At 40.6% G+C, this 288,358-nt stretch overlaps 5 protein-coding genes and 1 long non-coding RNA gene across 38 annotated transcripts; 4 read left to right on the plus strand and 2 right to left on the minus strand.

Annotated features, from left to right (window-relative positions):
• Nucleotides 1-19,963: 19,963 nt before the first annotated feature.
• On the minus strand, nucleotides 19,964-111,661 carry SLMAP (sarcolemma associated protein). Of its 33 annotated transcripts, none has more exons than XM_074879280.1 (25): nucleotides 111,518-111,661; nucleotides 109,940-111,387; nucleotides 75,151-75,298; nucleotides 69,768-69,840; nucleotides 68,358-68,394; nucleotides 66,804-66,866; nucleotides 65,353-65,448; nucleotides 64,991-65,062; nucleotides 63,973-64,113; nucleotides 62,205-62,342; nucleotides 60,753-60,921; nucleotides 60,617-60,667; nucleotides 60,017-60,067; nucleotides 55,628-55,690; nucleotides 49,613-49,669; nucleotides 46,162-46,242; nucleotides 45,844-45,903; nucleotides 39,752-39,874; nucleotides 38,909-38,983; nucleotides 34,747-35,067; nucleotides 33,322-33,439; nucleotides 31,604-31,775; nucleotides 30,301-30,435; nucleotides 26,748-26,837; nucleotides 19,964-25,709 (listed from the first exon to the last, which is right to left on the minus strand). In XM_074879280.1, the coding sequence occupies exons 2-24, from the start codon at nucleotides 110,135-110,137 to the stop codon at nucleotides 26,754-26,756; spliced, it is 2,526 nt and encodes an 841-aa protein (XP_074735381.1). In that variant the 5' UTR covers nucleotides 110,138-111,387; nucleotides 111,518-111,661; the 3' UTR covers nucleotides 19,964-25,709; nucleotides 26,748-26,753. The 33 variants fall into 33 exon arrangements, with proteins under 33 accessions (XP_074735381.1, XP_074735379.1, XP_074735384.1 ...); XM_074879278.1 differs by having other exon boundaries at nucleotides 75,145-75,298; XM_074879283.1 differs by lacking the exon at nucleotides 60,617-60,667.
• A 343-nt stretch (nucleotides 111,662-112,004) lies between these two features.
• On the plus strand, nucleotides 112,005-119,460 carry LOC141947792 (uncharacterized). Its single transcript, XR_012630263.1, has 6 exons — nucleotides 112,005-112,773; nucleotides 113,567-113,669; nucleotides 114,182-114,393; nucleotides 115,838-115,928; nucleotides 116,466-116,517; nucleotides 119,333-119,460. It is a non-coding gene; the product is annotated as an uncharacterized LOC141947792 (long non-coding RNA).
• A 1,047-nt stretch (nucleotides 119,461-120,507) lies between these two features.
• Nucleotides 120,508-147,317, plus strand: DENND6A (DENN domain containing 6A). Its single transcript, XM_074879313.1, has 20 exons — nucleotides 120,508-120,711; nucleotides 123,300-123,338; nucleotides 123,433-123,475; nucleotides 126,907-127,019; nucleotides 128,024-128,104; nucleotides 128,477-128,582; nucleotides 129,735-129,814; nucleotides 131,330-131,392; nucleotides 132,059-132,114; nucleotides 132,460-132,582; nucleotides 132,756-132,851; nucleotides 136,107-136,201; nucleotides 137,992-138,057; nucleotides 138,152-138,216; nucleotides 138,822-138,911; nucleotides 142,485-142,538; nucleotides 142,625-142,734; nucleotides 143,329-143,431; nucleotides 144,879-144,953; nucleotides 145,430-147,317. Exons 1-20 carry the CDS (start codon nucleotides 120,523-120,525, stop codon nucleotides 145,559-145,561), a joined length of 1,779 nt encoding a protein of 592 aa, XP_074735414.1. The 5' UTR covers nucleotides 120,508-120,522; the 3' UTR covers nucleotides 145,562-147,317.
• A 2,886-nt stretch (nucleotides 147,318-150,203) lies between these two features.
• ARF4 (ARF GTPase 4) lies at nucleotides 150,204-161,557 on the plus strand. The gene is made up of 6 exons (XM_074879314.1): nucleotides 150,204-150,584; nucleotides 157,348-157,428; nucleotides 157,927-158,036; nucleotides 159,382-159,453; nucleotides 159,987-160,112; nucleotides 160,601-161,557. The coding sequence occupies exons 1-6, from the start codon at nucleotides 150,518-150,520 to the stop codon at nucleotides 160,685-160,687; spliced, it is 543 nt and encodes a 180-aa protein (XP_074735415.1). The 5' UTR covers nucleotides 150,204-150,517; the 3' UTR covers nucleotides 160,688-161,557.
• A 7,004-nt stretch (nucleotides 161,558-168,561) lies between these two features.
• PDE12 (phosphodiesterase 12) lies at nucleotides 168,562-173,274 on the minus strand. The gene is made up of 3 exons (XM_074879316.1): nucleotides 172,028-173,274; nucleotides 170,927-171,005; nucleotides 168,562-170,186 (listed from the first exon to the last, which is right to left on the minus strand). The coding sequence occupies exons 1-3, from the start codon at nucleotides 173,267-173,269 to the stop codon at nucleotides 169,744-169,746; spliced, it is 1,764 nt and encodes a 587-aa protein (XP_074735417.1). The 5' UTR covers nucleotides 173,270-173,274; the 3' UTR covers nucleotides 168,562-169,743.
• A 173-nt stretch (nucleotides 173,275-173,447) lies between these two features.
• LOC141947545 (dynein axonemal heavy chain 12-like) lies at nucleotides 173,448-188,419 on the plus strand. Its single transcript, XM_074878714.1, has 12 exons — nucleotides 173,448-173,511; nucleotides 174,302-174,495; nucleotides 176,568-176,731; nucleotides 178,905-179,022; nucleotides 180,251-180,440; nucleotides 181,775-181,850; nucleotides 183,669-183,827; nucleotides 184,513-184,708; nucleotides 185,878-186,066; nucleotides 187,110-187,260; nucleotides 187,370-187,461; nucleotides 187,720-188,419. The coding sequence occupies exons 1-12, from the start codon at nucleotides 173,448-173,450 to the stop codon at nucleotides 187,900-187,902; spliced, it is 1,776 nt and encodes a 591-aa protein (XP_074734815.1). The 3' UTR covers nucleotides 187,903-188,419.
• Nucleotides 188,420-288,358: the final 99,939 nt, after the last annotated feature.

A 288,358-nucleotide genomic window follows, 5' to 3' on the forward strand; every position in this document is an offset into this window, starting at 1 on the left:
TGGGAAATTCCAGGGGCTGGAAATCACTTCTGGCAGAGGAGAAACCCAGATCTGTGAGGGCACGCTGGGACGTGGCCCCAAAACATCCCAGCCCCAGACCTGCTGTCAGGAGCCCCCAGACAGACCCAGCCTGGCTGTGCTCATTCCTGGGGACCCACCTCCCTCCTGCTTTGATCAGAGAGGGTTTCTGGGGCCAGGATGAAAGGGTGTTTGCTCGTGCAAGAGCAGAGGGAACTCGCAGCCCACTGGATTTCCAGCTCCCTGTGTGCCAGCACCAGCCTCTGCACGTGGTACTACCGTAATGCATAGGACAGGGTAGGGTCAGTCACCAGGAACTGAAAATACTGCTATTTGCAGCAAGATGGATAGAAGTTACATGACGTGCAAGAGGAACAAGGAGGTCAAGGCTGACATCTTCTCTGCTGTACAACTGTTGAGAGATGGAAACACTTTCTGTATTTCAAGGTGCTGCGTTCTGTCCCTGGTCCCCTGCTGCGGGCTCGTGCTCACCTTTAGCCACCACATGTGTGCCACACAGACTGTTTAGAGTTGCCAGATGGGAATTTTTAGGCTTCTGCCCCCCAGGAAACTAAGCTAAGTCTCGCCTTGGTGAAGGGTTCTTCAAATGCCACTTGTTAGGCATGAAATCATAGCTCGGTATGAAACCCTGCTCTCAGAGTTGCTCTCAAACATGGGCTGCCCTCTTGCCTGGCTGTGGTGGCAGTCAGAGTAAAGGAACAGGGGTGAACCCTTACCAGCCTCCACCACAGGAGGATGCGCTGGGTGAGCAGACTGCAGGTCAGCACAGGGAAGGCCACCTGTGGCAGGGACAGGAGCATTTCATGGGGCCGGCAGGAAGGTAACAGGGCCAAGCTGCGGTGGAGGTTTTCTTATAGACCCGACGCACCCTGGGGTGTTGCAGTGCCCCGTGGGCATGATGGACACTGTTCTGGGCACACCAGCACTTGCTGTGCTGAGCCCGGCTGCTGCCCGCCCCTGTTAAACCGCCACATCCTTTCCAGTGCATCAGCCCACGCATCTGCAGGAGTTCGTGTGGGTTCTCCTCGCTGCTGATGAAGTGCTCAGACAAAACGACAAACACGGGGCTCCTGCAACTCATGGCTCCAACACCAGCCCATCCCACCCCACACCCTGTGTCTGGGTTTCACTCGCGAGCTCCCTGGGGCACAGGCTTTGCCTGGACCCTTGAATGAATCCAGTGCATTTTAGCCTCATATAAATAACACGAGCCTCAGCCAGCCCCCGCAGGGTGGACACACCCATCAGCATCTCTTCCTGCCCAGGTGATTCCCAAAGGACCATCAGTGCATGCCATGGCCAGTCCCCTTGAGCACCCAGTTACTCAAATGGTGACTTTTGTCCCCAATAAATAGGAGCCTTGATGAAAGAGGAGCCTGAGCAAGGGAGGGGAAAGGTCTTCCCCAGTCCTTTTTCCGAAGAGCAGGAGGCTCCGACTGCAGCACTGTAATTCCAGGTGACACAGGGCATCCCCAGAGCTTCGCTGTCGACAGCGCATGAGATGACAGCCAACATGTAATCCCTGTGCAGACACCCTTATCAAAGGGCTGCAGCAGCTTTTCATTCATACCTGAGATCAAGCCCTACTATGTGACTTGACTCAAAGGACAATATTTAAGAGAATTTTTCAAACCTTGCTCTGGAGAGAGGGCAGCTTTGGGGCTTTTGATTTCAAGTATGAAAAATGTAATTACAGATAATGATGCCTCTTGCTGCAGCGCAAACAAGAAACCTTTCTGTGTTTCATGGCTGGTCCCTGTGTCCTAAAGCAAAAGAGGGTTTCTGCTTTCATTACAAAACATATTTGTATTTCAGCCTGAAAAGCCTTCTCATCTGGGAGCTCTCTAGTGGCCAGCAGTCTCTCCTGCATCTGGTGTTACTTAGCCAGCAATTTTTCTTCTGCATTGCCTGGGGGCCAAAAGTACTCCCCAAAAGGCGAAACACGACTTAAAATTGTTTAGAGAACAAAACTCTGTTAGAACATTTTATTGGAGTCCAGGGAAATTACTTTTAAAATACATACACATAATATTAGCACAATAATATACTTTTAAAAAGTCCACTGTAAAAGTAACGATGTTTCAGAACGGAGCCAGCATTTCAAACCCATCTGTACAGAGATCACATCAGACGCACAGCTTATGTTTCCACTTCCCGCGGTGTGAAAGAAAATACGCTGCTAAATGTACTTACCTTTAGTTAATATGTTTGCTAAACTTGGATAGTTTGGTTGTGTAATTGCTTGAACTTAGAAAGCTTCACTTTCACAGAAAGCTAAAACTGTTTTTCTTTTTTCATTTATAGACTTCTCAGCTTGTATCAAAACCACCCTTCTCAGTCCTTACTGGGTTCTGCCACTATGATGCTTAAATCCGCTATTATATTTAAACTATTATAAGGTGACAAATTAATCTAGGACATGAATAGTGAACGCAGGACCTGTCCCAGCAGTCACCTCACAGCGTTAGAGCACAAACGTTTAGGCTCACATGGTTCAGAGCGACCTTCCACCTTCCCCCACAGTTAGGTGAGGGATGGAGATGCCAGTGGCCAGGAAGGGTGTTGGGGTGGGCAGTGTGGAGCCGCGCCAGCCACCCTGTGGGACCCTGCCCTCCGCCAGGCACCCGCACAAGGCAGCTCCAGCGCCCCCACCCCAGCCTTAGCCCTTGCTGATGTTAATTAAGCAGTTGCATTAAATGCTGGTGACTGCTCAGCTGAAAATAGAGAGATTGGGTTACCTCCACGTGCATATCTTGTGAGCAGAAGCTCCCCACAAGGAGGAGCCCAGTGAGCAGTGGGTGTTTGGGGGGGCAGTTCAAGGAGGTGTGGTCCCAGCTGATTTGGACCCTGCCCAGGGTACGCTAGGTCCAAGCACATTATACATTCCTTTTGCTTACAGCTACCTCCCTTTGATGGCATTTTCTGGGGGGAACGGGAGCTCCAGAGGACTGTTCCCATCTGCAGAAAGATGCCATTGGCTGGGGTACAGAGACAAGCGGTGCAGTGGGGATTTGCTGGTGTGCACATTCTAAAACTAGTCTGAGATTTCCACATCATCTTAAAAAAAAGGGTAAAAAATATAAATGATAAGAATAGAACAATGAAATCTGAGCAACAACATTAATGGATTTTTTTTCTCATTTCTTAAGCCACCTCCTATGTTCATAACTGAAAGAGAAACATCCAGGTTCCTAGTTTGAGATCTCATTTGCTTGTTAATCAGAAACACCCTGAACATTTCTCAGTCTCTGTTTTCAGATGTTGCCTTCTCACAAAAAACGACCATCTAAAGCATTCATCTTTTTGTTAAAAATACACCTTTTCATTAAAAAAAGGTATGTTGTTTTTTCATTCTTATTACAGCCATACGTTTTTCTTTTTTTAATATACGGGAACAAACATTTTTCTAAATTTAAGGAAACCCTTCTCAGAAGGGGTGGAGATATGAACTATTTCTAAGATGCAGTTTTCTTTGATTTCCAGAGAATTTGATTCAAGTGCTAGAAAGCTGTGGAAAATAATCCCAGTGAGAGAGGAGTGACAGAGAGCCAGGTTCTTCCTAAGCCTCTGAGACCCTTTCAAGTTGGTCTGAAAACCTCGTTGTTAATCAAAATAATTGCATGAGAACCAATCAGGAAATCCTGAAACATTCAAAATGAAAACTTGTCATTACAAATTCACCATTGTGGCTAAAAACCAGATTATCTCAGTCAAAAGCTGTGGGAAAGTTTGCTTTGTAGCAGTAGGGGCAGAAATAAATATTTGCCCAATCTGTTTTGTTTATCCTAAAAACATATATACATGTGCAGCACTTCAATTAAACACTATTTTCTTTTCCCCCATGTGCACATCATTTGAACTGCCCATGTGAGGAGCTTTTAAAGCATCTCTCCCAGGAGTCAGGGCGATGGCTCGACGCCAGCAAGTTACTCAGACAGTTACGCCATAGTGGGGCAGGTTGGACTGCTTTGAATTTTAAGCTTATTTCTTCAGTCTCACCTCGGAGTCCACTTGAACATAGCTGACCCCTTGCTATAATTTAAAGCAATTTAAAGCAGACGCACAAAGCAACACTGAAAACATACCTGCGCACGTGTTGTTATTTTTGCTGGTAAACGCCAGGCGCATCTGTGACCTCCCAGCACGGGTAGGCAAGGCTGGTTTTTGCTGGGGAACAGGCGCAGTGTGAAGGGGTTCAGGTGCTGACAGGGTCTGTTTCGTCAAGACAACATGCAGATTCCCCAAATTACAGTATTTAAACCATTTAAGAAATTGCATGCTTTCTCAAGGAAGAGTGGTGCTGGGAATGACTGAGTTGGTGGAAGTGCTTGACTCCATGCAGGGACCAGGAGTGGAGACCTCCTCTGCAACTGGTGCCAGGGAACATCCCCAGCACCCGGTTATGCCAAGAGACCCAGCACCATGTGGCCATCCCATGCTGGCCCTCGCCACCCCAACCACCACCAGCACTGTCAGCTCCTCTCCTGGGGACCCCCTTCCCTGCTAAGGGGGTCCCTGGGGGCTTCTCCCGAGGGGGTTCTTCCCTCCCCAGGGGTTCAACATTTTCACCAATTTCAGGTCAAGTGACTGCTCAAGCTCATGAGCCTCTCCTGTACATACCCCAAGAACAAAGTCCTCTGCACCAACTGCTGCTTTTGCAGGGATGCAGTCAGAGTTACAGATGTGAAAGGTCTCTAGTCTGGGCTTCCTTTAACAGCTGTTTGCAAAGTTAGTGGTGTGCTTTGTTTTGAAAATAAGGTCCATATTTATAAACATGTCATTTAAAACTGCAGTTGTTTGAAAAAGTATCAGAAAAAGAAAAAAAATTCCAGCCCAGTGGTTCAACCTTGCTGGTCCGCTCCCCTGCGGCAGCAATGCTCAAACAGGTGAAGAGCTCAGAAAAACAAGGGCTGGAAAAAGAATGAATGGACCACATTTAAAAACACCTGCTGGAAGTGACCTCAGCCAAAAATAGTACAGAGCATTTTAGAAAATACATGGATGATGCCCATAACCCACCGCTGCTCCTGCGGGGGCTGGGGGCCTCTGGGCACTTCACCCTGGGACCCCACCAGAGCCTCTGCTGATCCCCTGGCATCACATGAAAGCGCAACAATCCTCTGTGAGGTACAAAAATCCTTTCAAAATCTCTTCTTGCCTGAAACAACTCACAGCTAAACAAAAGTACGGCTTATTTTGTCCAGATTTAGCAAGTCTTGGCTCTTCATCATCTCAGGAGATCAGGGTCTTGGTGCTTCTCCCACTCAATCACTGGGAATGTTGCCACAAGCTCCAGACAGCAGCCAGACCTTATCCTACACGCTTATCTGTTGAGCTGACACCTTTTCATTTCCTAGTGCCTATCGTAACAATAAATTTGCCAGAGCTGAGTGTTGCTTGCAAGTAAAGCAGGACAGACAGCAGCTTTCTGCTGCAGCACAGGCAGGTGATAATGCTCAGTCACAGCTGCTGTGGGTCCCTCTGAGCACACACCCCCCCCCCGCCCCAACCCGCTGCTAAACAGTGTGCTGGGACCCCCCCGGGATTGGGGCTGAGCTGGAGGGGCCACCTGGGATGCCCCCAGCCCTCCAGCTCTGGACCTGAGGTTGGGGTTTCTCTTCACTGGCCACAGGGCAGCACCGTAGGTGTAAATATGTGTTTTGCTCCAGCTCTCCCACTCTCCCTCCCAGCCCTGGCAGCGCAGTGAAGGGCTGGCTCACCCCAAAGTGCTGCAGCTGGGACTGAGAAGGCCCATGACAACACCTGAGCTTGCACATAAGCACCACTGCTTTTATGGGAGCAGACAACTGTTTTGACACAACACACTGTTTCTGAGTAAGAAACACTGGCAGCTACAGGCTGGTTCCCTGCATGGTGGAATTTAGTTTTCAACTGGTTTCTGTAGGATGGAGTAGTGAATTTTTGTAAAACCATGGAAGCAGACACACCCTGCATGCATCCCCACGCACGACTATCACTTCTGGTGTCAAGACAGCAGAAGCCCTTCCAGCCACCCGTCCTGCTGTACTACAGCACTTCACTGGCCTCACAGGCCCTTGCTGTGGCTGGTGACACATCAAAGCCAACTGACAGCTCTGACCAGCTATTTATGTCTCCACATACACTGATAGAGGTCTGCCCCAGCAGAATGGGCAGAGGAAGCACACTGCTACCAGCGGCAGGCACCTTCTTCCCAACCCTTGGAAGAAATGGAGAAACCCAGAAGGAGTCAAGGACCCCTTAAGAGAGGAACAGAAACCAACATGGAGCTGTGCTGGGAAGGAAAGAGGCCAAGGAGCAGGACTATAGATGAATAACATGTGCAGTGTAATTAATCTAGATTAGTTTTTATTTTATAGCATTAACAGCCTGCAGTGATCTGGTCCTGCGAGTTCCCAGCCTTCCCAGGGCTGGGCCGGGTCGCCCGGGCGCTGGGAGAGCTCCAGGCACGGCGTCAGCGTGCAGGAAGCGGTGCTGGTGACTCACCGGCTGCATGCTTGCTCGGAGACTAATGAACTAATACCCGGCACTCTGGCCCTTTCCACGGCCCCCTTCCATTAATCTTCTGGTTAAAAAGCGCAGCAGTCGCTCAAGGGGGAGATTCCCACAGAGCAGAAGGATTTGTGCTGGAAGCCCCTCTGCACCGACCTCCTTGGCAGCTGTTGCAGAGCCAAACATCCGACTCCTCCGACCCCGCAGCCGTGCTCGGGAGCCGCTGGGATTTATGGCTCTTCCTCCTGACTGCCCTGGGAGGCCAGGTCTCCTGCAACACATGCTGGGTGATGAGGGTTTGGGCTGCAACTCACATCTTAGGGATGAAATTCAGAAGCAGGGTCTCGTCCTGGTGTCCAGCAGCTCACAATGACATCTTTGCTCCCATAAAAGATTCACCTTGGCATTTTTTGGCAGACTCCACCTTCTGCAATAGCAAGTTGCCTACCTGAAGTGCTTGTAGCCATCCTCACCCCCCTCCCAGCCTCACCCACATACAAACCCTGGAGATTTGGGGTTTTGCTTTCCCTACATTAAATTGCCACATGCTGTCCCATTACCAACATGTACTACCCCTAAAGGGCCCACATATCTGTTGTGCCTGGAGCAATAACAGAGCTTTTCCAGCCTCAAAAGAACTGAAGCATAGTTAAAAATTGTTTCTTAAAACTCCTGAGACCCAAGAGCTGCACAGTGCCACAAACAGTAGGAAAACCTGAGATCTTGGAGACAGGCTCTACTGGTGAGCAATGTGCAACAGAATTTGATCTGTGCTTCCATTTTCATCCAGGGCAGACTGTATTTAACATCATATATTCATGTGGAAAATTCCTAAATCATTCCAAGGATGGCAAAGATCTGCAACTGCACTCTTTGCCCCAGAGGCTTTGCAGCCTTGGGGAATGGGACAACCAGTGCAACCAGGGACTGGGGGTCCAGTTACCACACAGCTACTTTACTCCATCCTTTGACTTTATTTTATATTCGTATTTCTTCAATATAATAGAATACAACTTATTTTACATAATGTATACAAACTATATCACAGTGCTTTACAGAGCAAAGCATGAATTACATGGTAAAAAATAGGAGAAAAACAATGAGGTCCTCTGCACTGCCAAGCCCCTTGTTTTCTCCCTATTTGGTGACCTCCCAGGACACCCTCAATCTACTGGGAAACTCCCACCTGACTAATCACTGGTCCCAAGGTGAACTTGGCTCACCACCAATGCACTCCCCTCCTGTCCAGAGCACGGGCAGGGCTGGAGCCCCACTGCCGCCTGCCCGCCCTCACTGCCCAACCCTGCAACCAGCCTGAGGACTTGTCGCATTTAACCTCCCCTTGTTCTTATCTCCATTTTTTCACAAAACAAAAAGCAGCTCTCCTCCTTTTGAGCAACGTAATTATTCCCAAAGTAATTACTGCAAACTCAGGGAAAAAACCCCACCTCATTCTTTTCTCCGAGGATGAGCTATTTTTTGCATAGCACATGGGTGGCCCGAGATAAACTGCTGGGTTTGGCAATGCTGTTTGCTGCATTTATGAGAGCAGTAAATCCATCACAGCTCCACAGTAACAGAGCCAGGGCAGGATGCAGACCTGTCGTCTCTGATAGTCTCTTTTTGTAGCTGCTTTATGAACACAGCTAGGAAAAGCACTCACAACCACCATTCATGATACTACAGGACATTGTAAGTGATGTTAGATTGATAACTGCCAGGTCTCTAAGACCTAGGAATGAGAGTACCAACAAGGAGAAAAAGGGAGGTTTTGGAGGCTGGGAGAGAGTGGGGTGGTGGATAGCAGGACCTGCCAGGAGTTGGGGGGCCACACACAATAGGGAGTTTGCAAGGACAGACACAGAGGGAGACTGACCTTACTGCCAGAAAAAAGGTTTTCAGATGGATTCCCAAAGTGATCCCTGTAGGAATCCTGAAGGAAACACACGCACCTATGCAAATACACGTACACGTAGCAACAAAAGGAAGGTACTGGCTACGGCTTCCCCCAGCGCCTGCGTTACTGCAGAATATCCCACTGTGAACAGGGCACTATTTTAACAAATATTTTTAATGAGTTATAAGAATAATAAACAACCCATTTTCCATTCTCTAACCTAATGGAATAAACGTATAAATTCACAGCATCTGTACAACAATGTCATGTCCAGAAACTTCCCCAAATATGGAAAGATCAGGATCCCTTCCTGAAAGAGCAAAATCAAACACACCCATAGCAGAACCGATGACAATGGACAGAAAAAGAGCAAAGGAAGGCATGTAGGAATAAGTTTCTCTGCAACACTTAAATTAGAAACATAGGTCAAATATACATTTGATGGGTAGGAAAAAATGGTTAGTGAGCAAGAAACCAGAGAGTCTTCCTAACTTCAGAGCCTACTTCCTCTCCTACTCCCTTTCATTGAAGTTCCACATCAGTGAATCAGACTTTGACCTAAAACCTTTACAGCAGGAGAATTAGCCAAATACTTGAATTAAATATTGCTTATAAAAATCTATTTCCCTTTCTTAACAGCAAACTTTCCAACTGGGAAAAGAGTTTGAGGCCCACAGGCTTTCTAAGTTTGTAGAAATAGAAGTTTCTCTCTCTTGCATCCCATCCCTCATAATCTGGAAAAGATACAGCCTTACAGAATGAATTCTCTTCCAGGAGAAAGTCAGCAGGATATTTGCTTGACCAGGAGGAACTCTCTACATCTAAACGATCTCTTCATTTTTGACCACACTTCCTGTAGTCCTTGAAACCACTTCAAGTACGACGGGTCTCTGCTGACCCTGGTGGCTGCCTGGTTGGTGTTCCAGGAATTCTTCCTGATCAGAACCTGGAGCATCTGCTGCAGCTCTCCTGGGCTCAGAAGCCAAGGGATGAATCTACCTCAGCTTGACGGCAAGGTCAAGTGCTACCGCGAGGTCATTCTAGCAGAAAAAGTCTCAGAACGTGGCTGCATAACTGCATTTACCAAGAAACCCCCAAAACAACCTAACCAAAAAACACCCATGTCCCTCTCAATTTTATAATATATTTATATTATATAGTTATAACCTCTGGAACAGACCAGCTGTGGCTCAGAGTATGCACGGATGAAACCTACACAATGGCCTTGCAAACAAAATAAATGCATTGCCAGACTACATGTGGCCACACTGGCACAAGTAGGTGAACTACTGCTTACATTTTCAAGAACAGACTAAGATTTGGGGGATAGGATTGGGTCCTGCCCAATTAATTTTGCTTTTAATCAATGGAGGTACATGAGCTTTTATCTCTACTTGAAGTTTGGACATGATGCACAACTGATAAAGACGGTAACTGTAATCTCAAATACTAAAATAGCAAAGTGTTTATATTTAATAAAGTACTAGTCTATACAAAGCTTCTCTTCCAGAGAAGGTTATGACTATGATTTAAAAACATTTAAAGCCTAAAAAGGACTCTGTTATGGTCCCATTTTCTTAGTCCATCAGCCATCACTCTTGGCTCAGCTTATGAGCAGCAACCATTTCTCGGACCATGGAAAGGAGGTTGTATCTTCCCTACAAGCAAGCAGAAGACCATTGCGTTTAATAACGATGGAAGCTTTGCCTGTGGAAAATATCATCATTTAAGTTTCCATATTGGTGGCATAACTGGAATATCTAAGTAATTGTGTGAGTGTTTTCTTGGACTAGTTTTAAGATTACTGCATAAAAGGAAACACTTTGAAGTTCTGGCAAAAATGAGAACTGGAACTGGTGGCTTTATATCCTGCTGGGCCTTTCAGGGGCCATAGGCATATATTTAGAGCAGCAATTAGGTCAAGCTCTTCTGTTGTTCTCAAGAAATGTTTCTACATTTCTTGAGAATTCTTCCTTAACAAGAGAGAAAAAGACTCCTGACTTGTAGAGGATGACTTTGCATGATGCTCTGCAAATGCACAAGGATGGGCTCAAGAAGCACATGTAGTCCAGGGCCCACTCCTACAAAGGAGCACATGCCAACAAGCCTGGAATCATTGTGGACTTGAAGTGAGCGTGCTGCTGTGGACTGCATATACACAAAACATCTTCCTGCCCTCTCCACCATGCAGGCATGTTCCAGCCACAGGGAAGATGTCCTACAGATCTCAGCCAGCGAGTTTCTCTGAACCTCTGCCTGGGACCTTATGTTCTTGCAGGAACATGGGGCCATGATTCAAGGCAAGATCACAACACAGACCCTCTTAAACTACCCCAGTGCAGATGGCACTATCAGACAGCTTTCGCTCCACTTGGGATCAATTCCTACCTGCCATATCCTGCTGCCTCCATAAAAGAGTTCAGATACATACAGCAAACTTCATACACAGGTTTTTTTGGTAGGTAAACAACAACTAGTGGACAAGAGACCAAAAAAAAAAATGCAAAAAATTAAGAGTCTAGTATGGCACCAGTTAGCTTAGAATATTCTTTTTGCTTTAACCCCCTTGCTTCAATTGGATCAGTACTTTTTAATACAATCTTTATCACATCTTATTAATGAAAATATTACTCAATTCTATTGAAATAAAAGAGATTGCATTGCAAAGTATTTCCTAGGATTTCATGCTTATGGCACACTGAGTCACACTGATTCCTGTTCTAGATATGCAAATGGGGATGTGTTGAGTTTTGAAGGACACAGAAGATCCTACTAAATACCCACTAAATAGCCCTTCTTCAGAGAGTGCTATATGTAGATAGAAGGACCACTGAAGTAGTCCGGAAAACATACACCATATCCTAAGGCAGTGATGCTTCAAACATGTGCTGAAGCCCATAAAAATAAGTTAAAGGCTGTGTTGACAGACAGGATGAAGGGAAAATCTGTTTCTGGGATTAGTAGTTACAAAAGGTCTTCCAGATTTGGGAGTAATCACAGGATGAGATTTCCAGACGGCTAGCCAGGATCTTAGTAAGACCACAGAAGAAACACACATCCCTAAAGTTACCAGGCACATCAAATCTTCTAGATAAATGGTATCTCAAGGGTACTCCTGAGAATTGTCATGTTAAGGTGGCACCCATAATCTTCTCCAAATGAGGGCCAGCCTCTCCAAAACTGGTCAAAATCTCCTCACCTTCCTGGAAGCAGGAGGAATGAAAACTGCTTCTTGCCCTATATGTCATCCAGGACACCAGCCCATAGCCCTGGGCAGACCCATGCCAAAGGAGGAGCACTCTGAGCCCTTTGGGGAGGATTTGTTTTGGGGCACTGCTGACAATCCTGGATCCAGTGAGGAGCTGATGTATGTTTGTGAGATGCCCCAAAATATCTCACATCTGCCCCCATGCCAGCTGGGCTCATCTGCTTTCATAAAAACTGATGTTTTGGGATGAGGGTGAAGACACTTGATAAGCTCAAAATAAGGCATGAAGTGCCATCAGGGAGCTACTCCTCCCACAGGGAGCTGAAAAGACATAACATCTTCAGATGTAGGCTCCCTCAGATTTTAGTGTGAGTCTCAGGCATTAGAGCAAGTGAAATATGGCAGGAGCCATAAAAAGCAAGTTGGTGGCCTCCTCCAAACCATCTCAGCAGCACCGGAGCCCTTCACAGGGCCAAGCACCAGGCTGATGGGTCAGTTCACGGGCACTTCCTCTGCTCTGGCTGACAGCTTGGCAGCACTGCAAGCGGCAGTGGGAAAAGGCAACAACCAGATGAGAGAAATCAGGAATCTGACCCAGAAGTTTGCTGACCCAGCCCTGGCTTAAAGCCAGGGAGAAGTGGCAACAGCCACTACACAAGAAAAGTTTGGGAAATCCTGTTCTGCCCCTGGAATAATGCAACATTTGTCGTCTTTTAGCGAAGAAACAATTCAGAGAGGACACCAGGTACCCAGGCTTAGGACACAGCTGGAGGATATCAGGACCACAGCACCCCCATTTGTGTGCTAGCACAGTTAGCTAGCAGGCAGGGCTCCTGCTCCTCATTAACAGCATCGAGCAAAGTCCTGTGTTGAGGAGGGAAGGGCCCTGAGGCTGGGGCAGAGAAAGTGGCAGAAGAGCTTTATCCCAGGCTTCAGGAAAGAAGAAAGATAAAGGCAGGGGCTCAAGGATGAATGAGCCTCATCCAGGCAGTCCTGGCTCTGTCCTCCCCAGGAGCACTGTAACACTGGCCATTCACATGGCATGAGCACAGGTTTGAAAACAAACTCACTGAAAACAATCACTAATGCTTGCTAAACATTTTCCTTTTTTTTTTTTTTTAAACAAACCCAAACAACTTTCAGTCTTCTGTCCTTGCATGGCTAGCACAGATGAAGTTGCTTACTGACCACGAGAAGAGAGGCACACTGAGACCATGTCCTTGCACAAAGGCAGGTGCTAGGAAATGGGGAGCATACGTCTATTTTCCTCATGGCAGTTCACTACAGGACCAATTCTTTTCAGTGAATATAGCATAGAAAATCCAGGTGAGGAGAAAACAGGGTTTTCTCTCTCCAGCAAGCAGTACAGATCGGTGTGTTGCTGCCAATGTGCAACTGGCACAGAGGCAGAGCCTGCCAGTCTGCGGCTTTCCCCTTCGGAGAGAGTTATCTCCCATTCAGGTACAAAACTGATGCAAGAACCCCGCCAGGCCAGTGCTCTTGGCTGCTCGCAGGATGTCTTTAAAAGCTGAATAAAGCTGAATGACAAGCTGTAGAGCAGATGTTCACCCTTGGCAGCAACTACAGCCATACTGTGGCATATCGTTTTGCTTTTTCAGCTCTGGCCAAAAAGGATGCACATTTCCTCCACACTGTGTTATGTAGAAGAGACTGAACTTGAATGTGGTGATATTTTTCTAATAGACATCAGCAAACTTCTCTGGTAGGAAACCAAGCGCTTTACTGGCAGTTCATCAGTGCCATGAACACCACCACTCTGAATGACTAACACATTGAATCCCAGAAATGAGACCGCGATTACTGTTACTTTATGGTTCAGGCATCATTTACAAAAGGCTTTTGGAGGAGTGAAAAAGCAGATTTCTGGAGGAAGCTGGAAGAGGACAAAAGAGCTGCTTGTGCTTCACCTAGCACTCCCCAGCAGGCTGCAAGCACCAATTTTCACATAGTTTAAAAGAAAAAAAAAAGTTATTAATTTTTGCTAATAAATAACAGTTTGAAATGGAGTAAAGTCAGATTCACAGAGCTGATTTGGCTCAGTATACAGCATCTTTCTTAAATATGCACACTTGGAGATGAATCACATATGACTCGTAAGGACACTGTTCCTAAAATTGGCTCTCCCATAACTGTTTAAGGTTCCCATTCTACAACAGAAGATGATGTCATTATTTAAATTAATAAAGGTAATAGTACTCAAATCAAACCCAGGAAACCAGTCTCTTCCCTCTTAAAGTTTAGTAACCACGTTAACTTTCTTACCAGGTCGGAGAGTGTAAGAACTGGCCACGGTATAAATAGAAACAGAGAAAGAGCAAAAAGGTGCAGAAGTGACCCAAAACACATAGTTGACACATTTCTTTTGTTCTTAGAAAACCGGCTAAGTTAAAAGTGATGTAGTTCTCATTGCTCTCACTCTGTCCATATTAGGGAGATTAAACTTCTGCATAGGAGAGCTGCAACTGAAGAGTATTGCCATTATACTAAGCACAAATAGTTTTTTCTTGAACACCGAGCATGCACGTGGCCTCCCCTCTCCCCCCCAGCTTACATTTTATGAGATTTTGGACAGTCAGAGAAAACTCTCCTTCCATATGTTCAGGATGTTAAGATTTCAACCTCCTTGCAGCAGGAAAATAAAGTCATCTTCTTTGTAATGCCACAGCACTGAGCACACACACAGCACTTAAAGAGTAATGCATGAACTGATCTCTGCCATTGCTGAAAACTGCAGGGATCCCGTAGCAGGTCTTGTTCCTGTCATGTCTGCAGATGCTCTGTTAAGGACTCCAGGGACATAGAGCAATTACTAGGGTTTGTTTCTGCTTTCCAGGAGCAGTTCTGTTTAGGAGAGAATAGAAAGGGATTATTTTTACCTTATAGTTTGGACTTACAGGGTGTGAACTGAATTTTTCTTCCCACAGAGATACATCGTCCTAACAACTAAGTATTATAGTGCCTTGTAATGGGGGGTTCCTTCTGAGCAGTGTACACAATCCCAAGGGCTAGGAGGGTGAAAAGCAGGGCCCAATTAGCAGTGCAGCTGGGGGCTGCACAGTCAAATGGACTGCTGCATTTAGGCCACACACCAAGGGTTGCCTCAAGTTTTTTCTCTTTTGTTTCGGGGGGCTTTGTTGGTTTGTGGGTTTTTTTTGCTTTGAGGCTGCTATACTTGACATCTGCTTCTGGTAAAATTAACAAACTCTCTCATTTTATTTAACATTAAATGTATATTAAAACAGTACTGTGAACTGCATTGTCTGAATCTGTGGGATTGTAGGAAGTATCTGTGAAGCATTTTCCACTTGCATATGTATAGAGAAGAAAACATTTAAGTGAAGATAATTTTTTCCATATATATTACGTACATTGTTACATACGAGAGAATTAGACAAAACAAAACTAGAACAAAGATTCTTTGAATTTTCAAAAGAATCTTTGTCTATCTTAGCCATAGGGATGGCTTAAGCAAAGCTCCACGGATGAGGCAATGAATGAAACGACAGATGCGTCAAAGGCATCTCACTCATAATACACAATTTAGCCAAAGCAATACTAAGACCACGCAGAGGACGTGCTGACACCAACATCATTCTTCCTACTGCAGAAGAGGTCCACAGATCTTACCTTCTCCTGACGTAGTCAGGCACAGATCCATCCTTCATTGTGCCCTATGACAAGTTCTGGCACTTTGACCAGTAGAGCTGCTGTTACCAAGGGCTGTGCTCACACCTGCAATGGCACTGTGCCACCACGGCAGCATACACATCTGTACTCTGCAAGATGATCTCCACCAAATCTCACCCCATAATTTCCTGCAGCACTGATTGCCACGACAAAAGTCTTTGCTTCCTGGAGACCTCAGAAGGGTGTCTCTAAGTAAACCTGGACATAACTGGCAGCTACTTGACTGTTCATCTGCTTAATGCTGCAAGTAAAGCTCCACATCATCTCCATGTTCCTGCAAAAAGCAGAAGTCTTCTGCACTGGGGGAGAGGGAAGCCCACAGGCCCAGCTCTCACGCAGTGGTGGAAGGTGCCGGCCTCACACTGGCAAGAGGAAGCCTCGGGTCACAGCAAACCCACAGGTCAATGCCAGGAAGGGGAAAAGAATGGAGCAGGCTTCCCACAAGGTTCAGGCACAGGGCAGGAAGGCAGATATTGTCTCTAAGGCCCCTCTCTTGCACAGGGCATTAAACAGCACCTTCCACCTCGCTGTATCCCAAGCCATGCAGGGCCAGCTCCTCCCTGCACAGAGGCTACCACCTCCATGCTGGCTGAGGGTGAGAGGCAGCAGGACAGGATAAAGGTACAGAGGAGATGGGGATGCTTTCTCAGGGCCTGAAAAATACTTTTCTCCTCTGAGGTAAAACCCAGGAACACCCCCATCCTTCCCAGATCTGCTCACTTTGCCCTTCCCTTCCTGATGCCCCCCCACCCCATGCCTCTCCTTTGCATTGTGTGGGAACTTTCCCCAAAATACGGTTTTCCCCTCATTTCCTTCCTCTCAAGACACCTGGAACTTCCTCCTGCAGGCTCCTGCCATCCCTCACTGTGACAGGGGGCAGGCCACACTTCCCAGGGCAGTGACTTATTGTCTATGAAACCAAAACAATCACACATACAGCACAGGGCCGCTGGGGTGACACATTCAGAGACAACACAACTACAGATACAAAGGCTTTTACATACTGAATATGACAAGGAACTTATTTCAGCAAAAATAGCCTGACATATCTGAGGAAAAACAGAAGCAGCAACTACCAGCAAAGACTCATTCCAGAAAGCTGTAGGGGAAGTATTTTCCGTCATGAAAGGTGTGGTGAAATGTATTTGAAATTTGTCTTTTGACATCTCAAACTGTTAGTAGAAGATCCTTGCTTAAGAGAGTCAGTTTCACATGCAATAAGGAAGGCAGCACAGATACAAAAGAAAAAAAAAATCCCTTCCAGCTTCAATGCCAGTTTGAAAGTTATTGGGAGGCAGCCATTATATTTGGGGAAGCTTTTTAAACTCCCTCTTGTAAACTAAGAGATGCCTCAATGGAGACCTGTGTGCACAGCAAATGCCACATATCTCAACTTCACCTTTTCAACATGCTGAATTTTAAAAGCTTGAAATAGTTTTAGTTCTACCTGAACCTACCCCATTAAAACTGTATTGAGAAGCACAAAGCTTCATTCCGCTAAGAGAGTGCATAGGTGAGTTTTATGCAATGCTCTGCTACACCAAGTTGTTTCTGCTAGTGCTCACTTGATTCAAGAAGCCAGGCAAACACACAGCTTTGCTGGCTCACTGAACATGTACTTGTAAAATAGAAGTTGCATAAATACACTTAACATAAATGCTGGACTCCAGCTGAAAGCCAGCCCCACAAAGTAGACTATAGTATATTGAGATGCAAGAGCAAGACAGCACTTTTCACTGATGGGCAAGTGCTCAAAGCGTGATGACGTGGGTACTGCTAACTACTGAGGTTCAGTTCTCCCACTCTGGACACTTGTACACTCTGGAGCAGGTGTGATCAAATTTAATGAAATCAATCATAGATCCCACCAAACCCACCAGAACACACATCACAGAAAATCATCTCAGCCTGTGTGATTGCAGAGAAAACCACAGGGTTATAAGCTAGATGCAAGCAAAGCCATCATGTCTGCCTGAGTCTGTAGACAGCCACCACACAGTGACAGGGCAGCAACAGCTACAACCTGGGGACAGCAGTCCAAGACTCCAAGACCTCCACAAATGCAGCGCTTCGCTTGAGCTGCGTTTGAACAGGTAAGCTAGCTGTGTACACGATCTGGATAGCCACAGACCTCTGAAGGACTGGCTTTCCCTTTTTCACATTTCAAGGGACCTCTTTTTACTTTTTTTCACCTTCACTAGTCAGAACCAGGAAGGGTGAAGTGGTGGTGTCCTTAACCAGTGTTAACAGGATGTGACTCTACCATGAGTCGTCATCCTCTTTCTCCTCAACTGGAGATGGCTGTTCCTGCCTGGATCCCTGGACACCTACAGTAATACTCATCAAGACAGACTGCTTTCCAAGCTTGCTCTTCAGAGGCTGCAGGTAACAACCTTCACATTAAACAGTTATAACTGTTTTCACAGTATCTTCACAACCAAAGGGACAAGCAAAAGGACTGAAGACCTCCAATATGTGCTCAAAATCTGAAGAGTAAAAGAGCAGTTTTCTGCTTAAGTATCTCAGCCAGGAGGATCTAGTTAAAGCCCTACTTACAGTTCAAGAAATTAAAAAGTTAACCCATACAGCTGCAGAATATTACTAAGCACCCAATTATTCTTTATTTCAGAATAAAAAACTTACCATGTTTTAATATTCACCAGTGAAATGTATTTCATGGGAACTAGAAACCATTTACATTAAATGAACACCGCTGTTACATGAGTCCGTGTGCATGAGTAGAACTGAGATGCCTCAGTTGAGAAAGATCTTTGCCAGTACAGTAGTCTCATCTTCCATCTTGATATACATTGCATCAAAGGCTTCACCGATGAATTTCCTTGCCCATCTAAGGGCAGTCAGTAGCACAGACGCCCAGCAGACTCACATTCCAAGCAGATGCAACATCCTACACATTTGACAAAGCAATTCAAAGAAATATCGCATTCTGCTGGAATTATTCCAGTATTTGTTTCTTAATTACTGGGGGAAGCATCAGTTTGGGGGAAATCACTTTTTACCACCCTCTCTAGATTTGAAATGAGAAACACCATGTAAGTCACTAGTGATTTTTTTGCTACTTGTCTAATAAGTCTCCTCCTGAACAGAGGCATGGATGTGCTGAGGAACACCTTCACTCACTGCAAAAGCAGTCTTCCACGTAAAGTAATAATAAGGGAGATTGTTAATAATTTGCTATTGGCTGGGTCATAATTAAGGAATGTATAAACATGATACTACCCTGCAGGTGCACCATGAACTTCAAATTTAGTGTTTAAACAGATGGATGAGGGCCCTTTACATTTAAAAGTATTGAAAACTAAGGAAAAATTACAGTTCAGAGAAGTCTGCAGAAGAAGGACCTACTATTGCTGCAACATGTAGCACAGAGACACCAACACCTGGCCAACCCAAGACTGCACCTAAGTGCAATTTAAAATTCACTGTGAAGTTGCTGCAGGCTATGTTTTCACTTACATGCCATTACAATAATTATGAAGTAGAAAAAACTGAGCAATAAATGTCTATTACAATGCCCAGCCACAGTTGGATTACAGACAAGTTCTGCAACAGAAAAACTGTCAATCAACTGCGACTGCTACACATACAATAGAAAAACCAAACGCCTTTAATATCACACCTAACAAGCCTGTAATATTGATACTGAATCTTTAAAAATGAGCAAACCTTATCACCACTTTTCACCTCTAGCATTACTCGGAACTAAACTAATTCAGTGTTTGTCTCCTCAGTCTAAGGAAGAGTGCTCTGCACCGGTGTTTGGGAGACAGCAATCTGAGATGAAGTTACTGGTAGATGTTAGGTGCTACCAACAGAATTCCATGAAGGGCAGCTAGACATACATATTTAACACCTTTTTTTTTCCCCCCCCCTCCAAAACCCCCAAACATCTAATGCATCTGGTAGAATATTTTAATGTTAACTCTGATTTTAACTTTTTAAACAGATAAATAGAATAGAGGGGCAAGTTACGTAGACTCTTACACCAGGACTTAACCACAGCCTGGAACGGAACCATGCTTGCTTAAACTTCACCCTGGGGTGGATCCAAACTGCACAGTAAACAGGGAGGAGAGTTCCCTTCCTCAAACTGTTCAAACTTGCTGAAAACTACATAAATGACTCTGTAAATGTCCTTATCCTGAGTCAGCACTGAAACAGAGCTCTGGAATTGCATCTGATTTACAGTGCAGGTTAAAGACTGTAGGATTGTTGGTTTTCTTAAAGGATGATCTGTGAATGATACCCCGAGGGTGTCTGGTCACTATAAAAAACATGGGAGCCTTGCAGAAACCGAGGTTGCACTCGTACACTGTGTTCCAGCCCATCTCTCCCTGGGGTTGCATGCAGACGTGTTGGAGCGCTGCTTTACCACGTTACACAGAGGAGGAAAGGTCACGGGGCTGTGAGGGCTGTGAAGCCCATTTGTACAAAGTAAATAGGTAAATAGATGCCAATTTTAAAATAAGTTTTAACTGATTTAATTAACTAGTAACTTGCTTTCTATTGCGATAAAGCAGAGTGCAGCAGGTTATTCGGAAGTTGTGGAGTGCTGAAATTTGGAGTTCGACTGAATGAAAGACTATGTACAATACAAATCAGCTTTCTGTTGTGTTGTAAATTTATTCTTGTCATTTTTACCATTTATTCATCCCAAAAGACATATTGCATATTTTGAACATTTTTAAATAAGAGACACTGTATTATCCAAGACAAGTAGTTTTGTCACATCAAAACTAATGACATACCCAATAAAAGTATTTTCCAGAGCAAGAACTCCTTACAAGAAATCTTAATAGAATATAAACTCCATAAATTATCTAGCATGAAAAAATTAAAATAGTAAATCCATTCCATACTGAAGGCAGTACTTCACCACTCATAGTATGTGTGTGGTGCTTCTAAAAAACACAAAACCAATTTCCTAACAGAGGGTACCGAAACAAATACGGGCTAGCTTTTGGATAAATTTTATTCCAATAGAACAGAATGAATTGATCACTTGATCTTTTCTCTCAAATTACTGATTAATATGATCAGGTAAGAAAAGTTACTTTTAGTTTAACCCAAGCTTTGGATTTGTTCATCAGATACAATGAAGAGATGACAAGCTTGGAAGAACATCTGCATTTTAAATATATTACCTGACATAATAAAAGAACTACATCGCCATACTAACGTCTCCATTCCCACAGTTGAAAATTATTTAACTGAGAATCGCAATTACATCTCCAGTCTCTTGGTTGCTAAGCGCAAGTAATCATGATCTATTTTACCACAAGCAAGCACAATCGCAGAACAACAATGTATACACATGCACACACCCCCTCGGTGCATTAGAACTGTTACACTTCCAGCACTGGGAATAATGCCGAACCAAACCGAGTAGACTGAAAAATTGAAAGAATGAATAATTTAGAATCAGAAACACCTTATAGAGGGAAGCAGCAATAACAGGCAACAACATGATGGGGCTGAGGGAAGAGAATAAAATGTACAATCTTGGGAAAAGGACTGGTTTTGCTTCACCTTAAGATCTAAGCAAATCCCAAAGTAATCTATGGGAAGCAATCAGTACAAAATTCAAGAATGTAATTTACACTTATCAAAGCTTCTGTAAATCATGTGACATGTCAATAAAAGTGATCACTACTATCACTGGAACTAACACTCCAGATGAAAAACCATTTGACAGATTACAAAAACTAAGTGAAGAAATTATTCTATGAATGTTTTCCCTACTGTCCTGCAGTGATCAGGTTTCAGCTCACTACAGTTCAACAGTGTATGATCAATAATCTAGAAAAGCTTCAGTAGTCATGCCTGTTAAAACCTGAAGGGGAAAAAAACCAAACATCGATGAAGTGCTGAACAGTAACCAGAACAGGTTGTTGCCTTGGACTGCTTGCCTACAGTGGTTTTTACCGAACAATATTGCGAAGTCAGATACCACAGGGCTGGGTGGTACCGGTTTCAGTTGCTGATTTGCTTTCTATCTCTGGGAGCCTTTAGTCAAGTACTGGTAGCACATACTGTTTTTAAAGCAGTAATGGGTGCAACCCTCTCCCCAAGCAGAATTTGGTCATTAATTTGAAACAGTTGGAACAAACTAAAAACCAGGAAGGCAGGAAGGACTGGGAGACCCATACTGCAGCCCAGTTCCCCATCAGAGGAGAAAGGAATTCTGCATCCAGAAGCACATGCAAAGAGGGACTGGGATGAGTAAATCAGCTGGATCTGGGGAATTCAATGCAGCTGTTTGTTGGAAGCAATCACCCTTCAAACTGATCCAGAGGTATATGTGTGTGCCAGAGAGGGAGAGAATATGGCTTCTAATTCTTTCATACGATCAATTGCTACATTAGTGGAGACTCAAAACCTTGAGAAAGTTGCTAATGAAACACTAATGGTGGATGAAAAGCCAGAGGGGAAAAAAGGCCATTGGTGAAAACAGGCCAGCCCCAGTTGTAGAGCTAATGCAAACTACAGTGGCTTCCCAAAAGCCCTTGTGGGGACCTGGTATTTTAAAGCACTCTGATGCTGCTGGTGGAATGAATCTCGACAGTGGATTTGTCATGGAGAAGATTCAAGCTGAAGAAATGATTCTTGCAAGTGGCAGAACCCTACAGATTAAGGCAGAAGACATTCAAAATCTTACATAAAGCACATGGAAGATTTGAACAGGTAATATACTTCAGAAGACTTGATTAGAAAAAGTAACTTAGGAATACACCCCAAAAATACATGCTCAGATGACCACCTTTGCTTCAGTTATCAGTCATTTGATACTAAGTCTCACTAATACTATTTTATGAGAAAACTTTGCAATATATTGTGCACGCTCACAATTCTCCATTTAGCACCAAATAAATCCAGAGATTCTGCAAGAAGGATCAGGCTAACACTCTGGAAGAATGCATTTAATTCAGCTACAAAGAACAGGAAAATTACACTGTGGTTTTTATATATTGAATGTTTTATATTTTTAAGTAAAAGGCTGCTGTTGTAGTCCTCATGTAGGTAGAATTCTTTTAGAATTTAAAAAAAGGTGCCTCAGTCAGGACACCAGGACAAAACTGAAAAAGTGTTCAGATATTTTATTATATTAAGCCTTCCAAATTGAACTAGCAACTGATAACACAACTCGCAAAACTACTTCTTCTAGTATGAGGAACCTTTTTAAAACCTCAAACGTCAGTGCACGCTCAGAGCACTTATTTTACAAGTAGAGAATCTTACACATTTGTGAAAAGCTGCTCTTGTTACAGTAACTCCAAGGCTTAGCTAATCAAGCCTCACAACTAAAAAGAACCTAAATATGAATGTAAAAGAGCACACGCATTTACCATAAATGCAACAAAAAGCCAAAAAGGTTTGTGCATAGAGTGCTTGCAAAATAACTCCACTTGCTGCTTTAGTATCAAAGCACTGAAGAACAGCAGTTTCCCAGTTATCCAACCCTTCTCCGAGGATTCTCACAATCAAAGAGTGAACTGTGCATTTTAGCTCATTCCTAATCGTTTTGAACATGCAAATGTCAGGAACTCCTGGGAAAGGCACTATATTAGGGAACCACAGGTACACTTGTAAGCACAAACCCCCATGCAATGTGTACTATGCACCTGTGTATATAATACAAATATGCACACATGCACATAATTAAATTAGAAAACTTTCTCCTTCCATACACCCATGTTGGGTCTCAAATTTCAGCTCTCTGATGCTCTAAACATTTCTGAAAACACAACATTATCTTTCATACAAGAACAAACTTTTGTCACCAGCAGTGTTGCTCAGCATGGGGCAGCAACTGGCAGTGCAGGCCCGCTCCGAGGTTGGTCCCAGGGAACTTGGCACCTTCCCGCTGCCAGCCAGGAGGGACCACTGCTCCACCAGGCTCCACTCCACCTCCTCACACCACATCTACATGCTACCAGCAGGGAGGAGGGAACAGAATCCATTGGAAAAGAAGCAGTAGCTGAAAGAGGGGCAGATAGGTAGTTCAAGATGCTAATGAAGAGAGGAGGCAGCATCAGGCTCCCTTCCCCTAGAAGGGCTTTCTACTACTGCCCTGCTATCTGCAGGCACTGCTCCTCCAATCTCACAACCCCTGCCACAGGCACACCACCCTTCAGCTGGGAACACTTTTTTTCCCCCCCATGGCAATATGTCCCCAAGCCTTCCATGGCTCTCTCCTCCCCACCTTCTTTGAAAACCACAGACAGGAGAGAGATCAGCTCGACAAAATACTTAAACTGGTGCAGATGTGAAATACAAGGGGAAAAAAGTCTTTTGCTATTACTGGACATGCTGCAGATATTGTGCCTAGTAACTGTGGCAATATCTAGCACAAAAGAAACTTAGCATTAATCTTTTGTTTTCAAATGACATTCAACTCAAACATGCATAGGGAGAGTAAAGTTATTTTATTAAATCATGCACATCACGTGTGTTAGTGCAAATAGTTTAATCTGTACTCCAGAAATTCTATTGTATTTTTATATCTTTACAAAATAGATTTAAAACAATTATTTACTTTAAAAAATGTAATTCTGAAGTTAAGCATTTCAGAACAATATTTGCAATAACCTATATACAAGAGGTACTAAGTACCACTGGCATACGAGTGTTCTGTGGTTGGGTGGCTTCCTGCAACTGAAAAGGATGAAATGAATGAACTAAATGACAATATATATTTTCTACAAGTCACTTGTGGACTATTTTTTCAACTAATAATCCTCCCATTAGCAAATCCCATGTAACGTAAGATAGAACCTTTAATTAAAGGACAATGACCCTTAAAACCTCACAAAGTAAATTATATGCTAAATTTCTATTTAAGTATTTAAACTATCTGTTGATTGCCATAACATTCCTTAAAGCCAATTGAATTGCTGAGATTACCTCCCTATTTTGACGTTTCCTTTAGCAGAGCCATTTTATTTTACCATTCTTTAGCGTATTAAGTCTTTAATAAACTTTTTTGACAGAACTGTTGAGCTGAACGAGACAACTACAGTCTACATTTAATTCAGCACTAACTACAGTGATTCCCACCAAAAGTCAGCAAATAGCAATAGTTATAGTACTTTGATAAGGAAAAGAAACTTTGTAATGGGGACCACTGCATCATACTTACAGCCATGTGATGAGGATGCACAAAATTTTACTACCAAATTGAAATCATCTTCACCTGACAATACTTCATCAGGTATATGATTCCAATTTTGTAGTATTTTATGTATCTTCGATTTTTTTTCAGCTGATCAGACGTACTGTAGCTGTTCTCTTAATAAATTTACGTCAACAAAAGCTTATCTAAAGAGCTTCTCCAGCTCAAGTCAGAAAGTATCAAATGACTGAAAAAATTGATACATGACATGTGAGAAAGTATTCATACTTTTAAAGAATGTATCTCTTTAAATATATGAAATTTAATAAATTACATTCAAACTAAAGTTAACGTAAGTTGAATCACTGCACTATGTCCATCAAATGACCGAGTACTTGCTCCCAGAAATACCTTAGTTCACTCAAGAACACACACATGCTTACACTCGCACACACTAAATACTTTAGGCTGGTCTTCACCATCAATCTCTCTATCTCTTTAAGGCTGGACATGAATTGTGTTTATTCCCAAAAATCATTAATAAAGCAATCCTTATCAAAGAAAAACATGTTTCCTTCAAAAGGCGTGGTAAGAGAAGTTTTCTTAAGTCTTGTTCCCAACAGCTCAGTGACTAACAGCAAGTAAAATGGTATACTAGTTTTTTTTTTTTTTTTAAAAAAAAAAATCATACTGAAAGGCACTGAGCACACTGCATCTGTTTTCCAATTATCTGCAAGGTTACTTGGCTTGGGTGTCCAAATCAGAAGTGTGTTTTTCCTTTTAAATCCGGCAATCAGATTCTAAAGCAAATGTCCACAACCCTAGCCATTATAAATAATTTGGTACCAAGAAGCCTACTTTAGGCCACCATTATAGTATTCAGAATCCCAACATACTAATTTAAAACTTGCATGAAATTGTAAGCAAAAATATTGCTCACAGTATGATGAATCACAATTTTATTCCCTCTTTATAGACAGATACATTTTATACAGTTTAAAGCAAATGACCCTACTGCTGTTCTCACGCAGAGCTGTGCTGTATTAAGAGGTAAAAAGGAAGAGAATTAATCTGTTTTCCCTCAGTATATGAATGTTGCCAGCTTCTAAAGGGAGGACGGTGTATGGATTCAACAACAGTTCTCATGGAGAAGCTCTGGTTAGGCCTGGGTACAGCACCACGGCTGTTACAGCAACCAAAGCTGCCATCACAGGCATCCAAGGCCATTGTCTCTGTGTGGAGAGAAAAAAAAAATCAATATCATATTTGTTCTAATTCATACTAATCAGTTCACCCCGTGGTTCCTGAAAGTCTTGAGTACCTGTTGATAGGCATCACTAAAATGTTACCCATGAGCCTACTGCAGGCTAGTCCTGACTTAGAGCACCACAGTAAACCGTGTTTCTCTAGCAAAGGGAACTCCACAACTCTTCACGACTGAGGATCATCAGAAGAACTTTTGGTAGTTCCATATTTCCAGCTTCATTACTGTACGCACCTCAAATAAATGTGCTATTAAATACGTGAGGGCTTAAGATGTTTAAAACATCACTTGTGCCAAGTAATCGCTAGACACAGGTTTATGCAGTACTGAAATCTTTAACTTCGCTTTTGAATGTTTAAATCCAGATCTATGAAGTTACTTTGTAGCAGATCCTAACAACATCATTTCTAATGGACTGTCACAACATTTCATGACAACAATAGCATTTTAAGAGGAGGACACACTGAGAGACGTTAGAGAAAAATGCAAGCTGAGAGTTCAGAATACAAACCAACCACCTATTTCGCATCTTGTCTTTTTTTCCATCTTCTTCAATGCAATAGTGAGAAAAAATAGTGTTTAGAGCCAGAGAGAAATTTCTTAGTCCGTGAATAGGAACCAAAGCTTGTTGATTTTTATTATTTAGAGGCAAACTCTTCATTTTTCATAGTTAATTAAGCAATTAAGTTTTCTTACAGGCCCTAGCATCGCAGCATTGTGCAAAAGGTAGCCCATTTGCTAAAGACAAACTGAGACCGAGTTAGAAGAGGCACATTCAGAACCAGTTAGAACGAAAATCATTGTTAGAATTAAAGAAATCACACAGATGTTAAATGATTAGTTGACTGCTCAGCTCATCAGTATCAACAGAATGGCGTATTAAATGAAGGGTTTGCTTCAGGTAAAGAAATACCTGTGAGCATTTCACCATGCACTATTTTATACAGAAATGGCACAAACAGGTGAGAGGGACAAACATACATTGACTGAACAGTAGTGCTTGTACCTTTCGCTACCACAATGGGCCGTAACACCAATACAGGAAAGCCAGGATTAGGCCGATGAATACGGCTGGGACGGGTTGTAATATGGAAGGCTAAAGAAGGGAAGGGATATTAAAAATCACTTTGTGCTATAAATCAATCAAGTAAAGATGATTTAGAGAGGGGGGAAAATAAGTCAGTGAGTTTTGTTTTAATTGAAATGTATTAAAGACATCTAATACAATACAGCATTATCTAATCTGGTATACAAAGTTAGTACACCATTCTACTCAAATGAACAGGGATGTTTAAAAATAAAGGGAAGTAAGCAGAAAATGTTCTAAGATACCTCTTGTCACAACTTGGAATTTAGCACTTTAAAATAATACAAATCTTAAACTGATTTGCCTGTATCTTATTTATAGTTGGTTTTAGTTTTTCTAAGTGATAGGAAATCCCACCTGGATTTCTTAAGGTAGAAAGACTCACGCCAGATACTGATTTTTTCAGCTACTTCTGCATTCCTTGCTAGTTATCCTTCCCCGTTTTCCAAGACTGGCCTCCAGGATAAACAATCATTTTCCTCCGTTAGTGAATCAATTACAACTATGTACAGGCAAACCCACTAGTTCAGATGTTTCTGTGAGATTGTAACATGACTGTACAAATCAACACTAAGTTTACTATAAAGCAGGGAAGTACATTTCAACTAGAGATATCACAAAGATCAGCATCTCTGGCAGGTCAGCAGCCTTGTGACCAAATGCAATTCTGAAAATCAATCAAATGTTGCAGCTGGGCCAGCTGGCAAGATTGCAGGGTTCACTTAGCTTATGGCCTCATTAGAACCATCTACACATTTTCTCAGCTACATTCAATTATCTATAAACTACTTCACATTCTGGATGGAGAGCCTCTATCCTTAATATGATAAATTAAACACAAAAATGGACTTAAATTCTTTCTAAGCTGTCCTTGGAAGATATCCGATTTCTCTGTATCCTAGTCTATATATTCGTGCACACAGAAAGACACACAGAGGTTAAGTTAAAACCATGCTAAGTATTTTAAGAACTTTTTTGTGCTGAAGCCACCTTGATTTTGTTCAAATAATAAATTAATGTTTGAAGACCTTCTAAAACATTGTGATTCATAAATAAAATCTCATCCTGTTATGAATTTGTAGAAGTCACTTAATCGTAGAACCTCCAATATGGTTCAAAACGCAGGAATCTTAGAATTCTAATCTCTGCCATTCAATTCAAATTTGTTTTAATCAAGGCAAATATTTAATAGAAAAATTATGTGTAACTACTGAAGTAATTTTCATGCAGGATTATTTTTGTGTCATTGGTGCCACAAATCAGAGTGCCACCTTCCCACAGAAAGCATGTTGGTAGAAATAATCACAGCAGTGTTCAAAAAAGTGCCAGAAATTTAAGTCAACCAGAGCAGCTAATGTTCTCAAACCATTCACATAAATAAATCTGTCATATAAAGCACATCAGGAAATAATCAGTGACCACAAGCATGCAAGCACAAGTAGTACACCACACTGCTAAGCGTTTCAGAACACAACACTGCAATTTTTTTTTTTAAAGTAAAACTTAAGTATAAAAACTCAATATTTAAATGATATCCCAAATGGAATACAGAAGCCTTGTCTTTTCTAACATTTGTTAGTTCCCTGAACAATTTTATGGATTTGTTTTTTTTAAAAAGCTATACACATCCATGGCTGTTGCATCTTGGCAAATATAATAGACAATAAATATCCACCACATTAAATGAAATTGCCTCCAAACAATTAAGTTTTCCCCCTTACAAAATCTCGTTATTGTCGAGGAGCATTTAACTAGGTGCTTCATCAGAAATGTGCATCTTGTATTAGAATATGAAGATATACAAACTCAGATACAGATGGGACACAAAAAGGAAGAAATCCCACAGTCGCTTTCTGTGGGACACTGTCCTCGGAAATGAAGTAGCAGATAATGATTCCAGCATAAGGGGACAACGGTACTTGGAACTCAGCCCAGTATGCATGATGCTTCAAATAATCCACAAGATGGACGTGTTTTACATCACTGATTACGAGTTATGCTTGCTTGAACAGCAAGCTTGTCCTGCAAGTCCTTATATGGTTAGATGCTCTTCATCACACCCTGACCTCCACATTTCAACTGTCATACCTCCTCCTGTGGAAGCAGATTTTGGCAGCTGCTGTGGTTCCTGATTTCATTTAAATACTCACCTCAAATTCTTCCTAAAATTTCCCTTACCTTGCAAGTTTTTCCACTTTCATCGGGTGCTCCGATTCCCTTCACAGCACTTCTTCCCTCTACTATCCCCCTTTTTCCACTGATCATTTTAATCCTAAGGTTAATATTTTTAACAGAGCAGAAAGTCTCACATTCACAATTATTTATTCAGTGTGATCTCTTCTATTAGAATGGGTTTTTTTTCAGTTGGTTGGTTTTGACTTCTGCCTACTTTAGTAACTGAATATTATCTGAGCACTGCAGAAGAATTCTAAGCAAGAAGCAGGTTCCAAGAGAATTGTAACATCATATTCCTGAAAAAATGGCTGAAAAAAGTGAGAAGGGCCTTGAATTCTTTACATCTTTGACAGCCCTACTATGTTAGAGGTTTACATTCAGTAATTGGCTATGGCAAGAGTATTCATATGAACTTTGGGCACCTAGCAGTCAGCTTCTTTTAGAGGATGGGACCTGTGAAACTTTCTTTGTAGTCACAAAAACAGTTTTCTAAAAAGATATTAACAGAGCATCCATCCATTATTCTCCTGTTTTGTATTGTCCACTACAGGAGTTGCTCACCCTGCACTGATCACAGAGGCAGTACAAGACGACAACAAACCAGCCATCCCAGGGTAGTAAAGCATCTAAAATAAGGCTATGACCACCTTATAATGTGTCCGCCACACCCTTAATGTTTGGAGGATTTCAGAAGTCTCAGTATAAAAAAAAGTTGTCCCTAGCTGTGAACTAATTCTAATGATACAACCTCTCAAATTAATTGCAACAGAAAGGAGTATTTTCATTAGTGAATAGAAAGGACAGTTCAACTGCACCATTTAAAGCATGAGCCGATCAGGGATAACCACTGTTAAGAAGCATGAGCAAGAGTAAGGAGGGAACATCTGTTGTAATAAATACTAATAAAATGAAAGCATCTTGAAAAAGACTGCTTAGTTCATTTAGATACAGGTTTCTCAATTTTCATCCATGTATCACTCTCTGAAATTAAAGTTTTACTTAGTTCTGGTTCACTAGTATTGAAGCCAGATGTTTCAAGAGAGCAGGTATCTAAGGTCATATTTTAAATTGTCACACAACTGACAATTACACATGCAAGTTGAATTTAAACAGTGTAATGACCTGCAAATTTGCACAGGTAGTACCAGAATTGAATTTTGCATATAATACGGTACACAGCCTTTTTTTTTAAAAAAAAAAAGTCCATCCTTTTCTGTTTGACACTTACATATTCCCTCAATCAACAGAACTGTCAGTGTCATAACCCAACTTCCCCACATATTTTGTACAGACTTACGTTGTTTCCTTTTTCTTGTAGCAGCTTCAGATTTTCTTTACACTGTTTGAGCTCTTCTGCGAGTGACTGATTTTCTTGTTCAGCAATCTCATACTTTGCCTTCAGCTCTGAGAGCACAGTCTGTGTTCTTTCATACTAAAGACAAAGAAAAAACAGTCTGCAGACCCCTGGACACCCAACACATGCTTACATTTGCTTAGCGCACAGCTTCTGTTCCTGTCATCTGCTTAGAGTAACTTGCCTTGGATCAGTACACCCTGTTTTGAAGTAAATCAAACCCTCTTCCCACATAGCAAACTCAAACGTAAGAGTGAGAAAGGCATTTAAAAATGTTATGCCTTATTACTATTTTGCCATATCCTCAGTGTGGGTCAAGTACAAATAATACTGGCTGAGTATGTCTTGTGTTCCTACAGTATGGGCAGCTTCTTTTTCAAACTCACATTCTGTTTTTTCTACAGATCACAAGCTTTCTAGTACTCCTCGTGACAGGGATTAGTAAGGACAGAAACAGTGACTTTCAGTACTGGTGTTTACCATAAATTTTAAACATTAAGGATCTTTAAAATACATCTGATTACAAAAACGTAGACTAACAAGACTGGGTTTTCCTAATTCTGAAAGCGGCAAGGAATGCAACATGGATGAGTAAATGACAAAGCAAAGGACTGCAAAAGAAACTAGAAGCAGTGACTGGGGAAAACTTCACTCAAAACACTCATGAGAGAAAGCAAGTAACTGTTGGATACTACGGCCTTCCTTCAGACACAATCTTTAGAGGCTAGGCAGATGAAATATATGCTCAGAATAACAGCTTTTCCCTATGCACTTGCTAATCATGTTCAGCAGCCTAGTGACCCAGTAAGATGAAAGGAGACCTTTATAAAGAATGTGTAGTCTCATTGTTAAGTAAAAGAGCTTACATCTAGCTAGGAAGATCATACTGACTTAGAAGAACTAGTTTTGACTCGTAACAGCCAATGAAACTCTAAACCACGATATTCAGAATACTTTGAATAAGGGTTTACCCGTCTGAGTAGCTTAGAAGTAAATTTACTAAGGTCACATGTGGAAGTAAACTTTAGGAAATTCCCAGAACACATGCAAGTCATTTTATCTGAAATCTTCCTTTTTAGATTTAACCCCCAGTTTATATATTGTTAGCTAACATAAAAGTACTTGCAATAAAAGTATGAAAAGTTTTCATTACTAGAAATCTTATATTTTTACTTTTCCTTTAGCTTAAAAGTCAAAGTCATTGGGCATTATATTCTCTCAAAACAGAAATAATGTCTCATGTTACCTCTTTCTGAACATCTTTTGCTTGACTCTCAGCTTCACTGAGTTGGCTTTTTAAAGTAGCTGCATCTTGTTGATGCTTTTCTCTCAAAGATCCCATCTGATTTTCAAGTTCCTTCCGAGACATTTCAAGAACACTTATATCACTGGTTAGCGCTAAACTCTGTTTCTGAGAGCTGAAAAACAAAATCCAATTGATTCTTCATGTGTTTTAAATTTAAACAAACAAGACTATTTTAAAACACTTTTCATCCTCCAAAGCTTCACACATTACTTCTACTTAATATGGATGTATCAGCACATAGAAGCACAGATCATCACTGTCTCTCTATACAAAGTACTGACACAAAAGGCTGGCCATAGTCTTGCTTTTAAATATTTCTGCACAGTTTAGCATGTATAATTAATCATGACCTATAATTTAAACAATTTATCATTCATAATTTTTAGTTTATTTTACTTTTTATTATTCACTAAGTACTTATTATACACTCCAAAGTATTTGGAAACAAATTTGTAACGAGAAGTCTGTCCAAGGTTGTTAGAAGTATTTCACATATTTGCATACACGCTTCTGCTTGCTCCAGTTGTATGAGCTAACAGCTAGTATATTCTTCCACCGTTTAGTACAATTGTGTAACAGCCATAGAAAGCTCTAACTGAAGCCATTACAAACTTCAGTGTAATAACCAAGTAGTGTTAATTTGTGCCTGTGCAAGACAGAAGAAAAAAAACGATGAAATCTTGCATATTGCTATTATGCAAATCCTGTATTTGCTCATGTGACCTTCCATATGAAAAAAAAAAGGACGAGTGAAAATCAGGGCATGAGGGAATGAAAAAGGAAGGTTTGAGGCCTGTAAAGTAATACATTACTTTTCTAGAAACGTTTTACTGTTGGAAGTTTCATTTTTTTCCATTATATCTTACAACAGTAAGGAAGTCAGAAGAAAAAACATATCTAAGCATGATGGTAAAATTCAGATCCATATTAAAACAAAGTTGCTGTCCCATATTTACTTTGTGAATTAAATTCCAATATCTGAATCTGAAAACCAGCATAATAATGGCAGATGAAAGGGTAAGAGGGGAAGTTACTTCCAAGCAGAAGATTTAGATATCCTTTAGCAATGTCATGTGCTTGAATAGCAAATGAAATGCAGTAAAATACAAACACTCCTGCAGCACTCTAAAATCCCTCCCAAAAGATATTATGGCACTTATGAGAAAAAGATTCATATTTTTCTGTTAAGCAAAACATGATATAGAATATTGTTTCTGCCCATCACTACTATCCATAATGTCACAGGCTTCCATGAGACACCATACTATCTGAGAACCATTTGCCAAGCCCAAACGCTAAGAAAATTTCAGGTTAGGAAATCTATGTGGTTTATTATCTTTTAAGTAGAAGTCTAAATACTTCCACAAAACACACTTCCAAGTCCTTATTAAAAGCAGCAAAATAAGTCAGGTTACCTCATGACAATATAAGATGACTGCTAAGTAATACAGAAGCATTTGTAAAACAGAAAAAAATAGCTTGGTGTAACAATTTGGCATGAAGTGTGTTCAGCCCAATACTACGATACAAATAAAATTTCAATACATTTATTGAAACGCCATCACATATTTAGCACCACTTTTGGGAAGAAAACACAACAAAAACCCCCCTCTTCAGGTACTGTGATACCTCTCTAGACAAATCTATTGTGCCTTTACCTAGAAAGCTCCTTCTCTTGTCGCTGAAGTTCAGACGTAAGCAAAGTATTTTCCTTTCTTAGTGTAACACATTCAGCTTCCAGAGCACTCCACTCTGCCTTCAACTTTTCAAGTTCACCTGCAATTAATAAAATTTAATTGAATTGAGTAAAATTATTTCATGACTGCTTCAAGTATCACCAGCTAATAAATGGAAGAAAAGCTGGTATTAGTCATAAATCTCAAATATACTTGATTATAATCATGTCACATGAATTCTCTCACAAGCACCTATAAAACATTACAATACCTTTTACTGTTATGAAGTTTGTGAGTCAACAACAAGCTAGTGTTGGCTCTTTTTTTATGCAAGCTTTTTCTAAGGCACAAAGGAGAAAACAGCCTGTTTAGAGGTCTACTCTAGTATTTTAGAAACAGTGACAGAAAAGTATTTGAAGAATTTCCCAGACTTCAAAATAGCAAACAACTAGAATCACTAGATACCACGCCTCTGCTACAAAGAACAGAATGTTTAAAGCAGTAACTAATGGTGAAAATGAGACCTTTGAAATAAGTCAGCCTCTGGTAAAATAGACAAAAATTAATGTTACACAAGTCTTAATAATACAGAGACTGGAGTATGAACAGGAAAAAGACTTCTCTGACAACTTCACAAAGATTAACTGATTCAGAATTTAAAGCATATTTTACATACGCCAGTTTCTCTGTGGCATGTACAAAGTTTCAGCATAAGCTTTTGAACTCTATTAGCAGGTTCATCAAGCCCTGAAGCTATAGGCCTGGAGTAGTGGCTCTCAACCAGTCTTCACGAGACATGGGTGCATTACAGGTAAAGTGAAACACAAACAAGCCTAAAGCAAGCCCTATACTGGCTCAGCACAACATATTTTTATATCTCTACATCATGCATCTAGAATAAAGCTTTAATTTTAAATTTGTTTTAACATTTTTATGTTAAAAATGAGATGGTATCAACAGTTTTAAGCCATAAGATACAGTTATTTGTCTCGAGTGAAGCTTTGTTAAAAAAATTAAAAGGTCAGAAGCTACCCATTTATGGACTTAACTTATACAGAAGTAACATAAGCCCTTCTGGAAATCTGTGGCAGTGTCAAATTCCCTCAAACAGTACAAGTTTTCCATCTTTTCTAAGTGGAATTATACTTGGTCTACTCTTGATATCAAAGGGTATCTAAATAGTAATTGTCAATTTTGCCAAAATAGGCTTAATGCAGTATAGAAAACAGCTTTTGTAACACTACAAGCCTTAATACACATATATAAATACACACATTGTGTGTATATGCAGACATAGTAAATGACTACAGACACACAGACAAATAGTGATTTGAGTAACTGACATTCATCAGAGTGAGAAAGATGCTGCTGTTAGCATTGGTCTGTGACATACTTTTAAACAAGTACCTTTTAAGCGAGTAGCCTCTTCCCTCTGCTGATCCTCACACTGCTGGCATCTCAGCTGAAAACTGGCTTGCAGACTGACAATTTCTTTTTCATAATCTGAGGCATCTTTCCGCCACCGTTCAAGTTCCACTCGCACTGTTTGCAGCTCATCTTGCAATGCAGAAATATCTGTATCTCGTTCTGATGCTGCCTTTTCTGCTACTTGTTGAAGTGACAGAATCTCATTTTGAGCACTGACTAGTTCATTTCGAGTGCTTGAAATTTCATTCTCCTTTTCCTCCCGAAGATTCTCAATATCTTCCTGTAACCTTCGCAACTGAGCTGGAAAGCATACGCTAATGTTAATACTTTTAAAAACTGTATTTACAGAAAATCTAAAAAAACCACAACTCCCTTTCTCAACTTGATGTTTTATAGAAGTAAAGAATCCTAATGCAATTGAAAAAGATATTAATCTTGTCAAATGCTGTACCCTTAAAGAGACAAGTATCTGGGGTCATGTATTACAGAGTCAAAAGAAACAAGAATTGTGGTTGGACAACACTTTGTTAGACAGGATTGTGTTATATGTGTGATACTAAAGTAACACTCCAAAATCTGAAACCAAGATTTAGATCCAACATCACTGTAAGTAAACCAGGTATTATAGAACAAGGACATTGGAGGGTTCAGGGACAAGAGGAAAAGCAAGAAAGCGTCTGTGACAAGCCACACATTTGTAAAGCTCCATTGGAAACGTTTGCTTGTTCAGCGGTTAACGTGCAATGTCTATAAATATTCGAGGCACAGAGTCTAATTTCTACTCCAGTCTCAACATGTAGTAAAGGAAATAAAAATTATTTCTTTGCAAAAAGCATTTTTCCAAGTGCAGAATTAATTTTGAGTTGAAAGGGACAGTTGCACCGAATATACTGAAGTGTAAGAAGTCCTTTAGCATTTACAGTTTACTGTAAATATGCAGCAGTCACATGCACACTAGGCTATTTTATATTTCTGCATGAAGCTAACCTTATAAATTACTCCCATTCAAAACTGTTTCATTATTAAACACATCCCTTCTCTGAGCACAACTATTTTTCATAAGCACACATGCAAACAGAATCCAGTGCAAACAATTGAAAGAAAAAAAGCACAGAGAAAAGGGAAGTATGAAAGAAAGAAGTGCAAAATTACAGTTAAAACCCTGAATGATGGAAGTGTTTAATTTGCTCAGTGTTTTTGTTTTGCTTTTTAAAGAACACATATCAGAATTCACATGTATTTAATTTATTTTTAACTTGGAAAAAAGCAACTGAATTGCTCTGAGAAGAAAAGTGCTAAGTTCTTAACATCACTTGAAAACCTAACATAAGATATTGTAGAGGATCAGAATTATACATTTAAAGTTACATGGTTCAGAAGCAAAGGGAAAAAAGCAGACATCAGAAAGCATGGGGAAAGTGACCAAGGCTGAGTAACCTTCATAGATTACTTGTATTTATTTTTGTTCTCTCAAACCATTACCGAAGATGATACGGAGAATGTGAGCGAGTATTGCTGTAAACTGATACAGCACAAAACTACTCAAGAGACACCTGCACTTTCATGACAACTACACATGATGTTTTTCAGTAGCTACATATACAGTAATATAGGTAGAATTCATATATAGGTACAATCTAGAAACTCTCCTGTTAGCTGATGTACAGTGAAGAAAAATGCAATTTTTTCTTCCCCTCCTCTAAACAGGCTCCAGCAAGACATTTAGCTCATGAGATAAACTAAAAAACCTATGAGTTACCCAATTCCACACTCTGTAAGAAAAAGACAGTATGGGAAAAAAATTATAGACAACAGTAAGATTTCACAGCAATTCTGTATAAATGAAACAGTCTATCTGTTCCAGAACAAAGACATTTGCAGCATGACAGGGTTTTAAATATGTGAGCAACATGAAGTTTACTAAACCTCACGTGCTTGGTAATAGTTTCTACAGGCTTACACTAACAGAATAACAAACAAAGTAGTAGATGAGAACAACCTGACAGTAACACAACACAACACACTACATATTAACAATTGCCTTACATTAGGAGCCTTGAACCTACCAAACCCCATATGCTAGGAAACCGCATGTTACACCAGGAATCACACAATTGCTAACACAGCAGGTGTCCATTAATGAGCAAATGAATGATTCTTTTCAAACCATATCCCTCTGATATTTTCTTTATCAAGCCAAGCTAAATTCCTGCTTCTTGGTAATGGCAGTATGTCAAAGAAATTTGTTTTTTTGCTTATGCCTGCATTGTTGATGAACGATTCTCCTATTAAATGTTCAGGTGTGAAAACAAGCATGGTATAACTGAAAATCCAAACACATACAAGCCACATAAAGTTTGGTGGAGTTATAGAAATAACTTACACAGGATAATTACTACCAAGGATATTAGAATGGTTTCTGAAGCACTGGATATAATTTGAAAGTGCAGTAATGGAAGTTTTCTTTCTAACATCTCTTATTTAAGCCATTACCTCATCTAAACTGAACACTTAACTGTTTTTTTTAATAAGTAATAACAAGTTACATTTATTTCCTTGCTTCACCTATCTGTTCATCTAAAGAACTTCACACGTAGAGACAGGATTCTCAGTTGTTTCTGTGGCACCTTCTCTTCTCTATGGCAAACATACAAAACCATGTAGCACTGGCTGGCCTAAAACATTGATTCCATGGAAATACTTCACAAAATGTTACTGCATGAAGCTGCCAGGATTTTTTTCTCCACTACAGTTGACAGAGGCTGCCAAGTGAGAATCCTGACATCCTGACAACTCTTCCCCAAGTTGAGGTTGGGGACACACCCTAAAAGTCTGGGAAGCAGCAAGCATACAACAAACATCAGAATCTTCTGAACTACAATTGAGAGAGAAGAGGAGGAAACGTTAGCAAGACCTCACTTGAGAACGGTTCAGGAAACAAAAAAGTACTGAACTGACAAGAGGCACCTTGCAGTTGAGTTTGGCTCTGTCAAGCTTCTACTTTTGATTCTTTTTTTCTGAGAGGGAAAAAGAGAGATATCTTTCTTCTGCATAGAAGTAACTATCAACTAATTTCTAACTTTTGCTACAGCATTTTTTACTTGGAGAATTTTCATTAGCAGGATAAGATTCAAAATTAAATTGCTCCTCTTGTTCGGAAGAGTATTATGTAAGATCCTCTTTCTTACAGAAGCAATGGCAGAAAACGTAAATATTTTTTGCTGACATTCACATAAAACAGTGCTATTATATAAGCTTCTCAGTGTAATTGGTGTATGTCAAGTACCACATTCCACAAACTACTGCCTATAATCTGCTAAAGCTATTTTGATTTCCTAAGAATGCGAGGACTGTCAGTCCATCTGCCTGTCTGCTCATCTGCCTTCCAACCATTTTTTGGTCTAAACCAAATGATATGTTGACAAAGATCCCAACATAAGGAGCTCCTGCAAGTTTCATAACAATCAATGGCTGAGTAAATGTTCAAACTAATGCTTCCTCTAAGGAAGTCATAGTATAACTTACTGATTTTAAGGCTAGACAGCCTCTTGACCAGTGAGCTCACTCGCATGCACAGGCTAACAAGTTAACATGATACAGATTACATGACACAGAAGTTATGTAAATCATGGGATTCCATTCTGCTATAATTATTTTGGGCTGAAAAGAGCATGACTGGTCATACTGTTTTTTCCAAAAATCGCAGACTGTGCGTCTGTTGCTGAAATTTTACTGCATGCTCTGAGGTTGGATGTAGATCCGGATTAAAAATTTCTTTAAGAGGATCCTACCAATGAAGTGACCAATGAGCACAAAAGAGACTAAACCTTCTGAATGCTCTGAAGATAAAATAGTCACAGTAAGAATCCCTGGATGATTCAAAGCTGAGAAAGACAGAAGAGAGAGGAAGGAGAAGAGGTATCTGTTGCAGATCATATCTTTTGCATTTTCCAAGTTATGAGTAGAACCGTAGGAATTGACAGGAAATATTTCACAATAAAATTCAAAGATATGGTGAAAGAAATCAGATTTAAAACATACTAACAAAGGAAAATGTTAATTGAGTGTGCTTATGATGCCATGGAAACATCCAAAGCTGTATTTTTTTCCCTAAAGAGTAGGGTGAAAAAAAAATTCCTACCTTGCAGAAGATTTATTTGCTTGTTAGATTCTTCAACTTGCACTCGATATGCTTTTCTCTCTTCTTCCAATAGCGCTATAAATGAAAGTGAAAGTGTGCCCAAATGTTTGTTAGTAAGATGTATTTCAGCTGTGTAATTAATTTTAGTCACAACTTCCCCTTAACTGAAAAGTTTAAAACAATCATATTTCAGTAAGTTATCAGAGCTAGTAACTGTGTAAGTAGTTTAATAAAAAGTTAATATTAAGACACCATTCCATTATTCTGGTAGTATCACAATTAATTCAAAATCAATATAATCTGTTGCCTGATCCAAAAACTCCATGTGTGCTAAATGCAAACTGGTGTGGAAGGAAAAAAGAAAAAAAGCTGTAAATATACCCCATAAAGAACACTGAACAATATGCAGTTAAACTGGACTATACTATTACCTGCCAAAAACAACCCACAGTTGCTGAAGATAATGATACAGCTACGTATCTGATAGGATGATCTAAACAAAGAACCACCACTGAACACATTATGTGCATTATCTCACTGAAATATAGATTAATCAATATCTGTAGATTAATATGTTCTATAAGGATGAAATATATGGAGTTCAAGTATGTCTTCAGTACTATGAAAAGATGTTCATTTATCTTGAACCAAGAAGTCAGAGCTCAGTTGCACTATATATAGTTTAGAAAAAAATCAAAACTTTCAGACGTTCTGTGCAGATGTAAATGGTATGAAATACATTTATCTAAGAGACAGTCAGCAAAACTGGACCCCCTTTTAAAACTACCTGATAAACACAATTTTAATGGATACCCTACACAATCAAGTTGATCTGGGTCTCACCTTGAAGTTCAAAGCATTTTTGTTTACTTGTCCTAGCTAGCTCTTGGGCTTCAATCAGCTCCTTGTGCAGCTGCTGAATTTCTTGCTTAGCCTCAGTCTCTGATTGTGCACCCTGCAATTCATCTGATAAAAGAACATTTTCTTTAAATCATAAACCTGTACAACAGTTTAATTTGCACTGCCATGTGATGACTGATGAATTTTTATTCAAATCATCCAAAGTTAGTTAAACTCAAAATTGGATTAGGTAAATATTAGCAAAAATATTAATATACTTTTTAAAGGAGGAAAACATAGGCAAACGGAAACATTCATTACATATAACATGCAGTATAAAACAAAATAACAAACAAGAATTAGAGAGCTTTTAAAAACACCGTATAGACTGGCAAGGATTCCTGCACTGACAAACATGAAGGAACAACGCGCGTAAGACAATCCTTGACTGTGTTTACAACTGGTCTATTTTTAAAAGGAAGCTACTCTAACCCTCTCTCCTAGCACACACTTATCAGCAATGACCCTGCATCCCCCACATCCCAAGCCCACCCTCCCACTGCCCTGCTCCTAGCAGCACGTACCAGCCCTGGCAGGCAGCATACCAGCACACGTACAGACCCAGCCTTGTACTGAGGCTGGTTAATGCCAGTCAGCTGCAAGAGATTATGCAAAGAATTGCTATTAAGTGGTTTGCTACTGCCAATCGGCTTGTTACTATGCTAGGCTTAGCCTCCCCCTCTTCCTCTGTGGACTGCAACTACAAGGAAAGGAAAAATGTAGGGAAATTTTATAAAACAAAATCAAGAAAATGAAAAGTCCATCCTCCTTATTTCATTCAGTGGCCTAGTAAATACTAAGCTAAATTCTGCCCTTAAAATTCTTTTCACTATGTCTTAAAATATTAGGTATGTCTTTAACACAATCAGATATCTACATGTGTTATTTAAACTCTAAAAAAATACCCCAAAACAGTTGCTTTTCCCCACAAGTTTTGTATTAGCTAAAATGCATGTTAAATACCTCTTGGGCTTATAAGAGATGACTTGAAGTCACAGACAAATCAAATACTTCTAAAACTGAGGTTTTGGGGGACATTTAAAAGAGAAAAATAAATATTTGTTACTAATAGTAGTGTCCTCTCAGGGACACGCACTAGAAACTAGATGCAGTAATGAAGAGGAAGACAACAGTCTAGCCTGCAGGCATCTGCAATGCCAGGAACTGGATCCAGGAAACTCATCGGCTAAATTTTCCTTAAGTAGCATCCGTGAGAAAACAGATGTTTCAATAGGCACACAAACAGCACCAATAACCTGTATAGGTAGAAGGCGAAAACTTTATATAAAGTCTGTTAGGTGAGAAAGGTAAAGGAGGGAAATCAGTGAAAGAAGTCCAGCTGTGCATCATGGGAGAGGGAGAACAAAAAGGTAGATGTGTTACACAGCTAACTGGTTAATGAACAGCTATCACTATAGACCATAGGGATTTAAGATAAAGGCACCCTGCTTAGACAACCCCAAAAGACAAATTATTTTGGTTGTCCGGATCTTTCATTACTAAAAAAAAATAAATACAAGCTATAGTTTAGTTTGTCATTATACTTTTGAGATTCATATTTGACTGTATGTCACCAATAAAGTAACTACAGATTTTTTTCTGTTTTCTTCATTAAAAAATTGTTTCTTCATTAAAAAATGCTAAAGTATTCATACTGCATCTCTCTAAGAAAAGAGGCTATGTTTTTTCTATTCTCACAGTAATGAATTGGTGGGATCGAGTAGAGCTGAGGACACACGTCTGCTTTTCAGAACAAAATTATGAGAGCAGAAAGAACAAAGAGGACTACCTATTTCATCCAAACACTTTATCATTTATTAGAGTTCCAAATCCAAGTTTCTCTTTACTGAACATGTTTTGTTCTTAGCTTCTCATGGATAAAGACTTGAGGCAATTAGTCTTCCAACCCTCCTTAATGAGACAGTTCAGAAGAAATGGATGAGGAAGTTGACAAATTATGCTCAAACCATGCCTGATAAAGCAGCAGTGTCCTGAATCCAACAATAGACACCTTAAATGAACTTTCTGGTGGACAGTATTTTCCAGTCAATGAAAGCAGGCATCATAAGAGATAATACTGCTTCAAAGGAGATGAGGAATGCAACTTATGGGACAACATAATCAGTTTAGCAAAAGCACAATCAAGGTAAACACTCTTTCCTACTCAAATGCAATAGGGGAATTTCCATATGCCTGACACGCTTCTAAATCAAAAGCCAAGAAATACAAGCATGAGAATGTAACAGCTTTTCAAGTCTTATCCAAACTGAAAATTTCTTTAATGTCTTTTAGTTCAAAGCAAATATAATTTTTGTGCTAACTAGTTTTGAAAAAAATTCTGTAGTAAGTAGGATTGCTCTATTTATAAATAATAAAACTACTAAATATCATCAGGCTTAGAATTAGTTCCCTCAAGAAGCAAATTCACATCACAATGACCTGGTTTGAGAACCAATGTAAAAGGCTGTAATCAAAAAAGTATTTGAGCAATTTCCAGAAGTATTCAGCATTAGACTAACTGTTCACAGAGAAGTCTAAGCAATTCTACCATTAATTAAAAAGATGCCAAAAAAACCCCACCTCAAACAAGTCAAATACAACAGTTTGAAAACCCTCATGCATTTATTCTAGCTCACAGAAAATTTTAATCTGTGATCAGATTGTTTGCCATGGTACAAGAACTGTTCTTAATTAACACCACTCTGTTTCCCACACACACAATGAGGCTTCCCTTAACATCAACTCCACTGGTAGATTTTAAATTGTTAAAAAAAGTAGCACGACCTGTACAAATCATTCTCAAAGCACATGAAAATTTCTCCTCCTTCAATCTAGCTCAAGAAAAGGAGTCTAACCCATGGGTCAGTTTTGGGGAAAAATGACCATTTCCAAATCATTAAGAATATGATGGTGTGTGAAGGAATATTTTGGAATTTCGGGATCTATAAAATAAAATTTCAATAAAACCAGAATAAAAACAAAGCTCAGATTAAATTAACATTTACAAACAAAAAGATATTAACAGAGCTCTGCTTATATGTTTGCCTTTACACTTCTGTTTTGATAACAAGAGATGATATAGAACAACACATAGGCTACGGTCTTAACTGATCCCTTATCTGTATATGCCTGGCCTGTGGAAGCAACTTCATGAGCAGGCTGGTATTTCTCCAAGTCTCATAGTAGTTCACTTGCAGAATTTTGCAGGATCTCTCAGGTTACACAGATGACTATTTTCAGAGTACTCAGGTGAAGTCAGATAAACAATTAAAACTTCAGATTTTCTTCAGCTTCATAACATCCACGTAAAGGAAACTGTATCATTTATTTGAAATAAAGTGTCTGGCTATTGCAACATAAAGCAATGGTTCCTAAACTTTCTGAATCAGTAGACATTGCTGATTTTAACAATTTCTTATGTAAACTACCACTATTCAGCAAACCCTCAACTGAAAACCCTCATTAAGATTCCATGAATCAGTCTTGTAGTTACTATGAAAATATAATGAAGTTGATAAGAACAAGATTACTAACCTTCCAATGACATTTATTGCTTCTTTCCATCTGTTTAACATTTATCCATTTTTAACTTTGCAATAAGTAGTCACAAACAGCCTGTCTAAATACAATTGTCCAGGGAATTGTTATTAGTGGCTAATGAAGTCGTTTACCTCATGGGGAAAAAAAAGCAGTTCTGATCTGTTACAGCTTTTCCCCTTCCCCTCTCTGCCAGATTCTGACTTGTAGAAAGTTGAAACAAATCCTGAATGCACTCAGAATTTACTGATGGAAAATACACTTGGAGGAAACTACAGCAGTTAAAAGTCTCATCATTTTCTTGTTCCATTAATTTGTTTTGTAAATTCCAACAGTTAAACAAAAAGGAACACTGCCTTTTCCAGCAGTCATTTCCGCATTCCAAACAGCGGCCAGATCAGAAATGTTCTCACTCTTCCTTAATTATATGACAAATCCACTTGAAAGTCTTTCTGTGGCAAATAAGATCCTTTTTAGGGCAAAGTCAAGCATATGAAGTAGCTCTCTGACAAAACCTCAAACAAAACTGCGGGTTTATAGGCTCTTCATAAAAATTACAAGGGCAAATGATTCATTGTACAGATATTTTTTTAATGGCTTCATGAGAACAAAATAGGAATGCCCATAGATAGCCTCAAGAGAAAGAGAATTATTCCAATTATTTCGGTTAATTGCAATATGCAATTCAATAGCAAAGCAGTCTATGTAAACAGGTATTTTTTTACTTATTCCCTTAAAAGTTCAGTAACAGTTATGGTTTAAATCTTCAACTGAGTAAAGACAGATGAAGCAATGAAAACATCCACATTAGGAAAAGACTGCTTCCATGTTACTACAGAAAACTTGATTTTAGTCCTTTTAGAGTTCACTAAACCCTTCCTGTTAGTTTAATATACCCTAGACAGAGAAAGTATAACTACACCTGACCCTTGCCATGACACGAGACTGTTCTAATCCAGGAAGCAGCATGCTCACAGCAGCCTTATCTTGGCCTTGGGCTGTTAAACAAACCTTTCTGAAAGAACTTAGGAAGACTTCACTTGCATGTAAGGAGAATTCAGGAATCAGAGGTTTTCAGCCTGAGGGGTCCATGGACTACTTTTAATGGGTCTGCAGAAGATAACTAAGAAATCCAGCCAATTAGGAGTAGTCTTCAGTTGGCTATCTTAAAATTATAAGAATTATAATTAAAATAATTTTGACATGAGCTGAATTAAGTTTCTCTGTTGTACTGTTTAAATACAAAGGGTTGCTCTGTCTATGAATTCTGGCATGTGACAATGCTCACAGGAAACAAACTCCTTAATGTGTATCCCATTCTGGAATTAAAAGTTCTGATACTTAATGAACATCATGTTTTTCAACTGATTTTTTTTTTTTTCAAATAAAACTTGCTGCCAACCCTAAATTTATTACCAAAAATAAGACAACCATAATCACTACAAACAACATTAACAGATTCTACCTTCTAACATAAGAAGTCACTGAATATACTTGTTACAAATTGCAGATCAAAACCCAAATGGAACACTCTCAGTATCTCAAACACTCCTTTTTAAACTGATATTCACTGGAAAATATCAAATTCAAGTTTAGTTTCACTGTTTAGAAACATATAATATATATAATTCTTGGAAATCCTGCTGTCATAGAATTAGAGAAGTGTAAACAATTACAGAAAAAAGTTCTTTTACAGGTCTCCTACATATTATTATAGTTTCATGTCTTCCTGAACTATGCAGAAGTGACATTCTTTTTACTTGTGATCCCAACATAAGCATCATTTTACAGATCTTACCAAATGTCTAGTTGTACATAAAGCATAAAATAATTTTCAGTACACTAAATGTAATTATTAATACCCCACAAATTTTTCAGCTTGCTAATCAAGTTTTAAGTACATGCCTTCAGTGCAAATAGCAGTAAAAAATTTAATTTATAGCTATGAAGCTCAAAGCTAAAGCTCAGCAATCATCTAAATACAGTTACAACAAGAGTCAGATCTTGGTTCTGTTAATCAAAAACATATTTTAGGTTTTCTTTTTAACCCAGCTGGTGCAAACTAACAGAAGCATTTCTGACAGTGGTGGAAACTATACAAGTAAATTTTTGTAATGCTAAAAACATGTCAGTGATGAAAGAATCCCTCCTTCCCACAGCTATTAGCCCTAACTTAAGCGTATGCTGAAACTATTTCTCAACTCTATTTGAAGTTATAACATGTAAATTCCTAGAACAGTGTTGGTGAGTTCAGAAACTAGCTTTATGCACAAATTATTTCCATACTAACATTCAGAAGTATATTTTTATATCACATTGCCCAAAGGAATCATTATTGATATTTAAATGTAACTCTTCCATACTACCATGACTAAAACATTTCAATTTCAGCACTCCACTTGAATGCACATTTGATAAAAACCAAGCAGACAAAAAGATACATATATACACACACACAGAGTTTATGCATCTAAAGTTGCAAAAGTTAATTTGTTTACCTTTTAGAAGAGCTACTTTAGCAATAGGTTCATTTAGATCTTGGTCATCCATTTGGGCATCTAAAAAAAACACCCAACACCTTTCAGAAAGCAGGCAGACTGCAGATGGTTTTCATATATGCATTCTTTAAGTGAAGACAAGCTTTTAAGTTCTTCCAGCTTTACAACAGTTAATTAAGAAATCACAAATAGGCAATACTGCTCTAAGCTCGTATCTGGCTCTGTATAACACACACCTTCTCTGCTCTTTTAGAAAATGCTTCTGATTACGTAATTCAAGTTAAATAGATGTTACAGAAACCTCAGTTAAACGCTTACCTGTAGTGTCGTCGCTGCTTTTCTCCTTGCTTGGACTAAGAGTATCCGACAAATCAGATTCTTTAACTCTTGCTTGATTCTCTGTTAGAGACAAGGAAAATCAACGACAATCAGTAAATGCTTTGTTCAATCTCTTAATCATAATTTCTTCTATACATCTATTTAACTACTGCCAATAGAAAACAACTTATTTGAAAAAACACTTAAAAACCTGGTGGTTGCTTATTTCTTTTTAAGTCTGGGCTAAAATGGATTCAGCATCACTAAAGTCATTAATCTAGCCTAGCATCTAACAGGGGATGCAACTGCCTCATGCACAGCTTGAACTTTTGTTAAAGCTGTATTCTTGCCAGTTGGAACTCTGTGCAAAAGCCGATTCAATGAGGGAACAAATAAGAAAACAAAACTAGAACAATGCAGACACTGTAACAAGTCAGAAAGAAACTGCTGTTAAGAATAAAACTGTGCTTCAGTATTTTGGACAAATAAAATAGCAGCAACAAGTCTTGTATATACTGTACTGTTAAAAAGAAGCATGGTATGAACTAGTAAAGGATGACAGCAATATAAATTAATAAACTATTTTCTAGAATTTTTCCATTCAAATTGTATAAAGAGAAGGCAGTCTATGTCCTTTCCACCAAAAAATACCTGTATGAAATATCTGTTCATACACAATTCACCACATTATTACATTATACATGTAGCTTAAAGCCACACAGTTGTTTGTTTGGGTTTTTTTCCATTGTTGGTTTTTTACCAGTTCTAGATTTTTAATGAAGACCAGATACTTTCAAAAGGTGAGGGGACATAATTATACTAGTGCATCCTGTTCCCACACAGAATTATCCCTGACTCAGAGTCTAAACACTTTATGAGGCTTATCTTGGGTTTTTTTTTTAACCTAACCATTTTAATTTAGTTCTGATGGGTCTGTTAAAGAAAAGTACATCATCGCTGGTGTGGGCAAACCCAGTTAAGTCTGTCAGCAAGAAACTATGTCACCAACACGCAGGTGAGGTTACACATAATGAAGTCTTTCTTGGCTGACTATGCAGAGCCTTGGTTTGACAGCATCGCTGCCCACCCACAGATTAATAGAGGTTTCCTCCAAGTCTCAAGTCCCAGGTAGAGAGATACATATAAAAAGGCATCATTACAACATTCCCAGTATACAGACTTTACTTTTTCCATTCAGGCAGAAAAGCACAGCAAACAAATAATTTCTTCACATATAGATACTCTAGATGCAACAAAAACGTACCAAGACATGGCAAGAAATATGCACAGCAATAAATAAATCGTGTTATAGCAATAGGGCTAGTATATGAAAATATGTAAAAAAACAAAGGAGTAATTGTTTTTTCAAATAGTAAGAACAAACAGAACTAAACACCCCCAAAATGAAAGAAGTGGAAACTGAAGAAAGCCTGTGCACCTACATGGGGAAATTAGCAAGATGACAAAACACAGACAGGTTAATAGGAAAAAATTTTTTTCTTCATCTAACATGAAAAGTTTTCTATTTCTCTGTGCCAGAATAACATCCATACATGAAACAGAGGGCAGCAAGTACAAACAAAGCAGCTGATCAAATGCCAGGCTCTACCTAGCCTAATGCAACTGAAATCACTGGAGAAGGGGGAAGCACCCACAAACTTAAAGCACATTAGGGGTTTGCACCTGGCAGCTATTCCAAACATCTCTCTCATGACTTCAGCAGACTTCAAAGCTCATAAATAACTGGAGTAGTTATAAACTTGATGTTTGGGGGTGGTTCTTTGCTAAAAGAAAAAGGGTATTTCCCCATTTTTAGGAATAAGGTTTTTAATTAATATCTAAAGATGTTATGACACAAAGAATTTTACATGGATCATATGGAATCAAGCTCACAAGATTGCTATTAAAACTGTAATAATTACTTAACCAAGTAATACATTCTTTTTAAAGTATTGAGAAAAGTATATCCTAAAAGCCTCACCCATGTTGTTTGTATTAGCGGCCAATCCAGAAGCACTAAGCTGAGCAATAGCTGTATCCAACTAACTTTACCGTATCTGGTCATACATGGAAACACAGCTTTCTCGCTCTGTGCAAAATGGGACGAACAATGCAAGTTCCAACCGCCAAATTCATTCTCTCTTCCTCCACCTCCCTCTCATACTCCCTCCCACCCACTCTCGGGTACACCAGCTACTTTCTCCCTCCTATCCTCCTCCCCCTGAAACAAGGGACAATATTAGGCACCAGAGGAAAGATGCATTAGTGTCTACATCTGGAACAGCAGAAGTCAAAAAGAGCAATGATTTAGAAAGCTGCTTCCTATTCTGGAATCAGAGTCATAAGCACAAAACTCTTTCCTGTACTATATTATTTCACAGCAGTTGTCCCTATTTCCCATAATGGAACTGAGCTGAATAAATATAGCCAAAATGATGAAGTATATTAAAATGTGTTGACATCATACTTACTTGATGAGTTAGAATATATTAACAAACACTAAAAATAGCTTACGGCTTTGCAAGATAACTGACATGCAAGTGTTACATTACAGTTATTGTATGCATTCTTTTGCCAAATATGGCATGTTGTCTATAGCTTACATACAGAAACAAATTAAAGGTGCAATTTCATACATTAAAGTAAGACAAGATAAACTGAAAAGTCTCTAAAATACCAGAACTTTTAACAGGCTAACATTCATTCAACATAACACTCTGCAGAAGGACAGAGGATAAAGAAATGAGTTAGTATGTCTAGACATTAACAAAAAGCTACAGAAGTAGAGTCAGTCTACAAGTCCAAACAATCTTACATTATTAGACACATAGGAAATATTTATATACACACTTTATAACATTCCTGATTTTGGCACTGCAAGATAAGGATGACTGTTCCTTGACAAGATAAATATTTTCTAATTAGCTTCTTGTATTTTACGTGTTTTATACAGAAGAGAAAAGAGTTAGAGATAAACAGATATATTTTACTTGGAAAAGGCACATTTAGGAGGTTAACAGCTATTTTAAGTTATAAGGGTGTAAGTTAGAAAAAAGTCAAATTAAAATACACTTTTATTTAAAACTTAAAATGAGACCAAACATTATTTCTATTTAGTCCTATAATAAAAAGAAAAACCTGTTTGAAATTTATGCACTAAAGATTAATAATTTTTGTAAATTGATTTAATATTTTAATTTTTTCTAAAAGTGTACATTCAAGTAAGAATTCCATCAAAACTGAGACTAGCATCTTCAAAAATTGTTTCTTTTAAATCTTTTTACCCTACAATAGTATTTGGAGCAGAGTTCAGTAAACAATATACCTTCCCTTTATTGATTTTTTTTCTTGAGTGAGTATTCAACAAAAACTGCTAGTTTAAGACAGAACATGCACTGAAGTGACATAAAAAACATGCTTCAAAAACAGTTAAATAATCCAGAAGTCTAACCTTTCAAAAGCTTTGTTTCTTCCACTTTGGTTAGATGTCCTTCATCTATGATCTTGTCTGCCAAACAAAATAAGTGTTACTTTCCAAGCTCAAATTAAGCAAGCTTTTCCCTGCACGCATCTACGTAGACTACATTCCATGACCAAATTAAAAGCTGATAATATTACTTCCTACTCAGGCTTGAACAAAAACTTTATTCTGGCATGGAATAATGAAACAGAGCACACAAGCCTATTGGAACTTTGTGATAAAATGCATAATTCTTTCTTCTGCAATTTAGTAGCTTGCATTATTAATGCTTCAGTTCACTAATGAGAAGTTAGGAAAATTTTTATGAACTTTTTTAATCTAACTGGGAGCAATAAATAATTAATACATTTCTCAAGTTATAGTTCTCAAAAAAGGAATTCTAAGAGCTGGTTGCCTGAAATAGACATGAACTTGTTACAGTAGAAATCTAGAAATACACCACAGTAAACCAGCAACTGAGAAGCCACCTCCACATCACAACTGCTTTAACAGTGCCTACAAAAGGTACACATAAACCGCCTTTCTTAGCTTAAAACTTTCAGAGAGCTGCACAGAATTCCAAAAAATTGTGCATGCATCACATTCAGGTTCACAAAAACAAAAGGTTACATATAGCATTGACAGGGAAGTCTATTCATGTACATCAGGTCATAAAAACCTAAAACACGGAATTTGAGACTAGATTGCTAACTTCGTCCTAACTCCAGCTAGGACACACAAAGCCAAACAGTAAGACCAAGGGAAGAACAGGTCTGGATTAATCAGTCACTAAAAGAACTATTGAACCATTAATTAATTAATTTCCTTTTTTGAGGAGATTTTATTGTTTCAAATTCCTTAAGAACCGGCTAGTGATGCCAACATGCAAAATTATTGAGGGTCACATATCTTACAGATCACATCATCAATTTCTATGCAGTGGATCTTGCAATTTAGACAATGTTGAAAGCTATTAACACCCACTGAAACACCAGGCTTGAAGCTGCCTCTGCCTCTACTCTGCTGGATCCCTGACAGTCAGGCAGGGAACTGAGTTTGCTCGTTACCCCATGTGCTATTAACAAGTTACTGAGACACAGAGAAGACTGATGAACAGCACATACAGGGGAGTTCAGATTAAGGAAGCTGGATGACAGTAAATACTTTTCAAATTTTTAATTAAAAAAATAGCAAGCTTCAGTCAGCATTTCCAGCTTCAAGTAGCTCTGAAGATTAAGAAGTCTCTGTACTCCTCTGATGGCACGTTGCTGTAACCATGACAATCTAAGGACAGAGGCAGGACAACATTTGCGGGGAGGTATCTTTCTCAACCCTAGATAATAGACAAGCTTTGAGACAAAAAATCCCCGAGGTCTGAAGAAGGGTGTGCATGGCCAAAAGCTTACCCTGTCCCCCTCCCTCCCCCACAGACAGACAAACCAGTCTAAAGAGATAATCCCTCTATCTATACTTTTATCTACAAATATTGTCATGCATTGCTATAACATTTTACAAGTATTGCTTCAGAAATACACTGAACAGCACACTGGATTTTCAGGATTGGCTTCAGGACTCAAGCAACTGTAGGAGATCACTCATCATCCAAGTTCAGACCAGTCTCGAGTTCCTCAGAGCTGGAGAGTCACTGCGCCTAGACTGGGGAAGGCACTGCGGAGGGAATCAAGTTACTGCAGCCACAAGTGAAGAGTTACTGAGTGATATTATGAGGCCTCCTCCATTAAAAAAAAAAAAACCTAAACAAAAGTCTTCATATGTGATTATTGCAGGACTCAGTTGAGGCTGAAAGTGGAGTGGGGAGGAAGGCAGTAAGAAAGCAGCTGAGAAATTCTGCCTGTGTCTGAAAAAATTAGCTGAATGCAAAAACCATACGCTCAAAGTAGCTATCAACTGCTTGATCTGAAGGGGTAACACCTCAACTATGCTGGACTGTTAGCTGAAAATAGGCTTCTATAATCAGTTTACAGAAGAAAACTTAGCCCTGCGAATTGATGGATCTTGGGAGTTTTCACAGTTCAGTAGCTGTTAAAACCAGAATAATTATAGTACAAAAAGAAACTAGTCTTCTGGACCCAGATGTTTTTCCAAACTGAAACTTTTGCAGCAGCTCTTCTACACTTTTAAGAATTCTCAATTCCTATGGCTAAAAAAACCTGCATTTTTTTTTTCTTTTCCATAGTGGCTTACTGTTTTCTAACATCCATTAAAGATTTCAACATTTGTACAAAAGTTTTCTTCCTGATGCTATTTCTTCAGCAAAGAACTTCAGTAGTAACATACAAGTCCCCTTGCCCAGTGTGACCCAAAGCTGGTACAGCCAGTACTTGTCACTTGGTGGCTGACAACTAACTTACAAAACAAGCATTCCATATTTTAAAAATGCTAGCATTAGTATATTTTAAAGCCAACAAAACCCAGTTTATTTCAGCATGCCTCTGTATATTTCAATAAGAAACAGAAAATTAGATGTAGATGGCATTAAACTACATAGAATCTTATTCTGCACTGTTACCACTCTAGTCACTAAAAATAGCAGAAATCAGACAACAATCAGAAAGTAGAAGCAGAAATACCTGTATCTTTAAAAATTCCCTTTTCAGATCTCTGCATCTTTCCATATTACTATTTCAGAAAACTTCATAAACTTGATTTTTTGTTTTTTAATAAGTCAATCCACATTTTCCCTGAATCAAGATGTAAATTTCTGGCTACCAAAATATAAATTAGGGTGAGGATCCTAGCTTTAATTTCTGGCACAAATAATTTTTATCTTTCATGCTATCCAGTCACTACTTAACAGAAAGCAGAGTTACTGATACATATCTTAAATTATTTTTACGGACACAATCTGCTCTGAAGTTAAGATTTTGGTTCATCTTTAAGACAATTTTTTTTTTTCTGATGAACGTAAACTTGGCTCTCAACATACAAATTTCAAGCCATCTGAAAAAAAGTGATACTAAGCAGTTTTAACTTTACTTGTCACCTGCAGGTCATAAATTCATGGAAAAGTTCAAAATAGCCATTTGATCCATCCAAAAACTAATCAATTTTAAGTAAGATAAGTTTTTAAAAAATCAAAAACTTAGTAAAAAGGGAAAAAATTTATTTGCATTTAAAATTGTAAATGCAAAAATCACAAAATGAGGAAAAAAATAAGGACACAAATAAAGAAGAGTTAGATTAGAGCAAAAGATAGGAAGCTAGCAGGGCACCAAATCTCTCTTTCGTCTATACATCATCACCATTTTTGGTAATAACTCATATAATGTAGTAATCAAAAAGAAGCAACATGACTTTTGCTGTTGGTGTCACTGGTTTTCACCAGTGATTACTAAAAAAAGGTTATGAAATGAGCAACAAGTGAACTGAATGTAATGATCAGAAAGTAACAGACTTCCCAGATCATTCAGAGTAAGATTTCATAACATTCTACAGATGTTGTAGATCAGGACAGGTTACTGGATGATATTGTGAGCCATATTCTGCTTAAAAAATAAAAATAAGAAGTATGCTTATGAACCTACAGAAGCCAGACCTTACAAACAATGCTACCTAAGTTAAGCATTCAAGCTGCATTGCACCTAAGATTTTAGTGTCCTGTTGCTTCTCCCCCACCAAAAAAATTCTACCTTTAGTACCTTGAGAGGTCTTGATTGCTCTTAACTAATAAGCACTTTCAATTGCCTTATACCTCTGCAGCCACTGTTTGTATAAAATACTACATTGTTTAATCATCTAATTTTCCTTCTTGTGTTATCTTACATACTCCACTTCCTTGACTCAGGCTGGTTTTCCTCACTTCTCTGCTTCTGCATTCCCAATTTAAGTGCTTCTTCCCCAGAACCATGGAGATGCACACTGTCCCCACTGCACCAACACAATTCAGAACCTCCTCTTCTAGACAAACTGTACAGTTGTTTCAATTCCCCATTCCTTTTAGATTTCTGATATGGTTTGCAGATCCTATAGTTTGAACTCCCCTGCTTCTATTACAAAACAGCAAACCCTACATAACACAATTTCAATGAGTGACTCCTATTTCTGGGATTTTTACTGTATTATTATTTCTTAAAATAATGAACCTGCTCCATTCCTAGTATCTAAACCTCTGGGCAAAAAAAGCATAGTATCATACGATGAACTTTCTCATAATTGCCAATCTTTACGATATTTATGATACACTTCAGTATTTGCTGCATGTCTCAAAACTCTAGTTCTTGGCGATCTCTGGAACCATAATTTTTCCCCCCACTAGTTCCCAACCCTCACCACTGCAGAGAGCAAAGAGCAGGAGTAGGACTGGAGGGTAGAACTTACATCCAAAATTAAAATAATAGATCCTGCATTTTACAGTTTAACCTCATGATTTTGTGGGGCCTGACTAAACATATTTGAATTTGGGAAAGGCAAACTTTCAGTCCAGGGATAAATACATGAGCTGCTGACTTGGAATCTTTTTTGTTCTTGATCAGAGAGTAAACACACTACTGCAAAAAAATGCAGAATACTGAACCCTTTGAACTCATAGTCATTCTTTTAAAAATGAGACAATCGAGGTCTTACAGCATCTATAGCTTTCATTCTCTCAAGAAAGGGGAGGCATAAGTAAATTGATCTTTATTTTACTCTCTTATCACTACTTCAGTTAGAATTTTTTACTAGATCCTGATGGTCACTTTTAGTTCTCAGTAGTGACAAGACTGGTCACATTTAGCTTGCAGAAGTGATACTAATACACATCGTTAAAACAGGTTAAGCTAATATCTAAACAGTGCAAACAGGCAACCAATTTGTATTTGAACATCACTCAGTGTGCTCTTCATTTTCACTTGACAAAAAGTATTTTACTCAAACATTTAACCTCAGTTCATTTTAATGTACTGAATAAAGAGGATTCATACAAGATCTTCGCAAAATTTAAAATTAAACTTCAGCCTGACAGAAGACAGCTATCAGTCATTCACTTTTAAAAATAAACATTTTTCAAGTAAATAGTTTAAATTTTCTTAGACAAATATTGGCAGTATCTTGTCATTCAGTTTTCAGCACTGCAGTCCATAACCCAAGGAGTAAAGTCAAACAAGTCTGTTACACTTCCCTATTGAAATTTAAAAGGGAAGAGTGCAATGGGCATAATGTCAAAAAAAGACACTGTATTATTTCTGCTTATAAGTATTTCTTCTGCTCAACTTTAGATACATAATTTCTGTAAACTCTTAAGTCAAAAAATAATTCTTTATGCTACTAAGGAGTGCTCGTTGAAGCTTAATAGCATTTTTCTCTCTTCATCCTAATGATATTTGTTTCACTGGACAAAAAGTATTAATATTTTCAGTTTTTCTTTCATCATAGATATGCAGACTGCACCATTTCATTACTCATTTTCAAAAGCCATTTGCTTTGAAGAAGATGTTTCTCATTCAAGAAGAACACATCTTTCTAAAGATTGGTACTGCATATCTATGTTTGATTTTTCTTAAAAAATCTCATAGATTTCCACATAAAAATTAAGGTTTTGTTTTCCTTTTTGTTCTTTGTAATAACTAATTTGAAGAATGTGTAAGACCTTTAATTATCAGATAAATTCTAGATATGTGAAATGAAGAAAGGCATCACTACCTTATCTCTGTCCTAGTGCTGCCTGTGATGTTTGCTCAAACTGACAGTGTTAGGCTTCCAACTTCTTGAAAAATTACACTCAGTTTTAGATATCATGTGGCAACATTACCATCCTTTTACTGGTCAGAGGACAATAACGAATTAACTGCTAAGAAGAGACAATGTGATCATCGCTTTGCAAGAGCAAAGATATCCTCTTACTACTTCAGGCATCTGCTTAATATCACAATGCCACAATTCTATGCTTAGAAAATTTCTGCTACTACAGAACTCTTAAATAGTAGTGACAAATTCTGTTTTTTATCCACCTTTTCTGGGGTTTTTTGTTGTTTTTAAAGCAAATGTGATGAACACTCTTGTACTCACTCTGACATTCTATGAACTGATGAATAAAAGTGCAGTCCCCTCCACTCTTTGAAAGAAAGTGCTCTAGTAAAGAAAGAAACACTTAAGTTTACATCTTCTTATCATTTTCAAATTGATGCAACAAAGAATTTGAAAAGTATATTAACAATATTTGTAATTGTGTATTTACAGTGAACTTTTGAGATCTGAGTTAGTATGCAATTAGACAAGACGTAATTGAAATGATGTCTGAGTGGTATTAGAAAATAGATTACTCTTTTGAACTGATCAGAAGAAAGAAGTACTTTAACTGCATTCTCAAAGGGTACTTTTAAATATTAAAATCTAATAGCAGTTCTTAAGCATAATAAAAAGCCCCTTACCTCAATAGAAACTATTTTAAAAAAACACCTTTATTTAACAAAATTTAGCAAGAACCAATCATTAAAAGGCCAAACATTCTGCATTTGGCATTTGCTGTATTGCTCTTTCAGGTTAGGTGGTGACAAATGACTTCCACTAAATTTCCACTGAGAGCTTCATATTTTTGGTAAAAAAATTAACACACATAAGTGATATTTAAGATCACAATAAATTTAGAATACATAAGATGATACACTACTGAAACATGCAATTCCATAGCACTGATGCCTCTAGTCCCTCCCATTTGTTAATTCATAATAAGACATGGATTAGTGGACATTCCAAATCCCAGCACTGAAGAATTAAAACACATGTACTTAACCTATATTCTTCAGCACTTTATTAGCTTTAAAAGGTCATTTAGTAAGTTTTTCTTTAGTCTTCATGTTTATTCTTCATATCTAATACCCTCTTGAAATGAAAAACATTTATTTTAAAACTGTTGCTGAATATCTCCCTTTAGTTTTTAAACAAAGTTTCACTGCACAGAAACAATTTTTGAAAGGACAGTTCTACAGCAGAGATCCTAAAACTGGGCTCAATTCCCAGGTTTACCCAAGTCCTTCTATCTGACCATGTTCAGCTCCCAACCCCACTAAAATCTTGCATCTCTTCAAGTTAAAAGGTGCTAACACTTCCTTTCTAAAGAACCTCAAAAATCCTTTGACCTTAAGAGTCTAGCAACCTGAAAAGGCTGGTTTTTAAGTACACAAACCAGCAAAATGTGTCACATTTTAACAAAATTATTCCACCCTTAGCTTCTGATAGCAGCAGCTTAGCTGTTAAGATACAGTATTTAATACTAAGCTTTACTACATCTCAAAGTTACTCTAAAAAGTAAACTTTTTTCTAACCCACAAGGACAGGGCTTTTAAAAGACAGCACCATGGCTATAACATTGATTTTCCATATTTAAACTTTTTTTTTTTTTGAGCTTTTTTACATGATCCTGTAAGTAACTGTATGCAAATTTCTCTGATTTTGTAAGTAACTGTATACAAATTTCTCTTGTGCTTCTTTAAATAATATATGGCTCACAAAACTTAAATATGAAAGCCAGGTGTGGTACAACTCACCAAGAAACATACCGCTTATTTCAGTAACTCAGTTGTACACAACCTTTATCAGTGGCTTGATGTATAAGGAAGTTACTCTCTTCTGCACCAGAATTTTCATATGTGCAAGGAGAGAAAATGAATGCCTAACCATCATCATTTTAATACACTTTATTATAAAAAGCCTCTAGAGAGACTATAACATGAGTTCTTAGTGCCTCTACTCAGAGTACAGTTCTTTTAATGTTATGGACAACCACAGAAAAAGTAACGTTAAATCCTTATTCTTGCAACAGCTAAGTAGTATGCCTATAAACATACCCTTGAGGACTTGACCTGAAGTTTTGAGACACACACAAAAGGAACCTTAAAAAGCATACTCATTTTACATGGGTTTACCACTTTCTTCTGACAGGGCAAGGGAGGGGGAAGGTATGTATACGTTGGTATACAGAGGAAACAGTTTTTTATTCCCTTATAGGCTATTTATTTAGCACCAAAAAAAAATATTAATTTCCGTCTTCTGCCTTCAACTGTGAAGTCTTTTCCTTATGCAAAGTATCTACAACCTCTTTCACTGCCAAAGCTGCTGAATCTACATTATAAACCCTAAATTCTTAGCTCTTCTAAAATAATGCAAGACTACTCAGCAAAAAAACCCAGTAACTGCCTCCTGCTGCTTTCAAGAGAACAAAATCCAAAATCTGGCAGAGAAAATTACCAGCCATCTGTCATCATAGGAGGGCTAGATAAAGGACAGGAAGATACAGAAAGGCACAGACTGTCATGAAGAGAACACAGGCCAGCAAACTGTAAAATGCCAGAGAAATGTGGATGGACCTGGTATAGCAGAGATGCAGAAGAATGTGGTACAACACAGAGAATAACGGAAAACTACGCTAAAATACAGAATAATAAAATAGCATGGTAGGTACATGAAAAAAAAGGTGATAGACTGTATAAACACACAGAAAGACAACTTGAATGAGTAGTTGTATGTTGTCTATATTCATAAAGAAATTGGCAGACAGCTTCCTGAACTCCCAGGTTTAAGCACAAGTTCTACTGCTACTCATAGGATGGAGGAACCCATATTCTCATGCATCCATCCAGATGACATTTTGACTCTTATGCAATCCAAAATAAGTCAAAAAGGGATTGCTTCTTCAACTTTGACAAAAGGTGAATATCAGTGACACAATGGTATGTTATTATTACATAATAATGAATTCAATTTTGAAATAATACTTGAGACAATTTTTAAACTCAGACTAATAAGAAGTAGCAGTATTTTAAAAACAAGACATTCCTACCAACAATTTTAAAACAAAAAAGTGTTTGATTAAGAAAGAATCATATTTAGTGTGATGTTATCAACCATTTCTCTATAAAACAGTATGTATTTGCACTCAAAGCTTGAAAGCTTTTACTAAATGTTTCAGTTTAGCTCTAGGCTACTTTTGTTCACAGTATTCCATGTTTTTCTAATAATCTCCAACAACCTAACTTTCAGTCTTTTTACAGTTTACATGATTAGAATGAATAATCACAATCCCTACATAGTACCTCAGTTTTGCTTTGTAAAGAAATTAACTATTTTGTGGGGTGGAAGACTTTTAAACAATTTAAAGGAAATTTATTTTTTAACCATTCTATCAAGCATTAAGATTATTACCAACCAAAAATTATGCATCAGCAAGATGGATCAATCTATCTAAAAACAAAGTATGGCAGTCCAGAGAACTGGGAACAGGCATTAAATCCCCTGCTTGCTAATCTCAGCATGCATCACAGCTAAGTGCCTAAAATGCTAAGACATTAAGGGATAACTAGTAATTAGATTAAGGGGAGGTTTTTGTACAGTTCCTGTCAGCATTTAACGGATCTGTCCTCCTGCTCCAAATAAGAGCTAGATGTGAGGTTATGCCATGATTAACTTCTTTTACTTTGCTATTGGTCTCCCTAGTTAAGAAGCTCTTCATTTGTAACACACAAAAAAAAGGTAACAAGCTAAGAGTAAGAGCATAGAAAGTTTTAAAGCTTTGTTTCAAAAATATATACAGTAATCCTTAACCACTCTAAATATTAACTAAAATCGCAAGTTCTCTATATAGATGGCCTAAGCTTCCAAGTAATGTTACCACCATTCCTCAGAGCTTTTGCTATCCAGCAAGACACAGCAAATGCTGAAGAAAGCTACATCAAGGAAAAATTTAAAATTAACATAAGAGGACAAATATATCTTAGCCAATTGAACAATTTAGTATCATAAATGGAATAACCTTTGCAATGTGTGATATTAGGCATATTCTTACCAGACAATTTTATTCAAAAAACTTTAAGTGTATGTTGACTAATTAGCTAAAATACTTAGCTTTAATGAATTGGTCTTTAAAAAAGCCCATCCATTAGTTCAATCTGTACTCATTCCTGTTTTACATAAAGACACTCCTGAGTTTTAAGAAGTTAGTTTCCACTATTTATATACTTCATATACTCACATTTTTCATACGTTATAGTTAGAAAAAAAATGTTTTGCTGACTTTACTTACCATACCCAATTTACTAGAAAAATGGTTTATGTCTGTGTTGCAAGGGAAAACAAAATTAAGAGGAAAAAAGTCAATGAGTTTTCCACTTTCTTGTGTCACAAGCCTGACATCATTCAGTAGACTCCTACTGATTCCAGTGAGAGCCCATCAAAACACAAGCCAAAAAAGACGACTTCCAAGTTGGTTCAAATACGGTCTACAGAACTTTGTAAGAACACCTAGACTGAAAGTCTAAGCAAAAATGCTGGTCAGAGGAGTGGTCAAATTCAATTTCATTTTAAAAGAGAATATTATTCAAAGTAAAACTTTAGATAACATTTTGAATTTGTTCAACTTCAAACATCAACCATAAGACAAAAGGTAGCCTTAAGATACACTACCTTTCTCTGTGCTCCCATTAATTTTAGGTATGAAGTCATCAACTTGTATGCCTAGGATTAAGAAAGGGTATTATTTCTGGAACCAAGCAACATGTTTGGGGTTTTGTTTCTTTATAAATACAGCATTGTGGAATGCATCTGACTTTTCATACTACCTCCTCCTTCTAAGTACCTAATCTAATGAAACAAAATAGGCAAAATTTAATGTACTTTCCTATGCTACAGATCATGTTGATCATGTATAACAGGTTACTAGCATCCAAAGAGCTACTGCCAGTTACATATATATATATAAAAAATCATTATATATATATATGCATACAAAAACCTTCAAAATCTTGGAGCTGCGGGGGCACAAACAGAGCTCTAAATTGCGCAATGAACCCTCACTGCCTGAACACTCAAAACAGCAGTGCCCTCTGCTGGCATTCTGTTGGGGCCACATGTCTGTCAATGTTAACAAGTGATACCAAGAAGAATGCATTACTGGGATAAGTATTATTCTTTTGCCAGACGCCTAGACTACGAAATTATTATAATAAAAGTATTTGACCAGAAAATCTGGAAACTAGCTTGAAACAAGAAACTGATCACACCTACCTAAGCTGTTGTGTTCTTTAAGAGTTTTCTCCTGAAGATGTTCTAACCGTACTGTAAACAGAAGTCCAAGAAAAAGATATTTCACAGATTAAAAGAAAAACAAATAATCCAAGTTTCTTCCCCACTAGTGACTAACCTTGTAAAGCAGTTAGCCGCTCATTGGTGAAGTCATTATCAGCCTGCAACGCTTCTATTTTTGCTTGAAGCTCTTGCTCTCTCTCTTCCATTTCATCTATTTTATGCTGCAATTCTTTTTTCTCGGCCAGTCCTTTCTGTTGGATTTCTTCTTGTCTTCCTTCTGCTACCTGCTCAAAAAGATCAAAAAAAAATCCCCAAACAAATCAAAATTAACATGTAAAGAAATATATTTCCTTGATTTTTGTATAACTAAATGTACGTAAGTAGCTTTCTTTGCTAGTCAGATAAAGAAAATGGAAACAATGCAAAATTTTTATATTGTTATTTTTCTATAAATTTCTCTTCAAGCACAGTAACAAAGAGAAAGAGTCTCAAAATATCTTAAATAATAAATATATACAAATAGTATCTTAATAACCTAAATTTTACAGGAACAGTACCAGGGCCCAAGAACTAAGAAACACCCAAAGCCTCCCAACATCTCAAATCAATGAAAACCCAAGAGTCCTTCTGAACTGAATGTACATTGTACAGACCAACTTGATTGAAAGTCACATTTTTTTCCTTGATGGATTTCATGATAATCAGTTTCAAAGACTCTCCTCTCTCAAAGCTAAGTAATAAGTTTCAATTTTGATCCTTCTGTATATACTCACCATTATCAGTGATTAACTCATAATTGGGAAACCATTTGCCTTAAGACCATCAATTTAACATTTTAATGTGGAAGGAAAAGTCTTTGGTCTGAGGAGCTGAACTGGGACTTGAAGAACCAAAGTTCAAACTCTAGTATTCATCCAAGACAAATGCAACAACTATCTCAGGTCTACAAGGAGAACACTACCACCTTCCTCTTCCATATCTTCTGCTTTTCTAGATTGAAGTCTCTTTGGGAAGAGGCTTTATCATACAGTGATTATTCTGTTGTCCAGCATAAAGTACCTTTAAATATGAATATACTTAGACGTTTAGTTTAATAACAAACCTCATAGCACACTCCTTCACCCTGGAAGCTGAGCCATATTATTTCTACATGGTAGACTAGTTATGTTTGTAACTACACAAAGAGGCAACATGAAATGCAAATTTATTTCTATTTCTAGTTTTCATTCCCATTAACTCTAAGATGTTTAGATTGAAAGTTATTTGTCTAGATAAAAGCAGCTGAATATAAAGTTTTATACCATAATTTTATATAGAAATACATCGCAGCTCTAAAAACATGGTAACTTTCAAAGTGAATGAAAAGGGAACCTTTTTAGCAACTTCATGATGACAGTCTCAAGTACATTAAACGTAAACCAAAAGAATATGTAAAAGATGATATGCATCTTTCATTAACCTCTTGTTTAAAAAGTTTCTTAATCTTTGATTGCTACATTAGAAAGTAAATTGTATTTGTTCCATGCATTATAATATCATTGTAAGTCAGATGAAGTTCTGTCATTACCTTCAGCTTGTCAGAAAGATCTTTAATTTCATTTACAGCTCCATTGTACTTATTAGCTAATTCTCTTAATTCTTCCTGAGTCCGCTCATTCATTTCTTTCAGGTGAGTACATTCATCTTCTGTATTACTTAAACTCCGCTGTAAGGTAGTATTATTATACAATAAATAAAAACCAGAGACCAATAATCCACCAAACACTGACGTTGATCTGTTTTTTCAAAACAGGGTATGTAACTCATATTTAACTGCTTTGACCCTAAACATTAATGCTAACCAAACAAATCAAGTCCTGGTAAAAACACTATCTATACAAGCTGTTGTAAATGTTCTGCTTCAAGAACAGATTATGTGATAATATATTGGCTTCAGGCATGTGTAAAAAAACCCCAAACCAAAAAACCCACAAGAGGTTATATAATTAATTGTGATTAATAGGAATAAAGAACTGAAACATGTGGTCCATCTCTCCCATTCTCTTCTGTTTTATGCTAAACTGGGAAAATTTTGTATTCTGTAACTCCATGTAACATACAGATTTCACCATACCTTTCACCGCAAAGAAGATTTAACACATTATAGAAGCCAAATGGCTCCAAGGAAGCATTCTAAATCTTTTTCTGTACTCTAACGTAGAAAGGCATCTAAACTAAGATCCCCTGACTCAAGAGGCAGCTGGGTCTTCAGGAAGCAAGGAATGCTCCAGAAGTTTACATCAGCTAGTGATATAAAATAATAAACGGTTATAGAGTTTCCTCCTCATAGCTCAAGATTTGTTTCTACAGTCATACTTTTTTCTTTTTACCGGTAACAAGTTCTGTTTGACTTCACCACCGTAACAGACCAAAACACTTTTAAACAAAAGTGCATTCAAAACTGCATTATATAATAATTATTAAAAGACAACTTTCAACCATGAGCCAATGATTGTTCTGTGTGGAGAGAAAACTATATGGCAGCAAGCACTCAAACAAATCTCTTAGTGAAGTTAAATTACTATTTCCCTCCCAAGAGTCAAAGTAAAGAGAAAAAGTAGAATAAATAGGTCAGAACATTCTTCTCTTAGTACAGGATTGGAAAGGAGAAGAAAGCCAAAAGTAAACTTAAAAGTCTAAGCCTTAACAAACCTGTCAAGAACTATTACAATATAAAGAGATGTATTTAACTTAATCTCATAAGGTTATTTCTTAGAGCACTATATACACTGCATTCTTTAAAAAGCATGAAGAGGATAGAGACTTTGTACACTTAATTTCGTCTCACAATATTTCTTGGCCTAAGGGAACATAGCAAACAATGATAATGGAAAGAGAAAATAAAGGAAAAGACTGTAATAAGAGATATTTTATTTGAAGAAGGTATCCAAAACTCTGTAATCTTAAAAGCTCATTCTGAAGTGCAATCTGTATGAGTAGTTAAGCTTATGCTTCCATAAATTTTACAGTTTAAACAAGGTCTAACAGCATTTTTACTAATGCATGCATGTCATTTCCCACTCACTTATTTCCCACACATAGTAACTTCTGTAAGACAGCTTTATGAATTTTGAAATCTGGCAGAAAAAGGAGTTTAAAGAATAGGTTGTTAAACAGTTAGTGAGAAACTAAGTATTGTTCAATAGGAGAAATACACACTACTACTACTTATTATACTGCAAGTGCCACAACACAACAAATACTGGTGTATTACAGGCAACAAAACAGGAGTCTTAAGTAGCAGCAGTTTCAACTATTTCAGCATTTCTAGAAGACTAGGCATGAAACTTCAATACCTCCACTTCAGACAGTTTTCTGACCACTTCAATTTTCTCCTGAAGGACCCGCCTCAGGGACTCTTTGGCTGTTGTCTCATAGTTGTGTTTATCTTCTTGTAATGCTATAAGCTCTTTCCGTATACTGTCTTCTGTTTGATTCTGTACATATAAGATAATTCAGATACAAAGACAGAATATAAATTAATATTTTGCTGAGTAAAATATTAGATTGTGATAAGACCTGTTTTATTCCAAAACGTTTAGCAATTTCTTGTAAATGGGAAAATGTTATGGACAGATCAGCGATCAAAGGTTCTTGACATGACTGGATGTAAACCAGTTATTTTTTGAAGTCTATGTATGACAGCACACATTCAATGATCAGTTCTGATTATAGGAGTAACTATGGGGTTTTTTTTGGATGCTGCTAAGACAACGTCAAGCCTAGGAGACCTACAATTTGACAAACCAGAAACCTATGAGATCCTATCTGAAAGACCTCCAAGAGGAACAGGACCTGCAAAAATAGTTCTTATAATGTAGGTAGTTGAGAGGAATTAAAAATAAAATAACATTTTTAAAAAATTTAAAGCAGGCACAGGTGGCCTAAACAACAATCAGGGCAGGGCATACATGTTAGTCTGTCTCTGAATGTCAGACAGCACATTGATAACATCTTTTTTCAAATCCCTATTTGGAAAGTAGCATGCATAGGAAACAGGACAGGATGGTTGCTTCTCACCGACGACAAAAATTCCTTTTCTCCATTTCACTACATATATATTTATATGCATATACAAAACAAATCAGTTTACTGAAAAAATGCTGAAAAATACCCATGTATCTAGATTTAAAGTAATACCATGAAATACAGAATAGAGCTACTGTTTTCATGATATTCAGATTATCAAAATTCACTGGCTCGTTTCGGAATGTTTATGTTCCAACTGCTTTCCTATAACTAGCTAATTTCAAAGCACTTCAAAAGAGATATCTTTCAGCATTCCTAGCATTCAACTTTAAGTGAACTACTTACCTTTGAACATGCCTGTAATTGATTTCCCATAACCTCTAATCTTGATAGCAGCCTGTCTTCATCTATTAAAGCCTAGCAGAAAAGAAGTATCACCTCAGTATTAACATGTGCTTTATGCAGTTCCAGTAGAGTGCTGCTTTAAAGACTTCAATTTTGTTGGAGTACTTATTACTAATAGTTATTTCAAACTGGTACATAATCATTAAATTTATTAAATGTTATCTTTTGTACAGTATAAGAGAACCACCATAAGCTTTTTATTCCTTCTGCTGCTTTTTCCCCTATTGTTGGTAAATTAATAGCTAAAATTTATATGCCACTGCATATTTCAGTCCATAAAGGAAAAGGATGCCTGCAGATACCTGCCAACTAGTATCTGAAGCCTCTTGCGTGACAGCAAGTAGTCGCTGAAGGGTTGCCAGCTTCTGTTCCAACATTTGTTCCCGATGTAAGGCTTCCTATGAAGAGAGAAGAGCACCAGTCACTTCAGCTAGAACTCAGAAAAAGAAGAGGTAACATAATAGATACCAAAAGACAAGAAGAAAAAGGAAGTATGAGTAAAATATGGATATTTTATTTAGAAAAATGTTATCCTATAACCTCAGGTTCCTGAAAACCTTAGTTCTTCATGCATATGTTGCACATGCTGAATACACATTGTAACTAGTTATTCTTTCCAAGACATAAAGACTCTTTGACATTTGTCAATTATTCAAGTAACAAAACTGTGAACACCAAAAGGCAGCTTGGCAGCTCCCATGCAATGACCTGTTCATTCTCAAATCAGGTCACAAAAGAAAAATGCCAAGCAAGACCTACTATTTTTGTTTGACAGCAAGATAGAAAAGTATCTCTGTTAACAATTCCAGGATACAGGGAGTGAACAGATTGGTGAGCGAGTACATATTTGGCCTTCCAAGAAAGAGCATCTGCCTGAGCTGCTTCCTGCTATGTCAGCAAATAAATATAAAATTAATATCTGTCTCAAAAGCCTCATCATTGCTGTGAATAAAAATTGCCATTACCAAACAAAAGCAGGAAAAATAAATCAGTAGAACTACACATAAACTAAACCTAGATAGAATTTACCACTAAGAATGTTTTCATATCTTTTCCAGAAAGCTGATTTTATGATCCTTTCTAAAGAGTTTATTTATATATGTTAGCACACACTTTAATGTGCTGCCATTTTGCAGTCTAACCCTTTTGTGACACAGTATCTTAGGAAAAACCACACCTATTAAAACTGACACCGAAGCAGGCACAGAAAGGCTGTGATGCCAATGAGGAAGAAGAGCTGCCAGCACTGTCCTCTTCTTTCTACTTTCCAATAGACACAGGGACAGAAATATTCACACTAAGAAATTATATTCACAGCAACAAACTAGTTCTTGACACGTGAAATGATCTCTTGTTTTGCCTTTCTTTTGTTCTACCAAAACTTTTATACACATACACAGTACATCCACAGCAATGGAGGACGACAAAAAATATTGTAAGAAGAAAATTGGGGACAGCGAGGTAGGAGCGAAGAAAGGCCAGGAAAAGCAGGTATATAGCATTCAGGGAACCTTCTATAAAACAGGGCGCTTTCATGTTTTCTTAATAAAATACTACTCACACAAACCACCAAAAGTTTACATAGTATTATACTATGTCCAATTACAACATGTTTTACATTATTTTACTACAGAAAACATAGTTAAATGCTTATCATGTTCCGGTATACAAAATGCAAGCCAAAGACATACGGAGCATAAGATTTGTGTTTTGAATAAATATTAAGTATTTAGCCAAACTAGTGAAAACCCACCTGTAGATACTGTGAAAGCTGAAACAATTCCTGAGAATACATACTGGGAGTGTTAGCAGCAACCTGAAAAATGAGAGAATTTAAGAAGCAAAATGTTTTTTGATTTGTCACTAAACTCAAACAATGCAGAATTCATCATTTAAATCTAGTCATGAATGTAAACTTAAGATTAATCTAATAATGGCATTTTTAATCATTTATTGTTCTGCTACTATTTATTCTTTGTTTTATCACAGAGCTTCCCAAGGCCCCCCTGTGTTAACGTCCTCACAAGTTCTTGAACCACCAACGCACCAAAGAGTGTAAGGCTTTTGTTTCAGTTGAGATTAAACTGACAAAAAAGAAACAAGGTGCACAAAGGTGAAGCCACCATTCAACCTAAGGACAAACAGAAATTGGGGACTTCCGGAATTGAAAATAAAGTCTCTCATATTCCAACTCAATGTCATCATCTCACACACATTTCAATCACACACTTCCTGTTGACCTAGTAGCCATTAACTTCATCATTCCCCTTTATAAGTATCTATTTCAGATCTGGGGAATACCTATATTATCTTTAATCATAACTGAAAATGTTCTGGACTTGGAAGGAAGAAAGGGGTTGTTCTGTGGGGTTTTTTTGGCAAATTTATTTATTTACTAATTCTTGTAGGCTCTTCCTACACTGACATAATTTTGAAGCTGTTTTTCACACAGTTATACCTGCAGTCCCTCCTCAGAATTTCTGCCCTTGCCCTGGATTCAAGTTCCAGAAGCTGTTTCAAAACCTCAACTGAAATGCAAAGTCTATGAACTCCACAGGCTGCTGACTTCACAAATAAGTTTCCTTAGTTTCTTGAAATTTTGTTCTTCACGTTTAAAACTCTGATTCAAACCCCTTTAAGTTAATCCTTCTTTTTAGAGGCTAGAGACACAATCAATTTCTGATCACTTCTCTCAAACGTGTATCTATTAACAGCTTTTCTACAAGTTCCCTGTATTTTCAAAATTAAGTTTAAAAATTATACTGGACATTACTGACTCCATGACTCTACAGCGAGTGACTCAAGCTATACAAGAGGAGCAGAGAGATCTGGTCTCAGTCTTCCTCTGGTACATGCCAGAGCGCTTTCCAGCCTGTGCAGTGCAGCTTCTCCTCCACAAAAAAAAAAAAGATACAAGGACAACAGACCTCACCCAAACACCAAATCACAAGCTACTCTTGGGTGTCACAGAACAGATCAAGTATCAAATTATGCAATACTCGTGACCTGTTAGTCAGTCAACCTGTACCTGGAAATTTAACCATCTTAACATCAATTTTTATTTTTTATTTTTTCAAAGCCATGTTTCAGGTGCCGTACTATAAGAAGTCAAGCTACGTTAAAAATATACAGTGCAATACTGCATTGCCTTCTCTCCCTTAAATGTCACTCAGAATATTAAACTACGTAAAAACAGGCAGTGGAAAACGTCTAATGTAACTGGACTTCACCATTTCTTCATCTTTACAACAAGTCAGAAAACAGCATGTGGCTGAATAAGGCAGAAAATGGCAAATTACTGAATTACCTTGTCAACAGGACTTGGTAATGGAGCATGGATAACGCTAAAAAAAATTAAAGAGGAGGTTAATGTAAAGTGCAGAACAGCAATTCAAAAATCCAGAAGATCTCTAGTACTGTGCATTTAATCAAGATGCTTTGTGTAAGTTTATTCCTCAGATAAAAACGAAGAGTTAATATACAAATGTGCAAAATCAGTTAATACTACATTGAGCAATGTTTTCTATTGAATCTGAAATCTAATTGAAATATCTGAACCATTTTCAAATTATAAATCCAAGGTTCATTCTAAAAACTCTCTTTACCAACTTATATTTCAGTAGTCATGCAATAATTTGATTCTTTTAAAACTGATTTATTAAGATTTAAACCAACTTGCATGCACAAAATTATATGAAAAGGCAGTGGATATACTCATTTACAAATTCAAACAAACAGTAAAATATTTGTTAACTTATAGAATTTTGTACGCTCCACTAGAACAAATGTCATACTTTTACAAATTCATCAGAACTAAAAATTTAATCCCATACATTTCTACTATTTCTTATTAAGACATGCAATTACATGGAAAATTTCCCATAATAATTTATTTTGACTTATCTTCCCAGAAGCAAAGACACCCTAAAGTTTCATGCAAATATTTTTGGATACTAATGATAAAAGAATATTTAAATATGCAATCAAAACCATACAACTGCTGAGAATGAAAGATGATTAAAATTATGTCATCTGTAATTAACACTCAGTTACTGCAAACAAAATGTTTAAATTTTTTGTTTCTACTACTATGAAATTTTCTCCAAAATGTGCACATATACACAGAAGACCCTATCAATATTCATCTGAGTTTTCAAACATTATTCCGTTCAACATATTTTATGATATTTTTTCCCCCTCATGCCAGGCAAAGCTTTATTTCATTGTGACACCAAATAACAGCAAGACAAGGACACATTACTGTATTACTTATCTGAAGAATACAAACAGTATTCTGTGTACTCATGTACAGAGACACCATTAACCCCACTTTAGTAGAGTCTACATGCATTTCAAGAAGCAAAAATAATAATCCGAAATAAAAAAAAACAGCAAAGGAGAATTTGCTCATTTGCTTTTCTTCCTATATTCTTGTGTTTATAATACCCATTCCAGTACACTAAACCGTAGCCAGTCAGAAAAGCCCAACTTCATAAGACCTTTTTTGTTCTTTCATAGATGTCTTAATTTCTAAAAGTGACAAGGAAATGATATTTCTTTTTCACAATGTCCGCAAAGCAACCATGCTTTAGTAACTTTCTTTCCACTATCACAGGAAAATAAACTGTTCCTACGCTGATTTTAAACATAATATCCATCAAGTTCCCATCATACAGTAGCTTAATTTTGCTACACATGAATAGATAGTTATTCTTACTCTGATCGCAATCGAGCTTCCATTCCATCTGGAAGAAATAGTTTGATTGTGGAGACTATACATCCATGGGTAACTGAAAAGAAACAAACACTAAGTCATCATGATTCATTACTATTTAATTATAAGTTCAATGGCTAATGTTATAGTAACTGAGCAAACTGTTGTAAGAAACTCTGAGGCAGGCAAACAAGAAAAGGCATGATTGCTTTCAAGCACCAGTGCCTGGGTCTGCTTCTTGTACCTCCTCTGGAGACAGGAAATTTTATCATTAGAAACTTGAAGAGGTTATGCTGCGTACTTAATCCTGGCTGTGAAGCAGTTCCAGTTCCAATTCTTCCACGTGCAGCCATACCTGCAAGTTGTCTTTACCGCATCAAGTTTAAAAAGTTAACTGTATGTTTTGATCATAAAACGAGGGAAAATGAATGCATCTTACCTGCACTAAGTAAGAAGAATACAGAAGTATAAACAAAATAATGAGCTACCTTTTTAACAGTATTCCTATGAGCATATCCAGGGACTTAAAAGGTAACACATCCAATCTGTGTTGCCAGACACACACTTCAACATCTGGAACTTGCCAAATAATTGTTATTTATGAACACAAGGATCAAAAAGGGAACATAGAGGACGAGTATAGGAACCACTGAGAAGTACATCCTCCTGAACACTATGAGCAGCATCATTCAAGACAATACATCTCTATTTTGCTATGTCTGTAGTACAGATCTAATGCACAACCCTAGACAAGTGGCCTGTCATTTCAGAAGGAGAAAGCTTGCTTCTCCAGGACTAAACTCAAGATTCTTTGAGCTCAAGAAATATCCTAAGGAAAAAGAGGAGGAAATGCAATGTTTGATTCTTACATCAAGTTCAACCTCTCTTCACAATGTTTCCCAAAAATGTTACCGATACCATTTTCAATGACATTACAAACAGTCAAATTATGTCTGTTTGCTTGTTCAGTGTTTTTTCTTGTATGGTTCTATGAATTGGGAAGTAGAAATTCTTTCCAGTTACATGGAAAGACAGACAGACATTGTTCTCAAAATACTACCACAAGCTAGATACGCGTAAGTATACGGTCATCTATCATCTACCACTATATCTAAAGCACCCACCAACATACAAAGACAAATAGTTGCTCTACTTTCATGGTTATTAATATCAGCAAAACAGTTTATCTGGCTTTGGAAAAAAAAAAAAAAAAGGGTGATGGGTGTTTTAAGACATCAGTAATACTCCAGGGAAACAAGATGGGTCTTTGAGCAAGCTACCTCAATAGAATCTAAAAATACAGGAGAAATGATCCAAGTAAACAGAGTTGTTCTAAACTTTTATTCATCGCTAAAAGCTAACACTTTGGAGAAGTATCCTCTTGGCTACAGCACCTTGTTTTTTAAAGGTCACCTGGCAAAGTATTAAATTTACATGCCAGGGAAGAACAGACAGGACCTCATTCTCAAAACTGATTAAGCCATGGGTTTTGTGGTCTTTTTTGGCTTTAGACTTAGGTTCCCAGAATTCACAAATCTGTTCTTGCAAAAACATAAAAAAAGAGAATATATTAGTAATATTAGCTGTAGCATGTAATACTCCCACAGCTTTCATAATGAAGAATCTTTCCTTTAAGGCATAAAGAGGAAGTGATTTCAAGAAGAATGTGTTAGGGTATGTGAAATTAAAGACCAGCAGACAGCTCTACCTTTGGGTCATATATCAGGCAGGTCTGCTGTGAGATTATATAATTCTGAAGTTTTTCCATCAACACTCAGACTGAAAAAAAAAAAATCTCCTAAAGGCTGCAGGAGCTTTATTTGTGTAAAAAATTTAGCGATACAGGGAATTTAGCAGAGGGTCTCAAATCGACGGTGACTGTGAAAGGATACCAAGCATTTTGATAGGTTCATAAAATAAAAATAATTAAAAAAAGAAAAAAATCTCCTGCACTCTGTCCTTTAGCTGTCAGTTCATTCTAATTGGAAGAATAATGAGAAAGCCTAAGGGAAAGGTAAAGCAATATATAAAACATTATTAGAGTGATGACTGGACAGGATAGTAGTAATTTTTTAAATCCCGGTCTATATTATTCCTTTAGGGGAATCAAAAAAAAACACCAAAAAACCAACCCAAACAAAAAACCCCCAGCGAAACAACAAAGCAGCAGAGCAACCTCTGGTTGCCAGAGGGGACTGAGGAAATCCTCCTCCCAGGGAAACATCCTCCCTCCCCGCCCCCGCCCCGCAGCACGGGCAGACGCGCGGCCGGAGCCATTTGCGGCGCCGCCAGAGGGCGCCCCAGGCCGCAGCCGCTGAGGGGGCACGGCCGTGCTACAGGCGAGGGGCCCCGGGCCCCGGCTCCCCGCTAACCACAAGGGAAAAAAAAAACTATTCCTGCTCGATTTGCTCTGCGAAACTTTAGTCACAAGCTTGCTGCATCATTCTGGAACACATAACTGTCACACGCTTCACTGCCCAACTCCAAAAAAACAGCCAGAGCTGCCCTGAACTCTGACAAAGGGGATTATGCTGCAAAGGAGTATAAAAACGGGAATAAATAATTTTTGTTTGTCCCAAAAATTTTGCTTCATAGAGAGACAGTTTGCAAATTATGCTCTCATTTTCATTTCCACTTGTTAATGTGAGTACAGCAGTTGTGACAATAATGAAAACAGCGCTAGGGAACTGCCTCCCTTACCCCCGCCGAGATCTCTAGCTACTTGACAAGCAGCACCCACCGGGTTTCCTCAGCCACACAGCCTTCAAACACCACACAAGAGAAAAGAAGTATTAAAAAGAAGAGTCCAAACTCGACTAGAAAAAAGTGCATAAACTCTATTTGAACTAAATCATCTGGTATTCTCTGACCCTACTTGACAGTCTGCTGCTTCTTTCCAGGCTGTGTAGTCCCGACCAGTTAACTGGTGGAATGCTCAGGCACTGACTGGGAAACTTAGGAAGTGCTAAAAGAATATAAATCACACTAACACAGAGAAAAGCACAATAAGATGATTAATAGGTAAGTACTGTATTAAAGAGAGAGAAATGAGCAGGCCTGTGTGCTTGTTAGTAATACAAGTGGACAAGTACGGAAGCGCGAGGGTTGGAAACACTTCTCTGGGGCCTGTTAATGACTTCAGCTCAGCAGCAGACAGAGGAGGAATCGGTGCTCATCTAAGACGTCCTGAAAATTCACATACTGAACCTGCCACTGCTTTAATGAACCAAATCAAGATCATATGTGCAAGGAAATGACTAAGACACTGCCTGAACAATAAAATAAAAATAGATGTATTCGAGCAATATTTAAACAATTTAGAATTTACATAGGCAAGTGAACTCTGCCTATCCTGTCATCACCTTGTAATTCCACACAGCAAAATGCTGAAATATCTTGTGCAAGTAAGGCATTATGTAAACACCCGAATGCAAAATAGTTTTAAAGGGAATCACTAATTTAAAAACTACTTTCATGTCTCTTTCACTACTAGATTAGGTTAACAGTAACATCTAAGACTACTGAAATGACTGGTAAAAAAACCCTGGTGTATTTATATGCATTCCAGTCGCATTCACAGGTAAACACTTTAACTGTGCTGCAGCTGCTTCATGCCCCAGCATGGCGATACAATCTTCATTCATTGCTTGGGGGAGCATGGAGAACCAGGAAAGCAAACTTTTATGCTCTTCCTCATTAGCTACCTCAACACATTCATGAGTAACTCTGTTTAAAGCTAGAGAAGAGGAAAAGGAAGGCTGTACAACTTAATCACTCGTTACACAAATGCCAGGTTGCTGGAATAGTGTTTTATAAAACTAACATAAAACTATTGGGAAGAACTACTACTGGTGAGAATTCCTGGCAAGAATTTGCTTACAATGAACTTTTCACAAACTTTCACGTAAATTAATTGCAGATAATTGCTGATAAAAAAATTAACTCCAATTTTTCTTCCAACTCAATATTAAAATAAAAATTGTTTTAGGTCTAAACACACATGAAGAAATTCAGCTTCTTTTTAGTACAGCATCCCGACAAATGAACAGTTCCAGGTTCATTAGATGCAATGTATTTCTTTGACTTATTCTATGTATACTGCCAGTATTCATAAGTATTTGCAACAATTTCACATGAACTAACATTCTAAGTAACTCCCTGACAACTCCAACTAGACATATGGGAGTTAAATCTTTGCAACATAATTTTTTAGAAAATTGAAACAATGTGATGTGATCTTTGTTACAATGAATCACCCAAACATAATATAGCTCCAGAGGCTCTCCATGATAAAATACTTAACCACTGCCATTGCTTAACAATGTTTTCTTTGAAGATGTATTCATTAACCTTCTTCTGACACTTCAGACTTTGAGAACTATAACCTATAACCTGGCTAAAGAAGATTAGCATTCACAATTAAGATACCGAGCAGGCTTCATCTTTTTGTTTTATTCACTTAATGCCCTTTAAAAATTCTAGTGCTGTACTAGGGGTTGGTTTGTTAGGTTTGGGGTGGGGGTGTTGGTTTTGAGGGGATGGGGTGTGTTTGTGCGGTTTTGTTTGGGTTTTTTTTTGTTTCAGGGTCTTTTAATAACTTTACCATCAGCATTTAAATTTAATATTATTCCTTCATTTCATTATTTCTTAATATACCCCTCTAAGGATAAGCTCTATGAAGGTCTTGTTCAGAAAAGCACTAAAGTGGAAAAGCAGTGATGACAGTTCTGCTGTTTTATGGCCCAATCTATGTGTTACTGGATTAGGATTCTTCAGGAGACAGCCAGAAGTTCAATGCTTACAGAAAGTAACAGACCCATTACGTAACTTTAAAAAGTATTGACAGTATTGTTTACAATCTAATAATTCACATACAGACCAGTCTTCAGAAAGAGAAAGAAATGGCTCCTGAAAAACTGTACATAAATGCATAAGAGATTGAGGCTGCATTTTCACTGATTAACACATATATATAGCTATGACCATAATACAAGATCTCCTGAGCATGCATACTGGGAAGAGGACTGCAAGACAACCAAACCAAACACAAATCTCATCATCTCATTTTTCAGCTACCAACTTTCTTCTATCCTCCTTTTAAAGTACCTGCAGAAACCAAAACCAGTAGCAGTCACAGATAGAAAAAGGGAGGTGGGGGGACGCAGGGGAAATAGAGTCCGTGCTTTCAGCAGCTCTTTCTTGATCCAGTTTACTGTGTGGCCAGAAGACTCACTGCCAGCACAAGGGAGGGAAGAGGTAGTCAGGAAAAAAAAAACAAAACTCTTTTCTTACAACAAGAATATCTTTCACTCTTAAAAATTGGATTGTAATAAGATGTTCTAAATAAATATACTTGAAAGAATCAAAAAATGATCCATACCCTTACCTTTCCGCGTGTTCTCCGTCACATCTACACCAAACTGGATGATATCACCTGACATAATTTCACATGGTGGGCTTTCTTCAGATCCTCTACTCAGTCTCTGACTATTAATAAAAGTACCATTACTACTTTTAGTGTCTTGAAGATAGAACTGTAAAAACAAAACAAAAAAAATAGTAAAGTATCTGGAAAAAAAACAAGTATGATGAAACAAGCTCCAGTAAAATTTTATTTGCTATAAAATATAGCTTGACCTCCCAACGTAGAGAACAAATGTATCAAACTCAAAACACCCTCAGGATGCAACACCTTGACATTATCAAGAAATATTTGTATTTGATTTCTAGTTGTTTAACATATGATTGAATTCTAGCACATACACTACACAAGTACTTGCTACAAACTGTACTTAACCTACTGCTTGCATGGAAAGGATCAGACATTGTTAGCAACAACACCTTTTGCCACACATATATAAGAATTTATATTTATGTTGGTCAACACACAAAAACTCTAACTGCTCATACATTTAAGGTGCCGATGTTCCATGATAGAAACACACTGTAGGGAAGACTAGCACTGAGGGCACAAGGAAAAGCTTTGCCAGAAGACAGAATTCAGGAATTGTAATGTAAGACCATGGTGAAACTAAGGAAAAAAAAAAATTAGGATGCTTTTACCTCTCAGCAATACTAGTTCACAGCATTGTTAATCTCAAGATTGCTGCATCACCAAGTACCTTTGTAAATATCCATTTGTAGAGTTAATTAAATTTTAATAGCAACTTATTGAATCTGAAGGTACTTATGACACACAACTTCTAGTCAAAATTGCTGCATCTGAGAAGAGGTTATGAGTGAGTCACCTGACAGAAGACCAGAGTCACTGGCTAAGACCTGATCAGCAGACAGCATGAAAGAGGGGACTGGAATGTTACTAACCAGCCAGGTGTAACTGAGTCACTTTCAGTAGTTCAAGATGACAGTAGTTATTGCAGGAACCTGATGGGATGGTAGAAATCCCTGGCTTCCTGCGCTCATAGGAATCTCATCAAGTCCCAAAGCAAGCATAAGGCTGGGGAAGAGATGGTGCCTTCAGAGGAATGAGTATATTCCCATGTTTTTCCCTATAAAAGCAATTCACGAATTTTTTCAGGACTCCATGCAAAATTTTCCATGCTTTGCCTTTATTATCACACTCCTCAAAAAAAGTGATATATAGCTCAAAATCAGTGTTGAAGGAAAAGGTGGGTTTACTATGGAGCGAGACACCAGCACTAAGGCTCTTCAGGTCTCATACTGGAAAATGACACCATACATATCTTACGTGCTCATCCCAAGTAGCACAAAGCAGTGGCCCTAACCCGAGAGCTTAAATGCCACTGTGTCCAGAAGATGGGACTCAATACAATAATCAGGGGGAATATCAGCACAGGAAAGCTCAGCTGGGCGTATGTAGTGACAGAATGAAAAGCAGCACATGAAAGGTTTGGGGGGTTTTTTTGCCCCAACAGATATGGCTTTGATCTTAAATTGAAGAAAAAGAAAATAATCATCAGACATATTTTCATAAACATGAACATAAATACAAATTACAGATAGATCAAGAAATTATGGCTGCATTCACCGCATTATCAGACCCACCCTACTCTAAATAATACTCTATATATTATTAATTACTATATATTATTATATATTAATATCGTCATATATAGTACAGCTTTTATAACAGAAGTTAAAAAGCCAGTCAAATTAATTAGCTTGTTAATTTATGAATCTGAAAGTACTGAGCCCTCTCACGGTCCAGTGCAGAGATAATTATTTTTTTACTTCCTGTTTGTTCTCAATTAGCCTCCTGCTCCATTTGAAAATCCTGTTATGAAAAAGTGAGTCACAAGCAATGAGAAACAAACACGCTTGTGCTTAATTTTTTTCCCCACCCTTTTCTTTCCCATGCATATCATCTGCCTTTTATCCCTCCAACTTTTTGATTAATCACTGCCCCTCGTAAGCACACCTCTGCAGAATCTGCAGACAGGGCACAGATGAGATAGCACAAGGAAATACAGGAGAGTGACCACAGGAAAGGAAGTGCAACAGAGCATCAGCAACACAAAACTTACAAAGTACCAGACACAAAATTCAAACTGAAAAAAAAAATTGTAAACAAATGGCCACAGAAAATACACATTAAATTTAATATTATTACACTGATGTCCGTTTAACTGCACGCTACTGAATTTCATTACATAAATTTTAGAAAAGTGATGCTCTTGAAGTCTTTACAAACAAGAAAAAACCTCTTCTTCCTGCATCTAGTAAAGATATAAGTAATACCAGCAGCATGTTAATAAGCTGATGTCTAAGGAGAAATGCACTGACTTCAAGACTCAGTAAAAAAGATTCAGTTATCTTTAATGTAGGAGTTGATCAGGAACTCACAGAGCTGGTCCCTTTCACACAGCAAATTCAAATGTTACTTCCATACTAGTTTTCACTAGTTCAGATGATCTTTTTCAAAGGTCAATCCCTCCATCACTTTTGTATCATGACTAAAAGTTACCTTCAGAAAACAAAATCAAGCACCAGCCCTGAAACCAACGTGTATATGTTAACTAGTATTTATAGTAGTATACTGGTATTTAATATACTATTATGAAGAATCTTTGGTGGGTTCTCAAATTCCCAAAACAGCAGCTACATAACACAGCACCTTCTGTGAAACCAGCACCGTTTGTTGTTCCTGCCTTCTAGTGCAAACCAACTAACTTCAGCAGCAGTGCCAGCTTAAAGAGTAACTATAAATCTTTCCCTTTCCCAACGCTCATTGCTGAGCTGCAGCACCACCTCTTCAGTTATACTGGCTGAGGCATTTGTTTAGTCACCGCAAACCAGTTTTGAGAGCTGACGAAAGTTATATGAGGAGGCGCTTAAGCCAGTATTGCCAGAAAAAAGGGCAGCATATACTGACCTAATTATACTTGCTTTTGTAATTCACACCTCTCTTCAGATCAAACTTAAGTCCCAGCCCTTTTGTGCCTCATACTAACAACTATTCCAATTTAGAGCAGACATGGTAGCTCATGCACATCCAAAACTCAGCTTTTGAGGACTGTTAAAGAATTATCACATACTTACATACAGATAAAAACTATATATATGTTTCAAGTGGTAGCTTCCCCTCCTTAAAATACAAGCTAACACACAAATATTTAAGAAACTTACCCTTCCAGCATTGTAACACCTCAGACAGAAAAAGAAATCCTAGCCCACATCTCTTCCTTAATAGTTTATGTTCTCATGACTGTTTGCACCCTCTCATTTATACACCACCAGTAAAACTCAGTTAACTGCGAACACCCTACCATGCTGCTTCCACAAAATTCATGGAAACTTTATTCTAAAGTAAAACTTGCAGTTCATCAGTACACTCAAACTTCTCCAGTAGAGTCCATCTTCTTTAGAAATTGCATCCAGGAAGTTTAAAAAAACTAGAGATTTTTGTTTCCATGCTTTGCAATGAATTACATACTTATTTTACAAATTTAGTATTTATCATATCTCAAGTTACTATTCAGTTTTGCAAACCGAAGTACCTCCTCTGCTCTACACCATGCTCTGGTGTATAAAAATCTTATTCCATTTAAGTTCCATTGCTTTCTAGGTCAATGACTCGGAAGAGTACCAACAACTTGCTAAATCACGGTTCACATTTTATTTTCATGCAGTTAGATACCACTACAACTTCCCCCCATAACAAATTTCTAATATTTCCTGATTAGTGAAATAGAAAAAATTCTTCCATAGAGATCCCAAACCATAATACATTAAAAACTTATGCACATAAAATATATGAACCCTATCTGATATTAGGAAGTTACAAAATTGCTGTGCTCCAGAGGACAGATTTTAACTTTACCTATGAAATATAGGTCGACTGTTTCCTTCAAAGAATAAAAACCAGTAACAGTAACAAAAACCATTCTGCTTAACAATTACTACTGTAATATCTTCCAAGAGGTAGGCTGAAGAGAACTCCTTACTTAGCCTGACAAGTGAGAAAGTCATGAAGTGTTTTGTTTCCCAAGCCATATGCAGTCCTGATATAGGATGAGACACTTCTGAAGGATCTCAAAGAAGACAAAGTATGGGTTCAGAGATGCACAGAAAATCTCAACAAGAAAGTAGCATACTTTCAGTGTATTTAATTATCTGGATTTAATTACAGTACAACACAATGCTAGAACAACTGATGAGCTTTTGTTTTAATATCTTACTACAAGACTCACTTTTAGCACTGCCTTTTTTCACTGAGGATCAAACTAGAAATTTAACATGAAGTTCTAGAATTAGCCTAAAGCGTAGACAAATGCATCACTGAAAATTAACTTTTAATTAACTTGCTAGTTTTAAATTTTGTTCTGAGAAAGCTTAAAATGTTAATCTCAACAGCAGCGCATACTAATCCATCACACACTTAAAACTCAAAGATATCAGAGATCTTTTTGTTGTATAACTGTTCATTACAAGGTACAAGGCAAAGATGGAGAATAAGTGCTCCGCACACAGGACAACAGAAAAATCAATGTTTAAAGAATAAGTGCTCTAAACGAGTTGTTGACCATTTAAATAGTGTTTTTTCAAAAACTCTTTATGACTTTACTACCCTAAGTACAATACAATGAACAAAAGCACTTCAAGCCTCTTCTAGAGTAGAACTGTACCAGTACTGCAGTAAGGCAGTAAATCAAGAACAGTGATCAAGACAGACTTACATAACATTTGCTATCACTATGTATAGCCATCCTTTTCCATTTTAAGAGCACATTACTGCTACTCCATCTAACCCAGCTTGAAACTGCAGTTCAGGACAATTATGCTGAGAATCACAGTGAGGAGAATTACTGGAGAACTAAGTTTGTCTGAAGAGATGTGAGAGTCACTTCATAAAGAGGAACAAATTCTACATCTAAAAATGCAGACATTGACCACAGCATGTAATTAAACATATTTCAGCCTTATTCTATTGTTGAATTAAGTAAATAATAGGCACCAAAATGTAGGCCATTGCCTTTAGTGAAAGTCAATCATTAATATATTTTATTCAGTGAATGTATTTTCACTGACTAGACACCTGATGTAGAAAGAGAACCCCAATTTCAGGACCTCCTAGTTTACCTTTCTTTTCCTCATCTCTTATTTCCTGCGTTAAAGAAGTATACACAACTCCCATGTACTTCAGAGCGCTATTATACAGACTCTGAGGCATTAGTTTAAACCAGAAAAATTTAAATTAATTTTTCAAATTCTGAACTATAGCCACTAAGGAGGTGACAGCTTCATTTTTGCCATGTTCACGACCACAAACAGGCAGCAAGGCTGTCAGAGGAGTTAAGCCATAAAATGCTGCAGATTCTTCCCCTACTCATGATACAAACTACATGATCAATCACTGAAAATTAATGCTGGCATTACAAATGCACCCCCTGAGTACTAAAGTTAATACTCAAATAGCGCACGTAAATAGGGATCTAGAAACTGGAGTACTTGCGCTGGAGTAATACTTCAGTTCAAAACTGGACTGAGTAGTAGTACAACTGTGTTCATTTACTTGTTTCACGCTGAGTATTCTACTGGGAGGCAAAATACATTGACTTTGCACAATCTGAATTGAGCACAAAGATTTTAAAACAATACATAATGGGGTCAAACCAATATGGCCAACATTTATCACACTGCAAGCAGAAAGCTTTTTCTCCCATACAATTAAAAGATCATTTTTTCTTCCTTGAAGTGTTAACACAGTTTTCTCATTTTGGGAGCAGCACTTCTGCTAGCAGAGTACACTGTGCAAACCATCTTGAATTCCAGGTCAGTCCTTTGGCTGTAAGACAAAGAAGTTCAAATGCTAAATTACTTCCAGATCCAATTGATTGAGTTCCTCATTCTGGTCTGCTTAGACACATCCTAAATTCCTTTCCTCTCACTTGCCTAACTCCACCCACCTATCAAGGAAGTAGAAGTATTTGTCTCCATAAGCAAGCATAATTCACAGGGTGGGGTACATCAAGCAAAATTGCTTTTCTATTTAGTTTTACACATGGATCTAGTAGCTCTTTGCTTACTAAACTCCAGCTCCTTCAACTCAGAAACACAACTAGTCCATTAACTTTTGAGTTCTTAGCATATCTCCTTTTAAAATTTATTCTAGCTACCTAAAGCAGGCACACACTATGAAACTGAAAGTGACCAGCTGGGAAGAAAGGGATTTTCCACAGTCAGATTGAACAGACTGAAGGAGTGGCAGCTGGCTATTCAGGGATTGTAAGTACTGAAGGTCCCCAGAGAGAAGAACAACTTGCTAGTAGTTTTCAGTAACTTCACTGGAAAATAATAAACTTAACCACTCTTTATATGCAGTAAAGAAAAGAAGAAAAGCAAAAGAGAAAAAATTAACCTTCTTTGATATAACACTAAACAAAAAACATTCACCCTAAGTTTTCAACTGAAAGTGTAAGCCTAATGTAAATCCAGCTACTCCTGATGAAAAATGTTAAAATCCTCAGCTACCCCCAGGAATTCAGTGCTATCCTTCCAAACCTCACAGTAGCTCCAAGGGGCAGAGGAAGAGGACAGCAGGGAATATGCTCTTCTGCTGACCAAGTTGTTCTGTGTCTGTTTACACCTTGAAGTTTTGTTGACTGTACTGCCAGGACAACCCTGCTGGTTGCTCATACCTGTTGTCAAGCAAAATAAACTGTGTCAGTATAAGCAGTTTTGTGCCAGCATAACTGAGTCTGGGTATAAACAGAGTTCTGCCTTTTTTGGATGTATCTGAAGTGCTGTAAAGTATTAATCCTTTTGCTGCTTGCCACATCCTGATAGTTCAAGTGCTTTGAAGTTCCCTACAGGCCCTCTCATTCAGCTTCATTTTTGCCTAAACTAAATCGCAGCAGATTTTGCCTGAAGAGGACACAGGGGCTATGACAGGGATGGGAAGACGGGTGGGATTTCTGGGGAGGAGGAGGAACCACCTTAGGTAAAGGGGCAATGCCAAACATCAAGAGGCTCTAACAGCTTAAACTGTGCACAAAGCTTACATTTGTCTACAGCCTTAAGTTGCTTTACTGTGTCCTCGGTAGCAAAATGCCACCTTCCTCCATAAAACAGAGCAAACATTTCCAGGTGTGCTGTACCTGCAAACATTTCTGCACAGACCTTTCTTTTGACATTCAACATTGCAATGCTTATTTTAACTGGTGAGTTCTACAGATACATTTAACACCTATCAGAATTTTAAATTATGGCATATTAAAAGCATTCACAAAAAAGAAAAACATGAAAGCATGTTTGCAGAGTTAATACCATCTCCTACCTGTTGTGCCCATTAGGCAAAAGCATTTACTTTCTAAACCACTATTCAAACCCCACCCAGTAACTGAACTTACAGGTCTCAAGGTGAAAAGCTCAGGACTCAAGGTTACTATTAGTTAGTAGCTCTATACTATTTTTCAGTATTTGCGGTTATCCACATAATCTACATCAGGAAAATTCAGAAACAGGATGTCAGACGTTTACTTTACAATGATTTTCTGATTTATATTAGGAAGGGCTCATTATTAACAGAAAGGCTACTAAAAAGATTAAGCAATACTTTTTAATCAGTTTTAGAACTAGCTATGTGGAGCTTAAAAACATCCGATTTAAATGGTTTGGGCTATTATCACATAAAATTCTTGAGCAGTATTGTCGCATTTTTCAAAGCATATTAAAGAGATTGGCAGAGAATAGCTAAAGGTTTAAGTTTAGGAACTCAAACTATATCACAAACCAAGTTCTCTAGTTTAAAACAAAAGCAAAAACCCATGCCCACAATTTAAAGCTTGTGCATATATATAAAAGAATGAGGATGAAGATCTCTACCACTTGTCTCCAAAAGTTTCCTGTAATTATTCATTGCTGCCTTCAACTTCAAACCATAGTTCACACATCTTTCACAATCACTGCACCGTTCAAGACTGAGGTCTTCAACTCAGATGTGGTAATGGATGAAAGAAGTGAGGCAGCTAAGCACACCACCATCCTAGTTATCTGCCCTTACCCATCACAGGAAGCAAAGTTGGCTCCATGGCAGGGACAGCTGAACAACTCAGCATGGTTTCAGAATGCCTATCATTTTCTGTTTGCTTAATTTGGTTGGTATATAACAATGACCCGGGCTAAAAATGAGCATACTTTAGAAGCTGGTTCCTAAACCATATACTCATACCTCCCACAGCAGCAGCAGCATTCAGGGAGAGAACAGCAGAGCACAGGTTGTATTTACAATGTCAACCACCTGATTTCTATCAACTGCTATATGTCAAAATCTTAAGACCTTGAAGTACATTTCAAAACCAGAATTCTGACTCCTCTGTGTTAGGAGATAGCTGTCTGAAGTAGAAATAAATTAAGAAAACCACGATGACCTGCATCACCTTTGCTTTCATAAAATATAAATAAACGGCATTGCAATTTCTGAAACCCCCAACATCCCACTGGTCAGTACAGAACTGTACGAACATCACTAACTCACTTTCAGATTTCTTTTACTTACTTTAGCTCTAAAAGGAACTATCAACACTCCAAACATCTAGAACAGCAAAACTTCTGGAAAAAACGCAGTAGTATTATGGTAATGGTAATTTTTATTAAAAAAATTCTTTCATATAAGATAATCGTCATAGGATACCAATATTAAAGTAATAGCTTATACTGAAAACAGTACTTTTATGATTGTACGCCCATCCAAAAATTTGCACAAAAGGTGCCCAAGACACCTCTCTTTTTTAAAACAAAAACCCACCAAACCTGGGACCAACTAACATTATCAGAAAGGATGGTTCCCCTTGCTAACCTGTTTGTCCCCACCATCCCTCCCTCTGGAAGATCTGGTGGCATTCAAGTAACCTCAAACTCTGTTTTCTAGAAACAACAATTCGCACAGAACTTGACACTTGTGGAGTTAACTCCTCCCAATAATCATATTCTGTAACTGCAAAATGCAGCAATATGCCTAGTCATAGAAAAAGAAGTCCTGACTTGAATGTAACACCTCATCCCTCAAAACTCTGTAATAAATACATTCATGTAGAAGATACATGCTGAAGGACGTGACCTGAAGCAATCCTAGCATGGTCCGCAATACTCATTTCTCTTACTGAACAAAGTTTTTTTGTGGTAAACAGGTGTGGATCAGAGTAGTTAAAAAAGGTAAAAATTACTCATGAGCACTGATCTATGCGCAGATTATTCAAATAATCCAGAAATGCATTCACTGTCAAAAGGAGCAGGATGACAAGATACTCACCAAAAAAATCTCAAGATAAAATGTTTTACCACAAAATGTGACAGCACTATATAAAAATAGATCTCTCTCCACATCAATGTCACTAGTTTTCATGCAAAAGGCTATTTTTAAAAGGCTATCTAGAAGAATAGTTCTAATTTACAAGTAATTTGGTTTATATATAGCTGACTGACTTGCTACAGCGAGACATCTGTCACCATAGTTACTAATTACTACTCTTTAGAACACCTTTTTTACTTAATTTTTGTCCTCACAGTTCACAAGAACTCCTGAAAATCAGCCTTCTGCTACAAATACTGAATGGTTTCAGGACAACTAAAAAAATTTGACATTTATTCTCTTCACAGCTGATTCAAAGTCTGTCCCTTCACATATGCTATGCTTTAAAACTTCCTTTTCGTAAGTAAAACACAAAATACATTACAGACATTAACAGCCTCAGAAAAGGAGAAACAACTTAATTCTGAATATAGACAAAGCAGAAAAGTTTCCTACAAAATATTCCCCAACTCAGTACTGATTACATACAATTTTCTTGAGGAAAACAAATAATTATTTGAATTTTCAGCCTATGTGAAAATTCTCAAGTACAATTTTAATTCTATGTGAAATTCTCATCCAGAAAATGCTGAGAGATTTTTAAGGTAAATTGCTGCTTTAAGCGCTAAGCTAAAATATATTAACAATGAAGTGCAATCAAGGGAAAGATTCCTAAGAAATGATTACTCACATATGGTCCTAAGATGCTCAAATTGACTCATTAGAATATAAAAAGTAATATAATGAAGATACTTATTTTGTATTACTGCTGTCATAGACGCCAATATCCTACACAACATACAGAGACTTCAAAAAAACCCTTTCCTGCTCCATATTAAAAACCTGGCTAGTGGAATAGACTCATAAAACTAGATAAAAAACAGGTTTCTAGAAGGATATTGTACTTGTTGCAAAGTTGTCCTGCTCTGTTTCATTACGGAAGCTGAGCCTCTTGTTACACAAGGTATTTATACAGCTATGTATCATGTATCACTGTGATACCAGTGATTACTTTGTATAATTTACATCAACTTCTACCACCACATCAAACATTTACCCTGGGGAAAACAAAGGGACAAGGTGACTTTCTGAGGTTTTGCTTAATGTTACTGTGTTCTCTATATTAATCAATTATGGAAATATACTGCAACTTAATATGGCCTTAAAATAAAGAAAATGCCTTAATAGGCCATCACCCAGAAATCCAGACTTCTTCAGGATAATAATTTAAGATAACTGTAAAATACTGCTGAAATACTCAATCTTGATGCCCTTACATGAATACTTTCCTCCAAAACTAGACTGAAAGCTAAATACTGTTGTTTACTATAATTTAATGAGTTTGGCAACTCAAACTTTGCAATAATGGAAGTAACCATTACCTTGAAGTGTAAAGTCCCAAAGACTGTATTTGTGCGTGTATCCAGATAAAATAAAGAATTGAGCTCTGCAAAGAGCAGGTTTCCATACATAACTCTTAATTTCTTTTCAGATATATGTTTCTAAAGGTTTGCAATTTATCATTGCTATTTGCTCTTACCTTCAAGTGGCAAAAGCACCTGTACTGATACTCTGCACTAGGGAAAAACACTAAAATTTTTATTAACTTCATGATCAAGAAGTGGTTAAATTTGATAGTTACATTCTTTGGCCACCTTCATAAAGTGCAAGATCAAAATAAACTGTGGTCTTGTCTCCGCCTACTGCAATGAAAAGTATGACATAAAAAGGGAGATTTGTCATGTTTGGACATAGCTTTGTCCTAATTTAAGACCAAAGGGAAGGAATAAATCTCTCCTGGTCTTTAAATTTTAAGAGACTGATCTTATTTAAACCTTGCATAAAGAAAAATTAAAATCAAAGATCTACAGCACCTACTAAAATAAACACTAAATCATTTTAGTGGGAAAAACTGGAGAATAGACAGAATTGACAGAAAAAGCAGAAGACAAATGAAAAATGTTTTTTTAAAAAAAGATATCTTTGAATACTATCAGGATCTAGCACAGAAATCCAATACTAACATTATCTATTGCTTCCGTTTCCTCAAAAGCCTTGAATTAATGAGATACCTAAGTGATTAGCAAAAAGTTAATTGAAATTGAAGTTTTCCTTCAGAAATTTGCATTATTAAACTTCTATCAGCAATTACATTTTTCATTTGCAAGCAAATTCAAGACAAGATTACCAGATACTCCACCAGATGAAGAGCCAGAAGAGAAGATCTATTTATATGAAAGCAAAAAGTATGAGGCAGCTCCTTAATTTATCAGGAAACTCCAACTCTCAACCTTAATCCCAGACATTTCAAAGCAGGTGCAATAGTGCAAAAGCTGCTTAACTATCTTGTTACACACTGCTAAGTTTCTCCAATTAGTTAATCATTACATCAGAGCTCCTCTACTCCTTTCAAAGAAGGATCTTTTCTCACATGTTCACTCTTCAACTGTATAGAGACTAAAGGGACAAGTTGTTGAAACTATTTCAACCTTTCCTCATTTCTGTGTTTACCTACTATCATTAGTTCCATACTACTGCTGTTTTACAACAGAGAAAACTCCCCAGTGATCACACATTCAGATGAAGAAAAAAAAAAAATCAGATTTCAAACACCTTAAATTGCAGTAGTGGTTTGATATCGTCACAACACTACATAAAAACTCTAAAAATATTCTGAAAATTTTATTAAGAAATTGTCTCCCTTTTTAACAAGGAAGATATTTCATCTGAACGGACTTTTCTAATGCAACTACAGTGTTTATTTTTTAAAAAAAAACAAACATCTGCAGCAGGCCTAGTTAATTCATCTCTATTTTGCACAAGGCAAAGATTTCTTGCTTTCTGACATCATCTGCTCCTGAACTATTTATTAACAAACAGGTGTCACAAGGAGAATAATGTACATCACATTCCTAAACTACAGCTAAAAATGACCATACTGAGGAGATTACATAAATTCAATGCAGCCAACAGAGATGCAGAAGTACAAGTTCTAACTCAAAGATCTCCCCTAAGTACAAATGACACTGTACTAATTTTAATCATGTCAAACTAGATATTTTTGTAACAGGTCCAAACCACACACTACCAAAATATAGTGTAGTGAGAGTTCACTGCACACTTCCTCATACTGAAAACAAGGGGTCACCAGAGCAATATGTTCTCCATGTTTTCCTGAAGACTTCTCTATATCAAGTAACGATCAAAGCTTTTTTTTAAAAAAAATACTACATTTTATTTATTTTCATTCTGTGTTTTGAACTTCAGCATTCCAAACAGAGAGCAAATGCAATTAACTGGAAACCAAACACAGCCAGAGAAGGGTGCGGCTCCATCCAAAGATGGAAAAGTCATCTTCCAGCACAGAGGAGAAATTTGACAATTGGGAATTTAATATTTGTACTCAAGGCACTGCCGAACCATACCTCCAACAAAGTGAGAGTGAAAATAGTCTCGGACGAGGCTGTATTTATTTGCAACTCATTCCTGGGTCAAGACTTTCAAAGCAAGCAATAACTGAATGCTGGTATTCGTGAACAAAGGCAGATTATTCTGGTGTTCCTCTGAGATCAACTACTTCACAATTTAAAAAGATTTTTTTTTTTAAACTTAAGGAAAGAAATATCTATAGCATGCATCCACATACTGAGACAAGTCTGCCAGCAATGCAAGAGATTGTATGAGCTGATTTTTGATAGGCAATCTCAGAGAGTATTAGTCAGCTGTTTCTTTAGCTGTGTCCTACTGGCTTCAGAACAAGGGGCAGGTGCTGCAGGCTTCTCACAGGTTTGGAACATCAGAACCACCCCAGCAGACACAGAGGAATGGGCAGAGCACAGATAAGATGTTCAAGGACATGGTAATCACAGTTTCAAACACAATGACTCATGATTCATACCGGTCTTAGTCGAGGGCAAAAATCACCTACACAGTACCTTGGATTTGCAGATTAAATGGTTTGCTAACATGGCAAAACTTGCCAGGGTAATTCTTCCAGTACAGCTTTCTACACAGACAAAAGTATTTTGATGTCTTTTTTCTAGCTATTTTCCATCATACCCACTAAGTCATCAGGTGAATTACGCTGATAACACTGTGCCCATGAATTTTAGTTGTCATACAAGCTAAAAAAACCCAAACCTACCTGAATGCCTTTTAAAATCTCTTTGTTGATAAAAAAGTACTTGAAACACATGATGAGTGCCCATGACCAATCTGCCAGTGGCCAAAAGGAGCAGGGGCAAGGGAATTGCAAAATACTGCTTGCAATCTCAGACGTTCAGCTGTAAAGCCTGAGAGTAGTCATCCACACCTCTCAAACACATTATCAAGCCTTGCAATTTTTTTGGACTAAATGTGCCATATTTCCCTCTAAAACATGGAAAACATGTTTTTAACGTACAAAAAGAATCTCTTTCTAGCACCAGCAGTTCTATATTGTCAGTCTAAGAATAAATATTCTCCATCAATGCTTTAATTCTTTAAACAGCTATCAAGTCATTTTCCAAACGGCAGATCCTTCCAGGTAAGAAAGCCAGAGACACCTCCAACTATCTATATGCAGATTTCAGATCACACTGTCCAACTGACAAAACACAATATAACATTCTTCTTACCAAGATGATATGCATTTTTAACGGCTAGAAACACACAGTGAAATTTTTCAGAGTTTTCCTACTAAAAGCAGCAATATTAAGTTGCTGATACTGTGTACATTGAATTAATTAGATTATTCTTCCTACTTCGGTATCATCATCAGAAAAGTTATTTCCATTTCCTCCCGCCTTTTTTTTAAAAAAAAAACCAAAGCAGTTAGGATAAGCATGATAGTTTTTATTCCAAGCTGATTTAATTAACAAAAAGGAGGGAGTATGAGAGGGAAAGATGACCCAAGTAAAGATAGTTTCAATCCTGAAAAGCATATGGAAATCATAGAAAGATGACTATTCCCTCTGACTACCAAGCTTTTCCACGCAGCTACCAATTCAGGGAACTTGTCCCACTCCAAGTAGAAAGCTGGTATATTGTTCACCCAATAATGAAGGATCATCAAGTGATTTTTCTCATTAACTCAGTTGTGATGCTTTGAACTAGACAAAAAAATGGGTAGTTACAGAGAAAATATGAAGAAAAAAATCATTCTGCCTACCAAGAATCACAAAAGAGCAAATTGTTGTAGGTGGCCTGAAGGACTTTAATACATTCACTCACCTAAAACTTGAATCCAAAGCCTCAAAAGGTTACAAGTGCCACTATACTTTTTCCATGCAGTAGCAAAAGGCACATCCCCAAACACTGCAACCAGCAGTTGGCACTAATAATAATCTCATAAGATTAAAAAAGCCAAATTATACAATAAATCCATCAAGATTTTTTAAAATTTCCATCATAATAATTATGGGTGGTATTCCCTGCTATCAAATTATATAACAGTGTATTATGTTTTCTTTGTACAATCCTGATGCTATTCAGTTGTCATGGAAGTAGCATGCCGTTCCACAGACAAGTGAACACATTGCTACTGTAGAAAACACAACAGCTCTAATCATTTGCAAGCAAGAATCACTGAATCCTTCCCTAAGGTGAATGTCTTTTCTTTTCACTATTTAAACCTGAGTTGCAACCACTAGAGGGCAACATAATTATACACACTCTCGCCCAGATTTGGTAAAAAAGTACTTATGAGTAACTGAAGTTGAAGACTGTTTATGTTATGAAGGTGGGGTTTTTTTAATACTGAAGTTTCCATTAATTATAGCACATATACTGTGGGTTGTCTAAACTATTAATTCTGTGTTTACAGTCTAGACCCTCAAACGCAAGCTACTTTTAAGCTACAATATCCACATTAACAATTCTACTACTTCTCAGATTTTAAAATTAGATTTCTCAACTTCAGTGTTCCTGCTACTGAAATTATGCAAGTTACTGAAATTCTACCCAGAATAAGCAAGCACGTGTAAAAATCAGAATGCTGTCAAAGCATTTTCCCATTAAATCTAGAAATTGAACTTCCTAATCAATGGTAAAGAATATCTAGCTAGAAATTTGCCATATGCTGCAAAAGAACTGGAACTAACATACAAACGTCTTCCATGTCTGATCAGAAGTTCAAAAATATTTCTGTTCTGAGAACATGCTTTTTCTTTATAAAGGTTGAATTTTCTTGAAATGTATTCTTGACATTTAACATACCAAGTTCTGCTACAATTCATTATCTAGGCTCTTAGAAGAGCAAAGGAGAAAGCCCAGAAACTAAAGCAAACCAGGAGAATGAGTCATTTACTAAAAGAACAAGAACAAAAACAACTGGCAGAAGGATATGCACTGGTAACTCAAAACAAAAACATTTAAAGAATTATTTCAAAATCTACAGTCCCAATAAAACACAGAAGAAAGCTCAGCAAGTTTGGTTTCTCTAGTCATTACAAATTATAATGACATTTAATAAGAGTGGCAATGCACTGGTACTGTGCATCAAATCAGGCCCATCCACACTGGCCCATCTACTGTATGAGAACAAAATCTGTACTGTATGTCACCAAAACAGATGAACCCTCAAATTAAGTTCACATAAAATTCAAACTGCACTCCCAGTACAAACACAGCCTTCCCACAAAAAACATGTTTGCTGTTAAGTAATAAGCTTTGTCATACCAAGAGATTTGTCATCCAAGCTTAAATTTAATATGGCTGTAGACAAGACTATACTTTGATTAAAGAAAAATCAGTGAGACTTTTACACTACCTATAATTAGTCTAGTATTAGTATGAAGTTTTAATAAACTTTAATTAGGATTAGATGCTATCCATAGCTTGTTTCAAAGGAAAATAGGTTGGGCCACTGGGAATTGGCAGCATTAAGAACAACATGGTTACATACAAATTCAAGAGAAACATGTGTGTGTCCCCATTGCTTCTTTCTTCTAACCTTCTTTGGAAAGTAGGTTTCTTCTGCAGCCAAATAGTATACTGAGGTCCTATGCAAATACCAGGCATATCAAGCCCTATGGATGACACAGGCTGACAGAATGTTTCATTTGATTATTACAGCTTTGCATTATTTCAACACTGTCATTAAAAAAAAAAAAAAAAGAAAACAAACCCCAAAGTTTGTGTCTTTTGCTATAGAACAATTTTAAAGTAGTGTTTACCACTCAAAACCAGGAAAAACACTTCAAAGTCTGCCCAGCCAGTCTTAATTAAGTTGTTACTGATACAATAAAAACAGAACACAAAATTTGTATCATAGAATCAGAGAATGGTTTGGGTTGGAAGGGACCTTAAAGATCATCTAGTCCCAGCCCCCCTGCCACAGGCAGGGACACCCTCCACTAGCCCAGGTTGCTCAAAGCCCCGTCCAACCTGGCCTTGAACCCTTCCAGGGAGGGGGCAGCCACAGCTGCTCTGGGCAACCTGTGCCAGTGTCTCACCACCCTCACAGGGAAGAATTTCTTCCTTGTATCTAATCTAAATTTACCCTCTTTCTCTTTAAAAGCATTACCCCTTTCCTTATCCCTACCCTCCCGATAAAGAGTCCCTCCTCCCTTTCCTGTAGCCCCTTTAAGTACTGGGAGGCTGCTCTAAGGTCTCCCTGGAGCCTTTTCTTCTCCAGGCTGAACACCCCCAACTCTCTCAGCCTGTCCTCACAGGGGAGATGCTCCAGCACCCCCATCATCTTCGTGGCCTCCTCTGGACCCACTCAAGCAGGTCCGTGTCCTTCTGATGTTGGTGCCCCCAGAGCTCGCCACAGCACTGCAGGGGGGGTCTCATGAGAGCAGAGTAGTGGGGGAGAATCCCCTCCCTCAACCTGCTGGCCACACTTCTCTTGATGCAGCCCAGGACACAGTTGACTTTCTGCACGTTACTGACTCATAGTCAGTTTTCCATCCACTACTACTCCCAAGTCCTTCTCTGCAGGGCTGCTCTCAATTCACTCTTCGCCCAGCCTGGATTTGTGCTTGGGATTGCCCCAACTCCTGTGCAGGACCTTGAACTTATATAGATCAGTAACAGTTCTCCTGATTGCTTATACACAGATCCATGTGAATATCCACTGAAGCTACATAATCTAGCAGATACAGGTAACAAGTAAAAGGTAAGACCCTCTTACATGAAAGCACCTTTTCACACTGCTCCTCTTAGTAGACAGGAATTAGTCTGTCTACCATGGACTTCAAAAGAAGGAAGCACGTCCTCCGACTTGATCTTAAAATTACCTCCTTCCTCTGTTGCCACATGACAGTAGCTCCTAGGGGCTGAAGAACTAGCTGTATTTTAGATATTCTTAAACAAGAGACTCCCTGGCAGTTCCTGCAAAGTAATGTACACACAGCCTCAGTCTTTACATATCTCTTGGATTTACTGGATAGCACGTTCCTCAACAGCACTCAGTATGTCCCATCTAAGTTCTCAGGAAAGTGTCAGGAGTCAGCTCCCTGCTTGTTTCTCTATGTATTTTAACTATTTTTTTATCCTAGCAAGTTCCTTCTTTTGCACCAGCTCAGTGCTGTGGAGCAGTAACATTTCACAGCACACCCAACTGCAGGGAAGACATACTATGCAGTACACACAGATGTTCTACTCTTCCAAACATCTGCTTTAAGAGTTGCACCAAGCACTTCTCCAGCTTTGGAAAAGAAAAAAGAACTGGCCACGTGGAGGAATTAACTGTAGACTGGTTCCCTCCTGTCATGCAACAGCAACATGTGCAAAGCACATATGCGACTAGAAGCACACCACAGAATATCCTGTACTATAGTTTCAACATTCAAGAGAAGTTACCTTAAAAACAAAGGGGTGCTGCACTTCTGGAGAAACACAAATACATCCTTAATTCTTAGTAAGTTCTCATAGGACAAAAACTGTATTTTTACTATTATTTGTTTATTCCATGGCTTGCTTTTCTGTCTCTTAAACTTAGGTTCAAGTCAGATACAATAAATATGTTCTGTTAACCAAGGTCCCTGACTTAGCTTGTTAATTTGCACTTTTCAAACTTAATTCAAAGCTGGACAACTTGAGCAGCTTATCTATCTACTGACTGCACAAAATGGATGGCCTGACAACTTCCAGACTCAGCAGCTGAATGTCTCTAGACTTCTAATAGCATCCACTCAAGCAACACCAACAAGAACTAATTCAAAGCATGACACATGACACAAAGCAAGCACCACCCAGCAGCGTTCGTCTTCTCTGTTTCTCAACAGTTTTATAACCTCAGTGTTTCTTAATAGGCACATCAGGAACGTTGATGTTTTCTTCACTTCCCTTTGAAAGGTTTAGCTTGAAAACTTAAATACCAGAAACAGTAAACTAGTAAACAAAAATGTATAAGCCATGTCAACAGTTCGGAGTAACAGAGGAGAAAAATCCCAAGACAACTCAGACAGATATTACTTTGAAAGAAAAATGGCAGGCATTTCAAACCAGCTGAACTTAACCCTTTATCCCTAACTAGCCTACCAATACCAATTTTGTATAAAATAATTTACATACATAAATTGCTGTCATTTTAGAAAGTCCCTCCAGATTTTATCAGTCATTGATACATACAATAACCAATTCGCAAATTGTTAATCCAGTTTTCACTTATGACTTTAAGAGAAGACTATAATCATCTACACAAAGCAAGTCACTCAACAGTAATATTCTATGGTAAGTTACAATAGAATTATTCTTGCACTGGGCTTTATGATAGAACGCAACACATTTACTTTTCCAGTTAGACAATAATCATGCTAGAACTTCAGTCAACAAGTATCACCTTTTATTCCTTCATTCCCCTCTTAAAGGTTTACCAACTGTGCATGATTTACAAACATCTTGCTCTGCAAGCCAGAAAGAAGTGTGCTCACGGTGAGCCAATCAGCTGGAACCTCAATACCACTTAAACTGCAATAGATTACTGTTTATCTTCTCTCAGATTTATGTGCAGACATAATTTCAATTGAAAATTCAATGCATATCAGAAGAATTCAGTCCCTAAACTATTCCAAGAAAAAAAAACAACACAAAAAAACCCCAGAAATAAACACAAAAAAAGCCCCAAACAATAAAAAACCCACAAAGATAAACCCACCAACTTGATTCAACCAAATAATGAATTCAATAAAGACCTTCTAAGACTGCTCATTTTGGTAAACACAAAATTTCTTCTCAAGCAATACTTAATCCTCCTTACATTATGTTAAGAATCACTCTGCAAATACATGACTATCAGAGCAAATAAAGACATTTCACTTAAGTGACTGTATTTTACTCCTCACACTTCACATGAAATTTTTCATTCACTTAATATACTGCATTATAGAGAAGTTCAAATTGTTAGCTGATAGAAATGATGATTTACTGTGACAGTCTCAGAAAAAAAAACAATTACCATGGATTTTTAAAGAAAACTGCTAGAACTTTTACATGCTGCAGATATGAAGAGTAACCATTGTGTCAGTTCAAGGATACAAACATTAATCTCTACTTAGTATCAACTACAACACAAACTGAATTACTAGATTTTTTTTTCATAAAGCAACACATTCAAAACAACATTAAGTATGAAAAAACCAACTATTTCAGATGTGTCAGAACATGGAAATGAACATAAGTAGTTCCATGCTGCTATTTAAAACAAACCAAAACAACTGAAGTGAACTCTTAACATTCAATGCTCTCATTAGCAAATCAAGAGATTAAACTATTTTCCCTGAAATCTTTCATGGAAGATGACCTATCTTCCAACAGTATGAGTAATTCAATGAAAAAAAACATCTGTCTGATCAAGGAGTATTTATTTTGCTATAAGTGAAGTTCATCACAACCACCATTTCTGCATTGCTCAACTTTTAGACATGTTTAAAAACATAATTTATTTTTAACATGTTAAGAATATTTTGATAGAACTTAAGAAATTAAGCTGAGAAAAATACACATTTTCAAAAATGAAACATTCAAACAGCAGACTTAACATAGAAATGTTCAAGAAAAACTTTTGTTACCTTAAATGATAATTTTAAACTTTACGATGATTTTTCAACAGCACAGAACTCTGCCCTTCAAGCACCTATGCTTAATGGTATAAGTAAATTTAAAAAGGAGAAGTGGTAATACATGCTTCCTGTTGGTTTTTCTTTTTTTTTAAAAAAGAGCAACTTGCAATCTAAAGTGTGTAATCATGACTTCAATTGTTCTTAAGTTTCAATATTGCTTTTTGCATCACTTTATCTACTTGCAAGATCAATCATCTTGTCTCTATCCCAGCCTCGTAGAATTTCCAATGCAATCAAACTCCCTGGTATCTTCACCACTCAGTGCTGTTTTCTCTCCAGCCCCTATGTGACACATCACCACGTGACACTAACCTTGAACTCACCTGGACAAAAAAGGAGAGGAATCAAAGATGCAGCTGAGATGGGATGCTACCACAGATTGTTGGGAACCTTTCTTACTTTGCAGAAAGTAGTAAGAGGAAGGTGGCAGCTAGAATAACAATGACTTTCAGGAAGATAGCCTTATGGACTCCAATGGGGAAGCAGCGCTCAAAACCAGAGAGGGTAAATAAGGTAGCTCTCCTTATGAAACCTTGGAATTCTTTTTCTCTCAGTGAGTGGAAAGAAGACAGGACCAACAATATAAAGCACAGACAAGGGAGCTGAAGTCTAAGGTCTAGCTGTTTTAAGAGTGGCCCAAGTGTGAGAGTTAGCATGTGGAGGATAGGATGGATGAAAGACCAGTTATGCAGAAGGGCTCATCTGACATTTAAGAACTGGTTTGGGAAAATTCTGTGCACTCAACTTTTCTGCCACAGATTTGTTCTCACTTCTTCAGTTTTGTCATATACCTTGCTAAGAATCAGTATTTTATAGAACATTTTATTTTTTAACCTTCTCGATAGAATATACGGTAACTTATCCAGAACTTGACATACCATATTTTCTAATGGTAATATATACACATTACAAATAAAAGGAAGTTCCTACCCAAAAATCCACAAAGAAACACAACACAGAGAGGCACTAGCTGCTACATAGGCATTAGGTCTCAAGAGGATTAGATAAATGAGACAAGGAACACTCTACTCTCATGCTGTGGTTCATTGTGCTTTTTTGCTGCCTACTCCATTTCACTCTTCCTGTTAACTTACTAGATTACTGCCCTAACGCTGGCAAGAGCATTTTCTAAATAAGCCTTATGACCCACATTTTCAGAAATGTGTGGGTTCAGTGACCTTGGATTTTCTAAAAGACATTTTCACTGGACAATGCAGAACAAGTTGACAAGATTTTGTTTCATGCTATTTGCTTTGTTTTGTCAAGGGAGCTAGAAAGCACAGAGGAACATGAAAATCGATATTAAAAAAGTACCTTTTGAGTTGGGATGAAATCCTGTAGGAGAGTAGAACTGGAAACTAACAAGCATGATTGCTCTCTGAATTGCAGCACTGAGTTTGGCAGAAAGTAACAAAGACTACATATTCTACCACAGTGTTCATAAGGCAATTTCTCATCAGCATTGTGGGAAGACACAAGATGTACAAGCTTCCTGCTATGAGACATTTTAACAGTTTTACTCCAGTGTAATAGCAACACATCTGAAAAAAATTGTTAACACTTTATTTTACAAAGAACAGTCATCCATGTCTATTTTCCAGAACTTGAAGCTGTAATACTTCAGAAAAACTCAAGTATTTAAATTAGAATGTTTTCAAAACTTGTAACTTTGGCTTAATACACAATTAACATATCTAACATGCTAATAATTTTAATTCATACATTTAAATGATAATACCCTTACTATGCCTCAAGTGTAGGCAGGTATCAAAGTGCCTTACACTTTAAACAAGCTGCATTTAACTGAATTTACCACTTCTGATTATATAAAATAAATATACAAGACATTCCTCCCATCACAATTCTTCAAGAGAGGTCATGGAGTTCTTTCTAAAAGCTTGTTCATCAAAGCAGATAAACTTTCTCCTCCCTCTTGTAAGATGCCAGCAAACAAAGCTCATACTTCAAAGGCTGCATTAAAAAGGTAAGCTCTAGTACAGCTCATACTCTTTCAGTTGCTCAAAAATACAATGCATCAGGAAAATAAGGAGCTAATGTCCACCAGCCTAAATCCACACAGCATATGCATAAACCTTGTTAAGTTTTTAAAAAGGCTCTCAGACCTACTTCTGGACACAACTAAAAAATCTGCACTCCTAGCCAGTTGTATAAGCCAATGCAGTGCATCTAACACCTATCTGATTTTGTGGTAATTTATTACTGGTGTTCTTTTCTTCCACTGAAATGGGACATTTCATCAAAAATTATAAGAAGTACTAACAGTGAGAAATTCTACTGGAATGAGAAGTTTTGTTAATAACTATTCTAGTATTTAACAAGCACAATGAAGTTAAAAGACCATGAAAGGAACAATTATGGGAAACAAAAACAACCGAAAGATCAGTAGCAGGTTGGTCCCCTCCATCCACTGCTGCATCTCCAGCTTCATGGAAAGGAAACCCCAGAGCATGAATTATAAGGGCCACAAATCGTAAGATCAAAGACTGAATTGGCCCATTTTTCATATTTGACTCAGTACACTCACTAAAATCCTTTTTAATGTCATAGCAATTACACAGCCACTGGTAATATTAAAACTGCAAAAAGCTGACCCCTTCCTATGTTTCAAAATATTTGTTTTGCTTGTGTGTTCTTTTCACCATTTTATTTGTTCGTTCAGACTTCAATCAGAACTTTCCAAAAGTTGCAACCTCTCTTCAGATTGAAGAGACTATTCCTAGAAAACTGATTTGCCTCTTTTTTTTTGGCTTCTTACTCATATTTCCACTCTTTCATCCATTAAATATAACCAGTTTTAAAATAAAAATGCAAGTTGACTGTGTCTGTAAAAGCAATTATTAAGTTTTAAGATAAAAAACATTTTCTGTCCGTATATAATAAAGGATTAATTCTAAAACAGATCCTGCCATAAAAGCACCTTACTCTGATACAATTCCCCACTAAAACAGCATTTACTGTTTTGTTGGTAAATACTAATAGTACAGCCCCCAAATGGGCTGTCCTGTCATATTACTAATTCTAATCAACAACTTGGGACTCAGATACATAACAGATACTTGTACATGCATCCTTCACTTTCAGTTACAGACTAAACCAAAGTACTTGGTGTTTGCCATAGACATGAACATTCACACATAGGCAGCCACTGTTGCTCCAAGTCACTTGTTAAGCCACTGAATCCTTACCAGCTCTAAGAACGCTTAGTTCCTGCACAGTCCAGGAACAGAAATTTCAAATGAAAAAGTTCAACAGTTTTTTCATCAAAAAAAAGCATCAGATGCAAATGACTCAATTCTGGAAGGTCAGTTGTTCGATTTTCTGTTACTCTTTTTTCTTTTTAATATGCCATTAAGCAGATGTTCATGATACAATTTCTCAGGTTTTATTCCAGCTCAAGAAAAGGCAAAAGAGATTCACATCACCAGATATTTTTTCCATAATTGCAAAGTAACTTGTAGTTTTAGCACAAATGGAGAAGTCACAGTTGCACCGTGTCTCAGCAAACAGCTTTATTCCTGATAGTATCAGAAAAGTATCCTTAGTACTAACAACAATGGTCTCATTAAACATCACCAGGCAAGAGCTCCCTTTTGGATGCAGATAACAGACCTCTCAATTTTAGACCACTAAAATACTATACAAGTTACAACTTTGAGCACTGCCAATGATTAAACAGCACTTTCATGTAGCACAACTAGGACTGGGTCCACAACTACAACTGTTCCATGAAAAACAATACTTGAGACACCTCAGCATGAGTGCAGCTGTCAAATAAAATTATTACCTTTCTCAGGTGTCCACAAGTATAAGTGAACACTTACTATTTCTTAAATCCTTCTATTGTCTGAAAACGTTTGCTCTGGATAGGACTGCACAGTTTCCACTCAGCTTTGCTCACCTGCATAAAAACTGTCTAAAGCAATATTTAAAGTAGAACTAGACTTAATTTGAGGCACGACACCATCAAGCAGATCCAGTCACTAAAAAAATGTTATGAGATTACAGGTACCCTAACATTAGACTCAAAACTACATCTTCATTAAAGGTTTTTAAAGGATACTACAAAGGAATTATTTTTGTAAATCTTTTGGAAATACAAAATGTCAATTATAAAGGAAGATGTATACAGCAAGTTTAAACTATAAAACACATCAAAGAGTACAAGTTACAGATCTCAAAAGAAAGACTAGTCATCAACATCCTTTAATATTAGTTTATAAAACTTACGCCATCATCTAAAATTCATCCAGCGACACATATGCTGGAAAGACTCAACGTAAAGCAATGTGGAAAGGGAAGAAGAAAACTAAGCACATTTTAATTTGATCAACCAGGGGAGACCAAAGAAACCCACCTATCTACATATCAGCATATAAAATTTTCAACTGCAGACACCAGGCTGTGAAGCAGGCAAAATCCCAGAACGGGATGACCTAGAGAGCCCACAGGAATACAACGTGGATGTCCCGGAGTGGCTCAAAGAAAGCAGGACAGCTGTGGTGGTGCAGTGTTTTGCCAAACTAATCCTTCACAAGCCTCTGGAACATGGGGTCAGAGCAAGTCAACCTGCAGCCAAAACATAGATCTGCATTAAATTTATCAGGAGGCAGTATTCTGCAATAGGATGTATGTATAACCTGTTCTGATTTCAGTAGGTGAGGTAGCATGTGTACACAGATTCCAAAACAAAAAGCAAGTTTTGAGAGAAAGTAGTCCATGTGTGTCAATGCAATACATTTGTTCAAGTGCAGAAACCACCAAAAACATCTTCCCTTCTGTTTACATGAAAGTTAAGTCATCCAAACACAGGATACATACTCTTAACTTTCTAATTAACATATTCATAAATTTAACTAAAAATCAGGAAGATACCATGAGTAAAAAGCATTCAAATAGACTTAGAATACCCACATGCCTTTCTATGTTATAGGTAATGTATTATTAATATAGTAGCAGTCTATCTGTTCTTCCTTTAGTTACATAGGAAGGCCCCTGTTCATAGACCAAATCACTGGCCTTCAATGACACAGACAATACTTATATACCTACCAAAAGCCTGCTTGAACAGCACAACCGATAGCTTCACCTAATGTCAACTAGTTACACAGATTGCAAAAACAAATATGCCCTTTTTATGATGATTTGTATTCCTGGCTTTCTCTTACAACTGCTGGAATATGCAGTCTAGGAAAAGTCCTCAAAGAGGAAGACTGAAAAAAAAAAAAAAAATTAATTTCCCCTTTGAGTTCTTAAAAAGGAAGTAGTGGTTGAGAGCTCTAAGTGAAAGTGTTGTATTATTTCCACCCTTATGGAATTAGGGGTGGAACTATGAACATTCTTAGAGCCTTCATTTAGTGTTTCTTTTCCTCAAGGTAAATTTTAAGAGAATTTCTATCCAATTTTGGTGGTAATTTTAAGTTAGAGTATAAAAGAAGTACTCCAGGTATTTCATAATACTAAATTATATATATATATACACGCATGCTGAAAGTTCCGAACATAACTTAAAACCATAGCAACACAAGCTAGTCGACATAGCAAATATGCCAGACCCTGTGCTCAGAAGCTTATTTGTTGGTAGGGATTGATTTGGTACCCAAAACTACACCCCAAGTCCCCAAGCAACCTAAACTAATTAGACCTGCTACAGAGCAGAGGATTGGACTGGATGACCTCCAGAGGTCCATACCAACCTAACTTACCCTCTGACAGTACATCCACGTCACAGAATTTGGCTGTCCTTGTCCATAGTATTGTATCTTCCCATGAAGTAGCTACCACCCTAAGTATACATAATGACTTAAGAGTTCTGGAATCCACAGAAACAAAAGAAACTTCATCAAACTTACTCTTTGTCCCTTAATAATATGTGATTATATTGACTCCACATAGCCTTAAAATCCTCTGGCATTCACCAAGAGGAATCCCTGTAATGATAGCAAGCAAACAAGGAGTTGCAATTACCTTCAGAGATCAAAGACCTGAAAAAATAATTTGGCTGCAGAATGGATTCTTTCACAACCAGATATAAAACAACACAGCTTTTAATAACAAAATTAAAAATGTGAAGAATTACAGATAATTCATTATGCCTCCCAAAAGCTTTCAGATTCTTCAAGGACCTGAATAAGTGTAAGGGCAGAGAACAGCAATTCCAGAATAAAATCACAAGTAACACCACCAAAACTGATTTGCAATGCTGTTGCACATAAATCTATTCAACTATTATAGCTAACAACCAAAAAAAGAGAAGACAGTTAATTGTGCCAGGAATTACCAGGAAAGGTCAGCAGGAATTTAAAAGGCAAGCAGGTAGGCAGGCTAAAAGTCCAGCTTTGAAAAATCAAGACATCTGGCTTCTACCCTATACAGTTAACTATTACACTTCAAGAAAAGCAATTAAAAAAATAGAAAGCGATGCAGAGTCATCAAAATCTGCTGGAGAGGTTAAAAAAAGGAAAAAACTCTTGTAGAACATTAATAACACTGCATTAAAGACATCAAAGTTTTAGAAAATCTATGTTTGAACTTAATCTTGCTCAACATCCAGAAAAGGAACAACTCTGAAAAAGTGCCAGGTAAGAGCAAGAACTGCTATATCTGATAAGACTAATGGCATATGCAAATAGTAGCAGCCAGTACCAAATGTCTTCAAAAGAACCTGCTGTACAAATATCTATATGGCCCATAACAGAGCTTTTCTTCTTTGATTTGAAACATAAGCATTTCCATTCCTTCCTTTAAAAAGGTTATTACTCAATACACAGTTACAAGCATCCACAACTCCTGTATCTTAAGCTCTTACATTTGTTTTATTTTGATGGAAGAACTATTACAACTGTAATTATGAGAATATACAGCATTTAATAACTTGTTCTTATTTTCAATAGTCTCTTAATACAAGAACAAAAGGTCACTTATCTGTTCTTATATAGGTTCTGTATCTCTCAGACATTGAATGTTTCCTATACTGAAGTATTTCTGACAATAGATATTTTCAACACATTTGAATTATCATATGAAAACCAAAACTGAACAAGAAGTTGCAACCAGGGACAAACTTACTTTAACGGTAGCACAATAATCATCAGTATTTTTGTATTTAGTCACATCTCACCATAAATTCTTCAGTCTTTTCAATGGTTGGTTACTGTTATTTTACAACTTAAAAGGTCTAAGAATAGCACATATTTTCCTCCAGTATGCACAATAGTTCATCTATCGATACTGAAATGTTCCTTAGCTTTGCAAAGGTATTATAAATGCCTCATGCCCTTAACTACCCTTGACTAATCCCAGTACTTTACATTTACTTTTTACATTTTTACAAAAGTGGAAAAACAAAGTCAAACTGCTGCTACCATTTTCTGTGTTTTTCCACTCAACTACAGTGTTACTACAGGATTTTGGACTTTCTGTTATAAGCTTGCTGGAAGTTCATCATTTATTTACACTTTCTCAAGACTGAAATAAACTCTAAGACATTGCTCAATCACATACATGTGTGTTCAGTACAACATAACACAAAAATTGTATCCGATTAAGTGTTTGGCTCCAGCACAATTATTTTCCTTTGCAAAAAGGAAACTGTTCTGGGCCTCTGGCAGACAGATATGTCTTCTTGCAGGGGCTTAAGATGGTACAGTCCAATCCATCTCTCTGCCTGAAGTTCCCATTCCTAAAGCAGACTGAAAAAATGCTTCTCTATATTCAACAAAAATGTGACAATACTGTAAGCCTTCTTTCAACAGTTCTGCTACAAACAGAAATGTTTCTGGAAAGACAGACAAGTTGGGAACATTAATGCATTGTCACAGCAAGATTTAACAAAACTCAGAGCCCAGATAATCCAAACTCTCAGCAAGGGAGCAACATTAACAGGAAGCAATTATTGATGTGATTCTACAGAAAATCCAGAGACAACAAACTATCATATAATTTAGTAGCAATAGCCTGTAAAATTTCTAGTTTTAGGGATGGAGACAGCATTGTTCCCTCCCTTCCACTTGCCAGGTTCCACAAATAATAATTTTCACTTTATATTATCTACTAAAAGAAGTTACAAAAACCAAAATGCAACAAATCAGCTGAGTATTTGTCTACACACTCTGCAGAATTTTAGCTAGATCAGATAAAAATCAACACAACTTAAGTAGCACACTGACAGTTAGACACTACTAACTCACATGGCCCTTTATAGCATATATAAATTCAATTACATTAATTAGATATATAAGCAACCAAAATTGTTCAAATTCAGTAGGAAAATGAGAGGGCAAAGCCAAATCAAAAGTATTTCTCCAGTGTAACGTAAATTCACCTGCAAATGATCAATGGATTGCCACAACTAACGTGAAAGAAAGTGAAAGTCAAAAAGAATTTTATATAATGGAAGTGTACTGGGGAAGGAAGCTTTTAGATTTATAAGCACGGGACCAGGAGTAAACCCAAACCATCCCATTAGAGACCTAAGGAAAACACACATTTACTGGCCTTCATTACTGCTAAGTAACCGGATTCATCTGAGGTTTGTAAAACTTCATTGCAAATACAAGAGGGATTTTTGTTTGTTTTTAAAACCGAATCAACGTGTTGGTGTTCCTGGCTCAGGATAGATGCATCATGACTGCAATGGATCAGCTCCAAGAATTACAGTATTAGCTCTGCAGCAGTGGCTCTAGATGGTATCTCTGCAGGGAAATCCTTGTCAGCAGTAACTTACCTCTACTATAAACGGCCGCCAGCACTCCTACACTGGGTTCTAAATGTATGGTGGTAAAGTTTGCTGAAACCAAATGTTCCCTACCTCATACTGCTCTTATGACCATAGCAGCATAAAATTGGATAGTTCATTCAGGGTGAAAAGCACTTACATAAAAATATTAACAGGTGTATGTAAGGGCTGGCTGACATCAGCCTCTTACCAAAAGCATCTAAGCACTGAAATTTCACCTTAGTGCATTATAGCAGATCCCAGGTCAGTCTCCCAGGGCACTTGGAATAAACATTCAGTGTTTGGAAGATAAAGTGTCTCCTCTACAGACACTGCAGACTGTAAGCATACAGCAACATCAGAAGTACTGAAAAACAAAACATTTGTTCAGCTCTCAAAGACAACAATCATAACAGAAAGCTGAAAAGATAAAATAGAGGAAAAATAAGTAACAGACACGATAGCTACTGAAAGAAATGCTACTGATACATAAGATATTAAATATCTCTTACAAAGATCAGCACCAAATAGCCCAGAGTATCATACAGTAATGTCTATAGGAAGCAGCAGAAAAAAAAAAATCTCCCATTAAAATCTTGCAACCCCAAATACCATTTTTCATATCCCACCAAACTTTTAAAGATAGATTTACTAAAAAATACTTCTGAACAAACAGGATGTCCAGAGATGTCCTATACTTCTTGAATCTTGCCAAATTATTGATCTCCACAAAACATTCTATGTTAACATTAAGTGAACAACATATTTCCTTACTACAATTTCTTTCTCTTCTTTCTTTCACAGTCAACATACTTTATCCCTAGTACAACACAGCAAGAAAAGAGAGCATCTAATCTTTCAACTCCTGTGTATCAATGCATTTCTTGCATTGGTGGTCCAAAATTAGATGCAGTATCCTCTACACAGTCTAACAAGCTGCAAGGGGTTCTTCCTTTCCAAGTGCAGGACTCCTTGTTCAGACTCCCAAGGTTCCCGTCTGCCCACACGTTCAGCATGGTCAGGTCCCTCTGGATGGCAGCCCTGCCCTTGAGCATATCAGCTCATCCCCTACCACACCATCACTCCCAGATTTGGTGTCATCTTCAAACTTGACTAGACTGTACTTCTCCATGTCCTTCAGGTCACTGATACAAATGTTAAACGGGACAGGTCATAATACAGACTCCTGCAGTATTCTGCTTGTTACCAGCATCCAGGTAGAGCACCACCTATTAAGCACTACCACTGAGCTTGATCCTCAAACCAGTTTTGTTCTACTCATCTAGTTGTTCATACATCCAGACTGCAGTGCCCCAACTTAGACAGAAGACCACCATGGGAAACAGTCAGAAGCCCTCCTAAAGGCGAGGTAAACAGCACACACTGCTCTCCCTTGCCCACAAATCTAGTCATTTAATCATACAAGGCAATCATACTCACCAGACACGATTTATCCCTGCTAAATCCATTCTGACCATTACCAAACCACCTTCTTCATGTGCCCAGAAAACTGTTCCAAAACTTGTTCCACAATTTTCCCAGGGACTCAAAACTACCCAGTCAGTAATTCCCTGGTAGTACCTTTTAAGGTGCTGTTTTTTGATTTGTTTGATGGTTTGTGTTGAGGGCAGGGGGGGGGCGGAAAGCAGGATTTGTTTACTTGTTGGGGGGGGGGAGGGGGGCAGGGTTTGTTTGTTTTCTTTAAAGGAGGCACTCCCTGCAGGAAGCGTTCTGTAACATTTTCATATCACATTTTAAGCCTAGAAGCCATAAAGCACAGCCTCAATAAATTACGTTTGCCATCATGTGGACTATTTGGCTTTCAATTTACTAGTTAGCATTTCTGTGACCAAGATACTATGAATGTGCTCAATTCGATCCATACCCTCTTTGAATTACATAAAAGCAATAGCATTAGCTACTACCCTAACGCAGAAACTTGTGCCTACACATTTTTTTTCAGTTGTTAAAAATGACCAGTTATTTGGAGCCCTTACAGTCTCCACACAATTCCTCAGCACCTTTACTAAACTGTGGCAATGGATTCTCTATAAAAGGTACTTACAATAGCCACTCACAACAACCTAGGGCACTGAATAATTCCCATTTTTGAAAGCCTGGATATCTGTCGGAAACTTCAGGTTTCTACTAAAAGCTTCCACCACATCTGCCAGAAGCATTTCAGCCTGAGAGAAGTCACATACAAATTCTCAAGGGTTTTCAACTTGCTTATTTTGAAAAACAATAAAAAAACCAAAAGATAACCCAACCCACCAAAAATAAGTTTAAGACTATTTTAGTTAAGCAGTTTTTACAGAGTTTTTTGCCCATATGCAGTGATAGGAGCTGAACAAACTTATTTAGATTTTCTGAACTATAGCCCACTTTTTGTTTTGCTTTGATTCACACTTTTTGGAACACTCCATGCTCAGCACAACATCCACTTCCTACATAACTAGTGACTCACTTTTTCAGGCATCTCTTAAAAAGATTCATTAACTTGCAATTACTCATAAAAGAAATCAAAATCAATTCTAAGCATAAGCTTCTAATGCTATTGCTATACAAAAAATCCACAAGGTGGTATTACACTGTTTCTACAAACACAAGCAAAAGGAAGCACTGCACTGGTTGTTTGTAGAAGTATTACTAAGAACAGAAAAAGTCTGAGTGCAGATATTCCCCCACCCCATCATCTTCCACCTTTATCTTACACATTTGTGGGCTTATGTATTATGTTAAAAATATTTTAAAAAGCAAATCTGACTTTAAATATCTGCTTTTAATTGCTATTTACTGGTGATCTTGAAGACTCATCCTACTTTTATCCTTAATAATGCTGGTGGGACATAGCCATTATCTCCTTTGGGCACATAACTTCTTCCATGCATAATTAAAGTGCCATTATAAAAAGCAAACATTCACATCTTTCAACTGCAAGTAACAGGTCGTCTTCAACTTGATCTATTTATGTGACATACTTCAGCTTAAGCCTACCTGTGCCTCAAGAAAAAGTTATATACCAGTTTCCTTGCCACTGTTTACTGATGCTCCTTCCCTTTGGTTTCTGCCCCTCTTTACAGATTATGCTGATACAATTGTTTTCAGACTATGTAGTAAACAGGATCACTCACAGGGTTCACTAAAACAAAACAAACACCAAAATCTCAAAAAAAAAAAATTATTAGACTATAACTCAAAGGCAGCTCAAGAGACAGCACAGAGACTGGACTGAATGACTGGGAACACCAGAAACTGGTATTGCCAAAGTCCACAACTTAGGAAACTGCGGCCCCAGATCATTCATGAACTATTCTGAATTATTTGAAGGCTTCTTTCTGTTACTGAACATTTCAAGGTCTTTTATCTTTCATAAACCCCAGAATTTATAGAAGTCCTATATATAAGCTTTTAAGAAATGTTTACAAATACCATGGCAAAAAAAAAATTGTGCAGGTTTAAATATAGGTCATTGATAGGATAATGACATTCCGGAATAAGATGTACTTATTAGAAGTTCTGTAAACAGTGATAATAAATGTTCCTGCATGCAAATGTTCTGGCATAGTTTTACATTTTTGTTTGTACTTTGAAAACACCACAGAATTCTTTAAAGTAGTTTTTGGGATTCAGTATTAAGACTGTATTTATCAACATCATCTACGTGCCTTTTCAAAACAGTATTTTATATCTATTACCTCTAACGATGCATTTTCCTCTCTCCTCCATCTCACAATTTACCATTCAGATACTGAACCAGCTGAAAAACCAGACCATATTGCCAAGAAACAAACACAATCCAAAATTCTCCATACTGCTGTATCACTGCTTTAAACCTTTTACAGTACCACAACACCTGATTCAGAGAGTCATGATGCAGAATTCAGAGTCATGTATTTCTATGCATGATCTTAAACCCCCTCTTTAGTTGATCACTACGGCTCCTGATCCAGATACCCACACCTGGGCAATTTTCATCAAGACCCCCATCAAATCCTCACATGACAGTATCTCAAGAACTATCACATACTATCCACTTATTTACTACTACTAAGTTCCTATTTTAGATCAGCTAGATGAAACAAATAGGCATGTAATTTTTTAACCTGTATTAGAAAAGCCAAAGCTAGTTGAAATTCAAAAAATGAACAAAAAACCCCACAACTGACTGTCTTTTAAGGTCATCTATTACCTAGCAGACTTGCTCAACACTCAATGTTTTGTCAAATTAAACATCTTTAATATGGCTAGACTATTTGTAAGCATAAAAGAGCACATGGGGGTCTTAAAATCTTTATAAATCATGAGAAATATTGATAAAAAGCCATATGCAGAGCACTTTAAAAACAGTACAGAAGATTGAACATTTTACTTGAGTCAAACAAGAAAGGTTAAAAACTAAACTTAAATAGAAAATATTTCACGCACTTGAGTCTTCTAAAGTGTCCAAGAATGCACATCACATACACAGAGTCCAAACAACATGCTTAATGAAACACTAATACAGATAGCAGTTTGCACAATTACGTGCAGGTAACTTGAAAGCCATGCCATAACCCAGCCTTAAGAAATTAAACGCTTGTCTTGTCCCATCATGCCCAGGTATTGCATAACATAGGACAGCTAACAATGGAAGGTTTAAGAACTTTAACTGCATTGTACTGTTCCTCATGCTGTGTCATACTACTAAAAAATGCTGCGTTAATTACAGACCATATTAATCTTAAAATCAAGAGCTACGCTAACCGCATTTCGTAGAAGGGCATGGTGTGGAGCTAAAACAGAGAGCTGATTTAGAGCATATGAACTTCAAGGGCTTAACAATATATTTAAAAAAAATACAGTGCTGAGCAACTGCAATGTGCACTTAGTTCATTTCTTGCTGGATATTTAAAATTAACTTGACAGTCATTAAGTAAAATAACTTTACTTGTCCCAGTTCAATCCCTAGTGGACAAAACATGCACTACAGACCCCTAAATTTCACTTCACAAGATAGTTAACCTTTTGAGAGCAACAGTTAGACAACACAGGATATATTCTAAAACCATTTTCACCATCAACAAGAAAATATCCTGTATGCCATTTGTTACACTCCTGCTGCCAGTAATGAACCTTCTATCAGACCCTAACAACAAAATATTCTTTACAAAATTTCAAAAAAGCAAGTAGGAAGAGGGCCAAACAAATCCAGCAGGTTTTTTTTTAAATTCATTTTTTGACTCTCCTTGCAATGAGATTTATTTACATGCTCAGGTAAAATAATTTCTCAGCATTTGAAAAAAATACTATTACACCATTATATTCATATAAGCCTGTGCTTTCAGGTTTGTATTACTCACCTCAAAATCACCTACTTCCAGCAATGAATAATACACATGCAAACTTTTCAGTACTTCTCACCATTTTCAACTGTTCAGCTTTATGTGCTTTTAATAACATTTAAAGTTTCTGCCTAGTAAGAAATTACCAACTTACCTGAAAAGTGTTAATTTTAACTGTAACACAGATCTTACTCCTTCCACATGCAACCACATTACAGGAAAACCAAAGTGATCTGCAATCTACAGGGACTTGATAAAACAAATATTCAGTTCACTGTTTTTAAATAAAGAAAACAACTTACCTTGCCTGTCTTGTGATCAAACCAGACAAGAGCATGGTTCCTGGACAGCACCTTACAGTCAAAAGTTGCATTATTCTGAGCTGGCCGGCAGCGAGCCACTGAGCGGCCGATCTTGACGGGCTCATCCAGGTAGACATGGCGCTCCTGAAATGGATGAGAGTTCGGGCGGCAAGTGAAGATGGCCAAGGCTGAAGGCATCGAGGACAGATTGGGGTTGCCACACCAACCAGAGATGAAGAGAGCCTCTTCTGATGCTGACTGTCCTCCACAATTTTTAACCCAAACCTCCACAGCAACTTTATATTAAAGCAGGACAAACATTATCGTAAGAGAGGCCTAAAAACTCATTGTTTCAGTGTGTAAACTAATTCTGGCAATAATCCAGTGAAAAAGCCCCATTATGTCTTTTAATAATATCAGCAGTGGCCAAAAAAAAGTCTGAAATGTACAACTCTCAATCCATCCTCCTCTGGAAGAATAGGAACAAGCATCTGATTCCTTCAAAGAGATGCAAAGGCTCCTTGAAAGAAGGATAGAATGTCTTAAATCCAAGTAGATGAGTCATACAAGTACTTTTGTTTGTGACCTCAACTGCCTTCTTTCCCCCCCCCTTCCGTAAACAACACTGACCAAAATTCTGACCAATGCAACATGGAAGCAAGGAAAGGTTTAGGGAAGGGGGATGAGGGAGAAGGGTTAGCGTTCTCTCTCAGAGCGCACAGATCAGGAGTTGGAAGGTGAATATGAAGCCCTCACTCCGCAACAGGGATCTAGTCACTTCCCACGGCAATCCGCATCTCACCATCTTCTTACATTAAACCCGAATACGTGGTCCTTGATTGAGGATGAGGTACGAGAGCTATACCGCTTTCCTCCCCTACACCAGATGAAGCTGAACTGCTCTACAGTTTCAGGCAGCCACTCAGATAAGGAACTTGATAAGGCATGGAGAGGGCTTCAAACTCTCCTTCTCTCGGGGACAAACTAACGCGTGGGAAGGGTCCTTCGGGGACGGCCTACGAGGTTCACTGACAGGTTGCTCCCAGGCGCTGCCCGCGATGGCCCTGGCCGGAGCAGCGGGCGAACGTCCCTCTGCGGCGGGGTCTGCTGGCGGCGGGCGGGCGGGGGCGCGAGGGGCCGGCGGAGGAGGGCGGCGAGCGGGGGGCTGCTTCAGGAAGTCTCCGCCAGAAGCCCCCGGCGCGGGGACCGGCGGGCCGGGAGAGGCGGCGTCCCCTCCGCTCAGCCCCTCCGCAGGTGGCTGCGCATGAGGAGGGCCCCGCTCCTCAGCCCCCCGCGCTCTCCGCCCGCCGAGCGCGGCTCCGCTGGCCCAGCGGCGGCCGGCCCTGCGACGGCGACGGCGAGAGAGGCCTGGCGGCCGGGCCCGGACGCCTCCCGCTCGGTAGCTCTGCCTCTCAGGCAGCCGCCGACCACGAAAACTTTCCTCCGACCTGCAGAGCCGAAAACAAACCGGGTCAGACGCGTCCCTCGCCCAGCGCGGCCCCGCGCCACCCCCCGGCCTAAGGCTGCCCGGCCCCCGGCGAGGCGCGGGCCGCCCCAGGGCTGCGCTCCCTCCCTTACCTTCAGCGCAGCGGCCGCCATAGTGACTGGAAACCTACCCGGTGTAGCAGCCGCGGCGCTGCCGGGGAGGGGCGGGGGTCGGGGGGGAGGGCAGGCGGTGGCGGAGGGAGGAGCCGTCCTCGGCGGGGCCTGACCAAAGGGAAAGCGCGGCGGCCGCCTCCAGCCTCCGCGCGGGCGGCTGCGCCGGCGCGGGAAAGGGCGGTTGCGCTTGCGCGCTGCGCCCGGTGAAGCTGCGGCAGCGGCTGAGGCCCCGCCCCGGTGCCGCTGCCGCCCTCTTCCGGGGGCGCTGAGGGGCGGGGGGGGGGGGGGGAGGGGACCGATGAGGGTCTGAGCCGTGAGGGGCGCGGGGCCGGGCGGGTGTGCGGCGGGGGCGAGCGGCCTCCTGTGAAGCGGGAGGAGGGGGAGAGGGGCTGCTGCGGAAGGGCACAGCTGGGACGTGTTAGCAGGTGGGAGCGGGGGCAGGTCTCCGAGGTGAGTGAGCGCCCGGGGCCATCTCTTTCCCCTCACCCGTTCTCCTCGGCTCTGCCCTGGGCGGGGAGGGAGGGAAGAAGCGAACGGGGCTCGCCCGCTGTTCTGTAGGGGAGCCCTGAGGAGAAACGGGGCTCACGCCGTTAGCAGCAGAGCTCTCAGGAGAGAGCGCAGGAGTCCCCCCGACGCCCTCCTGCTTTCCCCGTGCTCTGCTTGTCGTTTTATGATCCCAGGTTGAACATTTTGGGAGCCGCAGTGTCATTTGGCGTGTCTTGCAGAGGCAGAAATGCTGGCCGTATTCGCCATCTCTGGTTATAGGTTGGCAGCTGGAGCGGGGGAACCCCTGAAGTGGGAACCGCAGGCACAGGGCAGCTGACAGGGAAGGGCCAGGGCAGGACAGAGCTGGGGTCACTGCTGCAGGCTATTCCCTCAGTAGGTCTTGAAGCATGATCCATGGACATATTTATCCCCGTTTTCTAGAAACCAAGGAAAGGTGGTTACTTTTTCAAGGTCATATGGTAAGCTAGGGCTGAACAGGTCTCTCCGGTCCAAATTCATTTTTAAGTCATTCCCTATAAAGCAAACAAGTGGAGGTTGTTTGATACAAGATAGATGTTGGAGATGTGCCAGCACTATAATTACCCTGTGACAAGGTGTTAGGATTAGGGATATGAGAGGGTTCTCTGATGCCAGAAAGGCCAGGCAGCCGTGGAGGAGAGAAGTGGAGCTGGGCCAGGCACTTAATGACAGGGGCCAACGATATGTGATGGAAATAAGCAACGATTGAGGTAAGGCAGTGCAGTGTATGAGAGAAAGCATGCTTGCTGTGTTATTAGTTACAGCACAGTAAAATCTCAGAGCTGTCTTCGTTATTTTTCCCTTTTCTGACTGCACTGTGATTTGAGTTGGGGGGGATTTATTACAGCCTAGTTTTCTTCTGCCTTTATCCAATGAGAAGAAGCAAAACCAGGCTCTAACATCTGTGTTTCAAGCAAAGAAATGAAATCCGACATGAGAGACAAGTCTGATTTTTCTGAAGGCAAGAAAAGCAAGACTAATAGGTGAAAGCTTTAGGACCATACGTCTATAGTTTTCAGTTTTCCTGACAGGAGAAAACCAAAGACATATTTGGCACACCACTTGATGGCTTTCATCAGCTTGTTTATGAGATTATACTTCTATATATTTATGATTAGATATATACATATATATAAATATATATACACACGTATATATGTTTATGAGATTATACTCATATTTATTGTGATAAATATATTCCTAATTTACTCATTTTTTAAATAAATGGAAATTCAGTATGGCTATTGCTTATAGCACACAAGGTGCCATAAGTAATCCAAAGGGGGAAGGAAAGGGGTATAAAAAGATTGGGGAAATTAATAAATTTAAGTCCATCAGGAGTTAGATTTGAGAGAAAGACGTGCAAAAGTGGAAATAATTGAGAACATTTTGGAGTTGCAAAGGCATAAAAAGTGGGAACAAAGAGTACTATAGGTGTTGGAATGAAAAGAATGATTATGAGAGCATTCTTTATATTTTTGTATGCATGTTTAATGGAAAAAGGAGTCTGAAAGTAAAATTGAAGAAGACCCTTTACCATCTATAGGACCTAAGAGAATCAAGTAAAGATAAACTGACCAGTGGATATCTTTTTCTGATTTTTTCTGTAAGTATTTATAATTTTTAGATATTGTTAATGAGATTCAAACAAATTTCATACTGTATTGTCTGTAAAGTATCTCAAGTCCTTCTGCTACCAGTAGAATGAACTAATACTCTTAAGTATCTGTCCTTGAAGTGTAGGACACTGCCGTATTATGGTATCCTGAACCCTTCTCCATCCCCTGGAGAAATCCCATTTTGACAGTCGCTCAGGGGAAGCAATGGTACATGCCAGCTGCCTTTCTAATACTTTTTGGCGCTGCCAAGTGGCTTATATAACAACAGTTCTACCTACTTTTCAGCGAGGGCATTAATTTGAGCCTTCCTTCTCTGCATGAGTACCTGCTTGCAGAGAAGTTGGATGGGTTTAGTTATCTCTCAGACTTTTTTACTCCTATTTCAAATTGCCCCAATAACTTTTGAACTCATTAGGTAGACTCATAGACTAAGTTAAAAATACAGAAAGTGGTTGCATTCTGAAATGAGGATACAATAATTGTATGGATATTTTATGAGGTATTTGATGCGTACCAGAAAGTGTCCACCTTGGAGTCCACCTTGGAACTGTGAAAAGCAACAGGTGGATGAAGAGAGTTCAGTATGAAATGCTCCGCCACTGTGCTGTGCTCGGCAGGAGACAGGAGGACGTGTAAGCTCATGCACCGTTTCTGCGAACCACTGCTTGCCACACAACCAAAAGAGGCAGTGAGCTTTAGCAGCCATGTTAGGTAAGGGCAGCAAGATGCCACCTAGGTGGCCATCCTTTTTCTGGGCAGGAAGTCGATAAAAATTTTATGATAGCCATCATAGCTGAGGGCAGAAACAGCCTGCTCTACAGCCATCTTGGATAAGGGAAATGGAGGGAGGTGACTGTCACATTTCTCCCCTAAAGAGCTGATGTCTGTTTCGGGATGATGAAATGCAGCAGAGGTAGTTTATGTGCATACCTGCCAAATATCTGGATTGTGGCTTGAGTGTGTCAAAGTGCAGGAGAGATTCTTTGGTCTTGATGACTTGATGAAAACTAAGATTTTTGCTGAAGGAAGCCTGTTGTGAATTTTAAGTTAACTGTAACTGACTAGAGAAGAAAAACACTGAGCATCATTATAGGCAACTCGGTGCCAGATTTCTGAGTCTTGTGCAATGATGATCTAAAAGGCTACCAAAATATTAATGTACATCAGATTAAGATTGTCAGTGGAGAGGTGTTGTCAACCAGTTGCTTAGTGAGAGATCCTGATTCAAGAGAGATTGGTACATTTGGAATGAATGAGACATGTTGTATAGCAGAGGTTCAATTTGTAGTATAAAAATTAAGATGCCAACTGATGATGAAAGCAGAATAGATAAGGAGAAAGTTGGAGATGCAGAGTTTTCTACAGAGTTCTCATCCCTGAAACTCATTCATCAGCAATTTACTAAATCAGTTTCTCATTGATTTTCAGTAATACAGCAAATTCTATGCACTCTTTTAAGCCATACTAACTTTTAAAATATGACATTCTATAGAGCCATTTACTGCTACATAGAACAATGTGGAAACATATAGCAAAGTTGAAATTGTTACTTACATCCTAATGTATCTTTCGCAAAACAAACTTGCCTCAGAAGTAGCTTCTGAGACATTCAGAATCAAGCTCAACTGTCAAAAAGTAAGGAACTGTTTCAGAGCAATAGGTTCATTTTCTGTGATCTAGAGATGTGTCAGTTCGAATGTTAACACTACAAAAAGGTAGTTCACAGCAATCGCCTCGTGTCCACCCAGAGGACTGGGGGGAGGACTAGCTGCATGGCGTGTCAGAGTGACTAGCTCAGACCAGTATTTGCTGATCTATAGTTGCTTTTGAGATGCAGTGACTGAAAATGTAATCACTTTTTTCTTAAGTAGGGAAAGTGGTCCCACAAAGTAAGTTAAACAAGGGGTGGCAAGATTATTGTGACATTGTGGTGATTCTACAATTTGTTGAAATATTCTGGTTGCAATTCTTGATAAAATTCACCATATTCAGTGCATGCACGATAGTGCATATCGCTGGACAGTCACAGGAGTAAATGGTAAATGGTGTAGCTGCACTGTATGCCAAGACAGCAACAATCCCATTTGAATTTTTGGATGCCTGTTCGTTTTAGCAGCTGCTGAATACATAAACATTCTACAAATGTGTTCTCTAGCAGTGTGTTTCTGTCCATGCTGGTGTATCATGAGAAGTAAATGGAGCAAGATCATGTCCTCAGAATGATGATCACTACTGGAAAACAACAGGTATTTGCTAATAGGTTATTTGCTGGTTTCACGATCACATTGAAAAAGAGCCAAATTATCCTAGATTAATAAAGATCACAAATAACACAAAGCCTGTAAGCACATCTAAGAGCTGACTTCCACTTCAGTTTTAGCTATGAACTTTGGTACCCAGTGTTAGAACCACTGTATGTAAACCACTTTGTTAAAGATTCTGCACAGATACAGACACAGATATGTGTGTGTCTGACCGCTGAGTCCCTCTGCTTCCGCTGGCAGTGATCACACCAAATCCTTTTTATAAGCTCACCAAGCTCCTCCTTAAAATTTACTAGGACTTTACTTCCTACTCTTCTTTGTTCACACTGAAAACTTTGTTCAAAACCTTATTTCTCCAGTGATTAGAAAATTTTTTCTAATTACCAGCCTGGATTTATTGAAGGGTGGTTACACTTTTTTTATTGTGGCATTATCATTGTTCTTTAGTTTCAGATTTATTTTCTGCTCCTGATCTTTTCAGTCTCTGATTATATAAAGAATAATTGCATTATCTTTCAGCATTAATTTTGAAAGAAGAAGGAACTCAGCTGGTTTAATCCTGTCTTGTGAGGTAGGTTTTCCATTGATCTCGCTTTTGTTCAGACCCTTCCCTGCTCCTTTGTCTAGTTTGCATTGAGCTTATTAAAAGATACCCATACCCAGTATACAAATTAGTATCTTACTAACATAACAATTATATTCATGTAATAGAAATAGTAAGCATATATTGAATATACTATTTAATTTACATTATATATTCAATATATGCATGTTATATTTATAATATTATATAAAAATATATTATTTATAAATATACTCTATCCTATCTATATATTCAATATGCTTTGTATAGTATGTTGATAATATATGTATAGGTATAAATAAGTATAATGTAACCTGTATACCATTAATACAGTTGTCATGGTTTAACCCCAGCTGGCAGCTAAGCACCATGCAGCCACTCACTCACTTCTCCCCTGCCACCCTCCCTGTCCCCGGTGAGATGGGGAAGAGGACTGAAAACAAGTAAAACTCATGGGTTGAGATAAAAACAGTTTAATAATTGAAATAAAAATATAATAATAATGAAAAGAAAGATAACAAAAAGAGAGTGAAATAAAACCCAAGAAGGACAAGTGATGCACAATGCACTTGCTCACCACCCGCTGATCGATACTCAGCCAGTCCCTGAGCATCAGTCTGCCCCTCCCAGCCAACTCCCCCCCCAACCCCCGTTTAGATACTGAGCACGACGTCATATGGTATGGAATATTCCCTTGGCCAGTTTGGGTCAGCTGTCCTGGCTGTGTCTCCTCCAAGCTTCTTGTGCCCCTCCAGCATTCTTGCCGGCAGGGCAGCATGAGAAGCTGAAAAATCCTTGACTTAGTATAAACACAACTTAGCAACAGCCTGAAACGTCAGTGTGTTATCAACATCATTCCCATACTAAATCCAAAACACAACACTGTACCAGCTACTAGGAAGAAAGTTATTGCAGCTGAAACCTGGACAACAGTATTATGCTAATTTTACATAGAATGTTTTTTCATTTCTAATTAAATTAGCTAAGATGGCATATCTGGCATTTTCACTGCTTTATGATTTTAGTAGAACGTAGTCAGCATGTAACCAGCTCTTAGTTGCTTTTCTGTTAATATGAGGTTGATGTTTTGAAATGTTTGATGTTTTCTGTGGCTGTTTGAAAAATAATGAGAAGTGGTTTAAAAAGAAATATGACATTTCTGATTTTTGTTTGTTTTAAATAAATGTATATATTAGACCAGATCTAATTTTCAAATGTAAATAACGTATTGCTTTAAACTGAAATCTCAATGTGGGGGGTAAAGGGAGGAAAGTGAGATGAGCAGATGTTTATCCTGTTCTTTGGTGTTACTCAGTGGATAGGAGCAGTCTGCACAGTCACTGCTGAAGCTGATGGAAATTGGCCAGCCAGCAGCCAACACAACATTTGCTGCTACCTGATAGAAAGCATCCTGCTGAGAGAGGTGGGATGGAACAGTAGAGATAGCAGCTGTAGGAGAAAGATAGAGGGGGGAAGAAAGCAAGGTAGGCTCAAATGCTGAATGGTTTTGGCTCTTCAGAAGCCAGCTGTCCCACATAGCCTATACTCATTTTTATTCCAGCAACTGACATCACAGGGGGTGCTTTTTCTAGAAGATACTCTTGTCCAAACCCTGCCAAATATTTATATGAACAGGTTGCTGTCTTTCTGCAAAATAAGACAAAGTTCATAGAGCTTTGTAAGGGCAAATTCCGTATGCAGAGCCCTACTGTTTCATGAGACTGTATTGCAGATTGTAGCAGAGCATTCTCAGTTAATAGATTCCCAACTTTGAAGTCTGTATTTTGTCCTGCACTGATAGGCTTCTTGAAGGAGAAGGTAGTCGGTCTCAGTTGTGCAAAATGTTACAATATGTAAAATGCATGCAGAAATATTCATTTTCTTAAACAGTTGACATCCTTTCTCAACCGAGGAAGGTCATCACATTTTACCAAAACTAAAATGTATTTGAAATGGCTAGGTGAAAATCTTCCTGAACTAATGTTTCCCTAGTAATTAAGAATATCTCTGGTAGGTGGGAATCTTCTCTTTTTTTTTTTTTTTTTGGTGACTCTCAAAGATCATGTATCTATTCTCTCAACTTTCTTCTGCCAAAAGAATATTTCTGTTAAGCTTCAAGTGGAATTAAGTTATTGTTTGTTTAACAAAATGAGCAGAGAGTACCAGTCTTACTAAGTACTTTATTCTTCTTATTTTACTTGTATATATTCGTACGTTTTATTCACATGAAAACTTACAAATAGAGGCCAACAAAAGCTGGAAGGGAGTGTATGATAATAGCTTAACATTTTGTTCTGCCCATGATAGCAAGAATGTAAACAAGGGAAAGTATAAAAATATAAACATGGGAAGGCTTGTAAGAAGCTGCGAGGTGATACCTTTTCTTAAACCAAGAGATGAAAGCTTTTGGCCAGGCCCTGTTTCAGCATGTAAATGGAAACAGCAAAAGAAATACCACAATCATTGCTCTGAGTTTAACCTGATGAAGCTAAGTCTTAATCATGTCTTAGTTTGCATAGTAATCTTTTACAGAACTCGAGAGTTAAGTATTGGAAAAGTTTGCACGTCTTGCATGGCATTGTGGTAAAATACCTGAAGCGACTAGAGACAGCAGGAGCTTTCCTGTACAGCCGCTCCTGTTGCACGCTGCGTAACGCTGTTCCTATCTTAGTTTGTATCTAAAATTCACTTTGCCACTAATGGTTTATGATAACTGAAGGCTGCTATATCTTAAATTATTACAAAGATAATTTTGTGTATTGCAATTTTGACTGAGTTATATGTTTGTTCCTCCTTTGTCTAGGAAATTACTGCAATGATCAAAGCATACTCATAATTTCTAGCCATTCTAGTTTTGATAGATAAACAAATGTTGTTAATGGGTCTTAAGGAAACAGTGCATCTAAAGAGTTGTAAATTTTCTGTTATGTAAGTTGTGGTATCTTGGTTTTAATTCTAGCAAGTTCTATTGGGGAAAAAACAGCATGTAGTAATTCAGGCAGCTGGCCTGTCTGCATCTACTACGGTGAAGCTGTTCTAGTAGCAGTCAGCCAAAAGTCTAGTGAGAATAACTCAGTAATAAGAGTTTCCGGTCAGGGGGGGAGGGTGTATTTATTTTTTTTATTTTTAATAAAGTAGCTATTTAGCACTTTGAACTCCACAGAATGCTTTCTGCTGAGACATAAATGGGAAATGGACTGGGCTAAAAGAGTATTTGAAAGCTCTTACATTATTAAATAAAGAGCTTGGCTTTTGGCTAAGGCACTAAAATAGGTTTTAAGGGATTTGGATGCTTTCACTTTTATTATTCCCCTTTCCCGTGCAGGGTCCAGTTGTCCAACCCCCAGCCTGTGGGATATTTCCCTTTGACTCCTGGGTGATGCTCGGTGCTGTGCAGGACATGATGTAGGACATGCGAGTTAATTCCTTAGCGATACCCTTGTGCAGACGCTGCTCACCGAGAGGCCGAGCAGGGGGACAGACCTGCGATGACTTGTCTGGGGTGTGCTGCCCGCTGCAGCCCCCGCGCTGGCGGCCCGTGGAGCCCCGGTGCAGGGGCTCACCCGGTCCCCAGGCCAAGGCAGCTCTGTCCCAAGCCCCCGCAAAGGAGCGTCGCGTGTTCCCTCAGCGCTCGCCCCGGCCCTTGCCTGCACAGCTCGGGCCCGCAGCGGGCGCGGGCGGTCCCTGCGCGGGGCGCGCAGTGCGCGGGCGCGGCAGAGGGACGAGCGGCGCTTCCCCGCGGGCGGGCGCGCCGAGGGCCGCGGATCCGCCCGCCCCGCCCCTTGCGGGCCGCGGGGGGAGCTCTGCGCATACACCACCCCCCCCCCGGCCCCGCAGCGATGGTCGGCGCTGCCCGGCCCCTCTCCGCTGGGGCCCGCGTGGACTCTCCCACTTCGGGCGGCTCCGCTCCCCGAGGGAGCGGGGAGGGGGCGGGGCCCCGCGGTCACGTGACGCCCCGCGGCGGGGGCCGGGCGGCGCGGGGCCGGCACCGCCATGTCGCTGCGGGAGCGGAGCCCGAGCGGCGCCGTCGAGGCCGGGGAGGACGCGGTGGCGGCGGCAGCGCTGGCGGAGCCGGATGGGCCGGAGCGGTGCCTGTCGCTGCTGCCCTGGGACCGTTTCTCGGCCTGGCTGCACTGCGTGTGTGTGGTGGGCTTCGACCTGGAGCTGGGCCAGGCCGTGGAGGTACGTGAGGCGGCGGGCGCGCGGTGGCCGCCGGGCTTCGGCGGGGCGCGCCTCGGTGGGCTTGTGGGCACCGCTCCCTCCGGCGGCGGGCGGCTCCGCCGCGGGGCCCCGCCGGAATCGGGCACTTCCTCTGGTGCCGGTGTTGCCCGGCGGCGGGGGAAGCTCGGCGGCGTTGTGAGAGAAATGTGATTGTGCAAAATCCCGCTGCGGGAGGGAGCGCGCTGCAGCGAGTCTGGCGGAGCGAGCGGGAGGGAGAGCTCTGTGGGCAAAACAGCGACAGCTGTCACGGAGCCTGAGGTGAGTTTAATTATTTTCAAGCAACTGTTTTCATTATGCTGGTTGTCATGTCAGTGTGCCTTCGTGAACGGTTTTCATCTCGTGCCAAGATTTGTGTTAAATGCATCATCTTTCTTTATGTACGAATAGCACTAATTTCCATGGCATCTAGATGTTAAGGAGTTTAGTAATAATGAGAACGCAAGTAGTCTTCGTAATTAAGGTTTTCTCCAGATCGCTGAGGTGTGCAAATCTCTAAACGTTTGAAGCATTTTCCTTGCACCATTAAATGAATGTCAGACTGTGATGATGCGTTAGTGGTGCTGCCATAAACTGCGTTTTTTTTTAACTCCCCGTTGCTCTTTGCCATTTTGAGCAACAGGCAAAGATGTATGAACTTGCGTATGGAACTGCACTGGGGAACTGATGGGGCTGAAAAATAAACTGAAAAGAAGAATTATCATTTGGATCAGTTTCACATCCTGGTTTACCATATTCACCATATGACTGTGCAGCAAACAGTGGTGTGTAGGGCAAAGTGTCTTCTTTTTTTGTTGTTGTTAAATTGGTGCTAGCATATACAATTCAACCAAGGTAGCTATTACAGTATTTAAAACATAATTGATATGCTTTCTTGGCTGCAAGAAAAATGCAGATAAAAACCCATCATACTGTGCTAATTATCTAAGTTGTATTCGCTTGATGTTGTAAGGTGTTGTTAACAACAAAGACAAGTATTTCTGCATAATCTGTTGGTTTAAGCAGCTAATGTGCTCGGTGGCTGAGGGAAGCACAGAGTAGCCTCTGTCCAGTATGCTAACAACCCTGTTAACAGTCCCATCAATTTTAGTTGAATGGATGTGTAAAATGAAACTTAAAATGTCTACATAATTAAGGATTGAGTTTTTTCAGTTACGTTGCTGCAGGAAGAGTAATTAACTTTTAGTTTCGATTAGAATTCTGGGAAGATACACTGACAAGTGAGGAACAGGAATATGAACTCAAGTTTGGTCTACTCCAGTCATCTGACAAGATGTGGATCATTCAGCTGCTGAGTTCTATTTGAGTGTATCGCTTCGCATAAAATAGCATAGGAAAATGTTAAGAGATTAAAAAAAGATGATGATAGGTTTACCAAGTGCAGTGTGCAGGTATTCCACTCGTATGTCTCCTTTTAGCTTCAGTTATGTCCAGCTGTGCAATGTACTATTAGTATCATTGGATAGAAGACTGAGGGAAAGAGAAATGGAGACTTTGTTGCCAGGGGACAGAAAACCTGCTTAGTCAGAGACCAACCAGTGGTTATATTTGTTGTTTTCTATAGAGTGGGATAGGGTTACATTATCAGGAAATGCATTTACTTACATTTTGTTGAACAAGATTAAATTAGGTAACTGGATGTTGGCAGTATGGTGACAGGAGGATACTAGACTAAGTTAGTGTTCTTGCATTGAACTTCTTTTCTTGGAGAAGTTCCCATCTACTGAAGCCATGAAACCTTCTTTGGAACATAATCTTTGAATTTCTGTTTAATTTCCTTTGCTTACAAGCTCACCACCCATTTCAGTAGTTTTGGGGTTTTTTTTTCAGGAACTTTTTCGTTGAAACTTAAGTATCTCAGGTTTGTTCTCTTTCCTGTACATTCTATTCTCACTTGCATGATCACTGATTTTGTACATTCCGGTTTTCTTAAATGATGGTGCTTCCATATCTTACATTGTGTTGCATTGGTTTTGATTTTTGCATTGTAAAAACATATTAAATAAATTTACTTTTTTTTCTGTCAGTACAAAAGCCGTGACTTTGTGAGTGTATTACTTGAGCTTTCACAGTTCTCAGCTCTCATTTGGGGCCAATGTTCATCCTCCAAGAGTCAGTATTAATGTAGAGGGTCTTTAGTGACTGAATTTTGATTATTCCCACCTAACTATCCATTGCAAGAGATTTCAGACAGTAACATGTTGGCTTTCTATGGAATCATCTACTGCATTTCATATGTACAAGTTAAATCTAAAGGATATAATCTTGGTCTCCTTTGAGACTTGTTGCACCAAAAATCTCAAGTACTCTGAATTTTTTAATGTATCTGTATGGTCTCCCAACTGGCATCCAAAATACCTTGTAAAGATGGATGATCAAGTTAGCTTAAAAGCATATGAAAATTAAGAGCAGAGACATAATATTACTAGCTTAATGTTGAAAATAGCCTAAAGCTAGGCAGGTATTTGAGGGTTGTATCATAAAAATATTTAATAGAAGCTTACTGCTTATACCCAGTTTATTTCAAATAAAATAATACTCTTTTCCTGTAGGTAATATATCCTCCACATTCAAAACTCACAGATAAAGAGGTAAGTCATGGTTGCTGTATAAGTATATAATTTGTTTTAAGTTTAGTAATTTCAGGAACTATAACGGCTCTCTTTTCTTTTCCCCACCCTTTAGAAAACCAATATTTGCTATTTGTCTTTTCCAGATTCTAATTCAGGTAAGTGCTTCCTTCACTCTGTAGTTGTCTGTTGTTGGACTAAGTTACATTAAAAAGATAAAATTTGACAGTATATATTAATGGTTTTAGATTAAATACTTATATGAATATCTTAATATTACAGTACAGAAAAATTGCAAATAAGGTTAAATATAAAACTGTAATTGTATTGCAGTAAGGTCTGAGAATTCTTTTTTATTTTATGTAAGTGAAATATTGGGATTGTGAATGTGGAAGACCTTCTAGATGACACACATGCAGACATTACAGAATACTTTGCTAATCTTGCTTTTAAACAAAATAATACTGTCATTGTAAAGAGGAGTGTAGGCACAGGATTTGAAGAGTTTGATAAAGCAAATGAAAGGGATATGGAACCCTCTTCTCATAAAGGAGTGAATGTATGTGTTCTAAATTCATAACAGTGAAGCTGACTTAAATTCAAAAGCATTTAGAAAGAACAGTTGTGAAGGGAAAACCAAGGCTATCTTATATCTTCTCTATTCTTGATGATTGTGTTGCTGTGTGTGGTCCTGCTTGCTAAATTATTCTTTAATCTAAACTTCTGTTCTGCTGCCAAAGAGAAATTGAAAGCATGTGGCTGATGACTTGGACCACCTGGAAAAAAGATATGGCAGAAGTACAGACACTTCCTTTCACGTTTATTTCTTTACAGAAGTCAAAACCTTTAGTAACAGACTTGTCCCTATAACTGCTCTTACTTTGTGCTGTTGGTTGCTCTGCAGCATAACAACTCTGGTATGGGGTGATGCAGGTGTGTGCTTTTAGGATGTGTGAGAGCTCTTTCTTACGTAATTTTACAAAATATCTTGGCTAATTTTTCCCCTTTGTCTTAATGTCATTAAAATTAAGCTATTTTCTCTGTTCTTGATAGCCTGTATGTAAATAGAGGAGGAGCTGCTTTCTATTATTGAAAGAGAAGATGAGTTAACTGTATCTTCTTATTACTCTCATTAATGTTATAAATCTGTCCAACCTTCAGATGTGTTGAAGGTGCAAAATAACACGTCAGGAACAAAAGCAGATTTTTTGGGTTTTTTGGTTTTTTTCAAATAAGAGTGGTAGTAAAGTTATTTTAGGCAGAATAGGTATATGTAAGGAGGGTTTATCAGCAGGAAGAAAAATCCCATCTTTTTGCTTTTTAGAATGTCCATATTAAGAACCTTTAGGTTCGTGATTGTTCTTGGTAGGCTGAAGTTTCAAATGATGTAGAGGGATTACCTACATAGAACCTGCGTTTTAGAAATTAGCTGGGAGTGTATGCTATCTGTTAGAATTTATTTTTCTTGTTGTAGGCTGTAACATAAAAAGAAAAGCTTTGCGTAATATAGCAGTGAAGGAAGCTTTTCGCTTGCAGCTAAATTTGAGGTCAGTCTTTCCTAGGTTTTCATGCTTCAAAAGACTAATTCAGCTTTTTTTTTTCTTTTACAACTACAAATAGATATTCTAGGAATTCTAGTGGCTATGAATTTAGGGGGGAAAATGGATTTAATAAGGTACTAGATGACACTTTTTGGGGTTTTCAAGCTATGTTCCCTCATAGAGTCATCTGTAAAATAATGCTTTTGTCTTTTCTGCATGGACAGTTGAAGAAAGAATAGATGTTTACCAATCCTGTCAAATTCTACATGCCGGAAGAGCTTGTTAAATAAGAAGCCATCATATACTGAATGATATTTCAACATGTTAATGATTAGGGGTAATTTACTTTTAGGTCTTCTGTGTATAGCTTTTTTATATTAGTTTGGGTTTTTGCTTTGGATGAAGGGAACTAGCTATGAAACCTTGGAGCAAATATTTAGTGCTGTGTTATTGGCATGTGCTGTGTTTTTTCTTGTTATGGTTGGATCCATATTGCTAAGTACTTGCTTTAGTTACCTGTTTGAACTGGATGGTTATCCCGTCATACAGTATTTCACTACTTTTGGCTTTGTCTTGGTGCATTGTGGGTTTCCTGCTGCAATGTCAAGGGGTTCCAAGACTCAGACCTGCATCTCTGAACATGCCGGTATTAGTCCACACTGCCAGTTGCACAGCCAGTGAATTTGACTGAGGCTTTGCGCTGTCTGTGGTTGCTGTAGCAATATGTATGGGACTGAAAGAGAAGAAAATGATACTGAGCTTTTAAGTCTGAAGAATGGAGCTCTGCAGTACTGTTTAGTCACTCAGCACTGGCTGATGTAAGACAGGACGGCTGTGAAAAGTTCAGATGATCAGTAGTGACTTCGTGTTTTTTTTTCTGGAGGTCTTTGCAAGTTATGTCCAAGAGCTGTAAGAGCAAAGTGCTAATGAAGCAGTTAGATCCAATATGAAGAAGCAAGTGTCCTCTGCCAGCCAGAAGCTTATTGCTATAACAGTAGCTGTAAGTTTAGTAGTAGATTGGTCTTTATAGTCACCTACATGAATGTTTACATTGTAAGCGTCAAGACAGTCTGCTTACCATGGGTTGGCAATGCTCAGGAGGTTGTCTTTCAATTGAGTGTGTTTATGTTAATAACACTGCGTTCCAAAGGGACTCTTTTTTACAGGTTTACGAGAACGAGTAATGTACCTGCATGTTCTTAAGGTTCTAGCAGTTCCCGTTACCACTGTTCCCTTGAGCAGCACATTCTGTTCAGTTTATATAGCTTCTACTTGAACTAAAGGTTTTTTGGAGCTGCTTCTGTTTTAACAGCAGATGTTTGTAATGGCAACAGCACAGCCACAAGAGTATCAGTGATACAAGTTCTGATACTGCAGTTCTCATGTTCCACCTGGAGAAAGCTTCTTTGATATCTGATACAAAATTAGCCCAAATTTTTTTTCAGACTGCAGATGGTCGATATACTTATGTACGTTTTTCTTTCAGAAATCAATTTTGATACAAATGAAGGGAAGCTTCACTTCTTGAGAGTACTCAGTTTCACATAGTTTTCTGCAGTTGGTTTTGCGACTTTCAAAAATACTAAGTCCTAGGCCTGCACATGGAGTTGTAAGAGATCAGCATAATACACTCCTGCGGTGTGACTTATGTATGAACTGTTTGGTGGTAAAAAAAGACTAAGTGCAGTCATTCAACAGAGAAATGTCATGTGGTTAAGATGATCAGAACTATACAGGCCAACCAATAAAATGTGTAAGAGCAGTAGGAGGACAGCTATTAGTAGAGCTGTTTAAGGACATGACAGTCTGATAAACTCACTGTGAGGCAGTGACTTTTTTTTCCTTCTTGAAGGTAGGGTATTTATTGTTGCCAAAGATGCCAAATTGTTCACTTATAAAAATATAAATACAAAAATGGTCACAATAGCAGTGCAAGATAAATGAATCAAAACTATTACACCTCTTTGGCTGTAGACAAGTCCTCATGTTAACCAAGGCTCAAACTCAGACTACTGTCTATTTGTTGTTTATCTTTTCCCCCTATGTAGGTTGTCTTGGGGACACACAGTTTTGTTTTAGATTTCGACGGTCTCCTGGAAGGAAAGTCTCATTGTGTTGTTTTCTGGACCAATTGGATAGAGATCTACCAGTTTACTTAAAGGTTGGAAATAAGAAAAAATGAAGTTAATTTCTTCTGGGTAATGTTAATTTATGGGTCTTCACGCTTAAATTTAATGCTTGAAAAACGAGATCTGAATTGAATGTCCTAGAAGACAAAGCTCAGTAAATGGTTTCTATAGCATGTCATTATCGTAATAATTAACTAATAATTAGTTCTGTTAACTGTTCTTTAAGTTTTATTACTATGGGTTCTAGCCTGTAAGCAATTAAATGGAAGACCAGACCTATTTTGTCACTGACTAGAAACCTGTAGATCAAGTTGTGAAAGCCATTACTTTTTTGGAAATCTGAAGTGCTTTATAACTTAAAAAAAAAAAAAAAAAAAAGTTGAGGTGTCTCTTTCTGTTTCCACTCTTCATTTTTTGAAGATGGAGCAGTTACATAAAAGAGATGGTGGCCAGAAAGCTTATCAGCATGTCCTTATGGAATATTGAGGCCTTTAACTATGTTAGTGGGAATCTGACTCAAACTCAGTTTAGATCTGGTTGTGTCAAATACTTGAATTCCTCTCTGTAGGAAGGATGAAGATGATGCTTTATCTTTGAAATGCAAGAACATGCTTCCTTAATATTCCAAGAATGTTTTCTAAAACTAATACATTGAAAGACTATTTTTTATCTTTTTCAAGTCAGGGCTTTAAGGTTTTTAACTGCTAAAATCTTTTTAGTGCTACTTTGCAAAATTATGAGCATTGATTTATTCCTCAGGAAGTTCATTCTATTTTTTGCTTTCATGTTGTGTCAGGAGAATGTAGATATAAAAATAGTAAAGCCAGAAAGCACAGCTGTTTCCAAATACTGGTGTTTTCTCTTTGAAGTGCTTATTAAAAAAATAATGCAAATAAACAGAGTAATCCTTCTAGTTTATTGTATCTAATCAACTTTTGAGCTTGCAGGGAAATAAGCTTTTAAAGTGCATATCAAGTGCTTCAGAAAGAAGGACAGTATCAGGTTGCTGTATTGAATTCTTTCCTTTCTTTTGCAGAAAGATACAGCATATTACTATGGCTATGTATATTTCAGACAAGTTCGAGACAAATCATTAAAAAGAGGGTATTTCCAGAAGGTAATTTCTGTTCTTTTAGGAAAATATTAATTTGGAAATTAAAAATTTTTCAGTGACCTCAGAGGAGCAGGAAGAGTATTTCTCAACTAAATTAATTGTTGATTTATAGCAAATTGGTCTAATTTTACATCAGCTATGCTATGTTCCAGCTGCTCTGTTAGAGCAGAATTTTTTTTTGTGTTTAAAAACAAAAAGTTGGGAACTTTTGGGAGGAGTTTGTTTGCAGTTGCCTGTAGTCAAATGTGTGGTTGGCTTGCATGTCTGAGAAAACTCATGCTTGACACTCTCTGAGGATAACAGAAGAACTGCAGTAGAACCGAGGGAAAGGGCTAACTTAAAATTATGTTTTTGTTTTGTTACTCTTTATTTCAGTCACTGGTCCTCATCAGCAAGCTACCTTATGTCCATCTCTTCCGCACCATGCTTAAGCAAATAGCACCAGAATATTTTGAAAAAAGTGAAGCTTTCTTGGAAGCAGGTAGTGTTACTATTATGTCTTGGAAGAGCTCTTATAGTACCACAAACTTCTTTTGGAGAAATAACAACACTGTCACATTCTAGTTTATGTTTCTGTCTTCTTGCATGGTAGAGGGTTGAAATGTTAGCAGGTTTGCTTGATTTCTAGATCATTGAACAGAGCTAATCTAATTTTGGATCCTCCATGGGGGAGTTGCAGATCCCCTCTAAAAAACATTTAGGGTTTTGTTGTACGTTTCAGGACCAGCTCTTCAGCACAAAGAGCTGATGCCAATCTTTACTTTGCACTCTTCACACATTGAGTCCTTTGGGGATTCTGATAGGGAACTGTAGAAATGTCATCTTGCATGATGGGTTTTAGTGTGGGTTTTTTTGTTTGTTTGTTTGTTTTGGGTTTTTTTAAATTTGGTTGGGGTTTTTTTGGTGACCAAAGGGAAAAAGCATTGATATCAGGTGCGTCTGCCTTACTGTAGAACTTTAGCAGCCAGAGAGGGCCAAATGGGAAAGTTACTTGGTCTTTGCTTAGAAGTGCTGTGTTCTTTGTACTGTGTCTGCACTATATATTTATGTCTTTGAGCAGCAATTTGTGGAAATCATTCTTGATGAAGGAATTGTATTTTTTTAATCACCTGTTGATGAACAGTTTTTTTGACAGGTTGTATTACGAACAAAATAAGCTCTGCAGAGACTACTAGAGTTAGTAATGATATTCATAATTGTTTACAACAAAATGCTGAAAAACTTTCTAGCCAAACTAGAAAGCTAGATTTTTCCCTAACTACTTGTGTTTATCTGTTCTGCAGTAGCTAATGTACATCAATGTCTGTGTTCTTTTCAAAGTTTCTTGATATGTAGTTTCATGGCTTCTCATAAAACATTTCTTCAACTAATTGCATGTCTAGTTGCTACAAAAATGGAAGACGAGGATACTGTTTTCTTTAAAGGAAAAACTTTATAGTTCTGATGAAATAATACATGAATGTCAAAAAGGCTGTGAAACTTTCTTTAGAGTTTAGAGTGATCAAGACGTAAGTAGAACTGTTGTGGGCTATCACCACTAATGTCAAATTGCCATGTGCACAAAGGTGATTACAGTGTCATGGTTTAGAGCATATATGAACTAGTTATAAATTATACCTTTTTTTTCTTTAAGTTTGTAACGATGTTGATCGTTGGCCACCACCAATTCCAGGGAAAATACTGCATTTGCCTATTATGGGTATTATAATGAAGGTAAATACTCCTGCACTTATTTTTCTCTGAGGGTGTTTTCCCCTCCATTTACTGTATAGGCACTCACTGTACTCTGCCCTGTTTTCATTGTCTTGTACTTCAGAACAGGAATAGATGTATACTCCACTCAGTGGAGGTCTGGGAGATCTTTTCTTAGGTTCCTTGATTGGGTTGAGGAGGGGAGGATCGTTTATGGTGCATAGGTTAACATGTAATTTTTGTAGATATTAAAAAAGCAATGTTTTAATACAGCTACAAATTGCAGTGTCTATATTATCCTTCTGGAATATGCATTCTAGGAGACTTTAATGCTAAATATATTTGTCAAATCAAACATTAAGTAACACTTCAAAATACTGAGAATTAAGTTCCAGTCAAGCAAATTAAATATATTGATGAAAATAATTCTTGTTCCTGAAGTTTGACAAGTAAGAATCATTTTTGGCCTATGCACCAGAAATTAATTTCTTGGTCTGTTGATAATTTTCAATGAAAGTGAAATGCTTCTGAAGAAAGCTATTGAAGAAGTAGTATCTAGTGCAGGGGGAGGAACTTTGGAGATTAAAAGGTGGCTAAGAACTGGTCCTCTGGGAGCCATAGCATCTCCATATGAAATGCAGTTAAATGGATTTGATGGATCCAGGGGTTGCAGTCAGAAGACATTCGTAGCAGATACTCTCAAGTTTATGGCTAGATGCATCTACATCACCAGGGAGAGGAAGAAGTTTCTGAAGCTGTTCTGAAAGCACAAATTTAATAAAACGGTGTTCTGGATGCTGGATGATAATGACAAGTGTCAGATATGTCTTGTTTGGGTATTGCCGGCATTTATCTCATCAGTAATTCTTATCCGTGAGGGTTGAAATTGTGGTCCTAAGCTGAGTAAAGCCATAATTACTGTCATCTGTGATATTATCCCTGGTTTTTTTACACTGCTTGGGCAGTCAGTTTTAATTGTGTATAAGTTACATCCATTTGTGCACACCAGCTTCCAGTATGACTAAATTTGTAGTACTCAGGACTTAGAGATGCAGACTGTGAGGTCAGAAAAATATGTTTATGTTGTTCAGTCTATTTGAATTCTACCTAATACTCACTATTATGTCTGATGTTTTTTGAGAGGGTTTTTTCTAAAAGTAATCCTGTACCACCTTAAAACCCCATAACCTTATTTCAGATCATTCTCTCCAACATTTAAATGTATTTTTCTTGAAATTGTTGTAATAGTTGTGACTAATGTTATCAATAGTCTTTTTTAACTGAAGTATAATTTTCATATTTTAATACTCCATTTGCTATGTAGTACTACATAGTATTGCATATTCATTCCTGTAGTAATGATTTGTAGTCTTCAGCTACGTATTCATTGTTATGTGCATGTTCTGTAGAGGAAATTAAGCATCATACTGTAGTATACCCTCTTTAAATGTTAATCTTGTCTCTAAGTCAGCATTTTAAGTCTCTGCTGAATTCAATACCAGGAAAAAAAAAAAAATCTTTCTTTTTCTTTCAAAGTTGCGGATTCCAACATATCGTGACAAGCCTGGAACGACACCAGTAGTACAGAATATGCATCAGGTAGAGATTAGATACTTCTATTGTATATGACCCCAAGATAAAGATAAATACCTGCTTTCATTCTTTTACTTTAACCTTGTTTGTAAAAGATTGGTAGCAAATTCTTATATACTTTGATGATAATAAAATCCCCACAGTCTTTGAAACTTTGAGTGGAGGAGACTAGAGTCCTTTCTTAGAGGTATTCTAACCCAATTAACTCCAAGTACTTTAGAAGAGGGTTGTCCAGCTTCTGGAAGAAGATCATTGGCTGACAAAATTACTGAACTTGAACATCCTTTTAATCAGTGAAACTGTACTAAACTAGCGTTTTTTTGAGGATGAAAACCTAATAAAAAAAATCTTTAGCCATAGAGCATGGATATAAAACAAATCTGTACCTTCCTGTACTGCAAGACTGTTGTTTAAAACTGCTTCAGTATTTTATATCTTTTCTGGATGAAAGTTGCATGCCTGAAAGTGGTGTGTATGTTGGGGGAAATCTTGCTTTTAGCACACAAAAATAGTTACTTGTGGAGATAATGTAGTACATACTGCAGTAGTACAGTAGTGGTAAATAATTAGGGTATATACCATCTACTGTCTGTAAGCATTTAAGGGAAACTATTTCATTTAATACCTAGGTATTCTGATGACTAAAAAACCAAGCATTGCGATGTCTTTTAGGCAGATGCTCAGATCTCCATGGCTTTACCAACTGTTCATGAAGTAGATCTTTTCAGGTAGGAGTTTGGACTGACTTATTCCTAGTTGTGAATTTCCACAAGTCAAAGATTTATGATGGTTCCATGACACATATCTCATAGCTTGCAAGCTAAGATTTATCAGTGTTGTTTTTAATATTCTTTCTCTGTAAAGCTGGCTAAAAGGCAATTCACACAACATTCAGGCTGAAACTGCTATAAATGGGGAAGTTCATGAAATGTTGCGTTTTTACAAGAGTATTTTATATTTTTCAAATGATTAAGAACTAGATAAAAAAGGAAGTTTGCAGTAATATTTAATGATCAAATACGTATTTCTTCTGGTTATATTAAGTGTATTAAAATACCTCAATCTGGTTTTAGGTGTTTCTGTCCAGTGTTCTTTCACATTCAGATGCTTTGGGAACTAGTACTGCTAGGAGAACCACTTGTCGTGATGGCACCATCACCATCAGAATCTTCAGAAACCGTGTTGGCACTTGTTAGGTAAATGTAGCGGAGCTTCCTAACTAGTACCTGAGTCATTGTAGATTGCAGTTGAGTGCAACTTCATTTGATCTGAATATAACAAAGCATTACAAATTTTAGATTTGCTTGTTTCTTTAATGAAATTTTGCACTGTACACATACAAGCAGCTTCTCTTCTTTCTACCTTCCAGCTGTATTTCACCGCTGAAGTACTGCAGTGATTTCAGGCCGTACTTTACTATACATGACAGTGAATTCAAAGAATATACAACTCGCACACAAGCACCGTAAGTAGATCAAACTTTGCTGTGAAGGTGTTGCTCAAAACCACTCATAACCATAAATTTGTTTTAAGATACTGCTTAACTATTCTGAATTTCTATCACTAGAGAATTACTTTTAGACTCCTTATTTATAAGATTTATCTTACGGAGTGCAGTAATTAGCAGTTTTAAGTTTTCTTTCCAGTTAGATAAGATAAAGAAGTTATGAAACAATGTCATAATTAAACTACATTTGAACTTGATAGAATACTTGTGTGTAGAAAAAGTAAAACTGCAAATATAGAAGCAAGGTAAGTTTTGCTTTTCTATAAGGGTTTGTCTGTGCAACACCAGCTCCATAGTAGAGTCTTGGGAAATTGTTCTGTAGTTGTTTTTATTTTTAAGCAATTAATAAACAAAGTGACTTCTAGAGTTCAACATCCATACAGCTGTTTCGTAAAGTTAATCCAGTCTGTGTCCTAGTTGAGACAATTTAAAAAGTAAATATCTCTTTGAATTATTTACAACATTTTTCTAACAAATTTAGTAGAAATTAAGATTCTTTTTTTAAGAGCATGAGTCTACAAAAACAATTCTGTTTGTCCTTAAAGCAGTTTCACACTTTTCTCTTTATTTTTTTTTAAATCCTAATTTTATTTTGAAAGCATACACCTCCAATATTTCTTGTTATATGTTACTTAAATGCAGTTTGATTTGGGAATGGAGTGCCTGTGTTAGATTCACCGATGTTGTAAATAAATTTTTTCTAATGTCTGAACAGGGAGTGTTTGTTGGTTTGGGTTTTTTGTTTGTTTCATTGTTTTTTTTACTGTATTTTTCCTCTCAACGAAAGTATTGCCAGAGATACAGCAGTGGGAAAACATACAAACATAAGCACTGTGTTTCAGATTGTATTCCGTGGGAATGGTTATGCAGTATGTAATTTACTTTCTAAAAATAATTCCAGGAAAAATTCAGTTAAACTTTAATAACCCATGTTTAAAAATTGCATCTGTTCCTCTGTAGCAAAATAGAAAGGTTATTCAGTATGTGCGTTAGTATTTGAAATAGAGCTAGAATTGGTCTGGCTTTCTTACAGAAAACAAAAAAATTGGGAAGATTGAAATTAGGTTTTTAAAGCAGTGGCTCTAAGAAGGGGAGGAATCCAGATGATGCAGATTCTGTGTATTTTATTATCTTTAGTGAGAGGGGAGCAAGGGGCCATTTTTCATCTTGATGTTCTGATTTATCCTGCCTTTTCAGAAATTACTTCAGTGGTTTGAAATCAGAATTGGTTCTGGTAGATATGATAGATCAAGGCTCCTAAAAGTGACCAAGTAGCTTACCAAGTCTTGCTGTTATGTCACCAGTAGCAGTGAAACAAGATTCCTCATGATTTACTACCACTTTATCTTGACTTGGAGAATTATTATTTTTGTGCGTGTGTATAAATGAAGCCTTACTTGACTTTAACCCTGAGTCTTTAACTCTCCAGTTAGTACAAGAATGTCAATTTATGTACATTGGTCCAGACCAATTCTGTGTGAAACTTGCTTTTTGGTTCTCACAAAATAGGCATGAGAAGATTTAATACTTGAGTGAAGTTAGGTTAGACTTGTTCCATTCCTAAGGAGAAGGAGAATGCCTGTTTGGGTTCTTTTGAGCCTCAGTTTGTTCCTTAGATTGAGTCTTATTACATGACCATGGAAAGAACATAAGAGAAAATGTCATAAATTGATTTTTCAGAGTCCAACAAAGGAATCTGTTGAGACCTTTTTATGGACACTGGTCTTTACCCTTTTGGAAGAGAGATTGTAAATCATGTATGATAACACTGAAAAATCATGAACAATATTTGTAAATCACAAGGAATTTAAATCAATAATGCAAATGAATTTTAACAGGATTATAGAAAGAGCAAAAAATAATGAAACTGAATTCAAATGAGTGGGGAAGAATATATAATACCTGGAATAAAATGTTTTCAGGCGAGCATACCTGAACAGCAGTACGACTAGGAAGAAGTGATTTTTCTGGTGAAGGTTGAGTCAGTGACAAGCAAGCAAAGACTTCTGAGAAATTGGTGCTGCTCATTCTATAAGATGGAATGCAGAGATGAAAATTGCTATTTCCATAGCCCAGACATTATACTAGGCTACAGAGCTGTGTGATATTTGTCCCGTCTGTGAATGCCTAATGAGGTTTTATATATATATATATATATATATAGTTATAATTAGCAAGTGGAGGGAGGAATGAAAGTCAGAAATGTTTGTAGGTTCACACAGGAATTGATGCCCAGTTGCCATCATGATATAGCTGGAAGAATTGAATAAAAATTTAAAGAAAGATTGCTTGTTGGTTTTGCTCCCCACCTTGCCTTGAGATACAGGAAACTTAAGGGAGGGGTTAAAATTTGGGATGTTTAATGGGAAGAAGTGATGATAACCTCTTTTTAATATGGCAGTTCCAATGAGACTTGCAGTTATACTCTCTCCTTAGCTAACGTTTGGCTGTAAAATGGATGGCAGGCACTATACTGAAAAATACGTTGATATTTCATCATATTAGTGCTGTAAATCCCAGATTGTCCAGGCCTATGCTGTAGCAGCAGCCCTATGCTCTTACTGCCTCTTGTTCTCTGGGTGCCCCTATGCATCCTTGAAGGCAGAGTCTAAGCACAGAATAGACAGAAAAATCTGATAGTTAGTGAGCTTGGGCACAATGCTATTAATGTGCTTGTACTTGATAACTGCTTTTTGACAAAGGACGTTAAAGTGTTGAAAAGGAAGTAGGATATTACGTGTGTCTTAATCATGTCATCTGAGCAGTAGCTCTACTGAGAAGTCTTATGCGAATAGCAGTCACATTGATGTGCACGTCCAAGAACTGGGCGTTTGTTATAATCAAACCTTGAAAAGTAGCAATTTGTTTTTCAAATATGGGTCAGATTCCTGCTCATTAAAGAAAAATAATCATATAATAATTCAGATAATAGCCTGTTCTCATTGCAAACGGGCAGAATTTAGCCAAGAGTCTAAGCAGGTGATGTCACTTTTATTCTCCACTACCATTTGGATTCTAAGATACATCTGTCTTGCTATCTTCTAAAACATAATAACTTTGATAAACATACTGTGCTCTTACATGCAACTTAAAATGTAACTCTTAAATACAAAAGGAAAATAATTTCAAGTTAGCAATTAAAGTTGACCTTTTGTATTCATAAAGACAGAACCTCTTACTGTCATATTTTAAACACTTTTATTATTTTTCTAGACCATCTGTCATTCTAGGGGTGACAAATCCTTTTTTTGCTAAAACACTTCAGCACTGGCCTCACATTATCCGAATTGGAGATATTAAACTTCCAGGTAAAGTACAAATATTTTCTACAATCCTGTGTGACAAGATCTAACTGTGTGCTTATTTATTTACAAACATGTGTGATCTAGTTTAATACTAACCAGATCCTCATGGATGTAAATCTGTCAAGTGAAATTAGGCTCTTGAGTACTGTATGTCTTGTACTGCCAAATCTAGTATATTAAATGCAAAAGGTGGTAATGCTCGTTAGTAATAATGTTTTACCTTTCACATAACCCTGTTTTTGTATTTCTACCAATAAATTATTAAAATGTGAAACATTATTTATTACTGATATTAATTTTAGGGTGAGTAGAATGTAGTAAATCAGTCACAGCAAGTGCACAGATAATAAGGCCTATGTGAAAGCTAAATTTGAATGTTAGAATAATATAACAAGTTGTTTGTAGACAGTATTTTGATAATATATTTCTAATCTAGCAATATTCCAGTAACTATTAATTGTTCAAGTTGGATGATTTCCTTACATGATTGAGTAGAGTTTTAATGTAATCTTTGAATAACATGTCAGTGCTAGCCTGTAATAAAGTACAGCAGTACTCTAATTATTATATGAAATTCCTGAATGTAGCTGTTTGCTGTGACAGGTTCACTGTTCTGTTCTGAAAGCAGGAATGCATAAATATCCAGTTAGGATAATACACCATGGAATTCATTTTTGTAGAATAAGTTACATTCAATTTCTAAATACACCGAGTTAATTAAGGATTGTGTACTGTGTTCAATATAATTAGGCAAGGTTTTGCTTTACTTAACATATCATGCCTGTCCATGCTTCAGAATACCTGTGGGGGTTTGCGGGGCTGTGGGGAGGAGTTAGCTAGCTGCTGCGTTGTTAACGTTTGGAAAATAGAATCTTATTTAAACTATTAAACATATGCAAAGGCATATATACAGGTTGCCTTCAAATTTGATACACAGTTTTAAGCATGAAATTCTACAAGTTTTGATGCAGCTATGTGAAATGCTTTGTCAGGAAGTTCTGAAGATATATCTGTCTGACCTGCCTTTAAAAAATTAAATTTTATTTTTTTAGGGACAAAGAGAGGGCTTGTGGTTTGGGGTGTTTTTTGGGGGTGCTGGGGTGTTTTTCCCCTTGTTTCCTCATTCTGCAGCTTCAATAGCAGTTTATACTATTTTCTGAAGTCGAGCATCCAACTAGATTCAAGAGGAAGGTTCTGCTGGGGCTGCAAGACTGTTAACAGGGCTTAGGGTCTTCTGGCTGGAGAAGGGTATATTTGAAAAACAAACCGAAAAAACTTAGCTTGGCCTAAGGAAAAGGAGACTTAAATTAATTTTCTTACGACACTTAATCCACGACTACTGTTTTAATTTCTTGTGTACAGTTTTTATTTTGGCCAAGGTACTAAAGATTTTTTCTTGAAAACATTTACCCTAAGGGGAACAAAGGAAGAAGGAACAAAATTTGAAGTTAATGAAACAGTCATTCACTGCTTTATAGTCAGTTTTTTTCTTTGGCTGCTTTGATTCAGAAGGTCATCTTTTCATTGTTTTGGTTTGGTTTTGTTGGGTTTTTTTCTTTTCAACAGGGAACCCTTATAAAATGAAAAGCCTGTATGCTGTTGTTCATGCTTACTGGATGTTTCTGGACATAGTTGGATGCTTGTTGATGTTTCGAATGCTTCTTACAATATTAGACCGTCTTCTAAATGAAAGTATCTGTTTCTAAAAATCAGTGAAATGTATAGCACATAACTGTAGTATCTAATAATAGAGAGGGAGATTTCAAGTAAGGTTCCTTTAAATGTTTTGCCAGGTGAAGTTCCAAAGCAGGTGAAAGTGAAAAAACTGAAGAACCTAAAAACTTTGGACTCCAAACCTGGTAATAAGTTGCTTCACAGTTCAGTTAACAGTATTTTAATTTTAAAAATCATACCCCATTTTTCCTTTGGCTATATGCTGCTTTTTTTCTTTAGGTGTTTATACCTCTTACAAGCCATACTTGAACAAAGATGAAGAAATCGTTAAACAGTTACAAAAGGTAATACTGCAAATCTCTTCTTAATGGAAATTGTTTTGTGTACTGTCGTACAGTGTTTTCATTTAAGGCTGAGCTCTGTCTACGTAACTGAAGTGAAGCTGAATTCTGATTCCTTTGCCCCAGTTCATAACTCCATAGATAGATATACATCTTCACTGTAGAAGGGCTGCTGATTTGTTAGTAACGTGAATGGTAGAACTGAAGAATGTAGCTCAAGAATCTAGAGAATTGAAGTGATGATCCGTTCATCTGTTTCAGGTTTTCTACCCTCTGCCATCCCGGTCTAGACCCTTTGGTCTAGAAATCTCCTGTGTAAGAATCAGTTTCCAAACTTTAACTGATTTGCACAAGTTTGTTTATAGAATTTTTTTTCCCCTTTAATTTCTTTACATGAAAATAAAAAATCAGCAATTGAAGGGATGAATATCTGTGCAAAAGGACTTGACGGTATGGCTTTCATGGTTCAGGGAAGGGGGTGCTACGTGTAGGCTTATGGCAAATGAATACAGAAACACTGGAATAAATATTCATTAAAAAAACCCCCATAGCTACTTACATACTTTGAGGTAACAGACTTATTGTGGTATTTTATTTCTTTTTTTAAGGGTGTGCAACAGAAACGACCTACAGAAGCACAGAGTGTGATTCTTCGGCGATATTTTTTGGAATTGACAGAAAGTTTCATTATTCCATTAGTGAGTTCTTAGACTAATGGGTTTTTTACATATGTAATATGGAGTAGCTTTTTTGGCATTAGCCTGACTGAATAAGTCCAGTAACTAGCAGTGTACCCCTGGGGTCAACACTGGGTCCAGTACTGTTCCGCATCTTCGTTACTGATCTGAATGATTGGGCAGTGTGTAGCCTCAGCAAGTTTGCTAATGGTGCAAAACTGGGAAGAGCAGCTGATACACCAGAGGGTCATGCTGCTCTTCAGAGGGACCTCAGCAGGCTGGAGAAATGGGCTGACAGGAACCTCATGCAGCTCAGCAAAGAGAAGTGCAGTCCTGCACCTGGGGAGGAATAAACCGATGCAGCGGTATGTACTGGGAGGCACCAGGCTGGAAGGCAGCTGTGCAGAAAACGATCTGGGGGTCCTAATAGACATGAAGTTGAACATCAGCCAGTGATGTGCCCTTGAAGCACAGAAGGCCAACAGTGTTCTGGGCTGCATTAGGAGGGGTGTTGCCAGCAGGTTGAGGGAAGTGATCCTTCCCCTCTGTTCAGCACTGGTGAGGCCACTCCTGGAGTATCATGTCCAGTTCTGGGCTCCCCGGTGCCAGAGAGAGATGGAAGTACTGGAGAAACCAGTGAGGGGCCACTAAAGTGATTGAGGGACTGGGGCGTCTTTCATATATGAGGAAAGGCTGACAGAGCTGGGACTGTTTGGCCTAGGGAAGAGAAGGTTTGGGGGGATCTCGTCAATGTATGTAAATCTGAAGGGAGGATATAAAGAAGATGGATCCAGGCTCCTTTCAGTGGTGCCCAGTGATGGAATGAGAGGCAATGGGCACAAATTGAAACACAGGAGAGTCTGTCAGCCGTCAGGAAACACTTCTTTACTGTGAGGATGACTGAGCACTGGCACGCAGGTTGCCCAGAGAGATTGTGGAGTCTCCATCCTTGAAGATATTAGAAAAACTGTCTGGGCGTAGTCCTGGGGAGCCTGCAGGTATGACTGAACAGTGGGGAAAGGAGCGGAGTTGGACCAGATGACCTCCAGATGTCCCTTCCAACCTGAACCATTTTGTGATTCTGTGAATAATATTTGAGCTACAGAAATTAGCCATTAAGCTAGGTCTTGACTTTTCTAAAATACTATAGTCTTACAATTCTTTAATTAGCATAAAAATTATGAAGGCCGTAGCTTAATGTCAGAAATGAAACGCATACCTAGATAAAATGTTCACATCTCAAAAAGGAATGCTTCTTTGCATGTGTTGCTAGACAGCATTTTCAGATGTTTACTTGCAATTTATTGTGTAGCATTTGTGCAAAGCAAAACTCTGTGTGCTATATTTTAACATGGAATAAGAAGGAAATTTCTTTAATCCTTCCTCAACACTTGGAACCCCTGTCCACTGTTGAAGTTTGTTTGGTTTTCCCTTTTAAATGTCAGGGTGTTTCCCTTGACCTTGAGAAATGTCAGTATTGCAAAGGTAGAGTTGGAAGGAGGTGCTTTGTAATGAGAAGAGCTCTTAAGTGTATACAAATTAGTATTTGCTGTGATAGCTGAGTGGATACTACAAGGTAATTTTTGATTATTATGTGAAAGATCAACCAATTCCACTGGTAAATTAGACTGGCTTATTTTTTTTCCTTAAATATTTATTCTGTCTTCTAGTGGTAGTGCTTTTCCATGCAAATCATTAAAGTTTAGAGAAGTTTTCCCTTTTCTGGTCATATTTATGCACTCACTGCTGTTATGCATGGCATGAGAAACTGTATCTAGCACATCTCGGTTCCTTTCATCTGCCTTGTCCAGGCAGAGCATTTCAGTGCTTGTCCTCCAGGCAATTAATTTACTTCTCTTACTTCTTTGCAGACTCACTTATCTTTGCAACTCCATTTTTACCTATATTCTATCTGATTTTCAGAGAACAATGTGTTTCTCCAAAGGTAGACCGTTTGGGTTTTGTTCTGGTTTTCTTTTTTTTTTGTGGATTTTGGAAGGTTTTTGCCATTGGATTACCTGCAGTAGACAAATTTCAGCATTCAGACCTCCCTGGGCAGTTGTTTTATGGCCTCAAGGCAGCTGTTTCCTCAGATTACTGTAGTATTTGCAGGATTTTCAAATCTGACACCTATGTCAAGTATAAACAAAAGTTACAAGAGATTTTTGAGAAAAGGGCAATGTCTCTATAGTTAGATGCAGAGTGTCTAGAACTGGCAAAAGGATTAATATGAAACTCAGCTTTACCTCTGCCTCGTTTCCTGTCAGGAAATGCTAATGGCCAATACCATGTAGCAGGGGCTACTGGATTTGCTTTCTAACTTGTACATGAGGATAATGATAAATAGTTCTCATACACTCTTACCTAGCATTTGGAGGTATGAAGTCCGAGTAATGATGGACTTCACCAACCCAAAAAGTTCTGGGCGAAGTTAAGTCATTTCTGGACAAGTGGTTAAAATTGGGAAGTGCTACCTCAGGCATAGGATGTTTACATATCAGCTGTCCCATTCTGAGCTCCCTGAATACTCTGTGGATGACCTGAACTTTTCATCATTTTAGAGCATGCATGATCAGGTCCAATTTCTGTCTGCAAGAACTGGAACATCCCTAGAAACTCATTTGTCTTTCAGTGTTAATGATTAGAGGAGTTTTTCCTCAAAACTTGTCCTTCTCTCCTGTTCTTTTGAGACAGGGTGGACATGTAAGGTGAACCTAAAACCCTTCCCTGGCATTCCTCCCCTCTTTTGCTCAAACTTTCACTTCAAATGAAAAACTTAGTATGTTTTCTGTCACATATCTTAGTTTACAGGGTAACATAACCCTTTGCATTCTCTGCCACAAGAGAAGTATATGGGGAGGTCATCTGTTTCTTCAAAAGATAGAACTAGACTTTTCATAATGTTATCAAAGCTGATTATGCTGGCAGATCAAAATGTGTGGCCATTCGTGTACAAACACGTTCAAAATGTATAGCAGCTTTATCGATGTGCTTGTGTGAATTGGCAAGGCGGAGCTGCGTCCTGTCATCAGACCTTAAGCTTCAGCAGTGGCCTTGCTGAGAAATGTCTCCACTACTCATACAGTAGATAGCCTGCGGGGGCTCTAGCTATGCCTTTGCCAAGAATTGCTACTGCAGAGATGCTCACAGCTGATACAGCGTTTTGTAGGTTCTATATTTAATATTTGTATGAGGGACTCTGAAAGTCACTTCCAAATACTTGATACAAAGGGGGATTACTGTTTGGAATCACCGATGATACGGATGTACCTGTGGTCTATCACCAAAGAAAGAGAGATTATTTGTTAGTGGCTGGAGTTCAGGATATATATATTCCATGTATATGTTTGTTTCCTCTCCTCCTTTCCCTCCTGTCCTTCTTGAACCTTGCTGACATAAAGTTCTGTAGTTGGGAAATACAAATGGTATTAGATAAGCTCCTTATGCTCTCATGTGGTAAATATGCATGACCCCACCCTATACCAATACTTAGAAGAGAAAATGCTGTGGTCACAAGTGATAAGTAAACATACACGTGGACTGTATATCTTTAATACTGGTTATACAAACAACGTTTCTTTTTCCTTTCCCTAGGAACGTTACGTGGCAAGCCTAATGCCTTTGCAAAAGTGCATATCACCATGGAAGGTAAGGAAATACAATTCAAATGGGCTGGAAATTGGTGATTAGAGAAAACAGTTATGGCATGCTAATGATATTTTTTCTTTCCATAGAGTCCACCACAGCTTAGGCAGTTTAGCCAAGATGACTTCATGAAGACACTGGAAAAAGCAGGACCACAGCTCACATCAGGTTTAAAAGGAGACTGGATAGGACTTTACAGGTCATTTCTTTCATCAGCATAAAAAATTAAATTATATAAATGAAGACAGATCAGTAATATGAATGCTCTTTTCCTGAGCAGACTTACCAGTATTGATTTGAATAAGACTTACTTCTAAAATATATGCTTTAATAGGAATTGATAGTGCTTAGTATACTTTACTCACTTAAATCTGTTTCTCTGTAACCTGTTAATGGTTTTCATAAGATGCTACTAACAGTACAGGTCTCTGTATACCAGTATTTGTAGGTTTATTTCTGGTTCTAACTTGATTTCTCCTTCCAATCAAACACAAAGATAAAAATGAGGATATTATGAACTGAGGTTTGCTCTTTTCCTGACAAAATTACTGATCTTTACTGTATTTCAGACACCTTTTCTTTACATCATTTTCTCAATCTTTGTCTTGATTAATAGAAGCACCTGTTATACTCCACTTAAGAATATAACATTTTTTTGAAAGTAAACAGAGAAAGGGTCCTAATATCTTCTTCAACCTCAAACATAATTACTTTACATTTGATGACATAGAAAACAGTTTTATCAAAATTGTAATTAAAACACAAAATGTATTTTGCTTTGGTGTTTTACCAGGCATTTTTTAAAATCACCAAACTTCGATGGTTGGTTTAGGAGCCGGCAGAAAGAAATGACACAGAAGTTGGAGGCCCTTCATTTAGAAGCACTCTGTAATGAGGTTAGAAAAATGTGTGCTTATGATTATACTTATCATCTTGTAATAAAAACATATTCTTCCTCAAGTCAGTTTTATTCCTGCTGTTTTCATTGGTTGAACATAAAAATGCTGACAATTTTGTTAAGTCTGATCTAGCAAAACATGATTTTGTTAACCAATTAAAAGCTAGAACTAATAGCAAAAGAGAACTTGTTATAACAACTGTTGTTGGTAAAATGTATCTTTAGTACTTTTTTGTTGTGTATTTTGAAATTGAATAAGACACACCCCAAAAAATATTTTTTTTCTCTTATTTGATAACGTTATTTCATTCAGCTTCCTTCCTTGGCATTTCATTTGACAACACAGTTTTAGTTGTGATATAGTTTGTAGCTTTGAAGGTATACTCAGGGAGTACCATAGAAAATCGACAACTGATTAGATATGGATAGGAAATAAGCCTACAACTGATCCATAGTAATTGGAAGCTGAGAAGTGAAATCTGTTTATTGCTATATAACAAAATGCCACATAAATGATCTTGTGTTGTAAGCTGAAGTGAGTATCAGTGTAATTTGAGTCCAAACAACTGATAAAGGTATCACAAGAGGAGAAGAGATGGTACAGCTAAAGAGGGAATAGGAAGAACAAAAAAAAGTAAGTCAACACCACAGGTTTAAACCAAACAAAAAATTGCACTAGTTATTTTAAAAAAGCCATTGATTTTTATTCCTTGCCTTGTCAATTCCCAAACAGCATGTTGTAGCAACCCAGATAAATTGTTCAAATAGAGCAGCCCAGATAATTTGCAGGGCAATAGCTAGGTCATTACGTCACCTAGAATCTATCCAACTATATCTGTCACTAGCTTATTGCAAAGAAAAGGAAATGTGTCACAAATTTATTACTGATTCTGCTCCTTATTAGCTTTTTCTTTTGATCCAAGTGTTAACATCTTTCTGTACATGAGCAAATGTCTTTAAGTGAATAGGAAAGGGGTAGAGGAACACAACCTCCATAAGAAAATGCACTTAATGAGTATATTTTAATAGTTATCAACTATGCAATCTCCTTTAATGCCCTAGAAACAAGAAGTGTTGCCTGGCACTATTTTAATATTTCATTGTGCTGGCAGGTCTGATTTGGTAAACATTCACTGCCATTTTGCATTGTAGATGCTATTTTTGAAACTAAGTCTGTTTGGCATTTTTTTAAAAATTTTTTTTGTATTTGTCTGTATTGCGTTTGTGTGTTAGTCTCCTGTTATGTTAAGTCCTGGGCAAACATGCAAATAAAGCAGATTTTGCGGTTCACAGTAGAGACAGTACATGAGTAAAATGAGTTTAGTAAATGGCATGAGAGTAAGGAAAAGAAGACCCATTATAAACAGTAGGTGTTAAATTAATATTACTTCTGAAAATGATATATGTTGCCCTAAATATTTCAATGCTTAATCTTATTCTTTTAGAACTTGGTTTTCTGGAGTCAGAAGCATACTGAAGTAGAAACGGTGGATCTTGTCTTAAAGTTAAAGAATAAACTGGTAAGTAACTGAATTGAACATGGCTCAAATTTGCGTGACTTAACTAGATGAAAGTATTATATAGTTGTGTTTACAAGTACATAAATGAAAATATTCTTTCAATCATTCAGATTTTTAAAACAAAACCAGTTCATTTCAGCTATGACTGAAGAGTTAGCTAGCTTCCCAGCATCGTCCAGCTATGTTGGAAGCATTGCACTGATCTTGGTTTTTTAAAAATTAGTTGGAACTTTGTGACTGACCTGAGGGGTAGAAAGGCTGAATCCTCGGTGAAAAAGAAAACCAAACTCTCTTGTAATTACTGAAAGTCCAGATCAGTGTTAGCTCATGCTGTTGTGTGGTTATTGAGGAAACCTGCTATTGTCCAAATTCCTATTCAATTGGCAAATGAGGAATTCATTTTCCAGATTCAATAATGTGTTGCATTTTTTACTTGCATATTTTAGTAGAAATCGTATTTTATTGTACCTTTGCAGTTGCAGGCTGCCAGAGAACATCTTCCTGTGAAAACTGACACACTGAAAAAGCTGGAAACACACATCAATGATATTATACTAGCACTTCCAGATGACTTACAGGACATATTGCTCAAAACTGGTACAACATGATTTCTACTGGGCTTTTTTTGTGCAGAAAACAAAAAGGCAAATGTAGTTTCACAGAAGACAGTGGCTTACCAAGTTGGGAACACAGCTCTAAACAGTATATTAACACTACAAATGGATTGTACTAATAGTATAGCCCACTATACTATTTTCACTGTTTTTTCCACTTAAATACCAATGCAACTAAAGGAATTCCAGTGTCTAATGATGTTTGAAATAAGTGCTCTTAAAAAAAATAAATCTATGGGCATATGAAACTATAACACGGTATGGGACCACAGTGCAGTGCTGGCATTGCAGAATGTTTTCCAATTGGTGCTGCTATACCCAATCCTGTTAACTCAGGGGTAAGCAATATTGATCCTGTACTGTCCTGTTGATGTAGTATCTGATTGCTTTTCTTATTTTTCTTTTAGTTTTCTTCTAGTGATAAGTCCAACTGACATTATGTGACATGGTCAGAATACATTATAATTGAGGCATTTTACTGTTAAATCATTGCTTTCAAAAGTGTTTCAGGGACAGCTGAAATAATCAGATCAGTTCCTAACTTTCTTCCTTTGTCCTTCTTACCATCTTTCCAAAACCATATAAATTTAGCATCTTTAAAGAAGAGAAGGCAGCTGACAAAAATTTCCTGAAGAGAAGTCTCTTCCATTCAATGTCAGTTAATTAGGGTGCTCTTACTCACATGCCTTAAATATAAAGTAATGGTATACTAATTGGTGGTTTTAAACTACTGACATTCAGGATTTAAAGTGGATCACTACTGTAAATGTAAGCATGCAGTATTCATCACAGGAAATAAACACATTGGTGTTCTAATATGGATTTTAAAATCAGTGATTTCAGTAGAGTTAGCTGATACACAATCTGTTTCAGTTGGAGATGATGGCAGTTAGCTCCGGTTATAATTATTTTTTTTACTTTATATTTTTTTACTTATACCAGTAGGGTGTTTGAGGAGGTGATGGGGCTGGAGGAAGATGATGTTGTCTTCAGCTGAAAAAAGCCTATGGAAAGGTCAAACTGTGGCAAGAAAAGATTGTAGCATGAAATTATTCTCAGTATATGCATATAGCAGACATGCATAAAGAGTAATTTCCTCTTGCGTATTAAGCAACAAGAATGTGATGTTTATCTTCTTGAACAAGTTTCAGTGGTATATAAGAACTCGGCTGCTCCACATGCAGTGTTGTACTTTGAATTTCAAGTAGAATAAACTTAATGCTACAGTGTACACACGGCATATGCTTTTATATGACAAGTGAATCACAGTTATAAAAAAAACTTCTGCTTTTAAGTGCTTGGATAGAATTTTTAAAAACTTACAACATAATCCTGTTATAAGAATATGCTTTTTATGATAAATATTTCATACCATCTTTCTAAAAATGTCTTATTTAGATATAAAGTGTCACAATGGTATTTTTATGAAAATAATGTATTTTAATACTGTTATGGTTTGTATACAATTACTCATGACCAGAAGTTTAATGTCTCATTATGTTACTTAAACTACACCACTTCAGCATTAATTTCTAACTTGCGATTATTTTTTTTTTTTTGCACACCCTGATGAATAGCATTTCTGATCCAGAAGTTAGTAAGTGGCTGTTCTTATACTAAATCATCTTAAATATTTAACCTGGAGCACTGTATAGTTTCTTAAAACCATGTAAACTGGTAACTACTATGATAACTATCACATGACTGCAAATATGTATTTTTGTAAAAGAAAATAAAGGGTTTTTAATTATTTTTTTTTTCTTTGGAAGTTATGTCACTTGGATGATGGGTGTGGTCTATTTGTTTGCTTTTCCCCTCTCCTGTGTAAGCAAAGAGGTTGAGCAGCTTGTAGAGACTGCTGCTTAGTCTGACTTGATGAAGCTGTACCCCGTAGGTGACCAGAAAGACCTGATGTGACGGAGTGGTGTTGTAGTTTGATGATGCATCATGGTTGTAATATGATAGCGCTTCAGGATCCTCAAGAAAGCAAATAGCAGGGACTGGCTTCCAAGCAAAACTTACTCAATCTTCAGTCTATTTCCTGTACATGTTTGAGAGGCCCTTGAGAAACATGGTAGTGGGAAGTAGACTGCAAGCAAAGGTCAATTCAGGTTTCTTTAATGGAGTTGGTATTAGTTTAAATCCCTGAATAACCAGATACTTAAACAGATTTAGAATCTTGTTCAAAAGAGAGGCAAAAAGACTATTTGTTCTGGGATCTCCATCAGTGACTTGTAATGCTTTTAATGGCAGTTCCAAGAGGCCCTTACCCTATAAGTCTAGGGAAAATGTAGTCACTGAAACAGGAGCAGTCTTTCCTCATTGCAGGTTTCTGGTCTTGTCTCCCTGCAGTCCTTTTACACTGAGCATGCATAGTTTGACTAGGGATGCTTCAGCTATTCATAGTGTTGCAGCAGAGGAATTGTATCAGCTGCAGAAAGTAGTTGCCAGTTTGGCGAGCTGGAACTTTCCCACCCCAGTTTTTTGTTTCTGTTTTGTTTTTAACTTGATATGCTTAAAACCTAGGTAAAGAGCTTGTACTAACCCTCATTCATCTGAGGCTTGACAGTTGAAGGACAGTGCAAAAAACTATTTTAAGTTTCAGTAACTTTGCCTTTGTCTTCATCTGACTTAAAAAAAATACATTTTTTAAAAATTATATATATATGTACACACACGTGTTGTTGGGACCAGAATGGGAAAAAGTCCTTATGTGAAGGAGGGAATACCTGGGTGATTAGAAAGGGTCCTAGAAAAGAGGTAGCAGCTGTTGAGTAAAGAAATGCTAAAGAGCCGCAGTTGGGTCATCAGAAGAAGTTAAGACTGCCTCAGTGTAACAGGAGAGTAAACTGGACATGCATAAGCTTTGTGACTTCTCAGATTTCTTTTAAACAATGTAAAAACAATGCCAATAACCAAAACATGAGATAAAGTGCAGTCAAATATAGTAAAGGTGCAGCTAATCCTTTAACAGTGTTAACATCCATGATCTGAATAGAGGAGAATGAATCAAAAGTATGTTGTGAATAATAGTTATGTGATTATATGGAGCAACCACTTAACGTTGAAAAACTGATTATTGACAATGACTTCTAAAGAAGATGTTTCTTAGATTGTACTCCAATAACTGAAATAATGAAAGGGATCTATTAAGGACGTAGCTATAGTAAGAATGTGCCAGCTTGGAGGTCTAGAAGGTAACTTATTTCAGAAAGAGTCCTTCAGATATTTTGTGATATGCTTACCATCACCTAAGTTCAGGGAAGCTTAACTTTCCTGGCCAAAAAAAAGTGTAAATACTGAGTGCTCTGAATAGAAAACAGGTAAGTATTGGAAGCCTGGAACTGGACTCCTTTAAACTACCAGGAAATTGAAATCTAACAGTTGATCAGGATCATATTAACATCTTAGGCACTAACTAGGTTGAAATATTACTTACTTGAAACTTAAATTTTATAAAAATATAACTTTCAATCTTAAAACAGATTTTTGGTTCAGAAGAAGATAATTTCAAATGAGTAAGACTTTCAATATGAAGTAAGAAACCGCCTAAGTTGAGTCTCACTCACAGTAGCCTATTGTTAGGATCTGGTTCAGGATGGTCTCTTTGTCAAGGCCATTAACTATGTTTTTCTTTAATGGAGGGTAAGTAAATAGCTTCTGTTTGAAAAAAAAATGTTAGCTCTTTTGAACTGACACAGTTTCTAATTAGCATAGGTAATATGTTAGAACTCCCTTGAAAAGTTGTAGGGCTTTTGATAGAACCAGTGATTCCTTGGGGTAAGGAGCTCAGTCACTTAAGCATTAAATGCAGCTCATCTTACATTGCCTCAAATTCAATTATCACCATACTATGGCCTTTTGGTAGCAGCCTATGGCTGCGAAAGAAGCCGTCACAGTTGGTCATGAAATTAAACATACTTCTCAAAAAATGGCATGTTTCTAGTAACCCACGGTTTGTTTCAGTTTTATTCCCGTATTACTTCCCTGTATCCGTCAGCTGCTTCCCAGCCAAGCAGCAGTAGGCTGTTGTGGGGCCAAGATCATGCTTGTGTTGTGCCTTGGCTCTGCAGCCTGCGGGATGCTGTGGAGGGTCCAGGTCATAGAAACGATGTAAGAAGGAGATCCTGCGGTAATCAGTGTTCCTGGGACAGAGGGTTGGGTTTGGTGGTTTGGCTTTTTTTTATATATAAATGACCTAGCCCTGTTGCTACCAGGGTGCATGTGAGGGCTCTGTGCGGGTTTGTTTTTCCCTGAAACCCCTCCGCCTCTCTCTTGCTCCCCGCTGTCCTTCGGCGCCGGAGGAGGCAGCCTGGGGGCTGTCGCGCCTCAGCCTCAGCGCGGCGGGAGCAGGAGCTGCAGGGAGCTGAACTCCGCGCCTGAGGGTGAGCCAGGGGCGCTCTGGCCCCGGCGAGCAGCTGGGCCTCGGCCTGGGCCTGGGCAGCTGCTCGGCGCCGGCGGCCTCCATTTCCCGGCCTGCCGCGCTCTGCCCCGCCCGCGGCGGGGGCGAACCCCAACTCCATCCCCCGGCATGCGCTGGCGGCCGCGGGCCGCGGGCGCGAGGCGCGGGGCGGGCGCAGCGCCTGCCGGGAGGCGCAGTCCGCGCCGCCGTTGGGCGCTGGGGCCGTGTGGCGGGGGGCGGGCCCGCGGCCGGGGGATGTGGCTATAGTGACGTGATTTTGTCCGCGTTGGAGCCGGGGCGGCCGTGACGTGGCAGAGAGCGAGCGAGCGAGGTTCCCCCGGTCACAGAGCAGCCGCCGCCGCCTGCGCTTTATAAGTCGGCGCCGCCGGGCGAGCCCCGCCGCTCCGCAGCCGCCTCCCCTCCCGCGGAGGGATCCGTGAGCGCAGACGGGCGCCGGGCCGCGCTCCTCCGCCCGCCCTTGCTCCCGCCCGCCTCGCCGCTCTCCACCCGCTGCCTGCGCCGCCGCCCAGCCCCGCGCCGGAGCCGCCATGGGCCTCACCATCTCTTCGCTCTTCTCCCGCCTCTTCGGCAAGAAGCAGATGCGCATTCTCATGGGTAAGGGGCGACAGAGGCGCCCGACTACGCCCCCCCCCCCCGAGCCGCGCCGCCGCAGCCGTTGCGCCCTACCCGGGCCGCGGCCGACGCCAGGCCCGTCCGCCCGCTCCCTCCCTCCCTCACGGACGCGTCCCGCTGGCGGTGGGGGAGGGGAGGCCGGTGGAGCGGGCTGCGGGCTCCGGGCGGGGGGGTCTTGCCCCGTCCCGGGGTGTGGGGGACGGGACGCTTCTCTATCGCCTTTCTTCGGGGCTTGTGGGGTCGTTGGGAAGTGAAGGAGCGGTGGGGGAAGGGGTGGGGATCGGGCTATGCCTGCCCTTCCTTCTCCTCCGCCGTGTTCACGTTCTCTTTTCTCTTTCCCCCCCCGCCCCACTCCCGCTGTCGGCGGTCGCGGCTGCGCGGGGCAGGGAGAGGCAGCGCCCCGCTTCCCCCGGGGCTGGCAGCGGGGCAGGGAGAGGCTTCAGCCCTGCGCCTTGCACCTGCGTTTCCGCTTGCGTTGAGCCCGAGCGAAATGTAGAACAAAGATCGAATTGCAGTGGGTGAAGCCGGTGCCCGCCTGCTCGGTGGAGGCCGTCGGGCCGACGGGGGTGTCCTTGGGCCGAGGGGGGACCCCCCTTTACCGAGGAGGCGAGGGACGTTTGCGCCCTGCTCCCCCCGCGCTGCCGGGGCCGAGGTGCTCTCGGCCTGGAGACGCCGATCCCGCCCGAGCAGCGTGGCTGTTAGAGCAGGATGTCTGACAAAGCCTGGTGTGTTTAACACCAAGACCTGAAGAAATTGCCGTATAATGGCCGGTTTTCGCTAACTGTGGTGTTCGTATCTCCGACTCTCGTGAAAAGACGTTTTGGTATAGCGTCTGCACTTTAATTCTCCTCTACCTCATGCACAAAACCATAAAAACCTGTAGGTTGCTCTTCCAGTACTTACTTAGTTTTACTGTCTGCCCATAACTGTTTACTTGGAATTAGATTGTGGTTCTCTTGACACAGACTGTGTAAGAGTTGAAGCCAGTGGCTCTTGAAGATTCTCACTTGAAGATTATGGTTCAAAAGGTCAAAGCAAGCACACACTGAATTGGGTATTTCCTCCTCCATCTCTTGCCTGATTTCTTCCACCCACCTAACCACCCCCACAAGCTTTCTGTACAAACAGATCTTAACCTCCTAATTTTTATCAAATTCTGTTACCAAAGTGAATGGAACTTGGTTCATGGCCGTTGACTGAAGTAACTTGTCCTGAGAAATTATATGAAGTGCTCATTTCAATACAGCCAGCAGTGGGACTGGGTCCTAACTGTGCGACTTCTTGGCACACTACCCATCCTTAACGCTGCCTGGGTATGCACAGCAGACCCAGTGATGCAGGTTTTTTTTTTTTTAATTGTTATTTTCCATGTTCTTCATACGTTTTGTGATGACAGAGTTCTTTATTGCATGCACAGTAATTTTTACTGTATCTTCTCTGTTTGAAATTAGAGACTCTCATCCATTTCAAAATAACCTGAGTAATTTTTGTCTTTGAGACAACTTAGGTACATCTGTTGGTTTCAAGGAAGTGGTTTGACTGTCTCCCTAGCAGCCAGACTCTTCATATGAGAACTCTAAATGAATGAAGTAAAATCTTCAAATGAGCTTGGCTGTAGGATGAGATAGTGTCTGTGGTATTTGTAGTTCTGTTGCATTCTGCAAAATAATGAAAACAGGAAAGCAATGTCTTGCAGATCAAAACAGCTTGGAAGGCTTTATTGGTAGGTAATCAGTTCAAATTTAGGTTAGATATGAGTTAGGGAGCGGCACTTTCTAGCAGTAGGTTTAAATGCATCTTTTTTTAAGAAAAAAGTTTTATTTGAAGGCATTATATTCAAATACAGGACTGGGTCAGAGCATGAGACTGCACCATATTTGTTAGATAGCATAGGGTAAAATTTTGGCGATGTTGTGATGAGAGTGAATCATAGGACTGAAATGGTATGTTTACAAGCAGAATATGTTATATTGGATGTGACCTAATTTGTTTATACCTGTAACATGGAAAAGCAGCTCTTCATAGCATTCTACATTATGTATCGGCACTTTGAGGAGAGATGTCTGAATGAATACTGGGACTGAATTAAACTTTTCCTCAAGGGGATAATTTTCAGTTTATGGTTTGAAAATGACCTGTACAAGGCTAGACCTTTAAGTTTTTTGCATGTAGTATACCAAGGAAGTAACTTTATGGGGTAAGGTGTCTATGGAGAGATATTTAGGGGGAAAATACTATATGGTGAGTTGATAATGAACAGATGATTCATTTATAATTCAAGCTTCCCTTTCACAGCTTTCTTCTGTCTCTGCAGAATTCAAGCTGAAGTAGAATTAATCTCTTAAGACAGACTTTGTGTTACTGAGTTCTGCAGAATTTGAGTATTTCTTATCAGGTACTATTATCAACAGCAAGCATGACACACCATCTTTTTATATTCTCAAACTACATCTGTGATAAAAGGTGGACATTTAATGGTATAGTGTTACTGAAATCTTGCTTTTAAAAAAAATGCACTCATATAATTAAGTATTTTTTTGAAAAATTAGATTATCGTTCTGAAGAAAAGCATGTAAAAAAATTCCTGCATCTTCTTTATAGATGGAAGTAACATGAGAGAAGAGAAATAACTGTAGGATGGGATTGAGTGACTTAGACTAGGCAACTGGGGCATTAGAGTGGAAAAACCTTGTCCTAACCCTACACGTACCTGTCTGTAAGACTCTTCATGGATAGTTCCTTGTGCTTAAAAAATAAAAGTTACTGATTCCTTGTGCACCTTTCCATATCATCATTTAGTATTCTGTGTCTTGGTTTAGCTGTGCAAGTGATAACTGAGATAATAGCTACTCAGGAGCTTCAAATACAAAGGTAATTATTAAATAGATTGGGGAAAAAAATTGTCAGATTCTTTGGGATTGTGTCACCGTACAGCACAGAACCATTTAGCTGCTTTTTATTTGTTGTTTTTTTTTTTTTAACCACTGTTCGTTTGCATGCTGTTGTGGTTTTTTTCGTGTGTGTGTGTTTTCTTGAGAAAGCTGTATTGAGAATTGCCCCTTCATGTCCCCCAAAGATTTACCCAATTGAAATGAAACCTGGAAGAGGAATAGTATGTAAAAGATAAATAAGAAAAGTTTTGAGAGAACTGGTATAAAGGTAAAAGAAAAAGAATACAAACCTGTAGTAGATTGGGTTTCGTTAATTTTATTTTTTTAAGCTGCTTTTGATTGTAACATGAATGTCATGGATCAGTTAAATACAGCAGAAGCTTTTCCTTTTTCCTTCTCTAATTATAGGAAATGCTCATGTTAAAAGCAGCAACACACTGTATTCTACAGTAAATTTTGGGATTCTCAGTCAACCGAGATCTGTTGGTCTTGATGGATGCTCCATTTAAAAAGTCAATTCTCATTTTTTCTGCATCTATAGTTTATATGAAGTTCTGTGCTGCGGTAACTGAGGCAGCTTGATATTCAGCCACCAGTGATCAAAGTAGAGAGTTGGTAAATGAGGAATGTGATGTGGTCACAGGCGTGGTGTTCCCAGGGACAAGCGAACTACAAGCTTGAGATTTAGAAACACGACTGACAGGCTGTGCATAAAACACTCTTAAAAAGGAGTAAAGGGCTCAGAACCACAGTGTGTTTAACAGCAACTGAAAGCATTGTAGATATTTTTTCTCCAGCTAGAGGAAGAGGATGTTTGACTCAGTTTAAAGATAAATGGTTGCAAGTGCAAGTCTGTGCTTCCCATTTGTACTTTATTGTCATCTTAGGGCTTTGTGGTACAACTGCTGAACGTCATACCCTACATTGAGATTCTTGCACCCTGGGCTCTGGTGGAATCAGAGTGAAAATGTAGAATCACAAATTTACTTCACATTATTTGGGGATGTAAGACTTAGGTTTTAATCTTGATAGTTGAATTTGACATGGCAATAGCTCATAGATGTGCATGGAGTGTTCCAGTGCAAATGTAAACATGTGTTTATTCTTGGACTACTAAAAGCAATCGTTACACTTCCTAGCAGCTCAAAAGATTAAACATGATTCAGAACTCTGAAATGTCTTGTTCTAGAAAGGGGTGGTAAATGGCAAATTGGAGTAAGAAATATGAACGGAGGCTATGCTCTTGATGGTTATTGTTTGTTTGGACCTCATAACATTTGCAATTTGGCTAAAAGAGGCAGGTCTTGCAAATCAGGTCATGGTGATTTGCAGAGGTTGCCTTCCCTTGATTAAAAGCTGCTCTCTCAAGTGTGGAGTCACAACAAAACACGTATCCATAACTCAGGACTTGCCTCAGTGCAAAGTCCAACAGCTTAATTAGAATTGTGGATAAGAGTGGATTTAAGTAAAGTCTCTGGGCTTTGTGCTTACATAGCTAATGTAGCCTTCTGCCAGCGCCATTGAGGTGTTGGTGGGTCCTTGGACAAGAATAGAGTGGATCACTGGGGCAAGAAGTTCTTAAATTTAGCAAATAGTTTAAAATTCTTGACTAGTTCCTAATTTCTTAACTGAGCCATATCTTCAAATGGTTCTTGGTACCTTGTGTATATACATTTTTTGAAATTACATTAGCTTTTTTCTTTGCCTTTACCTGTATCTTTAGTATAACCCCTAAATACACTAAAAGCATTTCTGTAGATAATGCCATCATTCTTTTGTTGCTAATTTTAACAAATCTTGTCAGTGTTTGTTGTGCTGATAACTGTTTGGGGTTGTTGAGGGGGGAAGTTGGCAGGTGGGAGAAGAGTTTGTGAGTATGTGTAGCTATAATTGGTGGTTCACTAAGCTATCTTAATGTTAATTTACTGGAAAACTATTGCGTATATATCATGTGCGTGCATTATGTTTTCTTGCAAAGATCTAGGCATCTTACAAATGCTCACTTGAAGCTGAGTTGCATGAGAATAGTGTTGAGCTTCAAGCATTGTGCTGTTAAAAGCATTGTTTCTTAGCATAGATTGAGTATTTGAAGGTTTCAGAGTTCACTGAAAGGGTATTCTGAGGCTACCTGACACTTTGTGGGTGTAGGGAAAATGCTAACATTTACAGGTTTCATGACTTGCAGGCTCTTGTGAAACTTATACTGCAGCAGGTCTTTATTCATGCTTGTGTGTGATTCTAAAAGAGACCAACACTTAGACACTGGCAAACTTAAAACTGTTGACTTTTAATTTGAGCATTTAGGGAGTTAATTACCCCTCAAGGAGCTTTGGTTTTGATGGTAGACTTTTTTTCCCCCCTCTTCTTTCATGACATTACCAGTTAGAACAACTTTTTTTTTTAACATGCAATGACAATACCAGAGAAACTGCGTTGGCATATATAATCCTGTTCTCAGTATCAGAATATAGGACAAATATAGATAGGTTTTTTAATTAGTTTGCTGTAACAGCAGTTTGTGTCTTGAGAAGGAGGAGATTTTTAAAGAGTTGGGTTTCGTTCTGAATAAGTAGGTAATTTTGAATTCCATTTTATTGCAATGCTAAGGAAACGGTTGTATTATTAATAGTCAAGTCATCAAACCACTTAAAGCTTAATATATCGCAGTCACCAAGTAGGAAATTAACTTGGAACACTTAATGTTAACAGTCAAAGATAACATTTGGTTTCTTGTGCAAGTATTATTTAATTAATTCTTTTGGGGGTTTATTTTTGTTTGTGCAAGACTTTATTGACTATTTTAAGTTTCACAAATAGACATTCAAACTGTAGCTGTGGTGTTTAGTACCTACTGTTTATTTAGGTGCTTATGCACTAGGCATTGGATTCTAATGTAAAGAACTGTATTTTGAGTTGCTCTTGTGTGTTCTGAAATGCTAACAATAAGCAGTTGCACAGACAGTTTTAGACGGTGTATGCCTGCAATGTTGGTGATGCTTCTCAAAAAAAGTCTTTGAAGCTCCAGTTTTGTTGGGTTTTTGTGTTTTGTTTTGGTTTTTTTTAAGGATCACATATTTACTGCACAGGTTACATTGAAAAACAGCAAGGGTAAGTTTTGTTGCAGAAACAGAAGAGTAAATTTCAGTGCAGAAGGCCGCCTATAAGGAGCAGAAGTGGAGACTCCTAGCGACAGTGTTCTAGTGGATCTCAATGAATAGAAGTGATATCCTGAAGCGTTACAGCCTTAGGGTATATGCAGAGGGATGACAGGAGCTTCCTAATGTATGTGTTTTTTGTCAATGCAAAAGAAATATTTAGGAAAGGGACAGAACACTGTAATGAGGGAGATTGAAGTGTCTTCCACTGATAGTGCCAACTCCTGGTGGTTCAGGTGCATGTGAAACTGGCCTTAACTGAAGGTTGAGTGAGTGAGACCTTCCCCAGCTTGAGTGCAAAGTAGCGCACGTGATCGGTTAGAAACTATGTGGTGCTTGTAGATTGTTGCTAGGCATTTAAAACTATCCTGACTTACACAGAAGAAACTTTCAAAGTGAATGACAAACCTTAATTAAGAAACACAAGTAAGAAGATGACTAGAAACTTGTGAGCCCGTAGGCTGTGGATGGAAGTGTGTTATTGAGATGGGGTTTTTCATTGCTTGTTCTCTCTCTCAATGCTGGGTAAAGGAGATGGGGAGAAACATACAGTAGTATATCAACAATGACTTAAGAGTGTTTAACAAGTGTTTCTTCTCAGGAAAAAAACCCTAATACTCTGCATGTAAAAGTCATATTTTTACACTATCAGGTTGCAGTTCATACTGTGAACTAAATTAAATTTTCTGTTCGTTCTAGTTGGTTTGGATGCTGCTGGTAAGACAACTATTCTGTATAAACTGAAACTAGGAGAAATTGTCACCACAATTCCAACTATTGGTAAGATAAGCAATTCTCGTGTCTTCACTCTGGTTACTCTAAATCTGTGTTGTAGAGACTGGCCTCTGAAGAGTGTAGGGATTTACTATCTTTGCAGTTAGTATAAGAGTCAAGACAAACATGGGCTTTCTGGTACCGCTGTATCATAACTGTGTCAGACCAAAGATACGTCTAGACAAGAATCCTGTGTTTGACAGTGGCCAGTAGCAGATGCTCAGGAGTACAGGAGCAGTACTTCCCCCAAACAGTATGAGCCTCTAGCAGTTTGTGACTGAAAGATTTGCTGAACCAAAGGTCATGCACTTGGATTTAAGTGATTAATTTTTTTTCCCCTTTCAGTTAATTTTCTTCTTGACCTAGCAATTCATTCTGATAAGCCATGTTTTTATATATATATATTTGGGAGAAGTATAACTTAAGAAGTAGCTATCTTTAACATGCCTAGAATTACATTTTAACACTACCATTAACTTTTCCTAATTACTTTTTTATTTTTAGGTTTTAATGTGGAAACGGTAGAATATAAAAACATTTGTTTCACAGTTTGGGATGTTGGTGGTCAAGATAAAATCAGACCTCTTTGGAGGCATTATTTCCAAAATACACAGGTAAGAGTTCCGAGATGGCCATAGTTTTTGTGAAGTCTCACATTCTGTAGAGTATATATGGAAAGTTGTCTTCTGTCCCTTCCTTTCAAAAAGGCTCGTTACTACTTCCTGCAAGTTCTGAGGGATATCCAGATTTTATTCTAGTTGATGCTAGTTTGTTACCTTGAAGGCTTCCAGTCTAGTGGTGAGTGTAGCCTGGCAAGGGTAAAGTCCTTCAGGACCTACCAGTGTTCTGTCATGTGCCAGAGCAGCAGGTTTGTTTGTGAGGAACTCTTCAAATTTGCTGTATCCATGCTTTGATCTGTTCGAACTGGTGTTGGCTTATACATAAAACCCGTTATTGCTTAAACTCCCTTCTACACACTCTTTTTTTAATAATCATCCTTAAAATTTAATAATCATCCTTAAAATATACAGCTTGTACTGTGTTATATCAGTGTATATAGTAAAAGATCTTGTTACCAATTGATTATAAAGTGTCAGCTTCATATCTGTCATTTTTGGTGTCATCAATGTGATTCTTTCCTTTGGTTTACAAGTAGTAAGGTAAGTGCTTATTAGTACCAGGAAACTTTGGGAGTGGTGGTTGGTTTGGGTTTTTTTTCTGTGTTGAATATAGAATTGTTTCCAAGAAACTTTTGTGCAGCATAACGTGTGTGATTGGTGCAGAAAAATGGAGAAGTCTGGGTTGGCAAAAAGGAGCCAGCAAAGTACTGTTGTGAATAGAGTAATACTTAATTTCAGTTCTTTATTCAGCCCCGTTACTAAATATTTTTAAAAGGCGCTTCTCTTTTCTTGGAGAGTGACAAAATTTAAGGTTTTTCATACTGAAAGTAAATAGTGTGTATGTATGTGTGTAGGGAGGACACTTGAATAACAGAGATGCCATTAGAAATACTATTTAGTACAAGCTTTTTTTAAACAAATTCAGGCCTTACTTTAAGCATGTGGGTTTTTTCAGTGAAACATGAGATGGTGAAGCATTTGTGATTTTCCTCCTGCATTTAACATGATAATAATGAGTGAAAACGGAGGGAGGAGAGGTAGCTTCTGAAATTTTGCTGTTGTCTCCCTGCTCCCCCCACCCCACATGAATCCCACACTAATCTGTAAACCAATATTTGTGTGGTTTAACTTTTTATTTAGAAGGCCTAACTTTATTTTGCAGTTGAAACTTACTATGTAGTTGCTCAGACATATGTCTTGCATTGTTTAAACAGACATTTCTGTCAAATTTGCTTACCTAAGAGAGAGGATGATACAATACTCAATATGAGGTTTTTTGGTTTTTAAAATAGTACTGCATGTTTACACTGGTTTTTCAAAACCGCTTGACTTCTTACAGGGCCTCATTTTTGTGGTAGACAGCAACGACAGAGAGAGAATCCAGGAAGCAGCAGAAGAGCTGCAGAAAATGGTAAATATCGATACCTTCTGAAATATGATTGTTATACTTACTCTGTTATATTTTTGGATGTTTGTCAGCTTCCCTAAGAGATTTAGGATTTTAAAATTTTAGGGAGTTTGTAGAGTGCATATTGTATTCACCTGGTAATTCTGGGTCACGTAGTGCACTGAGTTGTAACTACAACTCTGTCGAGAGCTTTAGCTCAAGAACGAGTAATGTATCAGGACCTTTTTTTCCTTCATAAAGCCTTAATAGAAACACAGCGGATAAAGAATTTTGGAAAAAGCAAATTAGTGATAAGAATTTCAGCATCAAGGTGCTCGTAAATTTAAACTGCCTATTGAAGAGTATTTCCTTACTTACAGGAGAAGTTCTGTTGAATACTAGTTAAATTTCACTCTGTGCTTATTAGTTACTTCAGGAGCGAGAATTAAAATGTTTATAACCCTTAAATCGGTATTTAAGATTTTTTTTAGTGCTTGTTGAAGTAATTGAAGTACTTAAGTGAGCTAATTTAATAACACAACCATTTTTTCTGTTAGCTTCAAGAGGATGAGCTGCGAGATGCAGTGCTGCTTTTGTTTGCAAACAAACAAGATCTGCCAAATGCCATGGCAATCAGTGAAATGACAGATAAACTAGGTCTTCAGTCTCTGCGTAACAGAACTGTAAGTGCTGAACTTCCTGGTTGATGAACTCTTGTCTTCCTTTGTTATATATCATAAACATAAGTTTTCCTTTAAAAGAAAAGAAAGTAATGTCTGTATGTTGACACTAAGATCATATCCATAGAAGATGTTTTGGAGGTCTGTTAGTTTAGATAATTCCGTGTCTATTTCCTGAAGAGCAGTCTTTCAAAAACAAGCTAGTTTTCAGCATATAAACCAAATGTAAGTTCTGTATTTGTTTCCTGATGCCCTAAATGGTGTTCTAGCATTTGGTAGGCCAACAATGAGTTTCTGGATAATGTCTGAACCCCATCTATTTATACTTTTCAACATTTTTAAAAATACCATCTCTTCAATATTGACTCTACTTATGGCACTATTTAAAAAACACTATTTGAGTGTGTATCTGAGTGTCACATACTGTGATAATTTAGTTTGCATTTTGTTGGTATTTAAAATTTATTTTTGTTTGTGTTTTACATTAACAGTGGTATGTCCAGGCTACCTGTGCTACACAAGGAACTGGTCTGTATGAGGGACTTGACTGGCTGTCAAATGAACTCTCAAAACGCTAACTCAAACTGGATGACTCTTTCACCAGGGACATGTTTGATATAAGTGGTCTAGGCTTGTTACAACAAAATTAGTTTGCATCTTGGTTATTACAGTATCTGGAACTGATATTTGGGCAGGATATTACATCGTTTCAACTTATTTTGTTGCCAATTATTGTTTACCGAGCTACATGTTGCAAAGGTAGCAGTATGCTTGGGTAAAAATCTCCTTAACTTGGAAAAAGTGTATCTTCTGATTTTATTCCCCTTGTTAGCCTAAATGCCTGAATATAGTTATTGTGACATCTTAAAGATCTGTTTTGAATACTCTTTTGAGCCCCGATAAATTAATGTTTTAATTTTTTTTTCTCCCTGCTACTTTTAGTTTACTGATGCCCTGTTTCATTCCTCAGACAGTCTGCTGATTTAAAAATGTAGCATTCCGTATGTATTTATTTCTTTCCCTTGCCAAAAAGAATTCCTAATACTGCTTGTTCCAGCCAAGGAAATGCTCTAAAACACTATACAGATCTACTGCACTGAGGAACATTTTATTAGTCCTTGGGTTCTGTCAGCCCAACTTGCCTTTGTGTGAATTGGATTTGATGGGTAGAATAGTTCTGTGCTGGTTGCGAAGAGCTCATGTTGAGGTTGTTTTTAATATTCAGCAGATTGTCTTCCTTTATATTGTATCTTTTTTTTATGTTGCATGTTGCTTTTTGGTATCAGCCTGACTATTTTTGCCCAGTGTATAATAGTTCCGCTGAAGTTTTACTGTTTGTTGGTGAACATATCTTCATAAAGAAATTTTGGAAAATTCATCAAACTCAATGGATTAGTTTCTTCATAACCCACTTGGAATTATTCCTAATAAAATGATAAAATGTATAATTCTGTGTAGGCTCTTCTTGATTCCTGCAATAGTTTAACTGCAAGTTATCACTTACTCTTTTTCCATATACTGAGCTTTCCTGCAGCTTGAATGTGAACATCAGTCTCAGATTTTCACTTATTTGGAGCTATGCAGAGCGGGACATGGAAGGTGGGCAACAAAGTTGTGTACAGTGCAGTAGAGTAGCTGTTGTCAAGACTTAGATAATTCTGTAAGTGTCTTCTGAAGTTGTAAGTCTAAAATTCCTTTTAAGATGTCCAAATACAAAAATACTAACAGTTACAAAAGTTGTAATAAAACAAATGTGAACTGCCTGAAAAGCATGCATGTCTGTTTTGTAGTTGTATCTACATTTTAAAAAACAGCATGAGTTCTAGCAGGAGAATCAGAAATTCTGTTGGTGGCTAGCTGGGAAGCTAACTGGAACACTTGTATAGGGATTTAATCAATATTAATGGTGATAGTCACCCCAAAAAAATCACCTCTATGCAGCTGCTACTCTCTGGCTATTTCTGCCATCTTATACCTCTGTAGTTCAAAAGACTTAACATGTTTTTTGAGGCTGTTACTAATGAGTATTTTAAAATCTCTTTTTCTATTGCCTGTCTGCTGGTTTATGACTTTAGGAACCCAAAGCATGATTTCATTGCTGTCTCAGGCTAAGCTCCTCTCTTATTTTTAGCCCAGGTCTTGCTATCCTTGCTACAAGAAATCCCAGTGACAAGGTCTAGTAAACTCAAGATAGTTGAGATTAAGAGCAACTTCCAAGGCACTTCTGCTGTAACTGAGGTTTAAGTTTCTAGGAAGTGCTGTTACTGTGAACACAACTAACTGAGAAAATTCCAGAGCTTTTGATTATGGTCATTAACTGTCTTCAATATGTAACAGAGACCCAGGGGACAGTGTAAGGTGAATAGGGTTTTGCTGGCAAGGTTAATGAATTGCTGATTACGTATTACCCAAAGTTGATATATCCACGCATTGGATCAGTAGCTGTTAATATGCATGTTTCTAGCAATGCAGTTCCTTGAAATAAACCTTAAAAGGAACACCTTGTTCAGAAGAGGCAGCTTGTCCATAATACGGATTGCATTGGTAGTCCCAATAGGTTAAAATGAAACAATGGTTGTGACAAATGAAATGCCATCTCCTCTTCCCAGGAAGAAGCTAGAGGTAGGCTTCAAACAAAAAAGCAGATACTTAGAAACAGATGAGGCCTGTTATCTTGAAGGAAACATTCTGTTTGGTAGAGAGGAAGATTTCATTGTTTTAATTATTTCAAATGCTTTTAAATAATTAAACACTCAAGTTTAGGTGAGCTCTGTTTAGCCACTATGCTTTTGAGTTATAGTATGTGTATAGAAGCTCGTATTTCAAAGAGTCACCATGCTTGGCTTTGTGTACCAGTAGTTGTAATTCTGCTATAAAATGGATAATTTCCAAAAGTCAAAGACAGAAAGTAGTAAAGATCTTGAACCTCATTGAAGAGTGATAGAGTCTGCATGAGGGGTTAAGGCTACAGCTTTCACTGAAGTGTAAGGCACTTGTAATTCTTGGGTGTAATTGAGTAGTCACCGTAGTGTTAATCAGAGTGTAGAGAGGAACTGAAGCAAGTACTTCAATCTTCCTGTAAATAGGTAAGATCACACTTGACCTCTGTTACTAAAATGATATTTGCCTCTTGATACTCTGTAAGGTTTTACTCTTGGAAGCAAGGTCTGTGTTACAGTTTATTCATACTACTATTAAGCTGTGGAAGGGACGAGACACTTGATGGGCTGTGGAGTAATGTCACAATTGATAGAAGTAAATAAACTTTCCCTCAGGTGGTTATATTCTCATCAACCGTTCTCAATTCTCTCAAGGTTTTCAAGGTACACTCTAGATTCTAAGCAGCAACTGGGCTTGGTGTGTGTGCTTAGAAAGCTGCCTTGTCTTCAGATGAGAAATGTGAAATAGTTTGTTATGTGTGTTCTTACTGGCTATTGCTGTGAGCTGAAATCTTGGTGGCTTGCTTTTCCCTTGGGAGTGAGTGCTACTTTTGTAGCTAGTGCTTGTCTGTTAGTACAAGAACAAACAGTCCTGATGAGGGTTTTTTTATTATGCTGTCTTATCTCTTTTAGTACCAGGATCCCATGCAGTGTTGAAATTGGTATCATATTCCATTAATATGGCTATCTGTCAGTAAATTAATTAGCTGGGGCAGTGACGCTTTCTTAAACTGACCAAAAGGATAATTTGTGTGCTAGTCTTCTTACCTGAAAACAGTACAACTCTGCTACTGTGAAGGCACTGACTCATTTAAGACATTGTGGGTAGGTAAAAATACTTTTTTTGCTTTTTGGCATTCTTTTAAATTGTTATTTTCTGGCTAAAGCAATTATAACAGTGACCTTTATATGTTGTATGTCAATAACAACATATAATACAGCCCTGCTCTCCAGAGACAGATGAAATTCCCATGCAGATCCAATACTAACTTTGTTTGTCACTTCCCTATCAGAAGTCAAATACCTGAACTGAGCTGTTGTCCCAGAAGTTCAAAATCTTGGACAGGCACAAGACTGTTCCTTATTATACTGTAATGACAGGAAATCCTGAGTTCCAGTAGTTGAAATTTTTCATTGTGTAGCATCAACTCTTGTATTTGGTGGGCAAGTTCTGTTGCACTGGGGAGTCAGTCTAGTAATACTTCTTGTATACAAGAGCTTTTATTTCAGTGTATCAGCTGGCCATCTTAACTATAGAGAGCAAAACACTGAAGAATGAGTGGTTTTTCTTTTATTTGGCCATGCTGACACAATTTATTCCTTGTATTTTCAGTACATGCATTGATTGGCCTTTCATTTGTTTCCAACATTTGGAGAACAGTTTTGCATGAATATTTAGATTTACGTACAGATCAGTGCAAAAGGCTTGTTTTTTTCTGATATGTAACTAACTGGATCACTGAATCCTAGAACATAAATAATAGTGGATATCTGTTTGTTTATTTAAAAAAAAAAAGTCTTCATGAACAACATAATCTACAAAACAGCTTCAGAACAAGTTCTAGGTTATCTGCAGACTTTGGTTTGACTGTTCACAAGCAGAACAAAAATCAACTCTAAGCACATCAGGAGTTAGCAACAAATGCTATAAGCATTTCTACTTGCTTGGTTTGCTCTCAGTGTTTTTAGTAACCACCAGTAAAACAATGGACTGGAGACAATGGAACACAAGGGCACTTACAGCAATGGCCTAGCTTGTGTGTAAAAAGTGGTTTAGGGTTTTGTCAGTAATGAGAATTCAGAGCCCAATTTTCAGTCCCTTTCTCATCTGAGTAATATTTATATTAAGGTCTGGACAAAGGCAATTTGAGTGCAAGGTTGATGAAACTTTGCACATCACCTTGTCCCAGTATGTCTTTCCTGCCCTTGTCAAGAATGGTATTGACAGGGGACTTGAGTGAGAAATTACATTTGATATGCTGCTCTTGGACCTATGAATAAAGCTTAGCTACCAAATGTGTTGCGCAGAAAAAAATTTAAAAGCATCAAGTTCTATTAAAGGATCTGATGTAAATTCTAGGAAAACTGTGATATGTTCCAGGCACTTCCTCTTACTTGGGTGGGAGTTGAAAGTTTTGGAACAATTATTTTGATGCTGGGAATGTGAGAAACAGGTTAACTACACAAAGAATTTAAGATGTTGAAAGATCTGACTCCTTATCATGTTGGGTATTTTTTCTGCTTCCTTTCTTGTACCATTTTTCTCCATCCTTTTCCTTCTTTATCTTAATCATACTTTGCATTATTGTTTGCTTTAGCATGGTACATAAAGGCATTTTACTGAAGGCTTGAATTAGTCCCTTCAAGATTAGCAGTGATACAAGAAATACTAATGTGTAAGAACTCAAGTACTAACTGTCACAGGTGGCTAAGACCCCTTTGTCTGGAATGGAAAAAAATAATAGGAGTTCCAAGTTGCCAGACCAGTCTGAAGGATCTGGCAAAACTTGATTGGTTTTTGTATGTATCAGATATGCAGGTAAACTACATTTCACAGTAACCAGAACCACCTAAAAACTAGCCAAGTATCTTATCACCTCCAGAAGGACAGTCTTTCAGTGCCCTTAGTTCTAGTAATGTTCGTGTGGGCGACAAGTTTGTCCACAGCAGGTGCTGGAGCAGTGCTGTCTCTGGAGTTCACTGCATCAGAGGTAGAAAAGTTGATTAGAAAGCAAAGTGAGATGTTCCTTTTTCCGTTTTGCCTTAATGGCTGGTCTGAGAAAGTAGAGGGTAGAGGAACAAAAAGCAAACCCCCAACAAACCCACACATTTGAAAAGATGCAAAAAGAATCTTGCCAAATTTTTTGATGTGAAGGATATGGAGCATTCCACGTGCTGAAGGAGGAACACAGGTGAGTTTGGGTTTATGAAATAAAATGGAGACAAGCTTAGTGGGACTTCTACAAATCTGTTCTAGAGGTGTAGAGAGGAAGAATTAATTGCTGTGTAAGGTCCAGATGTGTAGGGGGAGCTAAAATGGGAGCTAAAAATCACCTTATGTGAAGTTGGAAGCACCATGTATTACCTCACACAGAGGTAAATATAGTTGGGAGCATGGGGGGTATGGGCCAAAGGTGTGTATCTAAGGGTTGCTTTCATTCCCCCCAAAATGGCGATCCTTTTGCATTGCGACTTTTTCCTAACCGAGACCCTTCTGCTGCATTTGCACTCCAGAAATGTCTAACTGGTTCCTGACACATCACTGCTATTGGCAGTCAGTCTGGGCTGCTGCATTTTACTAATTAAATGAGGGATACTTGGACTGGAGAATCCCCAGCACTAGCTTGTGGGACAGATTTTTCCTCCTGAAGATAAAGGATTTATCTGCCATGTGCAAGGACCATCTAATTTTACTGGCCCTGTTCCAGTGCCATGTTTTTCCCTTGCCTCTTGCTTCCTGCAGATGCCAGCTTTCCTGTGCTCTCCCTCTCCTTGGTCTGCAAGGAGCCAGAAGCAGCCCCCCAAGTGTCAGCACAGGGAATGAGAGACCTGCTCTTTCTTGGAAGGGAGGCAGAATACCAGGCAAGTCTGTTCTCTGAGCAGCTCCATCTTCTGGTACTATGGAGAAGATTTTTAATGTTTTGGTTTTGGAAAATAAGATGAAGTAACCCAGTTGTGATGGATAGGTATTAAAAAGGAGAAAAAGAATTTTTTTAAAGTTATAAGGGTAATAAGGTAATACAATTTCACTTCCAAATTTAGCAATTGCAATCTTCATATTCTAAGTGACGAACACCGAGACATTGCTCTTGCCAGTCTACAAGCCTGCAGTACTCAGGGGAGTTTGGTTTTTGGGGTTTTTTTCCCCTCAAATTTTTCAGAGCTGGCAAATTGTAGAAGGCCTCTGACTCAGCTGTAATGTAGTAATTTTCAGTGTTTTTCCAAGGTGTTAATACTTAGATTTTCTTCCTGAACAGATCTTCCAATTATTTTTTCTGCCCTTTAAGATGGCATATGCTTGCAAACATCTTCAGGTGTAAGTTCTCCCTCATCTACTAAATTAATAAATATTCTTTGCCCACATATGAGGTGTAGAGCCTCCATTCTGTTTGCAAGATTTTTTTCCTCGCTCCTGTATCTTGACATTTAGTTACAAATCCTGATACTGCAATTATCAGCTTTGTAGTCCAGAAGAGTACAGGCATCACCTTCAACTCATATGCAAGATTGAATTACACTTTACTTTTTAATTAGACTTTAGACTTTAATTAGACTTGTAACAGAACAGTAACTGATCAAGGACCCATCCCAAGTATTGAGGGTCCAATTTTACAGGGTGAGTACTGTCCATCACTGTTGCAATGATCTAACACAATTTGTTGCCACTTTTATCGCTGCATTCTGTTTTGCTTCCATGTTTTATCCAAAGGCCCTTAGCTACCCTTTGGCTTAGCTAAAATGCTGACTTAGCAAAAACTGAGATCTGAAGGTTTACATATAAGCCTGCCAAAGCCCATTATGCTAAAGGAGTGCTCTTTCAATGAGGTCTCGTGTTGTTTTTGTGGCAGATCTGCTTAAGCAGGTGAATGCCTTGCTCCAGACCTCGATCACTTATTCCCACCCCAAGCCTGTATCTTGCTCTTTGGGCACAAGAGGCTTTATGGTGAATCAGCTCAGGATATAATGACCCACTGCAATGATAATAGTCAAGAAAATGAAAGGCTCTGTATTTTTAGTAGGATCACTTCCCTCTTCTGGCTTGGTATGGCATGAGCAGGGACAAGTAGCCAGAATTCAGAAGCAGTAGGGCAGGATCAGGTGAGAGAGGCTGGGATGACAGGAAGAAGGAAGGTTAACTGCTTATATTGCTGAAAAAAGCTGCTTGCAAAGGACACTTACACAAGTTCTTTAGTAATACAAGCTTCTCCAAACTTGCATATTAGTGGAACAGTCCTTTTGTCACTCTCCATGAACCTGTGTTTTTATGTGCCAAGTTGGTAACAAAATTCTGGAGAGTTTTGTCTTCTCACGTCATGTTGTTTGAAACATGTTCTGAGACTTATGGGCCTGCATCGTTTTAGCCTTGTATGACCTCTGAGGCTAAACCTCCCTGCTGGCTTTACTAGTGCAAGTGTTCATCAGCATCAACTTATTAGATGCTCAGATACTACAGTAAAAAAAAACAGTAGTAATTTTATTGGAAATAACATAGAAAAGGCTAAAGAGCAGATACAAACAAGCTTCTGCAAAGCATCACCCTTCACAGTATAGCAGGTACTACGGCAACAGACAGGACCAACAACCCTCAGCAATATGCTACTTGAAAGCAGCTGCCTATTTGCAGTAGTATATAAACACTTTAGTGAGCCTCAGCTATAGGCTACCTTCTGCCCGGCTGCAGTGGAGGTGAGTGGTTGTGCAAGTATAGGGCACGCTGCTTTGACCAACATGGGCCGACTTGTTTTGCCACAAAAGACAGCAGTAACTAGAAAAACACTCAATTGACAATAGTAACAGACAATTGAAAAGGAAACTTTATTAGGTGAAAGAGGGAGATCTAGTGAAATAGTTTTCAAATCCTTTTTGTTTCATATGGACTACTGATGCAGCTTGTTAAAGGATTCAAACTCCTCCATTTAATGAAGGTACCAAGAAAATACATTTCCCCACATCTGAATTACCTCCTACAAAACAGGGAAGACTAGACTGTTTCTGGAAGGAAAAAATTAAGGTAAAAGCACTTAAAAATTTACGTTGTCTTTGTATGCAATAGAGGAACAAAACAGAACAATTGTGATAAACGTCTGCACATCACTTGTGTTTCTCTTTAAAGATTTAGGCACAGGTAGCTAATGCACATAAACTATTCTGTATCTCCCCCTGCCTAAAACCAGATTATATTGTTAAAAAGCTCCCCCCCATCCAGAGTTGGCTCTCCTGAACTTTAGTATTTCGTTTATTGCCAATGACTATAAACAATAGAAGAAACAGGTTCAAAGTAGGTGCTACCTATAAATGTAGTCCAATTTTACCAGGTGCTAAAGTTACCCTCATTACCCCTACTAAGTAGGCAAGCAAAATGCTTCCAAATCAACAACCTTGAATTTAACATGGTTGATTGTTGACAGAACATCTATTCACTGATAAAGAACATATTTTCAGAAGGCAGTAGGTACAAGTACATTGTTCATGCCACTCACTAAAAAATTGGGACACAGTAATGGTTAAGTGAACAAGACAATTTCTGAACTTTTTTTGAATTGTCTTGTCATGACAGTAATTACAATGAGGTTGAATCAACTAAATCCATTTGTTTTCAGGTTCTGTGTTTGATTCTGAATTAAGCATGGTTCAGTTTGCACACTGTCTTATAAATCTGATTAAATCCGTATTTTTTAACAAAATAATTGTTAATCCTTTAAAAGCACCAATAAAAAGGTGTATGATAATCCAATTTTCAAAAACCCCCGTCTTAAATATATTTTCCCCATTAGCATATAAAAAGGGAAATGTTGTCATGCAAATATTCTGAACAGTGTGATAATATTCAGTAGAACCATTAAACACATGAACTTTTCAGTAATCATTCTGACTTTCCTTTTAAGAGCATACAAGCCAGGGTGTAACCTCAGTTCCACAGCAGTAAATTAAATTTCTTGTTTGAAAACCCCCAAAAGCACCATGCAAGAGCTGATCTATTTCCACTTTAAGTCACATACTAGTGCTATATGATCAGAAGGATGTGAAACACTTGGCAAAGCCTGATGGGTTGTTACTTCTTCATGACTTGGCAATGGAATGACCTGTTCAACCTCTAAAGCATTTTTGTCAATGAAAATATAGTCCAGGCATCCATGAAACCCACCAACGTAGTTTGTATAAGCAGGTTCTCCGCAAGCACTTAGCAGTTTGAAAGGATGGCTTAGAGGCATGTTGCACCTTTCTTCTTCACCATTCGAGACCCAGTCTTCATGATCTTCAGCAATGCCACCACTGCTAATAAAACTGTAAGTTCCTGACGACGGTGTACTATTAAAATCTCCACAGAATATGACTGGTATACCAGGATACAAGTCACATGTTACGTGCTTGATGTGGGACAAGGCTACAGCGATTTGGATGAGACGAATGTTCCCACCTAGGAATATAAAAACATTTTACTTTCAATATTTCACAGTAGCATTGGAGGAATTATGCTCATTTAAGCATGTATCATGTCTAGCTCTGAAACAGCAACGTCATTTTATATTTTCTGTGCACTACATTTCAGAATAGTTTTCATAAATAAAGGAAGCCTTTGAAGTTTGTGACTATGAAAGTTTTAGAGAGGCAGACAATGTTTTAAATTAAACTCGCACATGCAAGAACTCTCACCCACAAACACCCATATATTACAGCAGCTTTTTGTTTCATAGCATCCATTCTAACAACGTTCTTGAAAGGCACACAATCAAAAGACAACTAATTTCAAAGAGGAGGATCTCTTCTAAAACCTTCTGTAGCCCAATCTGGTTGCCCTCGGGGCAGTATCCCAATAGAGCTCGTGCAGGTACTGTAGGATTGGGAAGCCATGAGCACACACAAATCTAGCTATATTTATGGTCTGCTCTTTGGGTGAATTGTGTGTAACATGACTTACCTTCAGCTGTATTCTACTGACTCCCAGGCAGACTAGAACAATCTTATTCTGAGGAAAATAAACAAACAGCTCTAGCAGCCTGGTTTGATTCATCTAGGTAAGAAGCAAGGCAGGAAACCCTCAGTTCCAGAAGAAAAGATTACCACTGCAAAAGAATGGGGGGAAATCTATTCTCCCTAAGAAGGACAAAAACCTTTATAAACCCAGTCATCCTACATACATGAACATGACAAAATTACCTTTTGGGTGCCAGTAGAGGTGGGTATTAGCTACACAAATCTTCCTGGAAGGATCACTTGTAGACTGAAGAACTGAAACCTTCAAGAGAAAAAGCAGTCTGATGAGTCTTAAATAGAGAGGTTATATATTTTTAAAAATGCAATAGTTACCTTATGCCTTTAGGGCAATCCAGTTCAAAGAATCTGATGCTTATAATTTATTAATTTATCTTCCAGGTACGGTCTGGGTATCAGCCAATATATTACCACTACATCCAGGTATTTGACAAATGTTCTTTTGTCCGTGTCTGGTTTGGCTGTGTTTTTTTCCCTCATTCCATATTTTTTCATAAGCTGTTGCTAATGCTGTACCATTCTTAACTACTTTTATTTTCTATTCTCCCACCTCTGCAATAAATTGGAGCTTTATCTCTGCCTTTAGCAAGCAAACTGTAGCATTGCACAGTTTTTAAATTGAACATAAATTTAGAGGCGATATCAGTTATCGGGGAAAACTTCTTAGTCCTACTCAGATCACAAGTAGGAAAGTTTTACCGAGTGTTTCTGAAATTCCTGACACAGACCTCTGTCTTACACATTTGTACTTACACAATAGCTCTGCTGACAGACCCACTGGCATCAACAAGTTCACAAACCTGTTCTGTCCCTACTGTCACTTTCTAAAGCAGCATTATTAAAGCCAGCTAAATTAACTTAATCTCATTTAGAACTGATTTACAAGATTTAAGTTTTATAAAATACATGTTCTGACATACGGAGTATGTAGTGAAAAACCTGTCTGCCAATATCACCAACCAGGAATTGATACCTGGCCCAGAATGTCAACAGCTGTCTTAAAGAAAATAACATTGCCTTTTTTGCCAAGTTTTAGTAATTCCATCTATCCAGTTCAGTGAAGTCCCAGCGTTTTGTTCTTGTTCCTAAGTTGCTCTTCTGCTCTACTCATTACCCTAGCTGACAGAGAACATACCACTTCAGACTGTTAGTCCCTCACCTCCATTCTCCTGTGGTTTGACCCTCAACAAACCTAGCTTGGCTGCACCTGCCTGGAGACAGCGGGAGGAGAGGGGAAAGAGGAAGAAGGCACGTAAAGGCGGGTACCTGCAGCACAGAGGACCTCTGCAGCACCTTCTCCTGCACCAAGGGGTACTTGGCCAGTTTATCACACAGCTCCTTGTGCAGCGGGTCCGAGAGCAGGGCTTCGCTGAAAGCTATGTCGTGCTGGCTAAGGAGGCTGAACTTGTCCCTGCGGTAGAAAGTGGCCAGGCCTTCGTGCTGCTTCTCCTTGATCTTGAAGAGCCCTTCAAGTCCAAAAGCATCCAGGGCTGGAGCCAAGCTGTCCACGAAGACGGACTTATCCACCTCTTGTAGGCAGACGAGGTCGGCGCTGTAGCCCGCCAGCTCCTTCTTGAGGAGGTTCTGCCGGTAGTCGAGCTCCAGGGCGTAGGGAGCGCAGTACGGGTAGAGCACGGTGCGGGAGAACTCCGTCTGGGCGTAGGTGTCGGCCAGGATGTTGTAGGAGACAGCGCGAACGGCGCCCTCGCCGCAGACCTTCCTGGTGTAGAGGTGCCGGGAGTCGAAGGTGCAGGCGCCGGGGCCGGCCTCCACGGGCCCGCTGCTCTCCACCTCGCGGGGCGGCCCATAGCGCTGCGCTCCGTCCCCGGGCGTGCAGCGCAGCTTCAGCCGCAGCCCCACCAGCGCGTTGGAGGGCGTGAAGACGCGCTCGGCGGCCGCCGCCTCCACCCAGGCCGGGCCGCCGTCGCCCTCCGCCGCCTCCTCCCCGCCGCCGGCCGCGGGCCGCCGCTCGCGGTACCAGCGGAAGAGGCAGTGCTGCGGCGCGGCGAACTCGGCGCTCACCTTGGGGCACACGGGGAAGCCGGCCAGGAGCGAGCGCGGCAGGCGGAGCTCGGTGAGGGCCGGCGGGTTGCGCTCCACGCGGTACTGCGCCTCCCCGATCTGCAGCACGGCGCCGTCCTGCCAGGCCGCCGCGTTGGGCACCTCCTCAGCCACCGCCTCCCCGTCCCGGGAGAAGAGCCGCACGGCCGGCGCCGCTGCCGCTTCCCCCGCCGGGCCGCCCTCCGCCCGCGCCTTCTTGCTCTTCTTCGCCGCCTTGGCGCGGCCCTTGGCGGCGTTGGTGGCGATGCGGGCCAGCGCCCGGCCCAGCGGCTCCGCCTGGTCCCGCTGCATGTGCCTGGCGCTGCCGTCGGGGAGCACGAGCCGCAGGCTCAGCTTGGGCTCGGACGGCACGCACCGCACCACGGCCCGCTCCATGCCGCCGCGGGCGCGGGGGGCGGCGGGCGGCCCGCAGAGCCTGCTGAGGGCGGAGCGCAGTCCGCGCCACATGGAGCCGCTGCCGCCGCCGCGCGCCAGCCCGCGCGCTTCCGAGGGGCGCGCCCGGAAGCGACAGGCCGCGCGCGCGCAGCCCGGGCAGCGCCGCTGCCGGCAGCCACTGCTCGCGCCCAGCGCGGGGGCTGGGCGGGGCGGGGTAGGGGAGGGCGCGCGGCGGCGCCTCAGCGCGGCGATGGCGGGTTCCCGCTCCCTGGCGGGCGCCCGACCCCTTCTCGGGGACTCACCGCCCGCGCGGTGTAAGTGAGACCGCCCGGAGAAACGGCGGGGCCGGGTCCCTCGGCAGCCAGGCCCCGCCTCCTCGGGAGAGCTCCCGGCCCGCCTGGCGGGGGAGCGGGTTGGTGTCCCGCGGGATGTGCGGGTGAGCGCACAATGCTCGTGGGCAAATCAAGGGTTTGTGTTTGTGAGGAAACATTCCACGTCTGGGTTGAAACTTCAAACTGAATGGTCCTGGGCTGCGGAAAGGTGTTAGGGAGCTGCCCAGGGCGTTCCAAAACCCATCAAAAATTCTCTGCAGCTGCTCTTGCAGTCTCTGCTCACGGCGCTCTGCCCACGCAGGTACAGAGTTAGGGTTTTAAAGTCTCTCTGTCACACGCGGGCAAGTGGGTAGTAAATCTCTGGAATTTCTTAGCGTTTCCATTTATAGTTTTACAAAAGGTAGGAGCTTAACAACAGCTATCTGATGCGTGAGGATATTACAATTTCCTAAGCATTCTTGCTGCGAGCTGGAACAAGCAAGTTTTTATCCGCTTTGTGCAGGCAGAATGCTGGTAGGGAGAGACTGACTTGCTTAGGCGGTATTAAGCCCTGTGGCAGACTAGGAAATTTAAGGTAAGATTTTCCCAAGTCTCTGCTTCTTTTCCCTTTTTTTTTTTTCTTATTTTTTTTTTCTTATTACAACAGTATATTAGTAGTCTGCTATTGTACAAAGTGCAATAAACACCCTTTCCGGCGTTGAAGGCGCATTGTGTTGCGGGCAGCTGAACCTCGTCAGCAGCCGCGATGCCGGCAGGACCACTCCCTTCTAAGCGCAGCGTGCTGCTTCATTTCCACGGGAGGCGGCCAGAGGCCGCCGTGTTGTACCAAGCCCTGGGGGAAGGCGGCGGTTGATGCCCGCGGGTGCCGAGGCCCCTTCCGCCGCCGGCCGCCCGCCCTCGGCCCCATGGCAACCACCGCGCTGTAGTCGTGAGCCGCCACCGCCCTGGCCAGCGGCCCCGGGAGAGGTGAGGGCGGCGGGGGGGCTCTCTGTGGGGCGGAGTCAGAACTTGGTGGGGCTCTTCCCTCCGCACCGACGGGCCTGTGTCCCCGGGCCCGGCCGGGCTGGCGGGGCGCCGGGAACAGGTGATACCGTCTCGGTTCTCTTCAGCTGAGCTTTATTTCCTTTGATGCCTCCACCACCACCCGGTTTAATTCATTTCTAGCACACACCGCTAATCTAGGAGATAGCTTCGACTTTCTGCTCCGCTGTGAGAACCGCTGAGATGCACTTGTGATGTGTTTGTGTACACTGTTTCCAGGGAAACCCCACCGTCAGTCTTTTGGGGTAGCCATACTCTGCTGCAAAGCAAGACTTAAGCTGCTGTAGGATAGTCTTTTAGTGAAACTGAGCCTAGTCATACAACAGTTTTTTTTCCTTTATTTTCTTTTTTTTCTATTTTTCTGTCTTTAAACGAGGTGATTATCAGACTTTGGTTGTCAGGTATCTTTAACCGTGGTTACCCAATTATCTGCTCCACATCTTCATCCTGCCCCCGGAGTAGGGTTCTCATTTCAAACCCATACCTGTCTCCACTTCCCTGTTGCACAGTCCAGCTACCCACAACTGTGGTCAAAACCAAAACTGCCACCTGCTTAGCTTCAATCCCATATCCACCCCACCAATTTATAAACCCTCTTTTCATAGGGAATCTGCATCCACAGGCCAGGATTTAGCCACATCCCCTCATTAACACCTTGCTTGCCTCTTTCATTTTAGTAATCTCAGTTTAGTCTTTGCTCAATTTAGCCTTGCTTCTGAAGATGTGCACCTTGGTATACTCTAAGCGAATAATTTCTAGAGAACCCAGAATTGCTGCAGCTTAAAAGAGTAAAGTACTGTCAAGCACCTGCTTGGTATTTACAGAGGCACTTGTTCTGGTAGCGCAGATAAACATTTCCAGACAGGCAGTTGAAATGAAATCGTGCACTGCTCTGCTTTAGGTAGATGCATGAAACACTGTCACTGGGGTGTGTTGATGGAATATATACTTATATGCAAGGTAGCGTTCTCAAGCATCCTGCTAAGTCTACCACAAGATTTTCAGCATCACAGAATTATTTCTGAATAGTCTTCAGTTTTACATGGCTTTTTACAAGTTGATCATGCAGTTTCTTACCCTTTCCATGTATGGAATAGAACTTTTAATGACTACTTTGCACATAGAAAATAAGCTTAGTTATATTTTTCCTTGAAAAAAAGAAAAATAGGGTGCTGGTTTTATGTAAATGGTTTCTTGATAATTTCCTGTACTTTGTTTCACTTCAACAGTGATACAGTGTCTAAAGAATAACTTGCTCATAGTTTTGCTCCCATTTGTTTGACATTGTGGTGAAGCTATAAGTCTACGTTGATGTGATTATGATTGTTTCTTTTCCTTTAAAGACTGTCTCTCACTTCAGTAGAATTCTAGGATCCTGTATTTGAAAATTTGCTGCAGCTTTACCTTCACATTAATAGCAAACATCAAGGATGCTTTTGGGCATTTTTTTTCCTCAGAACTTTAGATGCCACCCTTGTCTGAATTTGTTCCATGTTATCTAGCATGGGTGGATTTAATGAGGCAGTAACCTTTTTTTTTTAGTGACCAGACAAGAAGGGAGTAGTTAGTCACCTACGGAAGCCACAGGCCCCATCAGAACAGGAAACGTGCCTACATCAGGGCCAGTCTGGGGCAGTCTGCTGGGGGTTCATAGGCGTCTTCTGTGCTGTGTAAGCTGGTAGATTAGCACTTAAAGAGATCTGTAATAGAACTTTACTTTTATGCAATGTGCTAATCTTGAGTTAATAGAACTGTACCATCATTTTTTACCGTTGCAGACTTTGTTTGTACGCATTTCCCGTTGAACTTTGCCATTTTAGCATATACAGTATTTTTCTGTTTTCTGAAAGCTAAACTTTCATACCTACATTGTGGAAATCCCCAAGGCTACCTCATTTTACATCTTACATACATTCAACTTAATACATGCATCTGTTAAACTGCTTTCTGGACAGGATTAGTTGTATCCTAGAATCTTGGTTTTGTTTTGGTTGTAGATGCCACACTCAGATGGAGCACCTTCCAATAAAAAGACTTTGAGAACTTTGTTTCTTCCCCGTGTTTTACCTTCGTCAGTCATATCTGATATGTCACCATTACAGAATAAACTATTGACATACCGAAGATGCAACGAACAGCAAAAGATGCTTCATCAGCTACTGTGAGTTTCATGTAATTCAAGAAATGTTGAAATTCAAATGAGAGAAACATTGCACATTTGACATCTGAGAAATAATAATGGTGTTTTTAATTTTAGAGGTTTTTGATGTCAGTATTGCAGTGCTGAACACTTTCCATCTGAAATCATTAATAATAGAAGGTCATTTGATGGAATCTCTGATGTTTTTTTCTTTTACAGCACCCAAATTCTGGTTGAGTTATGTTTGGTGAGTTGTGAGGAGAAAGTGACCTTCACATTTTGAATGTTGTTTGTGATTCATAGACTGAAAAAAACCTCTTTCTCTTTATGAAAGCCTTTTTGAAAGAGAATCCAAGTCTGGATTACTTGCTTGCTTTTGTATGAATGATTCAAACATGGGTCTGCTTCTAATGGGCTTCTTTGTCACTATCATCATGCATTTGCTGCTGAGCTTAGTGATCTGTGTCACTGCCAGAGGAGCACAGCTGCCAAGATGATTGGTACATTCACATAAAATTGTTTTTCAAGATTTTCATTTGCAAAGGAGGAAAGACAATAGGAAAAGGCTGCTTTCATGTAATTGTTGTATGTCTAATAGAAAATTAAGTTATTTTTTAAAAAAATTATTATTTTGATAGAAATTTATTCCTGAAATACCTTCATTATTTTCAGGAACTTACTGGAGAATCCCTAGACACATTGATTATTTTGGCATAAATACAGCAGGATTATGTGGGCTAAGGTTGCATTGTTTATAGTAGTATTATGAAATATATAGCAACTTGCATTTTCATGTAGAAGATTAAAAAGGTAAGGACATCTAATGGTATTTGATAGGATTAAAAAGCACAGAAAAAAATTATTTTGCCTTCAGAAGAAATGGAAATTAAAGACCTACATACAGTCTTAATTTAACCCATTTTAAATATTGTCACTGATATCAATAATTGCATTTTTGGGGTGTGGCTTTTGAGTGATTCCATTTGCTGTGGCTAGATTTGGTGATGGTAATGAGTTACTTAACTAATTCCTATGCAATTGATGTTCCACTTTAATGGCCAGATTTTTAAGTGGCCAGGTATTACAGGGGTTTTTTTCTTCAAAGATAACTGTATGTGTCCCAAATTGTTGGCTTAATTGGAGCTACACAGTGGTATAAAACTAAGTTGCAGGATCAAAGTTGGAGAAGAATTGATCACAGAGGGGAATCTGATTTATGCCAGATAGTGAGGGGGGTTGCTTTTGTTTTTTTCTTTTAAATAATGGTAGCAACAATCAGTTACAGAAAGCAGTTGATCTATATAGAAGTTAAAAGTAAAGAAAGATGTTTCCTTTCTTTTAATAGTTTAAAGGCTGCTATAATAGAAATCTAACAAACAAGAAGTCTTAATTTTAGCTCTTGGAAAGTAAATCCTGACCTTTCAATGATACCTGCAGTAGCAGAGTGCAGTTTTCAGAATGCAGGTGTCCAGTATGCTGAAAGTGTCAACTATGCTGTAGTGGTAACTTAGTGTGCAGTAGGATGACTGCTGACCAGCCATCTGACAAAAGGTGGATATTCTGCTGGAACAGCAGTTACATTAAGTGTAACAATTCGTACATTGTTGTACGAAGTGAACGGTCTTTTAAATAAAGCCCCATGAAATAGTGATTTGAGTGTATAGTTGAAATCGGCAGTCTAACTTCCACTTTTGAGTTTTTAACTGAGTTATATTGAGATAAGGCTGAATTACTCTTTGCAAGATACATACAGAGTGTATTCCAAAAGGATGGACTGAAATGTTTTCATGTGTAATGTCAGCAGGACATGCCAGCATTAACCATTTGAAGTTTTCTGATAGTTATTTAGCAGTTTATAACCACAGGCAGTAAAAGAGAGCTGGTCATAAAATAAATAACTTTAGGAGTTTAGTTCTGCTTTTTTTTTCTTTTCCTGTTTTTTATTTCCATAATACAGTTGGAGAAGATCTGTTGTTGTTGTTTGAGAAGTGAGATATAATCCTAACAGGAACACTGGGCAATTGGATGAGGTGAATTAAGGCATGTATATATTGTGATTTTGGTCAAGATAAATGTGGCTCTTTATATAAGAGAAGGCAGAGTATGCAAAGGCAGCCTTACCTTTTAGTGATCAAAGAGTTGGTAAACATCATTTGTAGATTTTCTGAACTTCTGACACTATGTTTTACTTTAGAATTGATCGAGCTTTAAAAGTCTATCATGTGTCCATGGAAGAAAAATATCACAGAGATCCTGTACCTCCTATCCCGGAACTGCCTTCCACTGTGAGAAAGTATTTCTTGAATATTTTGACTGTTGCCTGTTTTCTTCTTTGTTATTGGGGCATTTATGCCTCTTCCTAGTATTTTCTTAAAGATACTTATCTCAATCCTTAGTAATTCATAAATGTGTTTATATGCTCAAATAGTCCCACTGAAATTGATACCTGTGTATGTACAGAATAAAGTCTTTATTTAGGAATAATATTTGTTAAATTTTATATTTCTGATTTTTTCTGTTTATATTTTCTTAATACATTATGATTTTCTGTTCCTTTTTATACAGATGAATAGTGAGCAAAAACAACGAGGAGTGAGTTAAATTCTTTCTTCTGCTTTTTTAGAGTAGAAGAATGAATGGTCTCTGTTCGAGAGGTTGAGTATGTTATGTGGAATTGATGGTGGTTAAACAGGAAAAGCTTTTTCAGTAGTCTTGTTGGGGAAAAATGGAGTAGGAAGCAAAATAGAAATCTTTTCTTGTGGTTCAATAGAAAGAAAGTATTTTTCTGTTACAGAAAATATGTCCATCAGTAATTTAAGTTTTGATCTAAACCTTACTTAAAGATCATTACTTAGAAAAAATTATAACAGCCTTCAGGATTTTTTCAGTTGGGGTCAGAGATCATACTTTAGTCTGTACAAAAAGTAGTCTTTGACATTGTTCACCTGGTTTGAAGAACATATACAAATCCTAGAATGTGTGTATAGCATTCAAAATAAGACTTTATCTCTGAGACCCACTTTAAACTCAAATTAGCATTGAAATGTTTATATTAAATACCTTAAGGTAGCATCTGTTTTTCCTAGCTCATGTTAGGTAAACTCATTCTGAAGACTATAGAGATTCAGATCCTTTTTTGTTTTATAACAAAGCTATCACTCAAAAGCATAAATACCTATTTCTTTGGCCAAAAAAACCCCCTATTCGTGCATACTTTTTGCCAGATAAATGTATGTCCAAAGAACAATAACAGGAACCTTGAACTGTTTTATTGTCAGTCATAAACTTCAGCAGAGAACCAAGGAAAATGCCATACTAAAAAGTACAATATTTTGTATTTAAGCGTTGAGATAGGGAGACCATCTTACCAACCATAGCGTAGCTTTTGGTGTACTAGTCAGTGAATACTAAAAAGATTAGATTATGTTGCCTGCCCTTAAGTATAAGAAATGGTGAATACAAAGAGACTTCATTGTCAAGCCTAACACAAAAATATTCACATAGTCCATTATTAGACCTCTGACAATACTGTCCTTTCAGACAAACTATCTCTTTATGAAAAAGTGTGTGCGAAGGAATCCGGTGGTTCCCATTCAGCAGCAGTGGCTAATGTCCATGCTTAAATTGGTGCCACAGTCGCTTATGGAAGGCAAAGATAGGCAGCTGTTAGCTGAAAAGCTTTTACAGGAGATAATAATGGATTATGAAACAAGCATGAGAAGATATATGGGTAAGTACCAGAAACTACACAGTACTAATAGTAATATATTAATGAGTATATATATAAAATAAGCTGTTCCGTGTTCTCCCACTGAAAATAATTTTTCTAAATTGTTCTTTCAGCCAGGCATGATCTTTGTAATTAACCACTGATTTCTCTTTTTCTGCCTCACCAAATGTGTATTGGCTGTAATGTTTAAGGCAAAACTTGATGATTTTATTTGGACTAGTAAAAAGTTAACCAGTCGAAGGTATAGTTCAAGGAAAGACAAAGGCAACTGTAGACTTAATGAGAAAAAGGTGGATTGCTGATGACCGTATTTCATTATGTCTTTAACCTGTTTATTTAATTTGATGCAAGAATGTATTGCTGCTTTCTACTAAAGAATGTAGAAACTTTTTATGTACTAGTCATTCTTCTTTTTGCCTCTTCAGGGACAGCAGCTTTTCTTTAAGTTCTTCATCCACAAGTACATCCATAAGTTTTCTGATCCTGCTTTCTATGCATGAGGAAGAGGAGGCTTGCAATAAAAATCTGCAAAGATAATTAGCTATTTTCAGATATCACTCATACAACTCACTTTGATTTTTAAACTTTTTTAGGAGAGTCATGAACTGGAATTTTGAAAGTGCATTCCCTTGAAATAATGTATTAATGTCCTTTTTATTTACATTTATAGTATCTGAAATCTGAAATTGAGCCAAATTTTGTCAATATTTTGGTGGATGGCTGATCTTTTTAAAAATGTGGATTAAAAAAATTACACAATTTAGCGTGGAACTAACTTCTTCATAATATCATCAGTGGGATAATTATAGTATTCCACTATAATTATATTAAATAAAATTGCCATGACTACTTAGAATCATAGAATATCTCAAGTTGGAAGGGACCCATATGGATCATAGAGTCCAACTCCCTGCTCCTCACAGGACTACCTAACACTAAGCCATGTGACTAAGAGTGTTGTCCAGATGCTTCTTGACTCTGACAGGCTTGGTGCCATGACAACTTCCCTGGGGAGCCTGTTCCAGTGACTGACCATCCTCTCAGTGAAGAAATTACTTAAGAAAATACTTAAATACTAGTCGATCTGAAAACCTTCATGAATAGGGGACAGAACTGGAATTAAGCCACCTGAATCTGTATATGTATTTAGCAGAAGCTATGATTTTGAGTTGCCTTTGGGAGAATGTGTTTTGAAGACTTGGATGATACAGTTACTCTTCCATCCTACTAAGTGCTTGATTCAACCTGGAGAAATGTTGAGGAAGTACAGTGCCTATTGAATAAGGCATAACTTTCTTCTGATGTTCATATTTTTATTTTTTTTTTTCTGCTAGTACGAAGTGTTCTTATTAAACCAGACATAGAAGGACTTGAAGATGAAGAGGAGGCACCTTTGGCTTTATTACCTCTGTGAGTGGACTAAGTTAGTTGTGCTGGGTTGGTGTGGTGGGGTTTTGGTAGCGAGGGATGGGGCTACAGCAGTGGCCCCTGTAAGAAGCTTCTCGAAGCTCCCCCAGCTCCAAGTCTCACCCATCTCTGGCCAAGGCCGAGCCAATTAGTGACAGCAGCTGCACCTCTGTGATAACTTATTTAAGAAGGGAAATGGGAGAGGGGGTGGGGGGCTTTGAGGAGGTGTTACTAGAAGGACACCTGTGTGAACACCGAGCTCAGTGGAAGGAAGGAGGAGAAAGAGGGGGAGGTGCTCTGGAGCAGAGACCCCCCTGTATCCTGTGGTGAGAGGGCAGGGCCACCCCCCCACCATCATGGAGGTCACTGGAGGAGCAGAGATTTGCCTGCAGCCTGTGGAGGACCCCCAGGGCTCTGTGGGAAGAAGCCCCCGCTGTTGTAGTTCAGTGCTGGGAGGTGCAACACCGGGAGGTGCCCCACGCTGGAGCATCTCGAGAAGAATGCATCCTGTGGGGAGGACTCAGGACTGTCTCCTGTGAGAAAGACACCACGTGGGGCAGGGGGAAAGACGCATAAGAGTGCTTCCCCCCACCTTGGAGGAGGAGGTGGTGGACTGACTGCACCCCCCATCATCTACTCCTGTGCCACAGAGGGAGGAGGTAGAGATACCAGGAACAAACTGAGCCTGGGAAGAAGGGAGGGGTGAGGGGAGGTGTTTTTAAGATATGGTAACGCTTCTCACTGTCCCATTCTGTCTGTTAAGGGTTGTTTTTGTTAGTGTTTGAATTAAAGTGATGTCCTTTTTCTTCCTCTAATGAACCTGTCTTTTGCCTGTGACCGTAGAGGGTGAGACACCCCTCTCTGTCCTTATCTCTATTCCTGAGCCTTTTGATTCATTTTTCTCCTTCCCAGCGCTGTAGGGGAAGGGGTGAGCAAACGTGAGCTGTGCAGTGCACAGTTGCCCTCTGGGCTCAAACCACAATGTGAGCAAATAACACACATAGTTGCATAACTGAAATTCTCGTTGAGCTGCATGAACAGAGTTATGGCACAATATTAATTCTGGAGTCCCTTAATGAGATTTTTTTCTCTGTCTGTAGAGGATCTTACATTTAAACACCATATATCTGAATGCTTTACAAAGTTTTAGCACTGACAGTGTTTCATTACTGTTATAGTTACATAGAGTAGCACTAGTGACTGCAAATGAGACTTGTGGCTCTCAGTGCCCAGACACTGAAGTCGTATTGCAGCCACCTCTGGAATGAAGTGTGTGTGTACAGGGCAGTTTACTGGCAGGCAGCAGTGTTGTACAGTGCTTCAACATGCCAAAACTGCATCTAATGCCAAGGTTTCATATGACTTTGGTGTTATGAGGTGAAACCTTAAGACCGAGGGAAAGGCTATTGTGCTCTGCCAAAATAGAAGAGGAATTCGGGTAGACAGAATCTAATTATCTGAATTGCACAATTTGCTGAAGCATCAGAATGTGTGCCACCTATATATTGATGATAAATACCTCCTGTTAGCAGTTGGTGAAGTTAGAAGTTTACATTGGAAGAACTTCAGGAAGAGCAGGTGATCTGAATATACTCTGGAGTATAAACATGATTCATCAGACAGTAGCTTTACGGCTTCCACGGCAACATATTGAGGATATGCGTATGGCACTTAAATAACTAATCATGTTAGGGAATAAGCTTTTTAATGCCACTTTTTATACTTAAGGTTTTATTCAAGTATTGCTTGAGCTCTTCACTTTTATATGTTGGTCTGTTTGTTTTGGTTGTTGGATTGTTTTGTTTTGTTTTGTTTTTTCAGAGGTCTGGATTTTTCTAGACCATGGCATAACACTTTTGTCCAAGCAAAAAATAAAATCCTTTCCAACTTGCACATTCTTCACCCCACAATGAAAGCTCTACTGGATTTGGGTTATGCAGCATTCTCTACCTTTCTTATAGTGGATTTCTCAAGTTTAAGGTAAAGTCTGTTTTGGTGAATTATTAACCCATATAAGTTTTTGAAACTGGTAAAGAAGAGTTTGTTCAGTTCTATTATTTATCATAAATTTTTTTTATAAAAAAGATTTTTTCAAAGTGTCATTTAATGGTCTTTGAGTAGGTTACTTTGTGTTATGACACATTAAACTTTTCTTCTGTCTGTTACATATAAATATTTTATTGGTGCTTAAATTGCTGGTAATATCAGCCCTTTTGATTTATGTTTTGTCTTTAATTCTGTAAAGGTACCCCCATCATTTGATCTTAAGGCCGTGATCCCCATAGAAGTCTGGTTGAAGTAGCATTTGAAAAATTGACTTCTCTTAGTATTAACTATCTGTAGGGAATTCTGTGCTAACCCTGAAGATCAGATTTCTTGCTGGTTTTCATCAGTTGAATTTTTATTTTTATTCTTGGAACTTTTCATTTTCAAAAAGATAATTTTCAATATCTTTTTCCTCATTACTTTTTCTGGTAACTGTTCTTTATTTCCTGAGGTTTGGGGTATTTTTTTCCTCACTTAAATCGACAGAAGTGATGCTTAGGTTCCCACTGTGCTTTCTAGTAAAAAATAATGGATTTGTATTACAGCATAGCTTAATGTTACTTTACTCCATGGGTTTTTAATTTTTGTGTATACAGCTGCCTGTAACTTTCTTTTCTAGATTGAAAGAGCCAGTTGACTGTCAGTCTTTAAAGACTGATGTCTCTCTAAGCTGTTCTAAAGCAGAAGAGAAGATACTGAGTACATGGTATCAGAAAGTTATCAGTCTCTTTACTCAGAAGGAGGCACTGAATGGTGTAAAGTTGGATCGGGTTGACTCTTTTTATAACTGTGTGGCTACGCTTATGTCTAATCAGGTAAGAATTTTTCCTCTTTGTGATAAACTTAATGTGAAATTTAGGTAATTTTAATGAGTCAGGACATTATATGATAGGGGGCCTGTTTAATTAATCATTGGTAGCCATCTGTAGCATATAATCCAGTAAAGTATTCAAAGTCTTAAACATTTGTAACTTCCCTCATTTAAAATAAATACATAGTCTTGTCTACTTCTTTTTCTTCTAGCTTTTTAGCTGCAGAAAATTTATTTGTTTTACCAACTATAATGTAATTAGCTTAAAGAAAGAAATATCTTGGTGTTCTCAGGACCCTTCCTATCACCGATCTTGGTATTTCAATTACATGTTATATATTAGTAAAACGAACAAAACCTGGTCTCTCTCCCTTGAAAGTAAACATGCGTACACAAACAGACTGAAAGTCCAGCTCTGCCAATGTATATACAAGTGGCTATAGTTCTGCAAAATTTCCAAACACAATTTTTTTCTGTGGAAAATGATACCACAGTGCTTTGTGAGTTAATTTTTTTTCTCCCTGATTATTTATATCAAGATGGAAATTATATGAAGTGTTTCTCAAATTTATTTTTTTAAAGGAATTTCCAATTGTTTTATTTCCTAATAATAATTAAACAGTAGCATTCAAATCACTGATTTCAGACTCAGACAGTTGTTTTTCACAGTTCTTAGTTTACTGAAAATTAAAAATCCTTTAACTTTCAATTAACTTAAAGCGTTTAAGAATATAATAATCAGTGAGAATATATATGTTCAGCAGTTTGAGAAGGCAGTCATTTTTAGGATTAAACCTTTATTTACTTTGTAGAAAAATAATGGAACAATAGTCTAATCAAACCATTGTCATATTAAAAGAAAGTAAGAGGAAAATGCATTCCAGATACTTCATTTGTACTTAAAGCATGTGTTAGTAACAGACTTACTTTTGTATCAAAAATAAATGCCTGGGCTTTACTGAAATGTTTGTTTACTTGTTCATTAGGTTACATTCTTTAAGGGTTGGAACTAATACCCACTGGAGTAATTAGAAAAATTCACGCTACTTCAGTTAGACATGAATCGGACCAAAAGTACTAAAATGAATGGGAATCCTGGCTTACTGAATGAAGGGAAAGTGGGATGGGGTTTTCTGTTCTTTCAACTAATAGGTGATGTATGTTATTACCTAGCTGAAAGAATTATTGAGAAGAACGGTTGAAGTTTTTGTGAAACTTTTTGATCCTGAAGACAGAAATTGTGTACCTTTATTTAAGATGGAATTGACTCTTGATGAAAAGAAAATGGAGTTTTATCCAAGCTTCCAAGACCTAGAAGAAGGAATTCTGTTTATAGTAAATCGTATAGGACAGACTCTCCAGGTGTGCTTTTATCTTTATTTAGATATGTAACTGCGAAGTTGCTCAGTACATGAAAATATTAGTAATTTAGGACTCTAACTACCATGGTAATGGGAAGCAGAATGCAACTTGAGGTATTTATTTTCCATGAGCATTCTGCAGGTCACTTCATGGATCTTGATGCCCAGCAGAACTCCAGGCTCTGAAACTCATTTTATTATTCCTTGTTCATAAAAAAATTGGTACACCTGCTACTGATTGTTTTAGTCTGCTGTTTTAATCTGCAAATTTGTGTGTATGTCTACAAATTAATTGTAGACATAACATACCCAGGAAAGAAAACTAGACAGAAGATAAGCTTTTTGTTTTCTTCTTTGGTATGTTTAGAAAACCTGAGAGTGCTTCAAGTATAAGCAACCATGTATTCTAATTTATTTATGTATTTATGTTTAACATTGAAAATCAAGTAGTTTTGCAGTGTATACTTTCTGTGAACTAACATTTTGCATAGAAATATAATTAGCACCTTAGTCATATGTGTGATGATTTACAGTAAACTTGCATTAATAATTAAGATCCCCAGAGAAAGGCAAGGAAAATTAGAGTTTATATTCCTTTTCTTTCTAAGAAAAAGAAAAGTGTCAAATCCCTAACAACTAATATATACAATATCTAAAGATTTATGTCTTAGGAACTAATCTGCAACTCCAGGGAATACAGCATTTTGGGGGTTTTAGATGTATCCCTGTGGACTGAGTATTGGCCTTTAATCATATATGACGGTACTTTCAGAGGAGTGTTTTGGGTTTCATTTTGTGTGTTTGCACATAGCATAGAGTTTAATTTTATGTAAGATTGGGTAATTATTTTTTGTCTGTTTTATATGTTTCCTGCTAAACTTCAGGAAGAGTCATTTTAGGTGTGTATGAAGCACCTGGCTTTGGTCACGGATTAGGGTCTCATACTTTTCTGATACAGTGTATTCTACAGATTGCAACTTTACATATTTGTATCCTTGTATTGCTTTTTAAAACTTGAATAATCACAACTTGCACTTCTATTAGAACATCCAAACGGTACATTCTTGTCTAATGGGAGGCACTACAACTCTGGACACAGAGCTTCCTAATCATGTCGTAGTATGGGCCACATCAACACTGAAAAAATCTGTCAGGGACAACTTAGAAGGTCCAAAGGAGTATTTTGAAAACTATGGTGAGTGATAGAAGAGTCTTTAAATAACTGTGTTACTTCTTTGTAATAAGTAACTTACTGTACAGTGTATGCATTATATGGATATTAATACAATATATTTGAATTGTAGTTGAAAGGTATGGCTGGCTTGTAGATGGAACTGCACAGGCACAGATAGAAAGATTTGAAGCAGAAGAACACAGTTTTGATGAATATACCGCTGTAAGTTTTAATTTTACATTTTATATATAATTTTTACTATATATACAGCAATAATAAAAAGAGAACAGAGGATAAGGGGTGCTTAGCCTTGAGCTAAAAATTATGTTTACCTACAAATCCACAACATAAGTGTTTTTTTCCCCTAAATTCTATGGTAAATAGAAAAAATATTTATTTTCTTCAATGTGTAATACTTATTCATGTAGCTAAGTATTTAAATAACATCTCTGAAGTGTAAAATCTAACGTTTTTCTGAAGTTCATAGATGAATTCTTCACCCACAAGAAGGAAATCTTGAGTTTACCACAGGTGGTTCATTTCCCCATGATCTGTTTGAATTGTGAGGATTTAAAGCAAGGTTTGGCTAGTAACGCAAACACCTTTGCAGAAAGGCTAATGGACAGAATAGTTGCAAGTCACAGAGAGGAAAATAAAAAGTAAGTAGAATTTTCTGCTTGAGTGCTGTGTGTGTTAAATGCATAGTAGAAACATGTAGAAGAAATGCAAATATACCATACTCCTGTTTAATGAAGACTCTTGGCTAACTAATGATGTCATGCAAGTTGCACCAGCTAATGTATTTTTTTCCTCCATTTTAGACTCAAAAACTAGTAGGGGAACTTACTAATAGACTTGGATAGCAGATGAGCTAAAAGATCAAAGGGCTTCATTACCATTCTGGCTTTTAAAGTGTGAAATACAGTACTACTGCCCTGTCAAAGGAAAGGCTATCTAGATTCTCTTATTACATGATAGATAACCTCTAGGTTCTCATGGATAATGGCAGATAATAACAGTGATCAAACAAAATAGAATAGACTAGACCATTTCAGTTGGAAGGGACCTCCAACTGTGTCCTGGTTTAACCAGGATAGGGTTAAGTTTCCCCAGCAGAGGGGGGGAGCTCTAGCCGGGTTATTCAGATACCATGGGGAAGTCACATCCTGGCAGGTCACATTTTTCCTGGCGCGGGAGCGCGGTGCACTCGTGGTTTTGTACATCGTGCTTCAAACTGCTGTATTTGGTAGCTATTTTGCTCTGTTCATTGCTATCACTATTACTGTTACTGTTATCGTTGTTGTTTGTTGTGTTGCTATTGCATTGTTGTATTAAACCTTTCCTTATTTCAGTCTTGGGGCTTTGTATTTCACTCCCTTTGTGGGGGAGGAGTAGCGGCCGCGTGGTCTCAGACGCCGGCAGGGGCTAAACCACCACAAACTGCTTGACCAGTTCAGGGCTGACCAAAAGGTAAAGCATGTTGTTAAGGGCATTACCCAAATGCCTCTTCAACACTGACAGGCTTGGGGCATCAACCACCTCTCTAGCAAGCCTGTTCCAGTGTTTGACCACCCTCTCAGTAAGGAAAAGCTCCCTAATGTCCAGTCTAAGCCTTCCCTGGTGCAGCTTTGAACCATTCCCACGCATCCTATCACTGGATACCTGGGTGAAGAGCTCAGCACCTCCCTCGCCTCCTCCCCTCCTCAGGAAGCTGTAGACAGCAATGAGGTCATCCCTCAACCTCTTTTTCTCCAAACTAGACAAGTCCAAAGTCCTCAGCTGCTTCTCACAGGACATTCCTTCCAGCCCTTTCACCACCTTTGTTGTCCTCGTCTGGATGCGTTCCAGTACCTGAACACGTTCTTAAATTGTGGGGCCCAGAACTGCACGCAGCACTCCAGGTGAGGCCGCACCAACGCTGAATACAGCGAGATAATCACCTCTTTTGACCGGCTGGTTACGCTGTGTGTGAGGCACCCCGGATGCGATTTGCTCTCTTGGCTGCCAGGGCACACTGCTGGCTCGTGGTGAGCCTGCTGGCGACCAGTGCCCCCAGATCCCTTCTGCAGGGCCCCTCCCCAGCCACTCCTCTCCCAGTTTATACTTGTGCCCTGCATTACTCCATCCAAGGTGCAGAATCCAGCATTTTGACTTGTTAAATTTCATCCCATTGATCATAGCCCAATGCTCCAATCTATCTAGATCCCTCTGCAAGGCCTCCAGTCCCTCAAGAGAGTCAACAGCTCCTCCCAGTTTGGTATCATCAGCAAACTTGCTAATGGTGCATTCCACTCCTGCATCCAGATTGTTGATAAATATACTGAACAGCTCTGGCCCTAGAATTGAACCCTGAGGAACATCACTGGTGACCAGTCGCCAGCCAGATGTAGCACATTCACTACAACCCCTTGAGCTCTGCACTTTAGCCAGTTCTTCACCCAGTGCACTGTAAACCTGCTCACCCCACAGCTGGACAAGTTGTCCAGAAGGATGCTGTGAGGGACAGTATCAAAAGCCTTACTAAAATCCAGAAAAACTATGTCCACTGCCTTCCCTTCATCCACTAAATGGGTGACCTCATCATAGAAGGATATCAAATTAGTTAAACAGGAGGTTAATTTGCAGATATGGATTAAATCATGAGTGAAGTCATATTAAATTGTTTGGTTAAAACGAACAATTATAGTCAAGTTTTATAGTGATTCCACATTACCAAAATGACAAAGTATTTACTACGATAGTATTTGTGTGTATGCTAACAATACTGTACTTAAGTTCATGTACTTACCAAAAGTAATTGAAGCATTTATTGCAAAAGAATACCCCAAAATCCAAACAAATCAATTATTGCAAGTTAATAAACAGTATTTTTCTAGACTGACTTGGTCATATTCCCTATTTAGTTTCATAAAGTACTGGAGTTTGTGCAGGGGTAATACTTAAAGAAGTAATTTGAACATTTAATTCCATTAAAGCTGAGCTTGAAGGCAGTCAAACTAAAATCTTAAAATCTTGATATTTTATGTAAAATAAATGTATAGGATATGCAGGGAATTTGAAGCAATTAAGGAATGTGCATTAAAAGTTCCCGAGACAACAGAAGAAATGGCGAAAACAATAGCTTACATAAAGAAGGTCAAAATGAAAGGTGTTCAGGACCTGTTGTTAAGAATCAGTGTAAATGAGGATCCTTTATTTCTTCATCTTTTACCAAATATGCTGTCCTATACAAATACAGAATTCATTCTGGAGTGCAGAGACTTTTGTCTGATTATGTTGCATGTATGAATAAACTGTGTCCTCAGTGTTACTTCAGACAGAAGTGGGAAGTCCAGCTCATTCTTTGCCATATGCCTTTCCTTCTTATTCCCCATTCCCATGTGTTCTGCATGTCAGTGAGAAAATGCAGCTTTTAAGAAATCATGGCAGATGGTAAGACATTCAGTTTATTGTTTCTACCTAGAGACTTACTTCAGGGCTGCTTAAAAGCTATTCGTGCAAATGTAACACACAAGTGTAAAGATAATTTTATGTGTAAAACAGTCATGACTTTGAACACAAAAGAAGCAATTTATTCTCTGAGCAAAATATAGGTGTTGTTACATTAGCAGTAGTACTTTGTGTGTGCTCAGAGAACAAAATTGAAACATTGTGTAAGGTGTGGGTCAGCCAAAACCATTACTGGATAGGAAGCTCTTTGCTATATGTTATGATGATGTCTATCAGATTTTCTGTTATGGTAACAGGTCTGTAAATATAACACATTTATTCTGCAGAATTTGTTTTTTTAATATTTTTAATAATAAAATTTCTGCCTGTAGATTTACAGGCCACAGAAGTAATATTTAGAGAAATAAGCTCATAAATGGAGCAGGGATTTGAATAACTTTTTATATGTATTTTGAATATTAATATTCAGTTGGCTGAAGTAGCTCTGAATTTTGACAAGTCCATGAAATGTAGACTTCAATTTTATCATTGTAGATAATATTGTCCTACTTATATTTTAAACAGTTCTAAAGTTTTGTGAAATATCTTTTTATAGGAGTGCTGTTGGCAAATGAATTACTTCTTAGATTTTTTTTATTTGCTCCTGAAGACATTGCACTGAATGCAACAGTTCTGTTATGGCCAAAGATGATTAACCCTATTTTTGATGAACATGATGATGTAAGAGCGTTTTCTTAGTTTATACTATATTTTGCCTTGTCAGACTTTTCACTTTACTGGAGCTATTTATTTTCTCAGCAGGCTAAATGTTTCTACACATATAATTGCACATACTAAATTAGACATGCATAAATAACATATATCCAAATTTTTATATCAACAGAGGGCTTTTTGTGGAGTAATTTAAAAATTGTCACTGTAACTTAAAACCTTCAGCAAGTCTTACTATCTTAATTTGTTTGTGGTCAGTACTAGGTAATTCATAGGAGGGTGAAAATTCACTACACTGCAGTTGACTAGTACTGAAAATGTAACTGCCAGGCCCTTAATAAGAGTTAGTGCTCTGGACAGGAAGTCATTTAATTAAAATTATATTTTGTTCTGTCAATGAAAGAACAGTGGGAATTGTGGGTTTTAGGTAGCAGTCATTAATAGAAAAATATGTAACATCTAATTTTCTCTGTGTGACTGTAGATTACTTTTTTTTCTTCTACTTGTCTATATTCATCTTGCTAGCATTCTTTCTGGCTATGATACAGTAAATCAAGACTTTTGGTGTTCTCTTGCCTCTGTTGAAATTCGGCATAGATTTAATAATGTCTTCTAAAAATGTTTAAGAATTAACAACTAGCATTTAAAAAAATAAAAATATCAATATCTTTTAAATATCACAGTTGAGGATTTCTCTTTCACTAAGTCTTATCTAGATATTGAAGAGGATGTCCAGGGGTAGTAAATATACATCTGACTTAAAACATACCCAGCTGGGAGGCTGCTATGTCTGTAAAACATTTTGTTTGCATGTTATCATTCTTTAAATCCCAAAAACTAAATGAGTGAAATTAATTTGCTACTTGTACGCAGAGAGTCTATGATGCTTGTTCAAATTCTTTTTAATGAAAATGGTAGTACAGAGTGAATCTGACTTAGTAATCCCTCAGGGCTATATCTCTGTAGCTGACTGTCCATCAACTTGCGTTGTGATAGAGCTTGAGGACAAGAATAATTTTACAAGTTTTTAGGATTTTATACTCTCAGATATGAGTCAATTCTTACTCTACTGCAGCAGGAAAAGACTGGTTCCTCCTTTGGAGAAGTTCTGTTTGTCTGCTTCAAAATTTTTGCATGACAGTAGGTGTCCTTGTCTTAGGAGATCTCCTCTGCCTTGGTTGATTTCTTGTTTGATACCTTAAAAATAACGCCTCTCTGTGCAGACCCAGTGCTTTAGAGTGGTCTTACGTTTTAGAATTTCTGCCTTCTACAGCAGTAGATACGTGTGAGATAGCATTGGCTTTCAACAACTGTAGATGTCCTCTTTTGGCAGTAAACTACTGAATCCCAAAGATGAGAATCTCTGTATTTTTTTCCTGTAATACTTTACTATCTTTTGTCTGATCACTGAAGGAGGCCTTTAAGGCAATCCTAACTGCTATGATTATTGAGATAAGTGTTCCATGTTAACATACAGAGGTTGCACACACTTGAGACATATAGAAAGCAACTCCTGAAGACATTTCAATTATTGTAAGGATAATAACTAATCTGTATTGTCCTAAATGTTTAATTTAGGTGATACTATGTATGTTAATCATTGGAAGGACTTACAACCACTTTTTTATTCCTTTTTTTACCATTAAAAAAAAAATCAATTGTTTTGTAGCTCATTGAACAGTCTAAACATAAAAGAGAGCAAGAACCAATAAACATGAGAAACTGGTGGTGGAATTAAGCTGACACGTGCTGTGACAGAGTTTGAAGAATACTCAGAACTGGATTGCATGCAACAGGTCTGATTAACATTTAGTGTAAAATGGGTAGAAATGTTTTATATGTTTAATACACAGGAATCATGTAAAAAACTTAGAATTAAAGGTAATCAGTTATTTTAACAAATATGAACTAAAACATTTATTATCCTCTTGCCACAATGGACAAACTCATAAAGTGACCTCTGCTTCCCCTCCTTTTGTATTACATTGGCAATGACATTTGACTTAAAGGAAAGTTTACCATAAAGTTGTGCTTAAATTGGTTGACAGGTAATCCCAGCAAGGACTGAGATATTACAGATGTATAAAGTGAGTGATTTTTTTACTCTGGTTTGTATAAAGTATGGAATTCTGGCCCTAGTTATTTGCAAATAATTTCAGTGGGATCAGAATTTCCTTCACTGTTTTTGACATATTGAGGAACTGAAGGAAAAAAATAGCAGGTTAGAGTGGTTGGTAGCAGTTTGATATTTTTTTTTTAAATTATTTTTCTTCTATGAATGAACCTCAAAACTTCATTTTTCTGCTATTGAAGAGCAGACCACTGTCTCCAAAGCTTTTCGAATTTCTAGAAGTATTTTATAATTGTCAGAGCATGTCTTGCACTTTAATTGGAGGATATCACAATTGTGCTTAGTAATTTTGGTTTTTAAAAACAAAACACTTTGAACACAAAACAGAAATCCTAAACTAAAAAATCCCAGTTGCCTTTATGATATGTCAGATACATAAAAACATGTATGCCTGCCTTCTGAACAGTGAATTTTAAAGCTCAAACATTTTGAAAATGGTTTTATACTCTTAAATTCAGTAATGATAAAACCAACTTTATTTTTCTTAGTGTTAATCTAGGTTCTTCACAGTTTTTCTACTCAAGGACAAGACAAGTTTTTAACACGTTTTCTAAAATTTTAATAGATACAAAGGCTTATTATATTTTGATATCTTATTTTGATAGCTGTTCAGAGCATAATTTAGTTATCACTCAAGACATATAATTATTTGATTTCAGTATGTGGCTGACCTGAGGGCATTACAGAAATGCATACAGGAGGCTGATGAAACAGTAGCTCTTATTAATAAAGAAGAAGCTCTGCTCGAATGGCAACTGAGTGACTTCCCACTCCTCAGTGACTTAAAAGTTGAGATTGAACCATATCGGAAACTCTTTCATCTTATACTGAAATGGCAACGAACAGAAAAAAGGTAATTCAGCTCCTGAAGCTAAATGAGGGAGAGTGGGAAATATGCTCATGCTGCTATTGTTCATGTCAGATGTAGAATATGGATTTGTTTTCTTATAAACATTTATTTGTTATTAGCAATCTAAGTATAATAGTAATATAACTTACATATCAAGGTTTTTATTTTTAATGAATCTAGAAAAAATGTCAGGTTGGTTTTTTTTTTTAATGTAATGCAAAGGAGTATATCGCATACTGGGTTCTCATTGTATTGGTCATGCTGGTGAAGCCTATCATAAAACAAATTCCGTGAAAGAAATGTGTTAGAAAGAAAAAATTTGGTTAGTTGTGAGACGCTTTGTATACCAGAAAAGGAAGAAGTTCAATTAAAAAGCTCACAATCTGGATGTAATGAAAACCATTTGTAACCTAATGGCTGTCCAAAATGCCATGTAGATGTGCTCAAATGATTACATTGCTACCTGGTGGCTCGATCCTACCACAAGAACTGTAGTATGTCTGAGTCTAAATTAAGTGAGATTGTTTACCAGTTCCTGCACTCTTTGGAAGTTATAACATGATATGGCGAGAAAGTATAGGTTTTTCTGAAATACAAAGACCTAGTATATTTTGATGTCATATGTTGATCTCTATCCAGAGCTTAATTTAAATATTTCTCAATCCATGCAGTTAGTTTGTTTCAGTATGTGACTGACTTGAGAGAATTACACAAATACACAGAAGAGTGTGATCAAACCACCTTTAGTTGTGCATTAGAATGACAATAACTGGAAAGAAGAGGTTTGCTCTAATTTAAATAACTATTAATCTACGTCTTGTTTGTGTTGGAAAACAAGGTGTTAATTATTTGTGGACTATGTTTGTTATTCTGTTTTCTAACTTTGTGGTTTTTCTCGGATAGATGGATGGTACCTTTTTGGAACTAAATGGAGAAAGCATGGAGGCTGAGGTTGATGAGTTTTATAGAGAGATATACAAAGTGTCAAGGATCTTCCAACAAAAGCAGAAGCAAATTCAACAGGAGTTGAAGAAGACACCACAACGCAAAACTGTGGAAGAGGAGACAGAAGAAGAAACAAAGGCAAATTCAACTCTTATGTGTTCTTCAGTTCTGGAGCAAATTAAAGACTTTAAGGTAAGAAAAGATGAGGGATATTAATATTTGATGCTGAGGGACAAATGCTAAATTCAGCACTCAGTATGGGTAGATGGTGCAGTGTCAGTGTCAGAGATCCCTATTATTACAGAGAGAGAGAGAGCTCTGAATCACCATTTCCGGATTGTACTGTCCCACTGATTTTAATAAAATAGGCATTTGGGTATCTTTGTAGTTTTAGGAATGTGAATTGTTAAAGAGTGGACACTCTTTAAAAAAGTAAATTTTGAATGCAGAGAAACATTTAAGGATGTAGTTGAGAATTTTGAAATGGGACTATGTGTTATGTTAATGGAAGCCAAATTTAATATAACATAGCTCAAAATGAGTTCCTTTTTTCTGCTAAGACTGTGCTTAATAGTTTCATATTTCTTCTTCAGTAATTTAATACAATTATTTAGAAATGGAATGGATAACTGAATGGATTCATCTGCACTTTCCAGAATAATTTTCATGTCATCCACTGCTGCAGCAGAATTTTAAGTGCACATAAAATATGATTTAAAAGTTAAGAAGTAATGCACATCGCGATTTTTAGCTTATAAATGTTTTTCCTCAATTAGGAGAATATTCCCACTGTGACTACCCTTTGTAACCCTGGCATGAGAGCTCGTCATTGGCAGCAGATGTCAAATATAGTAGGATATGATTTAACACCAGACTCTGGAACTACCCTGAGAAAAGTTTTAAAGCAGAATCTAGGCCCTTATTTGGAAGAGTTTGAAGCTATAAGTGTAGGTGCAAGCAAGGTAAGCATAGAGATTTGATAGTGAGAAATATGACATCAGGTCTCTTAGTGATTGCTTTTGTGGCTTACTAGAATTTTTTGGTTTTTCCCTTATGCAACAAAAGAGATTTGGTGAGACTTTGGCCCATTAGATGATAACAGTGAGTGTGCAAACATTTGTATCTCCTGTTAACGTCATTAGTATTTCTCAAGTGTACTGGTCTCTGTGCACTAGAAAACAATATACTAAGAAAAATAATAACAAGAAGTTAATTTATGTTGTTAGGGCAAAATAGCTTATTCAGCTAGATGAGCTTATATATTGAATTAGTGAGCTGGAGAAAAAATAATGCAGTGACTAAAATAAACTGTTTTCTTTTTAAACTGTAGGAATTTTCCTTGGAGAAGGCAATGCATGCCATGATGGAAATGTGGAGTTCAATTTCCTTCAATACAAGTGTGTATTGTGAGACTGGTATTCATATTCTGTCTTCAGTGGATGAGATTCAAGCTCTTCTCGATGATCAGATTATGAAAACTCAGACAAAGAGAGGATCACCTTTCATTAAACCATTTGACAAAGAAATCGGGGTACGAGGAATACTTTTAAATTTTTTTTAACCATTTTTATTTGCGGGATAACTATAATGCAAGGGCATGCCAACTGTGTTACAGCTTTATTGTTTGACTTAATGAAATGCTTTCATTGATTTTTCAGCAAGATTCTTTTGAGTTCATATAAGTCCTCCTTACATTATTTCTGTGCTGGAATTCCCTCTTCTGTTCAGATTCAAGTGCAACCAAGAGAACATGACTATTTTTTTTTTTCGTTTTTTGCAAATTCACTCTTTCTGTTAGTCTTTACCCTTGCTTCTTAATAACTGGAAATTATGTTTTTATTATTGTTAATAAGAACATCTAGTGATTTAATACTTGAGGTTTGGACTCAAATTTTGAATTAAAGTGTTCTTATCTGGGCAAGGAAACTTCTTGAGGGCTGGGAGAAGATTTTTTAATCAGGTCTCAGAACAATGATGGGTTGGGTTTACACCTGCTTTTGTATTTTCAGGGCTAGAGTAGTCTTTGTGGTGCTAACACCATCACTATTGACAGGAGAAGAGCTGGTAAAATTGCTTTGCAGTTACCCTCCCTAGTTCTTTGTTGGTTTATGTAGGAAATCATGTTCAGGCAGGCTCAGTGAACATAGATAGTATTTACCCTTTACAGGCAGCCTCCCCAGCCTCTTCCAGAGGTATCTGCTATTGTCCACTTTAGGGACAGGATACTGGGCTGGCTACGTCTCTCCTGTGATCTAGTGTGGCCATTCTGGTACTCCTGTGTCCCTGCTGTAATTCAGCTGCAACCAACAGCTCCTTGCTGTGGGAAGATGAATCAGAATTTGTCACTGATGGCCTCCTGGGTATTGCTTAACCATTAAGTTGTTAAAAGATCACAGCACCAAAGTGATAACTGCATTTTGGAAAATTCATTTTCAGGTAAGTTAAACTTTCTGAACTCCTTTGGCCATCTGTATATGTGGAAGAACCTAAATACTCCAAAATATTTTTCTTTTATTTTGTTTACTGCTAGACATTTTTATTTTATCCTTGGGAACTAGAGTACCACAGTGTCTACCTTTGCTGTATTTATTCTCTCTAACATTAGTTGTTTGGAAATACTAAGGTAACATTCTTTAAATATTTATTAAGGAATGGGAAAATCGCTTAATTCAAATTCAGGATATTATTGATGAATGTCTGAAAGTGCAAGCACAGTGGCTTTATTTGGAACCCATCTTTTCTTCTGAGGATATTATGCAACAGATGCCAGAAGAGGGGCATCTCTTCCAGACTGTGGATAGACACTGGAGAGATATTATGAAGTATTGTGCCAAGGACGCAAAGTGAGGAAAATATACGGTACTAAAAGGAAACAGTAGCTTCCAGTAGCTTCTCTGTTTTTTGTTTTTTGTTTTTTTGGGTTTTTTTGTCAATGGTTTTGTTTTCAGAATATATACAGTGAACTACTACATGAGTTGCCTATGGTTTCTAGGAACAAAGCCATGTTGTACATTATTCGAATAACTTCCATTGTTTAAGTATCTTGTTTATAACTTACAGTTTGCATGTGTTTGTTGTTACAGGTTCTTGTTGCTACTTCCCTGGTAGGATTATTGGAGAAGCTTCAGAACTTTGTCATGAGCTTCTTGACAAAATCATGAAAGGACTTAACGCTTATCTTGAGAAAAAACGTCTCTTCTTTCCCTGGTATGATGAGTTTTGACTATTTAAAAACCAAAGATTCTAAATGTTTATTTTGTTGTGAATAAGGTCAGCCTTTAAAGTAGCTTGATAATACAGTTCACTTTCTTCTTTTTTTCATTTTTCTAAATTTTTTTGTAGCTTCTTTTTCTTGTCTAATGATGAAATGTTGGAGATCCTGTCAGAGACTAAGGATCCTGTCAGAGTTCAGCCTCACTTGAAGAAGTGTTTTGAAGGCATTGCTAAGCTACATTTCCTTCCCAATTTGGATATTAAGATGAGCGTGTAGAGCTGATTTCAACCATTTCAACCATTTCTACTTCTGAAGCTCAAGGTGCAGTGGAGAAGTGGTTAATTCAAGTAGAAGATATTATGCTGAAGAGTGTACGTGATGTTATTGCTAGATCAAGAATGGTATGGGTTTTGTAATAATTTAATAACTGTGACACAAATAGACGTTTATTTTAAGGCTGTTTCTTGGCTTCCTAAAATTCTCCCTGAACACAAGAGATGATGAAGTTACAGGGCCAGGACCAAGTCAACATGACTAGTATTTATAGGCCGGTGAGATAAGTAAGAGTTTAGTTTGAATAAGAATCAAGTTGTTTTCCTGTAACACTGGATATAAATTCCTTTAAAAGCTTGGCAGCAATATTGTGCTTGTAGGATGTATCACCTGACATAAATAAATTATTCAGGTTTTTTTTTTTTTATTTAATCACAAGTTAGAAATACAATGCTTGTAATATGTTTGCTCCCTCCTAAAAGAAAATCATTAGCCAGGAAATGTTTCTTTGGAGGAAGTTAGCAAACTGTGAATATTTAGATAATATGGAAAGATAATTGAAAGAATTTTTTAAATTATTTGATAACAAATTGGAAATCTAAGAGGAAAAGAGCATTTAAAAATTCATTTGGACTTTGAAAATAGGAAAATAATATTTTTTAGCAAAGAATATTAATAGGATCACATATGCTTCTGGTTTACATGATGATATATATGCACTGACATTGTATACTGTATTTAACTCTTTCAGGCATATCTAGAGACTGAGAGAAAAAGATGGGTTCTGGAGTGGCCTGGACAAGTAGTATTATGTGTGTCTCAAATGTTCTGGACAAGTGAGGTACATGAAGTTCTTTGCAGTGGACCAGAAGTACTTTGTAATGCACAATCTTTTTAAAAAATCTTTATTAATTTTTCATTTCAGCTAATGCATTTCACTTAATCAAATATTTTTCTACAATGAAAATAAAATTTGAAAAAGGATCAGCATATTAGTTCGATATACATTAATTTATGTACAGTGTTTTATACCTTTGATTCAGGTACTTGAATATTCTTGTTTAGAGCAAGCATAGATTAAAATGAAGCTTTGCAACATAAATGCATAACTGTGAATGAGAGAGAAGTTGATGCAAAAACATGACAATGTAAAAGAATGGCTTAATAGGCAATCTCTGTTAAGGTATATAGTCAACATGAAGTCTGAAATGCTTGAAACTGTCATATGATCAGTTTCATAATTACCTTTATTCTCCTAGGGTTTAAAGGACTATTATGATATGCTTCAGCTTCAACTTAATGATATTGTAGAGCTGGTAAGAGGAAGACTGTCAAAGCAAACAAGGACTACACTGGGTGCCTTGGTTACTATTGATGTTCATGCTAGAGACGTCCTCATGGAAATGATAGAAAGTGGTAATTATCTCTTTAAAACATTTTACTTCACATGTGTCTTAATTAAAAATAATTAACTAATCTGATTTTTCTGCCTAAAACACAACAGTATTAAGATATGTGTGTGAGTATTTGGATGTGAGCATCAACATTAATAATTTCAAAGCTGTTTTAAATTTAAACCTAATAGAAAATCCAGTTATCTAAAATGTATTTTATGATTGTTTTCAATTCTGTGTTTATCAGGTGTGCAGAATGAAACAGACTTTCAGTGGCTTGCACAACTGCGATATTATTGGGAATTTGAGAACGTGCATGTCTGCATCATTAATTGCAATGTAAAATATGCCTATGAATACCTTGGAAACTCACCACGCCTTGTCATTACTCCTCTTACAGACAGGTGTTACCGCACCTTGGTATGATCTTCCACCAATGATAATAAATACTGTATTTACTGTAGCATAGTATTTCTTACACTGTTCGTTACAGCCATACTTCTAGGGCCTGCAGTTGCTGTCAGAGTCTGGTATTTCTGTTAAAATGCGGTTTTCAAAGATTGTAATTTCTATAGAATATTGAACATGAAACTGACTTATAACAACAAATCTGGACAGCCCAACATGAAGGAAACATTAGTGGATTGTTCTGTTGTGGATGTGTTTTTTAAAATAGAAACAGAAAAAACACCCAGTGTTTTTAGTGCTGTCTAGATTACAAGAACACAAAATACTTTTTTGATGTTCTGTGGTTGATAAATGAAGTGGAAAAGGATCCACTTGTGATCATATTGTTCCTAAGACTGGTATAACAGTTTGGCAACTTTTTAGTATCCCTGCTCTTGCTAGAGGTGTTTATTATCATACTGGTCTATCCTCAACTAACCTGACAACTGAAAGTTACCAAAGTCATCTCAGGTATAGCTTTTCTGACTATCATTGACTGCAGTTTATTTGGCTGATTTCAAGTTTTACTAGGCACCCATCCTCCTCCTGTTGTAAGATGGTCATTTTCATGCTGTGGACACCTAATCACAAACTCCACAGGACTTAAGAAAGAAGAGGTCTGAAAAGACCTAACTGATGTATTCGAAGATTTGTTGTGTGGTTTAAGGTTTTTTTGGTTTTTTGTTTGTTTGTTTTTTGTCCTCTTCGTAGCTTCAGTTTTATGGTATGTTTGTAGATGATGATACCTATTTGTCAAAATATCAAGGTACATTGGTGTGGGAAGGCAGAGCATCTGGTAGTCTATTTCTTTTTTAGGCTCACAGACCTTGAATCTTGCAGCAAAGCAGTTGGAAGCCTGGCACTGTGGCAAATGGAATTCTTGTCCTTTGCCCACCAAGGTCTTAATACAGTATTCCCATTGCTTGTCAATATAGACGTGGCACTGTAACTGTGGATTGGAAGCCAAACACATCTGAGTTTTTGTTCAGAGTCTGCAACTTTATTTTTTGCTGTCAGATTTTCCTCCTACTTCAATGGAATATAGGAGAGAATATGGAATGGTCAATGGAATATACATGCAACAAAGAGAGGCACTGTGGGAAAGAAAATGAAAAGAGGAAAAAAGTATATTAAAGGAGAAACAGAGATAGAAAGAGTAGCAACCAAGTAATTGCATCAAATTTCATTTGAAAGATGTATCTAAGCAAGAACTGAAAGATTGGGTCCAATAAAATTTGAGTGACTAAGCATGGTCATAATGATTATAAAACTAAACTCTCTGTTAGAGTCAAAATTCAGTTCTCTTGTATGTATTTCCAATCTGTAAGTAAATCTCAGATTATTTTTTAATTAGTGTAACCATACTTTTTATGTTAGATACAATGACTGTATGAAACTATAGTGCAATTTAATTTAACATTTTAATTCAGAATAACTTCATATGAATGAAGAACTAATAATTTCCATAAACTATTCCTGTTTCTTAGATTGGAGCCTTTTATTTAAACCTTGGTGGTGCCCCAGAGGGTCCAGCAGGGACAGGTAAAACAGAGACCACCAAAGATTTGGCTAAAGCTCTTGCTGTTCAGTGTGTTGTCTTCAACTGCTCTGATGGCTTGATTACTTGGCCATGGGAAAGGTAAATAGAAAATAAATGTATTTTGTGTTTTATTTTTTAGGATAAAAATTGTAGGGTACATACTTTGCAGAGATACTTAAATAAATGTGACACCTGTGGTCTGCTACCCTTGGACACTATATACTGGTCTTTACATATGTTTAACTTTCCGTACTTTCTGAAATCCTATTAAGTTCCTAACTAAAACATTAAAGAAACAAGAGTTCACAGGATCAGGATCTTCTGATTTAGCTTTCTTTAGAACCAAGAAAAGACTTTGTTCTTCATTACATCACTGATCTTTGCTCTAAACAGGCTCAGATATTATTATCATGATTGTATCTTTCATGTAATTAAATTTCCAACATGATACTCTTAGTTTCTTTTGAATCTTCTAAGATTCTGTTAGCAATATTATTGCTATCTTTCTTCATTTGCAGTTTTTCAACAGTTTGGCTTCATCAGGTGCATGGGCATGTTTTGATGAATTCAATTGCATCGAACTGGAAGTACTATCTGTTGTGGCACAGCAGATTCTTTGCATCCAGAGAGCCATACAGATAAAGCTAGAAACTTTTATTTTTGAAGGAACTGAACTGAAGCTTAACCCCAACTGTTTTGTAGCTATTACTATGAATCCAGGTTATGCAGGACGTTCTGAACTTCCAGATAATCTGAAGGTAAAATAATAAAATACATGCTTCTGCTTAAGAATGAATTTTTCAAAAAAAGGAGGGACATGTGTACTGCTGGTATTAATTCAGACTGTACCATCTGGAATATAAACGTATACTTGTTACATGATTTACACGTACTAAGCCCCCCTTTTTTTTTTCCCCTAAGTACTTTGTTCTTTTTGAAGGAATTTGAGATATTTTTTTAGTTTTTTGTGTCTATTAGTGTTTTTCATTATTATTTTTCTAGGCCAAAGGCTGTAATGCTTTAGCAAGTAAACTGGCAAGTGTCAGGCTGTGGGTAGATGATAAGATTTGGATGCTCATTTTTTTAAGATGGAGGAGTATGTTGGAAAAAATGCTTAAGGAAGTACTTTTACATTGCATTTATTGTAGTCTTACTTAAAAGAAGTGCTAGTGAACTACACTTAATACATGTAATGAGTTTTCTTAGATTACCTTAATAAATGAAATCTTTGAGATGATTGTTTTGACTAGACTAGCTGTTTCACTGCAGAGGCTTGGCTTTACCCAAGTAGTCTGGAGCCTTTTGGAACAGCATCTGTTCCTTAAGGCTCAACGTGGCACAGAGCTACTGGGCCAGAGTAAGTTGCCTCAGTGGGAACTGTCCTGTGAATGCTAACTTAAAGCAGAGTTAATGCATCATGAAGTATATAGCAACTGCAGAGTACTTAAAGAAAGGAAGTGCATTCTCTCACCTGCCATGTACAACACCTTCTTTTGCTTACTGCTGTGTTAGATGTATCAGTGTAAGGGCCAAACTGCATTCTTGAGACAGTGATGAGGGAAAAGAGCTGGGAGAGACTGTCTGTTCTGCACCGGATTGTACATTAAGCTGCCATCAAGATCCATCTCACATTAGCTTCCTAGTGAGTCATAAGCTGCAAACACTGATAGTTCTATTTCATTTGCTCCCAAATGTTCTGCAGGCCACTGCTTTCCAGCATAACTGTTTCAATGATCCACATCTTACCTAATCATGCCAAACAGTACTTCATTTAAAATGCTGCCACTGGTTTTGGTTAGAACTGTTGTTATGGGATGAATATTGATCCATCATCTGCAAAAGTTCTGAAATAACTTTCCATTCCTCAATTAATTGTTTAAAGATACTTCTTTGGGTATGTATTTCAGGTTCTTTTCCAAACAGTAGCCATGATGGTTCCTAACTATGCCCTGATAGCAGAAGTTTCGCTCTATTCATACGGATTTTTGAATGCTAAGTCGCTGTCAGCGAAGATCGTAATGACCTACAGGCTTTGTTCAGAACAGCTTTCCTCTCGGTATCACTATGACTATGGTATGCGAGCAGTTAAAGCTGTGTTGGCGGCTGCTGGGAATCTAAAATTGAAATTTCCCACGGAAGATGAAGATATATTGGTGAGTTCCTGAGGGAATAATTCTTAAGGAATTTTACAGATGCACGCAGTTCTGAGTTCTGAAGGCAGTCCCACCATGTCTTGTCACAGCGCTGATCCATGTTTCTTTGTTTGTGAAATGAAGATATTAAAATACATACTGTGCTTTCCAGTGCTATGCTGATGATCGCACAGTTGTGCTTAACTGCTTATCAAAGGCAGCATTTAATTAATCTTTATTACATATTTGATTATTTTAATTGCTGAACAGTTTATTCTGTGTTTTTAATAAGAACAGCAAAATACATATTTGTTTCCTTTAGCTTCTTAGATCAATTAAGGATGTAAACGAGCCCAAATTTTTGTCACATGATATACCTCTGTTCATGGGTATAGCTAGTGATTTATTTCCTGGAATCAAGTTTCCTGATGCAGGCTACAGTGTAAGTGTACCAGTCATTTTTCCTTGGTCATAATCATTGTGGGTTGTTTTGTGGTGTTTTGTTTTGTTTTTAACCAAGTGTAGTTAATACATTAATTTGTGAGTTATTGCAAGATAAGAAAAATTGCTGAATGTTTGCAAGGAAACTTAGTACCAGGGAAAATTCTTCTATCTTTTCTGATTATAATCCACATCTGAGTCCCCTTACCTCCAGAAGGGTTGTGTAAGGCATCCTACAAATCAGGAATTGACCTGCAGATTTACCAAGTTTTAAGGTCTTTTGTTGATTTCTTTCCTAATTTTTGGACAAAATTAAGTGAGATTTAGCTTTGTGTTTGTGTTTTATTTATAACAATGATTAAAACATAGCTCCTTTGTAGGAATATTGTTGGGAAGATGATGAGCATGTTGGAAAAGACAAAAAGGATTAACTTTTTAAAAATTTCCAGTAAATACTAGAGTCTTCTTAAAAGCATACTGTTCCAAAGCACATTGTTGGTTTCCTGATGGTGATACGCTGCCTTCTCAAGATAAAAATTGTACTTAATTCCTGATCTAGCGTGTAAAGTACAGAAGTGATTTTTTTTTTTCCAGGGATGTTTGCTGTATTTCAATTATTAATTAATTTGAAACCATTATTGATGAGCATAAACTGTTCTACTGTAGTCCAAGACAGTAATTTAAATTGTAGCAATGATAAGATTATGATCTGTTTTGATTTTAGGATTTTCTTGAATGTGCCAGTGAATGTTGCATTCGACATAATGTGCAACCTGTAAAAGCTTTTATAGAGAAAATGATACAGACATATGAAATGATGATTGTTAGACATGGGTAAGAATCTCATTACTGTTTCACAAGCAGTATTTGTTGTAATTTTGGCTTGAACCATATTGGTTATTTATATCAAGTGTAAAAGGTCTTAAGGGTGGCAAAATATTTCTATTTGTATTGGAACAGTAGATCACCAATAGTGCTTTTACATGTACCAAAATTCTGTGAATGTATGGTTGGGGAATTGTACTGCTCTTGATATCAGAAGTAGCCTCACCTGTATAATGATTTTAGATGCAGATAATCAGTATGGTGAAGACTTAGGACTGTAAAAGTTTGTCTATATTAAAATATTAGTTACCAGATCTCTGCCATTTTAAACCTAACCCTATGGCCCTAACCATAACCCCAAGCCTAAACCCTAGCCCTAAACGCTAACCCTAACTCCTAACCCTAACCCTAACACTAAGCCCCCCTTAACCCTAAGCCCTAACCCTAACCCTAGATCTTAACCTTAAAACCCAACCATAACCCTAAACCTAACCCTATGGCCCTAACCATAAGCCCAAGCCTAAACCCTAACCCTAACTCCTAACCCTAACTCCTAACACTAACCCTAAGCCCCCCTTAACCTTGAGCCCTAAACCTAATCCTAGATCTTAAAATTAAAATCAAACCATAACCCTAAACCTAACCCTATGGCCCTAACCATAACCCTAACCCTAAACCCTAGCCCTAAACGCGAACCCTAACTCCTAACCCTAACCCTAACTGCTAACCCTAAACCTAAGCCCCCCTTAACCCTAACCCTAGATCTAAACCATAAAATCAAACCATAACCCTAAACCTAACCCTATGGCCCTAACCATAATCCCAAGCCTAAACCCTAACCCTAACTCCTAACCCTAACCCTAAACCTAAGCCCCCCTTAACCCTAAGCCCTAACCCTAACCCTAGATCTTAACCTTAAAACCCAACCATAACCCTAAACCCTAACACTAAACCCTAGCCCTAAACGCTAACCCTAACTCCTAACCCTAACCCTAACTGCTAACCCTAACCCTAACCCTAAGCCCCCCTTAACCCTGACCCCTAACCCTAGATCTAAACCTTAAAATCAAACCATAACCCTAAACCTAACCCTATGGCCCTAACCATAACCCCAAGATTAAACCCTAACTCCTTCCCCTAAACCCTAACCCTAAGCCCCCATGAACACTAAGCCCTAGCCCTAACCCTAGATCTTAACCTTAAAACCAAACCATAACCCTAAACCTAACCCTATGCCCCTAACCGTAACCCTAACCCTAAACCCTAGCCCTAAACGCTAACCCTAACTCCTAACCCTAACCCTAACTGCTAACCCTAACCCTAAGCCCCCCTTAACCCTAAGCCCTAACCCTAGATCTAAACATTAAAACCAAACCATAACCCTAAACCTAACCCTATGGCCCTAACCATAACCCCAAGACTAACCCTAGCCCTAAACGCTAACCCTAACTCCTAACCCTAACCCTAAGCCCTCCTTAACCCTAAGCCCTACCCCTAACCCTAGATCTTAACCTTAAAACCAAACCCTAACCCTAAACCTAACCCTATGCACCTAACCATAACACTAACCCCAAACCGTAGCCCTAAACGCTAACCCTAACTCCTAACCCTAACCCTAAGCAACCCCTTAACCCTAACCCCTAACCCTAACCCTAGATCTAAAACTTAAAATCAAACCATAACCCTAAACCTAACCCTATGGCCCTAACCATAACCCCAAGCCTAAACCCTAACCCTAAACGCTAACCCTAACTCCTAACCCTAACCCTAAATCCTAACCCTAACCCTAAGCCCCCATGAACACTAAGGCCTAGCCCTAACCCTAGATCTTAAGCTTAAAACCAAACCATAACCCTAAACCTAACCCTATGGCCCTAACCGTAAACCTAACCCTAGGCCTAAACGCTAACCCTAACCCTAACTGCTAACCCTAACCGTAAGCCCCCCTTAACCCTAAGCCCTAACCCTAGATCTAAACCTTAAAACCAAACCACAACCATAAACCTAACCCTATGGCCCTAACCATAACCCCAAGACTAAACCCTAACCCTAAATGCTAACCCTAACTCCTAACCCTAACCCTAACTGCTAACCCTAATCCTAAGCCCCCCTTAACCCTAAGCCCTAACCCTAACCCTGGATCTTAACCTTAAAACCAAACCATAACCCTAAACCTAACCCTATGCCCCTAACCGTAACCGTAACCCTAAACCCTAGCCCTAAACGCTAACCCTGACTCCTAACCCTAAACCTAACTGCTAACCCTAACCCTAACCCTAAGCCCCCCTTAACCCTAACCCTAGATCTAAACCTTAAAAACAAACCATAACCCTAAACCTAACCCTATGGGCCTAACCATAACCCCAAGCCTAAACCCTAACCCTAAACGCTAACCCTAACTCCTAACCCTAACTCCTAACCCTAACCCTAAGCCCCCCTTAAACCTAAGCCCTAACCCTAACCCTAGATCTTAACCTTAAAACCAAACCATAACCCTAAACCTAACCCTATGCCCCTAACCGTAACCCTAACCCTAAACCCTAGCCATAAACGCTAACCCTAACTCCTAACCCTAAACCTAACTGCTAACGCTAACCCTAACCCTAAGCCCCCCTTAACCCTAAGCCCTAACCCTAACCCTAGATCTAAACCTTAAAATCAAACCATAACCCTAAACCTAACCCTATGGCCCTAACCAAAAACCCAAGCCTAAACCCTAACCATAAACGCTAACTCTAACTCCTAACCCTAACCCTGACTGCTAACCCTAACCCTAAGCCCCCCTTAACCCTAAGCCCTAACCCTAACCCTAGATCTTAACCTTAAAACCAAACCATAACCCTAAAACTAACCCTATGCCCCTAACCGTAACCCTAACCCTAAACCCTAGCCCTAAATGCTAACCCTAACTCCTAACCCTAACCCTAATCCTAAACCCCCTTAACCCTAACCCCTAACCCTAGATCTAAACCTTAAAACCAAACCATAACCCTAAACCTAACTCTATGGCCCTAACCGTAACCCCAAGCCTAAACCCTAGCCCTAAACGTTAACCCTAATTCCTAACCCTAACTCCTAACACAAACCGTAACCCTAAGCGCCCCTTAACCCTAAGCCCTAGCCCTAACCCTAGTTCTTATCCTTACAACCAAACCATAACCCTAAACCTAACCCTATGCCGCTAACCGTAACCCTAACCCCTAGCCCTAAACGCTAACCCTAACTCATAACCCTAACCCTAACAGCTAACCCTAACCCTAACCCTAAGCCCCCCTTAACCGTAAGCCATAACCCTAACCCTAGATCTAAACCTTAAAATCAAACCATAACCCTAAACATAACCCTATGGCCCTAACCATAACCCCAAGCCTAAACCCTAACCCTAAACGCTAACCCTAACTCCTAACCCTAACCATAGATCTAAACCTTAAAACCAAACCATAACACTAAACCTAACCCTATGGCCCTAACCATAACCCCAAGCCTAAACCCTAGCCCTAAACGCTAACCCTAACTCCTAACCCTAACCTTAACTCCTAACCTTAACCCCTAACCCTAAGCCCCCCTTAACCCTAAGCCCTAACCATAAACCTATATCTTAGCCTTAAAACCAAACCATAACCCTAAACCTAACCCTCTGCCCCTAACCGTAGCCCTAACCCTAAACCCTAGCCCTAAACGCTAAACTTAACTCCTAACCCTAACGCTAACTCCTAACCCTAACCCTAACCCTAAGCCCCCATTAAGCCTAAGCCCTAACACTAACCCTAGATCTTAACCTTAAAAACAAACCATAACCCTAAACCTAACCCTATACCCCTAACCGTAACCCTAACCCTAAACCCTAGCCCTAAATGCTAACCCTAACTCCTAACCCTAACTGCTAACCCTAACCCTAACCCTAAGCCCCCCTTAACCCTAACCCTAACGTTAGATCTTAACCTTAAAACCAAACCATAACCCTAAACCTAACCCTATACCCATAACCGTAACCCTAACCCTAAACCCTAGCCCTAAACACTAACCCTAACTCCTAACCCTAACCCTAACTGCTAACTCTAACCCTTACCCTAAGCCCCCTTAACCCTAACCCTAACCCTAGATCTAAATCTTAAAACCAAACCATAACCCTAAACCTAACCCTATGGCCCTAACCATAACCCCAAGCCTAAACCCTAACCCTAAACGCTAACCCTAACTGCTAACCCTAACCCTAACTGCTAACCCTAACCCTAACCCTAAGCCCCCCTTAACCCTAAGCCCTAACCCTAACCCTAGATCTTAACCTTAAAACCAAACCATAACCCTAAACCTAACCCTATGGCCCTAACCGTAACCCTAAAACTAAACCCTAGCCCTAAACGCTAACCCTAACTCATAACCTTAACCCTAACTGCTAACCCTAACCCTAAGCCCCCCTTAACCCTTACCCCTAACCTAGATCTAAGATTTAAAACCAAACCATAACCCTAAACCTGACCCTATGGCCCTAACCATAATCCCAAGCCTAAACCCTAACCGTAAACGCTAACCCTAACTCCTAACCCTAACCCTAAGCACCCCTTAACACTAACCCCTAACCCTAACCCTAGATCTTAACCTTAAAACCAAACCATAACCCTAAACCTAACCCTATACCCATAACCGTAACCCTAACCCTAAACCCTAGCCCTAAACACTAACCCTAACTCCTAACCCTAACCCTAACTGCTAACCCTAACCCTAAGCCCACTTAAGCCTAAACCTAACCCTAGATCTAAACCTTAAAACCAAACCATAACCGTAAACCTAACCCTATGGAACTTACCATAACCCCAAGCCTAAACCCTAGCCCTAAACGCTAACCCTAACTCCTAACCCTAACCCTAACTGCTAACCCTAACCCTAACCCCCCCTTCACCCTAACCCCTAAACATGGACCTAAACTTAAAACCAAACCATAACACTAAACATAACCCTATGGCCCTAACCATAACCCCTAGCCCTAAACGCTAACCCTAACTCCTAACGCTAACCCTAACTGCTACCCCTAACCCTAAGCCCCCCTTAACCCTAAGCCCTAACCCTAAACCTAGATCTAAACCTTAACACCAAACCATAACCTAAACCTAACCCTATGGCCCTAACCATAACACTAACCCTAAACCCTAGCCCTAAACGCTAACCCTAGCTCATAAACCTAACCCTAACTGCTAACCCTAACCCTAACCCTAAGCCCCCCTTAACCCTAACCCCTAACCCTAGATCTAAACCTTAAACTCAAACCATAACCCTAAACCTAATACTATGGCCCTAACCATAACCCCAAGCCTAAACCCTAACCCTAAACGCTAACCGTAGCTCCTAACCCTAAATCCTAACCCTAACCCTAAGCCCCCCTTAACCCTAACCCTAACCCTAGATCTTAACCTTAAAATCAAACCATAACCCTAAACCTAACCCTATGGCCCTAACCATAACCCCAACCCTAAACCCTAACCCTAAACGCTAACCCTAACCTTAAGCCCCCCTTAACCCTAAGCCCTAACCCTAACCCTAGATCTTAACCTTAAAATCAAACCATAACCCTAAACCTAACCCTATGCCCCTAACCGTAACCCTAACCCTAAACCCTAGCCCTAAACCCTAACCCTAACTCCTAACCCTAACCCTAACTGCTAAACCTAACCCTAACTCTAAGCCCCCCTTAACCCTAATCCCTAACCCTAGATCTTAACCTTAAAACCAAACCATAACCCTAAACCTAACCCTATGGCCCTAACCATAACCCGAAGCCTAAACCCTAACCCTAAATGCTAACCCTAACTCCTAACCCTAACCCTAACTGCTAACCCTAACCCTAAGCCCCCCTTAACCCTAAGCCCTAACCCTAACCCTAGATCTTAACCTTAAAACCAAACCATAACCCTAAACCTAACCCTATGCCCCTAAACGTAACCCTAACCCTAAACCCTAGCCCTAAACGCTAACCCTAACTCCTAACCCTAACCCTAAGCCCCCCTTAACCCTAAACCTAACCCTAGATCTAAATCTTAAAACCAAACCATAACCCTAAACATAACCCTATGCCCCTAACCGTAACCCTAACCCTAAACCCTAGCCCTAAACGTTAACCCTAACTGCTAACCCTAACCCTAACCCTAAGCCCCTCTTAACCCTAACCCCTAACCCTAGATCTAAACCTTAAAACCAAACCATAACCGTAAACCTAACCCTATGGCCCTAACCATAACCCCAAGCCTAAACCCTAACCCTAAACGCTAACCCTAACTCCTAACCCTAACCCTAACTCCTAACCCTAACCCTAAGCCCTCCTTAACCCTAAGCCCTAACCCTAACCTAGATCTTAAGCTTAAAACCAAACCATAACCCTAAACCTAACCCTATGCCCCTAACCGTAACCCAACCCTAAACCCTAGCCCTAAACGCTAACCCTAACTCCTAACCCTAACCTTAACTCCTAACCCTAACCCTAACCCTAAGCACCCATTAAGCCTAAGCCCTAATACTAACCCTAGATCTTAACCTTAAAAACAAACCATAACCCTAAACCTAACCCTATGGCCCTAACCATAACCCCAAGCCTAAACCCTAGCCCTAAACGCTAACCCTAACTCCTAACCCTAACCCTAACTCCTAAACCTAACCCTAAGCCCCCCTTAACCCTAAGCCCTAACTCTAACCCTAGATCTAAACCTTAAAATCAAACCATAACCCTAAACCTAACCCTATGCCCCTAACCGTAACCCTAACCCTAAACCCTAGCCCTAAATGCTAACCCTAACTCCTAATCCCAACCCTAACTACTAACCCTAACCCTAACCCTAAGCCCCCATGAACACTAAGCCCTAACACTAGATTTAAATCTTAAAACCAAACCATAACCCTAAACCTAACCCTATGCCCCTAACCGTAACCCTAACCCTAAACACTAGCCCTAAATGCTAACCCTAACTCCTAACCCTAACCGCTAACCCTAACCCTAACCCTAAGCCCCCCTTAACCCTAAGCCCTAACCCTAACCCTAGATCTTAACCTTAAAACCAAACCATAACCCTAAACCTAACCCTATGGCCATAACCATAACCCCAAGCCTAAACCCTAACCCTAAATGCTAACCCTAACTCCTAACACTAACCCTAACTGCTAACGCTAACCCTAACCCTAAGCCCCCCTTAACCCTAAGCCCTAACCCTAACCCTAGATCTTAACCTTAAAATCAAACCATAACCCTAAACCTAACCCTATGCCCCTAACCGTAACCCTAACCCTAAACCCTAGCCCTAAATGCTAACCCTAACTCCTAACCCTAACCCTAACTGCTAACCCTAACCCTAAGCCCCCCTTAACCCTAAACCCTAACCCTAACCCTAGATCTAAACCTTAAAAACAAACCATAACCCTAAACCTAACCCTATGGCCCTAACCATAACCCCAAGCCTAAACCCTAACCCTAAACGCTAACCCTAATTCCTAACCCTGACCCTAACTGCTAACCCTAACACTAACTCTAAGCCCCCCTTAGCCCTAAGCCCTAACCCTAACCCTAGAACTTAACCTTAAAACCAAACCATAACCGTAAACCTAACCCTATGCCCCTAACCGTAACCCTAACCCTAAACCCTAGCCCTAAATGCTAACCCTAACTCCTAACCCTAACCCTAACTCCTAACCCTAACCCTAAGCCCCCCTTAACTCTAAGCCCTAACCCTAACCCTAGATCTTAAGCTTAAAACCAAACCATAACCCTAAACCTAACCCTATGGCCCTAACCATAACCCCAAGCCTAAACCCTAACCCTAAACGCTAACCCTAACTCCTAACCCTGACCCTAACTCCTACCCCTAACCCTAACCCTAAGCCCCCCTTAGCCCTAAGCCCTAACCCTAACCCTAGATCTTAACCTTAAAACCAAACCATAACCCTAAACCTAACCCTATGGCCCTAACCGTAACCCCAAGCCTAAACCCTAACCCTAAACGCTAACCCTAACTCCTAACCCTGACCCTAACTCCTAACCCTAACCCTAAGCCCCCCTTAAACCTAAGCCCTAACCCTAATACTAGATCTTAGACTTAAAACAAAACCATAACCCTAAACCTAACCCTATGCCCCTAACCGTAACCCTAACCCTAAACTCTATACCTAAACGCTAACCCTAACTCCTAACCCTAACCCTAACTGCCAACCCTCATCTAACCCTAAGCCCCCCTTAACCCTAAGCACTAACGCTGGAACTAAACCTTAAAACCAAACCATAAACCTGAACCTAACCCTATGGCCCTAACCATAATCCCAAGCCTAAACCCTAGCCCTAAACGCTAACCCTAACTCCTAACTCTAACCCTAACTCCTAACCCTAACACTAACCCTAGGCCCCCCTTAACCCTAAGCCCTAACCCTAACCCTAGATCTTAACCTTAAAACCAAACCATAACCCTAAACCTAACCCTATGGCCCTAACCATAACCCCAAGCCTAAACCCTAACCCTAAATGCTAACCCTAACTCCTAACCCTAACCCTAACTGCTAACCCTAACCCTAACCCTAAGCCCCCCTTAACCCTAACCCCTAACCCTAACCCTAGATATAAAGCTTAAAACCAAACCATAATCCTAAACCTAACCCTATGCCCCTAACCGTAACCCTAACCCTAAACCCTAGCCCTAAACGCTAACCCTAACTCCTAAACCCAACCCTAACTGCTAACCCTAACCCTAACCCTAAGCCCCCCTTAACCCTAAGCCTTAACCCTAACCCTAGATCTTAACCTTAAAACCAAACCATAACCCTAAACCTAACCCTATGGCCCTAACCATAACCCCAAGCCTAAACCCTAACCCTAAATGCTAACCCTAACTCCTAACCCTAACCCTAACTGCTAACCCTAACCCTAACCCTAACCCTAAGCCCCCCTTAACCCTAACCCCTAAACCTAACCCTAGATCTAAAGCTTAAAACCAAACCATAATCCTAAACCTAACCCTATGCCCCTAACCGTAACCCTAACCCTAAACCCTAGCCCTAAACGCTAACCCTAACTCCTAACCCTAACCCTAACTGCTAACCCTAACCCTAACCCTAAGCCCCCCTTAACCCTAAGCCTTAACCCTAACCCTAGATCTTAACCTTAAAACCAAACCATAACCCTAAACCTAACCCTATGGCCCTAACCATAACCCCAAGCCTAAACCCTAACCCTAAATGCTAACCCTAACTCCTAACCCTGACCCTAACTCCTAACCCTATCCCTAACCCTAAGCCCCCATGAACACTAAGCCCTAACCCTAACCCTAGATCTTAATCTTAAAACCAAACCATAACCCTAAACCTAACCCTATGCCCCTAACCGTAACCCTAACCCAAAACTCTAGACCTAAACGCTAACCCTAACTCCTAACCCTAACTGCTAACCCTAACCCTAACCCTAAGCCCCCCTTAACCCTAAGCACTAACGCTGGAACTAAACCTTAAAACCAAACCATAACCCTAAACCTAACCCTATGGCCCTAAGCATAATCCCAAGCCTAAACCCTAACCCTAAACGCTAAACCTAATTCCTAACCCTAACCCTAACCCTAAGCCCCCCTTAACCCTAACCCCTAACTCTAATCCTAGATCTAAAGCTTAAAATCAAACCATAACACTAAACCTAACCCTATGCCCCTAACCGTAACCCTAACCCTAAACCCTAGCCCTAAACGCTAACCCTAACTCCTAACCCTAACCCTAACTGCTAAGCTAACCCTAACTCTAACCCCCCTTAACACTAACCCCTAACCCTAACCCTAGATCTAAAGCTTAAAACCAAACCATAACCCTAAACCTAACCCTATGACCCTAACCATAACCCCAAGCCTAAACCCTAACCCTAAATGCTAACCCTAACTCCTAACACTAACCCTAACTCCTAACCCTAACCCGAAGCCCCCCTTAGCCCTAAGCCCTAACCCTAACCCTAGATATTAACCTTAAAACCAAACCATAACCCTAAACCTAACCCTATGCCCCTAACCGTAACCCTAACCCTAAACCCTAGCCCTAAACGCTAACCTTAACTCCTAACCCTAACTCCTAACCCTAACCCTAACCCTAACCCTCAGCCCCCCTTAACCCTAAGCCCTAACCCTAGATCTTAAACTTAAAATAAAACCATAACCCTAAACCTAACCCTATGGCCCTAACCATAACCCCAAACCTAAACCCTAACCCTAAATGCTAACGCTAACTCCTAACCCTAACCCTAACTGCTAACCCTAACCCTAACCCTAAGCCACCCTTAAACTTAAGCCCTAACACTAACCATAGATCTTAACCTTAAAACCAAACCATAACCCTAAACCTAACCCTATGCCCCTAACCGTAACCCTAACCCTAAACCCTAGCCCTAAACGCTAACCCTAACTCCTAACCCTAACCCTAACTCCTAACCCTAACCCTAACCCTAAGCCCCCCTTAACCCTAACCCCTAACCCTAACCCTACATCTAAATCTTAAAATCAAACCATAACCCTAAATCTAACCCTATGGCCCTAACCATAACCCCAAGCTTAAATCCTAACCCTAAACGCTAACCCTAACTCCTAACCCTGACCCTAACTCCTAACCCTAACCCTAAGCCCCCCTTAACGCTAAGGCCTAACCCTATCCCTAGATCTTAACCTTAAAACCAAACCATAACCCTAAACCTAACCCTATGCCCCTAACCGTAACCCTAACCCTAAACCCTATCCCTAAACGCTAACCCTAACTCCTAACCCTAACCCTAACTGCTAACCCTAACCCTAAGCCCCCCTTAACCCTAAGCACTAACGCTGGAACTAAACCTTAAAACCAAACTATAACCCTAAACCCTAACCCTATGCCCCTAACCAAAACCCCAAGCCTAAACCCTATCCCTAACTCCTAACCCTAACTCCTAACCCTAACCCTAACCCTAAGCCCCCATGAACACTAAGCCCTAACCCTAACCCTAGATCTAAATCTTAAAACCAAACCATAACCCTAAACCTAACCCTATGCCCCTAACCACAACCCGAAGCCTAAACCCTAGCCTTAAACGCTAACCCTAACTCCTAACCCTAACCCTAACTCCTAACCCTAACCCTAACCCCCTCTGAACACTAAGCCCTAACCCTAGATCTAAACCTTAAAACCAAACCATAACGCTAAACCTAACCCTATGCCCCTAACCGTAACCCTAACCCTAAAACCTAGCCCTAAATGCTATCCCTAACTCCTAACCCTAACCCTAACCCTAACCCTAAGCCCCCCTTAGCCCTAAGCCCTAACCCTAACCCTAGATCTTAACCTTAAAACCAAACCATAACCCTAAACCTAACTCTATGGCCCTAACCATAACCCCAAGCCTAAACACTAGCCCTAAACGCTAACCTTAACTCCTAACCCTAACCCTAACTCCTAACCCTAACCCTAACCCTAAGCCCCCCTTAAACCTAAGCCCTAACCCTAACCCTAGATCTTAACCTTAAAACCAAACCATAACCCTAAACCTAACCCTATGCCCCTAAACGTAACCCTAAACCTAAACCCTAGCCCTAAATGCTAACCCTAACTCCTAACCCTAACCCTAACTCCTAACCCTAACCCTAACCCTAAGCCCCTCTGAACACTAATCCCTAACCCTAGATCTAAAGCTTAAAACCAAACCATAATCCTTAACCTAACCCTATGCCCCTAACCGTAACCCTAACCCTAAACCCTAACCCTAAACGCTAACCCTAACTCCTAACCCTAACCCCAAATCCTAACCCTAACCCTAACCCTAAGCGCCCCTTACCCTAAGCCCTAGCCCTAACCCTAAAACTTAACCTTAAAACCAAACCATAACCCTAAACCTAACCCTATGCCCCTAACAGTAACCCTAACCCTAAACCCTAGCCCTAAATGCTAACCCTAACTCCTAACCCTAACCCTAACTGCTAACCCTAACCCTAACCCTAAGCCCGCATGAACACTAAGCCCTAACCTTAGATTTAAATCTTAAAACCAAACCATAACCCTAAACCTAACCCTATGGCCCTAACCATAACCCCAAGCCTAAACCCTAGCCCTAAACGCTAACCCTAACTCCTAACCCTAACCCTATCCCTAAGCCCCATTTAACCTAAGCCCTAACCCTAACCCTAGATCTTAACCTTAAAACCAAACCATAACCCTAAACCTCAACGTATGCCCCTAACCGTAACCCTAACCCTAAACCCTAGCCCTAAATGCTAACCCTAACTCCTAACCCTAACCCTAACTGATAACCCTAACCCTAACCCTAATCCCCCCTTAACCCTAAGCCCTAACCCTAGATCTTAACCTTAAAACCAAACCATAACCCTAAACCTAATCCTCTGGCCCTAACCATAACAACAAGCCTAAACCGTAGCCCGAAACGCTAACCCTAACTCCTAATCCTAACCCTAACTCCTAACCCTAACCCTAAGCCCCCCTTAACCCTAAGCCCTAACCCTAACCCTAGATCTTAAACTTAAAACCAAACCATAACCCTAAACCTAACCCTATGCCCCTAACCGTAACCCTAACCCTAAACCCTAGCCCTAAACGCTAATCCTAACTCCTAACCCTAACCCTAACTCCTAACCCTAACCCTAACCCTAAGACCCTCTGAACACTAAGAACTAACCCTAGATCTAAACCTTAAAACCAAACCATAACCCTAAACCTAACCCTATGCCCCTAACCGTAACCCTAACCCTAAACCCTAGCCCTAAACGCTAACCCTAACTCCTAACCCTAACTGCTAAGCTAACCCTAACCCTAACCCCCCTTAACCCTAACCCCTAACCCTAACCCTAGATCTAAACCTTAAAACCAAACCATAACCCTAAACCTAACCCTATGACCCTAACCATAACCCCAAGCCTAAACCCTAACCCTAAACGCTAACCCTAACTCCTAACCCTAACCCTAACTCCTAACCCTAACCCTAAACCTCAGCCCCCCTTAACCCTAAGCCCTAACCCTAGATCTTACCCTTAAAACCAAACCATAACCCTAAACATAACCCTATGCCCCTAACCGTAACCCTAACCCTAAACCCTATCCCTAAACGCTAACCCTAACTCCTAACCCTAACCCTAACTGCTAACCCTAACCCTAACCCTAAGCCCCCCTTAACCCTAAGCACTAACGCTGGAACTAAAACTTAAAACCAAACTATAACCCTAAACCCTAACCCTATGCGCCTAACCAAAACGCCAAGCCTAAACCCTAACCCTAAACGCTAACCCTAACTCCTAACCCTAGCCCTAAGCCCCCATGAACACTAAGCCCTAACCCTAGATCTAAATCTTAAAACCAAACCATAACCCTAAACCTAACCCTATGCCCCTAACCATAACCCGAAGCCTAAACCCTAGCCTTAAACGCTAACCCTAACCCTAACCCTAACTCCTAACCCTAACCCTAACCCTAAGCCCCTCTGAACACTAAGCCCTAACCCTAGATCTAAACCTTAAAACCAAACCATAACGCTAAACCTAACCCTATGCCCCTAACCGTAACCCTAACCCTAAACCCTAGCCCTAAATGCTATCCCTAACTCCTAACCCTAATCCTAACTCCTAACCCTAACCCTAAGCCCCCCTTAACCCTAACCCCTAACCCTAACCCTAGATCTTAACCTTAAAACCAAACCATAACCCTAAACCTAACCCTATGGCCCTAACCATAACCCCAAGCCTAAACCCTAACCCTAAACGCTAACCCTAACTCCTAACCCTAACCCTAACTCCTAACCCTAACCCTAAGCCCCCCTTAAACCTAAGCCCTAACCCTAACACTAGATCTTAAACTTAAAACCAAACCATAACCCTAAACCTAACCCTATGCCCCTAACCGTAACCCTAACCCTAAACCCTAGCCCTAAATGCTAACCCTAACTCCTAACCCTAACCCTAAACCTAAGCCCCTCTGAACACTAAGCCCTAACCCTAGATCTAAAGCTTAAAACCAAACCATAATCTTTAACCTAACCCTATGCCCCTAACCGTAACCCTAACCCTAAACCCTAACCCTAAACGCTAACCCTAACTCCTAACCCTAACTCCAAATCCTAACCCTAACCCTAACCCTTAGCGCCCCTTACCCTAAGCCCTAGCCCTAACCCTAAAACTTAAGCTTAAAACCAAACCATAACCCTAAACCTAACCCTATGCCCCTAACCGTAACCCTAACCCTAAACCCTAGCCCTAAATGCTAACCCTAACTCCTAACCCTAACCCTAACTGCTAACCCTAACCCTAACCCTAAGCCCGCATGAACACTAAGCCCTAACCTTAGATTTAAATCTTAAAACCAAACCATAACCCTAAACCTAACCCTATGGCCCTAACCATAACCCCAAGCCTAAACCCTAGCCCTAAACGCTAACCCTAACTCCTAACCCTAACCCTATCCCTAAGCCCCATTTAACCCTAAGCCCTAACCCTAACCCTAGATCTTAACCTTAAAACCAAACCATAAACCTAAACCTAAACGTATGCCCCTAACCGTAACCCTAACCCTAAACCCTAGCCCTAAATGCTAACCCTAACTCCTAACCCTAACCCTAACTGATAACCCTAACCCTAACCCTAATCCCCCCTTAACCCTAAGCCCTAACCCTAGATCTTAACCTTAAAACCAAACCATAACCCTAAACCTAATCCTCTGGCCCTAACCATAACAACAAGCCTAAACCCTAGCCCGAAACGCTAACCCTAACTCCTAACCCTAACCCTAACTCCTAACCCTAACCCTAACCCTAAGCCCCCCTTAACCCTAAGCCCTAACCCTAACACTAGATCTTAAACTTAAAACCAAACCATAACCATAAACCTAACCCTATGCCCCTAACCGTAACCCTAACCCTAAACCCTAGCCCTAAACGCTAATCCTAACTCCTAACCCTAACCCTAACTCCTAACCCTAACCCTAAGCCCCTCTGAACACTAAGAACTAACCCTAGATCTAAACCTTAAAACCAAACCATAACCCTAAACCTAACCCTATGTCCCTAACCGTAACCCTAACCCTAAACCCTAACCCTAAATGCTAACCCTAACTCCTAACACTATCCCTAAATCCTAACCCTAACCCTAACCTAAGCGCCCCTTACCCTAAGCCCTAGCCCTAACCCTAGATCTTAAACTTAAAACCAAACCATAACCCTAAACCTAACCCTATGCCCCTAACCATAACCCCAAGCCTAAACCCTAGCCCTAAACGCTAACCCTAACTCCTAACCCTAACCGCTAACCCTAACCCTAAGCCCTAACCCTAACCATAGATCTTAACCTTAAAACCAAACCATAACCCTAAATCTAACCCTATGGCCCTAACCGTAACCCCAAGCCTAAACCCTAGCCCTAAACGCTAACCCTAACTCCTAACCCTAACCCTAACTCCTAACCCTAACCCTAACCCTAAGCCCCCCTTAACCCTAACCCCTAACCCTAACCCTAGATCTAAACATTAAAATCAAACCATAACCCTAAATCTAACCCTATGGCCCTAACCATAACCCCAAGCCTAAATCCTAACCCTAAACGCTAACCCTAACTCCTAACCCTAACCCTAACTCCTAACCCTAACCCTAACCCTAAGCCCCCCTTAGCCCTGAGCCCTAACCCTAACCCTAGATCTTAAACTTAAAACCAAACCATAACCCTAAACCTAACCCTATGCCCCTAACCGTAACACTAACCCTAAACCCTAGCCCTAAACGCTAACCCTAACTCCTAACCCTAACCCTAACTCCTAACCCTAACCCTAACTCTAAGTCCCCCTTAACCCTAACCACTAACGCTAGAACTAAACCTTAAAACCAAACCATAACCCTAAACCTAACCCTATGGCCCTAATCATAACCCCAAGCCTAAACCTTAACACCTAACCCTAACCCTAACTCGTAACCCTAACCCTATCTGCTAACCCCAACCCTAACCCCAATCTCCCTTAACACTAAGCCCTAACCCTAACCCTAGATCTAAACCTTAAAACCAAACCATAACCCTAAACCTAACCCTATGCCCCTAACCGTAACCCTAACCCTAAACCCTAGCCCTAAACGCTAACCCTAATCCTAACTCCTAACCCTAACCCTAAGCCCCCCTTAACCCTAACCCCTAACCCTAACCCTAGATCTTAAACTTAAAACCAAACCATAACCCTAAAACTAACACTATGGCCCTAACCATAACCCCAAGCCTAAACCCTAGCCCTAAACGCTAACCCTAACTCCTAACCCTAACCCTAACCCTAAACCCCCCTTAAACCTAAGCCCTAACCCTAACAATAGATCTTAAACTTAAAACCAAACCATAAACCTAAACCTAACCCTATGCCCCTAACCGTAACCCTAACCGTAAACCCTAGCCCTAAATGCTAACCCTAACTCCTAACCCTAACTCCAACCCTAAGACCCTCTGAACACTAAGCCCTAACCCTAGATCTAAACCTTAAAACCAAACCATAATCCTAAACCTAACCCTATGCCCCTAACCGTAACCCTAACCCTAAACCCTAACCCTAAACGCTAACCCTAACTCCTAACCCTAACCCTAAATCCTAACCCTAACCCTAAGCGCCCCTTACCCTAAGGCCTAGCCCTAACCCGAGAACTTAACCTTAAAACCAAACCATAACCCTAAACCTAACCCTATGCCCCTAACCGTAACCCTAACCCTAAACCCTAGCCCTAAATGCTAACCCTAACTCCTAACCCTAACCCTAACTGCTAACCCTAACCCTAACCCTAAGCCCCCATGAACCCTAAGCCCTAACCTTAGATTTAAATCTTAAAACCAAACCGTAACCCTAAACCTAACCCTATGGCCCTAACCGTAACCCCAAGCCTAAACCCTAGCCCTAAACGGTAACCCTAACTCCTAACCCTAACCCTAAACCTAAGCCCCACTTAACCCTAAGCCCTAACCCTTACCCTAGATCTTAACATTAAAACCAAACCATAACCCTAACCCTAACCCTAAGCGCCCCTTACCCTAAGGCCTAGCCCTAACCCTAGAACTTAACCTTAAAACCAAACCATAACCCTAAACCTAACCCTATGCCCCTAACCGTAACCCTAACCCTAAACCCTAGCCCTAAATGCTAACCCTAACTCCTAACCCTAACCCTAACTGCTAACCCTAACCCTAACCCTAAGCCCCCATGAACCCTAAGCCCTAACCTTAGATTTAAATCTTAAAACCAAACCATAACCCTAAACCTAACCCTATGGCCCTAACCATAACCCCAAGCCTAAACCCTAGCCCTAAACGGTAACCCTAACTCCTAACCCTAACCCTAACCCTAAGCCCCCCTTAAACCTAAGCCCTAACACTAACACTAGATCTTAACCTTAAAACACAACCATAACCCTAAACCTAACCCTATGCCCCTAACCGTAACCCTAACCCTAAACCCTAGCCCTAAATGCTAACCCTAACTCCTAACCCTAACCCTAACTGATAACCCTAACCCTAACCCTAATCCCCCCTTAACCCTAAGCCCTAACCCTAGATCTTAACCTTAAAACCAAACCATATCCCTAAACATAACCCTATGCCCCTAACCGTAACCCTAACGCTAAACCCTAGCCCTAAACGCTAACCCTAACTCCTAACCCTAACCCTAACCCTAACCCCGTCTGAACACTAAGCACTAACCCTAGATCTAAACCTTAAAACGAAACCATAACCTTAAACCTAAACCTATGCCTCTAACTGTAACCCTATCCCTAAACCCTAACCCTAAACGCTAACCCTAACTCCTAACCCTAACCCTAACTCCTAACCCTAACCCTAAGCCCCCCTTAACCCTAAGCCCTAACCCTAGATCTTAATATTAAAACCAAACCATAACCCTAAACCTAACCCTATGGACCTAACCATAACCCCAAGCCTAAACCCTAACCCTAAATGCTAACCCTAACTCCTAACACTAACCCTAACTGCTAACCCTAACCCTAACCCTAAGCCCCCCTTAACCCTAAGCCCTAACCCTAACCCTAGATCTTAACCTTAAAACCAAACCATAACCCTAAACCTAACCCTATGCCCCTAACCGTAACCCTAACCCTAAACCCTAGCCCTAAATGCTAACCCCAACTCCTAACCCTAACTGCTAACCCTAACCCTAACCCTAAGCCCCCCTTAACCCTAACCCCTAACCCTAACCCTAGATCTAAACCTTAAAACTAAACCATAACCCTAAACCTAGTCCTATGGCCCTAACCATAACCCCAAGCCTAAACCCTCACCCTAAACGTTAACCTTAACTCCTAACCCTAACCCTAACTGCTAACCCTAACCCTAACCCTAAGCCCTCCTTAGCCCTAAGCCCTAACCCTAACCCTAGATCTTAACCTTAAAACCAAACCATAACCCTGAACCTAACCCTATGCCCCTAACCGTAACCCTAACCCTAAACCCTAGCCCTAAACGCTAACCCTAACTCCTAACCCTAACCCTAACTGCTAACCCTAGCCCTAACCCTAAGCCCCCCTTAACCCTAAGCCCTAACCCTAGATCTTAAACTTAAAACCAAACCATAAATATAACCTACCCTATGCCCCTAACCATAACCCCAAGCCTAAACCCTAACCCTAAATGCTAACCCTAAATCCTAACCCTAACCCTAACTGCTAACGCTAACCCTAACCCTAAGCCCCCCTTAACCCTAAGCCCTAACCCTAACCCTAGATCTTAACCTTAAAACCAAACCATAACCCTAAACCTAACCCTATGCCCCTAACCGTAACCCTAACCCTAACTCCTAGCCCTAAACGCTAACCCTAACTCCTAACCCTAACCCTAACTGCTAACCCTAACCCTAACACTAAGCCCCCCTTAACCCTAAACCCTAACCCTAACCCTAGATCTAAACCTTAAAACCAAAACATAACCCTAAACCTAACCCTATGGCCCTAAGCATAATCCCAAGCCTAAACCCTAACCCTAAACGCTAAACCTAACTCCTAACCCTAACCCTAACTCCTAACCCTAACCCTAAACCTAAGCCCCCCTTAACCCTAACCCCTAACCCTAACCCTAGATCTAAACCTTAAAATCATACCATAACCCTAAACCTAACCCTATGCCCCTAACCGTAACCCTAACCCTAAACTCTAGACCTAAACGCTAACCCTAACTCCTAACCCTAACCCTAACTGCTAACCCTAACCCTAACCCTAAGCCCCCCTTAACCCTAAGTGCTAACGCCGGAACTAAACCTTAAAACCAAACCATAACCCTAAACCTAACCCTATGGCCCTAATCATAACCCTAACCCTAAACCCTAGCCCTAAATGCTAACCCTATGCCCCTAACCATAACCCCAAGCCTAAACCCTAACCCTAAACGCTAACCCTAACTCCTAACCCTAACCCTAACTGTTAACCCTAACCCTAACCCTAACCCCCCCTTAACCCTAACCCCTAACTCTAACCCTAGATCTAAACCTTAAAATCAAATCATAACCCTAAACCTAGTCCTATGGCCCTAACCATAACCCCAAGCCTAAACCCTCACCCTAAACGCTAACCTTAACTCCTAACCCTAACCCTAACTGCTAACCCTAACCCTAACCCTAAGCCCTCCTTAGCCCTAAGCCCTAACCCTAACCCTAGATCTTAACTTTAAAACCAAACCATAACCCTAAACCTAACCCTATGCCCCTAACCGTAACCCTAACCCTAAACCCTAGCCCTAAACGCTAACCCTAACTCCTAACCCTAACCCTAACTGCTAACCCTAACCCTAACCCTAAGCCCCCCTTAACCCTAAGCCCTAACCCTAGATCTTAAACTTAAAACCAAACCATAAATATAACCTAGCCCTATGGCCCTAACCATAACCCCAAGCCTAAACCCTAACCCTAAATGCTAACCCTAACTCCTAACCCTAACCCTAACTGCTAACGCTAACCCTAACCCTAAGCCCCCCTTAACCCTAAGCCCTAACCCTAACCCTAGATCTTAACCTTAAAACCAAACCATAACCCTAAACCTAACCCTATGCCCCTAACCGTAACCCTAACCCTAACTCCTAGCCCTAAACGCTAACCCTAACTCCTAACCCTAACCCTAACTGCTAACCCTAACCCTAACCGTAAGCCCCCCTTAACCCTAAACCCTAACCCTAACCCTAGATCTAAACCTTAAAACCAAAACATAACCTTAAATCTAACCCTATGGCCCTAACCATAACCCCAAGCCTAAACCCTAACCCTAAATGCTAACCCTAACTCCTAACCCTGACCCTAACTCCTAACCCTATCCCTAACCCTAAGCCCCCATGAACACTAAGCCCTAACCCTAAACCTAGATCTTAACCTTAAAACCAAACCATAACCCTAAACCTAACCCTATGCCCCTAACCGTAACCCTAACCCAAAACTCTAGACCTAAACGCTAACCCTAACTCCTAACACTAACCCTAACTGCTATCTCTAACCCTAACCCTAGGCCCCCCTTAACCCTAAACACTAACGCTGGAACTAAACCTTAAAACCAAACCATAACCCTAAACCTAACCCTATGGCCCTAAGCATAATCCCAAGCCTAAACCCTAACCCTAAACGCTAAACCTAACTCCTAACCCTAACCCTAACTCCTAACCCTAACCCTAAACCTAAGCCCCCCTTAACCCTAACCCCTAACTCTAATCCTAGATCTAAAGCTTAAAATCAAATTATAACCCTAAACCTAATCCTATGCCCCTAACCGTAACCCTAACCCTAAACCCTAGCCCTAAACGCTAACCCTAACTCCTAACCCTAACCCTAACTGCTAACCCTAACCCTAACCCTAAGCCCCCCTTAACCCTAAGCCCTAACCCTAGAATTAAATCTTAAAACCAAACCATAACCCTAAACCTAACCCTATGACCCTAACCATAACCCCAAGCCTAAACCCTAACCCTAAATGCTAACCCTAAATCCTAACCCTAATCCTAACTGCTAACCCTAACCCTAACCCTAAGCCCCCCTTAACCCTAAGCCCTAACCCTAACCCTAGATCTTAACCTTAAAACCAAACCATAACCCTAAACCTAACCCTATGCCCCTAACCGTAACCCTAACCCTAACTCCTAGCCCTAAACGCTAACCCTAACTCCTAACCCTAACCCTAACTGCTAACCCTAATCCTAACCGTAAGCCCCCCTTAACCCTAAACCCTAACCCTAACCCTAGATCTAAACCTTAAAACCAAAACATAACCTTAAATCTAACCCTATGGCCCTAACCATAACCCCAAGCCTAAACCCTAACCCTAAATGCTAACCCTAACTCCTAACCCTGACCCTAACTCTTAACCCTATCCCTAACCCTAAGCCCCCATGAACACTAAGCCCTAACCCTAACCCTAGATCTTAACCTTAAAACCAAACCATAACCCTAAACCTAACCCTATGCCCCTAACCGTAACCCTAACCCAAAACTCTAGACCTAAACGCTAACCCTAACTACTAACCCTAACCCTAACTGCTAACCCTAACCCTAACCCTAAGCCCCCCTTAACCCTAAGCACTAACGCTGGAACTAAACCTTAAAACCAAACCATAACCCTAAACCTAACCCTATGGCCCTAAGCATAATCCCAAGCTTAAACCCTAACCCTAAACGCTAAACCTAACTCCTAACCCTAACCCTAACTCCTAACCCTAACCCTAAGACCCACTTAGCCCTAAGCCCTAAAGCTAACCCTAGATCTTAAACTTAAAATCAAACCATAACCCTAAACCTAACCCTATGCCCCTAACCGTAACCCTAACCCTAAACCCTAGCCCTAAACGCTAACCCTAACTCCTAACCCTAACCCTAATTGCTAAGCTAACCCTAACCCTAAGCCTCCCTTAACCCTAAGCCCTAAACCTAAGCCTAGATCTAAAGCTTAAAACCAAACCATAACCCTAAACCTAACCCTATGCCCCTAACCATAACCCCAAGCCTAAACCCTAACCCTAAACGCTACCCCTAACTCCTAACCCTAACTCCTAACCCTAACCCTAAACCTAAGCCCCCCTTAGCCCTAAGCCCTAACCCTAACCCTAGATCTTAACCTTAAAACCAAACCATAACCCTAAACCTAACCCTATGCCCCTAACCGTAACCCTAACCCTAAACCCTAGCCCTAAACGCTAAACCTAACTCCTAACCCTAACCCTAACTCCTAACCCTAACCCTAACCCTAAGCCCCCCTTAACCCTAAGCCCTAACCCTAGATCTTAAACTTAAAATAAAACCATAACCCTAAACCTAACCCTATGGCCCTAACCATAACCGAAGCCTAAACCCTAGCCCTAAATGCTAATCCTAACTCCTAACCCTAACCCTAACTTCTAACCCTAACCCTAACCCTAAGCCACCCTTAACCCTAAGCCCTAACCCTAACCATAGATCTTAACCTTAAAACCAAACCATAACCCTAAACCTAACCCTATGCCCCTAACCGTAACCCTAACCCTAAACCCTAGCCCTAAACGCTAACCCTAACTCCTAACCCTAACCCTAATTGCTAAGCTAACCCTAACCCTAAGCCTCCCTTAACCCTAAGCCCTAAACCTAAGCCTAGATCTAAAGCTTAAAACCAAACCATAACCCTAAACCTAACCCTATGCCCCTAACCATAACCCCAAGCCTAAACCCTAACCCTAAACGCTACCCCTAACTCCTAACCCTAACTCCTAACCCTAACCCTAAACCTAAGCCCCCCTTAGCCCTAAGCCCTAACCCTAACCCTAGATCTTAAACTTAAAACCAAACCATAACCCTAAACCTAACCCTATGCCCCTAACCGTAACCCTAACCCTAAACCCTAGCCCTAAACGCTAACCCTAACTCCTAACCCTAACCCTAACTCCTAACCCTAACCGTAACCCTAACCCTAAGCCCCCCTTAACCCTAAGCCCTAACCCTAGATCTTAAACTTAAAATAAAACCATAACCCTAAACCTAACCCTATGGCCCTAACCATAACCCAAGCCTAAACCCTAGCCCTAAATGCTAACCCTAACTCCTAACCCTAACCCTAACTTCTAACCCTAACCCTAAGCCACCCTTAACCCTAAGCCCTAACCCTAACCATAGATCTTAACCTTAAAACCAAACCATAACCCTAAACCTAACCCTATGCCCCTAACCGTAACCCCAAGCCTAAACCCTAGCCCTAAACGCTAACCCTAACTCCTAACCCTAACCCTAACTCCTAACCCTAACCCTAACCCTAAGCCCCCCTTAACCCTAAGCCCTAACCCTAACCCTAGATCTTAACCTTAAAACCAAACCATAACCCTAAACCTAACCCTATGGCCCTAACCGTAACCCTAACCCTAAACCCTAGCCCTAAATGCTAACCCTAACTCCTAACCCTAACCCTAACTGCTAACCCTAACCCTAACCCTAAGCCCCCCTTAACCCTAAGCAATAACGCTGGAACTAAATCTTAAAAACAAACCATAACCCTAAACATAACCCTATGGCCCTAACCATAACCCCAAGCCTAAACCCTAACCCTAAACACTAACGCTAACTCCTAACCCTAACCCTAACTGCTAACCCTAACCCTAACCCTAAGCCCCCCTTAACCCTAAGCACTAACGCTGGAACTAAGCCTTAAAACCAAACTATAACCCTAAACCCTAACCCTGTGCCCCTAACCATAACCCCAAGCCTAAACCCTAACCCTAAACGCTAACCCTAACTCCTAACCCTAACCCTAACTCCTAACCCTAACCCTAACCGTAAGCCCCCCTTAACCCTAACCCCTAACCCTAACCCTAGATCTTAAGCTTAAAACCAACCATAACCCTAAACCTAACCCTACGGCCCTAACCATAACCCCAAGCCTAAACCCTAGCCCTAAATGCTAACCTAAACTCCTAACCCTAACCCTAACTCCTAACGCTAACCCTAACCCTAAGCCCCCCTTAAACCTAAGCCCTAAACCTAACACTAGATCTTAAACTTAAAACCAAACCATAAACCTAAACCTAAACCTATGCCCCTAACCGTAACCCTAACCCTAAACCCTAGCCCTAAACGCTAACCCTAACTCCTAACACTAACCCTAACTCCTAACCCTAACTGCTAACCCTAAGCCCCTCTGAACACTAAGCCCTAACCCTAGATCTAAAGCTTAAAACCAAACCATAACCCTAAACCTAACCCTGTGCCCCTAACCGTAACCCTAACCCTATACGCTAACCCTAAGTCCTAACACTATCCCTAAATCCTAACCCTAATCCTAACCCTAAGCGCCCCTTACCCTAAGCCCTAGCCCTAACCCTAGATCTTAACCTTAAAACCAAACCATAACCCTAAACCTAACCCTATGGCCCTAACCATAACCCCAAGCCTAAACCCTAGTCTTAAACGCTAACCCTAACTCCTAACCCTAACCCTAACTGCTAACCCTAACCCTAAGCCCCTCTGAACACTAAGCCCTAACCCTAGATCTTAAACTTAAAACCAAGCCATAACCGTAAACCTAACCCTATGCCCCTAACCGTAACCCTAACCCTAAACCCTACCCCTAAACGCTAACCCTAACTCCTAACCCTAACCCTAACTCCTAACCCTAACCCTAACTGCTAAGCTAACCCTAACCCTAAGCCCCCCTTAACCCTAAGCCCTAACCCTAACCCTAGACCTAAACCTTAAAACCAAACCATAATCCTAAACCTAACGCTATGCCCCTAACCATAACCCCAAGCCTAAACCCTAACCCTAAATGCTAACCCTAACTCCTAACCCTAACGCTAACTCCTAACCCTAACCCTAACCCTAAGCCCCCCTTACCCCTAAGCCCTAACCCTAAACCTAGATCTTAAACTTAAAACCAAACCATAACCCTAAACCTAACCCTATGCCCCAAACCGTAACCCTAACCTTAAACCCTAGCCCTAAACGCTAACCCTAACTCCTAACCCTAACCCTAAATCCTAACCCTAACCCTAAGCCCCCCTTAACCCTAACCACTAACGCTAGAACTAAACCTTAAAACCAAACCATAACCCTAAACCTAACCCTATGCCCCTAACCGTAACCCTAACCCTAAACGCTAACCCTAAACGCTAACCCTAACTCCTAACCCTAACTTCTAACCCTAACCCTAAACCCTAACCCTAAACCCTAACCCTAAACGCTAACCCTAACTCCTAACCCTAACTTCTAACCCTAACCCTAACCCTAAGCCCCCCTTAACCCTAAGCCCTAACCCTAACCCTAGATCTAAACCTTAAAACCAAACCATAACCCTAAACCTAACATTATGCCCCTAACCATAACCCCAAGCCTAAACCCTAACCGTAAACGCTAACCCTAACTCCTAACCCTAACCCTAACTCCTAACCCTAACCCTAACCCTAAGCCCCCCTTAGCCCTAAGCCCTAACCCTAACCCTAGATCTTAAACTTAAAACCAAACCATTACCCTAAACCTAACCCTATGGCCCTAACCGTAACCCTAACCCTAAAGCCTAGCCCTAAACGCTAACCCTAACTCCTAACCCTAACCCTAACCCTAAGCCCCCCTTAACCCTAAGCCCTAATACTAGATCTTAACCTTAAAACCAAACCATAACCCTAAATCTAACCCTATGGCCCTAATCATAACCCCAAGCCTAAACCCTAACACCTAACCCTAACGCTAACTGCTAACCCTAAACCTAACCCCAAGCCCCCCTTAACCCTAAGCCCTAACCCTAACCCTAGATCTAAACCTTCAAACCAAACCATAACCCTAAACCTAACCCTATGCCCCTAACCGTAACCCTAACCCTAAACCCTAGCCCTATACGCTAACCCTAACTCCTAACCCTAACCCTAACTCCTAACCCTAACCCTAACCCTAAGCCCCCCTTAACCCTAACCCCTAACCCTAACCCTAGATCTTAAACTTAAAACCAAACCATAACCCTAAACCTAACCCTATGGCCCTAACCATAACCCTAACCCTAAACCCTAACCCTAAACGGTAACCCTAACTCCTAACACTATCCCTAAATCCTAACCCTAACCCCAAGCGCCGCTTACCATAAGCCCTAGCCCTAACCCTAGATCTTAACCTTAAAACCAAACCCTAACCCTAAACCTAACCCTATGCCCCTAATCGTAACCCTAACCCTAAACCCTAACCCTAAACGCTAACCCTAACTCCTAACCCTAACCCTAACTCCTAACCCTAACACTAACTGTTAAGCTAACCCTAACCCTAAGCCCCCCTTAACCCTAAGCCCTAACCCTAACCCTAGATCTAAACCTTAAAACCAAACCATAACCCTAAACCTAACCCTATGCCCCTAACCATAACCCCAAGCCTAAACCCTAACCCTAAACGCTAAGCCTAACTCCTAACCCTAACCCTAACTCCTAACCCTAACCCTAACCCTAAGCCCCCCTTAGCCCTAATCCTAACCCTAGATATTAAACTTAAAACCACACCATAACCCTAAACCTAACCCTATTCCCCTAACCGTAACCCTAACCCTAAACCCTAGCCCTAAACGCTAACCCTAACTCCTAACCCTAACCCTAACTCCTAACCCTAACCCTAACCCTAAGCCCCTCTTAACACTAAGCCCTAACCCTAGATCTAAACCTTAAAACCAAACCATAACCCTAAACCTAACCCTGTGCCCCTAACCGTAACCCTAACCCTAAACCCTAACCCTAAACGCTAACCCTAACTCCTAACCCTAACCCTAAATCCTAACCCTAACCCTAACCCTAAGCGCCTCTTACCCTAAGCCCTAGCCCTAACCCTAGATTTTAACCTTAAAACCAAACCATAACCCTAAACCTAACCCTATGCCCCTAACCGTAACCCTAACCCTAAACCCTAGCCCTAAACGCTAACCCTAACTCCTAACCCTAACCCTAACTGCTAACCCTAACCCTAAGCCCCCCTTAACCCTAACCACTAACCCTAGAACTAAACCTTAAAACCAAACCATAACCCTAAACCTAACCCTATGGCCCTAATCATAACCCCAAGCCTAAACCCAAACACCTAACCCTAACCCTAACTCCTAACCCTAACTGCTAACCCCAACCCTTAGCCCAATCCCCCTTAACACTAAGCCCTAACCCTAACCCTAGTTCTAAACCTTAAAACCAAACCATAACCCTAAACCTAACCCTATGCCCCTAACCGTAACCCTAACCCTAAACCCTAACCCTAAACGCTAACCCTAACTCCTAACCCTAACCCTAAATCCTAACCCTAACCCTAACCCTAAGCGCCTCTTACCCTAAGCCCTAGCCCTAACCCTAGATCTTAACCTTAAAACCAAACCATAACCCTAAACCTAACCCTATGCCCCTAACCGTAACCCTAACCCTAAACCCTAGCCCTAAACGCTAACCCTAACTCCTAACCCTAATCCTAACTCCTAACCCTAACCCTAAGCCCCCCTTAACCCTGACCCCTAACCCTAACCCTAGATCTTAACCTTAAAACCAAACCATAATCCTAAACCTAACCCTATGCCCCTAACCGTAACCCTAACCCTAAACCCTAACCCTAAACGCTAACCCTAACTCCTAAACCTAACCCTAAATCCTAACCCTAACCCTAACCCTAAGCGCCCCTTACCCTAAGCCCTAGCCCTAACCCTAGAACTTAAACTTAAAAACAAACCATAACCCTAAACCTAACCCTATGCCCCTAACCGTAACCCTAACCCTAAACCCTAGCCCTAAATGCTAACCCTAACTCCTAACCCTAACCCTAACTGCTAACCCTAACCCTAATCCCCCCTTAACCCTAAGCCCTAACCCTAGATTTTAACCTTAAAACCAAACCATAACCCTAAACCTAATCCTTTGACCCTAACCATAACCCCAAGCCTGAACCCTAACCCTAAACGCTAACCCTAACTCCTAACCCTAACCCTAAGCCCCCCTTAACCCTAAGCCCTAACCCTAACCCTAAATCTTAAACTTAAAACCAAACCATAGCCCTAAACCTAACCCTATGCCTCTAACCGTAACCCTAACCCTAAACCCTAGCCCTAAACGCTAACCCTAACACCTAACCCTAACCCTAACTCCTAATCCTAACCCTAACCCTAAGCCCCTCTGAACACTAAGCACTAACCCTAGATCTAAACCTTAAAAGCAAACCATAACCCTAAACCTAACCCTATGCCCCTAACCGTAAGCCTAACCCTAAACCCTAACCCTAACCGCTAACCCTAACTTCTAACCCTAACCCTAAGCCTAAGCCCCCCTTAACCCTGAGCCCTAACCCTAACCCTAGATCTAAACCTTAAAACCAAACCATAACCCTAAACCTAACCCTATGCCCCTAACCATAACCCCAAGCCTAAACCCTAACCGTAAACGCTAACCCTAACTCCTAACCCTAACCCTAACTCCTAACCCTAAACCTAAGCCCCCCTTAGCCCTAAGCCCTAACCCTAACCCTAGTTCTTAAACTTAAAACCAAACCATAACCTTAAACCTAACCCTATGGCCCTAACCGTAACCCTAACCCTAAAGCCTAGCCCTGAACGCCTACCCTAACTGCTAACCCTAACCCTAACCGTAAGCCCCCCTTAACCCTAAGACCTAACCCTAGATCTTAACCTTAAAACCAAACCATAACCCTAAATCTAACCCTATGGCCCTAATCATAACCCCAAGCCTAAACGCTAACACCTAACCCTAACCCTAACTCCTAACCCTAACCCTAACCGTAACTCCTAACCATAACTGCTAACCCTAACCCTAACCCCAAGCCCCCCTTAACCCTAAGCCCTAACCCTAACCCTAGATCTAAACCTTAAAACCAAACCATAACCCTAAACCTAACCCTATGCCCCTAACCGTAACCCTAACCCTAAACCCTAGCCCTATACGCTAACCCTAACTCCTAACCCTAACCCTAACCCTAAGCCCCCCTTAACCCTAACCCCTAACCCTAACCCTAGATCTTAACCTTAAAACCAAACCATAACCCTAAACCTAACCCTATGGCCCTAACCATAACCCCAAGCCTAAACCCTAGCCCTAAACGCTAACCCTAACTCCTAACCCTAACCCTAACTCCTAACCCTAACCCTAAGCCCCCCTTAAACCTAAGCCCTAAACCTAACACTAGATCTTAAAATTAAAACCAAACCATAAAACTAAACCTAAAACTATGCCCCTAACCGTAAACCTAACCCTAAACCCTAACCCTAAACGGTAACCCTAACTCCTAACACTATCCCTAAATCCTAACCCTAACCCTAACCCCAAGCGCCGCTTACCATAAGCCCTAGCCCTAACCCTAGATCTTAACCTTAAAACCAAACCATAACCCTAAACCTAACCCTATGCCCCTAATCGTAACCCTAACCCTAAACCCTAACCCTAAACCCTAACCCTAAACGCTAACCCTAACTCCTAACCCTAACCCTAACTCCTAACCCTAACACTAACTGTTAAGCTAACCCTAACCCTAAGCCCCCCTTAACCCTAAGCCCTAACCCTAACCCTAGATCTAAACCTTAAAACCAAACCATAACCCTAAACCTAACCCTATGGCCCTAACTATAACCCCAAGCCTAAACCCTAACCCTAAACGCTAAGCCTAACTCCTAACCCTAACCCTAACTCCTAACCCTAACCCTAACCCTAAGCCCCCCTTAGCCCTAAGCCCTAACCCTAACCCTAGATCTTAAACTTAAAACCACACCATAACCCTAAACCTAACCCTATGCCCCTAACCGTAACCCTAACCCTAAACCCTAGCCCTAAACGCTAACCCTAACTCCTAACCCTAACTCCTAACCCTAACCCAAACCCTAAGCCCCCCTAAGCCCTAACCCTAACCCTAGATCTTAAGCTTAAAAACAAACCATAACCCTAAACCTAACCCTATGGCCCTAACCATAACCCCAAGCCTAAACCCTAGCCCTAAACGCTAACCCTAACTCCTAACCCTAACCCTAACTCCTAACCCTAAACCTAACCCCATCTGAACACTAAGCCCTAACCCTAGATCTAAACCTTAAAACCAAACCATAACCCTAAACCTAACCCTATGCCCCTAACCGTAACCCTAACCCTAAACCCTAACCCTAAACGCTAACCCTAACTCCTAACCCTAACCCTAACCCTAACCCTAACCCTAACCACTAACGCTAGAACTAAACCTTAAAACCAAACCATAACCCTAAACCTAACCCTATGGCCCTAATCATAACCGCAAGCCTAAACCCAAACACCTAACCCTAACCCTAACTCCTAACCCTAACTGCTAACCCCAACCCTAACCCCAATCCCCCTTAACACTAAGCCCTAACCCTAACCCTAGATCTAAACCTTAAAACCAAATCATAACCCTAAACCTAACCCTATGGCCCTAACCATAACCCCAAGCCTAAACCCTAGCCCTAAACGCTAACCCTAACTCCTAACCCTAATCCTAACTCCCAACCCTAACCCTAACCCTAACCCTAAGCCCCCCTTAACCCTGACCCCTAACCCTAACCCTAGATCTTAACCTTAAAACCAAACCATAATCCTAAACCTAACCCTATGCCCCTAACCGTAACCCTAACCCTAAACCCTAACCCTAAACGCTAACCCTAACTCCTAACCATAACCCTAAATCCTAACCCTAACCCTAACCCTAAGCGCCCCTTACCCTAGGACCTAGCCCTAACCCTAGAACTTAACCTTAAAAACACACCATAACCCTAAACCTAACCCTATGCCCCTAACCGTAACCCTAACCCTAAACCCTAGCCCTAAATGCTAACCCTAACTCCTAATCCCAACCCTAACTCCTAACCCTAAACCCTAACCCTAACTGCTAACCCTAACCCTAACCCTAATCCCCCCTTAACCCTAAGCCCTAACCCTAGATCTTAACCTTAAAACCAAACCATAACCCTAAACCTAATCCTCTGGCCCTAACCATAACCCCAAGCCTAAACCCTAACCCTAAACGCTAACCCTAACTCCTAATCCTAACCCTAACTCCTAACCCTAACCCTAAGCCCCCCTTAGCCCTAAGCCCTAACCCTAACCCTAGATCTTAAACTTAAAACCACACCATAACCCTAAACCTAACCCTATGCCCCTAACCGTAACCCTAACCCTAAACCCTAACCCTAAACGCTAACCCTAACTCCTAACCCTAACCCTATCTGCTAACCCTAACCCTAACCCTAAGCCCCCCTTAACCCTAACCCCTAACCCTAACCCTAGATCTTAACCTTAAAACCAAACCATAACCCTAAACCTAACCCTATGGCCCTAACCATAACCCCAAGCCTAAACCCTAGCCCTAACTGCTAACCCTAACTCCTAACTCTAACCCTAACCCTAAGCCCCCCTTAAACCTAAGCCCTAACCCTAACACTAGATCTTAAACTTAAAACCAAACCATAACCATAAACCTAAACCTATGCCCCTAACCGTAACCCTAACCCTAAACCCTAGCCCTAAACGCTAACCCTAACTCCTAACCCTAACCCTAACTCCTAACCCTAAACCTAACCCCCTCTGAACATTAAGCCCTAACCCTAGATCTAAACCTTAAAACCAAACCATAACCCTAAACCTAACCCTATGCCCCTAACCGTAACCCTAACCCTAAACGCTAACCCTAACTCCTAACCCTAACCCTAACTGCTAACCCTAACCCTAAGCCCCCCTTAGCCCTAAGCCCTAGCCCCAACCCTAGATGTTAACCTTAAAACCAAACCATAACCCTAAACCTAACCCTATGCCCCTAACCGTAACCCTAACCCTAAACCCTAGCCCTAACTGCTAACCCTAACTCCTAACCCTAACCCTAACTGCTAACCCTAACCCTAACCCTAATCCCCCCTTAACCCTAAACCCTAACCCTAGATCTTAACCTTAAAACCAAACCATAACCCTAAACCTAACCCTATGGCCCTAACCATAACCCCAAGCCTAAACCCTAACCCTAAACGCTAACCCTAACTCCTAACCCTAACTCCTAACCCTAACCCTAACCCTAACCCTAAGCCCCTCTTAACCCTAAGCCCTACACCTAGATCTTAAACTTAAAACCAAACCATAACCCTAAACCTAACTCTATGCCCCTAACCGTAACCCTAACCCTAAACCCTAGCCCTAAACGCTAACCCTAACTCCTAACCCTAACCCTAACTCCTAACCCTAACCCTAACCCTAAGCCCCTCTGAACGCTAAGCCCAAACCCTAGATCTAAACCTTAAAACCAAACCATAACCCTAAACCTAAACCTATGCCCATAACCGTAACCCTAACCCTAAACCCTAACCCTAAACGCTAACCGTAACTCCTAACCCTAACCCTAACTCCTAACCCTAACCCTAACCCTAAGCCCCCCTTACCCTAAGCCCTAGCCCTAACCCTAGTTCTTAAACTTAAAACCAAACCATAACCCTAAACCTAACCCTATGCCCCTAACCATAACCCTAACCCTAAACCCTAGCCCTAACTGCTAACCCTAACTCCTAAACCTAAACCTAACTCCTAACCCTAACCCTAAGCCCCCATGAACACTAAGCACTAACCCTAGATTTAAGTCTTAAAACCAAACCATAAACCTAAACCTTATCCTATTGCCCTAACCATAACCCCAAGCCTAAACCCTAGCCCTATACGCTAACCCTAACTCCTAACCCTAACGCTAACTCCTAACCCTAACCCTAACCCTAAGCCCCCGTTAACCCTAAGCCCTAACCCTAACCCTAGATCTTAAGCTTAAAACCAAACCATAACCCTAAACCTAACCCTATGGCCCTAACCATAACCCCAAGCCTAAACCCTAGCCCTAAACGCTAACCCTAACTCCTAACCCTAACCCTAACCCTAAGCCCCCCTTAAACCTAAGCCCTAAACCTAACACTAGATCTTAAACTTAAAACCAAACCATAAACCTAAACCTAAACCTATGCCCCTAACCGTAACCCTAACCCTAAACCCTAGCCCTAAATGCTAACCCTAACTCCTAACCCTAACCCTAACCCTAACTCCTAACCCTAACCCTAACCCTAACTCCTAACCCTAAACCTAACCCTAAGCCCCACTTAGCCCTAAGCCCTAAACCTAACCCTATATCTTAACCTTAAAACCAAACCATAACCCTAAACCTAACCCTATGGCCCTAACCGTAACCCTAACTCTAAACCCTATCCCTAAATGCTAACCCTAACTCCTAACCCTAACCCTAACTGCTAACCCTAACCCTAACCCTGATCCCCCTTTAACCCTAAGCCCTAACCCTAGATCTTAACCTTAAAACCAAACCATAACCCTAAACCTTACCCTATGCCCCTAACCATAACCCCAAGCCTAAACCCTAACCCTAAATGCTACCCCTAACTCCTAACCCTAACCCTAACTCCTAACCCTAACCCTAACCCTAACCCTAAGCCCCTCTTAACCCTAAGCCCTAACCCTAACCCTAGTTCTTAAACTTAAAACCAAACCATAACCCTAAACCTAACCCTATGCCCCTAACTGTAACCCTAACCCTAAACCCTAGCCCTAAACGCTAACCCTAACTCCTAACCCTAACCCTAACTCCTAACCCTAACCCTAACCCTAAGCCCCTCTGAACACTAAGCCCAAACCCTAGATCTAAACCTTAAAACCAAACCATAACCCTAAACCTAACCCTATGCCCCTAACCATAACCCTAACCCTAAACCCTAGCCCTAACTGCTAACCCTAACTCCTAACCCTAACCCTAACTCCTAACCCTAACCCTAACCCTAAGCCCCCATTAACACTAAGCCCTAACCCTAGATTTAAGTCTTAAAACCAAACCATAAACCTAAACCTTATCCTATGGCCCTAACCATAACCCCAAGCCTAAACCCTAGCCCTATACGCTAACCCTAACTCCTAACCCTAACCCTAACTCCTAACCCTAACCCTAACCCTAAGCCCCCGTTAACCCTAAGCCCTAACCCTAACCCCAGATCTTAAGCTTAAAACCAAACCATAACCCTAAACCTAACCCTATGGCCCTAACCATAACCCCAAGCCTAAACCCTAGCCCTAAACGCTAACCCTAACTCCTAACCCTAACTCCTAACCCTAACCCTAACCCTAAGCCCCCCTTAAACCTAAGCCCTAACCCTAACACTAGATCTTAAACTTAAAACCAAACCATAAACCTAAACCTAAACCTATGCCCCTAACCGTAACCCTAACCCTAAACCCTAGCCCTAAACGCTAACCCAAACTCCTAACCCTAACCCTAACTCCTAACCCTAACCCTAAGCCCCACTTAGCCCTAAGCCCTAAACCTAACCCTATATCTTAACCTTAAAACCAAACCATAACCCTAAACCTAACCCTATGGCCCTAACCGTAACCCTAACTCTAAACCCTATCCCTAAATGCTAACCCTAACTCCTAACCCTAACCCTAACTGCTAACCCTAACCCTAACCCTAATCCCCCCTTAACCCTAAGCCCTAACCCTAGATGTTAACCTTAAAAACAAACCATAACTCTAAACCTAACCCTATGCCCCTAACCATAACCCCAAGCCTAAACCCTAACCCTAAATGCTAACCCTAACTCCTAACCCTAACCCTAACTCCTAACCCTAACCCTAACCCTAACCCTAAGCCCCTCTTAACCCTAAGCCCTAACCCTAACCCTAGTTCTTAAACTTAAAACCAAACCATAACCCTAAACCTAACCCTATGCCCCTAACCGTAACCCTAACCCTAAACCCTAGCCCTAAACGCTAACCCTAACTCCTAACCCTAACCCTAACTCCTAACCCTAACCCTAACCCTAAGCCCCTCTGAACACTAAGCCCAAACCCTAGATCTAAACCTTAAAACCAAACCATAACCCTAAACCTAACCCTATGCCCATAACCGTAACCCTAACCCTAAACCCTAACCCTAAACGCTAACCCTAACTCCTAACCCTAACCCTAACTCCTAACCCTAACCCTAACCCTAAGCCCCCCTTACCCTAAGCCCTAACCCTAACCCTAGTTCTTAAACTTAAAACCAAACCATAACCCTAAACCTAACCCTATGCCCCTAACCGTAACCCTAACCCTAAAGCCTAGCCCTAACTGCTACCCCTAACTCCTAACCCTAACCCTAACTCCTAACCCTAAACCTAACCCTAAGCCCCCATGAACACTAAGCCCTAACCCTAGATTTAAGTCTTAAAACCAAACCATAAACCTAAACCTTATCCTATGGCCCTAACCATAACCCCAAGCCTAAACCCTAGCCCTATACGCTAACCCTAACTCCTAACCCTAACCCTAACCCTAAGCCCCCGTTAACCCTAAGCCCTAACCCTAACCCTAGATCTTAAGCTTAAAACCAAACCATAACCCTAAACCTAACCCTATGGCCCTAACCATAACCCCAAGCCTAAACCCTAGCCCTAAACGCTAACCCTAACTCCTAACCCTAACCCTAACTCCTAACCCTAACCCTAACCCTAAGCCCCCCTTAAACCTAAGCCCTAAACCTAACACTAGATCTTAAACTTAAAACCAAACCATAAACCTAAATCTAAACCTATGCCCCTAACCGTAACCCTAACCCTAAACCCTAGCCCTAAATGCTAACCCTAACTCCTAACCCTAACCCTAACTCCTAACCCTAACCCTAACCCTAAGCCCCACTTAGCTCTAAGCCCTAAACCTAACCCTAGATCTTAAACTTAAAACCAAACCATAACCCTAAACCTAACCCTATGGCCCTAACCGTAACCCTAACTCTAAACCCTATCCCTAAATGCTAACCCTAACTCCTAACCCTAACCCTAACTGCTAACCCTAACCCTAATCCCCCCTTAACCCTAAGCCCTAACCCTAGATTTTAACCTTAAAACCAAACCATAACCCTAAACCTAATCCTTTGACCCTAACCATAACCCCAAGCCTGAACCCTAACCCTAAACGCTAACCCTAACTCCTAACCCTAACCCTAAGCCCCCCTTAACCCTAAGCCCTAACCCTAACCCTAAATCTTAAACTTAAAACCAAACCATAGCCCTAAACCTAACCCTATGCCTCTAACCGTAACCCTAACCCTAAACCCTAGCCCTAAACGCTAACCCTAACACCTAACCCTAACCCTAACTCCTAATCCTAACCCTAACCCTAAGCCCCTCTGAACACTAAGCACTAACCCTAGATCTAAACCTTAAAAGCAAACCATAACCCTAAACCTAACCCTATGCCCCTAACCGTAAGCCTAACCCTAAACCCTAACCCTAACCGCTAACCCTAACTTCTAACCCTAACCCTAAGCCTAAGCCCCCCTTAACCCTGAGCCCTAACCCTAACCCTAGATCTAAACCTTAAAACCAAACCATAACCCTAAACCTAACCCTATGCCCCTAACCATAACCCCAAGCCTAAACCCTAACCGTAAACGCTAACCCTAACTCCTAACCCTAACCCTAACTCCTAACCCTAAACCTAAGCCCCCCTTAGCCCTAAGCCCTAACCCTAACCCTAGTTCTTAAACTTAAAACCAAACCATAACCTTAAACCTAACCCTATGGCCCTAACCGTAACCCTAACCCTAAAGCCTAGCCCTGAACGCCTACCCTAACTGCTAACCCTAACCCTAACCGTAAGCCCCCCTTAACCCTAAGACCTAACCCTAGATCTTAACCTTAAAACCAAACCATAACCCTAAATCTAACCCTATGGCCCTAATCATAACCCCAAGCCTAAACGCTAACACCTAACCCTAACCCTAACTCCTAACCCTAACCCTAACCGTAACTCCTAACCATAACTGCTAACCCTAACCCTAACCCCAAGCCCCCCTTAACCCTAAGCCCTAACCCTAACCCTAGATCTAAACCTTAAAACCAAACCATAACCCTAAACCTAACCCTATGCCCCTAACCGTAACCCTAACCCTAAACCCTAGCCCTATACGCTAACCCTAACTCCTAACCCTAACCCTAACCCTAAGCCCCCCTTAACCCTAACCCCTAACCCTAACCCTAGATCTTAACCTTAAAACCAAACCATAACCCTAAACCTAACCCTATGGCCCTAACCATAACCCCAAGCCTAAACCCTAGCCCTAAACGCTAACCCTAACTCCTAACCCTAACCCTAACTCCTAACCCTAACCCTAAGCCCCCCTTAAACCTAAGCCCTAAACCTAACACTAGATCTTAAAATTAAAACCAAACCATAAAACTAAACCTAAAACTATGCCCCTAACCGTAAACCTAACCCTAAACCCTAACCCTAAACGGTAACCCTAACTCCTAACACTATCCCTAAATCCTAACCCTAACCCTAACCCCAAGCGCCGCTTACCATAAGCCCTAGCCCTAACCCTAGATCTTAACCTTAAAACCAAACCATAACCCTAAACCTAACCCTATGCCCCTAATCGTAACCCTAACCCTAAACCCTAACCCTAAACCCTAACCCTAAACGCTAACCCTAACTCCTAACCCTAACCCTAACTCCTAACCCTAACACTAACTGTTAAGCTAACCCTAACCCTAAGCCCCCCTTAACCCTAAGCCCTAACCCTAACCCTAGATCTAAACCTTAAAACCAAACCATAACCCTAAACCTAACCCTATGGCCCTAACTATAACCCCAAGCCTAAACCCTAACCCTAAACGCTAAGCCTAACTCCTAACCCTAACCCTAACTCCTAACCCTAACCCTAACCCTAAGCCCCCCTTAGCCCTAAGCCCTAACCCTAACCCTAGATCTTAAACTTAAAACCACACCATAACCCTAAACCTAACCCTATGCCCCTAACCGTAACCCTAACCCTAAACCCTAGCCCTAAACGCTAACCCTAACTCCTAACCCTAACTCCTAACCCTAACCCAAACCCTAAGCCCCCCTAAGCCCTAACCCTAACCCTAGATCTTAAGCTTAAAAACAAACCATAACCCTAAACCTAACCCTATGGCCCTAACCATAACCCCAAGCCTAAACCCTAGCCCTAAACGCTAACCCTAACTCCTAACCCTAACCCTAACTCCTAACCCTAAACCTAACCCCATCTGAACACTAAGCCCTAACCCTAGATCTAAACCTTAAAACCAAACCATAACCCTAAACCTAACCCTATGCCCCTAACCGTAACCCTAACCCTAAACCCTAACCCTAAACGCTAACCCTAACTCCTAACCCTAACCCTAACCCTAACCCTAACCCTAACCACTAACGCTAGAACTAAACCTTAAAACCAAACCATAACCCTAAACCTAACCCTATGGCCCTAATCATAACCGCAAGCCTAAACCCAAACACCTAACCCTAACCCTAACTCCTAACCCTAACTGCTAACCCCAACCCTAACCCCAATCCCCCTTAACACTAAGCCCTAACCCTAACCCTAGATCTAAACCTTAAAACCAAATCATAACCCTAAACCTAACCCTATGGCCCTAACCATAACCCCAAGCCTAAACCCTAGCCCTAAACGCTAACCCTAACTCCTAACCCTAATCCTAACTCCCAACCCTAACCCTAACCCTAACCCTAAGCCCCCCTTAACCCTGACCCCTAACCCTAACCCTAGATCTTAACCTTAAAACCAAACCATAATCCTAAACCTAACCCTATGCCCCTAACCGTAACCCTAACCCTAAACCCTAACCCTAAACGCTAACCCTAACTCCTAACCATAACCCTAAATCCTAACCCTAACCCTAACCCTAAGCGCCCCTTACCCTAGGACCTAGCCCTAACCCTAGAACTTAACCTTAAAAACACACCATAACCCTAAACCTAACCCTATGCCCCTAACCGTAACCCTAACCCTAAACCCTAGCCCTAAATGCTAACCCTAACTCCTAATCCCAACCCTAACTCCTAACCCTAAACCCTAACCCTAACTGCTAACCCTAACCCTAACCCTAATCCCCCCTTAACCCTAAGCCCTAACCCTAGATCTTAACCTTAAAACCAAACCATAACCCTAAACCTAATCCTCTGGCCCTAACCATAACCCCAAGCCTAAACCCTAACCCTAAACGCTAACCCTAACTCCTAATCCTAACCCTAACTCCTAACCCTAACCCTAAGCCCCCCTTAGCCCTAAGCCCTAACCCTAACCCTAGATCTTAAACTTAAAACCACACCATAACCCTAAACCTAACCCTATGCCCCTAACCGTAACCCTAACCCTAAACCCTAACCCTAAACGCTAACCCTAACTCCTAACCCTAACCCTATCTGCTAACCCTAACCCTAACCCTAAGCCCCCCTTAACCCTAACCCCTAACCCTAACCCTAGATCTTAACCTTAAAACCAAACCATAACCCTAAACCTAACCCTATGGCCCTAACCATAACCCCAAGCCTAAACCCTAGCCCTAACTGCTAACCCTAACTCCTAACTCTAACCCTAACCCTAAGCCCCCCTTAAACCTAAGCCCTAACCCTAACACTAGATCTTAAACTTAAAACCAAACCATAACCATAAACCTAAACCTATGCCCCTAACCGTAACCCTAACCCTAAACCCTAGCCCTAAACGCTAACCCTAACTCCTAACCCTAACCCTAACTCCTAACCCTAAACCTAACCCCCTCTGAACATTAAGCCCTAACCCTAGATCTAAACCTTAAAACCAAACCATAACCCTAAACCTAACCCTATGCCCCTAACCGTAACCCTAACCCTAAACGCTAACCCTAACTCCTAACCCTAACCCTAACTGCTAACCCTAACCCTAAGCCCCCCTTAGCCCTAAGCCCTAGCCCCAACCCTAGATGTTAACCTTAAAACCAAACCATAACCCTAAACCTAACCCTATGCCCCTAACCGTAACCCTAACCCTAAACCCTAGCCCTAACTGCTAACCCTAACTCCTAACCCTAACCCTAACTGCTAACCCTAACCCTAACCCTAATCCCCCCTTAACCCTAAACCCTAACCCTAGATCTTAACCTTAAAACCAAACCATAACCCTAAACCTAACCCTATGGCCCTAACCATAACCCCAAGCCTAAACCCTAACCCTAAACGCTAACCCTAACTCCTAACCCTAACTCCTAACCCTAACCCTAACCCTAACCCTAAGCCCCTCTTAACCCTAAGCCCTACACCTAGATCTTAAACTTAAAACCAAACCATAACCCTAAACCTAACTCTATGCCCCTAACCGTAACCCTAACCCTAAACCCTAGCCCTAAACGCTAACCCTAACTCCTAACCCTAACCCTAACTCCTAACCCTAACCCTAACCCTAAGCCCCTCTGAACGCTAAGCCCAAACCCTAGATCTAAACCTTAAAACCAAACCATAACCCTAAACCTAAACCTATGCCCATAACCGTAACCCTAACCCTAAACCCTAACCCTAAACGCTAACCGTAACTCCTAACCCTAACCCTAACTCCTAACCCTAACCCTAACCCTAAGCCCCCCTTACCCTAAGCCCTAGCCCTAACCCTAGTTCTTAAACTTAAAACCAAACCATAACCCTAAACCTAACCCTATGCCCCTAACCATAACCCTAACCCTAAACCCTAGCCCTAACTGCTAACCCTAACTCCTAAACCTAAACCTAACTCCTAACCCTAACCCTAAGCCCCCATGAACACTAAGCACTAACCCTAGATTTAAGTCTTAAAACCAAACCATAAACCTAAACCTTATCCTATTGCCCTAACCATAACCCCAAGCCTAAACCCTAGCCCTATACGCTAACCCTAACTCCTAACCCTAACGCTAACTCCTAACCCTAACCCTAACCCTAAGCCCCCGTTAACCCTAAGCCCTAACCCTAACCCTAGATCTTAAGCTTAAAACCAAACCATAACCCTAAACCTAACCCTATGGCCCTAACCATAACCCCAAGCCTAAACCCTAGCCCTAAACGCTAACCCTAACTCCTAACCCTAACCCTAACCCTAAGCCCCCCTTAAACCTAAGCCCTAAACCTAACACTAGATCTTAAACTTAAAACCAAACCATAAACCTAAACCTAAACCTATGCCCCTAACCGTAACCCTAACCCTAAACCCTAGCCCTAAATGCTAACCCTAACTCCTAACCCTAACCCTAACCCTAACTCCTAACCCTAACCCTAACCCTAACTCCTAACCCTAAACCTAACCCTAAGCCCCACTTAGCCCTAAGCCCTAAACCTAACCCTATATCTTAACCTTAAAACCAAACCATAACCCTAAACCTAACCCTATGGCCCTAACCGTAACCCTAACTCTAAACCCTATCCCTAAATGCTAACCCTAACTCCTAACCCTAACCCTAACTGCTAACCCTAACCCTAACCCTGATCCCCCTTTAACCCTAAGCCCTAACCCTAGATCTTAACCTTAAAACCAAACCATAACCCTAAACCTTACCCTATGCCCCTAACCATAACCCCAAGCCTAAACCCTAACCCTAAATGCTACCCCTAACTCCTAACCCTAACCCTAACTCCTAACCCTAACCCTAACCCTAACCCTAAGCCCCTCTTAACCCTAAGCCCTAACCCTAACCCTAGTTCTTAAACTTAAAACCAAACCATAACCCTAAACCTAACCCTATGCCCCTAACTGTAACCCTAACCCTAAACCCTAGCCCTAAACGCTAACCCTAACTCCTAACCCTAACCCTAACTCCTAACCCTAACCCTAACCCTAAGCCCCTCTGAACACTAAGCCCAAACCCTAGATCTAAACCTTAAAACCAAACCATAACCCTAAACCTAACCCTATGCCCCTAACCATAACCCTAACCCTAAACCCTAGCCCTAACTGCTAACCCTAACTCCTAACCCTAACCCTAACTCCTAACCCTAACCCTAACCCTAAGCCCCCATTAACACTAAGCCCTAACCCTAGATTTAAGTCTTAAAACCAAACCATAAACCTAAACCTTATCCTATGGCCCTAACCATAACCCCAAGCCTAAACCCTAGCCCTATACGCTAACCCTAACTCCTAACCCTAACCCTAACTCCTAACCCTAACCCTAACCCTAAGCCCCCGTTAACCCTAAGCCCTAACCCTAACCCCAGATCTTAAGCTTAAAACCAAACCATAACCCTAAACCTAACCCTATGGCCCTAACCATAACCCCAAGCCTAAACCCTAGCCCTAAACGCTAACCCTAACTCCTAACCCTAACTCCTAACCCTAACCCTAACCCTAAGCCCCCCTTAAACCTAAGCCCTAACCCTAACACTAGATCTTAAACTTAAAACCAAACCATAAACCTAAACCTAAACCTATGCCCCTAACCGTAACCCTAACCCTAAACCCTAGCCCTAAACGCTAACCCAAACTCCTAACCCTAACCCTAACTCCTAACCCTAACCCTAAGCCCCACTTAGCCCTAAGCCCTAAACCTAACCCTATATCTTAACCTTAAAACCAAACCATAACCCTAAACCTAACCCTATGGCCCTAACCGTAACCCTAACTCTAAACCCTATCCCTAAATGCTAACCCTAACTCCTAACCCTAACCCTAACTGCTAACCCTAACCCTAACCCTAATCCCCCCTTAACCCTAAGCCCTAACCCTAGATGTTAACCTTAAAAACAAACCATAACTCTAAACCTAACCCTATGCCCCTAACCATAACCCCAAGCCTAAACCCTAACCCTAAATGCTAACCCTAACTCCTAACCCTAACCCTAACTCCTAACCCTAACCCTAACCCTAACCCTAAGCCCCTCTTAACCCTAAGCCCTAACCCTAACCCTAGTTCTTAAACTTAAAACCAAACCATAACCCTAAACCTAACCCTATGCCCCTAACCGTAACCCTAACCCTAAACCCTAGCCCTAAACGCTAACCCTAACTCCTAACCCTAACCCTAACTCCTAACCCTAACCCTAACCCTAAGCCCCTCTGAACACTAAGCCCAAACCCTAGATCTAAACCTTAAAACCAAACCATAACCCTAAACCTAACCCTATGCCCATAACCGTAACCCTAACCCTAAACCCTAACCCTAAACGCTAACCCTAACTCCTAACCCTAACCCTAACTCCTAACCCTAACCCTAACCCTAAGCCCCCCTTACCCTAAGCCCTAACCCTAACCCTAGTTCTTAAACTTAAAACCAAACCATAACCCTAAACCTAACCCTATGCCCCTAACCGTAACCCTAACCCTAAAGCCTAGCCCTAACTGCTACCCCTAACTCCTAACCCTAACCCTAACTCCTAACCCTAAACCTAACCCTAAGCCCCCATGAACACTAAGCCCTAACCCTAGATTTAAGTCTTAAAACCAAACCATAAACCTAAACCTTATCCTATGGCCCTAACCATAACCCCAAGCCTAAACCCTAGCCCTATACGCTAACCCTAACTCCTAACCCTAACCCTAACCCTAAGCCCCCGTTAACCCTAAGCCCTAACCCTAACCCTAGATCTTAAGCTTAAAACCAAACCATAACCCTAAACCTAACCCTATGGCCCTAACCATAACCCCAAGCCTAAACCCTAGCCCTAAACGCTAACCCTAACTCCTAACCCTAACCCTAACTCCTAACCCTAACCCTAACCCTAAGCCCCCCTTAAACCTAAGCCCTAAACCTAACACTAGATCTTAAACTTAAAACCAAACCATAAACCTAAATCTAAACCTATGCCCCTAACCGTAACCCTAACCCTAAACCCTAGCCCTAAATGCTAACCCTAACTCCTAACCCTAACCCTAACTCCTAACCCTAACCCTAACCCTAAGCCCCACTTAGCTCTAAGCCCTAAACCTAACCCTAGATCTTAAACTTAAAACCAAACCATAACCCTAAACCTAACCCTATGGCCCTAACCGTAACCCTAACTCTAAACCCTATCCCTAAATGCTAACCCTAACTCCTAACCCTAACCCTAACTGCTAACCCTAACCCTAACCCTAATCCCCCCTTAACCCTAAGCCCTAACCCTAGATCTTAACCTTAAAACCAAACCATAACCCTAAACCTAACCCTATGCCCCTAACCATAACCCCAAGCCTAAACCCTAACCCTAAACGCTAACCCTAACTCCTAACCCTAACCCTAACTCCTAACCCTAACCCTAACCCTAAGCCCCTCTTAACCCTAAGCCCTAACCCTAACCCTAGATCTTAAACTTAAAACCAAACCATAACCCTAAACCTAACCCTATGCCCCTAACCGTAACCCTAACCCTAAACCCTAGCCCTAAACGCTAACCCTAACTCCTAACCCTAACCCTAACCCTAAGCCCCTCTGAACCCTAAGCCCTAACCCTAGATCTTAACCTTAAAACCAAACCATAACCCTAAACCTAACCCTATGCCCCTAACCATAACCCCAAGCATAAACCCTAACCCTAAATGCTACCCCTAACTCCTAACCCTAACCCTAACTCCTAACCCTAACCCTAACCCTCACCCTAAGCCCCTCTTAACCCTAAGCCCTAACCCTAACCCTAGTTCTTAAACTTAAAACCAAACCATAACCCTAAACCTAACCCTATGCCCCTAACCGTAACCCTAACCCTAAACCCTAGCCCTAAACGCTAACCCTAACTCCTAACCCTAACCCTAACTCCTAACCCTAACCCTAACCCTAAGCCCCTCTGAACACTAAGCCCAAACCCTAGATCTAAACCTTAAAACCAAACCATAACCCTAAACCTAACCCTATGCCCATAACCGTAACCCTAACCCTAAACCCTAACCCTAAACGCTAACCCTAACTCCTAACCCTAACCCTAACTCCTAACCCTAACCCTAACCCTAAGCCCCCCTTACCCTAAGCCCTAGCCCTAACCCTAGTTCTTAAACTTAAAACCAAACCATAACCCTAAACCTAACCCTATGCCCCTAACCATAACCCTAACCCTAAACCCTAGCCCTAACTGCTAACCCTAACTCCTAACCCTAACCCTAACTCCTAACCCTAACCCTAACCCTAAGCCCCCATTAACACTAAGCCCTAACCCTAGATTTAAGTCTTAAAACCAAACCATAAACCTAAACCTTATCCTATGGCCCTAACCATAACCCCAAGCCTAAACCCTAGCCCTATACGCTAACCCTAACTCCTAACCCTAACCCTAACTCCTAACCCTAACCCTAACCCTAAGCCCCCGTTAACCCTAAGCCCTAACCCTAACCCTAGATCTTAAGCTTAAAACCAAACCATAACCCTAAACCTAACCCTATGGCCCTAACCATAACCCCAAGCTTAAACCCTAGCCCTAAACGCTAACCCTAACTCCTAACCCTAACCCTAACTCCTAACCCTAACCCTAACCCTAAGCCCCCCTTAAACCTAAGCCCTAAACCTAACACTAGATCTTAAACTTAAAACCAAACCATAAACCTAAACCTAACCCTATGCCCCTAACCGTAACCCTAACCCTAAACCCTAGCCCTAAACGCTAACCCTAACTCCTAACCCTAACCCTAACTCCTAACCCTAACCCTAAGCCCCACTTAGCCCTAAGCCCTAAACCTAACCCTATATCTTAACCTTAAAACCAAACCATAACCCTAAACCTAACCCTATGGCCCTAACCGTAACCCTAACTCTAAACCCTATCCCTAAATGCTAACCCTAACTCCTAACCCTAACCCTAACTGCTAACCCTAACCCTAACCCTAATCCCCCCTTAACCCTAAGCCCTAACCCTAGATGTTAACCTTAAAACCAAACCATAACCCTAAACCTAACCCTATGCCCCTAACCATAACCCCAAGCCTAAACCCTAACCCTAAATGCTAACCCTAACTCCTAACCCTAACCCTAACTCCTAACCCTAACCCTAACCCTAACCCTAAGCCCCTCTTAACCCTAAGCCCTAACCCTAACCCTAGTTCTTAAACTTAAAACCAAACCATAACCCTAAACCTAACCCTATGCCCCTAACCGTAACCCTAACCCTAAACCCTAGCCCTAAACGCTAACCCTAACTCCTAACCCTAACCCTAACTCCTAACCCTAACCCTAACCCTAAGCCCCTCTGAACACTAAGCCCAAACCCTAGATCTAAACCTTAAAACCAAACCATAACCCTAAACCTAACCCTATGCCCATAACCGTAACCCTAACCCTAAACCCTAACCCTAAACGCTAACCCTAACTCCTAACCCTAACCCTAACTCCTAACCCTAACCCTAACCCTAAGCCCCCCTTACCCTAAGCCCTAGCCCTAACCCTAGTTCTTAAACTTAAAACCAAACCATAACCCTAAACCTAACCCTATGCCCCTAACCATAACCCTAACCCTAAACCCTAGCCCTAACTGCTACCCCTAACTCCTAACCCTAACCCTAACTCCTAACCCTAAACCTAACCCTAAGCCCCCATGAACACTAAGCCCTAACCCTAGATTTAAGTCTTAAAACCAAACCATAAACCTAAACCTTATCCTATGGCCCTAACCATAACCACAAGCCTAAACCCTAGCCCTATACGCTAACCCTAACTCCTAACCCTAACCCTAAGCCCCCGTTAACCCTAAGCCCTAACCCTAACCATAGATCTTAAGCTTAAAACCAAACCATAACCCTAAACCTAACCCTATGGCCCTAACCATAACCCCAAGCCTAAACCCTAGCCCTAAACGCTAACCCTAACTCCTAACCCTAACCCTAACTCCTAACCCTAACCCTAACCCTAAGCCCCCCTTAAACCTAAGCCCTAAACCTAACACTAGATCTTAAACTTAAAACCAAACCATAAACCTAAATCTAAACTTATGCCCCTAACCGTAACCCTAACCCTAAACCCTAGCCCTAAATGCTAACCCTAACTCCTAACCCTAACTCCTAACCCTAACCCTAACCCTAAGCCCCACTTAGCCCTAAGCCCTAAACCTAACCCTAGATCTTAAACTTAAAACCAAACCATAACCCTAAACCTAACCCTATGGCCCTAACCGTAACCCTAACTCTAAACCCTATCCCTAAATGCTAACCCTAACTCCTAACCCTAACCCTAACTGCTAACCCTAACCCTAACCCTAATCCCCCCTTAACCCTAAGCCCTAACCCTAGATCTTAACCTTAAAACCAAACCATAACCCTAAACCTAACCCTATGCCCCTAACCATAACCCCAAGCCTAAACCCTAACCCTAAACGCTAACCCTAACTCCTAACCCTAACCCTAACTCCTAACCCTAACCCTAACCCTAAGCCCCTCTTAACCCTAAGCCCTAACCCTAACCCTAGATCTTAAACTTAAAACCAAACCATAACCCTAAACCTAACCCTATGCCCCTAACCGTAACCCTAACCCTAAACCCTAGCCCTAAACGCTAACCCTAACTCCTAACCCTAACCCTAACCCTAAGCCCCTCTGAACACTAAGCCCTAACCCTAGATCTAAACCTTAAAACCAAACCATAACCCTAAACCTAACCCTATGCTCCTAACCGTAACCCTAACCCTAAACCCTAACCCTAAACGCTAACCCTAACTCCTAACCCTAACCCTAACTCCTAACCCTAACCCTAACCCTAAGCCCCCCTTACCCTAAGCCCTAGCCCTAACCCTAGTTCTTAAACTTAAAACCAAACCATAACCCTAAACCTAACCCTATGCCCCTAACCATAACCCTAACCCTAAACCCTAGCGCTAACTGCTAACCCTAACTCCTAACCCTAACTCCTAACCCTAACCCTAACCCTAAGCCCCCATGCACACTGAGCCCTAACCCTAGATTTAAGTCTTAAAACCAAACCATAACCCTAAACCTTATCCTATGGCCCTAACCATAACCCCAAGCCTAAACCCTAGCCCTATATGCTAACCCTAACTCCTAACCCTAACCCTAACTGCTAACCCTAACCCTAACCCTAAGCCCCCATTAACCCTAAGCCCTAACCCTAACCCTAGATATAAACCTTAAAACCAAACCATAACCCTAAACCTAACCCTATGGCCCTAACCATAACCCCAAGCCTAAACCCTAGCCCTAAACGCTAACCCTAACTCCTAACCCTAACCCTAACTCCTAACCCTAACCCTAACCCTAAGCCCCCCTTAAACCTAAGCCCTAAACCTAACACTAGACCTTAAACTTAAAACCAAACCATAAACCTAAACCTAAACCTATGCCCCTAACCGTAACCCTAACCCTAAACCCTAGCCCTAAATGCTAACCCTAACTCCTAACCCTAACCCTAACTCCTAACCCTAACCCTAACCCTAAGCCCCACTTAGCCCTAAGCCCTAAACCTAACCCTATATCTTAATCTTAAAACCAAACCATAACCCTAAACCTAACCCTATGACCCTAACCGTAACCCTAACTCTAAACCCTATCCCTAAATGCTAACCCTAACTCCTAACCCTAACCCTAACTGCTAACCCTAACCCTAACCCTAATCCCCCCTTAACCCTAAGCCCTAACCCTAGATCTTAACCTTAAAACCAAACCATAACCCTAAACCTAACCCTATGGCACTAACCATAACCCCAAGCCTAAACGCTAACCCTAAACGCTAACCCTAACTCCTAACCCTAACCCTAACTCCTAACCCTAACCCTAACCCTAAGCCCCTCTTAACCCTAAGCCCTAACCCTAACCCTAGATCTTAAACTTAAAACCAAACCATAACCCTAAACCTAACCCTATGCCCCTAACCGTAACCCTAACCCTAAACCCTAGCCCTAAACGCTAACCCTAACTCCTAACCCTAACCCTAACTCCTAACCCTAACCCTAAGCCCCTCTGAACACTAAGCCCTAACCATAGATCTAAATCTTAAAACCAAACCATAACCCTAAACCTAACCCTATGCCCCTAACCGTAACCCTAACCCTAAACCCTAACCCTAAACGCTAACCCTAACTCCTAACCCTAACCCTAACTCCTAACCCTAACCCTAACCCTAAGCGCCCCTTACCCTAAGCCCTAGCCCTAACCATAGTTCTTAAACTTAAAACCAAACCATAACCCTAAACCTAACCCTATGCCCCTAACCGTAACCCTAACCCTAAACCCTAGCCCTACATGCTAACCCTAACTCCTAATCCTAACCCTAACACCTAACCCTAACCCTAACCCTAAGCCCCCCTTAAGCCTAAAGCCCTAACCCTAGATTTAAGTCTTAAAACCAAACCATAACCCTAAACCTTACCCTATGCCCCTAACCATAACCCCAAGCCTAAACCCTAGCCCTAAACGCTAACCCTAACTCCTAACCCTAACCCTAACTCCTAACCCTAACCCTAAGCCCCACTTATCACTAAGCCCTAAACCTAACCCTAGATCTTAACCTTAAAACCAAACCATAACCCTAAACCTAACCCTATGCCCCTAACCGTAACCCTAACCCTAAACCCTAGCCCTAAGCACTAACCCTAACTCCTAACCCTAACCCTAACTGCTAACCCTAACCCTAACCCTAAGCCCCCCTTAACCCTAAGTCCTAACCCTAACCCTAGATTTAAATCTTAAAACCAAACCATAACCCTAAACCTAACCCTATACCCCTAACCGTAACCCTAACCCTAAACGCTAACCCTAACTCCTAACCCTAACTCCTAACCCTAACCCTAACTGCTAACCCGAACCCTAACCCTAAGCCCCCCTTAACCCTAACCCCTAACCCTAGATCTTAACCTTAAAACGAAACCATAACCCTAAACCTAACCCTATGACCCTAACCATAACCCCAAGACAAAAACCTAACCCTAAATGCTAACCCTAACTCCTAACACTAACTCTAACTGCTAACCCTAACCCTAACCCTAAGCCCCCCTTAAACCTAAGCCCTAACACTAACACTAGATCTTAACCTTAAAACACAACCATAACCCTAAACCTAACCCTATGCCCCTAACCGTAACCCTAACCCTAAACCCTAGCCCTAAATGCTAACCCTAACTCCTAACCGTAACCCTAACTGCTAACCCTAACCCTAACCCTAAGCCCGCATGAACACTAAGCCATAACCCTAGATTTAAATCTTAAAACCAAACCATAACCCTAAACCTAACCCTATGGCCCTAACCATAACCCCAAGCCTAAACCCTAGTCCTAAATGCTAACCCTAACTCCTAAGCCCAACCCTAACTCCTAACCCTAACCCTAACCCAAAGCCCCACTTAGCCCTAACCCCTAACCCTAACCCTAGATCTTAACCTTAAAACCATACCATAACCCTAAACCTACCCCTATGCCCCTAACCGTAACCCTAACCCTAAACCCTAACCCTAAACGACAACCCTAACTCCTAACCCTAACCCTAAATCCTAACCCTAACCCTAACCCTAAGCCTCCCTTAGCCCTAAGCCCTAGCCCTACCCCTAGATCTTAACCTTAAAACCAAACCATAACCCTAAACCTAACCCTATGGCCCTAACCGTAACCGTAACCCTAAACCCTAGCCCTAAATGCTAACCCTAACTCCTAACACTAACCCTAACTGCTAACCCTAACCCTAACCCTAAGCCCCCATGAACACTAAGCCCTAACCCTATATCTAAATCTTAAACCCAAACCATAACCCTAAACCTAACCCTATGGCCCTAACCATAACCCCAAGCCTAAACCCTAGCCCTAAACGCTAACCCTAACTCCTAACCCTAACCCTAACTCCTCACCCTAACCCTAACCCTAAGCCCCACTTAGCCCTAAGCCCTAAACCTAACGCTAGATCTTAACCTTAAAACCAAACCATAACCCTAAACCCTAACCCTAAATGCTAACCCTAACTCCTAACCCTAACCCTAACTCCTAACCCTAACCCTAACCCTAAGCCCCTCTTAACCCTAAGCCCTAACCCTAACCCTAGATCTTAAACTTAAAACCAAACAATAATCCTAAACCTAACCCTATGCCCCTAACCGTAACCCTAACCCTAAACCCTAGCCCTAAACGCTAACCCTAACTCCTAACCCTAACCCTAACTCCTAACCCTAACCCTAATCCTAAGCCCCTCTTAACCCTAAGCCCTAACCCTATCCCTAGATCTTAAACTTAAAACTAAACCATAACCCTAAACTTAACCCTATGCCCCTAACCGTAACCCTAACCCTAAACCCTAGCCCTAAACGCTAACCCTAACTCCTAACCCTAACCCTAACTCCTAACCCTAACTCCTAGCTCTAACCCTAACTGCTAACCCTAACCCTAACCCTAAGCCCCCCTTAACCCTAACCCCTAATCCTAGATCTTAACCTTAAAACCAAACCATAACCCTAAACCTAACCCTATGGCCCTAACCATAACCCCAACCCTAAACCCTAGCCCTAAATGCTAACCCTAACTCCTAACCGTAACCCTAACTGCTAACCCTAACCCTAACCCTAAGCCCCCATGAACACTAAGCCATAACCCTAGATTTAAATCTTAAAACCAAACCATAACCCTAAACCTAACCCTATGGCCCTAACCGTAACCCTAACCCTAAACCCTAGCCCTAAATGATAACCCTAACTCCTAACCCTAACCCTAACTCCTAACCCTAACCCTAACCCTAAGCCCCCCTTAACCCTAACCCTTACCCTACCCCTAGATCTTAAGCTTGAAACCAAACCATAACCCTAAACCTAACCCTATGGCCCTAACCATAACCCCAAGCCTAAACCCTAACCCTAAACGCTAACCCTAACTCCTAACCCTAACCCTAACTCCTAACCCTAACCCTAAGCCCCACTTAGCCCTAAGCCCTAACCCTAACCCTAGATCTTAACCTTAAAACCAAACCATAACCCTAAACCTAACCCTATGCCCCTAACCGTAACCCTAACCCTAAACCCTAGCCCTAAATGCTAACCCTAACTCCTAACCCTAACCCTAACTCCTAACCCTAACCCTAACCCTAAGCCCCCCTTAACCCTAAGCCCTAACCCTATATCTTAACCTTAAAACCAAAACATAACCCTAAACCTAACCCTATGGCCCTAACCATAACCCCAAGCCTAAACCCTAGCCCTAAACACTAACCCTAACTCCTAACCCTAACCCTAACTCCTAACCCTAACCCTAACCCTAAGCCCCTCTTAACCCTAAGCCCTAACCCTAACCCTAGATCTTAAACTTAAAACCAAACCATAAACCTAAACCTAACCCTATGCCCCTAACCGTAACCCTAACCCTAAACCCTAGCCCTAAACGCTAACCCTAACTCCTAACCCTAACCCTAACTCTAACCCCTAACACTAACCCTAGATCTTAACCTTAAAACCAAACCATAACCCTAAACCTAACCCTATGCCCCTAACCGTAACTCTAACCATAAACCATAGCCCTAAACGCTAACCCTAACTCCTAACCCTAACCCTAAGTGCTAACCCTAACCCTAACCCTAAGCCCCTCTTAACCCTAAGCCCTAACCCTAACCCTAGATATTAACCTTAAAAACAAACCATAACCCTAAACCTAACCCTATGCCCTTAACCGTAACACTAACCCTAAACCCTAGCCCTAAACGCTAACCCTAACTCCTAACCCTAACTCCTAACCCTAACCCTAAGCCCCCCTTAACCCTAAGCCCTAACCCTAGATCTTAACCTTAAAACCAAACCATAACCCTAAACCTTACCCTATGGCCCTAACCATAACCCCAAGCCTAAACCCTAGCCCTAAACGCTAACCCTAACTCCTAACCCTAACCCTAACTCCTAACCCTAACCCTAAGCCCCCCTTAACCCTAAGCCCTAACCCTAACACTAGATCTAAACCTTAAAACCAAACCATAACCCTAAACCTAACCCTATGCCCCTAACCATAACCGTAACCCTAAACCCTAGCCCTTTACGCTAACCCTAACTCCTAACCCTAACCCTAACTCCTAACCCTAACCCTAACCCTAAGCCCCTCTGAACACTAAGCCCTAACCCTACATCTAAAGCTTAAAACCAAACCATAACCCTAAACCTAACCCTATGGCCCTAACCGTAACCCCAAGCCTAAACCCTAGCCCTAAACGCTAACCCTAACTCCTAACCCTAACCCTAACTGCTAACCCTAACCCTAACCCTAAGCCCCCCTTAACCCGAACCTCTAACGCTAGAACAAAACCTTAAAACCAAACCATAACCCTAAACCTAACCCTATGCCCCTAACCGTAACCCTAACCCTAAACCCTAGCCCTAAACGCTAACCCTAACTGCTAACCCTAACCCTAACGCCAAGCCCCCGTTAACCCTAAGCCCTAACCCTAACCCTAGATCTAAACCTTAAAACCAAACCATAACCCTAAACCTAACCCTATGCCCCTAACCGTAACCCTAACCCTAAACCCTAGCCCTAAATGCTAACCCTAACTCCTAACCCTAACCCTAACTCCTAACCCTAACCCTAACCCTAAGCCCCCCTTAACCCTAAGCCCTAACCCTAACCCTAGATCTAAAGCTTAAAACCAAACCATAACCTTAAACATAACCCTATGGCCCCTAACCGTAACCCTAACACTAAACCCTAACCCTAAACGCTAACCCTAACTCCTAACCCTAAATCCTAACCCTAACCCTAACCCTAAGCGCCCCTTACCCTAATCCCTAGTCCTAACCCTAGTTCTTATAATGAAAACCAAACCATAACCCTAAACCTAACCCTATGCCCCTAACCATAACCCTAACCCTAAACCCTAGCCCTAAACGCTAACCCTAACTCCTAACCCTAACCCTAACTGCTAACCCTAACCCTAACCCTAAGCCCCCCTTAACCCTAACCACTAACGCTAGAACTAAACCTTAAAACCAAACCATAACCCTAAACCTAACCCTATGGCTTTAATCATAACCCCAAGCCTAAACCCTAACACCTAACCCTAACCCTAACTCCTAACCCTAACCCTAACTGTTAACCCTAACCCTAACCCTAAGCCCCCCTTAACCCTAACCACTAACGCTAGAACTAAACCTTAAAACCAAACCATAAACCTAAACCTAACCCTATGGCCCTAATCATAACCCCAAGCCTAAACCCTAACCCTAAACGCTAACCCTAACTCATAACCCTAACCCTAAATCCTAACCCTAACTCTAACCCTAAGCGCCCCTTACCCTAATCCCTAGTCCTAACCCTAGTTCTTATAATTAAAACCAAACCATAACCCTAAACCTAACCCTATGCTCCTAACCATAACCCTAACCCTAAACCCTCGCCCTAAATGCTAACCCTAACTCCTAACCCTAACCCTAACTGCTAACCCTAACCCTAACCCTAAGCCCCCCTTAACCCTAAGCCCTAACCCTAGATCTTAACCTTAAAACCAAACCATAACCCTAAACCTAACCCTATGCCCCTAACGATAACCCTAACTCTAAACCGTAGCCCTAAATGCTAACCCTAACTCCTAACTCTAACCCTAAGTCCTAACCCTAACCCTAACCCTAAACCCCCATGAACATTAAGCCCTAACCCTAGATTTAAGTCTTAAAACCAAACCATAACCCTAAACCTTACCCTATGGCCCTAACCATAACCCCAAGCCTAAACCCTATCCCTAAACGCTAACCCTAACTCCTAACCCTAACCCTAACTGCTAACCCTAACCCTAACCCTAAGCCACCCTTAACCCTAAGCCCTAACCCTAGATCTTAACCTTAAAACCAAAACATAACCCTAAACCTAACCCTATGGCACTAACCATAACCCCAAGCCTAAACGCTAACCCTAAACGCTAACCCTAACTCCTAACCCTAACCCTAACTCCTAACCCTAACCCTAACCCTAAGCCCCTCTTAAACCTAAGCCCTAACCCTAACCCTTGATCTTAAACTTAAAACCAAACCATAACCCTAAACCTAACCCTATGCCCCTAACCGTAACCCTAACCCTAAACCCTAGCCCTAAACGCTAACCCTAACTCCTAACCCTAACCCTAACCCTAACCCCTAACCCTAACCCTAGATCTTAACCTCAAAACCAAACCATAACCCTAAACCTAACACTATGCCCCTAACCGTAACTCTAACCCTAAACCCTATCCCTAAACGCTAACCCTAACTCCTAACCCTAACCCTAAGTGCTAACCCTAACCCTAACCCTAAGCCCCCCTTAACCCTAAGCCCTAACCCTAACCCTAGGTCTTAAACTTAAAACCAAACCATAACCCTAAACCTAATCCTATGCCCTTCACCGTAACACTAACCCTAAACCCTAGCCCTAAACGCTAACCCTAACTCCTAACCCTAACCCTAACTCCTAACCCTAACCCTAAGCCCCCCTTAACCCTAAGCCCTAACCCTAAGCCTAGATCTAAACCTTAAAACCAAACCATAACCCTAAACCTAACCCTATGCCCCTAACCGTAACCCTAACCCTAAACCCTAGCCCTAAACGCTAACCCTAACTCCTAACCCTAACCCTAACTGCTAACCCTAACCCTAACCCTAAGCCCCCCTTAACCCTATGCCCTAACCCTAACCCTAGATCTTAACCTTAAAACCAAACCATAACCCTAAACCTAATCCTCTGGCCCTAACCATAACCCCAAGCCTAAACCCTAACCCTAAACGCTAACCCTAACTGCTAATCCTAACCCTAACCCTAAGCCCCCCTTAACCCTAAGCCCTAACCCTAACCCTAGATCTTAAACTTAAAACCAAACAATACCCTAAACCTAACCCTATGCCCCTAACCATAAACCTAACCCTAAACCCTAGCCCTAAACGCTAACCCTAACTCCTAACCCTAACCCTAACTGCTAACCCTAACCCTAACCCTAAGCCCCCCTTAACCCTAAGCCCTAACCCTAACCCTAGATCTAAACCTTAAAACCAAACCATAACCCTAAACCTAACCCTATGCCCCTAACCATAAACGTAACCCTAAACCCTAGCCCTAAACGCTAACCCTAACTCCTAACCCTAACCCTAACTCCTAACCCTAACCCTAACCCTAAGCCCCTCTGAACACTAAGCCCTAACCCTAGATCTAAAGCTTAAAACCAAACCATAAACCTAAACCTAACCCTATGGCCCTAACCGTAACCCCAAGCCTAAACGCTAGCCCTAAACGCTAACCCTAACTCCTAACCCTAACCCTAACTCCTAACCCTAACCCTAACCCTAATCCTAAACCCCCGTTAACCCTAAGCCCTAACCCTAACACTAGATCTTAAACTTAAAACCATACCATAACCCTAAACCTAACCCTATGCCCCTAACCGTAACCCTAACCCTAAACCCTAGCCCTAAACGCCAACCCTAACTCCTAACCCTAACCCTAACTGCTAACCCTAACCCTAAGCCCCCCTTAACCCTAACCTCTAACGCTAGAATGAAACCTTGAAACCAAACCATAACCCTAAACCTAACCCTATGGCCCGAATCATAACCCCAAGCCTAAACCCTAACTCCTAACCCTAACCCTAACTCCTAACCCTAACCCTAACTGCTAACCCTAACCCTAGCCCCAAGCCCCCGTTAACCCTAAGCCCTAACCCTAACCCTAGATCTAAACCTTAAAACCAAACCATAACCCTAAACCTAACCCTATGCCCCTAACCGTAACCCTAACCCTAAACCCTAGCCCTAAACGCTAACCCTAACTCCTAACCCTAACCCTAACTCCTAACCCTAACCCTAACCCTAAGCCCCCCTTAACCCTAACCCCTAACCCTAACACTAGATCTTAAACTTAAAACCAAACCATAACCCTAAACATAACCCTATGCCCCTAACCATAACCGTAACCCTAAACCCTAGCCCTAAACGCTAAACCTAACTCCTAACCCTAACTCCTAACCCTAACCCTAACCCTAAGCCCCTCTGAACACTAAGCCCTATCCCTAGATCTAAAGCTTGAAACCAAACCATAACCCTAAACCTAACCCTATGGCCCTAACCGTAACCCCAAGCCTAAACCCTAGCCCTAAACGCTAACCCTAACTCGTAACCCTAACCCTAACTCCTAACCCTAACCCTAACCCTAAGCCCCCGTTAACCCTAAGCCCTAACCCTAACACTAGATCTTAAACTTAAAACCAAACCATAACACTAAACCTAACCCTATGCCCCTAACCGTAACCCTAACCCTAAACCCTAGCCCTAAACGCTAACCCTAACTCCTAACCCTAACCCTAACTCCTAACCCTAACCCTAACTCCTAACCCTAACCCTAACCCTAAGCCCCTCTGAACACTAAGCCCTAACCCTAGATCTAAAGCTTAAAACCAAACCATAACCCTAAACCTAACCCTATGGCCCTAACCGTAACCCCAAGCCTAAACCCTAGCCCTAAACGCTAACCCTAACTCCTAACCCTAACCCTAACCCTAAGCCCCCGTTAACCCTAAGCCCTAACCCTAACACTAGATCTTAAACTTAAAACCAAACCATAACCCTAAACCTAACCCTATGCCCCTAACCGTAACCCTAACCCTAAACCCTAGCCCTAAACGCTAACCCTAACTACTAACCCTAACCCTAACTGCTAACCCTAACCCTAACCCTAAGCCCCCCTTAACCCTAACCTCTAACGCTAGAACGAAACCTTAAAACCAAACCATAACCCTAAACCTAACCCTATGGCCCTAATCATAACCCCAAGCCTAAACCCTAACTCCTAACCCTAACCCTAACTCCTAACCGTAACCCTAACTGTTAACCCTAACCCTAACCCTAAGCCCCCCTTAACCCTAACCTCTAACGCTAGAACTAAACCTTAAAACCAAACCATAACCCTAAACCTAACCCTATGGCCCTAATCATAACCCCAAGCCTAAACCCTAACACCTAACCCTAACTCCTAACCCTAACCCTAACTGCTAACCCTAACCCTAACCCCAAGCCCCCCTTAACCCTAAGCCCTAACCCTAACCCTAGATCTAAACCTTAAAACCAAACCATAACCCTAAACCTAACCCTATGCCCCTAACCGTAACCCTAACCCTAAACCCTAGCCCTATACGCTAACCCTAACTCCTAACCCCAACCCTAACTCCTAACCCTAACCCTAACCCTAACCCTAAGCCCCCCTTAACCCTAAGCCCTAACCCTAACCCTAGATCTTAAGCTTAAAACCAAACCATAACCCTAAACCTAACCCTATGGCCCTAACCATAACCCCAAGCCTAAACCCTAGCCCTAAACGCTAACCCTAACTCCTAACCCTAACCCTAACTCCTAACCCTAACCCTAACCCTAAGCCCCACTTAGCCCTAAGCCCTAAACCTAACCCTAGATCTTAACCTTAAAACCAAACCATAACCCTAAACCTAACCCTATGCCCCTAACCGTAACCCTAACCCTAAACCCTAGCCCTAAATGATAACCCTAACTCCTAACCCTAACCCTAACTGCTAACCCTAACCCTAACCCTAAGCCCCCCTTAACCCTAACCACTAACGCTAGAACTAAACCTTAAAACCAAACCATAACCCTAAACCTAACCCTATGGCTTTAATCATAACCCCAAGCCTAAACCCTAACACCTAACCCTAACCCTAACTCCTAACCGTAACCCTAACTGTTAACCCTAACCCTAACCCTAAGCCACCCTTAACCCTAACCACTAACGCTAGAACTAAACCTTAAAACCAAACCATAACCCTAAACCTAACCCTATGGCCCTAATCATAACCCCAAGCCTAAACCCTAACTCCTAACCCTAACCCTAACTCCTAACCCTAACCCTAAATGCTAACCCTAACCCTAACCCCAAGCCCCCCTTAACCCTAAGCCCTAACCCTAACCCTAGATCTAAACCTTAAAACCAAACCATAACCCTAAACCTAACCCTATGCCCCTAACCGTAACCCTAACCCTAAACCCTAGCCCTTTACGCTAACCCTAACTCCTAACCCTAACCCTAACTCCTAACCCTAACCCTAACCCTAAGCCCCCCTTAACCCTATGCCCTAACCCTAACCCTAGATCTTAACCTTAAAACCAAACCATAACCCTAAACCTAACCCTATGCCCTTAACCGTAACACTAACCCTAAACCCTAGCCCTAAACGCTAACCCTAACTCCTAACCCTAACCCTAACTCCTAACCCTAACCCTAAGCCCCCCTTAACCCTAAGCCCTAACCCTAACCCTAGATCTTAAACTTAAAACCAAACCATAACCCTAAACCTTACCCTATGGCCCTAACCATAACCCCAAGCCTAAACCCTAGCCCTAAACGCTAACCCTAACTCCTAACCCTAACCCTAACTGCTAACCCTAACCCTAAGCCCCCCTTAACCCTAAGCCCTAACCCTAACACTAGATCTAAACCTTAAACCAATCCATAACCCTAAACCTAACCCTATGGCCTTAATCATAACCCCAACCCTAAACCCTAACTCCTAACCCTAACCCTAACTGCTAACCCTAACCCTAACCCTAAGCCCCCCTTAACCCTAACCCCTAACCCTAACCCTAGATCTAAACCTTAAAACCAAACCATAACCCTAAACCTAACCCTATGCCCCTAACCATAACCCTAACTCTAAACCCTAGCCCTAAATGCTAACCCTAACTCCTAACCCTAACCTTAACTGCTAACCCTAACCCTAACCCTAAGCCCCCCTTAACCCTAAACCCTAACCATAACCCTAGTTCTTAAACTTAAAACCAAACCATAACCCTAAATCTAACCCTAAATCCTAACCATAACCCCAAGCCTAAACCCTAACCCTAAACGCTAACCCTAATTCCTAACCCTGACCCTAACTGATAACCCTAACCCTAACCCTAAGCCCCCCTTAACCCTAAGCCCTACCCCTAACCCTAGATCTTAACCTTAAAACCAAACCATAACCCTAAACCTAACCCTATGCCCCTAACCGTAACCCTAACCCTAAACCCTAGCCCTAAACGCTAACCCTAACTCCTAACCCTAACCCTAACTGCTAACCCTAACCCTAACCCTAAGCCCCCCTTAACCCTAACCTCTAACGCTAGAACGAAACCTTAAAACCAAACCATAACCCTAAACCTAACCCTATGCCCTTAACCGTAACACTAACCCTAAACCCTAGCCCTAAACGCTAACCCCAACTCCTAACCCTAACCCTAACTGCTAACCCTAACCCTAAGCCCCCCTTAACCCTAAGCCCTAACCCTAACCCTAGATCTAAACCTTAAAACCAAACCATAACCCTAAACCTAACCCTATGCCCCTAACCATAAACGTAACCCTAAACCCTAGCCCTAAACGCTAACCCTAACTCCTAACCCTAACCCTAACTCCTAACCCTAACCCTAACCCTAAGCTCCTCTGAACACTAAGCCCTATCCCTAGATCTAAAGCTTGAAACCAAACCATAACCCTAAACCTAACCCTATGGCCCTAACCGTAACCCCAAGCCTAAACCCTAGCCCTAAACGCTAACCCTAACTCGTAACCCTAACCCTAACTCCTAACCCTAACCCTAACCCTAAGCCCCCGTTAACGCTAAGCCCTAACCCTAACACTAGATCTTAAACTTAAAACCAAACCATAACACTAAACCTAACCCTATGCCCCTAACCGTAACCCTAACCCTAAACCCTAGCCCTAAACGCTAACCCTAACTCCTAACCCTAACCCTAACTGCTAACCCTAACCCTAACCCTAAGCCCCCCTTAACCCTATGCCCTAACCCTAACCCTAGATCTTAACCTTAAAACCAAACCATAACCCTAAACCTAACCCTATGCCCTTAACCGTAACACTAACCCTAAACCCTAGCCCTAAACGCTAACCCTAACTCCTAACCCTAACCCTAACTCCTAACCCTAACCCTAAGCCCCCCTTAACCCTAAGCCCTAACCCTAACCCTAGATCTTAACCTTAAAACCAAACCATAACCCTAAACCTTACCCTATGGCCCTAACCATAACCCCAAGCCTAAACCCTAGCCCTAAACGCTAACCCTAACTCCTAACCCTAACCCAAACTGCTAACCCTAACCCTAAGCCCCCCTTAACCCTAAGCCCTAACCCTGACACTAGATCTAAACCTTAAACCAATCCATAACCCTAAACCTAACCCTATGCACCTAACCATAAACGTAACCCTAAACCCTAGCCCTAAACGCTAACCCTAACTCCTAACCCTAACTCCTAACCCTAACCCTAACCCTAAGCCCCTCTGAACACTAAGCCCTAACACTAGATCTAAAGCTTAAAACCAAACCATAACCCTAAACCTAACCCTATGGCCCTAACCGTAACCCCAAGCCTAAACCCTAGCCCTAAACGCTAACCCTAACTCCTAACCCTAACCCTAACTCCTAACCCTAACCCTAACCCTAAGCCCCCGTTAACCCTAAGCCCTAACCCTAACACTAGATCTTAAACTTAAAACCAAACCATAACCCTAAACCTAACCCTATGCCCCTAACCGTAACACTAACCCTAAACCCTAGCCCTAAACGCTAACCCTAACTACTAACCCTAACCCTAACTGCTAACCCTAACCCTAACCCTAAGCCCCCCTTAACCCTAACCTCTAACGCTAGAACGAAAACTTAAAACCAAACCATAACCCTAAACCTAACCCTATGGCCCTAATCATAACCCCAAGCCTAAACCCTAACTCCTAACCCTAACCCTAACTCCTAACCCTAACCCTAACTGCTAACCCTAACCCTAGCCCCAAGCCCCCGTTAACCCTAAGCCCTAACCCTAACCCTAGATCTAAACCTTAAAACCAAACCATAACCCTAAACCTAACCCTATGCCCCTAACCGTAACCCTAACCCTAAACCCTAGCCCTAAACGCTAACCCTAACTCCTAACCCTAACCCTAACTCCTAACCCTAACCCTAACCCTAAGCCCCCCTTAACCCTAACCCCTAACCCTAACACTAGATCTTAAACTTAAAACCAAACCATAACCCTAAACCTAACCCTATGCCCCTAACCATAAACGTAACCCTAAACCCTAGCCCTAAACGCTAACCCTAACTCCTAACCCTAACCCTAACTCCTAACCCTAACCCTAACCCTAAGCCCCTCTGAACACTAAGCCCTATCCCTAGATCTAAAGCTTAAAACGAAACCATAACCCTAAACCTAACCCTATGGCCCTAACCGTAACCCCAAGCCTAAACCCTAGCCCTAAACGCTAACCCTAACTCCTAACCCTAACCCTAACTGCTAACCCTAACCCTAACCCTAAGCCCCCGTTAACCCTAAGCCCTAACCCTAACACTAGATCTTAAGCTTAAAACCAAACCATAACCCTAAACCTAACCCTATGCCCCTAACCGTAACCCTAACCCTAAACCCTAGCCCTAAACGCTAACCCTAACTCCTAACCCTAACCCTAACTGCTACCCTAACCCTAACCCTAAGCCCCCCTTAACCCTAACCTCTAACGCTAGAACGAAACCTTAAAACCAAACCATAACCCTAAACCTAACCCTATGGCCTTAATCATAACCCCAAGCCTAAACCCTAACTCCTAACCCTAACCCTAACTGCTAACCCTAACCCTAACCCTAAGCCCCCCTTAACCCTAACCCCTAACCCTAACCCTAGATCTAAACCTTAAAACCAAACCATAACCCTAAACCTAACCCTATGCCCCTAACCATAACCCTAACTCTAAACCCTAGCCCTAAATGCTAACCCTAACTCCTAACCCTAACCTTAACTGCTAACCCTAACCCTAACCCTAAGCCCCCCTTAACCCTAAACCCTAACCATAACCCTAGTTCTTAAACTTAAAACCAAACCATAACCCTAAATCTAACCCTAAATCCTAACCATAACCCCAAGCCTAAACCCTAACCCTAAACGCTAACCCTAATTCCTAACCCTGACCCTAACTGATAACCCTAACCCTAAGCCCCCCTTAACCCTAAGCCCTACCCCTAACCCTAGATCTTAACCTTAAAACCAAACCATAACCCTAAACCTAACCCTATGCCCCTAACCGTAACCCTAACCCTAAACCCTAGCCCTAAACGCTAACCCTAACTCCTAACCCCAACCCTAACTGCTAACCCTAACCCTAACCCTAAGCCCCCCTTAACCCTAACCTCTAATGCTAGAACGAAACCTTAAAACCAAACCATAACCCTAAACCTAACCCTATGCCCTTAACCGTAACACTAACCCTAAACCCTAGCCCTAAACGCTAACCCCAACTCCTAACCCTAACCCTAACTCCTAACCCTAACCCTAAGCCCCCCTTAACCCTAAGCCCTAACCCTAACCCTAGATCTAAACCTTAAAACCAAACCATAACCCTAAACCTAACCCTATGCCCCTAACCATAAACGTAACCCTAAACCCTAGCCCTAAACGCTAACCCTAACTCCTAACCCTAACCCTAACCCTAAGCCCCTCTGAACACTAAGCCCTAACCCTAGATCTAAAGCTTAAAACCAAACCATAAACCTAAACCTAACCCTATGGCCCTAACCGTAACCCCAAGCCTAAACGCTAGCCCTAAACGCTAACCCTAACTCATAACCCTAACCCTAACTCCTAACCCTAACCCTAACCCTAATCCTAAGCCCCCGTTAACCCTAAGCCCTAACCCTAACACTAGATCTTAAACTTAAAACCAAACCATAACCCTAAACCTAACCCTATGCCCCTAACCGTAACCCTAACCCTAAACCCTAGCCCTAAACGCCAACCCTAACTCCTAACCCTAACCCTAACTGCTAACCCTAACCCTAAGCCCCCCTTAACCCTGACCTCTAACGCTAGAACGAAACCTTGAAACCAAACCATAACCCTAAACCTAACCCTATGGCCCGAATCATAACCCCAAGCCTAAACCCTAACTCCTAACCCTAACCCTAACTCCTAACCCTAACCCTAACTGCTAACCCTAACCCTAGCCCCAAGCCCCCGTTAACCCTAAGCCCTAACCCTAACCCTAGATCTAAACCTTAAAACCAAACCATAACCCTAAACCTAACCCTATGCCCCTAACCGTAACCCTAACCCTAAACCCTAGCCCTAAACGCTAACCCTAACTCCTAACCCTAACTCCTAACCCTAACCCTAACCCTAAGCCCCCCTTAACCCTAACCCCTAACCCTAACACTAGATCTTAAACTTAAAACCAAACCATAACCCTAAACATAACCCTATGCCCCTAACCATAACCGTAACCCTAAACCCTAGCCCTAAACGCTAAACCTAACTCCTAACCCAAACTCCTAACCCTAACCCTAACCCTAAGCCCCTCTGAACACTAAGCCCTATCCCTAGATCTAAAGCTTGAAACCAAACCATAACCCTAAACCTAACCCTATGGCCCTAACCGTAACCCCAAGCCTAAACCCTAGCCCTAAACGCTAACCCTAACTCGTAACCCTAACCCTAACTCCTAACCCTAACCCTAACCCTAAGCCCCCGTTAACGCTAAGCCCTAACCCTAACACTAGATCTTAAACTTAAAACCAAACCATAACACTAAACCTAACCCTATGCCCCTAACCGTAACCCTAACCCTAAACCCTAGCCCTAAACGCTAACCCTAACTCCTAACCCTAACCCTAACTCCTAACCCTAACCCTAAGCCCCCCTTAACCCTAAGCCCTAACCCTAACCCTAGATCTTAACCTTAAAACCAAACCATAACCCTAAACCTTACCCTATGGCCCTAACCATAACCCCAAGCCTAAACCCTAGCCCTAAACGCTAACCCTAACTCCTAACCCTAACCCTAACTGCTAACCCTAACCCTAAGCCCCCCTTAACCCTAAGCCCTAACCCTAACACTAGATCTAAACCTTAAACCAATCCATAACCCTAAACCTAACCCTATGCACCTAACCATAAACGTAACCCTAAACCCTAGCCCTAAACGCTAACCCTAACTCCTAACCCTAACCCTAACTCCTAACCCTAACCCTAACCCTAAGCCCCTCTGAACACTAAGCCCTAACCCTAGATCTAAAGCTTAAAACCAAACCATAACCCTAAACCTAACCCTATGGCCCTAACCGTAACCCCAAGCCTAAACCCTAGCCCTAAACGCTAACCCTAACTCCTAACCCTAACCCTAACTCCTAACCCTAACCCTAACCCTAACCCTAAGCCCCCATTAACCCTAACCCCTAACCCTAACCCTAGATCTTAAGCTTAAAACCAAACCATAACCCTAAACCTAACCCTATGGCCCTAACCATAACCCCAAGCCTAAACCCTAGCCCTAAACGCTAACCCTAACTCCTAACCCTAACCCTAACTCCTAACCCTAACCCTAAGCCCCACTTAGCCCTAAGCCGTAAACCTAACCCTAGATCTTAACCTTAAAACCAAACCATAACCCTAAACCTAACCCTATGCCCCTAACCGTAACCCTAACCCTAAACCCTAGCCCTAAATGCTAACCCTAACTACTAACCCTAACCCTAACTGCTAACCCTAACCCTAAGCCCCCCTTAACCCTAAGCCCTAACCCTAGATTTAAATCTTAAAACCAAAACATAACCCTAAACCTAACCCTATGGCACTAACCATAACCCCAAGCCTAAACGCTAACCCTAAACGCTAACCCTAACTCCTAACCCTAACCCTAACTCCTAACCCTAACCCTAACCCTAAGCCCCTCTTAACCCTAAGCCCTAACCCTAACCCTAGATCTTAACCTCAAAACCAAACCATAACCCTAAACCTAACACTATGCCTCTAACCGTAACTCTAACCCTAAACCATAGCCCTAAACGCTAACGCTAACTCCTAGCCCTAACCCTAAGTGCTAACCCTAACCCTAACCCTAAGCCCCCGTTAACCCTAAGCCCTAACCCTAACCCTAGATCTTAACCTTAAAACCAAACCATAACCCTAAACCTAACCCTATGCCCCTAACCGTAACCGTAACCCTAAACCCTAGCCCTAAACGCTAACCCTAACTCCTAACCCTAACCCTAACTCCTAACCCTAACCCTAACCCTAAGCCCCCCTTAACCCTAACCTCTAACGCTAGAACGAAACCTTAAAACCAAACCATAACCCTAAACCTAACCCTATGGCCCTAATCATAACCCCAAGCCTAAACCCTAACTCCTAACCCTAACCCTAACTCCTAACCCTAACCCTAACTGCTAACCCTAACCCTAGCCCCAAGCCCCCGTTAACCCTAAGCCCTAACCCTAACCCTAGATCTAAACCTTAAAACCAAACCATAACCCTAAACCTAACCCTATGCCCCTAACCGTAACCCTAACCCTAAACCCTAGCCCTAAACGCTAACCCTAACTCCTAACCCTAACCCTAAATCCTAACCCAAACCCTAACCCTAAGCCCCCCTTAACCCTAACCCATAACCCTAACACTAGATCTTAAACTTAAAACCAAACCATAACCCTAAACATAACCCTATGCCCCTAACCATAACCGTAACCCTAAACCCTAGCCCTAAACGCTAACCCTAACTCCTAACCCTAACCCTAACCCTAAGCCCCTCTGAACACTAAGCCCTATCCCTAGATCTAAAGCTTAAAACCAAACCATAACCCTAAACCTAACCCTATGGCCCTAACCGTAACCCCAAGCCTAAACCCTAGCCCTAAACGCTAACCCTAATTCCTAACCCTAACCCTAACCCCAAGCCCCCGTTAACCCTAAGCCCTAAACCTATCCCTAGATCTAAACCTTAAAACCAAACCATAACCCTAAACCTAACCCTATGCCCCTAACCGTAACCCTAACCCTAAACCCTAGCCCTAAACGCTAACCCTAACTCCTAACCCTAACCCTAACTCCTAACCCTAACCCTAAGCCCCCCTTAACCCTAACCCCTAACCCTAACACTAGATCTTAAACTTAAAACCAAACCATAACCCTAAACATAACCCTATGCCCCTAACCATAACCGTAACCCTAAACCCTAGCCCTAAACGCTAAAGCTAACTCCTAACCCTAACCCTAACTCCTAACCCTAACCCTAACCCTAAGCCACTCTGAACACTAAGCCCTAACCCTAGATCTTAACCTTAAAACCAAACCATAACCCTAAACCTAACCCTATGCCCCTAACCGTAACCCCAACCCTAAACCCTAACCCTAAACGCTAACCCTAACTCCTAACCCTAACCCTAAATCCTAACCCTAACCCTAAGCGCCCCTTACCGTAATCCCTAGTCCTAACCCTAGTTCTTAAACTTAAAACCAAACCATAACCCTAAACCTAACCTTATGCCCCTAACCGTAACCCTAACCCTAAACCCTAGCCCTAAATGCTAACCCTAACTCCTAACCCTAACCCTAACTGCTAACCCTAACCCTAACCCTAAGCCCCCCTTAACCCTAAGCCCTAACCCTAGATCTTAACCTTAAAACCAAACCATAACCCTAAACCTAACCCTATGCCCCTAACCATAACCCTAACTCTAAACCCTAGCCCTAAATGCTAACCCTAACTCCTAACCCTAACCTTAACTGCTAACCCTAACCCTAACCCTAAGCCCCCCTTAACCCTAACCCCTAACCCTAACCCTAGATCTAAACCTTAAAACCAAACCATAACCCTAAATCTAACCCTAAATCCTAACCATAACCCCAAGCCTAAACCCTAACCCTAAACGCTAACCCTAACTCCTAACCCTGACCCTAACTGATAACCCTAACCCTAACCCTAAGCCCCCCTTAACCCTAAGCCCTACCCCTAACCCTAGATCTTAACCTTAAAACCAAACCATAACCCTAAACCTAACCCTATGCCCCTAACCGTAACCCTAACCCTAAACCCTAGCCCTAAACGCTAACCCTAACTCCTAACCCTAACCCTAACTGCTAACCCTAACCCTAACCCTAAGCCCCCCTTAACCCTAACCACTAACGCTAGAACTAAACCTTAAAACCAAACCATAACCCTAAACCTAACCCTATGGCTTTAATCATAACCCCAAGCCTAAACCCTAACACCTAACCCTAACCCTAACTCCTAACCCTAACCCTAATTGTTAACCCTAACCCTAACCCTAAGCCCCCCTTAACCCGAACCACTAACGCTAGAACTAAACCTTAAAACCAAACCATAACCCTAAACCTAACCCTATGGCCCTAATCATAACCCCAAGCCTAAACCCTAACACCTAACCCTAACTCCTAACCCTAACCCTAACTGCTAACCCTAACCCTAACCCCAAGCCCCCCTTAACCCTAAGCCCTAACCCTAACCCTAGATCTAAACCTTAAAACCAAACCATAACCCTAAACCTAACCCTATGCCCCTAACCGTAACCCTAACCCTAAACCCTAGCCCTATACGCTAACCCTAACTCCTAACCCTAACCCTAACTCCTAACCCTAAGCCTAACCCTAACCCTAAGCCCCCATTAACCCTAACCCCTAACCCTAACCCTAGATCTTAAGCTTAAAACCAAACCATAACCCTAAACCTAACCCTATGGCCCTAACCATAACCCCAAGCCTAAACCCTAGCCCTAAACGCTAACCCTAACTCCTAACCCTAACCCTAACTCCTAACCCTAACCCTAAGCCCCACTTAGCCCTAAGCCCTAAACCTAACCCTAGATCTTAACCTTAAAACCAAACCATAACCCTAAACCTAACCCTATGCCCCTAACCGTAACCCTAACCCTAAACCCTAGCCCTAAATGCTAACCCTAACTCCTAACCCTAACCCTAACTGCTAACCCTAACCCTAACCCTAAGCCCCCCTTAACCCTAAGCCCTAAACCTAGATTTAAATCTTAAAACCAAAACATAACCCTAAACCTAACCCTATGGCACTAACCATAACCCCAAGCCTAAACGCTAACCCTAAACGCTAACCCTAACTCCTAACCCTAACCCTAACTGCTAACCCTAACCCTAAGCCCCTCTTAACCCTAAGCCCTAACCCTAACCCTAGATCTTAAACTTAAAACCAAACCATAAACCTAAACCTAACCCTATGCCCCTAACCGTAACCCTAACCCTAAACCCTAGCCCTAAACGCTAACCCTAACTCCTAACCATAACCCTAACCCTAACCCCTAACCCTAACCCTAGATCTTAACCTCAAAACCAAACCATAACCCTAAACCTAACACTATGCCCCTAACCGTAACTCTAACCCTAAACCATAGCCCTAAACGCTAACGCTAACTCCTAGCCCTAACCCTAAGTGCTAACCCTAACCCTAACCCTAAGCCCCCCTTAACCCTAAGCCCTAAACCTAACCCTAGATCTTAAACTTAAAACCAAACCATAAACCTAAACCTAATCCTATGCCCTTCACCGTAACACTAACCCTAAACCCTAGCCCTAAACGCTAACCCTAACTCCTAACCCTAACCCTAACTCCTAACCCTAACCCTAAGCCCCCCTTAACCCTAAGCCCTAACCCTAACCCTAGATCTTAACCTTAAAACCAAACCATAACCCTAAACCTTACCCTATGGCCCTAACCATAACCCCAAGCCTAAACCCTAGCCCTAAACGCTAACCCTAACTCCTAACCCTAACCCTAACTGCTAACCCTAACCCTAACCCTAAGCCCCCCTTAACCCTAAGCCCTAACCCTAACCCTAGATCTTAACCTTAAAACCAAACCATAACCCTAAACGTAACCCTATGCCCCTAACCGTAACCCTAACCCTAAACCCTAGCCCTAAACGCTAACCCTAACTCCTAACCCTAACCCTAACTGCTAACCCTAACCCTAACCCTAAGCCCCCCTTAACCCTATGCCCTAACCCTAACCCTAGATCTTAACCTTAAAACCAAACCATAACCCTAATCCTAACCCTATGCCCTTAACCGTAACACTAACCCTAAACCCTAGCCCTAAACGCTAACCCCAACTCCTAACCCTAACCCTAACTCCTAACCCTAACCCTAAGCCCCCCTTAACCCTAAGCCCTAACCCTAACCCTAGATCTAAACCTTAAAACCAAACCATAACCCTAAACCTAACCCTATGCCCCTAACCATAAACGTAACCCTAAACCCTAGCCCTAAACGCTAACCCTAACTCCTAACCCTAACCCTAACTCCTAACCCTAACCCTAACCCTAAGCCCCTCTGAACACTAAGCCCTAACCCTAGATCTAAAGCTTAAAACCAAACCATAACCCTAAACCTAACCCTATGCCCCTAACCGTAACCCTAACCCTAAACCCTAGCCCTAAACGCTAACCCTAACTCCTAACCCTAACCCTAACTCCTAACCCTAACCCTAACCCTAAGCCCCCCTTAACCCTAACCCCTAACCCTAACACTAGATCTTAAACTTAAAACCAAACCATAACCCTAAACATAACCCTATGCCCCTAACCATAACCGTAACCCTAAACCCTAGCCCTAAACGCTAAAGCTAACTCCTAACCCTAACCCTAACCCTAAGCCCCTCTGAACACTAAGCCCTAACCCTAGATCTTAAACTTAAAACCAAACCATAACCCTAAACCTAACCTTATGCCCCTAACCGTAACCCTAACCCTAAACCCTAGCCCTAAATGCTAACCCTAACTCCTAACCCTAACCCTAACTGCTAACCCTAACCCTAACCCTAAGCCCCCCTTAACCCTAAGCCCTAACCCTAGATCTTAAACTTAAAACCAAACCATAACCCTAAACCTAACCCTATGCCCCTAACCATAACTCTAACTCTAAACCCTAGCCCTAAATGCTAACCCTAACTCCTAACCCTAACCTTAACTGCTAACCCTAACCCTAACCCTAAGCCCCCCTTACACCCTAACCCCTAACCCTAACCCTAGATCTAAACCTTAAAACCAAACCATAACCCTAAATCTAAGCCTAAATCCTAACCATAACCCCAAGCATAAACCCTAACCCTAAACGCTAACCCTAACTCCTAACCCTGAACCTAACTGATAACCCTAACCCTAACCCTAAGCCCCCCTTAACCCTAAGCCCTACCCCTAACCCTAGATCTTAACCTTAAAACCAAACCATAACCCTAAACCTAACCCTATGCCCCTAACCGTAACCCTAACCCTAAACCCTAGCCCTAAACGCTAACCCTAACTCCTAACCCTAACCCTAACTGCTAACCCTAACCCTAACCCTAAGCCCCCCTTAACCCTATGCCCTAACCCTAACCCTAGATCTTAACCTTAAAACCAAACCATAACCCTAAACCTAACCCTATGCCCTTAACCGTAACACTAACCCTAAACCCTAGCCCTAAACGCTAACCCTAACTCCTAACCCTAACCCTAACTCCTAACCCTAACCCTAAGCCCCCCTTAACCCTATGCCCTAACCCTAACCCTAGATCTTAACCTTAAAACCAAACCATAACCCTAAACCTTACCCTATGGCCCTAACCATAACCCCAAGCCTAAACCCTAGCCCTAAACACTAACCCTAACTGCTAACCCTAACCCTAACCCTAAGGCCCCTTAACCCTAAGCCCTAACCCTAACCCTAGATCTAAACCTTAAAACCAAACCATAACCCTAAACCTAACCCTATGGCCCTAATCATAACCCCAAGCCTAAACCCTAACTCCTAACCCTAACTCCTAACCCTAACCCTAACTGCTAACCCTAACCCTAGCCCCAAGCCCCCGTTAACCCTAAGCCCTAACCCTAACCCTAGATCTAAACCTTAAAACCAAACCATAACCCTAAACCTAACCCTATGCCCCTAACCGTAACCCTAACCCTAAACCCTAGCCCTAAACGCTAACCCTAACTCCTAACCCTAACCCTAACTCCTAACCCTAACCCTAACCCTAAGCCCCCCTTAACCCTAACCCCTAACCCTAACACTAGATCTTAAACTTAAAACCAAACCATAACCCTAAACATAACCCTATGCCCCTAACCATAACCGTAACCCTAAACCCTAGCCCTAAACGCTAACCCTAACTCCTAACCCTAACCCTAACTCCTAACCCTAACCCTAACCCTAAGCCCCTCTGAACACTAAGCCCTATCCCTAGATCTAAAGCTTAAAACCAAACCATAACCCTAAACCTAACCCTATGGCCCTAACCGTAACCCCAAGCCTAAACCCTAGCCCTAAACGCTAACCCTAACTCCTAACCCTAACTCCTAACCCTAACCCAAACCCTAAGCCCCCGTTAAGCCTAAGCCCTAACACTAACACTAGATCTTAAACTTAAAACCAAACCATAACACTAAACGTAACCCTATGCCCCTAACCGTAACCCTAACCCTAAACCCTAGCCCTAAACGCTAACCCTAACTCCTAACCCTAACACTAACTGCTAATCCTAACCCTAACCCTAAGCCCCCTTTAACCCTATGCCCTAACCCTAACCCTAGATCTTAACCTTAAAACCAAACCATAACCCTAAACCTAACCCTATGCCCTTAACCGTAACACTAACCCTAAACCCTAGCCCTAAACGCTAACCCTAACTCCTAACCCTAACCCTAACTCCTAACCCTAACACTAAGCCCCCCTTAACCCTAAGCCCTAACCCTAACCCTAGATCTTAACCTTAAAACCAAACCATAACCCTAAACCTTACCCTATGGCCCTAACCATAACCCCAAGCCTAAACCCTGGCCCTAAACGCTAACCCTAACTCCTAACCCTAACCCTAACTGCTAACCCTAACCCTAACCCTAAGTCCCCCTTAACCCTAAGCCCTAAAACTAACCCTAGATCTAAACCTTAAAACCAAACCATAACCCTAAACCTAACCCTATGCCCCTAACCATAAACGTAACCCTAAACCCTAGCCCTAAACGCTAACCCTAACTCCTAACCCTAACCCTAAATCCTAACCCTAACCCTAACCCTAAGCCCCTCTGAACACTAAGTCCTAACCCTAGATCTAAAGCTTAAAACCAAACCATAACCCTAAACCTAACCCTATGGCCCTAACCGTAACCCCAAGCGTAAACCCTAGCCCTAAACGCTAAACCTAACTCCTAACCCTAACCCTAACTCCTAACCCTAACCCTAACCCTAAGCCCCCGTTAACCCTAAGCCATAACCCTAACACTAGATCTTAAACTTAAAACCAAACCATAACCCTAAACCTAACCCTATGCCCCTAACCGTAACCCTAACCCTAAACGCTAGCCCTAAACGCTAACCCTAACTACTAACCCTAACCCTGACTGCTAACCCTAACCCTAACCCTAAGCCCCCCTTAACCCTAACCTCTAACGCTAGAACGAAACCTTAAAACCAAACCATAACCCTAAACCTAACCCTATGGCCCTAATCATAACCCCAAGCCTAAACCCTAACTCCTAACCCTAACCCTAACTGCTAACCCTAACCCTAGCCCCAAGCCCCCGTTAACCCTAAGCCCTAACCCTAACCCTAGATCTAAACCTTAAAACCAAACCATAACCCTAAACCTAACCCTATGCCCCTAACCATAACCGTAACCCTAAACCCTAGCCCTAAACGCTAACCCTAACTCCTAACCCTAACCCTAACTGCTAACCCTAACCCTAACCCTAAGCCCCCCTTAACCCTAAGCCCTAACCCTAACCCTAGATCTAAACCTTAAAACCAAACCATAACCCTAAACCTAACCCTATGGCCCTAACCGTAACCCCAAGCCTAAACCCTAGCCCTAAACGCTAACCCTAACTCCTAACCCTAACCCTAACTCCTAACCCTAACCCTAACCCTAAGCCCCTCTGAACACTAAGCCCTAACCCTAGATCTAAAGCTTAAAACCAAACCATAACCCTAAACCTAACCCTATGGCCCTAACCGTAACCCCAAGCCTAAACCCTAGCCCTAAACGCTAACCCTAACTCCTAACCCTAACCCTAACTCCTAACCCTAACCCTAAGCCCCTCTGAACACTAAGCCGTAACCCTAGATCTTAAACTTAAAACCAAACCATAACCCTAAACCTAACCCTATGCCCTTAACCGTAACACTAACCCTAAACCCTAGCCCTAAACGCTAACCCTAACTCCTAACCCTAACCCTAACTCCTAACCCTAACCCTAAGCCCCCCTTAACCCTAAGCCCTAACCCTAACCCTAGATCTTAACCTTAAAACCAAACCATAACCCTAAACCTTACCCTATGGCCCTAACCATAACCCCAAGCCTAAACCCTAGCCCTAAACGCTAACCCTAACTCCTAACCCTAACCCTAACTGCTAACCCTAACCCTAACCCTAAGCCCCCCTTAACCCTAAGCCCTAACCCTAACCCTAGATCTAAACCTTAAAACCAAACCATAACCCTAAACCTAACCCTATGCCCCTAACCATAAACGTAACCCTAAACCCTAGCCCTAAACGCTAACCCTAACTCCTAACCCTAACCCTAACTCCTAACCCTAACCCTAACCCTAAGCCCCTCTGAACACTAAGCCCTAACCCTAGATCTAAAGCTTAAAACCAAACCATAACCCTAAACCTAACCCTATGGCCCTAACCGTAACCCCAAGCCTAAACCCTAGCCCTAAACGCTAACCCTAACTCCTAACCCTAACCCTAACTCCTAACCCTAACCCTAACCCTAAGCCCCCGTTAAACCTAAGCCCTAACCATAACATTAGATCTTAAACTTAAAACCAAACCATAACCCTAAACCTAACCCTATGCCCCTAACCGTAACCCTAACCCTAAACCCTAGCCCTAAACGCTAACCCTAACTCCTAACCCTAACCCTAACTGCTAACCCTAACCCTAACCCTAAGCCCCCCTTAACCCTAACCTCTAACGCTAGAACGAAACCTTAAAACCAAACCATAACCCTAAACCTAACCCTATGGCCCTAATCATAACCCCAAGCCTAAACCCTAACTCCTAACCCTAACCCTAACTGCTAACCCTAACCCTAGCCCCAAGCCCCCGTTAACCCTAAGCCCTAACCCTAACCCTAGATTTAAACTTAAAACCAAACCATAACCCTAAACCTAACCCTATGCCCCTAACCGTAACCCTAACCCTAAACCTTAGCCCTAAACGCTAACCCTAACTCCTAACCCTAACCCTAACTCCTAACCCTAACCCTAACCCTAAGCCCCCCTTAACCCTAACCCCTAACCCTAACACTAGATCTTAAACTTAAAACCAAACCATAACCCTAAACATAACCCTATGCCCCTAACCATAACCGTAACCCTAAACCCTAGCCCTAAACGCTAACCCTAACTCCTAACCCTAACCCTAACTCCTAACCCTAACCCTAACCCTAAGCCCCTCTGAACACTAAGCACTATCCCTAGATCTAAAGCTTAAAACCAAACCATAACCCTAAACCTAACCCTATGGCCCTAACCGTAACCCCAAGCCTAAACCCTAGCCCTAAACGCTAACCCTAACTCCTAACCCTAACCCTAACTCCTAACCCTAACCCTAACCCTAAGCCCCCGTTAACCCTAAGCCCTAACACTAACACTAGATCTTAAACTTAAAACCAAACCATAACACTAAACCTAACCCTATGCCCCTAACCGTAACCCTAACCCTAAACCCTAGCCCTAAACGCTAACCCTAACTCCTAACCCTAACACTAACTGCTAACCCTAACCCTAACCCTAAGCCCCCCTTAACCCTATGCCCTAACCCTAACCATAGATCTTAAGCTTAAAACCAAACCATAACCCTAAACCTTACCCTATGGCCCTAACCATAACCCCAAGCCTAAACCCTATCCCTAAACGCTAACCCTAACTCCTAACCCTAACCCTAACTGCTAACCCTAACCCTAACCCTAAGCCCCCCTTAACCCTAAGCCCTAACCCTAACCCTAGATCTAAACCTTAAAACCAAACCATAACCCTAAACCTAACCCTATGCCCCTAACCATAAACGTAACCCTAAACCCTAACCCTAAACGCTAACCCTAACTCCTAACCCTAACCCTAACTCCTAACCCTAACCCTAACCCTAAGCCCCTCTGAACACTAAGCCCTAACCCTAGATCTAAAGCTTAAAACCAAACCATAACCCTAAACCTAACCCTATGGCCCTAACCGTAACCCCAAGCCTAAACCCTAGCCCTAAACGCTAACCCTAACTCCTAACCCTAACCCTAACTCCTAACCCTAACCCTAACCCTAAGCCCCCGTTAACCCTAAGCCATAACCCTAACACTAGATCTTAAACTTAAAACCAAACCATAACCCTAAACCTAACCCTATGCCCCTAACCGTAACCCTAACCCTAAACCCTAGCCCTAAACGCTAACCCTAACTACTAACCCTAACCCTAACTGCTAACCCTAACCCTAACCCTAAGCCCCCCTTAACCCTAACCTCTAACGCTAGAACGAAACCTTAAAACCAAACCATAACCCTAAACCTAACCCTATGGCCCTAATCATAACCCCAAGCCTAAACCCTAACTCCTAACACTAACCCTAACTCCTAACCCTAACCCTAACTGCTAACCCTAACCCTAGCCCCAAGCCCCCGTTAACCCTCAGCCCTAACCCTAACCCTAGATCTAAACCTTAAAACCAAACCATAACCCTAAACCTAACCCTATACCCCTAACCGTAACCCTAACCCTAAACCCTAGCCCTAAACGCTAACCCTAACTCCTAACCCTAACTCCTAACCCTAACCCTAACCCTAAGCCCCCCTTAACCCTAACCCCTAACCCTAACACTAGATCTTAAACTTAAAACCAAACCATAACCCTAAACCTAACCCTATGCCCCTAACCATAACCGTAACCCTAAACCCTAGCCCTAAACGCTAACCCTAACTCCTATCCCTAACCCTAACTCCTAACCCTAACCCTAACCCTAAGCCCCTCTGAACACTAAGCCCTATCCCTAGATCTAAAGCTTAAAACCAAACCATAACCCTAAACCTAACCCTATGGCCCTAACCGTAACCCCAAGCCTAAACCCTAGCCCTAAACGCTAACCCTAACTCCTAACCCTAACCCTAACCCTAAGCCCCCGTTAACCCTAAGCCCTAACCCTAACACTAGATCTTAAACTTAAAACCAAACCATAACCCTAAACCTAACCCTATGCCCCTAACCGTAACCCTAACCCTAAACCCTAGCCCTAAACGCTAACCCTAACTCCTAACCCTAACCCTAACTGCTACCCTAACCCTAACCCTAAGCCCCCCTTAACCCTAACCTCTAACGCTAGAACGAAACCTTAAAACCAAACCATAACCCTAAACCTAACCCTATGGACTTAATCATAACCCCAAGCCTAAACCCTAACTCCTAACCCTAACCCTGACTCCTAACCCTAACCCTAACTGCTAACCCTAACCCTAACCCCAAGCCCCCGTTAACCCTAAGCCCTAACCCTAACCCTAGATCTAAACCTTAAAACCAAACCATAACCCTAAACCTAACCCTATGCCCCTAACCGTAACCCTAACCCTAAACCCTAGCCCTAAACGCTAACCCTAACTCCTAACCCTAACCCTAACTCCTAACCCTAACCCTAACCCTAAGCCCCCCTTAACCCTAACCCCTAACCCTAACACTAGATCTTAAACTTAAAACCAAACCATAACCCTAAACATAACCCTATGCCCCTAACCATAACCGTAACCCTAAACCCTAGCCCTAAACGCTAAAGCTAACTCCTAACCCTAAACCTAACTCCTAACCCTAACCCTAACCCTAACCCTAAGCCCCTCTGAACACTAAGCCCTACCCTAGATCTTAACCTTAAAACCAAACCATAACCCTAAACCTAACCCTATGCCCCTAACCGTAACCCTAACCCTAAACCCTAACCCTAAACGCTAACCCTAACTCCTAACCCTAACCCTAAATCCTAACCCTAACCCTAACCCTAAGCGCCCCTTACCGTAATCCCTAGTCCTAACCCTAGTTCTTAAACTTAAAACCAAACCATAACCCTAAACCTAACCTTATGCCCCTAACCATAACCCTAACCCTAAACCCTAGCCCTAAATGCTAACCCTAACTCCTAACCCTAACCCTAACTGCTAACCCTAACCCTAACCCTAAGTCCCCCTTAACCCTAAGCCCTAACCCTAGATCTTAACCTTAAAACCAAACCATAACCCTAAACCTAACCCTATGCCCCTAACCATAACCCTAACTCTAAACCCTAGCCCTAAATGCTAACCCTAACTCCTAACCTTAACCTTAACTGCTAACCCTAACCCTAACCCTAAGCCCCCCTTAACCCTATGCCCTAACCCTAACCATAGATCTTAAGCTTAAAACCAAACCATAACCCTAAACCTAACCCTATGCCCCTAACCGTAACCCTAACCCTAAACCCTAGCCCTAAACGCTAACCCTAACTCCTAACCCTAACCCTAACTCCTAACCCTAACCCTAACCCTAAGCCCCCCTTAACCCTAACCCCTAACCCTAACACTAGATCTTAAACTTAAAACCAAACCATAACCCTAAACATAACCCTATGCCCCTAACCATAACCGTAACCCTAAACCCTAGCCCTAAACGCTAAAGCTAACTCCTAACCCTAACCCTAACTCCTAACCCTAACCCTAACCCTAAGCCCCTCTGAACACTAAGCCCTACCCTAGATCTTAACCTTAAAACCAAACCATAACCCTAAACCTAACCCTATGCCCCTAACCGTAACCCTAACCCTAAACCCTAACCCTAAACGCTAACCCTAACTCCTAACCCTAACCCTAAATCCTAACCCTAACCCTAACCCTAAGCGCCCCTTACCGTAATCCCTAGTCCTAACCCTAGTTCTAAACCTTAAAACCAAACCATAACCCTAAACCTAACCCTATGCCCCTAACCGTAACCCTAACCCTAAACCCTAGCCCTAAACGCTAACCCTAACTCCTAACCCTAACCCTAACTCCTAACCCTAACCCTAACCCTAGGCCCCCCTTAACCCTAACCCCTAACCCTAACACTATATCTTAAACTTAAAACCAAACCATAACCCTAAACATACCCCTATGCCCCTAACCATAACCGTAACCCTAAACCCTAGCCCTAAACGCTAAAGCTAACTCCTAACCCTAACTCCTAACCCTAACCCTAACCCCCTCTGAACACTGAGTCCTAACCCTAGATCTTAAACTTAAAACCAAACCATAACCGTAAACCTAACCCTATGCCCCTAACCGTAACCCTAACCCTAAACCCTAAACCTAAACGCTAACCCTAACTCCTAACCCTAACCCTAACTGCTAACCCTAACCCTAACCCTAAGCCCCCCTTAACAATAAGCCCTAACCCTAACCCTAGATCTTAACCTTAAAACCAAACCATAACCCTAAACCTAACCCTATGCCCTTAACAGTAACACTAACCCTAAACCCTAGCCCTAAACGCTAACCCTAACTCCTAACCCTAACCCTAACTCCTAACCCTAACCCTAAGCCCCCCTTAACCCTAACCCCTAACCCTAACCCTAGATCTTAACCTTAAAACCAGACCATAACCCTCAACCTTACCCTATGGCCCTAACCATAACCCCAAGCCTAAACCCTAGCCGTAAACGCTAACCCTAACTCTTAACCCTAACCCTAACTGCTAACCCTAACCCTAACCCTAAGCCCCCCTTAACCCTAACCCCTAACCCTAACACTAGATCTAAACCTTAAAACCAAACCATAACCCTAAACCTAACCCTATGCCCCTAACCATAACCGTAACCCTAAACCCTAGCCCTAAACGCTAACCCTAACTCCTAACCCTAACCCTAACTCCTAACCCTAACCCTAACCCTAAGCCCCTCTGAACACTAAGCCCTAACCCTAGATCTAAAGCTTAAAACCAAACCATAACCCTAAACCTAACCCTATGGCCCTAACCGTAACCCCAACCCTAAACCCTAGCCCTAAGCGCTAACCCTAACTCCTAACCCTAACTCCTAACCCTAACCCTAACCCTAAGCCCCCGTTAACCCTAAGCCCTAACCCTAACACTAGATCTTAAACTTAAAACCAAACCATAACCCTAAACCTAACCCTATGCCCCTAACCGTAACCCTAACCCTAAACCCTAGCCCTAAACGCTAACCCTAACTCCTAACCCTAACCCTAACTGCTAACCCTAACCCTAACCCTAAGCCCCCCTTAACCCTAACCTCTAACGCTAGAACGAAACCTTAAAACCAAACCATAACCCTAAACCTAACCCTATGGCCCTAATCATAACCCCAAGCCTAAACCCTAACTCCTAACCCTAACCCTAACTCCTAACCCTAACCCTAACTGCTAACCCTAACCCTAGCCCCAAGCCCCCGTTAACCCTAACCCCTAACCCTAACCCTAGATCTAAACCTTAAAACCAAACCATAACCCTAAACCTAACCCTATGCCCCTAACCGTAACCCTAACCCTAAACCCTAGCCCTAAACGCTAACCCTAACTCCTAACCCTAACCCTAACTCCTAACCCTAACCCTAACCCTAAGCCCCCCTTAACCCTAACCCCTAACCCTAACACTAGATCTTAAACTTAAAACCAAACCATAACCCTAAACATACCCCTATGCCCCTAACCATAACTGTAACCCTAAACCCTAGCCCTAAACGCTAACCCTAACTCCTAACCCTAACCCTAACTCCTAACCCTAACCCTAAGCCCCTCTGAACACTAAGCCCTATCCCTAGATCTAAACCTTAAAACCAAACCATAACCCTAAACCTAACCCTATGGCCCTAACCGTAACCCCAAGCCTAAACCCTAGCCCTAAACGCTAACCCTAACTCCTAACCGTAACCCTAACCCTAAGCCCCCCTTAACCCTAAGCCCTAACCCTAACAATAGATCTTAACCTTAAAACCAAACCATAACCCTAAACCTAACCCTATGGCCCTAACCGTAACCCCAAGCCTAAACCCTAGCCCTAAACGCTAACCCTAACTCCTAACCCTAACCCTAACTGCTAACCCTAACCCTAACCCTAAGCCCCCCTTAACCCAATGCCCTAACCCTAACCCTAGATCTTAACCTTAAAACCAAACCATAACCCTAAACCTAACCCTATGCCCTTAACCGTAACACTAACCCTAAACCCTAGCCCTAAACGCTAACCCTAACTCCTAACCCTAACCCTAACTCCTAACCCTAACCCTAAGCCCCCCTTAACCCTAACCCCTAACCCTAACCCTAGATCTTAAACTTAAAACCAAACCATAACCCTAAACCTTACCCTATGGCCCTAACCATAACCCCAAGCCTAAACCCTAGCCCTAAACGCTAACCCTAACTCTTAACCCTAACCCTAACTGCTAACCCTAACCCTAACCCTAAGCCCCCCTTAACCCTAAGCCCTAACCCTAACACTAGATCTAAACCTTAAAACCAAACCATAACCCTAAACCTAACCCTATGCCCCTAACCATAACCGTAACCCTAAACCCTAGCCCTAAACGCTAACCCTAACTCCTAACCCTAACCCTAACTCCTAACCCTAACCCTAACCCTAAGCCCCTCTGAACACTAAGCCCTAACCCTAGATCTAAAGCTTAAAACCGAACCATAACCCTAAACCTAACCCTATGGCCCTAACCGTAACCCCAAGCCTAAACCCTAGCCCTAAACGCTAACCCTAACTCCTAACCCTAACTCCTAACCCTAACCCTAACCCTAAGCCCCCCTTAACCCTAAGCCCTAACCCTAACACTAGATCTTAAACTTAAAACCAAACCATAACCCTAAACCTAACCCTATGCCCCTAACCGTAACCCTAACCCTAAACCCTAGCCCTAAACGCTAACCCTAACTCCTAACCCTAACCCTAACTGCTAACCCTAACCCTAAGCCCCCCTTAACCCTAACCTCTAACGCTAGAACGAAACCTTAAAACCAAACCATAACCCTAAACCTAACCCTATGGCCCTAATCATAACCCCAAGCCTAAACCCTAACTCCTAACCCTAACCCTAACTCCTAACCCTAACCCTAACTGCTAACCCTAACCCTAGCCCCAAGCCCCCGTTAACCCTAACCCCTAACCCTTACCCTAGATCTAAACCTTAAAACCAAACCATAACCCTAAACCTAACCCTATGCCCCTAACCGTAACCCTAACCCTAAACCCTAGCCCTAAACGCTAACCCTAACTCCTAACCCTAACCCTAACTCCTAACCCTAACCCTAACCCTAAGCCCCCCTTAACCCTAACCCCTAACCCTAACACTAGATCTTAAACTTAAAACCAAACCATAACCCTAAACATACCCCTATGCCCCTAACCATAACTGTAACCCTAAACCCTAGCCCTAAACGCTAACCCTAACTCCTAACCCTAACCCTAACTCCTAACCCTAACCCTAAGCCCCTCTGAACACTAAGCCCTAACCCTAGATCTAAAGCTTAAAACCAAACCATAACCCTAAACCTAACCCTATGGCCCTAACCGTAACCCCAACCCTAAACCCTAGCCCTAAGCGCTAACCCTAACTCCTAACCCTAACTCCTAACCCTAACCCTAACCCTAAGCCCCCGTTAACCCTAAGCCCTAACCCTAACACTAGATCTTAAACTTAAAACCAAACCATAACCCTAAACCTAACCCTATGCCCCTAACCGTAACCCTAACCCTAAACCCTAGCCCTAAACGCTAACCCTAACTCCTAACCCTAACCCTAACTGCTAACCCTAACCCTAACCCTAAGCCCCCCTTAACCCTAACCTCTAACGCTAGAACGAAACCTTAAAACCAAACCATAACCCTCAACCTAACCCTATGGCCCTAACCATAACCCCAAGCCTAAACCCTAGCCGTAAACGCTAACCCTAACTCTTAACCCTAACCCTAACTGCTAACCCTAACCCTAACCCTAAGCCCCCCTTAACCCTAACCCCTAACCCTAACACTAGATCTAAACCTTAAAACCAAACCATAACCCTAAACCTAACCCTATGCCCCTAACCATAACCGTAACCCTAAACCCTAGCCCTAAACGCTAACCCTAACTCCTAACCCTAACCCTAACTCCTAACCCTAACCCTAACCCTAAGCCCCTCTGAACACTAAGCCCTAACCCTAGATCTAAAGCTTAAAACCAAACCATAACCCTAAACCTAACCCTATGGCCCTAACCGTAACCCCAACCCTAAACCCTAGCCCTAAGCGCTAACCCTAACTCCTAACCCTAACTCCTAACCCTAACCCTAACCCTAAGC

The sequence above is a fragment of the Strix uralensis genome, chromosome 10 (assembly GCF_047716275.1).
Source record: "Strix uralensis isolate ZFMK-TIS-50842 chromosome 10, bStrUra1, whole genome shotgun sequence".
NCBI classification, from domain to species: Eukaryota; Metazoa; Chordata; class Aves; order Strigiformes; family Strigidae; genus Strix; species Strix uralensis.

What these genes read in the sequence shown, in the direction of transcription:
- SLMAP (XM_074879277.1), bottom strand. Translation starts at nt 110,137, where the DNA reads ATGCCTTCAGCCTTGGCCATCTTCACTTGCCGCCCGAACTCTCATCCA. An exon ending in CTTCAGATACTAGTTGGCAG is followed by an intron (nt 65,063 to 65,352) that starts GTATCTGCAGGC and finishes CTTTTCTGCTAG; the next exon opens with GCTTTAATAGATGAAGACAG. An exon ending in AAAATGCTTTGAACTTCAAG is followed by an intron (nt 38,984 to 39,751) that starts GTGAGACCCAGA and finishes TTTCATTTATAG; the next exon opens with CGCTATTGGAAGAAGAGAGA.
- DENND6A (XM_074879313.1), top strand. Translation starts at nt 120,523, where the DNA reads ATGTCGCTGCGGGAGCGGAGCCCGAGCGGCGCCGTCGAGGCCGGGGAG. An exon ending in TTTTCCAGATTCTAATTCAG is followed by an intron (nt 123,476 to 126,906) that starts GTAAGTGCTTCC and finishes CCCCCTATGTAG; the next exon opens with GTTGTCTTGGGGACACACAG. An exon ending in AACTTTGGACTCCAAACCTG is followed by an intron (nt 138,058 to 138,151) that starts GTAATAAGTTGC and finishes TTTTTTCTTTAG; the next exon opens with GTGTTTATACCTCTTACAAG.
- ARF4 (XM_074879314.1), top strand. Translation starts at nt 150,518, where the DNA reads ATGGGCCTCACCATCTCTTCGCTCTTCTCCCGCCTCTTCGGCAAGAAG. An exon ending in ATTATTTCCAAAATACACAG is followed by an intron (nt 158,037 to 159,381) that starts GTAAGAGTTCCG and finishes GACTTCTTACAG; the next exon opens with GGCCTCATTTTTGTGGTAGA. An exon ending in AGTCTCTGCGTAACAGAACT is followed by an intron (nt 160,113 to 160,600) that starts GTAAGTGCTGAA and finishes TTACATTAACAG; the next exon opens with TGGTATGTCCAGGCTACCTG.
- PDE12 (XM_074879316.1), bottom strand. Translation starts at nt 173,269, where the DNA reads ATGTGGCGCGGACTGCGCTCCGCCCTCAGCAGGCTCTGCGGGCCGCCC. An exon ending in AGAGGTCCTCTGTGCTGCAG is followed by an intron (nt 171,006 to 172,027) that starts GTACCCGCCTTT and finishes TTTCTCTTGAAG; the next exon opens with GTTTCAGTTCTTCAGTCTAC. An exon ending in CCTCTACTGGCACCCAAAAG is followed by an intron (nt 170,187 to 170,926) that starts GTAATTTTGTCA and finishes TTATATTCCTAG; the next exon opens with GTGGGAACATTCGTCTCATC.
- LOC141947545 (XM_074878714.1), top strand. Translation starts at nt 173,448, where the DNA reads ATGGCGGGTTCCCGCTCCCTGGCGGGCGCCCGACCCCTTCTCGGGGAC. An exon ending in GTATAGGACAGACTCTCCAG is followed by an intron (nt 186,067 to 187,109) that starts GTGTGCTTTTAT and finishes CACTTCTATTAG; the next exon opens with AACATCCAAACGGTACATTC. An exon ending in GTTTTGATGAATATACCGCT is followed by an intron (nt 187,462 to 187,719) that starts GTAAGTTTTAAT and finishes GTTTTTCTGAAG; the next exon opens with TTCATAGATGAATTCTTCAC.